The following is a 288,358-nucleotide window of genomic DNA, read 5'->3' as shown; positions in this document are numbered from 1 at the left end:
AAACACGTGGATCGCGCATTTTCTTGCATTTACTTTCTGCTAGATTACCTTGCATAATACATGTATATACATGGAATTGAAATGTCAGATAATGGAGTTTTAATAAAAGAATTATGTTCTTTTCATTAAAAATACCCACAGTGCTCACATGTAAAGGATAAAGGAGAAAGACATTGTTTTTTTCTTTTTAAAACGTACGTGTGTGCCTTTGTCATTTGCTGAAAAAAAAATCTACCGTGAAGTCAAATTTACTGATCAAAGTCATAGAAATTGTGTATTCACATTAGTACATGTGAGCCCCCCTTTTTTCTATTCTCTTGACGACATTCTCCATCAAAGTAAATTGACCAATGACAGGTAATTTTATTTAAAAGTGAGCGTCTTTCTATCACAGCCGCTCTGTAACTATATATACAGTTTACATCTGGATGCTTCAATAGTACAACCAAGCCGATTGGCTGATACTTATAATGTTAGTTCAATCCGTACTATAAAAGGAAAGTTTAGTCCCAATATTTGTTGTTATTTGTTTCAATCCGATTGTTAAAATCTGAATTTCAAGAATGAAACGCCAAATGTTTTCCTTATTACCTTATTAAATTCATTTAGTGGATTGAAATTTCATTTGTCTTTCCTTGTCGTATGAATAAGCATGACAGACGATGAGTCAAGGCGACTGGTATTATTCTGCTAAGTTTCAAGTTGGGCGAGAACCCATGGTAGCGGGAGCGGGGTCATACAGGAGAAATCACCCGGGGCTAAAGTCAAGCCTAACATACGATACCAGAGTGTTGCTGTCACAGTTCATCACGAAAGCAACTAATGTACCTTTGAGAGTCACCATCCCGGCTGTGACGCAGACTAGAATCCATGGACAGTGAACATGTACATATGCCTCAGATGTCAGTTTCCACATATTTAAACGGCCCTTTTGAGGGCCATCTAGATCTTTCAAAAAGATTCTTAGTTTGATATCTGAATTAAATTTTGATTAAAGAAATAAAAAAAAATATCCCTGCCTTCTATAGTACTACCCACCTATAATTGTACATGTAAATGAACATGTAGGTCAGAATAGCATATTACTATATTCTACAAAAAGAAGTTACTAAAGGCCTTTGAATACATACATGCATTGACAGTGACAGCTTTCGAAGTGTAACATTATGTGCTACATGTATTTTCGACGTGTGTAATAACTCAAATGAGCAATTCAAACGCCAGTTGATCTTTTCATTTTCTTTCATGGTCCCTGATTAATCCACAAAAGGCATAAGCATCTATAAACAATGAAAGAACGTGTCTGTGTATTATACATGTAGCCGTAAGGTGTTGTGAGCACTTCTCACCTCCTATTCCACTATAAGTATTTTAACTGAAAGACTTGTCCATTTGGTAAAATCTCTGTCAGTTACCCGGAACGTTAATATCTTCCTTAGCATCGCTTCATTTCTGCTCGGGCGTTAAACCACCAATAATCAATCAATCAATCAATCATTACTGTTATAATATGAAAAGTCGCAGACGGCAGTAAATTAAAAGACGGCACGTGCAATACTTAGTGATTTCATATGCACCATGCACAACTTGTAGGTCGAATAAATTCAAGCTTGACCGATCAAATCTTTCTTACATGTAATTCCAATATGATTAGAACTACATGTACATGTGTATCTGTTCGACTGTCCAACATTTTGGCCACTATTTTACCCGTAACGAAGGATAACCAAGAAAATTGCTATATGCTATTAAATAGAATAGATTAACGAATCGTATACAGCGGCGAAAGAGAACCGAAAACACGCGGATCGCGCATTTTCTTGCATTTACTTTCTGCTAGATTACCTTGCATAATACATGTATATACATGGAATTGAAATGTCAGATAATGGAGTTTTAATAAAAGAATTATGTTCTTTTCATTAAAAATACCCACAGTGCTCACATGTAAAGGAGAAAGGAGAAAGACATTGTTTTTTTCTTTTTAAAACGTACGTGTGTGCCTTTGTCATTTGCTGAAAAAAAAATCGACCGTGAAGTCAAATTTACTGATCAAAGTCATAGAAATCGTGTATTCACATTAGTACATGTGAGCCCCCCTTTTTCTATTCTCTTGACGACATTCTCCATCAAAGTAAATTGACCAATGACAGCTAATTTTATTTAAAAGTGAGCGTCTTTCTATCACAGCCGCTCTGTAACTATATATACAGTTTACATCTGGATGCTTCAATAGTACAACCAAGCCGATTGGCTGATACTTATAATGTTAGTTTAATCCGTACTATAAAAGGAAAGTTTGGTCCCAATATTTGTTGTTATTTGTTTGAATCCGATTGTTAAAATCTGAATTTCAAGAATGAAACGCCAAATGTTTTCCTTATTACCTTATTAAATTCATTTAGTGGATTGAAATTTCATTTGTCTTTCCTTGTCGTATGAATAAGCATGACAGACGACGAGTCAAGGCGACTGGTATTATTCTGCTAAGTTTCAAGTTGGGCGAGAACCCATGGTAGCGGGAGCGGGGTCATACAGGAGAAATCACCCGGGGCTAAAGTCAAGCCTAACATACGATACCAGAGTGTTGCTGTCACAGTTCATCATGAAAGCAACTAATGTACCTTTGAGAGTCACCATCCCGGCTGTGACGCAGACTAGAATCCATGGACAGTGAACATGTACATATGCCTCAGATGTCAGTTTCCACATATTTAAACGGCCCTTTTGAGGGCCATCTAGATCTTTCAAAAAGATTCTTAGTTTGATATCTGAATTAAATTTTAATAAAACAAATAAAAAAAAAATATCCCTGCCTTCTATAGTACTACCCACCTATAATTGTACATGTAAATAAACATGTAGGTCAGAATAGCATATTACTATATTCTACAAAAAGAAGTTACTAAAGGCCTTTGAATACATACATGCATTGACAGTGACAGCTTTCGAAGTGTAACATTATGTGCTACATGTATTTTCGACGTGTGTAATAACTCAAATGAGCAATTCAAACGCCAGTTGATCTTTTCATTTTCTTTCATGATCCCTCATTAATCCACAAAAGGCATAAGCATCTATAAACAATGAAAGAACGTGTCTGTGTATTATACATGTAGCCGTAAGGTGTTGTGAGCACTTCTCACCTCCTATTCCACTATAAGAATTTTAACTGAAAGACTTGTCCATTTGGTAAAATCTCTGTCAGTTATCCGGAACGTTAATATCTTCCTTAGCATCGCTTCATTTCTGCTCGGGGTTAAACCACCAATAATCAATCAATCAATCAATCATTACTGTTATAATATGAAAAGTCGCAGACGGCAGTAAATTAAAAGACGGCACGTGCAATACTTAGTGATTTCATATGCACCATGCACAACTTGTAGGTCGAATAAATTCAAGCTTGACCGATCAAATCTTTCTTACATGTAATTCCAATATGATTAGAACTACATGTACATGTGTATCTATTCGACTGTCCAACATTTTGGCCACTATTTTACCCGTAACGAAGGATAACCAAGAAAATTGCTATATGCTATTAAATAGAATAGATTAACGAATCGTATACAGCGGCGAAAGAGAACCGAAAACACGCGGATCGCGCATTTTCTTGCATTTACTTTCTGCTAGATTACCTTGCATAATACATGTATATACATGGAATTGAAATGTCAGATTATGGAGTTTTAATAAAAGAATTATGTTCTTTTCATTAAAAATACCCACAGTGCTCACATGTAAAGGAGAAAGGAGAAAGACATTGTTTTTTTCTTTTTAAAACGTACGTGTGTGCCTTTGTCATTTGCTGAAAAAAAATCTACCGTGAAGTCAAATTTACTGATCAAAGTCATAGAAATTGTGTATTCACATTAGTACATGTGAGCCCCCCTTTTTTCTATTCTCTTGACGACATTCTCCATCAAAGTAAATTGACCAATGACAGCTAATTTTATTTAAAAGTGAGCGTCTTTCTATCACAGCCGCTCTGTAACTATATATACAGTTTACATCTGGATGCTTCAATAGTACAACCAAGCCGATTGGCTGATACTTATAATGTTAGTTCAATCCGTACTATAAAAGGAAAGTTTAGTTCCAATATTTGTTGTTATTTGTTTGAATCCGATTGTTAAAATCTGAATTTCAAGAATGAAACGCCAAATGTTTTCCTTATTACCTTATTAAATTCATTTAGTGGATTGAAATTTCATTTGTCTTTCCTTGTCGTATGAATAAGCATGACAGACGATGAGTCAAGGCGACTGGTATTATTCTGCTAAGTTTCAAGTTGGGCGAGAACCCATGGTAGCGGGAGCGGGGTCATACAGGAGAAATCACCCGGGGCTAAAGTCAAGCCTAACATACGATACCAGAGTGTTGCTGTCACAGTTCATCATGAAAGCAACTAATGTACCTTTGAGAGTCACCATCCCGGCTGTGACGCAGACTAGAATCCATGGACAGTGAACATGTACATATGCCTCAGATGTCAGTTTCCACATATTTAAACGGCCCTTTTGAGGGCCATCTAGATCTTTCAAAAAGATTCTTAGTTTGATATCTGAATTAAATTTTGATTAAAGAAATAAAAATAAAATATCCCTGCCTTCTATAGTACTACCCACCTATAATTGTACATGTAAATAAACATGTAGGTCAGAATAGCATATTACTATATTCTACAAAAAGAAGTTACTAAAGGCCTTTGAATACATACATGCATTGACAGTGACAGCTTTCGAAGTGTAACATTATGTGCTACATGTATTTTCGACGTGTGTAATAACTCAAATGAGCAATTCAAACGCCAGTTGATCTTTTCATTTTCTTTCATGATCCCTGATTAATCCACAAAAGGCATAAGCATCTATAAACAATGAAAGAACGTGTCTGTGTATTATACATGTAGCCGTAAGGTGTTGTGAGCACTTCTCACCTCCTATTCCACTATAAGTATTTTAACTGAAAGACTTGTCCATTTGGTAAAATCTCTGTCAGTTACCCGGAACGTTGATATCTTCCTTAGCATCGCTTCATTTCTGCTCGGGCGTTAAACCACCAATAATCAATCAATCAATCAATCATTACTGTTATAATATGAAAAGTCGCAGACGGCAGTAAATTAAAAGACGGCACGTGCAATACTTAGTGATTTCATATGCACCATGCACAACTTGTAGGTCGAATAAATTCAAGCTTGACCGATCAAATCTTTCTTACATGTAATTCCAATATGATTAGAACTACATGTACATGTGTATCTGTTCGACTGTCCAACATTTTGGCCACTATTTTACCCGTAACGAAGGATAACCAAGAAAATTGCTATATGCTATTAAATAGAATAGATTAACGAATCGTATACAGCGGCGAAAGAGAACCGAAAACACGCGGATCGCGCATTTTCTTGCATTTACTTTCTGCTAGATTACCTTGCATAATACATGTATATACATGGAATTGAAATGTCAGATAATGGAGTTTTAATAAAAGAATTATGTTCTTTTCATTAAAAATACCCACAGTGCTCACATGTAAAGGAGAAAGGAGAAAGACATTGTTTTTTTCTTTTTAAAACGTACGTGTGTGCCTTTGTCATTTGCTGAAAAAAAATCTACCGTGAAGTCAAATTTACTGATCAAAGTCATAGAAATTGTGTATTCACATTAGTACATGTGAGCCCCCCTTTTTTCTATTCTCTTGACGACATTCTCCATCAAAGTAAATTGACCAATGACAGCTAATTTTATTGAAAAGTGAGCGTCTTTCTATCACAGCCGCTCTGTAACTATATATACAGTTTACATCTGGATGCTTCAATAGTACAACCAAGCCGATTGGCTGATACTTATAATGTTAGTTCAATCCGTACTATAAAAGGAAAGTTTGGTCCCAATATTTGTTGTTATTTGTTTGAATCCGATTGTTAAAATCTGAATTTCAAGAATGAAACGCCAAATGTTTTCCTTATTACCTTATTAAATTCATTTAGTGGATTGAAATTTCATTTGTCTTTCCTTGTCGTATGAATAAGCATGACAGACGACGAGTCAAGGCGACTGGTATTATTCTGCTAAGTTTCAAGTTGGGCGAGAAACCATGGTAGCGGGAGCGGGGTCATACAGGAGAAATCACCCGGGGCTAAAGTCAAGCCTAACATACGATACCAGAGTGTTGCTGTCACAGTTCATCATGAAAGCAACTAATGTACCTTTGAGAGTCATCATCCCACTGTGACGCAGACTAGAATCCATGGACAGTGAACATGTACATATGCCTCAGATGTCAGTTTCCACATATTTAAACGGCCCTTTTGAGGGCCATCTAGATCTTTCAAAAAGATTCTTAGTTTGATATCTGAATTAAATTTTAATAAAACAAATAAAAAAAAAATATCCCTGCCTTCTATAGTACTACCCACCTATAATTGTACATGTAAATGAACATGTAGGTCAGAATAGCATATTACTATATTCTACAAAAAGAAGTTACTAAAGGCCTTTGAATACATACATGTATTGACAGTGACAGCTTTCGAAGTGTAACATTATGTGCTACATGTATTTTCGACGTGTGTAATAATTCAAATGAGCAATTCAAACGCCAGTTGATCTTTTCATTTTCTTTCATGATCCCTTATTAATCCACAAAAGGCATAAGCATCTATAAACAATGAAAGAACGTGTCTGTGTATTATACATGTAGCCGTAAGGTGTTGTGAGCACTTCTCACCTCCTATTCCACTATAAGTATTTTAACTGAAAGACTTGTCCATTTGGTAAAATCTCTGTCAGTTACCCGGAACGTTGATATCTTCCTTAGCATCGCTTCATTTCTGCTCGGGCGTTAAACCACCAATAATCAATCAATCAATCAATCATTACTGTTATAATATGAAAAGTCGCAGACGGCAGTAAATTAAAAGACGGCACGTGCAATACTTAGTGATTTCATATGCACCATGCACAACTTGTAGGTCGAATAAATTCAAGCTTGACCGATCAAATCTTTCTTACATGTAATTCCAATATGATTAGAACTACATGTACATGTGTATCTGTTCGACTGTCCAACATTTTGGCCACTATTTTACCCGTAACGAAGGATAACCAAGAAAATTGCTATATGCTATTAAATAGAATAGATTAACGAATCGTATACAGCGGCGAAAGAGAACCGAAAACACGCGGATCGCGCATTTTCTTGCATTTACTTTCTGCTAGATTACCTTGCATAATACATGTATATACATGGAATTGAAATGTCAGATAATGGAGTTTTAATAAAAGAATTATGTTCTTTTCATTAAAAATACCCACAGTGCTCACATGTAAAGGAGAAAGGAGAAAGACATTGTTTTTTTCTTTTTAAAACGTACGTGTGTGCCTTTGTCATTTGCTGAAAAAAAATCTACCGTGAAGTCAAATTTACTGATCAAAGTCATAGAAATTGTGTATTCACATTAGTACATGTGAGCCCCCCTTTTTTCTATTCTCTTGACGACATTCTCCATCAAAGTAAATTGACCAATGACAGCTAATTTTATTGAAAAGTGAGCGTCTTTCTATCACAGCCGCTCTGTAACTATATATACAGTTTACATCTGGATGCTTCAATAGTACAACCAAGCCGATTGGCTGATACTTATAATGTTAGTTCAATCCGTACTATAAAAGGAAAGTTTGGTCCCAATATTTGTTGTTATTTGTTTGAATCCGATTGTTAAAATCTGAATTTCAAGAATGAAACGCCAAATGTTTTCCTTATTACCTTATTAAATTCATTTAGTGGATTGAAATTTCATTTGTCTTTCCTTGTCGTATGAATAAGCATGACAGACGACGAGTCAAGGCGACTGGTATTATTCTGCTAAGTTTCAAGTTGGGCGAGAACCCATGGTAGCGGGAGCGGGGTCATACAGGAGAAATCACCCGGGGCTAAAGTCAAGCCTAACATACGATACCAGAGTGTTGCTGTCACAGTTCATCATGAAAGCAACTAATGTACCTTTGAGAGTCACCATCCCACTGTGACGCAGACTAGAATCCATGGACAGTGAACATGTACATATGCCTCAGATGTCAGTTTCCACATATTTAAACGGCCCTTTTGAGGGCCATCTAGATCTTTCAAAAAGATTCTTAGTTTGATATCTGAATTAAATTTTAATAAAACAAATTAAAAAAAAATATCCCTGCCTTCTATAGTACTACCCACCTATAATTGTACATGTAAATGAACATGTAGGTCAGAATAGCATATTACTATTATTATATCATCAGCAGTAAAACAAAAACAAGAAAAGTGTGGAAATCTAACTTTATATCCGTCCCTGACCAGGTTTCGCTAACTTAATCTTCTTATATTTGCCTAACGAATTGCGTAAAGTATTATACTAAGGTGTAATTCTTTTTTTCAACATAAACAGATTGAATATGCATACAATTTTTTTTATATTTCTTCTACGAACGAAATTTATTTTATTTTTAGATTTTGTTAAAAACAAAGGTGAAAACATTTGTTTTAATATGAAAAATGGAAACATTTTAAGTTTACTGAAGTGAGATACTTTCTTTTCTTCTAATATGCACTACTGAGCCTTTTGTATCCTCATCCAAAATTCAGTAGAAAAACAAGAATAAGCATTAGACTTTCTAAAAAGATATCGGGTTGTTAGCCCAATATTTAACTGTAGACATTATTTGTTTTTAGGGTATATGTTACATTGATTGCAGAACTTATTTGTGGATGATGTTTTGTGTGCATGCAAGTACCGGTATTTATATATGATCCCGTAGTACATTGACAACTTGATCATCTTAGTATATTTTCGAACCCTTGTCTGTTAATGTTGGTTGCATTTGTTTAGTAAGTCAGGGACTTTTTTATTTGTTTATTTGTTTGTTTGTTTGTTTGTTTTTGCATGAATAAATCTGTTTTTGTTACAAAATTTTGTAGCGACACACTTTTTATTTTAGCTTCCATTTTTAACATTACCTTTATCAACAACGTGTATGAAGTCATTATCAATAAGACATGTTGATTTCCTATTTGATTAGTGCTTATGTTCTACTCAAACTCAATATGATTATGTTGTAGGATATCACATAAATCTGGCAAAGTCAATAAAAGGGTAGATCTAACTGCATTTTTTCAATCGATGAAGCACTGAAACATTCTTGAAAAGCCACTTCATCAGAACAGTCGTATTTTTTGTACAAACCAACATACATGTATTCACTAAGTACATTGTATTCATTGTACATATAAATCTCGATGTAAATTGGTTTAATCTTTTGAGTTATCTCTCTTACTTTGAAATTGCATAGTCTTTAAATTATATTAAAAAATTAATGCTAAAATATAACACTTTAACACCGATTCTCCCTAAGGACCAAACTCGATCGGACATGTGGATAGTTGAGGTTCATAGTTGTATTATTCTGAGGTAACAAAAATCTCAAGTATGCAAAAAAAAATATCATCCTTTCAGGTAGCACGAACATTTTTCGAAATATTTTATTTAGAGTGTATTGGTAGTTTGCTAAAACATTTTCAACACAACATTTTAAAATCGTTTTTAAAACATTTTGATTTTTTTTTTCAAAATGTTATGATAACGTTTTTGAAACATTTTACCATTTAAATTTGAAAAAAAGATTTTCTGAACTGTTTATTTAAATATTTTTGAAATGTTTAAATAACATGTCACTGTAATGTTTTTGGATCTATTTCTTAAAGATTATTTGGATATGTTATAAAAATGTTTCTTATATGTTACGAAAAAATATTTTCTGATAATGTTTTCATTACATTCCTTTGAAACAGGTTAAACACATTTCCAGATAAGGTTTTAATACGGTTTTCTGAAATGTTCAATAAATAGTTGTAGAAATGTAAGAAAAACGTTTTAATATATTATTTAAAAAAAAAAATTAAACGAATGTAGAAAATGTTTCTAAATTATTTATAAATATCAAATATAGAATAAAAAATAAATAGACCATGAAATCAAAATTCTGATAATCTAGCACTATAAGACAATCGAGGATATATATAATTACATCATTATTTAAAAATCTTTTTTAAAAATTACCGAACAAGGATACATGTATTATACACATGCATTATACACGTACATGTAATACTAGTCATCTTAATTTTCATGCATATTTGATTTACAATTAATTCACTCCAGTTTACTGTTCCTTGTCTTTTTATTAACCAACATCGATAATATACAGATGATGGCATCTCCTTAGAAATAGTAAGACAATAGTGTAAATGGTGTGTCACATGCTGCTATTGAAATAGGTTACACCAAATCTTTATCAGTGTGTGTATTATCCTACAAACGTGTGCCAGGAGCACACGGTATTTTAAAGACGATTTAAAGAACTAGATCTGTCCAACAAGATGTAGTTAAAAACTGTATGCCAAAGTACTTTGAATAAATACTAGTCTGTGTAACCTTGTTTTATAACCATAGCTGGTCAATTAGTCATTTTACAATTTCCCAGTCACTAGACACCACGCTGTGAAGACAAACACTCAAGTAATTTCTGATTTTGTTTTAATTTCGTTTTTGGAATTTCCCTGAAAATATGTACTGCCACGGAAAATTTACGTATTTCTCCGTTTCCGGTTTTGTATAATATTGATTCAATTGCATGTCCGGAATGACAAAACATTTTACTCCAGCAATGCTAGAGGTTGTCTGGCAAGCTATTTTCTGACTTGGTGCCATCTTAACCTCTAGCATCTGACATGTTGAAAGCCACCGCCAATGTGAATTAGCTAAATATGTGTTTTAAAATATTTTAAGTCTTTTATATACATTAAAGAAGTTTAACTTACCGGAAATCGAGCGATAAAAATCCTAAATATTTGTTAAATACCTAGAAAACATTAGTAATGAAGACAGTTTTCATTTATTTTACGGAATGCAATATGTTTTTGACAAAACGAACTTAAAGTTGGTAAAGGCAATTCTTTGGTTAATTTGATGTGTTCGTTTCGCAAATTTTAAAATCTGTAAATTTATCAACCGGAATTACCCACTCAAAAAGCTAACAACCCAATCAGAAGTTCATTTTAACTGCTCTTACAAAGGATTTCCAGGATTGCTGGATTTTTTCATCAAGTAGGTCATTTGTTTTTCTTCAGTTTAGCCACCTTCTGCCGTGTTATGGTAAAGAAACTATATAAAGCGTTTTAAATGGCAAATAGTTAACTATAATTCTGCCGATTTTAAAGAACGGCGGAACGAGCGTTATGCAATATGGCGTTCGGAAGTAAGAGGTTGGGGTATGGAGGAACGGAATTCAAACCTCTTACGTTGTAGGAGTAGTCAAAATTGATATCAAACTATTAGGTGTTGACCCCGCACGGAGTAAGTTTTTAACTTTTAATTATTTTCTTATGATAGATAAGTGTCTCAGTGAATTAACTGATATGTTTATATTGCCGAACGTTGTATAAATATATGTATTTTGAACGTCAAAAAGAACGTCCTATATCCTGGTGTCATCTGTTCTCAATTTTTTCCTTTAGTTTTAACTATAACTACTGTAGGTATGTATATAGTGACTTTACCATTAATCATGTACATCTTTTTTTTCTTCAGAAACCAAAGAACGGAAATGGACACTGTTTGAGACGCCGGAAGATGAATAAGTGAACTGACAAAACCTATCTTTGAAATTGCGTTTAGTTTGTTGCTACATCTACAAAATATAGAGAACTTTACAAATTTCCTATGTATGTGTATGCGATTTTTGCATTAAAATATTCATAATTTAGATTGTTTTGAAAAAAAATGTTATTGAAAAACATTATAACAACATTATAGTGAATGGTTGTTGAAAACGTTATCATGACATTTCTGCAACCATACATTTTTACATTTTAAAAATATTTCTAAAAAAGTTTTCACTCTTCTTAAGGAAACGTTATAATAACATTATAGTGCCTGGTTATTGAAAACATTATAATTTTTCTGCAACCATATATTTTTACGTTTTAAAAACATTCCTAAAAATGTTTTCAGTCTTTTTAAGGAAACGTTTCTACAACATTTTTTATTACGTGTTTGTGCTTGCTGGGCTATCAACCTAGACAAAAATCTAGTTGATTAACATGCAATTTACGTTAACAAAACCGAGTTCAACCATAAATCCCTATAATGTCCGATTTACTGTCCACCTCCATCAAATTTCTAAAACTGTGTTTTTGAACGAATGTTTGTATTTTCTGGAAATATGTAACACTATAATAATGTTAAATCCAGTACCACTAGAAAACAAATGCATCCATTGAATCTAATGGACTAACCCGATTTATAAGTGGTTTTATATACCAGCATGGACTTGCATTTGATGTTTTGACTACGAGAGATAACAGTTAAATCTTGCTTGGACAACATATTGTACATTTTACATTGTCCAAAAAAGCCGTAAGAATGTGGTCATATAACGTTTTTACTTCAGTTATGCATTTACCTTTCACAGTGTCAGTTGCTTCTAGTTAAGACAACTGAAGCATTGAAAAGTGTTTTCGTTGTTTTTAAATTCCAAACAATCTCACTAATGACCTGGCCTTTACAATATATATTTGACTGGGTCTCAACGAATCATACGATAGATTTTTAACCTTAACTTGCAATATCACGAAATTAAAAATGCCCTATAACACTGATGATTCACTCCTTGTATAACACATTGTATAACTGGATTCCCATTTCCATATCTGTTTGAATGCTTCTTGTATGCATTTTGTGAATATTATTTAACATAATTGGTATAATAGTTTTAATTGAACATCTAGAATATTAAATATCTAAAGTTTATCTGCAAAGTTCGTCCAAAAGTCACTTGCTCACTTTTTAAATGTTTCTAAGTTAATTTTGAGAAAGTTAGATAAACAAAATAATAAAACTGAACCATGTCTGAGGTATCTGTAAATAAGGACCACAGCATATGATGTTTAAATTTTACAAATGATTCGGTACGCATAAGTAAGTACCAACCCCTATGATTTCAATGAACGCCATAAATATCTGCCTTAAACTCCTAAATCAGGGGTACATTGTCAAGGAAATGCGTCTAGATTTAGCCCACCATTTCGTTTGAAATGCCTGTACCAAGCCGGGACTATTGCGGTACCTACGGCTCCAGTAGTGTAATATCTATTTTACCAGATTTGTTTTGGACTTGACTTGATTATGGATCGGATTAGTGTGCGGTAATTTGTTGTTACTCTTATTTTTTCACAAATCAAGTAGAAACGTACATTTCCAGTGGAATCATATATCCTCATACTTTACAAAACACCATTTATCATCTAAAGCCTTTCTAAGTTTTTGGATTTCATAGTATGGCTTTAATTAATAGCCTTAATCACACTTTCGGCGTCTTTTTGTCTTACTTCTTTTGAAGTAAAGTTTTTTTTATCCCGACTGCTCTTTTTCCACATTTGTTATACAATTGTTTTTACAAAAGTGGAGCTCTCTGGGCGATGAATTTGTGTATATCCATTCATTCCTCATAATCGTCTCGAATTTTGTTTTTTCTTACAAAGATTAATATAGAAAAGAAAAGGAAATGTTCATTGCCATAAAATTTCAAGTTCGTCTATTTTATTTTGTCCACGGTCAATCTTTTCCGTGAGTTACAACCGTTCGTCCTGGAGAAAGCTCGTTCAATGCTATTTCTTCTTCTTCTTTGACTTTCACAATTGTCCAATACACAGGGAGTATCAACTACTTTCAAAGTTCGATCAAAATTTCTACTCACTCATATTATAGAAGTTGATGTAACTGATTCTTCAGAAGTTTTAGAAATAAACTTCTTTCCAAGGAAGGTGTTCTCAACAGCACTTTTTCCAATGCCGGTCTTGCCAAATAATGCTATACGCCAACTATGGCTATGACAACGATTTTAAAGAGTTACCTCGCTTTTCAATGTATTCGATACTTTCTATGTAATTTATTTCTCTTTCTCGTAATATTTAATCAAAAATCAATATTTTATTTGAGAAAGGATGCATTTGTGACATAAAATAAATGAAAATATTTTAAAAACAATATTTGTCATGTGCCACACATTTTTGCAAGGACGCCCTCTTAATAGTATATTTCAACTAACATGACTAATGAACCATTAACCTCCCCTGTAACTAAGTTTTATACATGTTTTCATGTGGTTTCTTATTATTTAGGTCTGTCTTTACATTTGAAAATTGCTTTGTCCCCGCCGCATTTTTTACGCCTGTTCCGTCAGGTATTTCTGGTCTCTGTATGTCTTGTTTCGTTTTCACCTTTGGTATATTTTTTATGTTACCTGAGTATATAGAGGCAAAACTCTCGCTGTACCTGTGTATAATGATGTTTTGGAGCCAGCTGCAGCCTGTCCCGTGGTATGAGGTTTTACTCGTCGTGTCATTGAAGACAATGGGTGGCCTTGGGCCGATATTGTCCGATGGGTTTGTTGTCTCTTGGACATATACACCATACCTATCCTCGTTAAACTTTCAAAATAAAATTTAATCAGAGAAACCACAAAAAAAACCTGCAACCTGATGAATCTTTTTCTACTTAATTCACTGTTATGTCTAAAAATTGTTCTGATGATAAAAGCATTCTTCCTGTTAAGGGTAATAAAGGATAACCAAGATTCTAACGAAAATCAAAAGAATGCCATCCAGGGATAAAAATAGACAGGGAAAACAAACACACACAACAAAGAACATGAAATAACCAACATAATACGTACAAGGAATCAAAAGATACTCTAACTCTACTTAAAACTTGAAACATCGACAAGATACACCAGTAGGGTAAGCGTAATCTGTTTTTTTTCTAAAACCACCCGCCGAGCTGCTTATAAAAGGTCAATCTGGGTAGACGAAAGTAGAAAGGAAAACTAAGACACGGGGAACAATTCGGATCTCTTGGTGAAGATTGAAACAACCTAACGACCTACGTGTACATGATGACGACCATAAACCTTCTTAAGCGATGTTTTCAATCTTGTAGCTACAGCAACATAATCCTGTTCAAGAAGGCTAGCGTAGTACAAAAAGGCTGTGTAAGCTTGAAGAAAAAAAATTCTATTTGAAATTTTGAAATACAAAAAAGTATACATTCTGAGTCCTACAATCGTTAAATGTTTCATTCGATGTTCTAAAATGATTAAATATGCCATAGAAAGTATATTACCCACAATCAAACAATCACTTATTGAGAACTTTACTTATTGAGAACTTTATATATTAATAATACAAGTCTAAAGGAATCTGCCAACCAGATATAAGTATATATCTTTCATTAATTTAAAAGCGTGACAGTAAGATAGCTATCAATGAAAAAGATAGAAGGAAATGTAGCACTTTGATGTATCAGCTTACATAATAATTCCCATCACTTGATATTCAATGAAAAAATCTAAAACATCTAATCTATCAGTGGCCTATAATATAAGTTCCCTATAAGTTCTAGAAGTATGGACTTCTTTAAAAAAAAAAATAGCTTGCTATTTCTAACCATGTACATACAATTGTTTTGTTTAGTTGTCACACTACTCAACTTCTGATATTATGAGTTGACACTGTACTTGGTAATAGTAACTATGGTCTTCTCATAATTGTAGAGTCCCATTATCTTATTTAAGGCACATGATAGAACAATCTATTACTTCTCCCATCTGGACTTGTTCGTAGGAAGGGATACTTTGGATTAAAAACAAAACCACTCTTATGAAACTCAAGGTCGCTATGAACATTTTCTTAATATACTGCACTGCAGGGATCCAAACTTCAGAATACAGTTCTGTAAGTACTTTATTTGTACTTGCTGTCTAAAGCTTTGGGTCTGTATGATTTGCACTCTGGAACTAGTGAGAGTATAGCTGGTTCCAGTTGGACTTTTTATTTTTTTACTCTGTCAAGCCCTTGAGCTGTTGGTTTTTGAATTGATGAGAGTTTAAGCTGCTTTTGGCCTGCTTCTGGGATGGCTCATTAATTGCTTGAGTTTTTTTACATTGCAAAGCTAAAATCTATATCGGCAACATCCAGTAGGCATTCTCCTCAGTGACAGTGTAACTATTTTTTTATTTTCACTGAGGCTTTTATGGCAAACAGAATTCTCCCTACGTGAGAACAGACTTCTCCAACATCTGCCATGCAAGTGCAATGCGCTGAGGTCACAGAACCATCGCCTTTACTATGAACCATGGTCTCAAAAATAGGTCTGACTATCGCTGAGAGTGTTTGACTTTTCCAAGGAAAAATCTTTTACCGATGAACAAACAATGTTCTATACCCTGAACAAAACCACTTATAAAGTAATTATTATATAAGAATGACGTGTATGCTGCTTCAAGTTCAGTTAATTTATATGGACTTTGTTTGTACACCACATAGTTCACAATGTCAGGGTACGTCATCTCATGCCAGTCTGTCATGTCAGCACTCAAACCCATCTTTACACTCTCATATGGATCTTTGTCATCAATAACTTTCAACTTATCGAGATATTAGGCTTTAGTTATCGTATTTATGTCATACCTATAACTTAATTTGCCTTCAAAAGACAGTGATTTTCTTGGATATTGTTGTCATTTTCTCCCTCTGATAATGATGACCTACAAGATGGCGGTGCGCTCGTTCCAACTCGGGTCATTAACGGGTGGAAAACGACAGTAGGATTTATAGTTGAATATTTTGCTGACGAGCTGTTGAACAATTATTATCGACATCAAGAGAGGTGACTTATTCAAAATCGCTTTGAGATATCATAGGTTGACAAATTTAAATGTAAAATTTTCGAAACAATGTCTAAGTCTTCAAAACGGAGGCTTAAAATCAATTAATGAACTTTTTTTGGAGTAAACGTATTATGCATTCAGAATTTCACACATCAAATATAAGACATGCTATATACTTTGTAACTCATCAAAACCAAACTTTTGTTTTATTCACACGTTCTTGGATGTTGTTCAAATAGGGAAGATTGGCCTGGATGAAACAAAGAACCTTTCTGCAGACTGATTTTGACACAATGTCTAACAGGTTGTTAGTCTTAACGAATTCGGTGAAGTTTCATTCGACTGGCTTTTGTATTTGTATACACAAATTGTTTTTCCTCCGATTTCCTCATAGTTAACCGACTTTTTTTTAAATGTGTATCACAGCTGCACAACGTACGTGAAGTCACGTAGCATGCCGCTGAAAAATAGTCACGAAAGGAAATTTTGTAGCGCTTATAAAAATTACATATTTAGGCCAAGAAAACTGAAAATAATAAAAAAAAAAATAATAAAAAATTACAATTTAGCAAAACAGCAATAAACAGATTATTAAATATTTTTTCCACTCGCGGGAGTTTCTCATGCTCATCTCGTTTCGCGGAAAGCGACCGACGAGATAAGTATGAGAAACTTCCTCTCATGGAAAAAATATTAAATAATCTAATAATATTGTTTCATTTACTATCACAATATTTTTCTTACTCTTTGCGACGAAAAACAGGATACCAACTCTTAAATTTGTATATAATAAAAAAAAAGGTAAAAATTTTTATAAATATAATTTTTTTTAAAAAACTTTCCTTTCTACTTTCATCGCTAAAAGGATCCACTTAATATTCTAATAAAGGCATTATTCACTACCTGGGAAGCTGGACAATGGGCAATGGTTGTAGGATTCAAATGTATAGATTGGGGATCACAAGTAAGTTATTAAAATGTACAGACGAAAACACTTTTAATAGCATCCCGCTTTAAATCTATGATAATTGAAACAAACAAATACAGTTTGAAATTCTTCAATGATTTCTTGTTAATATTACGTGAATTTTGTTTTAATTTGTTGTATTTTCTTATTGTTTAAAATATTGATTACAGATTTTGGTTGTAGCGGTTGTGTTCAAAAGTTGAACAGTTTGGAGGAGTTTATTGCATATGATATTGTTAAAAATGGATTAAAGTTACATATTTAAGATAGAATTGGCGTTCTTCAAAATATTTCAAACATTATTTATTCTGTTTGGTTACAATTTCATGCATAAATAACTCGAATAGGATTTGACAGAGTAAAATTTAATACACGTGCCTGTTGAGGAAAATGATTTAATTGATGAAAACGTTGTTTGGATGTTGGATTGTCATTGTTTATTTTGTGTTCTTCGGTAAACATCACGATGCCTCCATCAGGCATCTGTAAATACTGTTCAGAAACATCCACCACCCTCAAAGAATTACATCTAATACAAATTCATCCTGATCTCGAGTTTTACTATAAAAAAAACTAATTATTAATTAGAAATGTGGAACAAGAGGATATAAATTAGAAGTCAGTGTAACCCCGTCAACAGTTATCTCAGAAAATATATCAATTGAACCATCAACAACAGAAGAAAACATTAAACGATCCTTTTATTGATCCAGTTATCAACAAAACCTAAATAGCAAGTCCTGAAATGTACTTACAACAAGAATGTTTGAGATCGATGGTAAAGGAAAACTATTGACCAAACTATACGACAAACGCGACGACTTTTCATTCCGTATTGTCATGGAATTTTCCTATCACAACTCGTTAGTTATGCCAGAGCATACTTTTTGTATCGCGCTAGACTTCTTACAATAAGGCTTTTGGACTAGGATTATGTTTTTACAAGACTGAAGTCATCACTACAGAAGTTTTATGGTCGCCATCATGAACTCGTGGATCGTTACGGCGTAACCACCTCTACCATGAAAACTGATTTGTTCAACGTGTCATAGTTTTCCTTTCCTTTCTCGTCTACCCTGGACATGACGTTTTATGAGCAACTCGGTGGATGTTTCTAGAAAAGCAGAGGGAGGACGCTTACCCTAACGGTACGCCTGGTTCATGCTCACAGTCTTTTTATAATATAACTAAATTTGCATGTTTGAAATTGTAAATATATTAGATTAATTATTTATTTGAAAAGAATTCAGCATTTTTTTCATGATCATCCGCACACATTATAATTTAGCTGTGTGCCCACAATCTGTACATTTGACTCCTACAACCATGCAGTGCCCATTGTCCAGCTTCACATGTAGTGTTATTTCTTCAATAGATTGCACCTGATAAAATTTTGTATTGGTTGTTTATTAAATGGAATGTTCTACGTAGCGGTGTTCAGCATTGCGTATCTTAAGATTTCGTTATAGAGAGATATATTTAGACTTATATCGAAAGGGTTTTATAGATAGTTATATTTAGAATAATTTCAAGGAACTTTTCATGTTTAAAAAGTTTGTCTTTCATGTGATTGTACATTTGAAATTTTTTTTAAGGTCACCCAGTTGTTGTAATACATTTTCTTTCATTAAATTCATGTTGATGAGAATTAAAACGATATTTTAGCTAGATATTTATATGCATTTATTTTCTGTTCTTTGGGTCATAAGATCTTTACTAGATATTGGATAAAGTTTTCGACTACAACTTTTTTCCGTAGTTTTCTTCTTCAATGAAAAATTGCATAAACATTAGGATATGATTTCAAAAAGTGACTGCGGGTTATAAGATGTCAAAATTGTGTGAGTATCAAATATTCATTCATTTCTTTTGTCATTATATTGTATAAGAATATTATACACGAATAAAACTGATTTTTTTTTCTTTATTTTCGAAACAACAAAGAGTGTTTTTCTTTTTGTTTTTTTCCTAGAGCCAACAAAACCTTAAAGAGTCTTTAGAAATCTTTTTGTCGTGTTTTATTTTATATTTTACTTTTTTATGCTTTCTCTAAGAGTCATTATATTGGTTTCATGATCAAAATAGATGCGAATTAAAACTATACAAAACAATATTAGATATAAAGCAACAATGTTTCATGGCTGGTTTAATCATAGTCGACTTTTTCTTTCTTTGAAAGACAAAAAAATGTGATTTCCTGAAATTCATAACTGCCCTTACAAAGAATGTTTCATTCATGTGTCTGTTAAGTGCACTTACTGTTGAACGCTTCTCTAGGTGACATTATTTGAATTGTTCAGCTTTAAAAATGGCCTCACAGTGTCTTTGATACTTGCTATGTTTGACTTGGCATTAATGGCATTCATAAGAATTAGACATGGGTTTACCCGTTTCAATAAGCATTTGGGACAAGATTACGATTGTTGTTTCGAACAATACATTTCTTATCTTTTTTACGAAGAGAGGAATTGCTTGTTACCAATTTCATCCTTTGTGGCTAAGTGTTTTAGGTTTTGTTATGACATCTTGACTCGATCAATTACTGCTTATTTTACTTATCAAGGAATGACATCTCATCAGCGACTTTAGATTAAAATGTATTTGACGATCGAAATCCCCAAAACAAAATATAAACAAGAAGTACTCAAAACCAACAATACTGAAATAAGAAGCCAATTCAACACCGAGGATTTTTTTATGGTAAATATTCATTCCAAGAAATCAAAACCTAAAAAATAAGGTTCTATAACGAAAAATAATACTTGTCAATAATACAATGTATTCAAATTAAAGATAAAATATATATAACATTACATATTTCATCAGTTTATTTTTAATTTCTGTCAATATAATCTGTTACCCCACACACCTTTTAATCTAACACATTTAACAAAGGTTTTCAGCACATTTATTTCTACGATCAACTTAAAACATAAAGTACTTGATATATTCCCTTTTTTTATTTAATTTCACTTCAAATGGAAAATTCCAGATTTTGATTAATTTTCAAAAATTATAATTTCTTCGTTGTTGTTATCTATTCGAAGCAAATGTTTGAGAAAAACACATGCTTGGCGATCACCTGTCTCCAGTCGAAAATTGATTCTGGGTACTTTGAAAAACCTTAAACATACATGTATGATATATTTAGTTGTACGTATTTTGTAGGCTATTTCATATTGATTCGGTTTCAACTGCGGTGAAAGTGTAATAATGGAGTGCAACTCGTTTAAGTGGATCTTTCTACAATTAAAGACTACTAGCATATCACACGAAATAGTAAAGGAAAATGTTTCACTTATCTTGTTTTCTTCTGTATTAATGATCAAAACATTTTATATGTCTAAATACAACCCAAACTTTGTTAATTTTAGGAGTAGAACTGTTATAACTGATATACTTTGTCTACAGAAACATCACTTTACTAAAAAAAAAATTTGAAAGTTGTCATTTTTTTTATTTTTAAGCTACAATTTCGAAAGAAATTCCAATTAATTGCTTTAGTTTACACTTGTATTCGGAGATTTATCCCTATTATAACATTTTGGGGTAATTTTTATATAGTTATGGAAATTTGTTAAGTTTCACGTACAAAAAAGAAAATCCAATAAGTTCCTATCATAGTTTTTTCTTTCCATTTGCATGTTTATTATTTATAAGTTTATCTTAAATGATTTTTATAGGCTTTTCATGATAAACATAAAAATAATGGTCAATTACTTACATAAATGCAATACTCTCATATTGCCTGAAAGAGTGGGTCTATAATACAATCTCTATCAGGATTTTTATTTATTGATGCCAGGCTTTAATACTACACCTGCCAGCAAACGTCCGTTACCGAAATTTATCGTTTGTCTGTCGTGGCCTTCACTATTTTATTTTGAAATAGTGAGCTAGCGCTGCACTGATTTTTAAGCTAAAGGCAGAAATATGTTTCAAAGATATCTGTAATATACTCTATATATGTCGACAAAAATCCCTCTTAGTGTCAAAATTGTCTAAATCAGAGAATTCGTTACCGTTTTTTAACAAATGTTATGTAAGTGTTCTAAAGGTGTTTACATTTATCGAGTTACTATATCATAAAACTGCGGATTTTTTTTTTTTTTGTTTGGGGGGGGGGGGGGGGTTGCAAAACTTTATGCAAAAATCGTACCATTTTAAAAATTTATTTTTATCAGGTTTTCGTAGAACTCATTTAAAGTTTACATAAACAACATTTTCAAAAAGCTTTCCATTTAAAAAAAATAAACCTATATATCTGCAACAAATATTTCTTCATAGCAAGTTTAATCGACTTGTATTTGGCTCTTTTTTTATTTTTTATATCAAATTCTTGAATGTTAAAACTTTTATCTATGAGTTTTACTTACCTCAAAATAGATTTCGAAAACAAAATCAGCAACAGACAACAGCCTAAAAATATATTTGATTACTAGAAACAGAAAAAGACGTTCTTTTATGTACTAAAACTACAAATACTTTTGCTTATTATTTCGATGTGTATATTTTCATTATTTATTAGTACTGTCCTCTAACCTGAATGTTAGTAACGCTAAAAACATGAAACGTGGACATACATTATCTGGTATTAAGGTAAAGTCTTGATTAGCTTTATCTATCATATCATGGAAGTCATTTACATACTTTACAAACACGGTTTTCAGAAAAAAAAACAGTAACTAGCTACACTGGAAACACAAATGCGACTCAATGAAAAAGATTTAATTTGTTAGCAGAACATTTGATCTACTGAAACGAAATACTGTTTCGAAATGATTTATTTTCTGATGCAAAAGATTAATGTAAAGGTAAGTTTTAATTTTCTTTAAAATTTTCTTACGTACTTCAGATAATTATCATTTTACTAAACCTATTAAGTCGAAATAAATCATGAAACGGCATGAAAACATTCCTTGTTAAGAGTTACGATTAAGTTTTCTCTTCATGGATTCAAGCAACCATCAAATGAAAAAAAAACAAAAGAAAATGAATTTGTTTTTTTTTAATTTAAGAAGTGTAGAAGTGTATAGATTGCATTTTGTATTTAAACACACAGAGTACCGTTTGTTTGATTGTCTGTTTGTTTGTTTGGTTTTTTTTTGTTTTTTGTTTTTGTTTTTTGTTTGTTTGTTTTTTTTTTGTGTTTTTTTTTTTTTCATTTATTTATTTTGCTTCATTTTAATCTCTTTTACTGTCTTCTTTGTTTTTGCTATTTTCTGTTGTTTTATTTTTTGGTTTCTTTCTTTTCTTTTGATTTTCCTTATTAATATTGATATTGATAATTGATGGAGTAGTATTTAAACAGTCAGTACCATCTTATGACTCGTCTGGAAATAGATTAAACTAAAATATATTTATTTCCCAAAAATTCGCTGGTTGTCATTTTGACCTGATTAAGCGATATTCAATGTCCCATTTGTATATAATCGCCGACCTCAACCTGTCATATATTTTTTTCTATAATATCATACCTGACATTAAACGAAAAGTCGGCGGGTGTTCTTAAATAAGCAGGATCGGATTATCCTTTCCGTGACACTTCAGTTCATACCTGTTTTTCGTTTTTGTTTGTTTATTTTTATTTTTGTTTGTTATTTTTATTTTATTTATTTTATTTATTTTTTTGTTTGTTTTGTTTTTATATTATTTTGTAGGGTTGTTTGGAGTATTCAGTGTTTTTTTTTCTGTATATACCATTTTTCTGATATGAAAGAAAAAAATTAAAGAACTTTTTCGAATGCGTTCAAATTATTTTTGTTCATTTTTATATTACAGCACCTTGGATGTTGCTGACGAAACACAAAATGCAGAATGTATCCATCAGAGAAAAAAGGGAATAGGTAAAAATACTGCACCACTTAGCCGTTCAAACTAAAATGTTGTTGTATTAAATACTCTTTTTATTAAATCAAACGTATGACTATCATTTCCCATTCACAATCAGCCGATTTACTATAAAATATTATTGAAATGGTGATTTTCAGACAAATAACAAATTATATATGTGTTAAAACGAGTCATCTTTAAAAAAGGGTACACAACACAATGCATTCTGTAATTTGAGCAATTCTTTTTGGGGAATGATAGAGGTTCTATTCAATTTAACAAAGCATTATTTGTAACCAAACAAAATACTATGAATCGATAAATTTAATTTTCAGGTTGCTTTAGAACAAAAACGAAACGGGGCAATGATCCGCATGGAATACGTTCCATGTTCAAAAGACTGACATAAGTAAAACAGAGTGACGCAAGTGCCCTTTTTATATGCATTATATCGGTATACGAAATAAACGAGAAACATTTATTTTCTGGATCGCATACTCATTCCATTACGTAAGTGGGTATTCCCTATTAAAATCTTTCCACTTGTTTGATATTTTTTTTATGTTTTAGTATTTGTCACAGAAAGACAACCAAACCAAACTGTCACCATGGATAATAACTGAATAAATTTCAGACAGTTTTAATGATCTGGTTACTCTATAGAAGTTGCTATATATTTCACCGCTTACATTCTATATAAATATTCTTATGGTTTTAACTGTTTAAATGTTATATTTAAAGTGTCTTAAATCATTTTCCGTAAAGGCGGCATTATTTCAACAAAGGTTGTTTTTGTATCTTTTAAAATTCAGTTCCAAATTTACTTGAAATCATATTTTCTCTGACAACTTATATTTTGGAATTTGTTTGCACTATATCTTTTTTTTAAATATGTGTTCGACTTGTAGCTATTTTAACTGCAATATAAGAAAATTCGGATTATTCACATGTTGTTATAATTGTAACTATAAAAACATTAATGACAAGCAAGGATAACCGACAGAGGAGCTATATCTACGTTTGAAATATACATATATATAAAAACGTCTCAGAATATGACGACTCTACTTGCTACACTGCTCAATCGGGTCAAATTGATACAGGGAAGATATATAAACGTATAGAAAGGTCTGAAAAATTCCCAACGATGTTAGAACTGTCAAATTTGCGATGCAAAGTTTAGTCGTTCCCTCCGCAGGACTCGAAATCGTACTGCTGTGACATCTATGGCAACACCGCCTGCACATAGTCCAGCGTCGGCCAGCTAGGCTATATAGCCATAGATGTCACAGCGGTACGAGTTCGAGTCCCGCGGAGGGAACGACCAAACATTTGCATGGCAAATTTGACAGTTCTAACATCGTTGGGAATTTTTCAGACCTTTCTATACGTGTACATACCTCCCCTGTATCAATTTGATAATTTGATCCGATGGAGCAGTGTAGCGAATAGAGTCGTCACATTCTGAGACGTATATATATATATATATATATATATATATTATTTCAAAATGATATAATTGTAAAACCATAAACAAACAAAAATGAACCAAAATCTTCTCGTGTAAATTGTGATCTCACTTCTGAGTTTTTGCTTACATTGTGTATTGCCAAAGCATTAAATCAAAGTACAGAATTTTCCCTTTTGTTCCTCTGCAACTTTTTCAATTTCTTTTCTTAGACGAGATATTTCCAGTTCTTGAATCTTCTTCTCCCTCATAAGCTTAAAATATGCATGCGAGTAGTATCCTCCCATTTTGTTAACTTCGTCTGCAACTTCTAATGCGTATCTAGCTTTTTCGTCCTTTGTAGACTTATTCTCAACACCGACAATTCTCTTTCCACAAGTCTCATACAGTGCTTTTACTCCTGGAGATGCTTGGTCTTTCATATACTTTTTTATCGTCATACAATCTCCGTCATCATCTTCTAAATCCCTTAGCCTTGTCATTACAATAATTGTGTGTTCAAGAAATTGCTCATCACCGAAAAGATTTCTCAACTCCTTAATAACTTGTTGTTCCTCTTCCGTAGCTCTATTTGGTTGAAGAACGATAAGGAAGGCGTGAGGCCCCGGAGAGAGAGCAGCTATTGCTTTAGTAATTTCATCACGCATGTCTCGACCCCGAGTATCTTTGATTCCAGGTGTATCAACAACTTTTATCTTCCTGCCATCAGAAAGTTCTCCTTCAGCCGTTTCACATACTGCTGTAACTGATTCAGAGTGAGCAGTGGATGTGAAAACTCGGCGTCCGACCAAAGTATTACCAAATGCACTTTTCCCGGAGCCTGTCTTGCCAATTAGAGCAACCCTTAACCTGAAAAGATACAATGGATCGAGTACTTATCATTACTGGAGGGACTTAAAAAAATGAATCAAAATATATTAATATAAATTATAGTTTACTGAAACAATCTATCTTGTTATTAGAAAGCGTACTATTTTCAATTTACTTACGTCTCCATGTTTCTAGCTCTACTCGATTATACTAGTGGTCTCAACGGTAACAACGTTTTATACACAGGCGTCATGAAACATTACCATATTTGGTAATAAACTTGGTCTGTATAACGTTCTGTCTGATCACATGATCAGAACTTTCATATTAAAGGGTAATTCTCGAATAAGCGCGCATAGGATTAGACAGAGGTGAAAGATATGGCGCAACTTCAGTAAGTCCTATTTTTACAAAATTGTATGTATAAACCTTTAATTATTGTCAGAATGGACAAATTGCATATATCTATTTTTTTTTATTTTACAAGCAGATTATGTTAAATAACTTTTTAAATATATCGGAGTTTTTCTTCAAAATCTGTACAATTTCAAGATATTTATGAATTCATCACTTTACATTTTGAATTTAAAAAAAAAACAATGTATCTTCAATATGGTAGTCAACGAGAGTGTCAAATGATTGACAAGATTATACGAAATAGCAAGAAATACTATTATAACGGATTACGAAAAGTGTAAGCGAGCCCAAACCCGGTTGTTTCATACAACCTGTTAAAAACATTTCTGAAAATGTTTAGCTTTTAATTAATTCTTAAATTCTTACCCTACCGGTGCACCTGGCCCATGCTCCCAGTTTTTAGTGGAGCCCGAGTTGCTCATTTGCTTTTATTACTTTGTATGTATGATTTTAGTTACTCTATGTTCTTTGTTGTGTATGTCTGTTTTCCATGTCTGGTCTTTGTCCCTGGATTACATTCTCTTGATTACCGCTATAACCTTGGTTCCCTTGATTACCCTTTAAGAAGTGATTGGAAATCGAACGATTATTTAATTTTTTAATTTTTAATTGCTGACTCTGGGCTAATCAATGTTTAACGACATCACAGTACCGATTTATATTACACAAAATAAAATTCAAAAAGAAACCAACTAACCAAAAATATTGTTACAAATCAAATTAAATTACTCTCGATTTTTTTTACATCATATCGTATTTTTAATATTTAGTTTCCTATCTAGTAAAAATTAAGCATATTTGATACCACTGTCTTTTTAACGAAAACGTTTTGTGAGATATTATTTGTGAAAAGTATCTTGTTACTAAACCTTTTAGTAAATAAACATTTGTTTATTGTATTCAAGGATAGAAAGAAAGGAAGTCACGATAGTTTTACTTGGATTTCTCGGTAGCGGTAAGAGTTCAACAGGAAATAGCATCCTGTCGGAGAAAAAATTTAAAGTAAAAGCCGGGACAGTGCTAACGACAAAAGATGTACAAAATGAAATCACATATGTGAATGATGATTATGTCCAAGTAATCGATACTCCCGGCCTTGAAAATGCATCACAATTTCCTGATCTTTATCAGAAACTAAAGCCAATGCTTCAAGAAATAAAGAATGGATTAGTTGTTACCGCTGTGGTTATCCGAGTAGGAAGGTACACTGGACAAGAGAGAATCCTCATCGAAGACTTATTCAAAAAGTATAAACAATATCTAAAAAATCCTATGATCATATTTACAAACAGGGAAGAACTTGACGACGAAGAAAATCCAAAGGACAGGTTTGTGGATGCTTGGGTGTCAAAGAATCCTTCCTTGCAGGCAATAATCGGCAACAACAGTCTGAAATTTATTTCTTTCAAAAACAAACACCAAACTGACGCGGAAAACTCAACACAAGTGAATGATCTTCTTGAGACTATTTTTGCCCGAAGCAAGGCAAAACCATATTGTCCAGTAAGTCCGAATCATAAAAACAGTGATCACGTGAAAGGGGTATACATCACTCGTGAACAACTAAAAGAAGCCTTTGGGAACTATGGGTTGATGTTCTATGATAAGATTGAAGGTGCAAACCTAATGAAATTCAACGATAACTTCTCTTGTAGGTGCAATACATATACTAACATATTTAAAAACAGTCAACTGATAAATTGCCAGTTCAGTTTCTGAAAATCGATTTTTTAAACATAATTATGACTTATTTCCAGTTATTTTAATCAAACATAAGTGTGACTTTTTTCAAATTGAAAAGTATTAACTATCGGATGGCCCAAATTAACGACATTTTTAGCAGATATGCAACATAATCAGAATACTTTGATACTATGCAGTTCAGCAATTGAATGATTCAAATGTATAAACATTTTTTAAAAATATTTTTCAATTTTTCAATTGTAGGAATGGTGCCGAATTTTATGAAGAAAGTCTTGTGATGAGCATGTGACATAAGAAAAATTACAGTATAAGTGACATAAAAAATACATTTCTTTTTTTATATTGAATATATAAACTGTATGTCAAGATAAGACTTAGTAGCATCGATCAGCAAAATAACACACTCAAATGTTGTTACATTGTAAAAAAAGATCCGATTTTTGTACCAGGATGTATTAAACACAATATACTTAAATACCAAGCTTTAATTGATAATATTGAAATTTTGAATAGGTTATTTATGGTGTATTGCCGTAGAAAGGATCAAAGCCTTTTTTATATAAAAAAAAAAAAGCAAATACGGCATACGTTATATTTATTGGGATACAAACATTTTTTAAACAAAAACAATCAAACAAATTAAAAATTCATAGGACATAACATTTACACCAGTAGTATTTGTATCTATGTACTCATTTACGTTTTGTTATTTTAATCTTTTTACATGTGCCTGTTATTTTGTTAGTTTCGTGTTCTGTGTTAGGTGTTTATTTCTAGTGTCTTGTCTTTATCCTTGGATTATGTTCTTTTCCGTTCTAATGCTTGTTTCTTAATTTACCCTTTTAAATTTACATTCTTTTTACAAGTTGGCATAATTCTACCAAAAATCATAGATAAAAATAAAGGAAACAGGGTAAGGAAAAATTTCGTTATAAATATGTTTTATGTATTTTTATATATAATTCTTAACTCTTTGAAAGACTAACTGACTAAAAACAAATGCAGATAAAGTTTGTTTGCCCACAAAAGCGTTTGTCTTTTAACATATAATATAAATTTAATGATTTGCATGGCGCAGCTTGATATGAGTGTTGGGGTCGAACCCAGGACAAGCAAGGCAAGTATAAACATAATATACATTATTGATACATCTCTGAATTTGTATTGTTTTAACATTGTAAACGGTTGACAATGCATACAATTCTGGCCATAATAAAAGTTGTTTAAAAAAGACTGCAATAAAAAAATAAGATATAGGCAAAACTGTTTATTCATGGCTCCTTTCAGTCGACCTATCCTTAAAGGTGTGGGTCCTAATCCCAAATCTCATCCCACCTTCCTTTTATTGGTGGAATATTGTGGTATAACTTCCAAGAGATCCAAACTTTAAGTATTTTTCAGAAAATCAAATAAATATTTTGCTTTTTGTATTGCCTTTCTAACCACATACATCCTGAAAGGTGAGCGCCATAACCTCCAAAATTAATAACAACCATTCATTTTAAAGTATAGAACCCGGTGGTTTGTTTTTTTTTAAAGATCCCTCTACTATCCCAATGCACTTTTACTCATGGGTAACAAGTTCGTGGTTTTCGGAAAGTGCGTTAGTTCGTGGTTTGTGAAAGATCGTGACAATTTTAATAAAAATTTGATCTTTTAGGGGGAATTATGTTGTGGTTTAATTGAACAACTAAAGACGAAAAAAAAAACAATTCTTTTTGATTTACTGGACTAAAGTAATTACACTAGAATTAAGTGTGTATGTATGAAGACAACAACACCGATGGCAACACCACAACAGTGCTACACCATTATACGACCATTTGTTTTGCAAATGTATACATTTTAAGTCATAAACATTGTTAAGCTCAAATGATTATGGGCGGATTATTTATATTTCAATCAGACAAAACTAGTATAATGATGGCATCACCAAAACACATACACATATCGATATGTTATATACCTACAAATCGTCATGAAATTTTGCTCAGTAGATTAATTTGAAAAAGTTCCGAATTTAAAGGGGCAGAAATTCCACAAAATTCATAGTTAATATGTTGCCTTCTAATTTGTATATGGTGTCCTTATTGCCTAAAACCTGGGTGAAAATTATTCTGTACATTAAGTTAAGGAAAGCTGCACTAACATTCTACTTTAGACAAAGTTCAAAAGGTGTTACAAAGTATCTAAAACGAAATTCAAGGGGCCTCGAAATGTGTACAAGTAATAAAAAAAGTTGTCTTTACTACGTGAAATTTGTTATTATATAGAGGAGTTACAATGCAAAGCTGCATCAGTAAGACAATAACGAAAACTCTACTACAATACCTACACAGTTTCACAAAATTCTGTTTTCTCGGTCTCAGAGGAGTTCTGAAAGTAAGTTTTCCTTTCTAAATGACGAAAAAATATTGCCTTATAAATCTAGAAAAAAACGGTGAGCAAAGAAATCCGTTCCTCCTCAAAAACCACATGGTCAAAATAAAAACTAAGTCGTCAAAAAGGAAGTTGACGAAGCTCTAGGCTGAAATCAATTCGATGATAAGAAGTCTTAGTTAAAATATCAAGCGGCTTTGATAAATAAACTAAGGCACAAAAAAAGCTGTCACATGAAAGGTGTGTACAGATTACCTAATGTACAATAAAAACACTATATAAATCAAAAATTTCCAAGCGTTTAGGCTGTCACTGTCTCGGATTAGAATGTCTTCTTGTGCAACTAGGGCTTCAATCAAAATATCTGTTTTTCCCATCACCCTGCAATGTCACAAAGCCAAAATAAAAATGTGCTTTCATCAAAGCTGTCAAAAATAGTGTGTATTTGTATACTAATGTTTGTGGTTTTCATGCTTCAGGCAAATCGTGAATTTAAATTCGCAACTAAATGCATTGAAAACTCAGATAGTGAGTCTAACGAAATCCACAGGTCTAATAATTGTAAACCCTTTTGAGTTTTTAGGAATGAAAACAAATGCTGTACAAATAAACACAGAAGGAAAAATTAGACGCCTACTACAATTAAAACATTCATTGTTTCATGAAGGTGAAATACCTTGTCCTGGGAGAATTTAAACTTACACGAAATGTTGCCGAGATAATCGAGACGTGACGACACTGGTTACACAGACTGAACAGGTCTTCCAGAATCTGTTATCTGTGTAATAATGAAACTGTCCAATCTGAAATTCAGTTTACGACACCAGTATGATGTATTTTAAATATCAAAATTTTAAAATCTGACCCTGTAAACATTGCATTTTTACATAAAAAGTATTTGATTTGTTATCTTGTGATTAGTTTTGAACTTACTGTCAATACTCACTATGTTGTGTACATGTTTTGTATTGCTCTGACATGACGTTATTATGATATCATTATTGTCACAAACTGGAGAAAATGTTAAACCATGAAATTTATACATCCAACATTAACAACCTCGGTATAAATGACTTTGACTAAATGACTTTGATTTGCTTGACATAAATATATCTTACAATGTAGACATTTGCTTTAAAAATTATTTTTAAATTACAGATGGTATAAGGCCCATAACTCAAAAAGGATTTTTTTTTAAACTAGACTTGTAGATTGTCACTGCTATTGCCCTTACATTACATAAGGTGTTTACCAATTAACAAGCTATATATTTGATTAATCAATACTTTAATGTCTTACAACATATCTGTCTGTAGATGAACGCTTTATGTAAATATGGTATATTCCTCTTCCTGTTTAAATATTACTTTTTGGTGGGAGCAGCATATGGTATAAGACTTCATATCACAGATAACCAAATAAACATTCTGGTTCACTTTACTATTAACAAAGATAAGTCAAATCTATAATTTCTAAGTACATTAGATCTTTCTTCAGAAGCTAGACTGACAACAACTTTGTTATTATTTTTTTTCAAACAATGACTTGTGAAATTTAAATATGGTAATTAAAATATTCAGATATGCCTTCACATATCCCAGAAAATATATATATATATTATAGAAGGGTCTGAAAAATTCCCAACGATGTTAGAACTGTCAAATTTGCGAAGCAAATTTTTGTCGTTCCCTCCGCGAGACTCGAACTCGTACCGCTGTGACAACACCGCCTGCACTAAGTCCAGCGCCCTAGACCACTCGGCCAGCTAGGCTATATAAAATATAGCTTTCGATGGCCGGGTGATTCCTCCTCGTAGGATTAATCTAGGGCTGTAACTTAGTACACGATGTATGGTAGTACGGGACAGTTCATCTAGTCATCGAGTTCGAGTCCCGCGGAGGGAACGACAAAAATTTGCTTCGCAAATTTGACAGTTCTAACATCGTTGGGAATTTTTCAGACCCTTCTATAAGTTTACGTTATCTTCCCTGTATTAATTTGATTCGATGGAGCAGTGTAGAGAATAGAGTCGTCACATTCTGAGACGTTGTATAATATTGATTTGTTGTGACATGCATCATTAATTTGATCCTCTATCCTATATAATAACACCTAGATGAACTGTCCCGTACTACCATACATCGTGTACTAAGTTACAGCTCTAGATTAATCCTACGAGGAGGAATCACCCGGCCATCGAAAGCTATATTTTATATAGCCTAGCTGGCCGAGTGGTCTAGGGCGCTGGACTTAGTGCAGGCGGTGTTGCCATAGATGTCACAGCGGTACGAGTTCGAGTCCCGCGGAGGGAACGACAAAAATTTGCTTCGCAACTTTGACAGTTCTAACATCGTTGGGAATTTTTCAGACCCTTCTATAAGTTTACGTTATCGTCCCTGTATCAATTTGATTCAATGGAGCAGTGTAGAGAATAGAGTCGTCACATTCTGAGACGTTGTATATATATATATATATACTTATGCTTTGGTCTTTTAATCATTTATGTATGTATTTTGAGTGTTTTAATATGTGAATTTTATGAATGTTGACCTGTTACCCGACATATCAATATCCAAATAAAAAAGAGGAGGGTTGAAAGGTCAGGGGAAATTCGTACTATATAAAAATGGAAAAGCTAAAAATATAATTCAGAGTGCTAGTTTGCCATATTAAAGTATACCATTTACTTATTTGTGGGTTTCACGAAAATGCAAATAATATCAGGCAGTTGTACTTGAATTTCAAATATTTTATTTATTACCATTCATGAACAGCAGATGTAATAATTTATCTGAAACCGCATCGGTGGCTTTTGTGTAACGTGCTCGCCTTGACTGCGGGTGGTCTTGGGTTAGATCCACAAAATACAAAAAAAAATCAATCAAAATACTTCAAAATCGGTAGTCGCTGCTTCTCTAACAATCAAATGGCATTTAGGGACTGGTTTGATCGGAGTCAGAATAAGTATCCGAGTGCGTTGACATGCTTATTTGCGGGCTGTTGCTTCTGTAAGCATCCGTCTCGGCGTGTCAAACGAGAACATTAGCAGGGTCTGTTCGATTGGTCAATTGCTCTCGTCCTGATATACATTAAATATCTGCCATAACCACAATTTATCAAATCAATCTTTAATCTGACGGATAAATATTTGTATTGTGATTTAAATTTATGTCATAATTTCATCTTATTTTAATCATTAACTTTTTAAAACTAAAAATGTAATTTATTTAACTTGTACATTTATAAAAGATTACAATGAATACATTATATACCGCTAAATAAACCCAAAACAAACGAACAAAACGGAAAATTCAGATTTGATCATCATTCTTGTTTTGTAGCCTCCGAAAAATGAAATTTTAATATTTGCTTGGCAAACATTTTTTTTTAACTGAGTGGTTTAAAATAAATAAAATGCAGGGATTCAAACATTGAAATGAAGGTTAAAAACAAAACTGTCGATTAAAAATCTAAGGAATAGTCAAATGGAATAATCAAAAGAAAAGTCCGTATAACAAATGGCAATATCAGGGTTAAAAAAACAGGAGGTCGGAAACTACTGCAATGGTCCTGACTATGCACAGATATGAACAACTTTTTTTTTTCAATTTCGGCTGCTCGAATTTTCTTATAAGTCAAAATCACAGTTAATTTCATATGAATACTTGTATCATTCTGTAGTGTGATGTTAAAAAGGTTTTAATGTAGCAACGAGTATATCATCCCAAATATGCATTATGAAGTTCTAGAGACTAAATCTTGACAATAAAAAGAGGAGGCATATTAAATGTTAAATGGTTGTTTGGTTATTAATGGGAGATATTACTAAGGACACAAAACAGCCATACAATGGAATGCCCCTATTAAGGATGAATTCAAGATCACAAAACTGTTCCCATTATAAAATGACGTGATTTCTTCTTGGTGAGATAGAATATCCTTAAAATGGTAAGTTTTCAAATTTTCTTTTTGTTCAAGAGATAATTTGGATATTTGTGGATATTTAGTTTATATGAGAAAACATTGTATAGGGCCATTAATTACTATTATCAGTCTTGTTCATATAAGTAGGTTTCAAAGTACCCTAGGGATATCGTATGGAATGATTTCTTTAGCTATAACTTCCTAAAACAATGAGGCAAAGATGCAAAATTTTGGAATATATCTAGAACATTTGTTTAAATGAATATTCTAATTTTTTTCAACTATTTTCTTTTCTTTAGTTATGTACATCCATGCGTGTTTTATTTTCCAGACAGTTTACGATTTCGGCATTAACCTCTCTTTCCTTGTTTTTTTTTTCAGTTTGGCCACTTGAATGTTTTCATTAAGAAGTTTGTGAATGAGAGACACGGACAACAAGCATGGAACACTATACTGTAAGTTCATTACCGGACTTCTGAGAAATATTGAACTTATATTTACAATACTCAGAATTTTAAAGGCCTGAACTGAAAAAGTAACTGATGTAAAGACACTTTATTTTTCACTGACATTAACTCAATGCTTGACGTGTCTCAACTGTAAGATTCAGATTGCTTTCGACAAGTGTTTCTGGACATCGTAGTCTTCTGTGTGCACGTCTCTAGGTAAATATGTTTAGTTGACCCCATTAATACCCAAACTTATTGATGTTCTCTGCTCAATTATAAAATTACAAGCTTTCTAAACTTATGGTGTAGATTTGTAAACAATTGTCTTGGGAACAAAAAAAAAACAAATAAAATTGTTAGGTCAATGATCTCGTTTTCGAGATATAAAGAGTTGAAAATTTGGACTCCTCTTGATTTCTCCGTGTATACATTAGCATTCAAATCTTCTTTAAACTATGAGAAAATAACAAGGATTTGAAAATAGTTTGTCACGTGGATCATTACGATGTATAAAATGATATGAGAAAAAGAAAACATAGGGTCAATGGCAAAAGAATTTAAGGCACTTGGTTGGCTAATACCCGACGATCCCGAAATTCTGACACAAATTCCAAAATGAGACCAGCGGACTTCCTTAAAAGCTTGAAGTTAAATTTCAATTCGTAGATTTCATTAAATCATTCTGCAATTCAAATTCTGACCAACCGGTTGTTTTGAAACTGAAATTTGAGGGAAAAGGGGTCTAATGAAAACCTCAGTTTGATATATATATATATATGAGACCGGGCTATGACTATCGTTCCGAGAATTTGTAATGAAACGGTTGAATCTGAAATTCATTTTACGACACCAGTATGATGTATTTTAAATATTGTGGTCTATAGGTTTTCTGTTTTTCACATTTATTTTAAGTTAATACCTGTGGAATTATTATACTTACAGGAAAGGTCTCAACCATTCTGGTAACTTCAGCGAGAAAGACCAACAGGATGACGACCTGACACAAAGGTTGATTAACTTGTCTGTACAGCAGCTTGGTAGGTATTTAAGTAATGCGCTCGTTATTTGATGGACTCATTATCTCTGTCCGTTCGTCTGCACACTTTGAAGGATAAGAAATTTCTGCGTTGTATGTTTTCCTGTATGCTTAATCATATATTTCATGTTTGCTAATACTTGTTTTCAATTTTTTAAATTTTTACACGAAAAATGCTTCGGCTGTTTTGTTTTTCAGCTTAGCTGGTTTTTTTTATATGATGTTGCTAATAAATATCGTCACCATACTTTTTACTCTTAACATTGTGGCTTGAGCAGTAAATGAAATAAAACTTTTTTTACGTTTTTTCTGATTTTTATTTTATATAACCACAGCGTGCTGTAAATAAACTTTATAGTGATGTCAGTTTCATAAATTGATTTATGTGCCATATTTGGAATTAAATTTGTTAACGATGATTAAAATTTAGAATCAATTGTTTTTTTCTTTCAAAACTGTTTTATTAAGTAGTAGTCTTCATAAAATTCAGACAAGAGGTGATTAATGCATGTCAAAAACCCACCAACTTTACTTTAATTTCCTATTCAGAATCAGTTACAGACCACATATTCAGTCTTGGGTTTTCATTTGGGTGTTGCGCTTTTGAGATAAAGATTGTATATGAAACTTGCTTTGATTTGGTTGATGTGATGAATGTATGATTTTCTCAAAAGTACAGGGGAGATCTGAATACAGAGAAGACAAATTTTACTTAAAGACATAGCATCTGAAGACCGAAAACAACATTGTTTGTTCGGTGGGTTTTTCTAGACCACGAATCACCTGTACCATAGGCAGTGTCTGAATTTGATATGGACTGGTACTTAAAACCTTTACCGTTTCAGGATTTAAAAGAGAAGCCTTTCTGGTGTTAATCGGAGAATACATCTACCATTATCTTACAAGATTCGGCTATGATGAGTTGGTGCGTCTATTGGGTTCAAATATCCTGGAATTTATCCAGAATTTGGATTCCATCCAAGGGTATCTCCGTGACGACTACCAGGACTCAGTCGCCCCATCCTTCCATTGTGACGAAGAGTCAGTGGCTGACAGAATGATACTTCACTTCTTTTCCATTAGACCTGGATATCATCCTATGGTCAGAGGTACGCATCATCACAACTTCGAGACGTAGTAGGTTTGTTAATGTATCGACATACACATGTAAATGTTATTACAAGATTCCATACAGGCGGAATTCGAGGGAATAGAACATTTTTTTTAGATTTACAGCATGTGCTACTAGTGGTACAATTTCATTGTTATATTTTTCTTTATCCTTGGAATAACTATGTGGCAATGCACTGACAGAAAAAAAGATATCCGTGGCCAGTAGATGTTAGTGTTTATTCAGGGATGGATTCGGAAATACAGAATTAAAGGTCGAGTAATCGAAGCAAGAAATGTTTTAGGTAGAATTTGTGAAAAATCAAGATTGTGTGCAAAAAAAGGGAGAAAATGTTTCAAATATTTTGGGGCATATGCCTGACCCTCCCTCTTTAATCTGTAGATGTTATTATTGTTATCATTATTTATTTTTTTTGCAGGATTCATCACAGAGACGGCCAAAGTACTATACAAGATGGAACTGGCAATTACAGTATCTTCAATATCAATGGAAAATGTATCCGACGAGTATGGCAAACGAGAACACGTCGTATTCAACATTGTGGCCAAGAAAATCCAAGAAACGAGAGATGATGCACCACCAACATTTGTTGCTCAGACAAAGAAACACGGAGAAAGACAAATTTTACAGGAGGTAACTAATATACACATGCATCAGATATACATGATTGTAGCTCGCTCACACGCACAAACCATGCGAATCAAATGGAAATAAAACTAAATTGCCTGGTGATGATATGTTTTTGATTATGTGCACTCGAATTCCCATTTTTTTCTCAATCGCACAAAAGCAGACAAGAAAGTTTGATAAACATTACAAGTTTTCAATTATAAGTTTTTGAAACTTAACCGTTGTAATACACGCTCTTGATTTTTATTTATTTTTTGTTTGTTTGTTTTTGTAGGATGTGGAGGCGGTTAAACAGAAACTAGACCAACTTAGGAAAGAATTTGGAGAAGAAGCTTTACCGCTGGCCAGGTTCAGAAGCGCTAAAGCGAAATGGCGCGCAGTCGCTCGTATCACTCTTCTCAGTCGAGGCTTTGTGCCAAATTACCCGGAGCAGAACTTTATCAACCCTAGAATGTTTATTGAGATTTTTCCATACCATCTTATTTTAAATGAAGAAATGAAGGTTATTCAGTCTGGAATCAGAATTCAGCAGATGATGCCTCTTATCCGAAGCGCGCGCACAGCAGACGTCAACTCGTTCTTCCAATTGATTTACCCAAGACACACTGATTTTACTTATGAAAACATTAAAAAGTTTATCATGAGTCCTTTTGCAGTGGAGTTTAAGAGAGAAAAACTTGCCAAAGAATGGAAGAAACGTCCACTTTTAATACTGAAAGGTACATTTGTGTAAGAAGTAATTAAGATTCATCATGTTTGTCCTTGAACAAAATTTATTGCTTACTACAGTAGTAAATGTGTAGTTTCTGAAACCATTGTAATAGGTTAGAAACACTTACATGAATATGTCGCATCAAGAGCCAACATTGGAACTAACCTTGTAAACGACCCACTTTATCATGTGCAAAGGATGATAAAGAAGCATGCAGTCTTTATAAATATCAAACAGATGCTGATTCGTGTCAAAAACTCATAAATTCACTAGAAAAAATATAGACCACATAACAAGGCTTAGTTTGGCATTCGGTTTTTTTCACTTTCGAGAGAGTACATAGACTGTACGTGATACTGGCACTTTGCAAGAGTTGTCGTTCTTGATTTAGTTGACTTAATTAAAAGTGAGGTGAATGTATTGTTTTCTCCAAAATACAAATCTGTATGCAGAAAGGTCTATAATTACAAACATATATGTAAATTTGCCGTATGCTGCTTGGTTGGTTTTTCTGTGCCATGCATTATCTCTGCAATTATCACTTTCTGAATTTTATATGGATTGGTAATTAAAGGTACGTCTTTTCAGGCCAGATGTATCTCCTTCGGGACAAAGGCTACTATTTCTACTTGTGTTCTCCTACGATTAGATGTTGGTATGACCTTGAAGAAAGAGACATGAGGCTTGCAGACATACCGATGTGGGACGCTACCAGAGACTTCTTGTTGACTGACTTAGCCTACAGGTAACAAACATTTGTCAAAATTAAAGAAGCTACCAAGTTTGAAGCAGATTTTGTCGCGGTCAATAAAAAGGGACTTCATCATTGTTTTTTGTATTTTTTCTTCTTTTTTTCTGATTTTTTTGGGGGGGAGGCTTTTTTTTCTCACACACCCTTAAACATTGGCGGATTCAGAGAGGGGGTTTCAAGAAGAAAGTTAGAGGGTTCAGGTCACTATTGGTCAACTAAAAAAATGCACGATATTAACAAAACTTTTTCCGACAAAAGAAGGGGCTACAAAACCCGGATCATGTGGATCCGCCACTGCTTAATATTATAGTAACTGTCCATACTAGATTACATGTACTTTATTATATATTGATAATAAAATGTAGAGTACTTTTCTTTGTAGGATTGGCACTGGTCAGACGTACACAAATGTCTTCACGACCACCTACTTAGAAGGAGGTTCTGACAATGCAAATGTCAGTGTGGATGGCAAGATGGATAACAGAGAAAAATGGAACACTCTTATGAGAGATCTGAACAATGAAAAACAGAGAAACAACGCTCTGTACAGTTCCTTTTTACCAAGACACTCTGCTGCCTTGCTGAACCAGGGACAAATGCCAAAAGGAGGTACTGGAATTTCGAATAAACAAAAACACAAGGAGTCCCATTTGTTTAAGTACCTTTAAAACTGCTGTGGTTTTACAACTTATGCTCTATGACAAAACTGCTTTCCTTGTAAGAATGTCTATTACAATTCATGGACTGTTCTGACAATTGTCGTAGTATATAGATTGTCTTCCGCGTATATTTTGCTAACCCTATACAATTGTGATCTAGCATGCATTCATTTTCGTTTCAGATTACTACCCAGATGTAACTGCGCTGTTTTGTGACATTGTACATTTTCTACAGGTCGTTAGCAACTCTAAACCTGGAGAGGTTGTCAACCTACTGAACTGTCTCTACTCTAGATTCGATCGTGTCACTAAAGTACATGACACTTATAGGGTAAGGAGGATAAGTGTGTGTGTGTGTGTGTGAATTTTAGGGTCGTGTTATGGTATACCACTCGTCTTCTGTCTGTACATTTATTTAGCTAAAATCAGCCGATACAACAAAGATATGGTCAAATCAATGCTAGTCTTGATTGGAATAAAGCTCCCTTTTATTAATATTTTTTTATTTTAATTTTTAATAGTTATTGCATATTTAACGCTAAAAATAATGGACGAACTTTTCATTTTTTTTTTTTTTTACGAAAAGCTAATTTTAGAATTAACGGCACCCTTTAAGAGTAATAAACTGGGAAAAAAATAAGAGTAATATACTTGAAAAATTTTTTTCTTTACTCATAAGTTTTTGGTTGATTACGACATTTACCAAAAATAAATCTACGGACAATTATGTTTTTCTGTATTCATAGTTGTTAGTTGAAAGCTTAGTATAGAATAATACTTCAACCAGGTATTTTTTTAGCCCATTTTTTTTTACCTCCAAGTACATTGTGTTTTTTCTTAAATCACACAGGTGGAGTCTATCGGCGACGCTTACTTCGTTGTCTCGGGTGTACCTGACAAAGTCCATAACCACGCGGAAAGAGTTGCCAACACTGCTCTGGGTATTATGTACGTTGCACAGGAAGTCAGCTCTCCGACTAACGGGGATAAACTTCAGGTATCTTCTTAACTGTATCTTTTTACCCGTCAATCACATTTTCGCTTGAGATTAATTTGGATTAACATCATACGTACATACTAACAAAAATAAACATTAATTTTGGTATCTAAATTTCAAATAGAACCTACGTACTTATATACTGCTTAATTACCATGTTGACTGAATATTCTAAATTGTAGATCAGAATAGGGATGCATACTGGTTCGATTGTTGGTGGGGTCTGTGGAACCAAGATACCAAGATTTGTTGTTCTTGGTGAAACTGCTGTCATTGCTTCAAAGATGGAAAGTCACGGAGAACCCGGAAAGATACATATCACTCCAAACACTTACCGGTTAGTACATGAATATGTACTTTAAAATATAACATTCACATATAACTTTTTTCGCGGATTAAAAATTTCTTCATTTTTTTCTTTTACAATGGAGGATTTAGTGTAGAGATAGAATTGATGATCAACTTTTGTCGATTGACATTATTTAAGTACGGAACAATATTCTAGACTATATGACAGGCAATGGCACAAATATGCAATTCATACATCTGCTTACACCACGTTTCACTTAGCACGAAGCTTAGACTTGGTAAAATTATAGTTTGAACAAGTGTAATTTTAGTGCATTTATAGTTCGAGTATGCCAAATACAAACAACCCAACGTTTAGACCTAATAGATCAGCAAAACTTTGTCAAACCTGTTCAACAGTAATCCTCTATTTCAGAGCACTGAAAGGAAAGGGTTTCATGATGGAAGAGAGGGGAAAGATCGAACTTCGAGGTTATGGAACTCTTGGAACTTTCTTCCTTACTGGAAATGAAAGCGCTTCAGTAGAAGAATTGACTGGTCGCTCCAAACAAGATGTCACTTATGTCAATGAAAACGAAAAGAAATCAGCTGGTATGAGTTGTTATCTTGTCAAAGAGATCCTTTGTGTACACACTGACACATTAATCGTTCCTTTTTACTTGTCTAAGAATTAGCTCAAAATACCATAGCACAGCGCATTGATAAGCATTCAAAATACTCTTCTTCCGTAAAGCCCAAGTTCTTTTAAATTCAGCTTTCTTTGTGTTACATTTGATAGTTTTCCAGTTGTATTAACATTTTTTTATTGGTCTCTTTACATTAATTTTCTTTTCTTACGTTCTAACCTTGTTTGCCTTGATTTACTGCTTTATTATGATGTTTTTTTTTTCTTACAGGTTTGAAGCCCATTTCAGATGAAGGTGAAATTGTTACCTTCAATTATTGAGCACATGTGACTTGGATTGTGTACATAGATAAAGGAACAGTGTGCGAAAACTTCAAAATGGACACTTTCTAGATTTGTGAAAACAACAACAGATCTGTGTTACTAATTGCATGAACCCAAAGGTTGTGCTTATTTGGGTTCATGTTTGGCATATTAGTGTAGATTGTTTCACTTTTTCAATTCGTTTTTAGATTCTGATTATTTATATTTATATTTTTAACATTTTACATTAAGGATCCGATATAAAATTGTGATAAAATGTTTACCAACCGCATGGTCTGTGATACTGCATTAATATATTGTACATTTTATGATGAAATTCAGAACCGTTTTCATACGCCCATTAATTTTGACGGGACGAATTATGGTATAGCGGTCCGTCATTCCATCTGTTGTCATCTGTTTCAATAGCTCAAAATCGCATTGAGTCATTTAAATGAAACTTTAGTCAATAGTTTACATTGATGGAAGAAAGCTCCCTTTAATTTTGCCACAAAACTTTAGGATATTTTTTGTATGTCTATGCTAATAGGCTCCCTTTCGTTTTCTGTAAAATTTCGATTTCAAGTTTTCGATTTTTGACACCTATTCATAAAAAAGCGGGGTGGTTTTTTTTTCGTTTTCTCGCTCTAACTGAAAAACGCTTTCAGCAAATTGTTGGCACTTTTTTCATAAACTAGAGGTTCTAAAGAGCCTGAATCGCTCACCTTGCTCGGTAAGCAACATTCTATTGTAATTTTTCTTTTATGTTTTTCTTGGTTAAAATTTCTAACACTCATAACTAAAGATCAATCATTTCAATTTCATTAATTTCTGAGAAGAAAATTCTTTATAAAGTCATAACATTAAAATTGCGAAAAAAGGTTGAATAAGGGCAACATAGCTTAGCAGATTAACACGAAAATCTGACCACAGATAGATCTCATCATGCTGAATATGGTCATTCATGTCAGAAGTTTGCCAAACCTAACGGTTTTTGAGATATATGCAAAAAAAATTTGTCTTACCCCAATGGTCTACTTTTATTACCGGTGGTCACGGATCAAAAATTCTATGCAAAACACACTAAAGAACATTCCTGCCAAGTTTTTTTTCTAATTGGTCTGGTATTGTCAGCGAAGAGTATTTTTGAAAGAAAAACATTAAAAATAGCAACCAAAAAAACTTTGAGATATTTTTTGTATCCATGGTCACATGCTCCCTTTCGTTTTCTGTCTGTCTGTCTGGTAGGTTGACTGGCTGGCAGGCTGTTTGGCCGGCTATTTGTATGAGCCTTTGTCATTTGTTGTAAGCGAAACTCCTCCCAAAGCGCGCGAGAAATTTTAATGAAATTTTATAGGCAGGTTTGGCATCAAATGTAAATTAGTAAGAAATGTAACTATATCCAGAAGACTCCAAAGTGAAATAGTTGATGTTATGTGTTTAAAATTTGACTCCATTAATTATACATTTTTAAAACACAGTACAAGCCAATAAACCCAAATATCACTGACGTCAATGTTCTCAGTGATTAAGAATATGCTATAAAAGTACATACAAGTAAAACCTATCCAAACCAAACCTCTTCCATTGTAAACAGTTAGTCGATTTACCAAGGTTCAAATTACATATGTATTGAGAAAGTTGAACTTGAAAAAATGTCTAGTTTAGACAGGTTTTCGGATTATTTAGGGTTCCGTTCAGACAGGTTCCACTGTAAACCAAATTATATATGTAAGACATCGTCACACTGTTTTACTATTGCCTTACATTTCAAAGATCAAATGGCACTTCTAGAACGGTTGTTATTTCCCTTCCTGACCTCAACGTCAGAGTAACGTTAACAAGATCGGGATTGTACACGCCAAAAGTAGGCCAAAGTGGACGGCTACAATCAACGTTCCTAAACCGGAAAATAAATTTTCTATTTTTTGCATCCAAAATAATCCATTGATTGTTTTGTGTGTCAAGCAGGAATCCGTAAGTGGTTTTGAGGGTTGTCCCTGGAGGCGAACCCTCGGTGGCTGGTGTGTGAAACAAACGTTGCCCGTTGTTCCAGCATTGTAGGCAGATTGTGCGGCAGATGTTGCATCTACGAGCACAGAAAGTCCAAGCGAGGGCATGGTTGTCTAGTGTGTAATTTACGTCGATTTCTGATTTCCTAGCAAGAGCAATTTCGAAAATAAGATCTTGCCGCAGTTGACGTTTAACGAAAATGTGAACAGCACATTCAAAGTAGTACTGGTTTGTTTTCCCAAGTGGCTTGGTAGCCATTGTACCTCGGTAATTCTGGAAGGATTGAGACATGTCACGTGACGGGGGTCTCCTGGACTTTTGATTATTGAGAGTCTTTCCATCTTCTGTCAATTCGTAAAGATTATATGTACTTTTCAGATCTAATGAAAATTCAGGACCTTAAAATACAGAAATGGTGAAATAATATATTACATTTACATTTAAAAACATTTGTCATTATATACATTCTACTGAACGTCAGTTTCATAACATCTAATTTTATATTTTTTGTAGCTATTTATAAAAACTTGAATTCTACATAGAGAGATAATAAGTCTATTAATGAAACAGGGGTCTCCCAGGAGCCCAAATCGCTCACCTGATTAAAATTTTGCCTTTCAAGGGCAATAACTCTAGCCAGGATTTGTCATACAATTTTGATTTAACAGAGTTTGATAGGACTTATCATAAGGATTATTTCAGCAATTGAAAGTTTCTTCCTATCATCATAGTTTTGAAAATAACATTAAAAGTCATTTTTCACCTTTCAAGGGCAATAATTCTAACAAGAAGTCGTCCGACAACTTTGATCCCTGCATTCTTTTATAGGCCTTATAATAAGAATTATTTCGGTAATTGAAAGAATTTGGCTAAACCTAACGGTTTTGGAAATATATGCGAAAACTTCTGTCTGACCCCTTTGTTCTATTTTTTGTAACGGCGGCCATGTTTTACGACGGGTCAAAAATCCCCACATCAGTTTTATGCACAATACACTGAGAAACCTTCTCCTCCAACATTACTTGTCCAATTGGAACCAAATTTGGTTCAAATTGGACAAGTAATGTTAGAGGAAAAGATTTTTGAAAGAAGAAAGTTTAACATTAAAAAGAGCAAAAAACATCGAAAAGGGCAATAACTCGGCGGTCCTGTTTTTCGATGGATAAAAAATCCCCACATCAGGTCTATGCAATACACTCCAGAGATATTTATACCTAGGTTTGGTTTTATTGGTCCAGTGGTTTCAGAGAAGAATTTTGAAAAATCGTTCACGACGACGGACAACAACAGTCGCCAAGTGATGGCAATAGCTCACATGGGTGCACAAGGTCTATGGCCAGGTGAGCTAAAAATGGAATAAATAATAAACTTAAGGCATAAATTGCACTAAATGCTTAGAGATCACCTTATAGAGTAAACGTAAAATACACAGTTTAAAATCACAAATTAGCGACTTCTGTATCTAGGGAGAACCAAGCATAAAACGACGAGAATACTTACAAATGACTTCTCCTGTTGCTCGATATGGTGGAAATTCGCTGTTACTGGAATTTTTATCCACTTGTGAATCGCCATCCCGATCTTAAAAAAAACAAATATTTTTTTTTTCAGAATCTTCTTAAACATGTTTGCGTTGTTGCATGATAAAGCATTCATCAATTTTACACTACATGTATATAGTTATAACTTATTAAAATCAGAATTTTAGCGACATCAATCCAGTTACACAAATTGTTCCTATATGAGTTTCTTGTCCCTACAGATTTCAAACATTTACCAGGGGTTAGCCTACTTACTCACAATTATTAGATGTTCAGGCTTACTACTTTTCTTGCACTTGCAAGCCTGAGTATAGGGCTTAAATAACAACCATTCCTCCTCTGAAAAAAATTACTTAGTAATACCACAAATTCTTCCACCGGAAATCCTGATTATGTATTTGTAGGACTTACGGCACCTTACAGCTAAATACCCTTAATCCGGATGCTCATCATTCCTCTCGGATTCCCGAATGCGGGACTTACACACTTACCGCTCATCATTCCTCTCGGATTCCCGAATGCGTGACTTACACACACTTACCGCTCATCATTCCTCCGGTCATCCTAATTTCAGGACTTCTAGAAGACACTTTTCCGATCATTGGATGTGATCGTTTTGATGATCTTGCTAAAATGACAAAAGACATTCGTTAGGTCAGTCTTTCACCTGCAAGTGGTCTGGTTTGATTACTCAGATAGGGAGAAATTCCATTGATCATTATTAGTCTCTATTTTTTTCCTTCAAAATGAGTCAGTTGCATCATTTTTAGAGAAAAGGAAACAGGAAAAATACTTATCTATTACTTCTTCTATTTAAACTACCAATCTCAAGTATAGTTATGAATATATGAGGATATATAGTCGATGGTGTATTTACTTCAATATAAAAGTGAGTATCGACGGAATTACCTACTTCATACCGCAAAGCTATTTCGTTGAGTAGAAAAAACAATCATGGTATTTCACAACTTACCAGTTGATTTCAAATTTAATCGAAGGTCATTCTTTTTCACAGCTGGGCTATCATCGACCATAAAACCATATCCATCCTTGGCAAGCGTCTGTCCATTCATAGTAATGTAAGCCCTGTGTTCCCCAGGTCTTGTTGGGTTGAAGTAGACTTTATAAGTCCCAGATTTCTTTCCGTGATCAACCACTATACCATGGAACCGTTTGCCTTTAGAATCTAAAAAGTCTACTCTGATATCAATACCACTTTCGTTAATTGGTCTGTTCTGAGAGTCATGTGGAGCTATGATGAGAGCGACTTGTTCTTTTCCCACAGAGATATCAAACGTCTGGACTCGAGTATTCGGAATAAACGCCGCTGTTGCCCAAATATCTCCCATAACCTTACCAAACTCTCGGAATTCATCTTCCATATTAACGGTTTCAAAGGCCATTTCAGCATTTGTATGGGGAGTTGTGTCTATTTTCTGGTCTCTTAAAGCACTAGTACGATTTATGATTTGGTCCTTCATGATGAGAAACTCTGCAGCATTGCTGTAAGACAAATGATCTTCGGAAAATTTTATTGCTTGGTCTAAAGCATCCTTTTTGGCTGACAACTCATCAAGTTGTGCATCTAGATCGTATTTTTTCTTACCGGATATATCTGAAAGCAACTGCCTCAAAATTTCTTTCCTATCATCTAAAACATCGTGACATCTGGTAAAAGCTTTCTCGATGTCTTGTTCAATAGAGCTCTCTTTTAGATACAGGTTTTGAACTTCGTCATTCAGGAGTTCAATTGCTTCATCAACTGCAGTTTTCTTGTGTTTTATGTCAAGCATATTATTTTCAACAATTCTTTTCTTTTCGATGTAAACATCGTTAAGGTATTTCACCTCGTGTCCTTCCTCACGCTGGTGTGATTGCACCAAACAAAGGCTGCATATTGGTTTGTTACATGATCTGCTATCACAAAAGTGCGAATATGGCTGGCCCTCGTGGCCCTCAACAGTACATGTTAGTTTGTTGTGGAAATCCTCCAGTGTCGACTCTTTCAACGTATCCAGAGACATAACAGCATGGCGTTTTGTTAGTTTTGTTCGGTTATGAGCATCGTTACAAGTTGCACAAAGAAATTCGTCACAGTCTTTACATCTGCTTATCGCTTTTACCTTATTTGGATGACACTGGTTGCAATAAAATTCGGCGGATTTTTTCTGCACACGATAGCAATCCACTAAGTGTCGTCTGCCACTGTCAATGGGGAAATTGTTAATATCATTTCCTCTGGCTTCAAACGTTTCTGAACATTCTGGACACCTGATGTTTTGGTTTTCAATCAATCGTTTCAGGCAGCTTGTACAAACTGAATGGAGACATGGTAGAACGTGTGGTGACTTCCCCTTTTCTCCAAAATATTGATGGCAGTCAGCACACTTTAAAAATGGCTCTATGTTTTGTTTGTTGTTTGCCATTTGTAATGTAAGGGTTTAACAACAAAGAACTGAAATCAATAACAAAACGATAAAAAGGGTGTTTGCAGAATTGTGTAAATATGTCTAAGATGTGCTAAAATAGTAAACGATCTGTCAATAACCTAATATTCTTTTAGGAGGTATGCATATACAGTAAACGATTTGTCAATAACCAAATATTCCTTCAGGAGGTATGCATATATATATATATATATATATATATATATATATATATATATTCTCTTGAATAAATATCGTTTAATGGTTATTATTTTTTAGAAAGATTTTCTTGAATATGACTTTTAAATTTAATTGATAATTTTGAGAGAATGAGTTTTCTCGATCGACTAGCTTTTGAAATATTCATAGTGCTTTGGAAATGAATTTTGTTTTCTCAAAAAAAAACTTCAATCGTGAATGTAAATCCACGGGTAACAAGAGAAATATAAACAAAGTTCCCTGGTTGATACCACCGTTCCTCTATCCAAGACCCATAACAGAAACCCCAAAATTCATTCAAATTACAAAACAAAATAAGAGAGTCACAATGACACATCATGAGATAAAGAATTGTGAACGTTTCATTGAATTCTATTCGGTGGCTTAAGAGAAATTTTTTATTCGAAGATGGTCCAACCTTAGCTAAAGAAAGACAAATTCCATTTTCTGCATCAAGAAACCCAAAATTCTTTCAGATGGAAAAACAAAATGGGAGCTAGGTGCTCAATGGCATCATGTGGATAAAAATTCGTGAATGTTTCCTTGAATTCCATTCTGCGCTTTTAGACAAGTTGAGAATGATAACTGGGGCGGACGAACGGACAGACGGGCAGCATGAATACTGTATATCTCTGGCAAAACGGTGGGTATAATAACCACGGCTATAAGTAGCAAATAAATCCAGAGTTAATAAACCTACCAAAAATGATCGACTAAGAAAAGGGAAACAGAAAAGAGTTTCAACAGACAGCTTAAATATACCCAAATTAAAACAGAAAAAAATGATGGTGTCTCGATTTCTTGTAATTCCATTTCTACCGAATGTTTTCAATTATTTTTTAAGCGATTCATTTTTTTCTTCAGTTTTTAGGGTTTTTTTTAATCGTAGATTTGCGATTGCTTTGTTATTTTCATTGTTCCATACGTTCGTTACAACAATATTTTTTGTCACAGCTACAAAAATATTATATCAAGTATCCTTACAAAAAAGTTCAAAAGAAGACTTACCAGCGATTATGATAAGTGCAAGACTTCTTCGTTTACGATATATACTATAGTGTTCGCATTCCTTGCAAATATGGCAAGTTAGATATACTTGTTACTAAAATACAAGTTCCTAACGACTTCTTTGTCATAGTTTTCCCGACGATTCGTCAAAAAGTTTTATCTTCGGATCAAATCTGTTCGGAAAAGTGATTCACAATGTGTCTAATGGTGCGCCTGAAAAGTACATTGATATTTAACGGTTTTAAGTTGTTTTAAATTGACGCGCGACGAAGTTGCCTCTATTATGAGACATTATTTTTAGATCTATTATGTCTGATCCGTGTATCTCATCCAAACTGCATATACTGCTTAGCTTGTGCTGGTATGAACACTTAATCGGTATGCACTACGGTGTGTTTTTCATTTTATCATTTCATCTCCCAATTATTTATCTTCGAGAAATTATTTTAGCCGCATGCAAATCTGTGAAAAGAACAGTAGCAATTTGCGTTTCACATTTTTTTTAAATTTATTTTTGCCGTTTCATTTAAAAAATGATTAAATGTACTTATTTGATATATGTTTGTGCAACTTTTAAAATTTTGAAATATAAAATTTGCGCAACTTTTGTATACATTTGCACTCCTCTAATATTTTTTTCTCCAAATTGCCTGAGTTGTCCCTCCAATTGCAGTAGGTAATGACTGGCTAATTCTGCTCTGGCTTAGTAAAAAGTAAAACTTTCAAATGTTCAACGTTCTTGGTAATAACTGTAAGTGTCTAATAAAAACGCGAATTTAGTTACCTTGAGGAACAGAAAGTCACACAAATTTATATATATGCATTTTTTTCCACAAAAAATATACAATGTTTAGGTCATGTAACACTTTTAAGTCATGATCTAAATTATAATTCTTAATTTTTCGATTTGCTTATTTATAATACAACCTGGAGCATAAATGGCATACGCCTAGCCGTACAAAAGAAAACTGTGAAAAAAGAAAGATAAATCAATTTGTTTGAATGCAATATACAAGTGTATGCTTTTGAAATTTTATTATTTCTCAAAATTAATTATAAATTGATGCAATAAGACTTATCTCCAAGATTGTTTCCCAGAAACGGTACCCGAGACATGTGTTATTGATTAAAACATACAGAATTATAGCTGAAAATTAGAATGTGTTATTATATGTATATACAGAATATGGAACTTTTTTTGGTCATGAATCTAAATGAATTAAAATTTAGACATAATCTACCACATTTAAATATCAGATCTTTAACTGCATTTTCAAACAACCATTCCAAAATGTGTTGAATTATCTATCATAAAACCCTGAAAATGAAATAAGATTTTGTTCTATGAATTTCACATTAATTTCACACCTGTGCCTGTGTACAAATCCATCTTTTGTTTGCACTCTTGCTTTCTAAGCGGAGTTTTCTATTTTAATATATTCAATAATATATGTACTGTTTTGAGTTGTTCTTTTTTTTGTTGGTTTATTTGTTTGTTTGTTTATGTTTGTTTTGTTGTTGTTTGTTTGTTTTTGTTTGTTTGTTTGTTTGTTTGTTTTGTTTGTTTGTTGTAGTTTTTTTTTTTTTTTTTTTTTGGTTTGTAAAATGATTAATTTATGTTTTTACCTGCAAGAACCTCTTACTATTACAAGATCAAGGGAGGTAATCCTAACTAATAATTATTCAATATGGTGGCCTTGTGAATGAAGCGTGAAAAATCGGGTAAATATGTGGTATATGAAGCTACCAAAAACTGACAGTTAGGTAGCTACCTCTTTAGCTTAGCAGGAAAACGAAATTTAGTTCTACCTAAACTTTATCACTTTTTTGGTGCTGTTTTAAAACGTTGTTTTTGTATAGAATTCGTAGGCATGGTTAAAATGATGTGATATGTAATGATTATTAAATTGATGATTTTCGGAAATTTTGTTGAACGATAAAATTTGTAAATTATTGTAAAATTGTGACAAAGTCAATAACGTCTACATAGATCTTTAGTTGAATTACTTCCTTATATGGACAGATAAATAAACAATTTTTACTGAAGAAACTTATTCTTACATGGCTCTATTTCATAAGGTAATGTATATCTGATAAGCCTCAATCTTCCAGTGAGGAGCCTTATATCAGAATATAGGACAATACACTACTGATACATGTAGCTTCTGAAGTAATAAATTTTCAGTATGTTTTCCATGGATAAATGTTTACCCAATCAAAACTTTATAGTGTTGTTGTGTTTAGAAAGTTGACTTACAAACCTATCAGAAATAGTAAGACGATACATGTAAAATCTCATCTTCATATATAGTATGTGAATGATGACCTTGCAAGTCTGTTTGGTGTATAGTCACTCTCATCATATTTATACATGTAGCATTTTCAGGCGCAGATCCAAGGACTGGCATACCGGGCATATCCCCCCCCCCCCCAAATCGGTAAGAAAAAAATTTTCACCACAATTTTCACCACAATTTTCACACTATAATACTTTTTGCCTTGCTTTGCACGGTATTTAATTCAATTAACCCCCACCCCCCCCAACTCAAATCCTGGATCTGTCCCAGATTTGGATAACATATACCCAGCAAATAACCAAACATCCCTCAAACTTTTGACATACTTAGAAAGAAGAAGGAAAAATTGAAAAATGAAGTTATCAGCACTAGATTTATTGCTGTTAAGAAATGTACTCCTTTTTACTTTAAGAGTGTTGTTTTGAAAGAATAATTCTTGCACATTTGTAAATACGTGTGTAACTTACTGTTTGTGTTACATAATAATTTTCAAAGATACATATAAGTAGATGCATCTACATGTATTTAGGAAATTTCCTCACATTGGCGATTTATACAATTTTGTTATGTAAAACTAAGGTAAATCTTCCTTTGAGTTATCTCCCCTTGATTGTGGAGTTATTTCTTCTGAAGGTCACTGAACTACATGATATTTTCTTTTGGCAATCATTGATGTACATTATGCAGATATATACATTAGTACAGTTGTGTAAAGTTATTTATATTTCTATAAATAACCAGTACTGTCTGACTTGCAATAAAAGTATTTGAGTATAGTTGATTTTTGTTTATTTATATGATCATATCCTTTTCATTAGACTTCAACAAAATTGCTGACTTGCAATTTTTTTTGTTTATTGATTTTTTTTAGAACAAGTGGTTAAACTTTAGGTACATGTACAGATCTAAATTATAATTAGATTGGTAACTTACCATCCTTATACATATTCTTTGTGTAATATTGTATTAAAACAGTTAAATTGATACCAATCTTGATATACATGTACCATGTAATGCCCTCTATATGTAACTTTTCATAAGAAAGGTGTGATTATATACTGTAACTCTACTTATTTTCGCAGTGATTTATTTTCACAAATTTCATGAGTTTGAGAACATTATTACATGTACTCTGGTGAATGTATATACATATTAAGCATTAGGCATGTGGTACATTTGTATTTTTAACATATTATCATTTTTTTTAATACTTAGCTACAAATGATTGAAAACTATTGACTGCAAAAATAGTATCTGCAGAAAGAATAACAATTATAGAACATAATTCTTTGTATTGAAATATCGTTAAAATAATATAGTATGGCAAACATTTTATCAGGCCCAGCTGCCTCTAAAGTTGGAATATTACTGAGAATATTCTTAACTGTCTGTGACCTCATAATAGCCCAGACCTTTGGTTGTTACCAAGGAAGTTAAGAATAGTCTCAGACTTGAAAGTATTTATCAAGTTTTGTGATGCCCTTGCCATATTTACATTGTATATAAAGGCAGGAAGCAATGAGTACTCACTATACATGCATACATTATGAATCCAATATACATGAACATTGTGAATCCAGTATATAATGTAAAGCAAGAATGGATGGATATGGTGAATATGTCAAAGAGACAACAACAACATCCCCACTGGGATGAAAAATGTTGGCTCAAGGACACAGAAGGGTCTTCAATGAATGACGAGGAAACCCTGACATTGCAGTGTAGGCTGTAGTTGTACATTATGGATTCAGTATACATGTACATGTGCATTGTAGTACAAGACAATCATACCTTATATTGCTTCAGAAAGTCATCATGGTCAAATCCCAGATTGTAACATGGAGTGAAAGCGTTTATAGTTGGAATTGAAATTTTTCAGGTTAAAACAAATTTAGTTAATTTTAAATTAAAATAAATAAAATTGATAAGGAGATAATACTATTTATAAAACTATAGATTTTTTATCTTTATGTTGATAACTTTGTAGTCAGGAATGACCTTATCCAATAGAAAAATGGGATTAATCTGAAATGTTTATTATATTCTAAAATGTGTATTGGCATTAACTGTTTGTCACATGGGTTATAGTGATAGGTCATTGTACTTCAAAGACTCTTAGTAAAGGTATGTGATATTATTGAAGAAAAGATGTTTACATGAATAAGAAGGTTGACAGATGTTCAAGTATAATGATATATGTTAGTCATTGGCTGCATGGTGATTACTGTATACATATAGGTGTGAAGTATATATATATAGAAACCAACATAAAAAATTGGCTTTTGCTTACTGACAGTTAGGTCAATTTGAAAAATAAATTCACAGACAATGGTTTTACACAATACACAACACACACAAATTGGTGGTTTATTGAAATTAAGGTTTTAATATTGTCAGTGTTTTTTTTTTTTTGTGCATTCATAGATACTTTAAGATTTCTGGTACAATGTGTTATTCCTTTTAACTTTGGATGGTACACATTGTAATGAGAAAATTAAGTGATATATATCTAATCATCTACATGTAGGTACTTGTAAGAAACGTGTTTATACATGTACCAGGAAAATTTGATGTTTTGGTGTCTACTTGTTTCCCAGCAGTAACTTCATACTTGTTGATTTGAAACCCTTGCCCTTCTGACCCTTCCATCTCAAAGTAGTGAAGCAAAGATTTAGGGGACAATATCCGACAAATATATATAAATATATACAATATATACATATTTTTTTTAAAATCCAGCAGCTGGCCTCTATAAAAGGTTTACCAAAACAACTAACACAAGTCACTTTGAAACTATAGAAATATAAGAAACAAAAAGGAGGGACTAGACAACCATGCAGCAAGTTCCTTCGCATCTTTCTATTTGGACTTTAACATACCATACAATGTGCCATATTTGTCCTAAGCTCTAACCAAGGTCTAAAATTCTAAATTATTTCGAGAAGCTGCAGACAGCCCTATCGGAAAATGCAAGAATCTTGCGGCCGTGTAGAAAATGATCTAAGTCTGTCTTATCATCCCATCTTTTTTTCTTTTTCTAAATAGGGACAATATCTTTACACAATGTAACTGGCTTTATGAACTTAAAATGTGCATATATTGTCTCGCTTAAAAATGTTATACCAGGAGGGTGCGCTTTAAAATCTTCAAGACAGGTTTCAAGTATTTTAAGTGAGGAATTGTATATTTTGGAACACTTTCAGGATCACCATTATAATGGTTCTCTCTTCATTAGCAAGATCAAAGGAACATGAATTACAAGAATATTTGAACTAATTCACAGCATCAGTTACAGATACTGATGATAGAACTCCTTGTGGAATCATCTATCATATTAATTGTATAAATTGATTTGCTGTAATATATTAGCACCTTCTAATTAATACATGTAATGGAGCATGTCATATGAGGGGTAACAGTTGGTTTCTCTAGGTTTAGTTTCCAATTTGATGAGGAAAAAACAAAAATATGTTGGTTTCCTGCTTCTCTACCTACCTTAGTTATTTTTGTGCCTACCCTAAACATTTTATGACCATTTTGGTACAAGGACATACAAAGTCTAGATTGTTTCCACATAAACTCGATGTAAAATGTATTTGTAAAATAAAATAATTTCCCTACCTAGTTACCCTATTTTTCTCTTGCTGGTAGCAAGAAACAAGACTTTTTTTTGGCTTGAAAAATGGCATTGATCAATTGATGTACATAACTGGCTAGTTTTTCATTTTTCTTTAATCCATCTTTGCTTTTTATACCCTGCAACAGTAAGTGATGATGTATTTTGCGATAACCTCTTACAAGTTACATATTCCTTCTTCCAAGCTGTCCCTTAACAGTTTCTAGATAATAACTTGAGAACAGATCAATGAATTTATTTTGTAACTTGCACAAATGTTAGAACCATAAAATACAGGTGAAGTTCAAATTTCAGCAAAATCCAAAATGTAGTTATCCATTTTGCCATCCACCTTTTTTACGACACAGTCAGTATAGTTTTGCTTTTTACCCCTTTGACCGCAAGGATGCTCTTCTATGGAAATGCAAGTCACCTGATCACAATTCTGTTTCTCAATGGGCTAAATACTGATAACTTAGTGGCATTCGAAAAAACTGTATAGAAAATTCAAATTACTTGTCGTGTTATTTTCTTTAAAGAAATGTAGGAACTTAGAAGTAAAATGAAAAAAATTTAACTGCGACGACTATCTTTTTTTTAAAGATAGTACTTCTTCACCATTATGTGGCGGGGTATCACTTAACGTTCCATTAATGTCCTATTTGTATTTTTGTTATTTGCTTAAAAGATAATGACCAGATTTTCAAAGGATAAAATGATTGATTAGTTTGTGGATGTTACTGCTGCGGATGAGCAGGTAGCAGATATTGTCTGTGCAAGACATGAAAAGTATTTGGTAAATTATTTTCAAATTTGGATATGTTATTTCATGTAACAAAATGAGGGTCATGATCAATTTTGACAAATACGCCTTTAGATGTTTCCAGTTGCAGCCATTTTAGTTGCGAAATGGGGACTAAGACTCTCATCAGTGCAATAACTTGAAAAATATATTTTTAAGTATGTTTTTAAGATTTATTTTAAATCCATTACTTATATAAAAAAAAGGGGGGGGAATTGGGAATTAGATGTGACAGTGCACCAGCATTGATGACAAAACATTCTTCTTTTGTTTGACTTAAGACTTCTTTTCTATGTATTTTGGAATGTAAGAACACCCAATTAAACTTCATTCACAGTTCTAATTTCTAACCAAGGAAAATCTGGTTTGCTGACAAGTTGACAGCAAATTTCTCTTTTATACTGGTGCTCCCATTTCAGAGCAAAATTTTTGCTGACTGACACCTGCAATCCTACTGATTCAAGAAATGGTTGGGATTTTGTTCCCCTATGCTTCAGTATTAGGGCATTACACCATGGTGGATCCAGGGAGAGGATTCTTGGGGGATGGAAACACCCCCCTCTTTTTGGAAAAATGTTGTAAATAAGTGTAAACTGAGCAAATTTCCCCTTTAAAAGTTTCTGGATTCACCACTGGCACCACTTCAGAAAATACCATTACTGGATCAGCTATAACTGATTGCATCGAAAACAAATAATTGATAAATGAACATTATATGTTTTAGTTGTAGTTTTAAGGATCTTTTTTGTAATTGATGGAATTCTCAGCAACCTCTTAATTTTGAAAAAGGTAATTTTGATTGTTTATTGATCTACACTGTCTGCACTTTAAAGAATTTGCTGAAACTTTCTTATTTTATTGACGGAAAGCCAGTTGGTACAGATGTACTTGGAAATTGCACCAAAAGTGAGATGATCAAAATTAACTTTCAAATCCTGGTTTAAGATTTTATGAGTTGGCCAAAAATAGGGATTTTGAACCTAGTCCTTAATACAGTAAAATCTAAAAGTGTTTATTTTATAAACAAAAGTTTAGCATGTCACTAGGTTTATAATGATAATGAGAAAAATCAAATATATTTACTGTGCTTTATTTTTAGATTATTGTTTACTCATTGTGAAAGTAAAGTTATGCTTAAAAACAAACTACAATTTCATTGCAAACAATATTAATTAAATCTCAAGTAAACGTATACATAAAGACTAACAAGTGATACTTCAAAAGGTCATATGTGGGATTTATTTAACCATCAAACAATGTTGTTTGCCATAAAGAGATTTAATTTTAACAATTTATTTCCTATGTAACTAAACTACACCCATCATTAGACAATAAAAACCCCAAATGGTACCCCTTTAAAGAAGATGGGGAAAGATACATTGATTAGAGGCACTGTAAAGGTAATTGTCAGTTGATTGTGAAGTAATTTTTAGTGGAGTGGGTTATGTCTGTTTCATTATAGACAGGTTGCAATACACAATTTGGCATTTAATCTGATAACCTTGTCAGGTGTTGTAACATATATACCTGGATGTACATTACATTTGTAACCCCATTTCAATTTTGCAACAAACAAACACAGCTAGGATAGGTTTATACTCTGCAGGTAGGAAACAGTTTACAATTTCTACTTTGCTTTTAATTCAAACAATAGTCAAAGCTGTTTTTTTATTTGCTATCAACATAGATTTTGATTTGTGAAGTTTTGTACAACTTTCTTTTCAGTTCTCGACATTCACATGTTGTATGGTGTATCATAAATGGCACTCGGGTGTTTCTAGAAAAAAGACAGGGACTACTTGCCCTATCAGTGCACCTGGTTAATCACTTAGTAGTTGCTGTCGGTGTCAAGTTTTTGATAAGTTTTACTTTTCTTTCTGTTATATTTAAATGTATATTTTTTTTGAATTTTTAATAGATTTCTTAAAAGATCTGTCAACAATGAAAAAAATTGTTTTACTTGGGGTTTCTTCTGAATGCACTTTCTTATACATGTATAGGCAGCTAAAGTTAATAATTTTGGAATTTAAGATGCCCCTGAATTCATTTTGATCGTTTAGATTCATTTAGATAATAGTTATAAATTTAGGATTTGTCTCTTGTCAAAATGTCCCTCTCAAAGACAGATCCAGGCCAGGTGTGCATCCTCCAATTTTTTTGAAAAATATTGGTTGAATTGAAAGAAATGGACCTCATCTTTTGTCAGCAGCGTGCCATCCTGTTATCTGCCACTTCATTATTTCCTAGAACAATGGTTTTTACTATTTAATAAAAATGTGTGTAACACTATTGGTGCAGATTTTCTGATTCAAAATGCTTTGAAATTATTTGTTAAAAAATGTTACTATAAAGATTATTGGAGTTCAAGATATTCATTTTGAAAACTGATTTAATAAAGTTATGAACAACTATTCCTTTTTAGCTCACCTGGCCAAAGGCCATGTGAGCTATTGCCATCACTTTGCATCCGTCGTCGTCCTTTGTCGGTAACAATTTTTCAAAACTCTTCTCCTCTGACACTACTTGACTAATTTGAACCAAACTTGGTATGAATGTTCCTTGGGGTATCATGCATAGAACTGATGTGGGGATTTTTGATCCGTCAAAAAAAACATGGCTGCTGTTACTAAAAATAGAACAAAGGGGTCAGACAGTAGTTTTTCACATATATCTCCAAAACTGTTAGGTTTAGCAAAATTATTTCTATAGCTGAAATGACTTTCAAAAGTCTTCAGGGATCAAAGTTGTCAGGTGACTACTTGTAAGAGCTATTGCCCTTGAAATGAATTTTCACAGTTTTATTACCAAATCAAAACAATTACTAGGAAGGGTTTTTAAAGAATGGGCAAATTCATTGAAGTCAACATTGTAAAGCCTTAGCATATACAAATATTTTAAAGTTTATTACATAATATATGCGTCAACCCTTAAAAAAATGTTAAAAAGCCATGGAACTACCATTGAACTCTTCATGTAAATTATGTAATAATGAAATTTATCATTTGTTGTGACTGGAAAATTATTTTACTTATAAATTTAGCAATTATATAATGGTATAATATTAGTTATTATGGTTTAACTGAGCCAAACAGGTGCAGCTGATAAAATGATCAATGCAAGCAATTATATATTAATTGAAACTAAACATGTTGATATGCTAATTATAAATGCTCTCTTGCAGTATATTGAACACCTTGTTCTAATCTGGTATTTGTTAACAGAGGTTATTGATTAGCAGGAAGGTGGACACATTTTAATGCTTTTGAATGTGTCTTGATTTATATGTAAATTTTGGGATTGGTAACAGATAGATCCCTAATTTTATGCAAGTAGGGATGTTCATGTAGCTTAGGTAGGACATGAAAAATTCATTTGTATCTTCTATGTCTAGTCCCATGAAATGTTTGTAAATTTGACATTTTTATTTTTCATGTTTCTCTCCATTTAGCTGCAGAAAATAAATACTGTTCTTACAGTGTGTATAATAGACTTGCTACAAAATGTAAAAAAATTATAATCTAAATATAGTACTACAGATTGATAGTTAATGTGTAAAGTTAAATATATATAAATACATATACAGTGAAACCTTCACTATCGTTACTGAACCACTTTTGTTCACTTTACATAGTATCAAACATGTTGAAACTGATATGAACTTTATAAGCTGCTAGGTTTGCACAGGTTTCCAGTTTATTCAGGGTTTGGTTAAGACAAGTTTCACTGTACCAGCTTATGTTTGCAATACAGTGAAGCCCATCTTAACTGACTGAACTGATTTTTAGGGACTACAGATTTTTTTTTATTTAAACAATTTTTCTTGTAATTCAGGGTTTGGTTTGGACTGTTCATGGCTTTACAGATAGCATGTGTATATATCTATATTATTCCACCATATATAAAGATGCTAGTAGCTAAAAGATAATTAAGGCTTTCATATGAAAAATGCATTTTTTTTCCAAATAAACTGACACTTTGGGTTTTTGATGGTCTTGAATACTCTTATGAGTCAATTGAAATAGCTTCAATTATCTTCCGAGTGAATCAAGTGTTATAAAAGTCTGAGATTAGTTCTGATCTTTTCAGGTTGACTAGTCTATGAGGTTGAAGATCTGTTCCATTCCACTTCTCTGGATGAACATCTTGCACCTGATCACAGCTGCCAAACAAGAGCCCTCCCCTGTTTTACAGAAGCTGCAGGAGTCATGTAAAACCTCAGGGACTTGTGCTGTCTCCTTCCCAAAGGAGGAGCTCAAAGATAGGTTAACTCCCTTGCAGTATCATGTGACCCAGGAGAAAGGCACTGAAGGGTATGGCTACAGTAATACATTTTACTGACATTAACTCCAAATACAAGTAAATAAGGGGGTGCTGAGGTCATGTTATTACCGTAGATCACTAGACTTTTAACCACAAGATGTGTCAACATTCTGTGTTTAGGCTAGGTTTGCTTTGACCTTCATGTATCAGTGCTAGCCTTTAGCCACTAGCCTAAAACCTTGGGCTAGTTAAAATTTATTTGGGCTAGTGAAATGTGTACTTTTCTGGTTTTGGGCTAGTTAAATCCTGCACAGTCCTTTAATGTTCAGGCTAGTAATTGAGAAATTTTAAGGAAAGGACTGATGTATAGTAGCTTTCAACACCTTTTCTCTCTATTGATAACCATAGTGAAGTTTCTAATCCCACTTTCATCACTTACTATACCCCACTCAACCAATGGAGGGTGTATTTGAATCACCTTGTCCATCAGTCATTCGGTTTGTCCGTCTGAATTGTGTTACAATTATCTCCAGTTTGAACGTAATGATTTTAAATTTGGTATGTAGATTCATATAGATAGGATATCCGTTGTAAGCAGTTTTGGGTGCTGTTCTGTATCAACTTCTTGTTTTTGATGATACTTTGCCATTTTTCACTATATGGAATGGTAGAGAAAAATTTAGTCACAAAAATCTTGGCTCCCAATTATTAGATTAGTTTCAAATTTGGTGTGTGGCTTCAAATAGAATAGACATATTTTGTCAGTGATTTTAGTTACTCACCAATATCAGCTTCCTGTACAAGTGTGGGGCATGCCTAGCATCACATTGCATGCAATTTCATGTTGCAAATGAAATATTTCATTATTCTCTTGTGAATGTATAAAAACATGTTCTATGTTGAAGACACTCATTAGTCTGATGTAAGGATCAGTAACTCTTAGATAAAAACAAAGTAACAGCAGAGAAACCATACCTGTTAGAGTACAATCCACACAACAACACACACTAATATCTTCATTTTCCATGAGTTAAGTTTAATTATTATTTATTTTACTCTTTCAAAAACAATTTCACCTAGAAAATAGCTTGATATCCACTTGCTTTAACAAGGATCATTATGAATTGATTAAATCAATATGCATTTATTGTGAAAAATAGAAAAGTGGCCCACTGAAATATAGTTATATTTGTAGGAAATATTCTGGACAGTATGTACGTCACAAGGCTGAGGGATTGTACACCTGTGTGGTTTGTGGGAACCAGCTATTTTCATCGGAAACAAAGTTTGATTCTGGTTCTGGGTGGCCTTCTTTCTATGATGCCATAGATAAAGACAGGATCAAACTTGTCAAAGACACATCTCATGGTAGGTATAATATACACAATCATAGCAAAATGAAAGAGTAGGGAAATTGTATTTATTCTCATTGGTTATTTCTTGAGTAACTTGCTGATACTTGCAGGTTATGGACAATAACACTGAAGTCTGAGAATAAATCCATGGTATTCAAACTGCAATGTAATATGATCATTAGAAGTTAGGGGGTATATACAATATACATGTAGGTTTCATCCTGTCTGTCTGTCCGTCTGTCTGAGCTTTTTTTCTAAGCAGCTTGGAACATTGTTATGACACTTTGTGTGATGTAATATAACCACATGGATATGTGTATACTGTTAGGAATTTATGTTTGGACAAAAATTGTAGAAATGATGGTAGTTAAACTTAGGCATTTTGCAGCAAAACATGGTCTCATGCTTTGTCTGCAACTCTTCCTCATCAACTTGCAGGATTGTTATGAGACTTAATGGGATATCAAATTACCATATGGGTATATACATATTGTCAGGGAATTGTGTTAGGGCAAAAGTTGTAAAAATGACAGCTGTTTGACTGAAGTGTTTTTCAGCAAAACTTAGTATGATGCATTGTCCACAACTCCTCCCCAACAACTTGCAGGATTGTTATGAAACTTATTGGGGTGTTAGATTACCATATTAGGATTTGCATATTGTCTGTAATTTATGTTTGAACAAAAATTGTAGATGAGATGACCATTTGAACTCACACATTTTTTAGCAAAACTTGGTCTGATGTGTTGTCCACACAGGATTTTTATGAATCTCAATGTTGTGATAGATTAGAATCATTACCATATGAAGATATGCATATTGTCAGGAATTAGTTGAATTTTTTTTTTGTGTTGTCAACAAAAATAGTACTGATTGTTATTTGGAGTTGGCTGTTTTAGGAATGGCAGTAAATTGCATATTAAAAAGTGTGTAGTCTATCCATCATAAAAATTGTATCCAATATGAATCATATGTCCAAATTGGTCCCCAAATAAACAGGGTTTAACAGACAGCGGGGGTATTAGTCCTGTTCGAGCAATGTCTAGTTTTCTTTATACTGCTTCAGTGGCCTCTTGAGTTATATTAATTATTCAGTCAACTTAATTCAACCAGCGATAATTATGTAATTTCCCATGAAGGAATATTCTGTCAATGTACAAAAACATTGTTTTAAGTGGTAATCTTTATAGGATACTTATGTTTATTCATACTTTTGTTTTCCACATTTTTGATTTCCTGGTGATACTTAAACAGGGACAGATCCAAAACTTTATATCCAGTTGTGCCTTCCAATCCAGAAAGTTATAAAAGAGGGAGGAGGCTCAAAGCTGTAATTTGTCTTTTATCTTAAATTTTGCACAAAATTCACAAAATTTTTCAACAAAGAAGGGGGTCCGACCCCTTGAATCCTCACCTGGACCAACCACTGTTCAAAAAGAACTTAATTTTTAAATATAAGTTGAATTAATGTGTTAATAGCATTTTGAAGTTACTGGTATTCTCCTTTCTCACTTAGAAAAGGGAGGTTCACATCTGTGATTTCCAGATCAATTCTTTCACTATTTATTATATCATTTTTAAATACATTTACTTCTCAAAATTATTATTTGATACTATGCTAGTACAACCTTTTCATCAAATTTTGCTATAAACACTACTTGCATGAGAAAAGGTATAAAGCATGCTGTATCCTACAAATACATACAACAAAGCATGCTGATGACACACATCTTTACAATACAATACAAATTAAGCATGTTGCACCACCCTTCCCATAATCCTTTGCTGCTGGTCTGTGTGTAAACATGTGTAATGTGTTTACAGGTATGTCCAGGGTGGAGGTAACATGTGCTAGGTGTGGTGCACATCTTGGTCATGTGTTCGAGGATGGTCCAGAACCTACTGGTCTTAGATACTGTATGAATTCAGCCTCCCTAGATTTCATGGACAAGGATGAAACTGTGTATGGAGATAAAGTTCAGTTAAAATCTGAACTCTAAACTTTGAACTGATTAATCTGTGAAAAAATCTTAATTTTGTTGGTCTTTAATTGCTATATTAACTGTGTTGTTAATTATAATTAGTACATTTATAATATTACTCTGATTTGTTCAATAAAATATCCTTACTGGAATTGATTTTATGAAGGCTTCATAGAGAAGAACCACTTGTAGTATCTGATGGAAATATCAATTACAGCGAGTGGAATAGTGAACTCTTAGAGATAGAGTTGATCTTCTCTGAATTGAATGATCATTATCTGATGAAATTGTCTGAACAATTGACAAAGAGATTTAAACATATATATGTATTTGAAGCTGTGTCTGATAAAAAATTGAAATCTCAACTGTTCAGTTAACTATCTAAAACATTCTGTCAGGGAATGGTTGTGCTATTCAGAGTAGATGAACTCTGACTCGTGAAGTTGACTATTTATCTTGCTCTAACAATACATTAAAAAATTACTGTTTAAAAAGTTGGAATGAACATTCTACAATTGAACTAGTTTGGGCAGTTATCTACAGGCTGAAAATGGAATAAAATATAAGAAAAAGAATTGCTTCCTACATTTTATTAAAAACCTAGAATTGCCAAATATTGCAAACCACAGGTTATTAAAAAACAAACTTCAACAAATATCATTTGGTTTTGGTCTGACACACACACAGCTTTTATATTGGTCTTTGAACAACTACAATACTCATGTTTGTCTGGCACTAAGGTTAAATTATAATATTTCTTTGAAATATCTTTAAATTTTCTCCAGTTTCTTATAATAAGTGCTTTTCTAAGACTGCTACTTATAGATAATTAGTTGGGTATTATATTTTAATGTTACTATGCAAAACGAGGGAAAGAAAGAAAAACACATTATGAGGTAATCTTTGGAGCCAGTTCTTTTTCAGTTAAATGAAACAGGTTGTGTGAACAGAATTTTAGAGTCTCTCAAAAAATAAGACTTAGCTTCAGTTGTTCTAAAAGGTTAAAACATACAATTCAGCTGATTCTAGTATGGTCGCAAGGCATTTTAAGGAAATCATAGCCAATGTTATAAAGTCATGTCAGAAAGTTCTGAAGGATTAAAAAGACACTGATGGAAAGGAGCCACTGACAGAAAAAAAAATTTGAGAAGTATAATAGGGAAGGAAATCACATATTTACTTCTATTTGTGTTCAACAAAGTAGCTGCTTAGTTATATTCCTAGTAAAAAATGATATAAATAATGCATCAGTTATGATTTGAACTGTAGTTATAATGAATTTAAGGGAAAAAAAACTAAAGTCTGAAGGAATTACAGTCTTCAAACTATTACATCAAAACTTGGGGAATCAAAGTAATATTAAAATGAGTTTAAGGTGAAGTTCAGAATTTATAAAAGAAAAATTGCCAAGTATTTAATTTGTGATCAAAGGAGAAAAAATACTATATGGCAACCATATTTCTTTTTTTAAGGAATGCAGCGGTTAGAAGCGAAGTGTGTAGATTGTGGTGCTCATCTAGGACATGTGTTTGACGATGGTCCGAAGCCTAATAAAGTCAGATATTGTGTCAACTCTGCCTCAATGTGCTTTAAGAAACACACAACAGTCTGACACGATAGATCTTTATAGCCTTACACAAACTAAATGGCAGTAGTATACATGGCAGTCTCTTATGGTGCCTGGGAGTTATAAGTATAGTTTTTTAAGTGATTATCTGCTGTTGAATGATACAAAAGTTTGCCATAGAATTGTCTCAGTACATGCGTTTCATATATTAATCACATTGATATTTCAATTTATACAATTTTACACCACTTTATGTACATATAGGGACTAATATTTCTTCAACTACAATGAATGTAAAGAAATCCTCAAATAGGACAAAGTTTATTATAGATATTCAAGAGGACTTATGGAAAGTGATGGGATATGAGATATTTTCTTGTAATTTCCATTACTCCCATATAACCTATTAAATTTTCTAAGGGAAAGTTGAAACAAATAGTATGTTTCCAAGATCACATAACTTTTTTGTTGTTGTTAATTTTTAATTACAGTATAAGTTTTTTTCTGGTTAAAAAATGACACATTTGGTAGTAAAACTGCATGAATTTAATTTCATGTAATGTAAATTTAGTGGTCCTGTAATCTACCAAATATACACATAAGAAGGAATAACTTTGAAGTTTGGTAGGAAAATTCACATGCTTTTATTTTCATTCTCAATGTCTATCATTAGTAGATATATTGAATGAAATTAATATCACAACAAAGAAAAAAAATACCATATATTATAGTACCTTATTTTTTTTCGCATTGATTGAGTACTAACATTTTTTTAAGGTGCTGATTTTTTTTTTTAATTGATGAAAATGATAAAGAAATTGCCACCATTATTGCAGCATGTTTTAGTGTCATCAGGTCTTGATTATTTAGGTAAAAGAAATAAAACTTAAGAAATTGGTAGATCATATTTTTGAATATTTTACTGAAGAAAACCATTAGAACAAGAAATGATCTTTGATTGACCATTTTCATACTGTTGTTTTCTGTCATTTTCTACAAAGATATTTTATATATTTAAATGTGTAAAGTACTTGTTTCTGAAAATAGATTCAGTAACTGAATGAAGATATTTATTTGGTGCTCTAATTATTTGCATAATTCTTTATTGGTAATGTACATTAGAAATGAAGAAGCTGGGTTTCTATACTAGTACATTGTTCTTAGGTCAAAATAAAAAATATTCTAGATTCTCATTCTCTCCTGACCCAATTTTTTCACCCTCCCTGAAAAAATTTATTTTGATTTTTCCCCAATTTAGGTCAATTTCTTTCAATTTAACAGCATTTTTCACTTAAATTGATAAAGAATAAACAATATGATTTGCCAGCCTGCCCCTAATTTTGAAAAATGTTGGATGAGAATTTAGAATTTTTTATGATGGCCTTATTATAACTCCACTCTTTTTCCTTATTTTACTTATGTCTTTCAATATAAATAATTATTATACACGTGACATAAGAAAAAAATGCTGTTGAAGAGATTTTATATTTGAATGCAAAGTGTTAGAAATATAAGTTTTACTTATTAGGGGTTTAATTGTCTGTCCCATAAGTTTTTATGGGCTAAAACTTGGAAAATTTTATTTGAATGATTTGATAAACAGCTTCAGCTGTATGTGCAACTTTCTTCTTTGCCACATCATCATCCTGTTCCTTGAAAAAGATGGGAGTGGGGGATATTTTCTTAGGAGACACTTTACATCTAGTTTTTGCAATATTGTTTTTAAAGAAATATTGAAAGTGAGGTTAACCCTCATGCCTTGTTTGCTTTCAATCAAGGATGTGTGAAATAATTTTTGTCTTCCAGTATATTATCAAAATGGTAAAATAAAATATGGTCTTGTGTTAAACAGTAAAGTAAGTAAAAAATTTTGGAATTGCTATGGCTAGTTTCATGTAAAATAAAGTAAGCACAATCTATCTCTGTGAAATAGTTCTTTTTCATTTATAAATGCAAGCCATTTCGACAAATTTTTAAAAGGGACATAACCCACCAACACACAATAACCTGGTTGGCTGTCACCTTGGGGAACGGAAGATCTGAACATTTTTCTTTGATATTTTAGATATTTTCACTTCCATATCTCCAATAAATCAAATATTGGAATTTGAAGTCTTCTGCTCCAAATGGACAATATAGCAGTCTGTTGGGTTGGAGGGCTACTTCCATTTGCTTTTAATTTTAAAAAAAAAGTCAAAGTCAGGAATATGAAAAATGTCTATTTGTAAACATGAATAGTCATCACTCAGACTTTTTAAATAAGTATCAAAATCACAAAAAAATGTTGAATTGGTAATAAGTGAATTGTTATGCAAGCTTTCTCTTTTCAAAATAATTGCAATTACAATATGTCAAATTCTGAATTGTATTAATGAAATTCAATTGTATATAAATGTGTCTCATTGAAACAAATACTTTGCAACACCTATGTAAATGTGAAATGTTATTTTTTAATGTTATATCTGTAGATAATTGATCTGTCACAAACTTTATGGAATATTATATCATTTTGTTTTTGTTTTTGTTATTTATTTTGAACAAGTTCTTTTAAATTTATATGAGAGATTTTTTTTTTTATATTTCATTGTTGAAAAATATTAGGTACAGTTATTATATTGATATTAGGGATATAAATGTGCTTGAAAATATTTTAACTGAGTAAATTTATGCATTACACACAAGGCTTATGTGTTTTTGAGTTTGTTTTTGATTTTAAATTTCACAAAAGCATGGATCTTGTGAATATTGGTCATTCTTTTTGGTATAACTATTAAAACAGCATGAAATGTTGAACATGTTTACTGATAACATGGAGGCCTTTTACAACTTTTCCATCATTGACAATAAAAGTAACTTGTATTCCACCAGAAGTGATACCTTTTATAACTTGTCTATATTTACCATTGACAATTTTAGGCCACTAAGATTCACCTGAATTTATTATTAGGTGCTCATGGTAATTTATATCATACACATTTGCCTTGTAGCTTTGTGAACAGGAAAATCTATACAGAACACAGGCACAGTTTTTTGTACCATATATATATACTACCCATAATGGATATTTAGTATATGACATTTTAAAAATCCTTAAGAAGTGTCTGCAAACATCTGTTTACAAAGACAATGTCATTTAGCTGGAAGGGAGATAACCCTGATATTTTTCTGAGATTCCTTGTTTTTTTAGCAATTCTAATTAATCAAACCTGCATGAAATATTCGACTCAAATGGTCTATCAACTTCTTTTAATGGTCCATAGTCATCTTCTTTAAATTGTCCTTTGTCAACTTCTTTAAAAGGTCCATTGTCAACTTCTATGCAATGGTCCATCATCAACTTCTTTAAATTGTCCTTTTTCAACTTCTTTAAATGGTCCATTGTCAACTTCTATGCAATGGTCCATCATCAACTTCTTTAAATTGTCCTTTTTCAACTTCTTTAAATGGTCCATTGTCAACTTCTATGCAATGGTCCATTGTCAACTTCTATGCAATGGTCCATCATCAACTTCTTTAAATGGTCCTTAGATAACTTCTTTTTTAAAAAGCTCTTATTTAATCCCTTCTTCCTTACTGAAAAATTTTTCTCCACAGTGATAGATCTTCAAAACTTTTTCCTATAATGTTATTTTATCAGAACTATTTATAGTATGCTCATACAGTTTTGATTCAAAAAGTTTATTTTTCTTTATTGACATATCTTCTCTGTTTTCAGTCAAGAAAAAATGGTTCAATTCAACATTGATTTCTCATGTTTTTTTGATAAATTCAATTGATATCAGTTCTGTAGGTTTTTTTTATCAAATTTTGTTGAAAGGGCGGTACCTTATATATCAATGGTTGTTGTTGGTGTCCTGATTTCAAATAAATATGATTTTTTTATACAATCTTGTGCCATGACATTACATATATTTATATATGTTGTGTATTATTTTGAGGCTTTTCTGATACTAAAGAAACATAAGTCCTTTTCTGTAAGGATTTGTTTCTAAAGTAGATTTGTAGTGCTTTAAATTTTACACAATTTTCGTGTTTATAAGGATTTAATTCATATAAATTTCATGACATTTTGTGATACAAAAAATTCTCTATGTGACATACCATATGACAGGTTATTTTGGCGAGTGTAAAATTTTGCAATTTTGAAGCAAAACGGTATTTGAAAAATTTGTGCATTTTTAATTTTGGCAGATAAGAGGTGCACTTAATGCTTAAGCCCAGAGAAAATATCTTGTAGAATTAATTTTGGCAGTATTAGACAGACGGCTAAAAAAAAACAGCAGAATTAGCACCCCACTAAATTACCTGCTCTAGGGTATATATTTAATTTTTTTTTCTCCTCTTCACTTCTACTCCAGTGAAGCCTACCCACAGGGATTTTCAACATAGACATCTCCTTTTTAACAGGTATAACATCATATAATTTTTGTGATGTTTTGTGATACATAAAAAATCTCCACAACGATATATTTTTAATTTATTGAAATATTTAAAACTCTTGTCTCCACTTTTTGTACAATGGAACCTGTCTTCAGTTTATTCAAATATGCTTTTACAGGATATATATTGACTGTTAACACCTGTGAAACTTTTAAAATGATATTTTGACTTGTTCCATAGAAACAGTTTATGTTTTGTTTAATGTATTTTTGTTACATATGTGGTTTTCTGTCTTACTATATTTAAATTTTCTTTTCCATATTGATTGTTATTGTATAGAGATATTAAACTTTGGCCTAGCTTGATTTAGTTTGTTATTGATTTGTCTCCCTTTGTATGTAAATCATATTTGATTTTAGCAAGTATCTCTTACATTACAATACTTTTCTGTCCAGGCAATTACTTGAGTATAAGTGCATGAAACCATAAGGTGCTATACACCTAAAGGAAGGCTGGGATCAATTTTGGAGGTAGTTACTTGAACTGTTGAGGAATTAGCTATGGTTCCTTAGAGGAACTAGTAACAAGGATTTACATGTTGTCTGGACAACACTGTGAATATAAGTGAATGAATCTCTTTGAAACTGAACCACAAGATGCAATGCCACAAAAGGACAGCTGGAATTAATTTTAAGGGATGTGACTAGTTGACCGTGTCGTTAAGTTGGTCTATTTAGTGCCAAACTTCAATAAAAAAAAATAAATTCTATGTATTCTTTGACAGTTTTTTTAAAGAATTTTCAACTGTACCTTAATATGGATGGGTATCCTGTTATGTTAGGAAAATGGTTTCCATTCAGGTGAGCAAGATGACCATTTTGTGGAATAATGGACTCTGATAAATCTTTTGTAAAAAAATGCTAAATGTAAGAATTTCAGGAAATATATGTACAAATTTCAAGTACAAGTATTTCAAATTATTAAGCTTCAAACTCAAAAGATGATTAACATTTTTTATAACCCTGATGAAGTGTACCAAATTACACCTTAAAGATCTGATTCAGTGAAAACAGCCGCTTAAACTGCACAGCACAAAAACTTGCAAGAAACATTCTGTTGAAGTAAGAAAAAAAGGACGAGGTAACTTAAAGCAAGTTTATTTTATATTATTTGGCTAAAAAGTGGACAAAAACTCAATTCGGATATTTCTTTTTAACATCGCACGAGAAGTAATTAAGCAACTAGAAAATTATGAATTGGTTTTGTTTGAGTCTAAGGCTTGTTGATGCAGGGGATGAATATTAAGATAATTTATGCATAAAGGAATTATTATTTAACTTTGATATGCTTTTGAAGAAAGGATTTTTTCATGATTAATCTTGAAGAAAATTTGCTCCGCTGTGGTAAAAAGTATATCATTACCTCACGTCAATATCTGAGAATATTTCTATTGATGTTGGAAAACTGAAGGAAACAAGAGAAAGTCTTGCCTTTTGATGTATTGTGCTTCAGACACAACATTTGAACAATAAAGATGCCCCGCGCAGGTCCGGGTGTCAAAAGAATAGGCTTGCAGCTAGCGCTAAGCTTGTCGTAAAAGGCAACTAAATAGTGCTCAGGAACCTAGCCGGGGGCTAGGCGCTCTGCCCACAGAGCAACTGGGATGTGTGCTCCAGGTGGTGGAATGGGGTGCCCCTGGCGTGTTACATGCTGGGGTTGTCAGGCTATAATACGGAAAACCTGACCACAAACCATAGTGGTGCACCGTGTTGGGAAAGATGCCACGTTCCTCGCACGTTAAAGAACCCTGCTGTGGTATTCGATAGGAGTAGGAACCTTTGCGCTCCGCCACAGGAGGCTAAATTGCCCGACCTTACCCATCCCTCCCTTTTTCTAATGGCAATCAAAATTTATCGACCCCATTATCCCTGTGTCCCATCCCTTTTTTCATTACATCATTTTTCATGTTCATTTTATCATCCATTTCATGTTCATCGCCTGAATATAGCTGAAATACTGCTGCTCGGGCGTTAAACCCCAACAATCAATCAATGAACAATAAATATTAACGCCCAATGATTGGAGGTCTCAACTACCTTCCCTTTATTCTAAAACGTCGAGTAAGCTTTTCTCTTATTTAATGGAAACCAAACATTTGTTCGATGCAGCATTCAATATATCACAAGATAGTACAACGTTTAGGACGGTTCTAAGACGTACGAATCTAGGTATTTATGATATCATAATGCACTTTCATTAACGGATATTTGATTATTACTGGATGCCTAAAACTTCTTTAAGAAAACTTGGCTTTACTTTTTTTCTTGAAATAAAAGAAAACAGCAGGCACAACTATTTATGTGTGGTATTTTACAAAAAGTTTTCTCTTTTAAAATAAAAAGGTGTAAATTACTAGTCGGTGTATTAGAGAAAACAACTGCTATCTCACATCCCAAGATTGACTGTGAAACTTAACAATCACGCCCGTTCCTTAAAATCGTTTTTATTTTACTGACGGTACCGCTTGGCTTTATACTTTCATTTATGGATGGACCTTTAAAAGCACATGTATCAGATCTGTTTGTATTTTCCGCTAAAAATGCACCCATTGTTAATTGCGGAAAAATTTCTGCGAAAACATCCAAACATGAAAGTAGGAAACAAAGATGATCTTCATGCACAGGGATGTTCCAAACTAAAATAAAATACATTACATATTAAAACTACGAAAGCAAGACAACACATAAAAGACTAAAGCGCTAGCAATATGAACTCTAACACAAACCGAAAGAGACATCAGGTGCTCTGGAAGGGTAAAATTGTTCTGCTCCGCTAGCGACATCGGTCATATTGCAAGTGAGTGTAAACCGGTAATAGTCTTGCAACTACAATGTACTCCTGATACGAGCAGCAACTGGGTTCCATCAAAAACAATTCATGCCTGGCTGATATCATTCACAATTCAACTAAGTACCATGATGTAAGAAAGTAAATAATGCGAAAGTGGTGGGAAATCATCCGAAATACGTTACCGTTTTGTCGCAATCGTAAATATTTTTTTTTATTTTTTGACAAAACACATGTAAAATATATCCAATATTGTAGTAAGAAATAAGTCTCTTGAGGTAAACAGTTCCTGTTTTCCTTGTAGTCAACTGTACCGTACATACGGTATTTGGAATGAAACACCTAAAGAAAATGTGTATTTGTAAGGAAGAAGAAAGGCCTTCTGAAGGTTGAGATGGCAACATCATAGTTGAGGACTTTCTATAAGGCATCGGTCATATTGTTAGCGAGGGTGGGATGGGAGTGGGGGCATGATCTCTTTTTTTTTTTTAAATAAAAATGAATGTTCCAAATTTTGATTTTTTTTTACTCATCCATTAAAAAAAATAAAATAGATTAATGATGCTGAAATATAAATAAATAAAAATTTTGCGCTTATGTGAAAAAAACAATTCTTATCCGACATCACTCAGGATAAAAATGGTCGATATCCAAGTTTATCTGTACTATTTTTAAATAATTATATAATGCAGAAGAAAAATTGACACAGCTTCGTATAAAGCAGGTACGAGAATTCCTTAAATAGTACAGTTCAAAAACGACAGAGCAGGATTCACACTAAATGAGCGACAAACAATTATCAACTTCTGACCAGATTGTGATTCTGATATTCTCAAAATTTTACAAGATAATTAATCAAGTATATTACTAAATACGCAAAAGATAAAGTGTGATAAGATACAATCACGGACCCGGTTTACAATGACGATGTAAACATTTTGTAAAAAGTTATGTAAAGTGTAAAAAAAAACAATGCTGTAATGCACTAAGCACAGTGACTATCAAGATTTTTTCGGTATGTCCATTTTATGACATTCTAACGATAACCTGAACCAGAAAATGTGTTTTATTACATCTTATTTGGTACAATTTACTTTTAATAAGCAAAATATATATGACAGTTAGACATTACACAGCGTAAGTTTTACGTATGTAGTGTCATCATTGTTTATAGAACCCTCCTCTACTTTCACTCTGAATAGTGATAAAATACCCTTGTGTATGATCCTTTTTAAATAAAATGATTTGTATAAAACACACACTGATGAAAAACAATATCAATTCTGTTAATCCAGACTGCAAGAGTACTCTCTGTCGTAAAATAGGCTAATCAATTCTCTTGATGACGTCATATCATATTAAAGGAGTTTCTCTGATGTCAGTCCGGCTAAATATGATATTCACTTTTTATGTCAGTAGTGCAGTGGTTTAAAGAACATTTCCCAAGCACCGAACAGCTGATATTTTGGCAGCTCGCGTCCTGTTAATTGGTTTACATCTGTAAGAGTTGTCTTATGACCATACTCTGGATAGTATCCAATTCACTTCAGATCGCTCTCCGATCTGATATCACATGCACACACTGAATTGCGCATTATTTCAATATTTATATTTTTGTTTTTATAGTACATAAAACAGATTCCTGTATTTTTTAGTTTCCACTGTAAGGTTAATGTTGAGTATAATACGGATTACACAGGCGGATCTAAGGACAGATGGCCCGGCTTCCTTTATGAAAGGGATACTTGCTAGAATGTTAATATATTTTTAATGTTAAAACACTGAAATATATTCAGAATGCAGTAGAGTTATTATTTAAAAAAAATCCGATATTTAGCATTGTATTATAAACACATTAAGTGAATATATATTACAGATTTGAGGAAAAATTTGAGGCCCAGCTGAAGCCACCTTATGTAAATCACTATAGATCCGTCGTTCGCACGTGCTCTTTTTGGAGTAATTACCACACTTGTTTGCGTCGAGTTTATGTCATAATAGTTTTAAGAGTACAATTGTGGAAATTCCTATTTTTATTTAAAGTACGTGTCAAGAAGATCCATAATCATATTACTTTGCAGGAAGTCATTTCCTCTTGTAAAAACGATAAATTACAATGAGATCGAGTGACTCCTCAAAAAGAATACAACATTTTTTTTTATAGAATGTTGGTCATTCAAGTGCTTTAGTTACTGTATGTTTGTTGTGTTGATGTGTTAAGTAAAAATTGTACGTTTAATATGTCAAATCGCAGACTCTGAAATCATTCAGACAACTATGGCCATCACTAACTGCAGTGGTTTTTTTATTTTATTTTTATACAATAATTTTTATCCTTGAAGTGGAAACATTGCTCGTATGTCTGTTTGTTCTGAGTGCTTTGTTGTTATTGCTTAATCTTTTATGTATCAACCTCTTAAAGAGATGTTATTGTATGTACATTTAACATAAATGTATGTATAAATAAATATCGGCAAAAATACCGAAGCTTTAACAATGGGACAATTCAAATATGTGAAAATCCAAGTATATGTCCAGAACTTGAAAACAGGAAAACAAGGATGATCTACACACAATGTACCGAACCAAATAAAATGAATTACATTTAAAAACTGAAGACAAGGAAAACAAGACGCAACATAAGAAACTAAAGCACTAGCAATACGAATTAAAAAATCGGAAGTGACATCAGGTGCTACGGAAGGGTATGTCCTTCTCCTCTCGCGCCACCTGTCATATTGCAAGTGAGTGTAATCCAGTAATAGTCTAGCAACAATAATGCAGCTGCCCGACACGAGTCACAAAGGAGTCTTATCAAAAACAATTCATACATAGGCGATTTCATTCAATTCAACAAAGTATCACAATGTTAATAAATTGATGAAATGGTTGAAAATCATAAGAAATAGCCTAACTTAATTTATACAATAAAATATCACCACAAAGCGAGACAACACCAACTATATAGTTTAAAAAAGAACGCCGGAATATTTTGTCTTGAACTTGATATTACATAGCAGTAAACCATAAAAAAAATTAACTTGAAGATTTCTAAGGTATCTAATTTCAGCGTCATCACATTGTAGTGTGATTAATGACTGTAATTGAGAAAATACCATAGTGAGTCATATCATCTAGTTTCTTTGACTTGTTCCGTTGTACTTGTATCAAAGAAGCTACACTAATGCAGCATGTAAGAGTCAAGTTCGGTAAGTTGTTAATCTGGGAAGACGTGGAATCGAATTGAAAATATATTTAAACTTCATATCAGTCAATCAAATTGTAATAACGACCGTTAAACTTCTGAACTGATGATATTAAAATAGAATGCACGTACTCCTGATTAAGAAGTTTATTTGACAATATCTGTGCTCTACAGAGAAAGTCCATGTACAGATCATTTACTCGACAGTAACGGGCCTACTGTGAAATGTATACTCCAAAGACTGGAGATGTTGGTGTATTGCCAATAAGAAAGGGAATTTCACAATAAAAAAGTCAAAATCATCACGTTTTATAATAAAGTTACATGTACAAATTGATGCCAAGGTATGAAGTAGAATAAGGTGTATCAGTTGTCCCTTTAATTTCATTTTCATTTGTAAGAGATAATTGATTTCGAACGAATGAAGCAACAGATCGGCCAAGAATTGCGCACAATTCGTTCGCTTAGGTATTTCGATGGTCTGTTGGGATGTTGTTGACCAGAAATACCATCATTTTAATAACGGCAGACTCAGACTACGTTTTGTTGGATTCAATGTGGTTTTTTTTCATAAAATAAGCATTTTCTCTACTTACTACCAGATAATCATGTTTTTTTCAGTTCCCTGCTTCGTATAAACATTGGTGAATAAGAATCACATGGAACTGACTTTAACATGTCATGTTGCTATGCGGTGTATAAGGTAGAAATATCAAAATTTTGTTTTACTGTTACAAAAGGGGAGGCTACAGGAAGATAGACACCCCTGTAGGACTTTTGAATCCTTGAGAAACCACATCTGACTCACAACACTTGTAGAGTAGGCTTTATCACAGCAAGTCATTCTTTGACCTCCGTAAGTAAAGTTGTAAGGAGTTGTTTTGGTTTAATCGTTCACTTGGCAAACGCCACATGCGGGTCGGGATGTAAAAAGAATAGGCCTAAAACAGCACTAAGCTTGTCGTAAAAGGCGAGTAATTATAAAGAGTGCTCAGAACCCTGGTCGGAGGCTAGGGCGCTCTGCCCACAGAGTAACTGGGTTGTGTGGGTAGGTTTTGGAACGGGGTACCCTTGACATGTTACATGCTGGGATCGTCAGGCTGTAATACAGAAAATCTTACCACAAACTATAGTGGTGCAACGTGTTTGGGAAGATGTCGCGTTCCTCGCACGTTTAAGAACCCTGTGGTATTTATTCGGAGTACGAATCTTTAGGCTCCGCCACAGGAGGCTAAATTTCCCGACTCTACCCACCTTTCCTTACGTCCGGTGGCAATCAAAATGTGTCGACCCTATTATTCTTGTGGCCCATCCCATTTTTCATTTCATTATCATTTCATGTTCATTTTATCACCCATTTCATGTTCATCGCTGGATATAGCTGAAATATTGCTGCTTGTGCGTAAAACACCACCAATCAATCAATCAATCAATCAACAATTTGTCAAACACAGCAGTATATCTCTAATTGTAAGGACATTTGTGGAGTTTCGGTATCCAATAGATACATTGTAGAAGGGAGAGCCATATTTTAAATTTATAGTTTGGACAGTATCTATTTTATTTGTCAATATCTCAATGGCATCAGAAACATTAACCAAATTTAGACCAAATAGGATTAGAGTAAGAGTTGTCAGTCTGACTCTACCCTTTAATATTTTAAATCTGAATAAGCCAGAAATATTAAGGTGTGTAATAGTTATCAGTTGACAGAAAGAACAATTGACTTTTCGGATCTATCATATTTTCAATAAAAAAAAACGTTTATTTAAGGGAAAAGAAAATATTTATTTTTTTAGAACTTACCTATATGAACACGTGGAACTCTTATAATAATATTTTACTTGGTGCTAAAAGTTTATCAACAATGAGAATATTGTATAATCAACATGAAAAAAACTGTTTGCACCTTAAAAGATCTCATCAAACAAAAATCAACAAATTATCAAAAAAATAATCTTTGTGTTAACCTTTACCCTATTCTGCATATGTTTATTCAAAACATGCAATCAGCTCATAAAGTAAATTTAGATGCTTACTTCACGTCATGATGTTTTCTCAACCTAGAATATAATGACCTATTTCCTAACCACAAATGTTCACACTTCGGTTGGTTATTGTTTAAAATTATTACCATTTGACATCGGTTACTGGGTTAGTAACATATGTTATATGTACTTATATTATTGGCGTTGTTAAGGACTTTTACTATTCCAACTTCCAATGAATTCGAACTGCTGTAGCTTACATCATGTTACATTGTCTATTATCTGTTACCAAAGAATAAGTTGCATTCAATACTAAGATAATTTCTGGGTTTTTTTTTTGTGGGTGCTTCATATCCAATACTCTGTAACTAGTAATTATGTTTCGCAAAGAGCAGTCCACCTACCTTTTTGTTGTGGGAGTTTATATTGCAAGTGCTTTAGTTTTTTGTGTGTCGACTAGTTTTTCCTGTCTTCAGTTTTATATGTAATTTTATTTTATTCTATTGTGCACATCGTGAATCGTCTCTGTTGACTGTTTTCACGTTTTGTCATGTCTTGGAATTCTAATGTCTCTGAATTGTCTTCCTGTTTTGATGCATTGGTATTTTTTTCCTGCTTTTATGCCAGCTAAATCATGTTTACCATCCATCAGAACCCATAAAATCTAAAATGTGATATTCAAAACTCGTAGGTTGTCGTTCCTGTAACATAAAAAGAGGGAAAAGTTTGCACAACAGACCTTCATAGGAACTATACCAGACAGATAGCATGAACATATACTCATTACGTTCAACATACTTGCAAGATACCGGTTAAATTTTTATCACAAAAAAAGACAAAGAACTTGTAATGATATTAAAGCATGCTTGCATTCCAAAGACTGCATGGCACGTGCTGATTTTGCACATGATAAGGAAATATACAGTTTTTATGCAGAATCTGCTATTCTTGCAATTTATTTCGATTTAATCCGAGAAACTTATCGACCTCCATCAAAGCAAGTGTTTTCGATACGGCAAAACAAAGGTCTTGTTTACGACGTGACTATAATAATTGGTTATCGATATGCTCGTAAATCTAAATGGAGATATTTTGCATTTTAATCGCCGTGGACACGCGACTGGGGTTAATCATTGATAAGTTATCTTTTTTTTCTGAATCATTTAATAATGTTTGGTTTACAGCGTTTGGTTTCACATATTTCTGTTTTGCGTTTTATCAGTTAATCCTTAAGGCTTAATCTGATAGTTTGGTTGTTTTAAGAAGAGATGCTAAACTGGGCTTTACCGTCTGCTTTATGTCTCATCCCATATCTAAATACACAGGTATATATTTCTATCATATCGTTTCAGAACAGTTTTGTCATTGTACCCGCTTGTTCATTTGTAATTATCCATTTTTCAAGCAAGAATTCCGACATCAACGTTATTATAATGCTATCAACAGACTTGTTTACATCCTTCATTTATTTTAAGGAATCATGTTTATTGCTATTTTTTTTTAGAGAAGGCTTCAACCACTTTCAAAGAACCATTTGATTGGTATGGCTTCAGCAGACAACCGGTATTCTGTGGGTACAAACAGAACCCCCACTGACCGAGCTGTCTTACACTTGTATGTTGCCAATTTTACAGACGTTATTCGATAAAAAGGCGGCATATCACTTATATGTCAACAAACATGATAAGCCTCTATCAAGTTTGTCAGATGTTTTGTCCTTTCCTCTGAATTCGACAAAAGGTAATACTAGTACAATAGAACTTGAAACCTTAGTAAATCATTTCGTACGGTCATGAATCTATTTATTTGTGGTAATACCAGCCCGCACTTTGGTATACATGTAGTTACATTAATCTCTATTCATATATGCAGGTATCCTTTTAAAATATCATACGAAAATTAAGTTCCAATGGACTTCGGTTCATAGCCGGGCTATGTTAAATTTTTTTTTATAATTTTTTTTTAAAATTCATTTCGCCAAGAAAATCAAGAATAGAGGACATTTTTTTCGTCATAGCTATATAGTTTTATCACTTTTTAAATCCTAGCTTCAAAGAAAATATCCAAATGAACTAGAAATTAAAGAAACAACTGATACATACACCTTTTTTTCTACTTTATACCTACATATTGATGATACACTACGTTTTGGCTGGAAATTCTTATTACAAATGTGTTTAGTTCCCTTTAATAGTGACAATATATCAGCATCTCTAGTCTACAAAGTATGTATTTCAGTTTGACCCGTTGCTGTCTCGTGCATATGATTCGTAAACAGACTTTCTATAATGTTGGCTAAATTATGTATGTAGATCGTCATTATTTCCTGTTATATCTAGTTTTGACCATGATATAAGATTGCGATATCTCTGAATACTCTTTTTTCCATTTTTGATTGTACGGAATTCTGTTTACCATAAACCAATAAATATAAAATGATCTCGGTTTTAATATGCATATGAGTTGAATACTGCTGCTCCTTACATACATCATACCGACATTTGTAGTATTTACATAAGTTGGTATTTTTGTATTTTGACTGGATTGGAACGGTGTCATAATCATTGATTTTTATTGATATTCGGAGTTCCCCAAATTCAAAATTCTAAACCACTGAGGCTTCATTCATTTTTATTTTTTTACTGTTTGCTGGATTCCCGTATTTACTTTTTGATCTCTTTTAGTTTTGTATAGCTATGTTGTGTGTCTGTGTCGCATTTTAGTTCGAGTAGAGAATATCGTTCTACCCGTGGTTTTAAGAACATATCTCCCCATTATGTGTTCATTGTTTTTTTGAAAATATGTTCAGCACTTGTTTAATTAACTGTCTTTGTAAGTACATGTAAGTACAACACTGCGTAACAAATCTAAAGTATGAACTCTTTCCTTGACACACTTATAATTACTATTAGGTCGAATTTATGAATTTGAGTCATGTTTCCCGAAATGACCTTAAATATTAAGTTCAAATGCCTATTACGTCGAATCTGACCAATTTTAATGCTCCTCCTCAATTTCCTGACCTCTTTTGACCATGTATACATTGTCTTTTGACTAGAATATTAGTCATGATATAGATAAAGGCTAAAATAAACGTCAAAAACCTGGGAAATGGACACCAGTCTTTTTAAGTGTAAATTTCTCTTTTATATTCAAAATATACATTTTACTTTTCTTGTTGAGTACTTCTCTAAGGATTAATACTGTATCATGTTGAATGATGTAAGTTTAAACTTCTCTATTGTTATATGAAAAGAAAATATTATTTTTAGGAAAATCTTAATAAAATGTATTTTAAAATGTGGTCAGCATTTGAAGAGTTTTGTGGTCAATGACCTTTTAGGTGTCGACATCTGCACTAAATACTTTGATTTTGGGTCACAAGTATATTTTTCTCAAGGTAGATATTTTATTTTATTTTATTTAATTGTATTTTATTTTTGGGGGGGTAATGATTAACATTATCAATATATAGCGCATGTTTGATAAGTAGGAATGACACGCGGAACTATATGTACAATATTTTAAAGTGACAATGTAAAACAATATCAAACGTATGGTTTGAAAAATATACTGGCAGAAACAAACAATTTCTGAAAAAAATCATCAAAGCTTTTCAAATAAATGAACAAACCGTGCTCTCAAAATCAAACGATAAACTAAATGACCGCGTAAGTTGATAAGACCTGTATTCATTTTCTTAAGCCATTAGCTTCATATATATTTTTTTAAAAAAATGTAATTTCGTGTCGGTCTCTAAGTTGTCAGGCAAAAGGTTGAAATTTGAAAATATTGAGTACCCAAGGCTAGTAACCTTGTGACATTTTACATAAGTTGTATTTTAAAAAAAAATGTCTTACTGTTACGACTTTCCCATTTATTCTTAGTTTTTCATTTGAAGTTATTACACGGAATAACAGGCTATTACTTTGATGGTTTTTATGTTTCATTGGTATAACTACCTGGTGGTCAAGTTATTACTGTATATTTTAACCTTTTATCTATTAAACTTATTTTGTAAAATAATTTCTTCTATGAAAAAATCCTTCTATCAGAAGTGCTAAATGTATGACATGTTTATGTGGTTCTATCTTAAAATTTTCAATTTATTATGAATTAAATATTATTTTTGTCATTAGATATCAGCTATGTTGACGTATACAATTATTAATTGATAGATAATACTTTTATGAAAAAGATGTTATCGGTAATAGAATGGAACTTTATACTGATAACATCATATATCTTTCGGAATTTTACAAAAATATTTAGGTGAAATTGTTTCTTACTCGGAAGGGCCGTATATCCATTGCTTGATTAATGTCATTCTAACGTTACTGTGTTTAATGAAAACGGGTTATAAAATCTGGTATGACCCACCATTTTCATCTGACATGTCTACCAATTCAGGACCATTACTGTTGCTTACCACTGTCCGTTTTTTGCCTTGGTGTTGTCATTTGTAATGTTGATTTTTTTTACTATTGCCACAAGTTTGCCTGTCAGTAATTTTGTTATTGCACTTGCTAATGTAAAGAATCGATATATTTCACAAGGACACATCGTTTTTTTTTTTTTATTCTTACTTTCTTTAACCGCTAGGCATATTATAGTAACTTAATGTGTGTTTTTTATATATTGTTAAGAATAGTCATGCACCTAAGTGTATTTCAAATTATTTTTCAGTTTCCAGTTATTTTTCCAAATGGAAATACCTCGAGATTGATTCATCAAGAGGGTATTTTGACTTCCTTTGTAATTTCCAAACCAAATAAATCTGATAGTGCCACGTGCATGTGTCGTGCCCACATTATTCGTGTTACTTTCTGTCTACATATTTAAACGTTGAACGCAGGTGTTAAAAAAGATACAATGATAAGTACGTCACAGCAACGTCATTTATATAAAACAAAATTCTATATCTTCATGAGTTTGCTTCTAATCTGAAAAGTATATTAATACCTCACACATAAAGCATAAAAATCAGTGACCTATTACAATAAGACCCTTTACAACTTTTCCCTAACTCTGGGGATTAACATTTTATCGCTGTAACTATTTCCGCTTAAGTCATGCTGGAACAAATTGCAAATATTTTAAGTTTTGCAAAGCTTTCGATTTCTTCTTGTGCATGTGTGAGAAATGTGGGAAAGCAGAAAGTTATTATCAAAACATGAAACCATGAGTTATGTTCCAGTAGTTCAGCTACATTTGTATCACACATTACACCATCTGAAGACTCCAAAAAGTTACAAAAAGCCTTTTTCGATTTTAATGTGAAATATATATATTTATTTGCAAAAAGGAGGCTTGTCACTAATAACTTTCCAAACCTTGACTGGTGCTTATATGAAAGAAAGAGTGACCCTACTTTAAGAACCAATACTCGCCATCCAGGTTAATTTAGAATATTTGTTACTTTGAATTGTTTACTTATTCTAAGATTTGAATGTCGATTTTCCGTATTTTTTCTGTTCCTTAATTTTACTTACAACGCATTGTTGACGAGTATAAGATGTCAACCGTATATATGATGTGAAATTAAAAAAAAGAACATAATACAAAAATGGCACTACAAAAGATTATACAAATTCAGAAAACTCTAAATTGATGGGGAACAGATTTAATAGATTAAACTATTCAGACCATTATAATTGTCATGACAATTTTCTGTGCGCTGTGCTTACTCGCTTTTTTACTGTTTTTCTTTTTGTTGTTTTTTATACAATGTACCATTCGTAAAAGACTTTGAATATGACATTTAAATTAAACCACAACGTTCATACTGAATAAAGTCTTTCAAAAAAAGCGTCATCGTTCTGTTGCCATGGATTTTTGTACTTTTCTTGTCGGGGGGCTTTTCAGAGCTTACTTAAAAGTGTGTTTACACTTGTTAAAGACTTTTTGATAATCTTTGAAAGTATTTACTATTTTGTATTTTTGTTGCGTTTCACCATATCCGTTCTTTTTTCTATTCAATGAATAATGTTGCATCGAATGACATTGTATTCAGTTTGGGAATAATTCATTTTGTGTAGGAGTAAAATAAGCACCAAAGCCTTGCCAATCTATTTGTAATGGTCTACATAAGTCAGCCTTATTTTACTATAGGGGCCTTGTACAAAGCAGATATATGCAGTGTCCTACGGAGTTTGGTGACTCAGAGGAAATTGTGGATAACTGACAAAATACATTTCTTATTTTTTTAAATTTGTCATAGCAGATAAATCCTGGTTTATAATAATTGTAATGATTCGGTGTTCACACAAGGAAGGTCCAGAATGGTGGTGCAAATACACCTTTTAAAAAAAATCTTTTCCTTCGAATGTTTTAAGCAATAACTCGTGATGATGGGCATTTGTGGTTAAAGCGTAGATATAATTACTTTTATATACAGTAAGCTACCACCACATGAATTCAGCAAAAAAAAATACAACTTTTGATTGATATAGCTCTATGTATTGAATTGTATGTATAATTAATCTGAGTATCAATACCACCTATTTTATGTGATCATGATCTTACAGTCCCTTGGAAGGTCACTTAGACATGTTTTGCTGTACTAATGGACCGAATGGAGTCACGTTTGCCATTGTACATACATTTTCATCTCAGAAGCTCTCATTAGTGGTATATGTTATAAAAACATTGTTTTACGATTGATACTTTTCTTGTTCAAATTGTTAATTCAAACAAAAACACGAAAAAAGCAAACAGTACATAATTACAAATGCATTTTTTTCTTATTTCTTATCATGGCCTGTTTAAAATGGCAATTTGATAAAATTGAGTCATTCAATCAAAATAACTACTCTTAAAACCACGGACGTTTCGATGTCAATGATACGGCGATGTTTACTTTTGTTTTAACATATTTTTTTAGCATCTTTAGTTAAGGATTCGCTTTACATATGGACTTTTAGCACTGAATTAAACTTTTCTCTCCGACGTTGGGTCGTGTAATAAGATTGTTTACTTCATGTCAAAACGTTGTTCGTTTCTATACCTGTTTATATTGTTGGCCAGGAGTCGTATGCAGGCTCCAAACTTCTTACATGCAAACATCTACCAACAATGAAAACGTTTTGACATGTGGAGCCTAAGAACTTGGAGGAACAATAGAAAAAAGGTGTTTTACAATTCAGTATTTTAAAGTATAGAACCTCTTGGAATTACAAAATATCTTGACGTAACGTAAAATATAGCAACGAACGTTTGTATTGAACAGAATAACCATATAATAAAAGTGGAATTTCAGGCATTTAACCTCGCAATTTAAAAACAAGGGCGTAAGATAGTCGGTCATGAAATCGGTCATAGTAAGTAATTATATCCATGATCAAATTTTGATTTTATCATAAAAAATTACCGTTATAAATACTTCTGTTGTAATTTAATTATCAAAATAAAATTATTGGGCGTAAAGAAAATACGTCTGGTGCCTAAACTGTGAGAATATGAATGACTTCCGTCCAATCGAAGGATGTCTTGATTGTTTTGTTGCTACTATTTACGTTATATTTAAGCGTATTAACAAACAAACATACTTATAGGATACCATTGCAATTCTCTCCTACAAATGTACTTTACAAGGTCAAATAAGAAGGGTTAGTTCATCTGTTTACTGTTTTAAATACTAATGCTGAAATTGCTTTACCAGACTTCATTATTAAACATTACGTCACATTAATATAAGAATTATGTCATTTCAATAACCAATTTCTCGTAAATCTTAACACTGATCCGTAACCGCCTACATCAAACCTCTTAGATTATCAGGATTGTGAAGGACAGATTTGGCACCGAAGTAAGCAATCCATTGTAGAGATTAAAAGCATTCTAATTCTGTTTATTTCAGTCACGTTCTGTTTTAAGTCAACAGTCTGCATTTGATTTCAAATAGCATTCTTTTGATAACGGACAGTAAGAAAATAACCGAACTGTTTTCAGGCAATAGGCAGAAAGGAGGAAAGCCCATACATCAAATAGAAGTGTCGATGCATGTATTATTGCAAATGACATGGGTTTTTTAGCGTTAGTAATATATTGTTATCTGTGATAAAATACTTACAAACTTTCATATTTATAACAACAGCGGATTTTATACAAAATATCCAATCTTAATGATTTGTATATTTTCCTAACTTAACTGTATCAAGCAACATTCATTTCTGTAAGAAAGATAATGTCTTAGCAATCAAAGATTCGCAACATACCACAAGACGAGAGATAAAAGACTCTACAGATAACGTGTATTGTCATTTTAACTGCGTTTAGAGATGATCATAAGAGGAAAAATAAATGACAAAATGAAATGACTTAAGGCTTCGTTTTATTCGTGTGCGTTAATATCACATACGTGTTTATTAGAACCTAACACCAATGCATACACTTTCAACTTGCTACAAAGCTTGGTTAAGTTTCTCAAATATTTTATATTTAATTGAGCTCTTAAATTGAGACCCTCATATTATCATGTTACCTCAACAATACCTTGAAAGCAAATCACGAACTTTTCGAATAATATTGTGTGTGTGTGACCATTATTAAGCTATGATTTCTTTTTAAAAAAACACAAACAACCTTCTTCCGTATAATGTCAGTCACGACGTGCGGTTCGGTGGTGGACCTTTCAAAACATACAGAACAGTTTCACAATTCGTAATTCGTAAATATACATTTTTTTTTGTCGTGATACGTTGTTATATGTTTCTGTCTGTTGTTTTAAACTTTTCCAAGTCCTTTTAATGTCGTTCGGAGTTTGGTTCGTATGATTTAACACTTTCACGTAACCATTACATAACGTGAATAGAATTCTAAAGGAATTGGTTTTTTTTTCTGATGACTACGAAATAGTTAGTGACATCAAGTCACTGGTGCTTATCATTCACTATGTTAGCACGACGAACATTAACATTAAATTAACATGCTAACAAGTTTCATATTTTTGTCTCAATCTGGTGACTAAAATATCATAAATCAATTATGAATTAAGCCTGAAATTATGTCCTTATCTATAACTGCATCATATCTTTAACTTTGTTATTTCGTGACATCTGACAGATTTTTTTTTATTTTGTTTTGTTTTTTGTTTGTTTGTTTTTTGTTTTGTTTTTGCGACCAGAAAAACAACTAAAAGGCACAATTAAAATGAAATCTACTTTACTTTAGTGTATACGCGATAGCATTGTGTTTCGAGGCATAATTTTCTTCTCATTTCGTGAAAATATTAGAAGACAAAGCGTTGCTATACTTCACAGTGACTTTTGTTTATTTAAGCTAAGATGATTACGACCAGAATAGTGTTCCTGGTAATTATTCTAGCAATGTCAGTTACACACCATCTGGTTGAAAGTTGTATCCACCACATAAGTTATAAAGTACCTTTAACACGTGAAGGATGTTTGATGGAAGTTACACATCCGATACACCATATAAATATGATGATGGACTTCTAAGAGCATGACACATCACGTCAATTTGGTTGCAATACATCTGACTTTGTTTTATTTATTCATATAAGAAAAGTCGAGTTTGTATATTATTACATATTTTGTAGCAGATCTGTCATAGTTTTTTTTTATAGCGATATATAGTACACTTGCCTAAACCGAAGATCCTTTGAACTTGGGTTCGATTTGGGTAAGTGTTCCATTTATCAATATTCAAAATACATTTTATTTTACATAAAGGGACCTTTAAACTGTCTGGTTTACACAGGTTTTCGGAATTATATCAGAGTTCGATTTATAGAGGTGTCACGGTATATTAAGTTTTATTTTACTTTTTAGTCTTCAGTTGATCTCTAGTTGATATATTCACATAAGTTAAAGGACAATGTTTAGTAGTAATGTCATGTTTTACTATTTTAGTGTTTAAATTTTATTTTTTTTACTTAATGACATTTTAAAAGTTTAAACATTGAATTCTTTTAGTCATCGTCTCCCTTGTCAATATCGATAGAAGGTGAAACTGAACCGCATCAGTCCCTCGATGTGTCAAACACATCATGTTTACATATCAATACTGCACTTGTATTGATCAATTTCAATGGAAGCATTAAGGCTGCTAATTGAATAAATGAAAGGAAGAGGTGTGTTATTATAATTGAATTGATCGTTTTCATATCATTTTGGGTTATTAGGTACATATTTTGTGATAGTTTGTATTTCTTTGGTGTTAGGGTAAATGTCTGTAAAATGAATTAAAATTATAATTTTTCAATTTGTTATGTGTGTGTAATTGACTCGCTGCTTGTACCAACAGTAGTTGACGAATGCTTTTGGTCAGAACAAACCAAATGTTTTTTTTTCTGGGATTGTTATCTTTGAAAGTTTCTATGACAAAGACAGCAATGGGTACATGTTGGTACATGTTATCGAGTGCATTTTCAAAAAACGTTTTGAAAGAATAAAATATATTCATGGAAGACATCACAGGCCCTCTTGTTTTGTTTTGGTTTATGTTAGCGGGATTTTATAAGGCTAGTAATATCTTACTGTTCTGTTCTAGTTATACTCAGTCTTGGGGGGACTCTTGTCTGTTTTATTTGTAGATTGCTGCTTCAGTTTTTGTCTCATTGACGTTTCCCTCACATCTTTACCCCACTGCGAAAAAAAAATAACCATTTGAAGTCTAACTTTTGAAACTTACGTTAGTAAAAGGAGCTCCACTGTCTTACAAAACAATCGTATACGTCGAAAATTGACGGGGATTACATGTATCTAATTAAGAAATACACGTCTAACAAAACATTAATATACGTTGAAATGTTAAATGTTTGTTTGTTTGTTGGGGTTTAACGTCCGAGCAGCAATATTTCAGCTATATTCAGAAGATCAACATGAAATTGATGATAAAAATGAACATGAAATGATGATGAAATGAAAAAGGGATGGGACACAAGGACAATGGGGTCGACAAATTTTGATTACCACTGGAAATAGGGAGAGGTGGGTAGGGTCGGGCAATTTAGTCTCCTGTGGCGGAGCCCTATGGTTCCTACTCCGGGAGAATACCACAGTAGGGTTCTTTAACGTGCGAGGAACGTGGCATCTTTCCCAACACGATGCACCACTATGGTTTGCGGTCAGGTTTTCCGTATTATAGCCTGACAACCCCAGCATGTAACACGCTAGGTAGCCCATTCCACCACCTGGGGCACACATCCCAGTTGCTCTGTGGGCAAAGCGCCCTAGCCCCCGGCTAGGGTTCCGAGCTCTAATTAGTCGCCTTTTACGACAAGCTTAGCGCTGCTGCAGGCTTATTCTATTAACACCCAGACCTGCACAGTTAAATGCATTTGTTTCACTGGTGTCGATTTTCAACTATTCAACATGAATTCCAACATTTTTTTTTCGTCACACGTGTAAAACAAAACAGGTTATAATCTAAATTCGGCTCCCGTTCAGTATAAAATGTTTACCTTGAAATTAATCTGAAAATGCAGATTATAATTTTGTTATAATGAATGATTCAGTCCCAGTGATGTGGAAGTATGTCAGTGAGTCATTTTTTTGCTTTAATTTCAAATTAAAATTGTTGCATGAGATGATTAGATTGTTAACAAAAATATAAAATAAGCAATGTAATGGAAGACTCAAAATTCCCAAGAAAATGCTGTTAAAATCGACATTATGTGCAGTTTTAAATACAATGTATGACTTGTAACGTTAGGTTATAACATTTGCTATAATTATAAGATAAATTGACCTTGAACTTTTAGGCTTACAAAAAGGTGGTACTTTTATTTTATATGAAATAATGGACTAAAACACTTAATGATTCACAACGTTGTGTATTTTCCCTTTTCAATTTCAAAGAAGATACTATATATACACATTATATGCCCTGGCTATTACAAAAGGCCGAACAATGACCTAATATGCAGATATACTACATTTTTAACCAAATTTCATTTTTAATTAAACCATTTTGACCTACTTCACCTTTTTCTTTACTGCGTTTTTAATGCTGAGTGCGAACAAAAGGTTGTGACTCAGTGCGTTCTCCTGGACGCAGTGCAACGATCAATGGTGCTTAATGCACTATGGTCAGTGTTTCTTAGGTCATTATTATTTATTTCATTGACCACAGGCAGCAATATGTAATAGATATCTAGCTTAATGCAAAGCACATAAAGTTTAAAACCCATCTAAACATCAGGCAAATATTATTGCACCAAACACATATTTTTATCGTTAATTTTGAATAAGAATTTCTGTTACCTTATCGAATTTAAGTTCATATTCAGACCTTTATGTATTATATAAAGGCACATAGACGTGGGTATGAATTTATATTGCCTGTTTTGGTATTAAATGCTACTTTCCATTTGAATCTATGTTCCGCTTTGTCGATCTACTTAAAACTTTGATAAACAGGTACCTGCTTTGACAATATTAACTACATGTCATAGGCGGGTCCATTATGATAAAAAATTGATTGATTATATAGTAAATCACTGGAAAACATAAAAGCGGACAGGGCCCTTTCTTAAGCCAGTCAGCGGGTCCTCCTTTTCAAAATTTCAGATCCGCCGCTGTATGTAATGTAAATTCTTAACACTTGTAAATAAATGACATTTATTTAATCACAAGAAAAAAATTACGCCCAAAGAAAACACGGTATATATAAATAAATGTTTTATTTTCAACAATTCTGCCTACTTCTTAAGCCAAGTAGCACTTAAGTATAATATTCAGTTCAACGTTTCACTCCCCAATACCGCATTGACCTTTCCGGTGGTTGCTCACCTGTGTGTTTAATTGATCTTCAGACCGCCTCTTGGCTTTACCTGAGCATGTCAAAAGCATATGACGTAATTCCACAGTATACAAATTCATTGATAACAGTGATGTAGCTTCATTTTAATAGCAACTCGAAAACTATAAAATGAAACTGGAACTGACAGCTTGTTGTGATTACTAAAGTTCTTCTCTGGTTAAACGTACCAAGCAAAGTGATATAAGATTATTCTACAATAACAGATATTACATAACTTCACGTTGGAATATTAATAAACACGGAACTAAGATTTTGTTATTACTAGTCAGGACTTCAATATGGATTTTTTATGCAAAAACTGTTTGATTCTAACTTTTGTGATAGATTTTCTATTACTATGTGATGCTTCAGGAGATTTAGTTATGAACGCTGACCAGACGGTAAGACGGGAATGATTTTGAGTCATAATTGCCCATTACGCAACTCTCTTAGATGCCCTTTACATAACAGGACTGCATTAATCATTTACTCCTGCCCTTAGTTAACGTTATAGGTCAATTTAGGTTTAATTATTTTTTTCAGGGTATCTTTTATACTTGTTTTGGTCGAGTACTTAACAAATTTGAAACGGTTAATTGCTCTGTTGGTCTAAGTAAATATATAGATATATACGCCTGCATTTTTAAGACCCGAGTTGGCGCCTGCCCAAATACGTCTTGACAGAAGACAAAATGATGTTCAGGTCTTTTGTGTTAATAAATATTCTTTGTTCTTGACGCTAGTGACAGCTTAAATATGAAGTTTTTAAATCGGATTGTATTTTTTTCCTTAACGATACAATTCATTTTTTTATAAAATACATTTGAAGGTATTAGGTCTCGTAAATATAAGCCCTAAAATGTACACTAAAGTTTTATAAGTTTTTCATTTGAAGCGTGAATGTTGGTAAGGCGAACCAGATTGCTATCTGGAAATTGAACCACTTTAAAGAGCACCTCAATGCGGTGCAGTATCATGTGTCTGTTTTTCAATTAATTCAGGTCGATGTAAATATTTGATAACTCAGCAAATCCATAAATGTCGCTGAGCAGTTTCTTTGACAGGAAAACTACAGTACAGTTCTCGGGTATTTTTGGCATATTATTGATTGCTTGAAAATTTATCTTTAATTCGATCTAGCCATTATTGAAAATATGCTAGATGTATAGGAGTAAAGAAATGTATGACAAATTTGTCACAAAACGTAAAAACATTTTCTCTACTCTTAAAGAAAGATTATACTACCAATATTTGAATTGACCACAGATATTGTATGGTTAAAAGAGTTCTAGTTTAAAAACTCAAAAAAAAAAAAGTTTTTTTTTCTAATAATCAATATAGTTAAAGTAGTCTTATTGTACAATGTTCGACAAGTTCTAAATCAGTGTATTTTGTAGTATGTATACACTTGCATATCCTCCCTTAGGTTTGGACAGAAAAAAAAAGAAAAGCAATGTACCATATAGCTTTAGAATAAAAGAACCAAGTCGGGGAATCGAATCAAAACACTCTACATTCCTCGATATGGATGGGTTAAGTTTCTACACAAATTACATAACTTTATGCATTTATGCATATAATTCTGACATTTCACTAGACAATGGGTAACCAATGCCAAACCCCAGAAACCTTAGTATCAACAGTCTAGTATCTTCACAAAATGCATGGAGTGATTTAAAAATTATACACATCTGCATCTGTTCAACTTAAACCCAATTTAAGTTGTTTTGCTCTAAATTGCATTGTGTATCTAATATACCACAAAAAAAATCTGGCATTCAAAGAAAGGAGGTACTCCAACAGATCTGCGGTGTGATGTATTTATTATTTGACCGTCGTTGTATATACCAGTTGGGATTTTAAGAAGGTATCGGTGAAAATTGTAATAATTGTCAGAAACTGTGCAGATTTATAGGTTGCGGACCGGCCAACCCGTAGTACCCCCTCCTTTCCCTCATAATTTTTGGGAAAATATTTTTTGCATATCTTTGATTTTTCAAAAAGCAACCAAAAACGGCTTTTGCTCGTCCTTTAATTGTATATTCACTCTTACCTGACATCCTAGAAACGTCCATGTGAAACTTCTTTTAAATTATTATACTGCATAAAAATTCAAATTCGCTCAAACGAGATTCATTGATAACCTTAATTGAATATTGCTTTTTTTATATAGAACTACCTCACTAAATATGGATATATACCGAAAGAGTCATCCGATAGTGCGGCATACAGAACCGAGGAATACTATAAAAACGCAATAAGAAACTTCCAAAGGATGGCAAATATACCAATAACAGGTAAATATGATATCCAAGAATTGGGATATGAAGTTTAACTGGGGTGCGGTAGTTTAGTTCAGAGTGAAAAAAAAACGTTTCCACTCTTATAATTTACATACATGAAAGGCGATCAAGTGGGGGAGTAGTATTCGAGAAGTTTTATATAATAAAAAATGGAAATGTGCTCCAGACGTTTGATACAAAAAATTATATAAAAAAAATATCGAAAAATATCGAAAAAGCTTTCGGTACAAACAGTTATATCAATTTTAGTAACAAAGCATCGGATATGCAGATGAGAGAATGCACCAAGGTCATTTCTCGTTTATGTAAGCTGTTGCTCGTTGAGAATGAGAGAGAAATGAGCACACTCAGATAACACAGCCGATTTACGACGAAGCTGGACATTAAATCAGCAATGAACTTCCGAATCCATATTTCATATGTCAAGGTTTATGCCCGGAAGTGCAGACATCCATTAATTTTCCATGGCGAGTACAAAGAGATTTGGTGGTCTTTATCCTTATGTTAATCACACAAGATAACGATCTGGTGAACTTGAATATCTTCTTCAGGTAATAAAATCACCTGTATCAGCTGATTGCATCAACATTTGTGGTTAAGCGTTAAGACATAGATTTATAATGTACTCGAGGTATATGTCTTCATTGGTATAAAATTAACCGCAAAAATATGAGATCATGTAGTAAAGTTATGGAAATTAGTAGGGATTTATCTCAGTTTCTTTTTTCTCGTGCATCTGAGTCATACATGTATAGACGTGTGGCATGTACTTGTAATATTGAAACACGTAGTACGTGTATGTCAGAATGTTGTGTGTTTTCCAAAAAAAACAAAAAACAAAACAAAACTACTGAAAATAAGTGTGTTGTTAAGCACATCTGTCGACATGACCTACTCATAAATAATCCATAAAATCACATTTCCTCGGAGCTGTAAGTGCATGTATAGAAATGTAGCATTTACGTGTAATATTGAAACACGTAGTACGTGTATGTCAGAGAATGTTGTGTTCTTTTAAATAACAAAAACAAAAACTGCTGCAAATATTTGTTTTTAGCACATTTGTCGACATGACCTACCTCATAAATAATCCATAATGCACATCCTGGAGTTGTAAGTGCTTTGCTGTATAATAATCTGTTCCTCGACCGAAATTGAATTTCTTAAAATTAAAACTAGTTGCATTTACATCCACCTATCATCCACTGAAAGGGGCAGGGGCCATTGAATAGGTGACCGGTAGATCTTGGTATAGAATTTATCTAAAATACCATTTTAACTATTTTTCTGATATCAAAGAGATTCTGTTCTAAATCAAAGCCACAATTTATACTCATTAACCATATAATTTTCTAGTATCCACACATGCGGATGAAAAAGTTTTTCATCTGATGCCAGAACAAATTAAGTTAAAAAGAACTAATTAACGTTGTCAGGTGGTACCGTGTTAAAGTTGTCTATTCTTGGTTGTTATTGTATACAAATGGAACACTTTTCTTGACACCTCATTATAATGGAGTTGTGTTAATAAATCGATCATGCTTGTGCCCCCAGGTTGGTGCAGTTGCTAATTATTCTAACGAAATTGTCTGCGAAGAATAGACGGTACGCTTCATATCGCTAATGTGGATTATTAGATCATCTCATGGCAAAAAAATGACCGCGACAATTAAATATTTGTATTGTTCATGCCAGTTCAAGGATTGGAATAGGATGGCAGAAAATAGTTCCTGTTTGTTGTTTTATATCTTCTCTTGATAAACAACAGAACAGATTGCTTAATGGATTTGGTTTCACAATGAAACCGACTAGGAAGTGAAGAATAATTGATATCTACGCCAAGAATCCCCTTTCTATTAGTTTAGGAACTCGAATTCTAACATACACTGGGTATCCAAAGACCATTTATAATTAAATTGAGAGTTTAAACTTAACTGAGATGATAGAATTTATTTGCCGAGACTTCTATGAATGACCATTGATAAACGTCATTGACTGAGGCTGGTGGGCAGGATAGTTTGTGTGTTTTTGTTTTGTTTGTTTTATTGATTAATTATTTTTTTATTGTGTTTAAACTGCAGCTGAGTGTGTGTGTTGAATCGTTTTTTTTTAATTCAATTTCATCACCTCTCCGAGTTACACTTTTTTTCACTATCATGAAATGAGCCATTGTGATAGATATCTGCCAAAATGTCAATGTTATCACACAGTGGTCGCTAAAGAGTATCTATCCTTTTTAATTAAACAAACCAAAATTGATTAGTATCAAATGCTAAAGGTAACAAGTCGTCAGATGATCTCCATTACTATCGCGGAGGTCCCGTGTGTTACTTTCTTGTTTTATTACTTAATTAAAAATGAACCATACTGATTTTCATACGACCGCAAAAAATAATGGCTTTATTAAACCCATTTATAATGTTCATTTTTCTTCCGATTTTAATAATCCTTTTATATCGTTGTCCTTATTTAATCTGGTAAACAAATGTATTAACACATTTGATGCGTTGAATACTGTTTAGAGTTATATGGGGTCAAAAGGGCCACAACCCTCAAAAATCGACTTATTTTATATTTTTGATCTGATTTAAAATAAATGTTTTATTGAATTCCTTATGATAATACCTCCCTCCATTTTCAATCAGACTTCAGATATCTCTTATTGTTCAATATAGTGTCCAAACCAGTTGTTGTGTCCGTAATGAATTGTAAGTCCCTATGCTTAAATGTGTCAAGAACTAAAATATTGCCCACACTTCCCCTAACTGTTCAGGGTTCGACCACAGCGGTCGTTTCATAACTTTTTTTTATTTTATTTGTGACCTCTCTTTCACGACAAGTAGATTAAGGCATTTGTGAAGCAAACGGATCGTTTTTTTAGTTTTGAATAAAAGTGAGTAACAATAGCATCTAGAAGACTGTTAGAACCAGGAGAGATTTTGGCGAGCGTATTAGGCCATCATCTACGAAGTCGAGATCATGATGTGCATATTTCTTTTAACTCTACGTAAAAGGTCTGCATATGACATGGTTTGATTTCAGAATTACCCTGTATTATTATTAATTGATTGAAGCCTGGTTGTCTTTGTGATGACGGATCCAGAAATTTATAAAAGAGGGGATCTTCTTATCCAGAAAAAATCTTGGGGTAATCACGATTATAAGTTGCTCATTCTTGCTCAAATTCTGCGCAAAACGAAAAATAGTTTCTACCCCTGGATCGCCCTTGACATACTGTTACTTCTCCGTGGTCTACACGGTTCTGGTGTTACCTTTTGATCTAGATTTTGGCCTTAGTCTATGTTTAATTATTATGTACAATGAACTTAATTTTACAACGATGTTGAACATTTATGCATTAACCCGTGTATAAAATAGTTTAACCTAATAACAAGATATTCAATTTCAAATTATGTAATTCACAACGATTTCCTATATTAATGAATCAAAAAGAGAAGCTGCTAAGTACAAGTAGGAAATATATTTCAAATCTGCGAAAGTCATTTGCTCGACCTTCCTGTGACTTTTGATTAAATTGTGTGATATACCTGTAATGTTAGCCCTCGAAACGCAAATAAAACTCCAGATTTTGCTGAGAAAATAGCATAATAATCTAAATAGCCTGTTATTTTTAACATTTTTTACGGTGTCGAGGTTAATACATACCTTAACCAAATTGATCAAATTGATCTTTGTGTGCATCATTTCTATTTCAAAAGCGATGACTGTACATATATACATTGAGAAAAGATATACGTCTGCAGATTCAATAGTAGTGTCTTAAACAATTTTTTATTTTTGCATTGGTGGTACCTACTTTTAACTTTACTTTTTCTAGATGTTATCTGCTGTTGTAGGTTTTAGTTAAGTCTGTTTTGTTTTTATTTTTGTTTGTTCGTATTGCTCACCTTGACCAAATTAAATTTAAACGAGACCATGTCTTACTCTAAAACATTCTGTTCAACAAATGATCAACTTCTTTATATCTTTTATTGCAAATGCACGACTTAAAAAAAGACAGACATTTTAATCTGCCACTGATTAATTAACAAACTGCGATTTCTGTTCTTTTCCAGGTGTTCTCGATACAGCAACCAAAGAAATGATGAACAAGCCTCGTTGTGGTGTCAAAGATGATGTTGGTACGTCTGATAACGCTCGGCGGAAGAAAAGATACGCTCTTCATGGTTAGTATTCTAGTCAATATTAAAACTCAGGGTACGCGGAAAAGATTCACAGTCCGTGTCACAATGCCGAATCAAAGCGTCAACTTTTTCTAGAATCTTACTTTGATTTAGAAAATTTCAAACAAGTTGTATACGCTTGTTTAGGTTCAAAGACGCTCAACAAAAACACCCTTTAACAACCACCTTTCTTCGAAAGATCTTCCTATCAGAAACAGGGAATATCTTAATGTCACATATTTAGGTGGTGTGATTTTGTGGCACTTGATTAATAAATTGAATTACTTAATTTTAGGAAGTAAATGGTCAAAAACTCAGCTGACATATAAAATATCTAAATATGGAAGAAAGTTAAAGAAAACTGATGTCGACAATGAAATCGCAAGAGCTTTCTCTGTAAGTATGGCATTCGTATCTGGCACGTTTAGTATAATTTATTTAAATATTTGAACTTTAAGATTTTTGAGAAGTGAAGGTTCTGCATTAGGTCTATATACCATGTCCGTAAATTTTTTCAAGTCTTATTGTTGTTGAAATTTTAGAAACCACTATTTATAGAGCAAGAATATAACCAAGGAACCTTTTCTGTTGTGTAACTGAAATTAAAATTAAACAATCTTATTTTATACTGTAAATGTATATTAATTTCGTCACTGTCTCAAATGTTTGGTCATTTTATTTAAACATTCAGATTTGGAGTGAAGCTTCACCATTAACTTTTACGAGGAAAGAAACAGGAACTGTCGACATTGACATACGATTTGAAAAATACTGGCATGGTGACAACAACCCGTTTGATGGCAAAGGTCAAACTTTGGCACATGCGTTCTTCCCCCAATTTGGTGGAGATGCTCATTTTGATGATGACGAACCTTGGACAGTTAATGTACCTGATGGTATGATTTTTTTTCGTTTTCAAGCAAATACAATTTTGCGCATACGTGTATTCATATGATTGAGTGTACATAAGTGGAATTTCAAATTTGCTTAAACAATTGCATAAGGACATATAAGACCATTATAATCAAGATAAGTGTCCAGAGTGGCAATTCTAAGCTTAATAGACTTGTAATATCTAAAACTGTTGTAAGCATGAACGATTAACCTAATGCACTGTTAAGTTTTCGATTATACTGCATATAATTTAAAATGCTGAGAGTCTACCACCACTCAATTTCAATTTTGTCAATGTGCCATAGGATACAAGGTACTGTCAGCTAGTTAATAAAATCTACTTGTAAATAAAGTGCGTAACATTTGGGATTGTACAGTTATTAATTTATCTATTATAGGTGTTGATTTTTTCCAAGTGGCTACTCATGAAATTGGCCATTCCCTTGGTCTTGCCCACTCCAACGTGTACAGTGCACTAATGGCACCGTTCTATAAAGGTTATACCAAAAGTTTTTCTCTTGGAAGAGATGACATTGCTGCGATTCAAGCACTTTATGGTATGTATATAAAAGAGACACTTAAGAGATCATAAATAATTTTCATATGCTGTTGAGTTCGAACGTAATGAAATAAATGGACATTATCCTTAAACAAATAAAAAAAAATAAAGCAACAGAAATTCCATAAACAACATTATCAAATGCAATTAAAACTTTTTTTGACAGAAGTTTATATGATTAGTAACATTGGTGGCAAAATTATTTAAATGCAGGTTCACCAAAGACCAGAGCTAGACTACCCCCTCCCACAACTACCACCGTGGCAACTACGCCACGAAGGCGATGGAGATGGCCTTACCGTACCCACACCCCACGTACAACAAGGCGCCCATGGGTACGCCCAACTACAACACCTGATAGATTAACCTCTTCAACAAGGAGCCCTGTTGTCAAAATACCATATATTTGTAGGCATGCTGATATTGACGCTATTACCAGACTGAAAAATGGACACACTTACATTTTCAAAGGTATACATTTTGTTTGAACTAGTTGTAGTATTTTGTACATATATGTAAGCATGTGATTTACTGTTTTTCAAAGTCGATACAGTTCATTTTATCTTTTGTGTAACCTTAGTGAGATTTAAAGTAGGTGACTAGCTTCCCCCTTCTTAACTAAGTGTCGTGAAATTGTCAAAAAACATGTGGATTCATCTTTTTAGTCTCAGTTTATTATTATTATTATTTGTTTAACTTTGACAAAACAATTAAACATTTTCGTTTCATATTTAGGAAAGCATCACTATCGTTTAACCAGGTACGGGATAGATAGAGGTTATCCTAGGAGGATTTCCTGGGATTTCAAAGGGGTCAAAGGTCCTATTGATGCTGCTATCACCTGGGATAACGGCTATACTTACATATTTAAGGTAACTGTAATTATGACTTTAAAATACAAATGATGATGTAAGGAAAATTCTTATTCAATAATTTTCAGTTCAAGAATGGTTGTTTTAATTTGTAAAAGATGCTAGTTTTCGTTATGATGCTCGTGTGAACTTAGAATGACTTGAAGCGCACTTTAACTGCTTCCGGTGATTTAATGCTACTGTTTAGCCATTACTTCTCATAATGATGTACGTCATTATATAAACATGTCAGTCATACAACAACACATTGCATTTTTCAGGGCGATGAATACTGGAAATTTGAAAACACCAAAAGAATATACGGTCCTCATAAGATTTCTGTTGGATTTAGGGGGGTTCCAGCAAACATTGACGCTGCTGTTGTATGGAGTGGCAATGGAAAAACGTATTTTTTCAAAGGTTTGTTTTGACATTAGGTTTTAGAATGAAGTCGAAGTAACTTGTTATTGAATTTTTTTCTTTACCTAGCCTAATGAAAACAGAAAAGATATGTTTAAACTTAGCTTATTGCATAATCATTTGAGTGTCACCTATCAAAAATTCATTCAAGACAAAATCAAAGTATTGATCCTATTAGTAATCTTTATTAAACTGTAGCTGACTTGTATAATCAAATCCATTCGAAATGGTTTGTGTAAATTATCATATGATACCCTGTTAATCTTACTTATCTTATATCCAAATTGTCTTTCCAGACGGGTACTATTGGAGATATTCAGGAAGACAAGTGGAGTACGGGTACCCACGTCCTGTCACCGTGTGGAGAGGTCTGCCTACTAAAATCACAGCAGCCTTCAAATGGGAAAATGGTCGCACATATTTCTTCAGTAAAGATAAATATTACAGATACAATGATCATCTATTTACAGTAAGTATTTTATTTTTTACGGTGTCTTATCTTTTCTTCGATATGGTGTATGAAGTACAAAAAAAACAATCATATAAATATTGCCAATTCCGATATGCACACATGTGTTGCAAGGAATAACCTCTCGTCAGCAGCATAATTATTGAATAGATAGGAAGATAAAAATTTAAAAAAAATAATTGTATATAAGAAGTACTGAAAACCAAAAGTATCCAGTACCGAGAGGTTCTACCATGTGCCATACATGGAATGGTTAAAGTATGCATATTGCCAATGAATACATGGACAAATATATTGTAAACTAAACATAAAGTCATTTGTAATTGAAAAAAATACTTCGCTATGGAACACTCTTCAAAAATATTTAATGTAAAATAGAAAATGAATTTAAAAAATACTACTCTGAACAATACCCTGATGTTTTAAATTTTAACACAATAAACTGAAAATTACATATTGTGTATAAACCATGCAGGTATTTAAAGGCAAATTCATTAATCATGGACATTAAACTGAAAAGCCTTCACTCTATCGTGTAAAGATTTATCTAAGGTTCAGGCAAAAGCAGAAAATAAGTGATTTATACTTGTTTTTACACACAAATATTTTGATTGAAAGCCTTCTAGAAGACCTAAAAATTCAACTTTTTCATACTGAGACTTCCAGTGAAAGTCATATTCAATGCTAAAATTTGGTTTACACGATCGAAATTGAAAACAAAAACCTTAAAATTTTACTCATTTATTCATAGTGTACATTTTTGATTGGAAAATGACAACTTCAGGGATTCACCCCTGTATGATTTTCAGACAGATGATGAACTAACAATGATAGTATTAAGATCAAAATACAAAAAAAATTGTCCGATATTTTATGAAATGTTAAAACTTGTTAGTTAAATTGCTGCATGATAAATGTTATCTACTGTAGATATGGATACTATAATACATCATTTAAATTGTTTAGATCATTTCCCAATAACTTTGTCAACTTAAATTGCCCGGAAAATCACATCAAATTTGAATTGAAATAGAAATTCTGACGGTAATGCCCATTGGCAGTTAATTTTGATAACCTATACTCTGTTGTTTCACAAATGATATATAAAAAGACCCTTAACAGGTGTGAAAATATATCACAAAAGATATTCAACTTTAGATAGGAGACATTCAACTTTATAGTTGATATTTAGTCAATTTAAATCACCGTAATTATAACAAAGCACTCCAATGGTTGGTAGTTGACACTTTAGGTTATTCTTAAGTTCAAGTCGTGTACATAAAGTTGTTTACTTTTGACAAAGACAGAAATTACACTTAAAAGAATAACTAGTACGTCTCAAAAGGTGTATTTCAATCTCTTAACTTTTTTGTAAACCACTCCCTAATTTTGTCATTTTAGGCGTAGACACTGAATGTCATGGATCGATTCAACTTACATATCTAAACTCTTTCATATATTTCACATATAGCATTAATATTTCTGGTCATAATTTGCGAGACGCATTGTGTTGCCCTTAAGTATTTATCTTCATCTCCTTTGAAATATATACTTAAAAAATAAGTCCTATTCAGTGGATATCACCGACTACAAACGGAAGAACGGACACCGATTTCACTATAAATCAATACCAAAACTTTTTAGTGTTATTCTTTGTAATGACAAAACCCACTATTTTGATAGTGTATTTTGACAACTCGCACCCTCAAAATCAAGGAAAAACACACGATTTTCCATATCTTATTGATGAATTTATTTATATCATTTGCAGTGAAAATGAACATTTCATGGGCAGATAACTCTGCCAAAAACTACTTTTCTAAAACTATCGAAAATTTTCAAAAAAATGCAGTGATGAAGCGATCAAATACTAGTATTGGTAATTTTAAATGAAAAAAAGTCATCTTTGAGTGAAATAATATTGTCAGATCGATGGGTTTTTGACATTCATGAATCTGATTTTCAATTTTGCCTGATTCTTACAGAGACTTACACTTAAATATTTTAAAATATTGTAAAGATTTATTTACATAGCTTGAAACATGTCAGGCTTAACCAACTACTTTTAGGAGCTTTTGTTTTTAAAGTTTTGGAACAAGGCAATGACCATTGATAATCATTTTCTGCAGGTTGATGCTACATATCCAAGGTCAGTAGCAACATGGTGGTTGGGATGTCCAAACCAGGGTGAAAATACTGAAGTTCAAAACCCGTATGCTGAGGTTCAAATAAGTCACTCCGAAATAGATACCAAAGATGAACAGTGGATTGTTGTAGAGGATGACGGCGTATATGACGCTGTCACAAGAACTAATTCCGTCCAATTAATGAGTCCGTCATTTTCAATATCATTGATAATTTGTATAGTATCAGTTTTGTATAATGTTGTGTTGAGATGATAGAGTATCATCATTGTAGGAAAACACGGGTAAAAGGGTACATTCCAGAGTGAACGAACCCTGTATAAAGGGAGATAATCCAAGGCAATTTATAGGCCAGGCCAGGTAGATATAGTCGGTGTCTACGTTCATCAACGATTGAAAGGACTTCGTGTACAAGATGTGAAGCGCATTTAAGAGAGGAGAGTGAAAAAAGTTAGTATGACAGTTTATGTGTGTATACTTCAGTAGTACGGAAGTAATACATTTTTAAACATTTCATTCATTGTTGCGGTTATATCTTAAAATCCTTAAGTTCTACATGTGCCATTATTGTTTACTAGATGTATCGTGGTTTTAAGGTACTCCGGTGAATCTATAAGAAATATCCTTTATTTCTGAAATGTTATGGAATTTCACCAATGTCATGTTACATACTTATAAGTTTTATTTTATATTTCGTTTTCGTTGATAAAAGTACCAAATTTACATCTGTCTCGAGTGATATTTGCCACGTATCATTGTGTTATAAGGCAGGTTGTGCAGCAATATACTTTGTGAATACTTAATACATATACACTGTTTTGAGTTAAGTGTTTTGTACATATGATACCAAATTTAGCCATTTTTTTATGTAAATATTACATAGATTTGTTTTGTATGACATCTTTCACCATTAAGCATTATGTTTTTGTACTTTCATTTTGTATATACTGCTATTTGATACCAATATTTGTATATAATCCTTATAATTTATTTTGATACCCTTTTATACATACCCTGTAAAGACAAGACAGGTTAAATCCGTTCATTCTCTGCTTTGTGATTTTATTTGTTTTGTGTCATATATTGTACTCAGACAAAAACTGTTCACGTGGGAAACCCTTTACATGTTTAAGCCTTTGAATTTGTACCCAGTCATTAACTGTTCGCGTGGTAAAGCCTTCAAGATCGTACTCCGGCAATAATTTTAAATGTGGTAAAGTCTTCAAGTTCGTACTCAGGCAATAACTGTTCACATGGTTATGCCTTCAATATTGTACTCAAACTATAACTATACACGTTTTATGCCTTCTGATAGTCAAAGTGATACGTGTATGATTTGTTAAATTTTTGAACATGGTAATAAATTTTCGATTAAGATCTGAAACCAAATATGTATCTTGGTTGAGTGTTATTTAATCTCGCACAACAATCTTTATTTTTGGCTTGCTCTCGTAGAAATCATAAATCAAATTAAGTACATAGGAAGTGATATTTGTGTGAAGTTTGTTATGTGAAAGTTATACATTGGACACAACACAATTCGGTGCAGTCACATGATACAGTAAGATTGACTGGGGGAATTTAAGTATAAATGATTGAGAGTTGCATGTCATCATTGTTACGTTTATGGTAGTACACTGTACTGATACTCATATTCAAATAAACATTGAGAAAACGTTTTGTTTTCCGGTACTTGTTTTAACATATTTTATTTGTAGAGAACAAAATGGATCAGACACAAGTAAAAAAAACATACTTATGAAGTCTTTTTTCCTGAAATAATAACTACAGTAAAGTACAGACATGAAAAAATCACTGTAATGGTGTTAATTTAAGTTTTACAAGTCGAGACAAGACAGAAAATATAACATTAGGTAGTGTGATGTAATGTGATGTGATATTGACCGAGCTATGAGGAATCTTTCAGTGCATTTAACAAAATGAATATACATGGTCCAACACAACCTGATGTTGTCTTTCAGAAAGATTTTATGCGAGACCGGAAAGTAAGTTTAGATTTATGTTACAAATGACGTCACTGTAACTGTAGGTCGCTCACTGTAACTGTAGGTCACTCACTGTAACTGTAGGTCGCTCATTGTAATTGTAGGTCGCTCACTGTAACTGTAGGTCGCTCATTGTAACTGTAGGTCGCTCATTGTTTTTCTTCTTGCAGTAGTACATGGAAACCTGACTTAATTGAACCTTGAGAAATCAGAAAACTTGTCTAAACTAGATAATGGTGTCCCTTAATATCGTTTCAAATGTAATATGAATCTTGGTATACCGAGCACCTGTCAAAATCGAACAATTTCTAACTCGCTGTATGAAGAGGGCATGCAAAAATAGTGGTGAGTTTTTAGTATATGTGTCCACATCAACACGATTGACTATAATATTAACTGTATACAAATTAAGTTTAAAACAGAAGGATTACGAAGATAAGTTAACAATTATTTTAATTGCTTGGCGAGTGAACTCGATATTTACAGGTTTATTGAAATGCGTTATTTATTGAATACATGTAACTGAAACATACTTCAACACCTTCAAGAAAAAAGCAAGGAAAGTTTTTCTGAAACCAGCGTATCTCAAATAAAAATATTTTATTTTTGGTTATTCAATGGACTTTTTGTTCTAAATAAGTTAAAAATTATATACAGATATTTGTTATCCCATATTAAGTTTTTTCTCAGTAGAATGTGTGTCAAAATATAAGCTTAGTTATTTCCTGATTTTCGATAAAGATTCAAAAAAAAGTTTATCTACCATTTTCTCAAATAAAATTATTTCTTTGAACTCATGAAAGAGGTCTCTAACATACAAAAAACCCAATAGTTTAACAAAATTTTTATCCTAACGCCTGTTGTTACATGTGAAGGCTTCATATACGACAACTCTAAATCAAACTCTGATTTTATTTCTTTCCAAGTCAAATGAGAAAAACCCGGAATACATTTTTTCATGTTGTTATAAGTTTTATCTGTCTGAATGGAAGCAATTTGTTATACTTCTCTTCCAAATAGTATTAATCATAATTCAATGCATCCGTGACAAAGTTGTAATGCGTGGTTTGTAGAATAATTACACAGATAAACGTCATCTTTTGAATGTCTTTACCCTAAATACGAGCTTGATTTCTCTTGAATAAACAATATGTTGAAAAAATCAAGCGCAGAATATTTCGTTTCCAACTTAAAGTCGGCTTTTATATTTTTTCCCTGCAAAAAAGACCATACGATTCATAATTGTTCTGTACAAGAAAAAAATATCACATTTTATCATACTACCATTGATTATTTGTCCAAGTGAACATAAAATGTTGCATTGTATTCAAAGATGAGATTCCATGATTAAAATATTATTACAGTTTCTCAGAAGTATGTCCATGTTACTATATGGTTCGTTGTTACTTGTAATCCTAGGTCGGAAAATGTAATAGCCTGAAACAAACAAGTTCAACTTCTTAATATTGAATGAAAATAGTTACATGTCACCTCATTTAACACCTACAGGTATTTAAACGTAAGACTCCTCAAATGATGCAGGTTCCAATTAGGTCATGGTTAGTAACAAGTACTACGACTTTTTGTTTATATGCAATGCAATTTACTCTTTTAATCATCAAACCTCAGGTCATTTATTTCTTATTTGTATAAAAAATCATATTCATTTTTGCATGCAACAGTTTATAACAGTTATAGTTGTTATAATATTGCTCACAATGATTGTACAAGCTACAAAATTAACTCGTCTGATTCTATAAAGTGAGATAACTCTAACTCAATACTGAACTAGTAGTACACTTAACCTCTTTGGCAATTTCAAAAATTATTTCGTGTTTTTTTCTCATTTTACTACACAATATGACATTAATACTTCATTTTTATTCGATATTCTTCTGTTATTTGATGTATCATCTTCTACTTTATATCTCTTTCCTTTATCAATGACAAAACTATCAGGATATCCATACAATCCATAGAAAGTAATATAGTTAATGTATAACTCCTCATTTGGTATACCATCTACCTCTGATATGTTTATTGTCAAGTATTCTCCCTGTATAAGAAATTTTAGGTATAGTAATAAAAAAAACCCACTGTACACCTTTTTATATTGTTTATGTTGTTTAATGCTATGATAACTATTATAGTAAGTATGTCTTTCTTAAATTTTAGATTAAAGAAAACACCATATTCCTAATATTTCTATAATCGTTGATGACACTTTTGCTTGCTATAACATTTTCCTTATATTCTTTAATTGATAAAGTTTCTAAGTTATATGTGATTAAATAAAACAGCTTACCTTTGTTACTTTTAAAGAGAGGCTAAATTCTGCTTTAAGAACACCTGAAAATAAAAAAAAAATGGTACAATAATTCAGTCCAAAAAATCAGTCGGTGTATACAAATGTAAGTCTCTTGGCTTTCGTGCTTTGCTTTGTTTCAATTTGCATGAGGATTGTTGTTTTATCATACCATTTCTTCAATTCGATATTAAGTGTTAATTCTCAAATTCCAAAAATTAAACAAGGAACATTGATTCTAGCGGAAATTAAAAAAATGATATTCATAAAAAAAAAAGACAAGCGCGGAAAACAGACAACGACAACAAAGAACATAGAATAACTAAAATAATATATGCAATAATAATATAAGCATGGCAAGTTCCATCGGTAGTGTAAACGTCCTCTGCTTTTCCTGCCGAGTTGCTCATAAAAAGAGGAAAGGAAAACTATGACATGTTGAATAAATCAGCTTTCAAGATGCATATGTGATTTAAACACCTCACCTCTACTAAAGTATTGCCCATTAAACACGTTGGATGCTTCACCATTCTCATCCAAGCTGATAAGTAGACCTAATGAATTTCTGTAATAATTTTCAAATACGAAAACGAGAAATTAATTCTAAAAAGATCACACTTTTATCTCTTTTTTTCAGAAGAAACGTGCAGGAATCTTGTGATTGGTTACTAGATTTAAAATATCGAGATGATCTAGTTAAAAAGAAATGACATAAAACTGTTGTTATCCGGTTTGACCTCACATTGTGTGCTTCCGTATGAATTAAAGCTATTTAATATAATTATTTAAAACAACTGTATCGAGGCAATGAATGTGAGAAAACATGGGATCCGGAAAGAACATATAGTGTGGGGAACTTTTTAAAGAAATTTTGTAAAAAAATCTTAATTTTGATATATATGCAATATCAAGTAGTGTTTTCTATTGATTTATTTATTTTCATTTAATTATTATTATTATTATTCTATTTTATTTATTTATTTATTTATTTATTTATTTCATTTATTTTTTTGGTTCAAAACAAAAATATTGCTCTTTTTTATATCAAAACGAATTAACAACAATATTTTGCCAGAACTTTTTTCCTACCTAGTTTTCAAAAATGCACATGTTCGTCCTGTTGGCATGATATCTCCCCTGCTTATGTATTCTGTACTGTTCAGCATCATGTTGTTGATTGTATGGCCCTGATGAAAAAATAACGAAAAATCGATAGGAGATGAAGATTAAACTTTTCAAGAATTGGAAAAAATGGATGTTGCACTCGATTGTGGATATCTAATGTAGCAAATTTTGATATGTTGTACCCGTGTTTTAAGGAGTAATCTACATCAGCAACATTATAAACAAATGTATATTACGAACCTAATTGTATACAAGAAGTACTCAAAACCAAAATATTGAAATAGGAAGCCAAATCCATCACCAAGAGGTTTTACTATGTGCAATACAAGGAATGAAGCCTTTTATTATTACTTTGAATTTTACTGAATCGCATTCAGGTTGTTTGAAAAGTCTATAGACGTTACGGATTGTATAAGAAATGCAATCGTCTACTCATAAATGATATTAATAATCGAATTTTCAAGAAATTGACGTTTACTTCAAAATCTGCAATGCTTTACTGTCAAAACCAAAAACCTGAGAAAAAAATTTGAACTTAAACTTCTTGAAGTAAATGATATTTTTATTGCATTCCGTCCTCGATATTCAAGAATTCATTCTATTTCAAAAGATGTTGATTCGGCCACACGCTTTAAATTAAAATCTTTTATCTTTTTTAGATGATTATCTAGGTATCAATTATTGGTGATTACTCTACGTCAGCAACGACTTTGGACAGGCTCGGTTGTAATTAATTAACAATTAAAAGAAACTTTCGTTATTTTGGTTTTCTATTACATTTCCGTCTTTTTAATAAGCATATAGATTTCAGTATATTGAATGTGCGAATCGAGGAGGAAAGTTTCCCTTAAAGCACAATATTCTGCTATATATCATGTGAATATTAATTTATATTTCAAATAGGACTCGCATCTTAATTTCAATTGTACTTAAGATTGCAATTTTTAAATGAAAATTGTTTTGATTTTTATCAGTAAAAACAAGGCTTTAAAGCTAATCTAAGATATAATTCAGATATTTTCCTCTGTGCTATGTTTCTTTTGCAATTTTGCAATCGTGCTGTCGCTGAAAGAAATTTAAGATGCATATTCTGATGATTGCACACACAATCATAAGAATATGCATCTTAAATTTCGTACCATCAATATTAGATTTTGCTATAACAGAAACGTCCAAAAAGAACGATGAATTGTGACACATTCGACCGATGAATTTTTTTTATATATTTCATTTTAGTGAAAAGGCAAATTCTGTTTTCAATATTACAGTTATTTATTTATGTAATAATTGATATCTATAGTAAACTTTCATTTTATCTTCTTTTTTCATCTTAAAATAGTAGCGTTCTGTGAACTTCAAAATGTGACATAATTTCAAAACAAAAATGAAGAACGATTTTTTTTTATTTGAGAAACGAATTCTATTCTGCTGGTTTTACAAGTCGTATGTAGAAAAATTATTTTAATAGAAATCATTTGAAGATATTGCTTCTGTGACTCTGATGCCATATCTGGGTTATTTTTTTATGTTCCTAGAACTTTCTGGACTCTCATATCGGAATATGAATAATGACTTCATTATGATAAATAACTTAAAACATGAAAATAACTTTCTTTCTTATTATAACAGTATAAATTAATTTTATATTTTCCTAAAGCCTAAACGATCACCTACTGTTACCCGTCTCGTGGACATTAGAGAGATACTGTGTACGGTGTTTTAAGGATCAGAAAAAATACCGGTTTTGGGTAATTTACTATAGTACTAAAAAGTATGCTTTTTCCATAATGGGCCAGTTATATGCCAGTGGTCTGTAATAATGGCCCAAAGAAGACTGCAGCGGTCCAATGCAACGCTAAGGACTATTATAGTATTTCCAAGGGCCATTATTACTAACGGAGGGCATGTCTATCATGAAGAAAAACACATTTCTAAATACTTTTATTAATCAGTTTTAAATAATGGTGCTTTGTTACATCCACCATATAATATACAGGAAATAATGAAACGTAATGGAAGCGGGAGGTTTAGCGCGCTATAAAATCTGGTTAAATCTACCTTTAGTTTTCAAATGCCTGCACTAAGTCAGGACCATTGTGGTGATGTTCTTTATGGTATTCCCTCTGATATTGTCATTTGTTTGTATTATTTTGATTATTTTATTATCTGTTTTGTGTGTGTCTGTTTTCCATGCCTGGTCTTTGTCCCTAGATTACTTCTTTTGACTTCCGCTATAATCTTGGTGGCCTTGATTACTCTTTCCCAATATTATGTGCAATATAAATTACCTCTTGGATATTTTCTGATGTCTTTATATGCCATTCCGAAAAATGTGTCGTTATGACGAAGTTTGAATACACACCATACCATGAAAATGCATTTGTCGGTATGACAATAGTTTTACTGTGAAAATGAAAAAGCAAGTAATTTAATATCCTCTATAGAGCTAATTTGTTTGTTTGTTTGTTTTGTTTGTTTGTTTGTTTGTTTGTTTGTTTGGTTATTCCTTTTCACATCTGTCATTTGGAGCACGAAAAGAGTTGTCTTTCAGTACAATATATTGAAGAAACGAAAAAAAATTGAAAATCGTGTATTCAACAAGCTAATTGCTCGAAATCATTAAGTCTCGTGAAAAAAACTTATGTATATTACTTACAAAATAAAGCTATTTGACGTATTTATAAGCTGTAACTCTAAGTAAGGTTGTGTTTTTAAAACAGCAGTATATCCAGCTGAGATAGAACCGTTGGTGATTGGTCTTGAAATATGTTTGTCAGGATGTAAAGGGTATATCTATAAAAGGCACATTTCAATGCAATCGTGTTAAGTTATTATCATTATTGAAAATGATATCTGTGAACAAATTACCATATTTGAAGAAAACATTACTAATACTATTAATCAGCGTATTATTTTTGTGTTCAAAATTCAATTTACAAGATTCGAGAAGAGATGTTTATAACTATTAGAAAGAGCAACATATGATAATTGAAAATCAAAAATACAAACAAAAATTTTAAACAAGGAGTTAAAAATGAATTTAGTAACTTCGACGCATCACATGAGATTCGACTTTTATTCAACTTATATTTAAGCTGTCACATGTTCACGATTTTTTACCAAAAAGGTAAAAAAAATATATAAAATTTAAATGATAATGTTTACAGCTTTTAAATAACAGGACAGTGATATTAAATTTGAAAACATTTTTTTATTTAAATGTAAGCTAATTTTTAACGTCATTTTTTCTTTTGTGATCTAATTGCTCTTATTTTGAAAACCTAATAAGAACGTTTTAGACAAAATTAAACATATAAATCTTAGATATCTGTCATTCTTTGTCAATTTCAATGACATGCCCTCGTCATACTTTTTTTTTTTTAAAATGGTGTAGAAATTTCAAGGGAAGATATTTAAAAACTGATTTGTGGCACAATGCTGTATGTATACATAAATTTTGATTCCTTTTTAATTCTAATCTTAAACTTTGTTCGTAAGTAAAACGCTAAACCTCCTATATCTTTTGTATCACTTTTTTTAATTACATCGGTAGATAATTCAAATGTAACATAAAATATACCTTCATTTTAGTTGTATTACACCACAGTTCTATATCCAACAAAAATGATTCAGTTTTTAGGGATTTTGTAACATTTCTTTGTAAAATCCAGCTCCATTTGCTCCCTTGATTTGAATACCTTTTCAAAATGCTAAAATTCCCTGATGTGAGACTATATCTTGAGATGAACTCCTGAAATGTGACATCAGACCTATAATAAAAACAACAACATTAAGAAATCACATCTAGATTACAGATTACAGATTTCAATTATGTGTCTATCTGTATTATCAATGTCAAAAGATCCCTTTTCCGATTTTTAATTTCGTATTTCTTGGTAGTGGTGTCTCTGAAGCTCTACCTGTAATATTGATTCCTGTTGTCTCGTATGATTATATATTATGATTGTACATGGATGGAATGATGGAAGAATAATCAAAGAAGTTAAGAGTTTTAATAATAAGATAAACTAGTAAGAAGATGATTAAGAATGAAAGCATTTTTAAAAACAGTATGTCAATATTGAAACCAATTCTTTGGTTTTTTTTTACCCTAAAACGTTTTTACATCAAAAGAATATGGGGACCAGTTGCAGCGTTTCATGTGCTATGAGGGTTTCTAGTCATTTATTGAAGACCAGTAGGTGACCTTGAAGTGACATTTGTCATCCCGGTGGGGTGTTAATAAGAATATCACTGGGAGACCAATAACTATATACAATCAAATCAAATCATCTTTATTGTCATATAAATCTCATGATTTGTGACAAACAAACATAAACAAACAATACAAAAAACGTAATTGCACATGGATATATGAAAATAAAACGCATCAAGTACCATATGCAATGTTAGTCTCCTGTCCGGACTTCTGATGACTGTTTAATTAAGGAAAGAGTAATCAAGGGATTCTAGCGGAAATCGAAAAAATGTGTTCCAGGGACGAATACAAGACATGGACAGTTTTTGTCCCTGGATTACATTCTATTAATTTCCGCTTTAATCTAGGTTCCCTTGATTACTCTTTCATATATTTATGTTACATAATGTATATTTGACGAGAAAAATCCAGGGAGCCAGGAATTGATGATATCAAGTGATGCAATGAAACTACTCACAAGTCAGATTTAGCGTTCCATACCTAACCCAGTGTATAAAAAATATATGCATATTACCTTATGTATGACTCTTTGTGTGTTTCCTCTTGATGAAACAAGACGTGTGTGTTCCTAAGTACAACTCGTCTTTGAAATATTTCCCAAACAAAAACACTACCAAATACCATGAAAACCATTAAAAGCAACGACAAATAATCCATTGGTATTAATGTGGAGCACAAATTTATCATTTTGTTTACACTTATTATCAGTTGCATTTTAACCATAATAATTATCAATGGATGATATATTATGACCCAAATTGATGAACTCAATTTTATCTTTATTTTTATTTTGTCCACATAATTCCAAATTAAAATAAAATTATAAACTTATGCTTGGAAATTCAACTAATTTAATGTGTTTGTAGTGGGGTACATAAATTATATAAATATGCAGATGATGCAGTCAATCGTAAACACAATAAAAGAGTGGAACTTATACGTAATCAAATCGTTGGATTTTTCAAAATATGTCGATTATCGTTGGAGTGAAGAAATTTCTACTAAATAGGGCATTTGTCAGTTTCATGAAATGATAAACTTGGTATATGAAAAACGTCAATAATAAAATATTTGTTTAATAGATCTCAAAGCAATTTGACATCACACACACACACCCATGTTTCCTTTAAAATAGCAACTCATACTATATGTGAGTATTAATATAATTCATTTATATACAATATAAAATGTAGTATATTTTTCATGGTTCTACTTAAATATTATGGATTTGAATGAATAGTTTGTTTATAAACACAACATAAGTTTTTCGAACAATTGAATATCACGATGCACAGTATGTGTCTCATTTCCGGATTCATGGTCGACGGGGGTTTTGTCCATAAATTACATTCTTCGTGGGAAAAGTCAAAAATTTTGATGACATTTGAAGAGACCATTTATTTTCCATGTATGTACTTCACATTGCAAATAAATATCCATTATCACAAGTATGATTGAACTATGTTAAGAAGTTTCTCGTGGTCCAAAATTCAGAATTCAAAGGGCCTCAATTGGAAACTTAATTTAACAAAAATAATGCATGCTGTTGAAGATTATGCCAAATCATAGATAAAGAGAGAAAAGGACCAAGAACCAGTGAGAAATCGAGTCCTTTTCAGATTGGATACGTACTATCCGATCGTTGGTACGGAATCGTATTGACAATCTCAGGAAATGTGTCAATAAAAGACCCAAGTCCGTATTCAACGATCGCGAGGCACGAGATAAAGGAGACTACAGAAACAGCTTGTTTAAATCTTTTGTTTCTACCTACATCTCAAATTTGACAGCAGTGGTCATCTCGGTACTAAGATTTATGGTAAAGAGACGAGTTTTGATTTATTACAATAAATTTTCTATACCTGTGCAGCAATGTACCTTCATCTCCTGAATATGTATGGTGTTTAATCACAATGCTAATATGACGTCTTCATATCATCAAACAGTATATGTCGGTACAACCCCACCTTTAGCACCTGCGCACGGTCTCTTTTCTTTCGCTGTCGCTTCGAGACAAAAAAAAATCATTTAAAAACGTTTTCGCGATGATTTATCGGCTGAGAGGTTATCTAATTGAAATCAATTTTATAAATACACACATTTAACACATACGATGATACAAATATGCTAATTTAATCCAAATACCATACGGGGGAGGTTAAACGGAACAGTCGTTATTTTCGCTACGCATAGGGAAAATTTTGTCACAAAAATTACCGTATTTGTCATATTAGAAAAGAAATAATTCGCTACGCTAGAGCAAGTACTAAGTACTCTCATTTCCATTAACGTCATAAATGTCTGCGTAACAAGCGCCTGAACCAGGGCTATGAAGAAATGAGTCTAAAATGTCTCTTAGCAAATTCTTTTTTAGATATCAGTCCTTGGATGAATATAATTCTCAATTTCTTCTGAAATAACAAGTAATGATTGTTCTGTGTAAATTGTTCTTTGTGATATGGATCGGATAATTGTTTGTTACTTTTGTTGTTGCCTTATTTATTATTTCGCTTTTACATCGAATCTTTACATCATATTAAAAAATGGGACATATATTTCAGATGGATCGCAAACTAAGAAGACGATCATTTGATTGGAGTAGGAGGACTTGGAAGATATTTTCGGACCAATGCAAAAAATCTATTCTAGATCTCGTTACGACCAAGATCAAAATACTTATTATTCACCAATGAGAAATCAAAATATCCATTTCCAAATTAGGTCTATTTCGAGGGGAGGTTCTATCTTGCATTCGGAGCAGAATATAATAATAATGGAATACTGTCAAAGAGACTACAAAAAAACCTAATATTTGTTTAATACAGTTAAATCAATTCAAAAATTTAAGATTCCAAACTCCCGAAAAGATTCAATTTTATGCCATTACATGAACAAAAAAGTTCGGCAGGGGGCTTTGCCCTCCCCCCATCCCCCCTTCTTGGTGGCCTCAAACGGTGGCCCCCAAACTCCTGCCTCCTCTACTTTTAGCCATTAGTTACGGGCATGAATATATTAGTATTCCCTGTACAATGTTCTGGTCTATTGCACCCAACCCATTTAATAACTGTTTTATTACCTAATTTGTCTATGAGATATAATAAAGAATGGAAATGGGGAATATGTCAAAGAGACAACCATTCGACCAGGAGTAGGAAAATGACCGCTCCATGTTAACGAATTGGAAGACGAGAGTCACATCTACGTTTTTACACACGAGTTTTTTGTGTGTAAATTCCAATTCAATGAAGCGCTTAAAAAAAGTTCAACCAATCAAAAAGCTTAGATAAAGGTCATTATGGGGTCAGTCCAATAGACTCCTCAAGGAGACTATTGCACCGTGCACTAGTACATCGACAGTGCAATAGATCGCCCTGTCCTGAATAAATTTTGAAAATAGAGAAAAATGTGTGTATATTTAATAAACAAGATAAAACCTTATAATTAGGGAATAATGATACATAAAAACATAGTTCGATGCAGAGTAGCATATTCTGTCTTTAAATCAATACATTCCAAAAAAAAAAATACAAATAATGCATAACATTCAAATTGTAACGAGTGACAATGAGTTCAACGCATTTTTATCAAGGATATTTAATATACTGAATAATTGGAAATAGCTTACTTGTTTAACCAATTAAATAATTGAATTACCAAACGTAGCACAGTGTTCATATAGTTCACAAAATAAATTTGGAATAAACAAAGCGAGATAATGCGCCGGCTTTTATCTGTTTAAAGATATTACTTGTTTAACTAAATGCCTAGATCTATCTTGTCCTATCTTATAGAACAAAAAATTAACAAGGATGATACTGGCATATTTAGAAGAAATGAACGAAATTATGATGTTCGGGCTTGGATATTGAAGCTTCTCTGTCAAATTAAATTTTACATTTATCATTTTATTTTGTACATATCTTAAATAAGATGTAAAATTAGCTACATAACACCTGTTATTATTTATTACAGGCATTGTCATTGAGGTGTGAATTCGAATGTTTGGCCTGTAAAAATAAATTCAAAATCCAATGACACCTCAATAGGTACAATCTTGTTCATAGTAAAGAACACACACACATATGTAGGATCTGTGGTATGGGGTCCAATTATCGGTGTAAATTCGAAAGACACGAGAATACACATAGGGGAGCTATGCAGCATGAGTGCAGTACTCGCAAGGATACCCCAAAGGTGCATGAAAAGACCCATGCAAATGTACAGGTCAACAAATTAGAGTTATGCCAGAAGGTGTTCAGCTTCAAACACGTGTTGCGGCAACACAAGTGTAAAAGAGATCAGACCGTACCAAAAATTTGTAACAAGAGACTCTCGAAGAGCCTGAATCGCTTACCTGGCAAACCATGCCATATTAACTAAGTTAAGGTATCATGCTTTGTTACCATGTTTGACAAGACATTGCTTAATAAGAGCAGTTATTGATGAATGCTATAAGTTCAACTAAGGCACTGTAGAAATGTTGGAAATACATTCAAAGTGCTTTTAGTGCCTCTGGAAAAAAATGGGCAGGGTCCATCTATGCCCTGCTATTCCACCAGCATTAGCCCAGTATACACATGCTGAAAAGAACATAAATTGAAGTTAAACCATGGCTATACAACATTTCATCATCACCATTCAACTCAGGAGACCACATTTACTACATAAACCAAATATCGTTGAAATCAAAGCAAGTGTAAAAATTAGCCGAAAAATGGCCGCTCAAAACAATCTGTCGTCATCATCATTCAACTTATAATCCAATGTTTCCTAAAGAAACCAAAAATAATTGGAACCCGAGCAACTGGTGAAAACGTTCTCAAAATGGTAGCCATTTTGAAAATGGCCGCCTAAAAAAATAATTTCAATTCTGCCAGTCAATTCATAATATCATGTTTATCTTAAGGGTAGCTTCATTATACTTCAATAGTTCTGGAAAAAATAGCAAAAACGCATTTTGTCACCCTATTTTCTATTTTAGTATTGACGGCCGTGTTGTTTGACCAATGAAAAAATTTAAATCATCAGTTTGTGCAGGATACCCAAAAACAATTACGCCAACTTTCATTGTTTTCACATGGTTTCAGAGGAGATTTTCAAAGTTGCATCCGTGAAAAACGACCCAAAAAATCTGTTTCAGGGGCATACATTGGGCGACGAATCATTTTGAAAATTTCAGCATAGATTCATCTTCAAATGTTGAACAATATAACCCACATCAGAATTTTGCTAAATTCAATTGTTCTTTAGTTTAGAACAATTTTATTTGTAAACTTTACAAAAGGGATAGGACAAAAGTTTTACCAACTTATGAAGTCTTCTTCCAACAATAATATATAATACATAAATTAGGACATACATTAAATCATTATGAATATTTAAAAAGACAATTTTGAATTAGATTTTACAGGTCAATGAAGAAAAAAAAAGAAAAACAACAGTACAGTGAGAGAAAAAAAAGAAAAATAACAGTACAATGAAAAATAAAAATAACTAGTATGTCAATGGTTTGTTAAACAATTGAAAGGTCTCTCCCTTGAAAACTTTCTCTTTGTAATATTCCCTACTTGCGGAGCTCGGAATGCAGCCATATTTTATCCTGTTTTTGCAGAGTTACCTCCCGTAAGAGCAGGTATAATTTCGAAGTCTCTCTAATCGATGTTCGGATTCGGGTGCAGAAAAAAGAGGTATCTCGAATGAAAATGGAATCCCCAGCAGACAAACTCAACGGTGTTTCTAAAATTTACAGGGTGTTTCATTTTGTTGGTGGGTTACATAAGGATATTTTCATTTGTATCCCGGGTAAAGAAAATGTATGGCAAGGTCAGTAGAACGAGAAATTCCCTTTTGACTTAGATACCTACTCCAAAGGGAGATAAATGTTGACAAAATGTTGGTCCGCAAGTCGGGAATACACATTAAAACATCTACAACAGTTTGACTTTTTGCACTTGATGACCTTGTCAAATGCAATTGTCGATGTTCCCATCGTGACTTTTGTAATGTCAACTCGACGACCTTTCTTGTTAGATATACAACAACCCTATTTTCGGTGGACTTTAAAATTTTGCACTTGTTAACCCCAACTGGGTTCTTTTTCTATATAAATAAATTAAAATTTGAGATGTACACATTATGACCTTTAATTTGATATGCGACAACCTAACTATATAAACAACTTAAATTTTGCACTCACTGACCTCACCCAATTCATTTATTTCGAGACAAAACATCGATATTTCGAATGTACGCTTTAAGACCTTTCATTTGATATGCAACAACCTCACCCTCTAAGAACGTTAAATTGTTGCACTTAATGACCCTACTATTTGAACATGTATTACTTATTGGGGTTGATATTCTGACTTTTGAAATGTGCTCATTTAGACCTTCAAATTGATATATCACATGACCCCCTTCGACAAAGTTGAAAAAAATGATGCAATATCAAATCTATAAATTGGTATTGATGAAATATAGCAAACCATTGGAAAATATGAAAATTTTAAGTTGTTGTAGTATCGTTGGTTTTTTATATTGGTTCATGGTATTTTGTGAAACAGTTGTATTTGTGCAGATCTTTCATTCTGTGGAATGATCATTTGTGTGTTTGCTGTGGATTTTAAAATATATACCCCCGCTCTCAAAATTTAAAATTTCAATAGATCCAAAATTAGACAAGATATATCAAATCTGAAAACTGTATGATAATTTGCAGAACATATACAACAAAATTACAAAATAATTTGGGCAATTTTGGACCTCATTTTGAGCCCAATGATTATTAAAGTATGATGCAATAACAAACTCCAGAATCGGAAGTCGTAGAGACATGAAACTACAACCATACATCATAGAATTACCTGACCTTGAAAAAAACTTACAAGGTCTAGGTCATAAGTTTATGTCAAAGTCACACACCGGATTCTGCAAAACATTTAAATTGTCATAACTTTTGAACAGACGGTCTGACAGTTGTAAATTTTGTCTCAAAATGTAGGGCTTATCGAGAGGGTCATTTCATACCTGTATGTATGCATTTATCTCTTATTGTTTTCTCATTATCAAGGCTTGTAGTTTACAGTGAGAAGGCTTTTTAGCACTCTATGAACTTTGACCTTGGATGCAAATGAAAGGTCACGTGGACCAAAGATCATTGATGAAGGTCCCATGTTTCTACAACTTCTGGTTCTCGAAATATAAATTTGAAAAACGTAAGTACGATATTTCAAGGGATATAACTCCTGTATGTTTTCATAACAAAATACATGTTTATGTTTATTCATTAGGTATTTATCTTGTGTACATGAAACAGTTTTTAGATTGATTCTATCTATTATGGTTTTCAAGATATGAGGGATTGAAATAAATTGTTTTAAGGGGACTTAACTCTTAAAGATGATAATGAAATCCTTAGCAGGGACATTTTCTAATAGAACATGATGATATCTACATGTTCACCTAATATGGCCATGATATTCTGAAAAATGAGTTCGGGGGACCATGTTGAAAAAAAAACGCCAGTAAAAGGGAGATAACGTCTACGATGGATAATGGAATTCTTCACAGGGTCATCTGGTAAAAGTTCTTAATGAACTTTATCGATGGTTTAAATTTGGTAATGATATCTTGAAAGATGAATAGGGAAGAACATGTCAAAGAAAATTTTGCAAATAACGGAAGAATAGAAAAAACATTTAGAAAAACAATAAGATCTTTCCCTGGTAGGGAAAGCCCTTAAAAATACCACCAGTACAATGGAAAAAAAACATCAAAATTTAAGATATATATGTACAAAACTGAAGGGAAACATAAAGTGGGGGATGGACGCGCTGTTCTTGTGTGACACTGATTTTACCTTCATAATATTAGGTCAGAAATCTTCGTACTTTAGATCAGTACTGCCCCTGGTAAGCAGTGGAACATCCATTCTTAAAGGAATTAAGCGCAAACTCGAATAGTGTAATACGGTTTTCTGTATATTTTTTGCATTGGAAAAAAAATGGTAGACACTTTACAATATGGACAATGTGTAAATCGTAGTTAAGGAAAGACGCAGAACATAATAGCTGGGCCAAACAAATATCTAATTTACGAGGGCCGTAATTAAAATATTGGGGAATGTCTAGTTTATGCAAGGTGTTTTCGCTTCGGATTGCACGTTTGAATCTTGATATTGAATTTACATTTCGTACGTCTCCAGTAATTAGCAAAAATCTGTATTTGACCCCTATAATCTATTTTTCGTAACAACAGCCATGTTTTTTCATAGATCAAAAATCCAAACAATCATTTAACTGTCACCCTAAGAAACAGTAATACCTACTTTCATTGAGTTCTGTACAGTAGTTTTTAGGAGAAGATTTTTGAAAGTAATAACATCAAAACAGCAAAAAAAACACGTCCAAAAAGGGCAATAACTCCAACATGGATCAACAGATTTTTCCAAAAATTTGGCCGCAGATAGATCTCATCATGTTAAACATTTACACTTCGTCAAAATTTGGTTAAATCTAACGACTTTGGAGATATATGCAAAACAAAAACAAACTATCTGAACCCTATGTTCTATTGTTAGTGACAGCGGCTATGTTTTCTTCACGGATCCAAACAGTCATTTTTGCAAGAAATTCTAAGAAACAAGGAGAAAATTTTTAAAGTAATAACATCAAAAACAGCACAAAACGTCAAAAATGGGCAATAACTCCAACATGGGTCAACAGATTTTCACCAAAATTAGACCACAGATATAGAGCTCATCATGCTGAACACTTTTATCCCATGACAGAATTTGGTCAAACCTAACGGTTTTGGAGATATATGCAAAAACCTGCTGTCTGACCCCGATGTTCAACTTTTAATAATTTCCCAGAAAATCTAAATCGGCTGTATTTGGAATGATTTTTTCCCGTCAAAGGTAAGTATTGTACTAAAATTGGCCTTTGATTTGGAATACATCTGTCGCATTTGTTTATATGACTGCAGCGGAAACTCTTGTTTTATAATCATCTAATATTTCTAATGATCATAATTTAGTTGTTATTTTGTCACAAGGTACAACATAGTTCTGTTGTGTCTTGTGGGTCGTAAAAGCTTTTTGTTTGTGTCGACTCAGAAGATGATCTTTTGTTTTCAGCACTGGAGACATTTTATGTTTTGACAACCACCGATGGTCAAAACATAAAATATTTCCAGGGCCGAATCCCAAAAGGGATGACTAAGATTGCCTCTATGTCATAGAATGAATTAAAGGATATACTATTAAATGGAAATGAGTCGGAGGCAAATAATAAGAAGAACTTCATCAAAAAATATCCCTGTACTTTTTTACTTTGTTTTCAGTATAAAAATAAATCAGTGATCTACTTAATGAATACATCACATCTCTTGGAGCTGTTGTCATGGTTATTCTCTGAACTGTTGTCATTGTTTTCTGAATTGTTGTCATTGTTGAAATCAGTTATAGCCGGCTCTGGAATCTCCAATTATTAACATCTACCTGCTCATCTGCTCTGCAATATTTCCTTTACGTCATGGTCCAAGTGAGCTTTTAGTGTTAATGTTCAGTGTTTTATTGCTTTTGACTTCTCTATAAGACAAAGTCTAGCTTTTGGTTTCAGTGGCATTTGGTCATACCTAAAACATAATAAGTAAGATTAAATTACATAATGTAGAGTTATTGTACAACTGAAACTATTGAAATTTTGGACTGTGTCTGTCATGTGTGAAATAATCAATCGCGACACTCAAAGTAAAGGTAGTCCAGTAAAGTTCAGAGGGTCAATGAACAAATTACTCCAACTTTTTACGCAGGTCCACATTTTTTGTTTGTCAATGTGTGTTGAGAAACTCAAATGATACAAAAACTTTAATTACTTTATAACGGAATTTAATTTTGGGGGTAATTACTGTTAATCGCATGTGGTTAGTCGGCGCCTAGTTATACGACACATATTTTATGAAGATTACTCATTGACCTTTATTGTAATTCCACAACTTCTGGCTGTAAAACGGAAGAAATACGTTCTTACACTCGTTATCTATTGAAGATCTGGGAGTTCTTAATTTCATTCGGGTGAGAAATTCTGTTCCGCTACGCTCCACTCGCCGAAAGACGGAATTTCTCATACCCATGGAAGAAATTCCAGATCTTCAATTGAGACTCGTGTAAGAACCTTTTAATCTCACATGGCTAAAATATGGAAATGCTTGTGTCTTTAGTGTAAAAAGTGTTATACACATTTATAAATATTGTGAAATAGTAAATTCTCAAATAAAATGAAGTCTTTAGTTTTTTAACTTCATAATTATCTTTTCGACATTATATTTCAACTAAATGTAACTTTTCAAGTATCATACTGGGTGAAAAGTCAACTGAATTGGTACATATTTTTGTCGTTAGGGTCACAAATATTTCTTAAAATTCAAAGTATATGATAGGCGATGTAATAGCAACGAGATTTATATAATGTGAAGTCGCAAAAGTTGGTATAAATAAAGTATTTTGGGAATTTATTTCTTTGTGCACTTCCTTCTGTGTTGATACAAAATTTGGGAGTGGAATAAAAACATTTGTACAAACACGACATTGCAAATACGTCCTTATTTTTGGAAATGTAAACAAAGTTATCATACTAGATTCAGTTGGACGTAACAAAAATGGCGGGTTATGAGTATGACATTAAACCGAAAAAATCAAATGGAAGTCGCTTCTACTGTCTTGGATGTTTGATGTTTTTGCTTATTATTGGCACTCTAGCAGTATCCATCGCAGCTTTAGTTAGACAAGTTAATTATGAAAATGACGATAAATCTCAAGGTGATTCAAATTCAGCTGCTGCTGACAAAGGAGTGCAACAAACGACAAAAAGTGGACAACAAAACCCGATACCGACGACAAGACATAGTCCGACGATACACGCCACTACTAAAGTACCAACCACAAAGATCGATACTAGAAGTGATAGCGTGGTGGAATGTTCTGTCAAAAATGCACACCAGAAATCAGTGTGTGAGAATTCAGAAGGGTAAGTCATTTGCCTTTATACGACAGTTATTTTTACTTTTAATAGTCATATCTGTATATTATCCATGGTCAAGAAAAAAGACATATGGATATACGTTGTTTTCCTAAACAGTTGCTGAACGAAAATAGTTTCATAAATGTCCTTTGGCATTAAAAATACACACGTGGCAGTACTAAAGAATAATTCGTTCTTTTCTGCACAACCTTTACAGTTCTCATTGAACTGTAAATGCGTTCTTCTTGAAATAGTTTTCATTGACAAATTGAAATTACACGAAAAATTATATCTCTTCAATATGTGTTTTGTGACTACAAACAGTAAAACTTGACCACATGTAGCACTTTAATAAAAAAGATTATGTCAAAATGTGGTTTAAAATGACATTATGTTAATTTACATTTTTAAATTTAACGAGCATAATTTACATCCGCATTGTCTTTTCAAGGACGTTCTATCATTAAATAAGGTGTCAACATCATGTATAATTGTTTATATAGATATAGGGATCCTTAATTTTGAGATACTGCTAGTAACACAAGAATTTCGCCTATAAAGCACAGCCAAGAATCGTCGTATATAAGATCGGGTAATCTTTGATTGTTGGTATTTCAAAGTGATATATTATGTATCGCATCCCATTATGTAATACAAATATTACTGAACCACTTTCTGCTAGGCGATATAGGTTACTTTCAAGCTATGTGTAATCCAGTTGAGTTTCTTCTAATAGTTAATGAAAAAAGTATAATTGAAAACCGGGTGAGTCTGCACGGTTCAGATTAGGGGACGACTATTTGATTCTGAGTGGGGGCTGACAGTTTTGTGTAAATAAATTTCTTGTTCGGGAAAATTTGGGCATGATATTTTGGCATCCACTAGCTAGAAAATAAAAAAAATGGACTCCATATTCTACTGTATAGTATAATGAAAAGAATTAATTTACGGTCTGTAAAGCATTTGGAACTAAATTTTCTGATTCAGTATAATACTAGTATAGGGGTTATCTGAGGATGATACATTTGTAGCTACATGTATCAGTACACAATATAAACTTACGTAAGAGGCAATGGGCAGAAATTAGGAATTATTGGTATATCCCGTTTGTTTCGAATCTTGGTTACCTTGATTACCCTTTCGACCCTAACACGAAGTCTAGTAACAATATTTCTTCGATAGAGAGCATATCATGACACTTAAGTTTATCCATGAACCTTGACCCAATAAATCCTTAAGCAAGTAGTTTCCTTACCTATCGTCTTACGTAATGGGAAGTTTTAAGGGAATATAAATTAAAGACAATTGCACTCTACCAAAAAGTCTCGTAAGCAGTACTTCACAATATTGCTTTTCAAGATCAGAACATCGTCAGTGATTTCCTAATGTCTGGCGAACCAGACCAGTAAAAATGAGACTGACTAGTGTTCAATTTTGGACTTTTTAACAAAACAATGGCGTTTATCTGCCAGATGTCCGGAAAAGCTGGAAGTCCTTCGGAATCATTGCCTCGGCAAATCAGTGAATGGGTTCAAAGAATCCTTTCGGCTAGGTGAGCTATTGCTATCACTTGGCGTCCGTCGTCATCGTCGTCGTCGTCCGTCATCGTTAACAATTATTCATAGCTCTTCTCCTCTGAAACAACTTGACCTATTAGAACCAAACTTGGTATGAATATCCCTTAGGGTATTCTGCATAGATCTGATGTGGGTTTTTTGATCCGCCGAAAAACATGGCCGCCGTTGCTGAAGATAGAACATAGGCGGTCAAAATACAGTTTTTTTGCAAATAACTTAACAACCGTTGAATTTAGCAAAATTCTGTTTGATGGTAATATTGTTCATCATCAGAAGACGGAATTATGCAAATGATTCGTCGCCTAATGCAGGAGTTATGGCCCCTGAAACAGATTTTTTGTAGTTTTTCAATTGTAAACTTTGAAAATCTTCTTCTCTGAAACCATGCGACAAAATTTAATGAAAGTTAGCATAATATTTTAGGGTATCCTGCACAACTGATCGTTTAAAACCTTTCGTCTGTCAAAAAACATGGCCGTCGTTACTAAAAATTGAATATAGGGGTCAAAATGCTTTTTTGCTATTTTTCCTCGATCGTAGAAGAAAAACGAAGATGAAAGCTACTCATAAGATAAACATAATATTCTGAGTTGACTGGTAGTATTTAAATTTTTTAGGCGGCCATTTGCGACTATATTCACCAGTTACTCTGATTCCAATAATTTTTCGGTTTTATTATTATTATTTTATTCTAGGTGGTCATTTTCAAAATGGCTTTGAATTCAATGATATTTGGTTTACAGCGTAAACGTGGTCTCCAGAGTTAAATGGTGATAGTGAAAATGCTGTATAGCCATGATTTAACTTCTTTTTATGTTCTTTTTTCAGCAAATGTTTACCGGGCTAATGTCCCCTCGGAATAGAGGGCATAGGGGAATCCTGCCCAATTTTTTTCCAGAGGTTCTAAAGACACTTTGAAGGAATTTCAAACATTTTACAGTGCTTTAGGTACTCAGTTTAACTTAAAATAGTCATCAATATTTGCTCTTTTTCAACATTTTTTTTTGTCAAACATGGTAAAAAAGCATGATACCTTTACTTACTTACATGTATTTGATAAGGCATGGCTGCCAGGTGAGCGATTTTGGGCTTTCCAAAAGCCTATTGTGAATTTTATTTATTTAATTTATTTATTTATTTATTTATTTGCATTGAGGGTTTTGCATTATGTGTGTGTTTCTGTTTTTCACGGCTCATAGAAGCAATACATCATAGTTATGGCTTATCAAGATCAGTACATCGAGAAAGCAGCGAATCGGTTCAGAGAATCTTTTTTTTTTTTGCATTATATGTTTGCTGTTCTTGTTGCTCTTCATTTTTAGTTCACCTGGCTTAAAGGGCCATGTGAGCTATTGTCATCACTTGGCGTCCGTCGTCGTCGTCGTCATTAACAACCTACACAATTCTGCGGGAGATCAAAGTCGTCGATTGACTCCTTTTTAGAGTAATTGCCCTTGAAGCGCAAAAAATTATATTTTTAGCAGTTATCAGCCAATATCTTAAAAACTTTCAATTGATGAAATGATCCTTACAAGTCCTACCAAGATCGTCTTGAGTCAAAATTGTCGGTCAATTCCTTGTCAGAGTTCTTTTGGAAGGCAAATATTTAACCGGCTGAGCGATTCAGGCTCCTGTGAGCCTTTTGTTTTGTTTGTTCTTTATCATGTTTCTTTTTTCATATTGCTTAAATGTTTACTTTTTTTTTCTTTCTTTTTTGCTTGTTTGTTTATATGGTTTCGATTTTTTTGTGAGTTATACATTTTTATACTTCTTGTTTTTCGCTTGTTAGATACATGTACTTATTACAATAAACCCGAAACCGTGGATAGTAGAACACAGCAACATAATTAGAAACTGGTTTGTTTGAAAACACGAATACAATTACCACAGACTATGATGAATATAATATTTAATCTCAAAGTCAATAATACAACACATCAAATAACAATAAACCATAACAGTAAAATAATAAAGATATGACACTAAATATAGAAACAAAATGTGTCACGGTTACATTTCAACAAAATGTACATCGTTTTCCCTTCTTTAACACTGTCAGAAGTGGTGATAGTTTTGGACTTGACAATTCATTAAAGTTCATTTTTGGAGTTGGACTAAAGACTGTAATACATTGTGTTATATCTGATGCTGACTTACTGTCTTTGAAGTTACCAAAGTTAAATGCTTTAACCTTCGATGCACTAATACTTTTCTTTAGAACTATCCTCGGGGTCGACGGTCTTTTCTTTCCTGACTTGAGTTTATTAAATTTCAGATCTTCGATTTCTAGCTGTTTTTTTGCAATGCATAAATCGGTCTTGATTTTCTTACTAGGCGTTGGGGCGAAGTTTTCATCACTATCTAAATCTGTTCTGTCAAAAATGCGTTTTGCCTTATTCCTTATGTCTTTGTATTTTTCTCGAATTTCGGCATCCCTCTGTCTCAGTGACTTGGTTTTCCTCTTTATTCTCTCTAACTGATTGCTCCACACAATCATCTGAACGGTGTGAATAGAGCTCCTTCTCACTGGAGTACTATTCAAGCTTCTCGTTACTGCGTTACCGGTCAGTTTATTCTCGCCTGAAAACCACCTAAACCGATCAGTAATGTCCAATAAGGTTTTCTTGCATGGCCGCCGACTTTCAGTGTTAACTGTCGTAGTGTCTTTTTGTTGCCTCAGTGGCGTAACATTTGCTTCTGATTTGGTCCGTTTTACATCTAACTTTTTTTGCGCCGGACTGAACATTTCACCAGGCAACGTTCTTCTCATGTAGCCCGGAGGAAGAGATTTTCTGGTAATGACAAATTTCATCATTTTGACGATTGATGATCTTACTTGCAGAAAACGGTCTGGAGCACTGAAATCAACACAAACTACTATTGTTTCCTGCGGCGAACGTAGTTTTATATGATTTCATCACATTTGCGGCAACCTTTTGATCGACCCTTAACAGCTTATCCTAGCCCAAGCTACGTTGATTGAACAACACTGAATTATCTCCTAGTCCAAGCTGGTAGTGTGTTCGGTCGAAAATGGGCTTGGGTTCCCATTGATTGATTAATTAAGATTAGGGCTTTGCTTGGTTGATTGAAAATGAGTGATTAATTTTGAAACTGCATGACTTATGTCCACCTAATTAATTAGCAACTGGATATGTTGGTTCATGTTTGTAATAGATTAAAACATGCTAATGAACTACATTAAATGTTAAATCAAGATACGGTCCGTGTATTTGATACTCTATATATAAGGGCTGACACTGTCAATTAATGTCCGCGAAAAATGATTATTTTAATTCTACATGGTTATATTTGTTTATTGATGTTGTTTTGTTTTGTTTGTTTTGAGAGTGTGTTTTTTTCATTGTTTTCAATTATTTTTCTAAGGCTTGACAACAAATTTTCATTCTTTTTTTCCTGTCATGAAATTCAAATTTTATATTCTAGTTTCATGTAATTTTAACTTCGGGAATTGAAGAGGTGGTTATTTCTATATATTTTTTTCAATTTTATTTTGTTAATATTTCAAGTAAAGATGCCTCATACACAATGTGATGTAATATGTTACAAGAAAAGAGACAATCAACATAAAGAATTTGGATTGCACTTTAAGTGAATCATGGTTAAAATGATTGTGACTTTGGTGATTAAATGAAGTGTATAATTCACATGTGATTTCGTGGCAATTGTAGCTTATAATAATAGAGAACAAAGCAACGTGGTCAGTGTTAAATCACTCACTCTTGGTTCGATGGAGATGGTATATAGCGTACATTCTTTCGAGAAAGTAAGATCTTTCGATAAACATATTATTCTGAAAGGGAAATCAGTTGAACCGGAATAAACCTGGTACATCAGTACAATTTTATAGAAACACCCGCCGAGTTGCTACTAAATGAAATATGTGCATTTATTTAGGTTATAATTCGAATATGAAGTCCCATCATTATATACTAAAGAAATGTCTCACTGAAATGTAACGTTCCTTTCGTATTTTTACTTGTCTAGTTCATATAATACCACTATAAATGTCACAATTCTTTAGCTGCGTTTGGCATGAACGAGACCAATCTGAGAAAACTCCAGCGTGTATTCATAGCAATGATGTTGGGTACCAGGTGGAGGGGAATATTAGCATCAACAACAACAAATGGTCTGCTCGACTGAAAAGACAGGGGATACAGAATGTGTATGGCATGGTTGTTTATGATTACATCAACATAGATGTAGAAATACTGAATGGAAACGCGTTGAGAATTTACGTAAGTTGGAAACAAAAGCAAAAAAAATACAATAAGATGTAATAAAGTAAAACCATTACCATTACAAACAAACACAAAGTAATATACAACCCGGTCTTGGTACAAACAAAAATGTCTCCATTCAAATCTGATTTGTGTACACAAACAAAACCAAACACTTTCAAGTGCTGAAAGCATGATGCCTTTCCAAAATAGTTTTAATGAGTCCCACTACTGTATGAACTTCATTTGATATGTCTCGCATAACCGTGTTTCTCTTTTTATGTACTATAGATGCATCCAGACCAAAATGCAAATGCATGGGAGATACCAGACGAAGCCTTGAAAATGGATATACCAGAAACACCACATGATAAGCTGTATAATGTCACTTTCGTCACTGATCGCTCTGCATTTGGTGTTGTAGTTGAAAGAGTCATTAACTCCACAACAAAAACAAAAATGTAAATGTATAACATCAACTGATTTGAAGCTAGCGAACAATTTATTAAAGGATGCGTTCGACAAATCCAACAAAACCGCCTTTTTGATTTTAGGAATTTCATTAAAGACTAAAAATTTCTGAAAAGTCAAAGTCGTTCCTCTTGCTAACATTTTAGTTGTACGTTCGTTCGTTTGTCCTTTTCTTTTTTTATTATTTCATTTGCATTTTTTTGTTTTTATTATTCTTTTGTGAGTCACAGAAAACGAAGGACCCGGAGACAACCAAATGTTAAAGAGATCCCTTTCAGTAACCAATTATGTGTATAGAATAGATACTCTAAAATAATTTTTTATATACTTAACAAATTTTCAACTATTGGCACCAGTACTGTAGTTTATTCTTCTAGTGTTAACTCTTTTGGATTGACTTTTCAGATATTCATTTGAATTGAAAAAATCAATCGGTGGATCAATCAATGAACAAAAGTAGCATATTCTTTTTCCTTCGTTGTAAATGCACATTTCTAACGCTTTATATACAAAGTGTGTTTTGTTTGTATTGTTTTGTTTTTAATTTTCCCATTTTTTCCACAACAGATTTGACACAACGCTGCCTGGGACTATATTTTCCAAGCAGTTCATGCAAGTGACCACGAGGCTACCATCAGAGCACGTTTATGGTTTCGGAGAACATAATCATAGGCGTTTCAAACATGACATGAATTGGAAAACATGGCCAATCTTTACTAGAGATGTTGCCCCTGTTGTGAGTTTCATTTTTTAAAATGTTGAAACAATATACATGTACCATATGCTTATTCAGCAAACTGAAAACTTGGTTCTACTACAAAACGAATGTTAATTATTTTTATTTCCAGATGCCAAGTGGACTGTTGCGCTTTCAATAACTACGGAATGGGAGAAAACCACTTTTTACTTGTATATTTAAGTGATCTACAAAATAACTCGACTTTCTACTAAGCTCAAACAGTACCATTTGTCTACGCAATAGAATACCACCTTTTTCTACTTTCCACAGGACGAATGGAATTTATATGGGGCCCACCCAGTGTATCTGAATCTAGAGGAGGATGGAAATGCAAACATGGTGTTCTTAAAGAACAGTCATGCGATGGGTGTGTAATTATTTTGCTGACACTTATTAGCTTTTCTTTTTCATATGGCTAACAGCAACAGTATTAGTCTTAACAAATAGTTAACGAGGAAATTCATTTAAGCTTCATATTTTAACAATTGAACGTAATAGGTTTACAATTATTTCAAGTTGAAGTAATCCCCATCAGGTATTTGTAGCCGCTGGAATAAAGAAGATTAAATATTGCGATGAAATATCCCGAAAAAAGTAATGTTTTTCAAAGAATTGTACAATCTTAAAAAATGTATTCTAATCAAAATCTGATATACTCGTGTTTTTATGGGAGATGTTCCTAATAATTTTTTTTTCGTTTTATAGATGTCATTCTACAGCCTGATCCTCACCCTGCTATAACTTACAAAGTTATAGGGGGTGTTCTGGATTTCTACGTATTTCTTGGACCATCTCCTAAGGAAGCTATTCAGCAGTACATTTCTGTAAGCAAATTTGGTCCGTTTTATTTAAAAAAAAAGATTAACTCAAGCTTAAATTTGGATTGTTTCCTGTTTTCACGTTATTGATTCTGATATCTGTGAATTGCCTTTTTGTTTTTGATACTACGGAATTTGCCAATACTATTTTAATTTATGATTCCATTTTTATCATTCAGTTGATTGGTTTAATAGAGTTTTCATAAATCATCATGTGTAATATTTTAATGTTATTTGCAATTCATTCATTTCATACAAATTTGCACATGCACACAAAGCAAGAAACCACGAAAAAACAACAACAAGTACTTCTTAAAATCGGTGTCTAATTTTTCAAGTTTATAGATGTTCCTAGTTTTTCTCAAAGATTACCTTAAATGAAGTTTCACACACTTTAGAATTACATTGTAAAAACCTTAGGTGACTAAACCTGATTTCGAAAAGGCCATTTTTACAACATTTTATACGGCTTTTTACTATTATGCAAACCATTATAAAAACTGGTATATAGAATGTATTATAAATTTATATAAAGAACTGACATTCTTTTATATTTCAAAAAGAAAATTGGGGTCATCGACCCCCCTTTTCTTGTAATATTAAAAACAATAAAACTCGCCAATTATCTCCTTTTGAAAAAGACTTTCAAAAATTAATATTTGTAATTTTACCATACAAATTATGATATAAAAAATTCTTTTAAAATAATTTAGATGTATTATTTTTACATCATTTTAAACACTGCTAGTTATTGAAAATTTGTATGTACGATTTTGAAAGATAACAAAAAGAAATATTCCGAGTAATAGGTATCATCTTCCTTAAGATTGTATTTTAAGTGTCAGTCCCTGTAAGAATCAGACAGTGAATGAAACATGGCATGAAAAATCTCACCATTTTGAAAGTTTAATTTGACTATTTTCACCATCAGAACCAAGGAAATAAGACAAAATTTTCCATATCATGCTGGACAATTGGGTTACAATTTCATTGAAATGCACTGAAAAAATGAACATTTTAAGGGCAGATAACTCTGTCAAAACCTCATTTTTCTAAGATTCTATTAAAAAATTTCTGAGCAAATCCAATTAAGCAGATATCAAATGATGGTCTTTTCAAATAGAGAAAGTATCCTTAGATGATATTACATTGTCAGATCAGTTAGGTTTTGACATGCATGTTTCTGATTTCCCCAATTTGCCTGATTCTTACAAATACACTGAAGTTAAAATTTGTTTTCCGAAACTCACTTGCACTGATTTTATTCAAACCTGAATTGCCTTGTCTGGTTTGGGGAATTTGGTGTGCGCTACGGTATATTTAGAACATTTTGTGTATCTATATTTCAGGCTGTGGGGAAACCACTGATGCCCCCTTACTGGTCCTTGGGTTTCCATTTATGTAAATGGGGCTATGAAAACCTTACAGTTGTCCAAGACGTCGTGGAACGGAACAAAAAGGCTGAGATTTTTCAGGTATTTTACAGGGCTTTATTACCTGTAATGCCGGGTCCAAGTTTCTAAAGAAATCCAAGTTTTATGCAGAGACAAAGATAGATGCTGGATTTCAACAGCTAAAAGAAAACTTGTCTCATATTGCCACATGAAAAATTCAGGTATTCTCAATGAAGTTGTTAAGTCGACTTTAAGGTCACTTCATGCAACTTGTGGTAGTGTAGTTAATAGTGGTCATCGGCTACACACAAAGTTCATTACTTTCATGTTATATATCAAACTGCTTTATTTTTAGGATGTCCAATGGGGTGATATTGACTACATGTTCAACAAATTCGATTTCACCTATGACAAGAAAACATTTAGAGGATTACCAGATTACGTTAATGAACTACACAAAAACGGACAGAAATACATAGTCATAGTCGTAAGTTATCTAATTAGTAAGGATGAACATTTAAAAATTCCGTCCATGGGACAATTACTTTTCGAACAGACATCTTATATTGCAAACCACAGTTTCTAAACTTGGGTTGATATATTTTTTTTCCCGTCTTGTTTCTTTCCAATCGTTTTGCAAAGCGGTAAACTTTCTAAAAAAAGCATGTTCTTAAATTATCCCAATTTATCTTTAGGACCCAGGTATCGGTGCCAACGAAACAATTGTAGCTGCAGCACGTAACAACAGTCCGGAATACGAGATGTACCACGATGGGTTAAACATGGATGTATTTGTTAAGAATTCTACTGGATCTGTACTCGTTGGAGAGGTTTGTGTCTGTGTCGAATAATTTGTTTAATTTCTAAATGAGATCTAAGAGAGCAAAATAGAACAGACGTCCTTCTGGCGTTAGTGCATGTAATCTTTCTCGGAAAAATCCCCTTTCATGTATTTATGAAACTTTCCTCCTGAAATCACATTTAACCCATAAACACTGAGTATTATCAATAATTTTGGATAGCGCTTACTTGCGGTTTCCAAATCCAGTTCATTTATTCTTGTTAATGGTTAATAGTGTAAACATATTTTATTGCAATATAATTAGGAAATAGGTCAGACAAAAGTTATACCAACTTACGTTGTATTCTCCATAATGAACATAACAAATATAACATACATACAATGAACATGCATCAACAAAAATATACATATAAATTTAAATATATACCCATCATTCAAAGAAGATCTAACATAACAGCATTTTATATAAAAAATCACTTGCAACCAAATGAAAAGGCACTGTGTTAATAAACTGTTAAATCTTAAAACATTTAGTTTCCTTGATAAAGCGTTGTTAGCAGTATTTCTATATGTCAGATGCTAGAGGTTAGGATGGCACCAAGTCGGAAAATAGCTTGCCAAACAACCTCTAGCACTGCAGGAGTATATCCAACACGAAAAAGTTCAGCATTCAAATTGCTCGATCGATATCCAAGTCTTGTATGTATATAACATTATATGATCGATCCTTGTTAATAATGAGGAAAATAGACTGAATTTCAAAGCGGAACAAAATTTTTAATAATATTGATAAAATGTAGTGATATTAAAAATGAAATGACTTCCAAGAGCTTTGAGAAAAACATCTTTGCAACAACAACGACCAAAAAATAAATACAAGACTTTAAATTACCCCTACAAAATTGCTCTCGCTACGTCAACCTTCATGGGAACGGAGTACTCCAGCAATGCTATAGGTTAGCAGGCAATGTGTATTCTGACTTGGTGCAATCCAATGTAGGAGTGAGGAACGGATTAGTTTCACTCGATGGGTGTTTCTAGAAAACAAAGGACGCTTACCCTACCGGTGCACCTGGTCCATGTTTCCAGTTTTTGGTGGAGTCCGAGTTGCTTATTTACTTTTGTTTATCTGAACGCTTTATTTTGGTTATTTTTGTTCTTTGTTTGTGTGACTGTTTTCCGTGTCTGGTCTTTGTACATGGACTGCGTTCTTTAGACTTCCACTAGAATATTGGTGCCTTTGATCACTCTTTCATGAATTTCTTTTCAAGTGAAATAGGCATTATGATGCTAATATTCTAACTTCCGGAATATATCTTTCATAGTGAATCCGGTTCATACTATTTTAGTGAAGTCAAAGTTCTAGCATTTTTATATTATTGTGATTAGCTTTCCTCGCTATGAATTTCCTTATTTTTGCTTTAAGGTATGGCCAGGTGTGACAGTTTTTCCAGACTTTACTAACATTAATGGATCATTGGAATACTGGATTAAGTACATCAAATATTTCTACGAAAATGAAGGTGTCGAGTTCGATGGTTTATGGATTGTGAGTAGTTTCCATCCGTAATTTCCACTAACCTTTACTCTTAATTGACTAAAACCGTAACTGTGACCTGTGACACAATCATTTCGCAGTAAAGTATAATTTTACGTACTCTCAACAATGATCGAGTGGCGGTTCCACGGAGGGAGTCCAGGTGTTGAACCCCCTTTCGGTTTAATAATTTTGTAAATTTCAAGCAGTGTGGAAGCCACATTTTTGCTGGAACCCCCTCTCTGGATCCGCCACTGATTTCGCCCGCGGAAAGCCGGACTGCTCTGTACTCTCTTGTTATAGTGTTATTCAATTATATAAAAAATTCCATAAGATCTAGAAAAATGTATGACCATTTGAATAAATTTGAAGAAGTCTAAAGGATATTTGCATTGAATTTGATTTTATACCGTAAAATATGATAAATTGAGATTTTCCATACATATTTTAGAAATGACAAATACCTCTTATCGACGTTGTTTGTTCTGATTAACGAAAGATTTAGTTGTCGCAAGTTTCACTAATTCCAGGATATGAACGAACCAGCAAGTTTTGTCCAAGGGTCTCAGAATGGATGCGAGAGAAATGATTTGAACTATCCTCCATACGTCCCACGTGAGTGTCCATTTATATGTTATGATTGATGGATTGTTGTTAAAATATACGGAAACAGGTGTATCGGAAAAATGAAAGATCATTTTTAAGTTATTTATCTAGCACTAGAAAAGGCAAAGCTTAGGGAATGATACTTCGCTCCCCACACGGTTGAAATTAAAACAGTCTTCAAAATGGGAAGTTGAGATTACTCGAGTCTGAAATAGAATCCCACGATTTTCAAAGTATCAAGTAGCTGTGATGAATAGTTACAGTGAAAACTGTAAAGAAAAAAGATCGGACCGACCGAAGGATTCCACAATCATAATATTCGGCCTGTTTTCAAAGTGGGAAGTGATATAAAAATACTAAGTTCTAGACCTACCAGGCAGCAGAACATATCTATTGTTACGCAATGTCCAGCGTGACTGCAGAAATAATGCTAAAAACTTTAAAACTGCAAAAGCATTGATTTACAACGCGAAGTAAATCGCTTAAACCTAAAACCACATTATATCCACGAAGCAGGACCTGGGCAAAACCTCAAATTGTCACAAGCCGAGAATTTCTTAGATGCAGCCGAATATCTCGGTGTACATGCACATATATCTTAATTATAAGCAGTGTTGTGTTTCAACCATAGTTATTAACAACGACATTATTAAGCAAGCTAAATCGCTTTATGGCTTTTTTTATATACATCACATGGCCTTTTGGATAACAAAAATACAATATTTCCTCCAATTTGAACCATAACGTATTCTAATATTTTTAATATTCAAACATATTATACCATACGTGAGAGAGCACTCCAGTCGTCGAAAGCTCAGCCAATCTGCGATAAACATTTCACCATCAATTTACAGATATACTGGATGCAGACAAGGAATGTTTATATTATAAGACGATATGTATGGACAGTAAACAGACTTGGGGTGATCACTATGCCGTTCATAGTCTGTATGGTCATGCTGAAAGTATAGTCACTTATAAGTAAGTCAAATAAATCAACTAGTTCTTCTCATGTTTGTCTTGTGTCTGTTTTGTTTCTGTTTTTGTTTCTGTTTCGTTACCTTTCATATTTAAGTATAGTAGAAAAAAGAACGAATATGCTGAAACGCATTAAATACACCAGCGTATAACCTAGATACAAAATGGTAAATTTTGTCAGAGATCACCAACAGACCTTCAATAAGTGTAAATATACCTTTAAGTAATCTCTGGAAGGTCCCGACAACAAAAGTAATACAATCCACGGAAACAGAACAATGACACTTCTTCAAAATGAAACCAAAAAGTAAAATAGATAACAATACAACACACCTTAATGAGAAAAGTTTCCTGACTGTGGATAGGCGATGTTTACGATGGGGTTAAACTAGTTTAGGCACTAAAAGCTAGCTTAGAACATATTGAAAAATGGCAAACCATCAAAACTACCAGTATTAAAAACAACCGGTCACTTCAATTCTAGTTGACTACAATTTGGAGTAGTAACGAAGCAAGATTTGGTGTTGTGCAATACTAAAAAATTACGTAGTTTTTACTTGGGGTGCAATTTGGGGGTCGAATATCTGTATTTGTTGAAACAAAATTCAAAGAATAGAATTCAACTATTTAACAATCGTATCCTTTACGAATAAATATATTGATGCAAGTTGATATATCCATCGGATTTGTTCGAAAGAATACGCTTTATAGACCTTTATAGTCTATATTTTCGCAAAAAAAGCTGGTTGAGCGACACCATTTTTAATTAAAACCTGCCAGCGTAAAAGCTATTCTGTGAACAATCCGTACTTTCAATGAAAAAAATCTGACACTAAAACGAGCAGAACAGATCGGTAAAATAGTGAGAAGGTTCAGATACTAGATTTAAATTAACTCGTTCTACCAGTGAATTATGTTTATATTGAAACGTTTTGTCGGGATTTAGTTTTCGCTTAATAAAAAACTGTTTTGCTTTGAGATTGCATACGGACAATATGGAACCCGAAAGTCTATCACTCTTTCGCAAATATTTCATTTTTCGTCAACTAAATTTATTATTTCTATAAAAAAACACCTTTCGTTTAGGAAATTAAATTCATAGTTCAATTGAACCACAAGAACTTCGGCAATTGGTAGCATATGAGTATTACTTTTTCTTAGTAATTCCATCATACTTTCAGAGCATTGACATCAGTTTGGAATAAAACACGTCCATTTATAATGACTCGATCGTCCTTCTCAGGGACGGGAAAATACTCGTTCAAATGGCTTGGAGACAACCAGAGTATTTGGAGTAATATGGCTTGGTCTATCATTGGTAAGATTTATTCTAATTGGAAGTGTTCGGAAGAGATAAATGGCCGATTTTGACCCCTGCTTTTTCGTAGCGAAACCTAACACTTATATGGGTATTTTGCTTTGAAATTTGAAATATTCTTTGTGCAGAAAAAATCAGTATATAATGTCTAAAAAAAGTTAACTTTTGTGGATAGAGAACACCAGTATTTATGTTTTACCCATCAATGTATTACAGATCTATTGCTGGTTGGTTTTACATCTTTATGAGACAGAGAACACCCCTGTACCGGTACCGAAAAATTGTCTCTCGGAAATGAGTTTTTCTCTGTCTTATCGTAATAACCAGTAGCTTGTTTGTCTTTTCCTCGATCTTCTGCGATTTTTTTTATTCTCATCCCCAAAATTGTAACAGGAAAGAGCAAGTTAGTCAATCTGAGATATTTACTGGGGCCATTTTACTGTGGACAAACATCGAATTCACGCCTTTTTTGACAAGTTTTGAAAGGACAACAAACAGTTTTGACCTAGACACAATAAAAGATCAAGGTATTCACTCTGATAGACATTTATTTCAGATATTGAGTCATTCGTTTCTTGTCTTAAATTAGACAAGGCACAAGATCAACTTTGATACGATAGAAATTTTGATGGAGACAAGAAGGTCTAAGAGCATCTCTGACTTGAGTGGGAAAGATTCCCAATTTACTCAGGTTCTATATAGGATGCTATTGTTTTCTTTCAGGTATGATGGAGTTTAGTATGTTTGGTTTTCCTTTGGTGAGTACATAAAATTCTAAAATGTATCCACATAATGACAGTCATGATATGAAAACATTAGAACAAACTAATTCATAATTAACTTGAGTGAGCATCATCTCAGTGAGTGTGTAAATTGTTCGTCTACAAATTAGAACATATTTAAATATCATTTGCTCTAATTACCACTTATTATTATAAATTTGAATTCTGGTATAAAAGCTTCTAACAAAATAGAGGATGATCCCATGGCAGATCCATAAATTCCGGGTGGGGGCTGACATGCCGCGCCAGTAATTTTGTACATACATGTAATCCAAACTTGATTTTTGGAGAAGTGCTCGCCTCGCCCACATTGGCCCAGACTATTAAATCGACATTAAATAGCGCAGACCTTTCTACTTAATGCAGAGTATTGTTTGAAGTAATCTCACTCAAACCAAGACTGAAAAGAACTTTTAATTACTTTATTTTGTTATAGATTGGCGCTGACATCTGCGGTTTTTGGTTTGCTGCTCAGTATGAGATGTGTCTCCGTTGGTCCCAACTTGGTGCATTTTATCCTTTCTCCAGAAATCACAACGCTAAAGGCTGGCCTGTAAGTGTAGTGATACGTAAATTAAGGGAAATAACAAAATTACTGAACTGATAAGGCACCGACCTTTTTTTTCCATTTAGACATTTTTCTAGTATTTAGATTATAACAATACCGTTACTTGAAAACATAAAATAGTGAGATTTAGGTATAAAAATGTACATGTATGTTATGGTGACAACATGAAAATCCCCGAGTCCATATAAAATAAATGACAGAGAGTATATACATGTGAATGCCAACGCAATTATCAAAGACGTTTCCAGAATAGTATCGAAAAATTCATTTGTCATTCTTCTTTAAGGTAATTTTTTTTCGGTTAAAATGTTTGAAAAAATTGTGTGAAAAATAACATAAGTAATTAAAACTAAAATAAGTAAAATGGTTACAGCATCAAGATCCCGGATCATGGGATAATGAGTTTATCAGCATCACCAGACGAGCTCTTCACATAAGATACAAGATACTACCATATTTGTATACTCAGTTCCACTATGCTCACACCACTGGATCTCTTGTACTCAGACCATTGGTATTTGAGTAAGTAAACTTTTATTCATATCGTTTTACATGGACCTACCATAAGTGATCATACAGAAGAATACTTAGTTGATTTATATATTCGAAGTTGTCCTTTCTAGCAGAGAAATTACCGGTTTCTTGTCTCGGTTTCTTCAAATCCTGCTTTTAGTAGTATAATTTTATTCTGTAAATTCGTGCCATAATAACCAATAAATGTAGGAGTAAATTGCAAACTTGACAAAACGACTAGACATAATTATCTCGGTTGTTGAACTCTCGAACTACTGATATGACACCACTTTTTGACAGATTCCCACAAGACAAGGAAACCAGGGATGTAGACCAACAGTTTCTCCTTGGTCCAGCTTTCCTCGTGTCACCTGTTCTGAATGAGGTACACTAATTGTAACTGTATAATAGATATCATCGGAATAATACTCGACTTTGGTACAAATACTTCAACATCCAGAAATACGATCAAATAAATGTTCAATACGTGAACAAAAGTAAATTAGATAAAAAGATTTCGTTTTAATTTGCATGCAAGGATCAGCATCACTTGCAGGAAGAGGCTTAAAAGTCTTGGGCAGTTTTTCTCAAGTTTTAAATAATGGATATTATGAAGAGCAATTTAGGTTACAGACCACCAATTCAACCAATGAGCATTTGGAACGTACGCAAAAATAGTCCTACGCAGAAATTACCCCTGTTCCTCATAGTGCTGTGAAAAAAGTTCTCATCTTATTTTAAAAATTTAAAGAGTTTCTGAAAGGAAAAACATTTCTGTACATTTTATAGGTGCATTTTGCTTCTTGTGATGTGAAGCCTAATCTCCATAATGATTTTTAAATATACCCCTATCTTGTGAAAACACAGGGATTTCCCATGCTATTTATAGACCCTTCACTTCCGGTGACCAGTACTGCACTGCAAGTCTGCTAACCCCACATGCCATTCTGAGGATTGTGAGCTGACATATGTAGAATCATGCTGATATATAGTCATCTGCAGGTTAAAGTTAAGGTAAAGTCCAGAGAAGCCATTGAATATTGTGAAATTAGCATAGAAGCCTATGGGAAGTGGAATTAGTGGTTTTTAGCCGCAATTGTAATGAGCATGCAAATAACCCTTTACGCTGTTTTCACAATGTATTGGACCTGTATCAAATCATTTTCAACTTACTTCACTGATTTTAGGGTCAATCTACAGTTTATGGATACTTTCCTAAACAGAGATGGTATAACTACTACGATGTAAGTCTTGTATATCTTCTTGTCTAGACTTTACTAATTAGTTAACTGATATTTTGCAACGCATAGACATATATTTAACCGCATGAGTCAAATGTATTTCGTGGAGGTTTAAAGCAAAAATAATTTTTTAACAAAATAAAAACAAAAAAAGTCGAATGTGAGAATAGTAACTTATTTATTATGATCTTTAACTTGCACGAAGCAACATTTTCCTTCTCATGTAAAAAAAATTGACGTCAGAAATACATATAGATCTCTTTCAATGAGCTTTGGATACCCTACATTTTACTTGTTTGAATAGAGTTTGAATTTTGTTTGACTATTTTGTCAGGGAAGCGAGTTTACGAAAACTGGTCAATATATTACCGTTGATGCCCCCTTATCCATAATACCGTTACACTTACGAGGAGGGTTCATCCTACCAACCCAACATCCTGCAAATACTACTGCATATAGGTATGTTTTGGGAAAGGTGTCTGTTTAATATGTCTGCTATCTTCAAGAGTTTTTTCCATACTTTGTTTTACAGTCCTCATAAATACCATCATTTCAAAAGTAGGTATTTTTAACTAATAAAAAGAAAATATCCATTTCTTATCGATTCAAAACGTACCAACCTTGGTTTTATTCCCGACATTTTTGAAATATTATGAAGTTCATGGGTATCTCAAAGAATTCTTACTGGCCGGTCTTTTCTCATCGAAACGTGAATGGAAATCCATCATTAATAAATTGATTAACAGTTATCAAGAAAATGAATGGAAAAGACGTACCAGCTCTAACAACGACTTCCCGAGATTTTAATTAATTCAATTGTTAATCAGATAGAAGTAGCACCGTTTTGGAAACCAGCGAAGACACACCATGACCATAAAAACTATTACTTTGTCACTAAATTCCTTACTAACTCCCCGAATGGCACACCTGGTTCGTGTAAAAACTGCAACCGATTTTTTTTTCCGACGTGTACGTTCACGCATGTTGTAACTATGAATCAACGTTAGTACTGTGTACTAAAAAAAACCTGTTTTGGGATTTAATGATCGAAAACTTTCCTGTTCTTCTCTTTGCCGAGCTTTACGAGCTCAACGGAGTCGAGCTATTTGAAGTACTTTTAGGAAAACCATTGACATCAATCGAAGTCGATTTCATGAAACTGTGTCACATAAATGTTATGCAATGCCACGGGCGTATGATTTACTCCTGAGTTCCGTGGCAAACGGTAATGCAGAAAACACCTAATTAAACTTACCTATAAGTATACATGTATGTAATTATGTATATATATGCATCACTTAACCTGAGTACCCTTAATGTTTTTTGTGTTGATTTTCTGATTACATTGCATCTTTATTTTGTATATTTAATTGTTTAAGGAATTGCCATTATATATCTTTAAAAGGAAATAAATACATGAATGAATGAATTTTTATGATTGAGTTAAAGATTTATGTTATAAATTGTTCAAGGTAATTGTGGTTCTAATATTCAGTAGTTTTGATTATGTTTACGTTCTTACACATACGTTTTGCCATCAAGTCGAAAAAGAGCAATGGGTCTTATAGTAGCATTTGATGAACAGACAGCAGCACATGGAGAGCTTTTCTGGGATGATGGAGAGTCTATAGGTATTAACATGTAACAGCTTTGTCTGCTTGTTTCTGAAAAATTACTCCAACTTTTAAAAAAGAAGCATTCATAGTGTATTTGCAAACAAAAGATGTATTACCATTTAAACAATTTAATTTGTAAGAAAGACTAGAGCATTTCTTTAATATGGCTTTTAATGAGACTTTTTTTATATAGTACATTCAAAATATTTCGCAATGACACCGCCCCTCCCCCCACAAAAAAAATTGTGTCTTATCCCTCTCAGTTATCAGGAATTATTAAAAACTAAGTGATTAATGCTGCTGTATTACCAGGAAAGGTTTTGTATATATTCATTATGCATATCTTATAGATTCTGTTGAAGGTGGTAAATACTTAAAGGCTGAAATCACAGCATCAAAGGTATGTATTGTGCATTAATCCACTGCATAATAATAAATCTTTCTCTGTATGCAAACAGAAACACACTGCATCATCAATCTGTAACAACAAAGGTAATGTGGAAAGGACGCCTAAACTTTCTCTCTCTAGATAAATACTACCTGGTACTTGCTATAGATTTATAGGTGTTGTTTTTAAAGTTTTTATTGTGTGTTTTTTATATCTGCTTTCTATTTCATTTTTCTTTGTTTTAACTTTGACTTCTAAGTTATGGTGATTGCTTTAAAAAGGTTTCTTGTCATTACTTTTCACTCTATGATGACATAATAAAAAAATTAATTCCAATAAAACATTAGCTCAAATTATCAGGGTGATCAGGAGAACACCCTGTCTCTTGTGAGCAGTATTAGTACACTAATATATATAAAACAGCATTGCCACTTTAAACTGCAATTCATTTTGGTACAGTTGATTTGCATTACTATCCATATATACTTAAAAGTAAAAACTTTTACTTACTATGTTACTCTAAACCTGTTTATTTTAGGGAAAACATTTAGAGTATAAAGTAAAAAATAATGGATATGCAGCAGCAAATTCATTATTGATAGATACCATAGAATTGTATGGTGTGTTTAGCTTTCCTGAACAAGTATTTGTTAGTGGCAAACAGATAGACAAATCACAAGTCCGGAGTAAAGAAAAGGTAAGATGTAATAGGTATGCAGTGTCAATAAAGTCCTATTTATGTAGGAGCTCTGGTCATGAATGGATCAAAATCACTGTCGAACATGACGCTTGTAGTTTGGAAATGTTTGAATTTGTAATACAAAAGTAGAGCAGGTATAGGACATCTTACATATCCTCATTGGTCAAGATTTCTGACGAAGCAATATAAAGTAAATCATTATACAAGTAAAACCAGCTCTGTCCCCCCCCCAATATATTTTTTTAACAAACCACCCTTGAAATGAAAATGAAATGCAAATGAAATGTTTTAAATCATCCACTTAAGACATAACCTCAGCTCAATCATCTGCAAATATTTCTTATCATTGAAAAAAAATGTGTTTTATGTAAGATCTGTTACTCTGTCATAGTGTTCCTCATGTTTTTAATGATTGTTCTTTTCTTTTTTCAGATTATAGAAATTGTAGGTTTAAAATTGAATATTACAATAGATTTTACTGTTAACTGGGAGTTTTTCTAAAAAAAATCCTGTAGTCTGAGTTTCATTACATACATCATTGCTTTGTTGGTTGACATTGTATGAAGTCATCTTTGTGTAAGTGTTAATTTGTAAAAACTGTATAAATTCCAAATAAAATTTATAAATAAATATGTAAAATGCAAGAAATAAAGAGTATGATGTGAGTGTAATAAGATTTCTCAGTACTGTCAAGTCTTATGTTGTCAATGTTATAAAATATGATACAATGTCATATTCATAAAATATTTCTGAACTGTAAAGTCTTATGTTGTCAATGTTCTAAAATATTCTACATTATCAGTATGATAAGATATCAAAATATACTGTAATGTCTTGATTTGGCAGTTTCATAAGATATCCTACTACTACAATGACTTATGTTGTCAGTATCATAAGATATCTGTTGTCAGCTTCATAAGATATCCTATTAACCCAATGCCTTATGTTATCAGTTTCATAAAATATCCTACTACTACAATGACTTATGTTGTCAATATCATAAGATATCTGTTGTCAGCTTCATAAGATATCCTATTAACCCAATGCCTTATGTTATCAGTTTCATAAAATATCCTACTACCACAATGTCATATGTCGTCAGTTTCATAAGATATCCTACTACCACAATGCCATATGTTGTTAGTTAAATAAGATTCATAAGATATCCTACTACTCCAATGTCTTATGTTGTCAGTTTCATAAGATGCCTGTTGTCAGTTTCATAAGATATCCTACTACCAAAATGCCTTATGTTGTCAGTTTCAGAATGTATCCTACTACCCAAATGACTTATGTTGTCAGCATCATAATATATATGTTGTCAGCTTCATAAGATATCCTATTAACCCAATGTCTTTTGCTGTCAGTTTCACAAGATATCCTACTACTGCAATATGTTGTCAGTTTCATAAGATATCCTAATATCACAATGCCATATGTTGTTAGTTTAATCAGATTCATAAGATACCCTACTACCCCCAATGTCTTATGTTGTCAGTTTCATAAGATATCCAACTACCACAATGACTTATGTTGTCAGTTTCATAAGATACCTGTTGTCAGTTTCATAAGACATCCAATTACCACAATGTCTTATGTTGTCAGTTTCAGAATGTATCCTACTGCCCAAATGACTTATGTTGTCAGCATCATAATATATATGTTGTTAGCTTCCAAAGATATCCTATTAACCCAGTGCCTTTTGTTGTCAGCTTCATAAGACATTCTATTCACCTAATGTCTTTTGTTGTCAGTTTCATAGTTTCATAAGATATCCTACTACCACAATGTCTTATGTTGTCTGTTATCCAATTTTCGTAAGATATGTGTTGTCAGTTTCATAAGATATATCCTACTACCACAATGTCTTATGTTGTCAGTTTCTAAAGATATCCGACTACATTTTTTGTGTACCCCAATTTGTTATGTTGTCAGTTTCATAAAATATTAAAGTACCATCATAAGTTATGTAGCAAGTTATATACACTGATGAGTATATAATGCTTTCTTGGACCGAATGAAAGACTTTGGCAATTGAGTAAGCATATATAAAAATAAAATGCATTATATTATCATAATTTATTATTTTCAAACTTGAAAATCTCCAACAATAAATAAATAACAAAAATCTGAACATCTCTGTTCTAATATAGTGAATAATTGGAATGTCTTTATTTAATTTCACAGTAAATCGGAAAACTTCAAAATATTTTCAAAATTATACTTATAGATAACACTTATATAGAGATCAATATGAATTTCTTGTTAGACAATAAGGATGGAATGTAGAATATCAAAAAATTAGGTTGTAGTAAATATATATTTTTGCATGTTAACTCCATTACATGGAATAACTGTCAACTCAAAAAATTGTTCATCAAAGCAACAAAAGCTTAGAAGACATAAATAAATAAACAAATATCTGACAATTAACTTTGTACAAACTGGACGGATATGTCATAAATAAATTAATCATTAAGTTCACAAACAAATAAATGCACATAAATATTCAGCAGTTTAAGAAATAAAACAAACTGATTTATCAACGACATTGTTAAAGTTCTGTCACTTCTGTTTTTTTTGTTGTTTTTTTTATAACTTAAACAAATAAGCTCCCAATCAAACAGAATACTAGTAACTGAAAAAAAATACACTTCAGAAATTTGTTTTGTTAATTAGTAGTCCATCATGCCCTATACCATTTCATTATCATCATACTGTTCTTATGGTAATACATGTTGAAAGTTTTACATTGTTACTGGGATATCATATCCAGTGGATGTCACTATGTTAATAATCCAAGCTCATCAGAAGAGCAGTTCCTCTCTTGGTCCAGTGATCAGCAACTTTCTCGCCACTCTTAAGCTCAACTGTTACTACGTACGATGCCCTACCAGCACCTCCTGCTCTGTTAGGGTAGTAGTAACATGGAGAATTGTACATTCCTGGAAATATAGATGAATGAAATCACTATTTTTGGAGAAATGGAACATATTAAATTAATTTAAAATGCTGTACATTTATACATTTACTGTTATACCCAAAGGGAGCTTGTTTGCTGAAGTGCCAATTTTGAATTGATGTGAAAATGAAAAATGTTTATTGTTAAGTAAAATCAACCATTAATGAATTATGAATGTCTTCTCAGGGGCAGTCAATTTATCAATAACCTCCCTCTACATAAGCAATTTTTGTGTTTATACCAATGAAAAATCTGAATTGGGAATTACAGTGATTACCATGTGGTAATGCCCTCTTGACAATTATTATACCACATGGCCATATTTTAACCAATGGATTATCTCACTCTTTTCTGATATGAAATAATTGAATACAATCAACATTATAACTAAGGGGACAGCAGTAATTATCCCATCAATGACAATATCAGGCCTTCTAACTGCCAATTAATAAATTACTGTAAACATATAAAATTTCCCAGTGTACTAATTTTCGCTATTTTGGTGGTGAATTGAAAAGAGCAGAAAATAATACCCGCAAAATGAAATTTTCACACTATTTAATTCTAGTCATTTATTGAAACAGTGAAAATTGATGCCCACGAATATGTGCACATAACATAATCAATGAAAAATTAGCAACAGCGAAAATTAATAAGTTTACAGTATATTACACTACAATGTAACATAAGAGGAAATCATATTTTCTTTTAATAAATAGTAATTTTAAAACATAAAAAACTGATGAACTGTCAAGAACAAACAACTATACATACCCTTCCCTAAAGAAAGTAAGTACAAACATTAACATAGAATTAGAAATTTCAAATCCAATGAATTATCACAGAAAAAAAATATTTCATTTCACTCAAGATTACCAGGACATACATGTAATGGTGTTTGAACCCTAAGTCCCAATGCTTCCCTTATTTTAAAATGTAATCTAAAGAAATACATAGCAGCCATTTACTTTTGAATTAAGAGCATTAGGTTTGTATTGATCTAGGGGTTAACCTTGGCTAACAATAGGAATTTACTGGTCTCCCCATACTTTATATAGAACATATATAAAAGCCAATCAGCAATACTGACCTTTAGCTGCCTTCTTTTTGTTCTCCACAGGTTTAAAGTGAATAGTTGGCATCTGACAAACCAGCTCCATAGGCTTGGCTTCAACTAAACATGAATTCTTTATGTCCCATCCAGCTCCTTGTAAGAATAGCCCCTTGATGTAGACGCCATCCTACAAAGTATGACATACAGTATTATATGGACTGGGGTTGTACAGAATTTTCAGGCATTAAGTTTATAGCTCAATTTTTTCTGTTTTTATTTCCTTGCTCACTTTTCATTTTCATTGAATTTAAAATTCTGCATTAACAACTTAATTTCTTTTAAATTATATTTCTTAGTGTGATGTAAACTTTCAAACTGAATAAAGCACATGAATACCGGCAAAGTGCAATAAGTGAATGACAATTTCTCCAGCAAAGTTCCACAGATGAAAAGTTTTCCAAAGTTTTACCAATAAAATCACCAAAACAAAAAATTCCAGATTATGGAACACACAGCCAACAAGACCATTTCTAAAGTGAAAACTTGCAGTGTGATGATACAACATACCTTTGGTGGACCAACGATGTTCTCATCTCCAACTGTCATCACACTGAATTCCCAGGACAGGGTATCAATGGAAACCTGAAACATAAATCAGAAAATGTCACTGATATTCTATACTGTGAAGGAACCTTAAAATAATGATTTTTTAAGATAGATTTCACTTGTAAAAATATTGAATACTGTGCTGAAAATTCAAATTTTCACCCTCTTGCCTTTAAATCTAAAGACAGTTTTCTACACATTTTCTTTTTGTCTCCATAAAGAAGAAGGCATTCCAGAACAAAGTACTTACATTATTTTGTCTGGCAGATGTCTGTAACACAGCTGTTAAGAAGCCTGTAGGGAAAGTAAATCCTGACATCCAGAAGATATTGGGTGGATGAGCAGTTACTGCCCACTTAGCTAACTGTTCCACCCTGGCTACCAAATCTCTGGTCCATGAAGCAAGGGGTTTCATTGATGGGTAGGCCTGGAACAATGTCATCAACATATTACTTAAATTACAACTACTCATTTGTTCAGATGTTCATGTTTGCTCCAGGAGTATAATCTGTCAAAATCTCTTGAATAGTAAGTTCTTGATGGTATCTATAGTAATTAGTGGGATAAAGTGATATTGTTGATCACCAGATAATGACAGCTAAATAAATAATGTCAACAAAAAACAAAACAAAAAAAAACAAATACAGAAAATAGACGCAAAAAAAACCTTCTGAACTCATTTTAACAAAAAGGCTTTTATGGTTATTTTAGAATGTATTAAGTCTTTTATTACTTCATCTTTACCTTCAGCCAAGTAGGTGGAACTCTACCATCAAATATACATTGGAAGATATTCTCTAGTTCCATTGTCATGACAACCAAACCTTGGATTCCCTTCTCAAGGTCTACAAGTCTGTCTCTAATCTCATTCATCAAATTATTGTATCTCTCAATCTGAAATAAAATGATTGTTTAATTGAAATTCAGAGTGTTACTTTTCTAGGCTGAATCTAGATCTTCATTTCTCCACTTAGATACAAGAATCTATTTCTCTTTTCAGCCTTAAAAAAGAATCTTGTAAATATAAGGCAATAGTGGTGTGAAATACATTTCAATTTATCTGAAAATTCAAAATTAAGAAAAAAGATCAAATACTGCCAGAACGCAAGACTAGAAAATCTTAAGACACTCTTATGAACAAAATCTCAATGTTTTTTCTTAAACTCAGCAGAGCCTGCTCATTTAGATAATGGGATATTAGGGTCTTAAGCAACTAAGATTAATTTTTATGTCTTGCAAGCTTAGTGGTGAATATTATTTTATATCAAATATGGAACAGTGACAATAGTTTCTGTCTTCACAAGTTTTACTTGTAAATAGAACTTTAAGAAAAATTCACTCACTTTCCCAAGCTTAACTTCCAAGACCAAAAAATATGTCACTTGATTTTAATTGGACCAAAAACCATGTAAAGGGTTTATAACTCCATTGTTCATCATATCTTCAAACATTACCTCTTGAAGTAGCACAACATTGAGTGGGCAGGGGTCCAAAGCAAGGATTTTGGCTGTGCCATCATAATCAATGTTTTCTGGGATTTGTTTATAGATGTTAGCAGCCAAATCAAGCACCTGAAAACACAACATAATAATCAGAAACTTCTAGGATATGTGTTACATAATTAAAACCAACAGCAGGAGTATGTAATAACATTTTTGGGTTTATGCAACAGGTAAATATATTACATAAGGCAATTCTAAAACTTTTAACACAATGGGTACCCTAAAAGTTACAATCAATAGCCAGTTACAGTGATTATGCATACTGTTAACCCTCCCACAATAGGGAGATGCTCCCAAAATCAAGAAAAATTTAGAATCTCCAACATAAAAACTTATGCGAGGTTTTTGGTTAAAATTACTATTTTTTCTGTGAAAAATATCAAATAATTGAATTTTTACATAAAACATTTTGCTTTTTTCATAAAATCTCCCACATTAGACAGTGTCAATGGGGAGAATCTCCCACATGAAATGTTCCAAAGGTTAACAAGAGTGTTATTAAAGCATGTATCTTTCTCAGAATAATACAGACAGCCTCAACATTGTGATATTCTCCCTGTAACAAAAGCAATAAATAAACAGTATAGTTACTTTAAAAAAATATACTGGTACACACTACTGACCTACTAAGTAACAGGATTATATTAATCACACTGGGTATTTTTGTTCTACATTAGTAAGAGATATCTTAATTTAATGTTATTGTTCAAACAAATTGAGTTCAATGAAAACATGAAGTTGCACGTGTTGTCATGCTATTTATACCCTCAAAGATGAAAAATAGAGCAACCAAAAAGTGCTTACAACATATGCGCCATCTATATGAAGCCACACACCAAATTTGAAATCAGCAATTCATTGGAAGTGGAGATAATTGTGACGAAAATTTGGTCAGACGAACGGAATGATGGACAGACAAGGTGATTCCTATATACCAACCACATGTTGAATGGTGTATAACAATACAGGATAATAAGATATCTAAAGACCACAGTTAATCATCTTTACAGTATTTATTTTCTTATTTGTGCTAGCAGAGTTAAAGCAAGTCTTTTAGAATGGAGCTAATGATAATCAGTTCATCTCTTTTTTTTGTCTACTACACAGTAAATACAGACAATGTCACATGTGTCCATTTTTAACTGAACTAAAATGATGTAGGTTTTTATAGTGGAATAAAAGTTTGTGTCTCTGATACCAACTGAATTTAAATGATGTAGGTTTTATAGGGTAATGCAAAAATTAATAGTTTGTGGTAACAACTTAAATGAATTATTCAAACAGAAGAAAACCTAACCTAAAATGTACATATATTTGTAAAGACAGATACACATGTATATATTCACACAATTTGGATTCTAACTATGGGTTTATATATATGATTGTTTGTCTACAACACTGATTTACTTACTGATGGATGGCCCTTTATAATGGACATAAAATTAACAACTTACAAACATCTATATAAAGAGTGAAATAACTCCATAAAAAAACAACAGATTATGAAATATATTAAAAATATCTTACAGTCCCAGATCCAGATTTAGATAGCAGGTTCAAAGTTCAATTTGCCCATTTAAAGCACAAATTTTCCACAAATATGGGGGGGGGCAAACCACCAAAATCTGCCACTTGTTCCACCCTTGACTTATCCTGATGTATAGTTTTTGATCAATTATTCTTTAACAGCTTTGGGAAGAAATAACAAAGACAAAGTAAGTTTTCTATGACTTGAAATCCCTGACAAAAAAATTACATGTACTCAAATAAAATCTATGTCTGGAAAAATAACATAAATGTTAATGAAGCCAAACCATCAATAAACTGAACTGAACAAATTTTTGCAGTAAAAAGAAAATCTGACAAATCACCTAGAGTCAAAATTTGATGATTACTAATTATTGAACATATAACCATGCAATATATTCTGTTTTTAAGTTGTAAATATTTCACTGTATTATCTAATTACAGCATGCTTATTGGATAATAATATAACTGCTGTATTAAACATAATACATTATTCATACAATAGCCATACAGTGGACACGAAGTGTAACTTACTTGTGCTAAATCCTTTAGGTATATTGAGTAATTGAAATGGCATATTTCTATCATATTCGTATCTCCAATGCCAAAGAAAGAAAGACCATGGTGTCTTTGTTCACATGCACTACTAATGATGTTCTTACTCTTTTAACTTTATCATCAAGAATTTATTAATTCAAAAGGTTGAATGCTTGTTTTTGTTGTTTTTTTTACTTAAAAAAACAAGACTCTACAGTGAATTTAGAAAAAATATGTTAATTTCAGTAAATTTAAAAATAATTGTGAAAAAAACAAGCTAATAGCAACAGTATGACCCTGTTATAGCAATAATCAGTTTGAAGCAAACAAAGCACATTCTCCATTTTTACACCTTATCATACCTTATCCTCCCGACTTTCTCCACCAGATGCTGCTGACACTTGGGGCTGGAGACTGAGTAATGTATCAAACATCATTCTGGTTTCCTGAATCTGGGATGCTATATCAGCATTTGGATGTTGGCCAAATGCTTCAGGATGGTCAATGTTTGGCAACATACTGACATACTCTTTGTATGATGAGAGTGGCCCATCCTTTGGAACGTAGTATGTAGGCAAGCTGGAAAGTCTGCAATGTACAAATTATTTTGTTAAACATTCAATAAACAGTAGACAGGATTCTTCTTGTGATGAATTTGACTCCTTTACAACACAAACTCAAGTTTGGACATTTATAGAAAAGAGCAGACGCACCAGAAAAAAAACGAAATTCCATTTGAAAGATCAACAAGCCAGAAGTATGTAAACCAGAAAAGTGAGAAAAATATAATACATTTATGAGAAGTCTGAAATACTATCAAATGAATATTACTATTTATACATGAAAGAAGACTACCACAATAAAAGGCCTCTTTTGATAAAGGTCTCTATTTTACTTATTAGGAAAAAGAAAAAAAGTTTGAAAATACATAATGCATTCTAAAGACACAGCTAATTGTGTGCATCTTTTTAGAGTGAAATTTAAAGGGAACAAAAAAACACAACAATTATAAAAGTGTAAAAAACAGAAAAAATCTGTCATAAACAACAAACAAAACACAAAATTGTGACAGTGAAAAATGTCTGTTCTCTGTAAATCAAATTCTGAAAAATCTTGATGTTTGACAATGTGTAAGAAGCATCAACAAAATTTGGAAACAAAGTCCAAAGAACTTGCCTGTAGTTTTGTACCATGACGCCATCTCTGTAAGATATCAAAAACAAAGGTTGCCAACAAAGAGATTTTCCCTCCAGTTAAAAAAGAATTAATTTTTTTGTGAACATTAGACGAAGCAGTTATTCTTAGTAACAAATTGTAAGTAGCAAAAGCAAATGATTTATACAATATATTATCAACCAGCAATAATTAGTGAATTTAAAGATCTTAGTCTCCAAAAGCATAGAAATACAGTTATTTTAAGTTAGCACACCTTTACACAATTCTACAACAAAACTCACTTATAGAAAGCACTGGCAAGGACTCCATCATGGAAGTATTCATTGATATATGTCATGAGTAATCGTCGATCAAAATCATCTGTAACATGACCACCATAGTTGATACCAGCGATCAGGTATTTCAGAGCATCCCATGGGGTTTCATCGTATCCATCCAAATAAATACTGAGAAGATTTTCAGACACCTGAAAAAGATCAAAAGAAATCCTTGTATGAATGATGCAAAACTAATGTAAACAATGACTGATTCTGAATGGCATAATATCAATGTTTAGACTATCTAAGGCCTCACCAAGTTGATTACTTGGTTCTTCCTTATCTTTTGAGAAGTACCTCATCGCAAATTTTTATCACCATATCAATAAAGAAAAAAATACACCTCCCTCATATTTTTTTCTATCTATGAATAATATTAAAAAAAATATCTTCATCACTTGTTTGGGAGGGGAAGGCATTAGAAAGGTGAAAAAGGCTTCCCTCCCTCATTAGTTTTCATGAAAAATAGCACAAGAAAGTGTCTTACCACTCGCAATTTAAAAACAATTTAATGCTAAGATCTCTCCAGCAATGAAAATTAACAGAATCAATCTATATGTTTACCTCAAAGTCAGAGTCATTGAATTCATAGGCAATATTCCATCCTAACATTAAGAACTTCTTTCTCTCCAGTAGTACAGAATGGAAGAAACAAAGAGTAAACAGTAATTTCTTGTATTTATCTTGTTTTGGACATCTGACAAACTGTTGCTCTGTCACCAGGTTGTAGAGGCGCTTCATGTTGGCTTTTAATCCCTGGAAAGTAAAGGTGAATTGAATGTAAAGTTAAAACATCATTTTAATCATTGCATTTTCTTTAATCGAACAATTATAAATTACCTGTACTTCAAGGCATATGTTACCTGTACTTCAAGGCATATGTTCTTTGTGTAAATAGGCTTGGATTTCTTCTTCGATTTAAGTACATAATAGAAGTGTAAAAATTATAATACTGATCTCAAGCATGCCTACATATTCTTCTTGAAAATGCATCTTATCCTGTGACATTGCATATAACCAAATGGTTTGTAAATACAGATGTGCATCACAATAAATATCACCAATGAAAAGGGTTAATGAACAGTAATAAGGTGTTAATATGTCTTCCTGCTGAACAAAATAACACAAGATAATCCCATACTATAGAAAGATGTCTTACCTTAGGAGGTTCTGTAGTCATTTTTACTCCTGTCTGTAAGATGGCAATAGGGAAGTCAGGATGTGGACTACTACTGAGCCACAATCTAAACTCTGGATGGGGTTCTGGTTTCTGTATCTGTAACTGTTCTACTAACTTATCTAACTGTGGCATCCAACTCAGGGAAAGATGGCAATTGGCAAGGAACACCCAGTTACCCTGAAAAAAAAAAAACCCAAATCTCAGTATTTGAATTTTCTTTCGAAAGTTATGTTCCGCATAAATTTTTTTATACTAAATTGATTTTTTTTTAATTACACCTGGTCCATACTCCCAGTTTCTAGTGGAGCCCGAGTTGCTCATTTACTTTTGTTACTTTGTATGTATTATTTTAGTTACTTTATGTTCTTTCTTGAATTTGTCTGTTTTCCATGTCTGGTCTTTGTCCCTGGATTACATTCTCTTGATTTCCGCTAAAATCTTGGTTCCCTTGATTACTCTTTATGTCACTTTGCTCAATTCAAATAAACCATTTAAAAGCTGATCAAAACTGAACATCAAATTCATTCAATTTTATCATGAAAGAACGATTTTGTTTCTGTGGTTGTAATAAATTCCATAAATAATATTACTCTTGCAGGTACCTACCTCTCGGATTCCTTCCTTGATCATTCTGGTAGCTATTGGAGCCTGACCTTGACCCAAAGATAATGCATGGAATTTTTGGGCCAAACCCTTTGCTTCAGCTAACTGTAGAAGTTGACTTGTTGGATCCTGAACAGTGAAAAATATACAACATTGAATTATTATTTTTTTGTCAAATTGATTTGACCATTAATGTAAATGAAAGGAAACTAAAACCTTTTTTTTTTTTTAAATATAATCTTTAAAGCTGCATTAGCTGCCAAATTTGTTCAGTTTTGATTCTACTGAATTTTGCTGATTCAATGAAATAAGTTAGTAGTAATGCAATTGAAGCAATCAGTGTTGATAATACCTACAAAATATTGTGAAAACAACGCTTTTTAAATCAGAGAAGATCGATAGCTCTGATCTAATTATTTTTCGCCATTACTTCCAAAGATGGCCGACAGGACATTCACCTGGGTTAAGAATACTTTAACTTTTGTAAAAAAAATAACAATAAGGGATACACAGGAAAGCACATGTCTTGTTTCCATTTCATTTCATCAACTTCTTGATTAGTTTTTCAATAAATAATGACCATATTTGAGCCACATTTTGTCACAATAGGTAAATTTCAAAAGGATCCTTGCGTTATATTTTAACTTTTTTCTTTTACTGCTTGAGTCTGTCAGTCTTCCTTAACATTGAAAAACCACTTTTGCTTTGCAATCAGATCTGTTATTAAAGAGGCAACCCTTACAGCACATGCACGGATTAAGGTCACAAGAAGTCACATGAATATGGATTTATCTAGGTCGATTTTTTGTCTTGCCAAACAATAAATATATAGACACCTATTTCATGTATTCAATGCATTTTATATGTGGATATCAAATGAAGTTATACAGGAAAAGTACAATTTAGTAGAAATAATTCAAAGTTAAGGTATATTTCAACAGAAACAAAAATTTACGAAAATGACAGCTAATACAGCTTTAACATAGTTCATTTTTTCCATTTTATTTCAGTAAAAACATCGTTAGAATGTATGAGACAATTCTTACACAAGATACAAAACAGGAAAACAATAAATTTACACTCTTGCTGTAAAACGAAGTGCTTAGATATTTTTTTTAGACTTCATATCATGTTGTCACAAAAAGTCCATCACAGAATAAGTGTACAAAACAAAACTTACCACACCAGGAGACAATACAAAGATAAGTGGTGTCTTTGTGGTGGAATCTTCCACAACTTGGGCCATATCTAGGACAGGTGGTTCAGTGAACTTTGACCCTAGGTTGTTGATGATGAACGAAGTGGCACAGAATGAGACACGATCTGGACGGAGTGATCGAACAATTAACATTCTCTGTAACTCATTACAGGCATTGTCCCATTCACCTGTAATAAAGAGGTTTATTAATTTCAATCAATTAGCAGTTCTTTAATCAAAGGATATTTTCAAATTTATATACCAGGAAGAAGGCATAAGCTTTCAGTGTTCTGTCAATCACTAAAGCATGGGCTGTATAATCCTTTTCACCAGTAAATTATCAGAATAAACTGACATAGAGTATGGTACTTTATCCAAATTAAATAGTGAAAAATGTCAAATATGCAACTAAAAAGAGCTAATGGAGAAAAATAAAATGAATTGCAAATGTGCTAGCAAAAGATGTTTATTTCCCTTCCATAATTCGTAAAGAAAATTAAGTTATTAAAAATATGCAGTAATGCCATTTCATCTTGTTGGACTTGGTCTGCACTAAACAGTATTTCTGTAAATCATTCAAGTAAGTGTTCATTCAACACATGAAACTTACTAGGTAGTGGTGAAGTCTCAGGTTCTGCTGATGTATACCAGATATTCCAGTCTCTAGGATACTGTTCAAATGATGTGATGATTCCATGGAAATTGGTCAGTTTGTCTAGTTCTGTGATGTTATCCCAGGCAGTATCTGACAACCAGTTCTGACATGGATTGTCCATCTGATTCTCTCTATCCATCACCTAAAATAGAGCAATTCCCAAGTTTTATTCACACAATAGATTCATAAATAAAATAGTAAATTTAAACAATGTTTCAAAAAGAATATAATTATCAAATTGAAATAACAAAATAAGTATATACAATTTTTAAAAAATTCTGAAAACAACAAGTAAATCTACTACTACTCTAAATGTATTAATTTTCACTATTTTTGGGTAGACAGAAAGCCGCAAAAAAGTAGTATCTCATGTAGTAGTAATGGATTTTTTTATACTATATAACGTTTACCATTTTTTTGAAGCCACAAATATGTTCATTTGACAGAATCCTTGAAAATTAATAGCCATGAAAATTAATAGCCGCAAAAATTAATACATTTACAGTATTTTTAAAGAATGATGTGATACATACCATAAGTTTTAAATAATGAGAAATCACATATAAAACATGAAGAAAATCCAATGCTTTCTATGAACAATTTATATAATGAAGTTCTTATAAAGTCAACAACTTACCACACCACCTCTTAGGAAGAAACTGTATTCATCGACATTAATTTTATTGGCATTCTCCAAGATCTTTACACACATTTGGAAAGAAAACAGCAACTTGTGTCTCTCAAACAGACCCCTACAGGCATACCTATTAAGAAAATATTGATTTGTATATTATTCTACTAATTTTTCTCTTTTTCAGATAAAACTACGCTCAACTGAAAAGTAATCATTTTTTTCTAACATTGCATAATCTGTGATTTTGTGGAGACTAATCATATAGTTTATTTAATACCTTATTTAACTCTTTTTAAAGAACTTTTTTTCTTTAATGACAGTTCAATTGGCAGGGTATTTACTTTATGCAATGTTTCTGTTTAAGAAAAAAGGATAAAAAACAGAAGTAGCATTATTGACTTACTTGTACACAGCATAAGTATGGTATTCATTGAGGTTGTTGATTCTTTCCTCCAGTTTAGAGCTTTTCTGACTCTTATCAATAGACAACAAGAACAGTTCAATATAAGCATCCAATGAAAATTGGTACATAGGATCAATACGACCCATATCATTCAACACAAAGAACAAAATGGAAGCCCTCTCAGCTGATGGTCTGTAGCCCTCTCTGGCGGCATCAATCTTCACCTCGTTCTGTTCTGAGATCTGTAATTTCTCTGAAACCTCCTGTGATGTCAGTTTAGACAATTGTAAGGTATTGACAAGCTGTTCATCATCCAACAAAGAACCTTTGGTCTCATTAAGAAGTCTAAAATGAAACACACAATACTTTAATCAAAGTACGTATTTGACTAAGGCAGACTCCCAACATCAAACAGCACATTTGCTGTTTTTAAACTTTATTTTTCAGTGGAAAATATTGTAAAATTGAAAACTTATAAAAATTGTATGAATTTGAAGCGTTATGTTTGTTTTTATTTTTTTTTACGATACAACAACAGTGTGACATCATAATATTATATTTGTACACTGAATTAATTGTGAATGTTATTGCTTAAAGGCTACAAATAAAAATAGATATTTTTAAACATTGAAATGGATAATCAAATTTCTCCGATCAAGATACTTAAATGATAAGTTGTTTTTTTTTCTGTCAGCATAACAGTTCAATTCAGATACTTAAATAATGGCATTCAAGCACAAGCTTTAGTGAGTGCTTGAAAACCTTCACTTAATTATCAGGATTGAATTGGAGTATATAATCAACGAGTTATAATGTAAGGTACCCTTTCTCTAATCTCTTAAATCAACAAAACTTACAATGGAAGTTCAAATTCTCCCAACCTTCATGTGAAAGTCAAAAAGTATAACAACTTGTTTGGGTCAAGAGATGGTTAAATTTTTTATTATTTTTCTTTACCTGAGAATCTCATCTTCACATTCTTCTAACTTCTTCTTTCCACTAGCAATACTCTTCACTAATTGATCTTTTTGTTCCTCTAACTCGGCTCTTTCTTTCTTTACAACAATACCCAACATCTGAGCTTCCAGACCTTTAAAGATATAAATAAGAGTACTATGGTTTCAAAATTGGTCTAGTTTGTGTAGTCTGCTTAACTCAAAATATAATACCCTAGAAATGTAAAGTTGTTGACATTTTGTGTAGACACTTGACAACAATGGAATATCAAAAAGTCAACTTCAGAACACTTAAGTTCTTTTCCAAAAATGAAAAGATAGTCAATATACAATTATAATACTTCAGAAAGCAAATATGAGCCATCATCATGCCACAATAGTTGTTATACACAATGTCAGGGTTAGATTTAAGAAAAATTACTTTAGCAATCCCCTACCTTGTTCCTTGACAGCAAAGTTGACAATGGTAGTCTTTGTGGAGATTTCTGGTGTGTAGTGTGGGTTACTCAGTTTAGTTGTGATGTAGAACTTAAATTCAGGATTATATTCAATTTCTTTGTCTCCCAGTCTGATCATGTAGGCACCACCTAAAATTAGGGTATTATTACTAAAACTTGTGAGGTCAAAGATACATATATAGGTAATTTCATAACTTTTTTAATAAGATTTCTAAAAAGATTTGATTTGAAAGCCTTTGTAAGAAAGTGTCTATTTGTTCACATAATTGTCATTTTATCACCTTGAATATGTACTGCCTTTGAGATGTATAAAAAAACTACATTTTTATTTTAGTAGTCTTTAAATAAATCAGTCAGGCTATCTTTTCAGTATGTAGGTAAATTTTGTAGCCAGTATTGAAAAAAATAGTGGTTGTCTTTGCTTAAGGATTTCAGCATGATAGGTTATAATTTGAATGCTATTTTTAGCCATAACCTTATAACATACCAATTTTCATAAGAGATTTGTTGAGGATAGGATCAAGTGAAGGATCTAATTTCTCCTGTACATTCTGTAATAGGACAGGTAGACCAAACTGTATAGCTGATTCCATGGTCCTCATGTAGTCTGTCTGCTGTAAATCTACTACCTTCAAGCCCTAAAAGACAGACAATCGATTCATGTTGATATCTTTTCTTAAATATTTTAAGAAAATTAATAACACTATATTTTAAGGCAAAAGATATATTCTTTGGTTGGATGAGAAACCAGAGTAACTTAAATATTTTATGTAATTAAAGTTGATTTTGTCCAAAAATAAACTTACCCTAGAAGATTCCATGCTCTTAATCCACTTGATAGCTTGTCCCTGGGGATCAACCATGAGGGGCCATCTACTGGCTGAGGTGACAATAACACCATTCTCTGTGGAAAAGCTGTCATTGGGCAAACCCTGGATATTCCATTCCCGGACAGCTGTAGGTTTTGCCATAAACACACAGAAGTCAAATTCTGGATCTGATGGTATGTTCAATTTGCGGATCTGCAAAGGATATATCAATGCAGTTCAATACTATAACTAAAGTTTACTGTATGCAACTAATTTTACTTATACATGGTATAAAAGTTATAGTTCAACTCTATGAATATAAACTGTTTGTTTTTGATGAAGTAACCAAGTACTACACTTGTACTTTAAGTTGACTGATATCAATTGATTTATGAAAACAAAATTCTACAATTTCAGTGAATATTAACAAAACAGTCTACTTGTACAAGGAAAGTAGGAGAAAAGATAACATTTCTGAAATCCTAATATTATTTTCCTAATTGATCTAATAACATAAGACATTGTCAAAAAGGGATTAACAAGGTTGTATCTCAAAGACAATTTCATGCTTTTATATTTCAATACCAATTTGGTAAAACTATTGAAGTATTTTAATCAGCTATAAATAGATAACATAGTACTGAAACTGATTCTAAATCACTGTAACATGCAACTACAGTTGCTTGCCATGAATGAGTTTGCAAAATGGAGATGTCATGGTACTCCACAATAAATGCCTCATGTAAAATATATCCAATTGAAGAAGGAAAACAACTATTTTGGTCCCAATTTGTTTTTTTATTACAACTGCCTTACAGGTGCATGAATCTGAATTATTTCCCTTTGGTAAACAAAAATATTGTCTGCTTAGCAACATAGCATCTCATGGAAAAGAGTTGAATTCAGAGTAAAAATAAACATTGTTACCATGTCAAATGTTGAATTTTCAATTTATAAACTTGCCAAAGCGACAGGAATTTAAAATGCTCAAACTGTTCAGAAATATCTCAAGCTATAACAAAAAAGTGGAAACACAGAAGGGGAGGGCCTAGATAAACAACAGGGAGAGATGACAAGAAACACAGGAGGGGAGGGCCTAGATAAACAACAGAGAGAGATGACAAGATACACGGGACGGAAGGGCCTAGAAAAACAACAGAGAGAGATGATAACATACACAGAAGGGGAGGGCCTAGATAAACAACAGAGAGAGATGACTTTCTCCTTCAATAAAATCCATTTGCCTTAAATATCGAACTGTGTGACATTCTTAAGGGCACATTAGAAAACATTAAGAGTTAAATTAAACCAGACTGTTATTCAACATCAGCCATTTTGCGAACTCATTAATGGCAATACTGTATATTTGAACTTGTGAATTTTTTTCAAGCAGCATAACACAAATCCTTGTGAATTTAACTTTTTTCAGCATGCACTGCTACATGTAATAGATCATGACAATACAATTTCTGGTTTTACAATACTAAAGCATGTATAGTATACAAGACAGTCAACATCCTCCCCATTGGGAGAAGCATAATTTTACATTGGTTGTATATACATGAATATATGGTATCTACATATAATACAGAAAGTTTCTTACCTCCTAAAACACAATCAAAAGAAAACATAAAATTAGTCCATTCATTTACAACTTTAAAAATAACAGAATTCGACCAACAGAAGTATTGAGATTGAATAAATTTCTTTTTTATTTGCTGAAACAAAAGTCACAATAATGCTAATTTACTGAGCAGGCTCAGTTGGTACTTCTGAGGTGACACACTTTCCCGTAGAAATTAAGTTGAAATCTAATAGAGTTTTTATGGGAAAGTGTCACATTTACCTCATGATAAAACCAACTGAGCCTTCTCAGAAAAATAGCACAAAAGGGTCTAATAACTACTTGGTAAAAAATCAAATTATAGAAGTTAAATAAAATCTTTACCCAAATGCATTTAAGAAATTGATGTTCTTATAAGAAAGACATTGGCCCTAATGGGACTAATAACCCCTGCAGCATGCTGAACCTTGTACATTTGGGGACCAATGTGGACACACTATTCATATTTGATATAATTTTTATGGTGTATAGACTACTAGCACTTTTGACACACAATTTTGCAGCCATTCTAAAACACCCAACTCCAAAAAGAAATCAGTAATATTTTTTTGTTGACAACACAATAATAGAATATGACTGCAAATTTACTTTATACATAAATTCCTGACAATATGCACACATCTCTATGGTAATCTAACACATAACTCAATTGAGTTTCATTACAATCCTGCATGTTGTTAAAGAGGAGTTGTGAACAACGCATCAGACCCAAGATTTGCTGAGAAACATTGAAGTCCAACAACTATCATTTCTACAATTTTTGCCAAAAACATACATTCCTGACGATATGCACATCCCAATACAGTAATTTAACATGCCACCAAGTTTCCTAACAATCCTGCAAGACTTTGAGGAGGAAATGTGGAAGAAGCATCAGACCAAATATTGCTGAAAAAAAATCCCATCATTTCTTTAATATTTACCAAAACTTAAATTCCTGACAATACACAAATCTCCATGTGATTATATTACAACCAAAAAGTTTCGTAATAATGCTGCAAACTGCTTATAAAATAGATGAGGGACAGATGGACGGACAGACAGGCAGGGTGAAACCTATATACCCCCAAACTTCTTTTGCAGGGGGTATAATTACACCATCAAATGAAAGTTTTCATAATTTCTAACATACAAAGATAAGAGAAAAGTATAGTTGAAATTGAAAGTAAAATTAAGAGTTGAATATGAGTCCAACTATTGTGTCTACAACAATGTCAATGTTCAACATGGGATATTACTTACCTCTCCAAGCCATATTTTCTGTACCATTTGTTCTCTATACTCAGATAAAAATGGTCCCATGTAGGACATAAAAGCTGCAGCAATCAGACAGTCACCAGGCAGGTAACCCATTCTCTCTTCAAGATGCTAGATACAATAAAAATAGACATATCTTTGAAACTATATTTTCTACATTAATATACTAAGTAGAGTCTTTCATTAGGCCAATCCTATAATAACAAAATTTATCAACTTAACAAAATGTCCAATAAGAATTCAGTGTAAAACAATGAGATTATCTGTTTAAAGACAGACAAATAGTGTTGATTTTTTAAATACAGAGGCATTGGATAAGAGAGGTTCCCTTGTAAAATACAACATAGAATACCTTGACAGTTTCCTCCCATCTGATCCTCTCACCAGCCAAACCTTCTACAAGTTTACCAGCTCTGTCCAACATCATTTCAGTATAATCAGCTTTACGTTTCAACTCCTCTTTCTGAGCTAACTTCTCATCGTACTCCTTCTTCAGCTGAGCCATTTTAGCTTCAACTTCTGCTAACTTAGCTTTAGCATCACTCAAAGCATCTTGTTTCTCCTTCAACTGATGCTGAGCAGCATAAAGTCTTTGTTTCTTAGGCTCGACAACTCTGTAGATACGACCATAGACCTCCATAGCTCTGACCCACATACACAATGATTTGGCTGCAGTAGACACACGACCTACTACCTCTGGTTGAAAGTCTGATTGAGATACATAAGTACCAATCTTCTTCAGGACACGGTCTGAAATGTTGTCTTTGTCAAAGTTCATCAACTGTTTGATAAAGTTCTGTTCACCTGAAAGTTGAAAAAGTAAAGGTACATAAAATAAAAACTTTCATCAATAAAAACAAATTACAACTTCAGTGTCCCATGGTTTCCTCAATAGTCCATTATATACAGGACTCAATATATACTAAAAGAAAAAGGCAAAATTCTTTAAGGAAAAGGATGGGGGTCATGATCCAGCATTTTTTAAGAGTACATGTATTTTATATGATGTAGGTGATTTTCTGATTTTTTTCTTTCAGAAATGTCCTTGATTCCTTGTATGATTATTTTTTTTTTATCATATAAATTAAATGTACAATGAAGAAATGTTAAAGATATTGTAAAGCAGAAAATTTTTGTGTCATGCATTTTCCACAGTTTTGTTGATCAATCTACTTTTGCAGTATCAAACCTATTGTAATACTCTTCTCAGAAACAAATCAAGACTGTTTAAACAGTTGGGTGACAATATTTACAGTGAAAATAGCAAATAAATTTCAGCAGTTTACACCAGTACATACCAAGTTGTTTCTTGGCCTCTAACCATGTAGGTTCATTGCCTCTGAGGATCATTACAGCTTCCATGACCTTCTCTACCAGACCAGGAGGTTTGGCATAGGATTTAATCTCAGTCATGTCCTTTTTGTTCAAGGATTCCAATGCCTAAATAAACAAAGTTTATAATCATTTAATTTACAGAAACAGCAAAAGTTAATACACACTTTATAAATCATTGTTCAAATATGAATGGTTGGATAATAATATTCACTTGGATTTACTTCACTGATGCTATAAATAGACTTAACTACAAATACTTTGAGCAAGCTCACAAAAAATGATAGCATAGTTTCACTTGAACTTTAAACTGGGAAAACTTTTTAGTTGGACTGTCATCAGGTACACAATCAATATTATTATCTTTCTTACAGGTACCGCATTTGATCTTCCTTTAAAAATTAATCAAAACACTTAAGTTGTATAATAGGAGTTGGACTCAATAGATTATCTCCCCTTTCTGTCTAATCTTTCCATGAAGTTTGTCAAAATCCATTGATCAGTTAATGAGTAGTTGCACTTACAAAAAAATGTGGATAGATGGATGGAAAGATAGGGTGATAACTCTCTCCAAAAACTATGTTTGCAGGGGTATAAAAAGGGAAGAATTAATGTAAAGTAAACAAAATGTCTATCCTCTCAAATATAAAGGTTAATCATTACCAACCAGAATAGCTTCCTCCAGAGCAGGCAAAGCTTCATTGAGATCAGCTTGTGCCAAGTCTGCCATGTGTTGACACTTGGTTTCCTCCTCTGCAATCCTCTCACTCTTCTGGGCTACAGACTATAAAACAATGTTTAAAAAGTTAATATGATAAAGAGGGCAATGTTCTGTTTCTGTCAAAATTTCTGCATCTATAATGACCATTCTAACATGACAGATATTTTCATTATCAACTCAAGATCTACTTTTGTGGAAATATCATCGATTTGCAATGACAATAATACTCAACATGGAAAATGACAACATAGTATATTTTGCCAGAAGTATATCTATCATGACATTTTTTTTAGTAAAATAATAGCACAACACACAGATAATGACACCTCAAACTAAGATAAAAACTTCAAGTGAAATACTGTTCCTTGAGTACCAATTTTATGGTTACACCAAACTACAAATTAAAATACCCAACCAAATGTAAAATTTCTCTTGAAAACTTTCAGGCTGTACTGAGATAAAAAAATAAAAAAACTCAGACTTTGGACTAGAATAACTTATACCCATAAGTTCCTTCACAGTGTTGAGTATTAAACTCATGTTACCTTCTGTTGTTCATCAGCATCTCTCTTCTGTTGTACAATGACAACTAGATATTCATCACACTGTTTCTGAAACTGAACAACTTTGACTTTAGCCTCCTCCAGTTCAATGGTCATGTTTTTGACTTTCTCTCGGGTTTCATCAATCTTACTTAGACCATTCCTTAGTTTATCAGCCTGGTCTCCAAGTTCTTTCTTCTTATCAAACAGCAGTCTAAAAAGATAATTACATCATTAGCAATAAAAAGGGCATTATGGGTAACAACCCTAATAAATTTTAAAAACATACATTGGCATCTGTTGTATAAAAGGAGTTGATGTTGGAAAATTGGCCTATATCAAAGCTTACATAGCTTTTCTCAAAATGTGTTTTATAAAAAAAAAACAACAAGAAAAACAACAGAAACAAAAACCAGATTTTTCATGAAGGCTTTTCCATATATAATTCCCCCTTAGTTTAGTTAAAATCAATCATGGGGTAGTTCAGTTAAATTTGAAAATCTTACAGACAACTGATGGCAGACAATGGAAAATTAACAACAGACAACAGCTATAAAGTGATGGCATGGGATTACTTGGACCTTTGGTCAAGGTGAGCAATAAAGGGAACAACAGGGAAGTGGAAATCAGAAGTATCAACAGTCACTACACAGTAAATGAAGATTTGTAAAATCAAGATTAAAAACAAGAGGCTCCCAGGAGCCTGATTCGCTCACCTAGTTAAATTTTGCCTTTCAAGGGCAATTATTTAACAAGTTGTCCAACAATTTTGACTCAAGAAGACTTTGGTAGGACTTATAAGGATCTTTTCAGCAATTTAAAGTTTCTTTCTAGCTATATAGTTATATAAGCTGATATTGGCTGAAAACTGAAAAAACCTGTCATTTTTCCCCTTTCAGGGGCAATAACTCTTACAAGGAGTCGTCTGACAACTTTTATCCCTGAAGACTTTTGTAAGACTAATAAAAAGGATCATATTAGCTGTTGAAAGAATTTGGCTAAACCTAACGGTTTTGGAGATAAATGCGAAAAACTACTGTCTGACCCCTATGTTATATTTTTAGTAACGATGGCCATGTTTTTTCACGGATCAAAAATCCCCACAACAGTTCTATGCAGAATACTCCTAGGAACATTCATACCAAGTTTCTTTTCAATTGTTCAAGTAGTGTCAGAGGAGAAGATTTTTGAAAAAATTATCATTAAAATCAGCAAAATACGTTGAAAAAGGACAATAACTTCAACATGGCTTATCGGATTAAAATGAAAATTAGACCACTTATAATTCTCGCTATGCAGAACGCTTTTGCCCCTGTCCAAATTTAACTACAGTAAACCTAATGGTTTTTGAGATATATGTGAAAAACTACTGTCTGACCCCTATGTTCTATTTTTAGTAATGGATGCCATGTTTTTTGACAGATCAAAAATCCCCACAACAGTTCTATGAAGGACACCCCAAGGAACATTCAAACCAAGTTTAATTCCAATTAGTCAAGTAGTGTCAGAGGAGAAGAGTTTTGAAAAACTGTCAACAACGACAGATGCCAAGTGATGGCAATAGGTCACATGGCCTTCGGCAAGGTGAGCTAAAAATGAAGTTCTACCTTGAAGCAGAACAAAATCAAGTTGGCAATAATGATCTAAGATGATACCTACAAAGGAAACATAAAAAAAACATTAACCCCAGGTAAGTCAGCTCTGGCACCCATTTATTCAACCAAACCAACAATAAGGTGGGTATACTTACTTTTTATAACCACTGACAAGCTCCAGATAGTTTGTTGGTGTGACATAGTTATGTCTCTTCATCTCCAGTAACATCTTTTTAGAGAACTCAGACACAGACTTGTGCATAATAGAAAACATCTTGGCTAGGTTTGGTTTTAACTTATCCTGAAAGCATACACACACAGGGTAGGTCAGCAAAATATCAATATCATGAAAACTTAAAAAAACATAGAAAGATGGTGAAGAATTATCCTTCATAATTTGAGAAACTTTATTCTCAGTAGATGTATCTGTCAATTGGAAATCCAACATACAACATTTGTTAATTTTGATAGAAATAAACGTAGTATGTTCTATATAACTCCCTTCTGGTCTAACTTTTAAGTTTGGGGATAAAAAAACATTAGACATTATGTTCTAGTCAATATCACACTACTGTGTAAAATCTGTTTATGTTAAAAACACAAGATTGGAGTTGAAATTTAAATGCTGTACATTGTACAATGAATATTTAATATGATTTTATTCTTTAATTTGAAATTGGACAGTATGTAGTGATTATTTGTATTGCTTTTTCAGTGTACAGTCTAAATATATACCTTTTAAAAAAAATGAATGAGAGACAATTTCATGTCACATCAAAAATAATTATTGGTCATGCAGTGCAGTGAAAGCATGTTATCTAATCAGTTTTAGTTCAGAAATTTGAGATACTAATTGACAAATTCAATAAGAATATTCATGCTTGTTAAGATAGGCTAGATTAGTTTTGAAGTTTTAAACAAGATTATATCATGCACTTTGAAATAGAAATTTCATCATTTTTTAACTTAAATATTGTAAAATAAAGTTATTACTGAAATATAGCTAATACAACACATCATCAGTTCACATTTCCAGATTATCTCCCATTTGCTTGTTTAGTCATAACAAGATTGCTACATGTAATCAAATGTACCCCCCCCCTTCCCCGGCAGCAAATGAAGACAAAGAAAAAAAATTTGTTGAATCTAAATGGTGGCACAATATGATCAACTACATTATTGTGACTAACATTCCAACAAAATTTTAACAAAATCCATGGAGTGATTTCTGATGAGTTGCATCCACAAAGTCAAGTGTGGACAGACACACTGAAGCATGGAAGGACACATGAACACCAGTATTTCTATGTCCCCTTCCACACAGCAGCAGGGGACAAAAAGGGAATTATAACTGAACTGAAAGAAGCTTACAAAGGACATAATAAAAAATCTACTTAAATTTCCTTCAGTCATTTCTTATCTTTAAGACAAGCAAGTACAGGGAAAGTTACAATAGTCATACAAATCCACTATACAGATTGTACACAATCAGTACCCAGTCTCATAAAAAATCTCAAACAGATTTTTCTAAAATCCTTCCTCAATTCAAATCTCAACCAATCAAATTACTTAAAATTGAAGATTTGAGGAGAATTTCAATTTGAAATTTCTTATGAAACCCGGGCCAGGACTGTCTATTATTAGCTTTTAATTTGATTATACATGTATGCAATGGGAAATGATACAACAGACTAAATACAGAGATAAAACATCAAGGGTTGGCTGAAATTCAAAATTAATGTTAACATCAGATGAGAATTTATACAGTGATGAAGTTAATGAGAGGAAGTATCTGTCAATCTGGAATAGAAATATTACATTTTATATTTAAGGTGCATGGAGTGGAGAGTGTTATTTATACACTACAGTACAAGTGGGTTTTTCTTCATTTCGACTTGTCACATAAACTGGCAAAGGTTTTCAAACATCTAGTTTACAGACCTTATTTCATGGATAAATGGATATATTTGACCATGTAGATGACCAGTAAAGCTTAATAAAAGGATTAAGAATGTAAAGAGATAAATATTCCTGTAATATACTTTTTCCACTGTGGACTGGTGGAAATGACTAAAATAACTTGGAATGTAGTGTAGATAGCACCAAGCCATAACAGTGGTGATTGCTGTATTTTCAGAACTAATCTTTTATAGAGGAGGTAAGATATTGAACAGAAATGTTCACTTCCAAAGTTTCTATTGAATTATTTTTATTATCACTTATTTCAGAACAAAAAGCATTGAACTACCAGTTCAAACTAATGAATTAAATAAACATAAAATTTATTGATATTTCTGTGGTGAAGAAGCAAAACATATATGAAACTTTACTAAAATATTTGTATATCAGGAACACCCCAAAAAATAATATTGTCTTGAAATACTTATTCTTTTATAATGCTAGATGTGTTGCATTAACTTGTGTTATTTTTAAAGTTTTACCATCTCCCCTATAAACAAGATACAGTTCTACACAGCTATATGGTAACATAATAACAGATGCAGGAGATATAGACAGAAGCTGTTTTAAACATGTGGACAGACCCGGACAGCCATTTTGATTTTTTGTTTGTTCACTAATGCTATGTGCATCTCACCTTCTTTTTCTGAAATTTCAAAAATATATCCATCAAATTAAAAACATTGCTTACTTCCCTTTAAAAATTACAAAATTGTAATGTAAAATTATTTTTCATGCTTTTCTTTTTGTTGATTGGTTAACTGCACACATTTTAGAATTTTATTCTTACCTTATCATGCTAATTTTAGTGAAACAAACAAGAATATTACGGAGGAAAGAGAAAAATCTCTAAAATTACCCACCATTATCTTCAGAAATACAATTTAGTTTAACAAAAATTATAACAACACCACTCCTGCTCATAATGCCAATATAAATTCCACTAATAATCCCAAGTAAAACTCCTGACATTCTAAACTATTTATTCAATATAAACACCAAATACGAAAAGTTACGTATTACTTAAGATTACTGCTAAGAAAGAATAATTTCTAAAATCCCATCTTTAGACCAAATCTTACCCACTGTTGTTTCTTTTCATAAGATAATTTTTTTCTCTGCTTCTGATATTTCTGACAATTGATATGGTATTTTTACATAATGTGCTAACTGGATGTAGATCACATAAGGTTGTGAAGGTATCGGGGTATTTTTGTGAAATTATTTGTTCTGGTTGGATACATGGTGATTCATGGTATACACAAAAGTATCCATATTTTTTTTTACAATATATCAAATAATGCATGATCTTTGTGGTAATAGTTTGATTTTTTTTTTATCTGTATATTCATAAAAAATATTATATTGCAGAAAAAAAAAATGATTTTATTTATAATCAACTAAAAACAATAGGAAATTTTCTTTCCAAGACAAAGTACAACAAAAGCAACAAGAAAACTGTGCTCCCTCTGACACTCTGCAATGTTGTAAATAATAAAAATATTGCAATGCAACTATAGTTTAGAAGTCTTGCATTGAAGTTAAAGAAAATGAAACTGGAAAAGCAGGGTTTCTGAATGTGCAACATGTTGTCAAAGGTATACTAAAAGGTAATGAATAATTTGTAGACATTTTAATTTCATTGAAAAAAGTTTAATCTGAACTTTTTTAATTTCCACAATATTTTTCTCATGAACTTAGCAAGAAGACAAAGCAACCTTCTTGGTACATATCTCACACACACACAAACACATACATACACTTGATGATTACTATCCATGTTATTAAATTCAGATATTTGGTCAAATGTCCCCTAATGTGGAAATTTTGCAAAGCATAAGTTCTGTAGTGCCTATTAAATTAAGATTTTTTGTCAAATGTCCCCTAATGTGGAAATTTGGCAAAAAATAAGTTCTATAGTGCCTATTAAATTAAGATTTTTGGTCAAATGTCCCCAAATGTGGAAATCTGGCAAAGCATAAGTTCTATAGTGCCTATTAACTTTATCATGACCAAATGATTCCTAATCATAAAAAAAACAAAATTTTATCAGAGTCTTGGAAAAGTTAAATTCACAAATAAATGAATGAATGGACAGAAACATGTGTTTAATATTTCATTTAGACTGAAGTTAAAGTGACATGGCTAGTTAAATCATCAGTGTAAACCTAGCTAATACCAATACTGTGATGTTAACCTACCTCATCTTCTCCTCCAATCTGTACCTCCATCAGGTATTTATCTGCTACCTCCAGTAAGGCATCAGCGGGCCATTCACTGAACCAGTCTATTGTAGTACAGTTTACAAATGCAGGGTACATACGAATACGGTTTCTATAATAGTCAGATCAGCATTGATATAAAACATTGTGAAATTTGTTTAAAATAAGTACTAAGCATTTTTACTAATAACACATTGTTTCCCAACTTCAGTAAAAACTGAATAGTCAACTACACCATTTTCTGAATTGATGAATAAAACACAGATGTTCTACAAGATGCAATATGTTTAAAATCTTCACTGACCAAAAATTGAAAATAGTGAAAGTATAAAGTATAAGAAAACACAAAATTAGCAGAGTAGGGACTAAAGAATGATGGTAATAATGCCTTACCATAATGTGTACTTCCTGCCTTCCCTAGCTTAATATCATAAAACAATACATACCTAAATGGTTCTCCAACAGGACTCATACACAAGACAACATGAAGATTGGCTCGAACTCGGTCAATAAGATATGCAAATATGCTCTGCGGGCTTTCATCCACGCCTTCTTTCTTGGCCGTGTCGACCAGAGCATTTCGCACCTATTATCAAAATCAAGGTGTACAAAATTTAATCAATATAGCATACATGTGGTTACCATGACAGCTATCCTCTGTACAACTTGAGTCTGATTCTAAAACATGCTTGCATTGTCCTTGCTTGGAAAGTTATTGGTTAAAGCATAAAGGTGAGTTAGTATTGAAGAAGTTAGTAGTAAGGCAATATGGAAAAAAACAAATGGAAATTCAACATGCAATGATTAGAAAATGTAGAAATGACCTTGATTCCATGCAAGTATAGAAGTTTAATTACAAGCTGACATTTATTTATCTATGTAATAAAAGAAGCAAGAAAACAAGGGAGTCTATCATCAAAACTATGGTTAAATAAATCATCTATTTATCCTATAGAATATGTTTAAAACTCTGATTAACTAAACCATCTACTAGTATCATGTGCATGCAAAAAATAAAAGGTGTCAATAGAAATTCATAGATCAAACACTAAAGAAAGATAACAAATTTTACTAGATAAAGAATCTTAATGAAGACAGCAAGAGGAGATTGCCTCTAATGCAACTACTGAATTAAAAATAAATTAGTATTGTGAAATATTAAAACACTCTCTTTTCCAAGCAAGGACTGCATTCTCCAATAATCCAAAGGATTTGTATGGTCTGGAAGTCTGTCCATAATTCACACTGTGCATTAGAACATGAAAAGCAGTGTACAACAGAAGTTTTGCAATTAACCTCAAAGTTCATCACATAATATTTGTGAAAAATAAAACAGTTTGCAAAATTTAATTTCTATATATTAGTGCATGTGCAAAAAACCCAAACCATCAAATGGACAAACTTCCAGGTAAAATCTGTTTACAATCACTCAAGCCATGTGCTAATTCCATGTAAATAAGACAGTGCACATCAAAAGAACGTTTTCCTGTATTTGTCTTTAATTCTATTATTTGAAAAATTCTTGTGAAAAATATTAAAATGGCATTTTCATACTCCAAATGTGCAATCAGTTTTGATTTCCAGGCTAACAATATGCAGGAAAACCTTCCACTTATTCAATATTATAGCAAGTAAAAGAGTTAACTTTGAGAGACAGAGTTTGTGTTTCTTTGACTGAACGATAATCATCTCATGAACTGGTAGTTAACTCAACAATACTTTGTGAACCACTTTGACAAGTGACAAGATTTAAATTATCTATCAGATCTTGGCACTTTTAAAGCAGTTTATCAAGTAATGGTCGTTTAATCAAGAGAGGACTAACTCTTTCCCCTGAAGGTAACTAATTAACTTGCTATAAAACTGTTCCACTTAAAAGATAATATTTAACTCCAAAGATCTATTTATCAATATGTTAAAATGTTTCATTTAGAAATTAAATGGAACAGTTTAATACAGACACAAAATGTAAGCACTTAAGACCGAGAAACAAGTATGCTATTTGTACACAAAAACAAAATAATCATTTCCAAATTAAATATAATTGTTAATGTTCCTACTAAATAACTTAGTTTCACTATAACTGAAGAAAAGCAAAATAAAGCTACTAGTTTTTAAAATCTCACAACTGAATTGAATGCAAATACTTGTTCTATTTCCTTATTGGAATCTGTATGCACTCATAATTAATAAGCTGACATTTCAAACCAAACAGAGCAACAGAAAATTTGGTGGATATCTTAATCCCATTACCTGAAACCTCTTATGTAAGACGATGGAAATGACCTCACAAACATACCTCCTCAAATTCATCAGCTTTGTAGAGGTTGGGAACCTCACCACTACTGAGGATGTTGTTGATATCCTCAAGGAAGCCCTCTTCTACTACCTGGGTGTCATTGAAGATGAAAACAGTTGGTTTGTTATCAACTCCTGCTTGCCAGTACAGCCTCTTCAAATCTGGGGGAGAAAAAAAATTAAAGTTAAAAAAATTTCACAGGAATTGTTTTTTTCATAGCTGTGTTTTTAACCATAGGTCTTTAATAGCAAATTGAGATATTGCTGAATTCCTCTCAAGTGAATACGACTGTGATGTATTTACATAACCTTTAAACCTCAGAGGTAAGCAGAAATAATGCTCCAGTCAGTAACCTAACAGATGATAGAAATAATCTTGCATTTTTATATTGCCTGCAAAATAAAATACATCATCATATGTCATGAACTCGGGATATATATAAATGTTCCATTTAAATTAGGAGAAAAATATGCTTTAAAAATTGTGTTAACTGAAATCATACCATCTCTAAACTCTGCTTTGCGATAATGTTTGGTGACTTCAATCTGGAAAGCTGACATTTCACAGATATATGATGAGAGCCTGGTCAAACTCTGTCGTCCACTTCCACCAATACCAATCAATAGCATGTTACCACGAGGTTGGCGAATTACACGTACAATCTTGGAAACTTAAGAAAAAAAATAATAGTTTTAGATATTCTTAGATTGTTGATTATATATCATATTAATGCTTAATGACTTAAAAGCATTCAACTCTTTCAAACACCTGGAATCAATATTATTTTTCAATGGCATTGTCATCTCTTACAAAACAGGAAGTTGATATTTTGGTCAGCACCCAAAAATCACATATAATGTACGCCCTATCTACATGATATCTATATGATTCTAAAACACCACCCTTTAGTGGGGCTAAAGTTATTTGACATCTTCAAATGAGTATCCCTGGTACTTACTGTGTTCAATAGCATCTTTGAAGAGTACCAGATCCATATGTACTACACCAGGGGAGCCATTGTACTCCTCTAGTACATCAACCATGTGTTTCTTCAGTTTGTTTATATCTGTGATGTCCTCATAAACCAAATCCAAGCTCATATAGTCACCTACAAAAATATTGCTCCTTATTATGCACTCACTATAGTGTGATAGACCTTAAAATATTCCGGACATTTTTTTTTTAATTCTAAGAAGTTAAAAGATATCTTACAAAGCTTAGTTAGTAAATATCAGTTGCTAAACAAACTGTCTTCTACATACTTACCAAAAATTGGTGGAACTTTGTTTGGACATATATTATGATAAGTCTGGTCAAATAAACTTCCTAACTTATCAGTAAGAAGGCCAACAAAATTTTCTCTGTCCTTGTCATCAACTAGACGATCAGAAAATACTCTGGAAAATATAATAAAATATTTACCGTTGGTTATAGAACAACTCTCAATATAAATCAACAAAAATGTTGTTTTTTATATGTATAAACAAATGCTTGGATTACATGTACATTGTCAATATTAATAATATGGTTAACCGAAATCATCCTTTAAGCTGAAGAAACTCAGGAATACATGTTAAGCAGAAATAATCATTTCAGGTAAAGAAACTCGCAAAAAAAGAAAATTAAGTCCACAGGACTTTTTTTGGAAATAATATATGCACAACAGTGATTTCTAGCATCATTTAGCAAACTAACCTGAAACATTCATGAATCCATAACCTAGTAATGGCTTGTTTTGTATCATGGAAATCTTTGTGTGCTCTCAACATGCCTTGGAAGATCTGAAATCATTTCAAATTATTGACTTTCATTATCTAGGTAAAAATCTTCAAAAAAAGAGTTTTAACTGCAAGAGCATAAACTAACACATACTAAGCAAGCTTTTCATTTTCCCTATTAAACACTAACAAATATGTTATGTAATGAAACAAAGAATCAATGATCTATTGAGGGTTTATGACATGAAAAATTGAGAGCTTCCTTATTCTTAAGATTACTTTAAAGATTAAACTAATAACTAATAATATCTTTAATGCTGAAAATTGGTTTGTCTTCAAGATTGAAGAAGCTGTTTTTTTTTCTCTGGTATTTACTGTAGATTGTGTAAAAATTTACCTTGGAGATATCTCTCAGATTAAAGAGATAATGGATCTTGGTAGGAGTGGGTAGGAACTTGCCAACAACAGCATAGTACATCTCTATGGTGGCAGCAGTGACAATATCTCCTATGGGTTTCACCTCTTCCTCAAAGTCCTGCAGCTTCTGATTTATCATACTGCCAAAGATTCTCTTGATTTGTGACTCCTAGAAACAGGAAATGTCAGCAGTTGTTTAATAACTTATCAAAAGAAGGTGTTGCATAAGATAAAATTTACTAATCATTTGGTAATTGGTAAAGGCAAAATGCCAAAAATCAGAAATTTAACATGTCACAATTATGATAAGAACAACATGATGTTGCATTCTACATTGTGCTAGGTATACCTCTCCACTGTACAGTGTTAGGCATTCATATTCAATTTTAAAATTTACCATACTAACAAAAAAAATACATGTAGATCATACATACATGTGGGAAAGTCATGTTGATGAGGTTAAACCTGCTCTGTATACGTGGGGATATAACCATACGACCACCACCAGGTGGACCCATGGCAGCTATTAAGAACATATCCTGTAATAAAAAATAGAAAAGAAAGGAGAAAGGCTATCATCTTTAAAGGAAACTAAACATGCACATATACACACAATCAAATTTATAAGCCGATCAAAACTAGGTAAACATTTTTATTTACCTTTTTATCCCTTGATCACTAGTAAAAAATGCCTTTGTGGGGGCAGGTATTAAAATATCTATAAATTTAAATTGTCATAATAATAATATGTAATCCTTCAATGCAGGAAAACTATTTAAAATAAATCCCAACACCCTACAATCACAACTAACCCTGATTTCTTTCTGTGTCTGTTTCTCTCTGTCATACCAGAATCCATAGTCCAGCCACAGTCTAATCAATTCTAGTGGTGGCTGTGAACCAAAGGTATCCTTGGCTGGCATGTTAAAGTCATCCATGAAGGTCAGTAGTTTCTTACCGCCAATAGGTACATATACACCTTTTGTTCTTTTCTCCACTCTACTCTCTATGATTTCCTGTACTTGATTGGATGTGGTCTGTAAAATATAAAGGAATTAATATACATGTAAATGACCCACTAAATTAAAATGGTGGTTACTGGGAAACTATAATATTAGACTATTGACCATAATAGCGTAATTTTGACCCCCCAAAAAAAAATCTGAAAATTTGTAATGGTTGGCATGTATGTACTTGATGAAATAACTATAGAACTTCTAAATACCAATATTTAATATAAAAAATCTAAAAAAAAAAAAGAAGCGTTTCGCATTGCCTGTTTCTTAACAAAATTAAATTGTTACAAAAATGCTACCTAATAATAACTTGTTGAATCAGACCATATATTTACCTGAGCAGACATGTTGACAGATAGTACTCCATATGATTTACTGTCCACCTTAGACAGGGTACTGTTAGCCACAGATGTTTTCCCTGTACCCACTGGGCCTACCAACAATACTGGGTTGAAGGATTTGATCAAAGTAGAAACCAGATACTGATAACGAACAGTATCTACTGTTGGTACCATCAACTTAAAGAAGGGAGTTCTGAAATGACAAAGATATTAATTCATACCTTATACAATTGTTCACTTAAAATGGAAGAATATTTTACAAGATGTACAAAAGTCAATGGAAAGCAAAATAGTAAAAATACTTGAAATTTGAAACTCCAAACAAGAAACCTAAAATTACTCTTTTTTAAACAATCATAAGACAAAATTACCACAATAATGTTGTTTAATCCTGAAACCTTGTGCAATGCCATTGAAAGCTACATGTTCCATCTGAATAAAACAAGCAACAGTCAAAGTATTTCTTACCCATGTACATATTTCCATCCAGTTTTCAGTTTCTCCTCCCAATGCACCCAAGTTTTGTTCTTAGGATCAACAAAGTATTCGTAGATAGTGTCTTTGTTAGGGAAAGTTCCTTCAGTTTCACGAATGTAATTATCAATTCTCTTACGTCCCTCTTCATCAACAGAGCAACAGATAGACCAGATCATACAGAATTGGAACCAATATTCAATCATTCTGGCGTAATTTTCTTGATCAACTGGATCAACACCGTTTTCTGGTGTTGCTAAGGCGTCAAACAAATTACACAGAGATTTGACTCCATTTAACTGAGCAATCGGTACAAGTTCTGTACAGTGCAGTCTTTTGAACTCTAGAATCTTCACTAAGAATTTCTCAAACAGCCTCTTTAGTTCTTCAACCAAGACCTAAAATGTTTATGTAAAAGAACTATCTGTTTTGAAGCATAAAATGAAATACAAATACATGTAGTAAGAGTTCAATTTTCTCTTAAAAATAAGAACTTCCATCTATCAGATAAATAGTATTTCTTTGAGTACTTAATATTCCAAGGGTCGAGCTGGGCTTCGCCAATGTCGCAATTTGCGATTTTTTATTTGATCTGGCGACAAAAAAATAACCAGTTGGCAATTTTCTTGGCGCCTAAGTTTTGTATATTAAAATTGACAGGAAGTTTATCAGCAAGGGATATTTTCTCTAATTATCAAATTATGTTGGCACCTTGTCAGAGTTAACTGACCATGACCAATTTACGACTGAAGGCAATTAACGGTAATTAGACCAGAGGACCGTGACTGACAATATCCTTAAGGGAGGTGTCAATCAAATTTAAATATATTATTGAGCCAATCAAAACTCATCATCATCTGGTCAAAGGTAAACACAATTATGGCCATGTGCGTGTGGCTACATACAAGCTTCACAGCCCTGTTTAACAATGTAATACTTTCAGAAACAGACTTACCTAATAACAGAATAAATTAAATCCAATTAACAATGATTATCCCATCAGGAAGTGTCTAAACACTTAGAAATTAAAGAATTGATGAAAGAAAAAGGATGACATTTGTTTACTTTTGTCATGTGACTTTTTGGCAGGAAAATCGGAAAAAACAAATAGAATGGTGATTCCCAAAATCTAATTAAGGAAATACTATTGAGATACCAAGATAATTAAACAGGGACACAATTAATGGTCCATGGTACAAAATTTAGTTTGTTAGAAATTTTATCACTTGAAAAAAAAAAGAATCAAGTTTGTTAAATTAAAAAAAAAAATCAAATTATATTGTAAGATAAATTAGACCATAAAGGACAAAGGTGAAAATGCTTTAAAATCAGGGACTATATGAGAATAGTAACAAAGTCCTTGATAGAAATAAAATACCTGTTTCTGGAGTAGTACTTTATTATTTTAGGCACATGAAAGTGACAGACTAGAGCTAAAAACCTGCTTCATTCATGCCACAAAAGTGAATCTTGTGTACTTGTGTCTTGCATGTCATGAATGGAGAGGTTATTTTGATGAATTGAAAAAGATAATTCATCAGTTTACTTAACACTGTCATCATTTTTAAAAAAGTATAATTTTATTTTTGGCACCCCCCCCACTCTAATTTCTGAAAATTGGCGACATAAAATGGCAGCTGCCGATTTTTCTGGCGACAGAATTTTAGAAGCCAGAGTAGCCCCTGTATTCAAAGGTAAAAAAAAAGCAACCACTTAAGAAAGAAAGAAAAACAGACAAAAATACAAAATATTGTAAAGTATACAAAATTCTCTTCACATGCAATCTTATCAGATAAAAATAATAAATGGGTATCATTATAAATATTTAAGGACATCATTATTACCGTATTCTACGATGTTTTAAAGCAGGAAATGTAAAAACCTACCTTATCTTTCTTCTTAGCCAGCCAACAATCAACAAATGGCTGCCATTTGAGATCAGCATAATCTGCATACACCATACCACATCTTGATACAGTAGCAGGGGAGGCAACTGACAAATCTCCTACTTCAAACAACAAGGACACAGGATCAGGAAGTGATATCCTCTCTCCGTTGATCAGAGTTAGAATTTTGTTGTCGTCCATGACAGAGTTCATACTCTCAATCCACAGGGTGTCCACAGGGCCATCAAATAGGATCCATCTTTCATCAGGTTTGTCATCTGAAATTGTTTCATATGAAAATTTAAAGACTGTATTCAGTCTAAAATGCTATGTCTAAAAAAATTCTAAAAAAAAAACAATTCATTGTTTTGAATGGTGTAATTTACAGTTAGAATGGCGTTGAGTGTACATATATTTTTTCTTAATTTCAATCTATATTTTCTGCGCATAAATTTCAGAATTCTTCAAAACTGAATTAATAAAAGCCAGGCAATTGTTATTGTTGTTTAACTACTTAAATTAAGAAACCTTATTTCATCAGAGCCAAATAAATTGTTTCGGTTCCTATAATTGATCAAAACTTCTAATACATACCATTACAAGCATTTCTGACAACACTAGACAGTACACCATCAGTCCATTCATTGGTGTTCAGATCAAATTCACCATACAATTCTCCCAGGGAAAGGGCTTTAGGATTCAGTGGAAAAACCTACAGAAATACAAAAAACTACCATATAATTCTCCTAGGGAAAGAGCTTTAGGATTCAATGGGAATACCTACAGAAAATAATCAATTGTTAATTTATAACAAAGAACATGATGGCAATGCTTAAGAAAGAATAAAACACAATCATTAAGAATTTAAAAAATCTGTATTAGTTGAAAAAAAGCAATTATTTTGCAAAAATGTCATAAAAATATAAAACATATACATATATGTTTAGTTTTATAAGCACCAAGTAGATAACTTTAATGGAATAAAAGCATATAAGTCATTTGGATAAGCACACAATTTTTTTTATAAAGTTAATAATGATAGGTGATTAATGAGAGGATATACCTTTACAAGTTGGTAGTTAGGATCTCCTTCCTTGTTAAGTCTAGTCATGGCTGCCTGAAGTGTTTGCCAAGCAACAGATTTACCAGCTTGTGTACCTCCTACTATCATGACAGAGTGACGAGACGTCTTAGTCTCATACAGCTGGATAGTCTTCGTAAATGTTTGTTGGTTGGCCTGTAATCCCTTGGATTCTAACTCTTTGGTGATAGCTACCTTCATCTGAAGTTGAATGGGTAAACCACTTTATAGGATATTGCATAGAATAAAAATGATATATAGATACAAGAAAATACAAGAATGTCACCAGTCTAGAAGTTATTTATTCTACAGTGAAAGTAAATTTTTTTTATTCGTGGTGATCAATTTTCTTGGTTTGTCAAAATTTCATTGGTTCATGGTTTTTTTTATTTGTGGATTTCAAAGAGCATCAAAGTTTTCATTTCTTTGGTAAATAAAAATTGAAGGTTCGTTGGAACCATAAAAACCACAAAAATTGATACCCCATTAACAAAAGTTTTTTTTACAGTACTTATTCAATGCCGGTTTAGAACATCTACATGATTTAGAAGAAAATTAGACGTTTCTCTGTTTTTGTCCATGTGATAACTTAAAACTCTTTTTCTCTAATCTCAGGTAAGTTTTCTCTGTCTCTACCTTTGAATAATCAGCCACAGGAGTTTCTATTCCTGGGAACAGATCAGACATAATACCATTGATGAGTGGAAGATCTACTGATGTCATTTTAGCGATGTTCATGTCTTTCATTGAAGCTAGCAGTACCTACAAATACACAAAATATACATAAAACAGACATAATCAAGGAATGAATTAAAGTTGCAGATTGTAGAAAAAAAATAGACAAAAAAATAGTAAGAACATAAAGATAACTATATATATATATAACTTTTATCAACTATCAATTATCTATTGCCAACAGAACATGATTTTAAGAACACCTGGATATTGAAATTATATACTTGAATAAATCACCTAATTCAACCAAGTTAGTTAAACAAACCTCTTCATCAGACAAGTTTGGATTGTTTCTCTTCTTTCTACCAGCATATCTAAGTACAGATACCAGCGCTCTCAAACCAAAGTCATAATGGTCCTGTTTGGACAGCTGCTGTTCAGCCAGTGAGTACAATGTGTAGGTCTTCTTCGCTAAAGCCTTACAGTTACCAAAACCTTCACCAAACAGTGTGATTTCAGCAATCAACATAGAGTCTGGGGTAACCATAGCAATGGGACGGAACATAGACTTCAAGTTGTCTGGCAGCTCAGTTCTTCCAGCATAACCTAGAAACAAGTGTACATATATCATACATGGTGCCATTGATATAATTTAGCTTTGTGATTCTGAAAACATTAAATAACTTTTTATTATTGAAATGTAAGTTGGCATTTAATACTATACTTAAAATACAGTTTCAGCATAATAAAAGTTGACAGGTCGAGAGAATATCAGACTTATCATTACTTTGAAAATAGAGTCCAAAATAAAACCAATTTATCAAAGCAGTGTATTGATTGATTGATCATGGTTAAATGTCTAATGAAAGGTATATCATGCATTTCAGAGCAGGAACGATTAACCACTCAAACAGACCCAACATTGTACTTCTCCAACATGCTTTGCAGGATCTTTAATGTGTAAGCTCACAGAAGCAACAGCCAACAGATAAGCATGACAACCCACTCGGACATACTACTATGACTCTGAACCAACAAGTCGTCACTCTATATCTTCAAATACACTGTGCTTGGTAGAGAAGCAATTACTACCAATTTTTAAAGTCTTTGGTATGACTCCACTGGGAATCAAAACCACAACCTACCGCACTCAAGACAGGCACACACTACCCTCGGACCACCAAGGCCGTCCAATACAGTTTAAGTAAACCGTTTATGCTTAAAGATATTCAGACTCATACGTTGAAACTATGTTTTTACCTGGATTCATGGTAATGAAGATACCACAAGTATGTGTCAAATCAATTTCTCTTCCTTCAAAGGCAAATCTATCTGTACCAGCAGCTAAAGCACTGAGAATGGACAAAATCTGCTGAGCAACTACAGACAACACTTCAATGTTGATACGGTTGAACTCATCAAAGCAGCCCCAGGCTCCAGTCTATAAATTTAACATAATATTTTATAAATCTGTATGGGATGGTGGGATACATTATATAAAGTATTTAGATAGTGTAAGTTTTAATTTAACTCTATTTAACTAAAGGATTGACATATTTTAAAGTTGGTCATTTAAATAAGTTCTATCAATCACTAAAAATAAACTTGGCTCATTCACAATTAAGCAGCAAAATCAAAGCAACAAAAAGAAATAAGTACTTAAGGCCTCACAAAGTTGATTACTCTTACTCTTATGGGAACGTCTCTGTACCCATTTTAAATGCCATATCAATAAAATAAAAACAACACCTTCCTCAAACTTTTTCCTATCTATGAACAATGTGAAAATCTAAACACTTTAAGGGGACAATAAAAGGTAAAAAGAAATGCCCCCCTCACTCATTGGTATCATGAAAAATGGCCTGATAACCAAGAAATTAACCTTGAAGGGCCTAAATGTTTTCAAACACCACTAAGCCTATCAATGAATCAATTAAACAAAATGGGACAGAAAGTGAATCCACAAAGTTTATAATACATTACCTGAGCTAGACCAGAGAACATTCTTCCCATGGATCTGAAATCTAGACCTTCTGAGCAGTTGACGACGATCACATACATTCCCAATCCTTTACCCAAATCCTTGACAGTCTCAGTCTTCCCTGTACCAGCTGGACCTTTTGGACTACCTCCTCTGTGAAGATGTAGGGCTGTTGTCAGAGTAATATAACATCTGTCAGTAAGTGGTGTAATAACAAGACGTCCAGAGTTTCCTAGATATTCATAGCCATATCTGAACTCTGTGTTGGTCTGTCTGATCATACAAATGTCTTTCTGATGGTCCTATGGTGAACATAAAAGAAAAATTGTTACATTAAAACATACCAAATAAAACTATAAAATTCTTTTTAAACATTAAATGATGATCAAAATCTTTAACTGTGCTTGTAACAATTCTGTTATGTTATATTCATTGAGTCATATGGTGAAAATATGAAAATTCTTTTAAAACCTACTGGAAGTACAATAATATCCTTCTCAGAATGATTCTGTTGTCTTATAATCGGGGAATCATATCATGACATGAAATTTTTAACATAAAAAATGTAATGCATTTGAAAACAAACTGAGGCTTCAATCCCAGCACTGTAAATGATAGAACTTCTTGATGCTGGAGTTGGATTCCTGTTTTGACATTATGTGTTTGAAGTAATTCTTGTATAAATGTTCATATCTCCAACTCCCTATGTATTTGGTTCTAATGCTGCTAAGAGGTTATTCCTTTAAACATGTGTACAGTAAAATGAGATTTGTGAAGGGTAATAACAAAATTACTGAACTGATATAATCTAAGCAATATTCTAAGGAAAGGCTATAATACAAATGGCAAAATGGCAAAACCCACAAAGTTGGAAACCACTGCAATGTTTCTGACTTGGTACAGACATTTTGGATAAGAATGGTGGGAGGATATGAATTCTATTTTTATCTATACAAAATATTGTGCTCTTACCCTTTCCATGTAGAATCTCAGCTGACTGAGCCATTCAAAGGCATTCTCATCACTACATCCTTGTTTAATGAGTTTCTCTGTGATATCTCTCTGGTGAACCTCTATCGTAACGATGGCTGTTACCTTTAGACGCTGCATCTTATTCAGGTTTGATCTAATTATCTCAGAATACTTGTTCAACATACCAATCTGTTTTAAAATATTAAGAATATTAGAAGTAGTTTTTATAGTACTGAAAAGGACCTTCTCATTTGAGAAATGCATGAAGCATGAGGAAATATTCTTTTCATACTGAACAGCATTTAAGACAATATTCTCACCAATAAAATGAAAATGAACTTTCATGTCCATTTCTAGCAGAATCAACATCAAATTTACTGAAGAAAGTTACTAAATATATTATTTCCTGGTCTTTCTAAAGATATAGTCTGTGATGGGGACTTTGACATGCAGTTTCAGAGACACTGGGGACAGATGAATTGACAGCATGATCACTCCTGCTTTTAAAGCATGGAGTAAAACAAACACCTTCAAAATCAGAACCGATATAGGTCTAGACCATTAGAGATCTAATTTTACCTGTTTCTTCTTCATTGATTTCAGGGCCTTCTTATCTCCCCTGTCTCTGGTTTGTTTCAGGGCTTTGATAGTATCAGCAGTCCACTGAATCTGACTGGATGTGATACAGGTCTGTCCTGGGTGGTCCTTCAACCACTTATCTCTCTTGGATTTCTTTAGAGCAGATTTTGTTACAGAGAGTTTGTCAATCAGAGTATTTACCATAGCTCTTTCTACATCACCAAGCCAGTTCTAAAAGAAAAAATATTTTATAGCTTAAGAAATAATACAGATTTAGACATATTTGTGATTTATCCAATTTCAGGCTTTTCAGAATTAAATATTTTCATTTTGATCGTTCAAGCACACAGAAGTAGTAAATAATTGGTCTTCATTGGTACATTTTTCAATATACTTTCTGTCTTCTTTCCTTATCTTTTCACTCTTTCGTTGTGCAAAATGCTGTCAAAATGATAGATGAGCAGAAATACCAACCATGTTTCCTTGTTGCTATGCACTCACCTCAACCTGACCTTCTAAAGGTACTGGGGTTAGGAACTCTATCCTTTCATCATCAGCTGACTTCATGGCTGCAGCTTGCCATTGCATACCATGCTGTAAACAAACAAATTTTGTTGAAATTAAAACAATGTAATGCATACAAATCATGTATTTTTGTGTAGGTATAACTACATGTGTGTGTATAACCTCAAGACAGTTGTGTACATTTGTATCAAGAGACCAAAAATTTCAAGTAGTGACACCATTCCATACAACTATTAAGACACAATACATATAGTTCTTCTTACATTGAAATGTATTTAACAAGTTCATGTGAAAATCACATAAATTTCTAATGATTTATCAAAGCAAGAATTTTCAATGTGAAATAATTCTTAATGTGATATTTACATGATGTAATATTTCATTCATTTCCTAAAATATCCAAATAAATTTCCTATATTTGATTCATCCTAACTTAAGTAAATCTTGCACCATAGAGATAATACAACACTTTGAATCACCAATGAAACAGCAAAAAAATGACATATAATATTTTCACAACATTACCAGACATTACATGATCTAGGGATTTAAAAATAAGTAAAAGTATGTGTAAAATCAGGTATTTTCGGTAAAATATAGATGAAGTAATATTATTTCTTCATCAAAAGATCATTCTTTTTTGTTTGGTATATATTGATTTGAATTGTATTATTTTTTCCTCCCAATAAATGAACAGACCAACCTTTATTTAATGAATTAACAGTGGGTGTCTCATTCATACCATAAAGTTCAATAAATATTCATTTTATTTCAGCTTAGTTCTTTTAAAAAGTAGTTAAATAAGTAGAATAAGAGAGATTTGTGGATCTGTATTAATAAAATATCATTATATCAAAAATGATTTCTGTGTAGTCTGTTAATCTGAAGGAAAACATGTTAAGAACTTGTTAAATCTAGATAAAATATTACAATGAACATTCAGTGGGAAAATGTTATTAAAGTCTGATGAAATCATGCTGAAGAACTTTTTCTGAGGCAGTGGAAAACTCTGATATGAAGATTTAGGCCTTTAAATCATTTTTTTTTCAGTTACTGTAAGTAGGATGTAATGATATTTAATTCTACTTTCTGTTTAATTATCCTTTTCAGAATCCTTAATTTCATCCCTTTAAATAAAGCTTTCAAAATCATGACTGCTAAAATCTGATTGGCTGTTCAGAAGGGTCATTAGAACAAAGAGGAATGGGGTGTTGCAGAGCATACATGTGGTGACTGAATGGAACAATTAAAGGTCTAATTTTAATTGAAATGAGCCATACGTTTTTAAAGTGAATTATCTCCCTTACAAGTCCAAAAATAAGACCTGAAAAAGCTCTTCTAGTAAAGTTTATAGGAAGTAACAGATTCAACATGTGGTGTTAATGTAAAAGATTTAATTTAATGGTGAATACAATGGTAAAATATATAACATAGTAAAGAGCAACAACCATATAACAATATCTCATGTTAAAATATTTGGGGAACAAAATCTCACAGAATTCAAAACATGAACATAAAAAGTAAATACGAATTATGTGAAATTATCTTAGAGGCCATTTCTGTTATTGACTTGGTTCTCAAGCCATTTTTCATAAAAAGAAAGCAGGGACAAATGCATTTTGTTTACTTTTTCTTTGCCGAAATAAATGATTAGGGAGCATTTTGCATTGTTCAATGTCAGAAGAAATAGGAGAAAAGGAGAATTGAGGAATCATTTTCAGTACAGATCCTCCAAAAATTTGATGCTTTAATTCGTACATAGTTCATCATTTGAATTCTGTGACTTTTCAGTGTTTTAATCATAATATGCAAAACTGTAATGAAGAGTAACTTAACAAGAATCACTGGATCTATCAATTTACATTTGAATACAACTTTTCCACAAGAATGTATCACTCTTTATTTTTTTTCATTTTTTCACAGTTTTGCCAATATTCACAACAAAATTTTCGGTTAATATTAAAGGGTTAAAGTTCAACAACACTAAACCAGTGCAAATGTACTTATCACCAATATTCTACTACTCTGTAAATGAAAATTAAAAAACAAGCTTTGTAAGCAAGACAATAATTTTTCAATACGACATAAATTCAAACCACCAGCTATAATGCTAAATATCCTCTTGACAATGAATAGCAGAGCAGAAATTTACTACAAAAATTACCTTGAAATGCAATTTAAAGCAACTACTTCTATAACCAAAATATACATTCCTTCCAAAGCAGAAATTGACCAGTTGTCTGGACAACGCTCAATTCTTTTTTTTTTAAATTTGATTTTATTAATATCTAGAGCAATACTATTGTACTTGAAACAAGTGAACATGACCCTTACCACTTTGGCCATATCCAGAGATTTGATGTTGTCGAAACATTTCTTCAGATGTGGCTGTACCAACATTGGTTGTTTAGAGTTACCCAAAATCTCCAGTAAGTCATCATTAGACAAGAAGTAAAATCTTGGGAAGATTCCTCTCTTTGTTTCCAGGTATGTGTCCAGAGATTTCTGAATGTCCTCAAGTTTCAGGTTCATTTCATTCAAAGCCTCCAATACACCTAAAAATAAATTGACATACAAGTTTCAATAACATGCATTTTTTCCATTGTGTGCTAGTGATGAGAACTGCTACTGACTGTAATAGAACAGTAACAGAACAGTAAAAACAAACATACTCTTTCAAAAAAGTGTTCATTTATTTCAAAATTACTCTGCAGATCATTTACTAATATGCCAGTCCAATAATAGTCAAATGCAGTTGAAAGTTTTTTGCTTAAAAGTTTCTGTAATCATTTATCATTCCCCCATAATTTCTTTTGTTAACATGTTGTTTGTATTACATTACCTTCATGATGAGTACAACGAAGTGCATTCTTCTCTTTGTGCATCCTGGTCATGATAACTTTCCATTTAGCATTAACATCATCAAAGTCAGCTGATTCTCTTGGCAGCTGTTTACGGATATCTTCTCCAAGGAAAATATTCTGTTAAATATATAAGAAAACACATGATCTATGAATGTAATTTTCTAAAATCTTAATGATGAATAATTAAGTTTTGATAATAAAACTTAAGGTACGGCTTCAGTTATTTCAGAAGTATTCATTGAAAGAACTGAAGTTTTAAATGTATATGATTTTTAGATTTAAATAAAGAAATGAAAACATTACTTTGGACTTTATCGAAGATTCCTGTTTTTTTTTCAAATAATCTATTGAGATAAACAATGAAAAGAACTTAACAGTGCACACTCAAATAACCTCATATACTCAGAAAGCAGTCTCCACAAAGGAATTTCTGTAAAAATCAATCACTTCTTAGCTATTATCATTACCAACAATTCATCTAGGTGAATAGAAAATATAAGTACATCAAAAATTGTAGACAGAATCCTAGCAACAACATTGTGATAAAGGATGGACAGGCATACAAGCAAACAGACATACCAGCAGACCCCAGTCGAAAACATTATACCCTCCAAAATTTCGTTGTGTAGGGTGTACTTAGCAGTAATTTTACCAACCTCTAAATACATCCACTGTTTCTGTACTTGAAGCAATGTCTCCACAACTTCTAAAATCTGTGAAAGAGTTTTCTCCCATTTGTCTACTTCCTGTTCAAAAGCCTTGACAAATCTAGAGGCTTTCATTGTTGATAGTTGCACTTGATTGTCATCCAAAGCAGTGAAGATGTTGTCTATGCTCCTATTGGAAAGAAATAAAAGATTGTTGTATTTTACTTCCTATCTCAAGATACTTTACAATTTCTCAGAAATGTTTTATATTAAAAAGATCATTCATTCATGCTACAAAACGAAAGACAATTTTATATGAGCAAGAATTATAGCTTGTAATAGTTTGAAGTGTTAAATTTTTCATTAGGACTTAGTTTAGCAATTACTTATCTAGTCAAGGTTTCTTCTAATAGGTGTTTCACTAAAACAGACATGTAGGAAGTAACCACACAAATTAGTGTTTATGTTCCATATATTCCAAAGTTAAAAAGGGTATAACTCCTACAAAATTCATAATGAATTCCTTGTAATAGTAATATTCACAACAACATATCATGTTCCTACAAAGTTTCATAAAATGTGACAAACAAACAAATAGGCAGGACAAAAACAATTTGTCTCCATACCTAAGTGGGGTTGGGGGGGGGGCATAATTCATGATTTTTTCTTACCAGTATATAAACCATGATCACCCCAATTCAGTATTTTTCAGTCTTTAGTCACATGAACTCTGTATTAACACTTCTTTTTCTAGTTTTACTTACACAAGTTTGTAATGACCCTTGTCTTTGTAGGGTACAATTTCCAAATCTGTGATGTTCCAGGCTTCTTCAATAGCTTTCAATCCCTAGTAGAAAAAAATGTGTTCACTAAAAAAATACCTCTGTCATTTTTACAATTAATCTACTAATCTAAACTGGTAATGACAATGAAAATTTAGTCCAAAAAAATTTACAGAGTATTAAACAGCAGTGCAAAAGCACATGTGTGTCCACCCTCTTTTTCTTTGTATAGTCCCATAAATGGGAAAATAATGAAAAAGTGAAAAAAAAGCTTTCATCCATGAAGACAAACAAAATACCCATGTTAATTACTAATATCCATCAAAGCATTTTTTAAGTTACTTGTGGATGAATAAGTACCATATATGGTACGTATATAATAATAATACATAGGTCAAAATAAAGGCATTTAAAATATGCAAACTGGCTACTGATGACTGGAAACACTAATGTTAAACCAAAGCAATAAATATAAACCAACCTTGTCATAATGCAATAGTTTATACATATTTTATTATATCTCTAATAAACTAACCAACTCAATAGCCAATTCCTTAGTAGCAGCCCCTGACACATCATTGATTGTGTCGGCATACTGATCAAAGCCATAGTCTATAATCTTCTCCAAAGTAAAGTCATCCTCTTTGTGGTTAAATTCTTTCTGCATCTCAGTCTATAAATATAGCGCATTCAAAAAAGTAAAATTATGTCTTCACAAGGGAAATAAGCTTGTTTTTTATACAATAATGAACAATTTTTACTGTTGAAATGCACTTATGAAGTGAGGAAAAGAAACGAATATCATAGTTCTCAAAAAAGACAAACTGGTGTTTATGGAAAATATAATTAAATCATATTACAATAATCCAAGTGTTTAACAAAAATCAGGCCATTATTATCCAAGAAAGAGAAAGCCAATAACAGTGTAGTAAAGAATCTATAATTCAGCTAAATACCTGAATTTTCTCCCAATGTCTGGGTCTCATTGCTGGGTTCTTCAGATCTACAACTAATGGCATGGTACGTTTGAACTGATCCACACGGTTCTTACTTGACTCAACAACCTCCCAGTTCTTGTCCTAAACACAAAAGATAACATTATCTACTATTTTAATCTTACCAAATCAGTTTTTCACTCATGCATTGAAAAGATGTTCAACATTTAGTAAATCTATCTGAAATACAATTTAAATTCATCAATGTACTCTTCTTATTTTATTATATTACATCAGTCCTAGCCATATGTTCATGAGACAAACAGTTGCAGGTAAAAGATAAACTCAATGTTTTCTCCTGTTAACTAAATGCAATTCAATAAAGATATGTAAATAAGAATTTTTAAGCTTATTTTTCACAAGACAGGAAAATATATTAAGATCAAGTTTAAAAAACCCATTTTTCAGATTTTTTTTTCTGTTTCATGACACCATGCACAATAAAGAAATTTACCTTTTCAGATGTTTATAATACAAGAATGATTAATGTAGTGTGTCAAAAAGTAAACAATAGAAATAAATACATTTATAATGATCAGTTAAAATACTAAATTATAAAAAAAATATCATCAATATATCAGAATAAAACACAAAGTTAAAAAAAGGAACAAGTGATGCTTTTTGACAGTACTCACATCTTTTCCATCAGGACTCTACACATTATATGCAAGGATAAAAATCATATTTCTGCATGTTTCTAATTCTTTCATTTTTTTCAGTTGTAATGCCAGTTTATATAATAATAATGCAACCATCTACCTGATATCAACTTATGAAGCTGATCTTTATGTTAATTCACTTTAGATTTATAATACACCATGTTAGCAAAAATATTTATTTTTTCTTATACAAAGTGGAAAGAAGTAGGGCATGCCAATGTCAGAAAAGACAGAACTGTAAATTCAATCTAAGTTGGCTTAAACACACAAGATAATTTGTTTTCTAAATGTCAGATGTTAAAAAGTATGGGAACAGAGTACTTTTCTACACTTGATTTTCTTTGTAAAGTTTTTCAAATGAACCACATATTGGCTGAAACCAACCTTAAGTTCCTTGCTGTATCTGTTGAGCTTCTTGTAAATTGACTGAGCAGTCTGTTCCATGGTCTCTGTCTTGATTTCCTCAAACTTGCTGACCTTCCAATCTCCCCAGAGTCCTTCCCATTCTTTGTTGAGGGTCCAGATCTGTTCAATGTGTTCCAAGTCCTGGAATGGATAGGTCAAGAAACATTTAAGCAAATATATATAGTAAAAAACATACTATGGAATTAAACTACTGTAAACCAATTTATTTCCAAATTAGCAGATGAAAATTCAACTTCACACTATTCAATTTTTTAACTACTGTAAACATTAATATTCACGGTGTACTAATATTCACTATTTTCCCAGTGGACAGAAAAGCATGAAAAATAGTAACCCTGAAACTATTCTTTAATACTATATCACGCTTATATAATTTTTAAAACTGCCAAAATTGATACCTACAAAGATGTTTACTTGACAAAATCTACAAAATTTGGCAACTGCAAAAATTAAGGCATTAACTCGCTCTCTCTTTTCCACAAACTCCAAAATAAAAAGACTTAATCACAAAATATTCATTTCTGTGATTTCTCTTTGCTTACAAAATTAGCAAAAAACTAGTTGGTTTAAAGTATTAAAGAGACTTTTTTTCTAACCATAACACTTTATCATATCTGAAGCAATCAAATAGGTCTTAATCAGCAAATGAAAGATATACAGATAAAGTAAAACATCCCTTTTTTTCATAACAGTTATGTTCAGGTCATTCATAAAAACAAAGAACTTTTTTTGTAATTCATTGTAAACAGCAAACTTTCATTATAGAATTAAGGCAATTTAAGAGAAATGAAAATAAAAATAAAAATAAAAATTTAAATAAACAAGAACAAATGATTCAAATAAACTATACCTTCTCTAGATTAGCAATTTCTTTAGATGGTGGTTGGTCAATCTTAAAGATGTTAAGACCCTTTCTAATATCTTGCTCCTGTTTCTTAAGAGCATTGAGTTGATCTCTAATGGCCTGGACACTAGCCATAGCATCCTCTGTGCTGATGTTGCTGGAGAATGGACCTTTAGTAGTGAACTCATCCAATAAGTTGTGAACCTGCTTCTTAAACTCCTCTGACTGAGCCAGTAAACCACTCTTGAACTTTTCCTAATATAGAAAACAAAGAATATGCCAAAGAGTATGATTGATTGATTGTTATATTTTAAAGCTGATTAAGGGATTAAGGCCATATCATGGCAAATCCATTTCATAACCATGGAACATTTAAAAAAAAAAAGGAATGAAACTTTATCATAAATCGGTTCATGCAAAAAATGTAAGACATCCTTATATATGTAGAATCAACAGCGACTTTTCAAATTAAAAATATAGACTTATCTTGTATGGCTCCATCACAAACATGTGCACATATAAAAATAAAACTAGACATTGAAACTCTAAACATTAAAAAGACACACATACTTTGTGTTTCTTCAGCATAGTCTCAGCATCAATGAGTTTCTGTTGGAAGACATGCCATTCATTGCTCAGCTCATTCAACATAGCCAACACCTACAAAATATGAAATATTGAGAGAAATATTAGAAAATGTACTTCAATTTTTAATATCATATCAAACAAGTAGAACTATTTAATTGCCTTATAATTTATAAATAATGACTGATGGCTCAAACTGTTATATTATACAATTATACATTTGGAAAAAAACATTGTACCAAACTAATAAAACTGAGAAAAATAGACAATTAATTCACCATTAGTATTCTTATTTACTAATTAATGAGTCATTCATCATACCTCTTCTTCAACAGGAACTTCATATTTCTCTAATATGTTGAACTGATCCTGCAGTGGTGGGAACTTAGCTTCTGTTTCACTCAGACCAGAATTCAGCTTCTCCCACAGGTTCAAACTTTCTCCAAGTTCATCCAAAGTCTGGGGTGGCTTGCTCACACTATAAAAAATAAGACATAATTATTATTTAAAAACATTTACTAGTATTTTTTTTTTGTCCCAGTTCATGTCACATCACTAGTGTACTAATGCTCTGAAATTAACATCATTTTAAACAGAGCCAGATCCAGACACTTAGAAAAGGAGGGGTGCCAGCCGAAGTTCTTAAGGAAAGGGGGGGTGCTAGGATATTATTTGCCATTTCATTGTAAATTTTACACATGAAATTGACATATTTTCCAATAAAAAAGGTGGGTGTCAGCCCCCTGCATCCCACCTTGGGAACTGCCATGGTAAAAGAATGGACAGCAAGATGATGGTTTACAATAGAACTGCAAGGTATGTGGAAAACAGTTTGACATTGTATAGAGAAAGAAGTGCTATTCTTTGTAAGAATCAAGCAGTGGATGAACAACGAGGAGGAAAAAACATTCAAGTCCTTCCATGAAATATTATTTAAAATGCTATCTTAAATGCAGAAATGGCATTCATTCCTTTTTTAAGTGTCAGTAACTCCAGGTATAAATTATATGAAATGCACTGAAATTTCATCATCAAAAGAAGAAAATTCACTTTTCCCTTATCAATATGTTGTAGCTTTGCAATCACTTTTCTGCATCTGCTGACACTTCCATGATAAATCAATTGTCAATTCATCTCCATTACTATGTGCCCACATAATTAATATTTTTTCAGTTTTTACTGATTGTTACAGATTCCAGCACTAAAACACAAATAAAAGGTGAGGTAGTCAATGGAATAGTAACAAGACATCATGTAAGGTCAGAAAACAAACCTTTTGTTGACAGGTCTGGTATCCTAGACCTGTACTAATGAACTCATTACTTACTTTTCTCCATTCTCCTTCAGGAATGTACTAAGTTCCTTAAGACCATCAGTAGCAATCTGTTTGAGGAGAGTGGTAAACTTATTCTGCCATTCCTGACAGTGACTTAGGATGGAGTATTTCAGTGGAGAACAGTCCAGTAATACAAACTGAATGTTCAGTATAGTCTCCTGGGTCTGAACATTGTTGGCAACTTCATCATATCTGTAATGGAATCATGATTATGTTTAATTATCATTTCAGTAGTGAGTAACTGTACACAACATATTAAAATTTTACAACAGCTAAATTTGCCTTTTCATCAGTTTACCTCCTTTAACACATTACAGTAATGTACTGATAACATTATTTTTTCTCCTTTCCTACCAATTGATTAGAAATTTACATTGTTGTTGCCTCAACATAAGATAACAAGAGACCTTTAATCTATCAGCCTAAGTGACATAACAATATTTTCAAGATTTTTTTTACCCAAAACTGAATGTAAATTGTGACTCTTGAAGTACTATATACATACATATTTTCATGGTTGCTAATTTTCACGAACTCTGTCAAATGAGCATATTTGAGGGTTTCAATGAACAGGGTTTCAAAAACTGATCAGCATCACTGAAACTATTTTGGCACTTTTGATATCCATCACGAAAATATATAAAACTAGTACACTCCCAAAACTAATAGGTTTTGCAGTATTTAAGATTTTTGGTACACACTTTATTCACTCTGAAAGAAGTTTCAAATAGATTACATGTATATGTAATTTCAAACATTTATACCTGGCAATATCAGCATCAAAGGATGAAACTTGAGGGTTGAGTTTCTGGTAACGTTTGATGAACATGTCTTTATTGATTTCCCAGATTTCTCTGTAATTATCCCAGGTAGCCAGGTAATTCTTCAGGTTAGTACCATTGGCAGTCATGCCTGCATTGATTACACCATGGATCTTCTTTGTCTCCTCATCTCTGGCAATCATCTCATGAATTGGCTGAGAATTTGAAAATATAAGTCCTTGAAATTTCAATAATGTATTCTAAACATTAGTTCTCATTTTACTGGAAACCAAGTTGTCTATCAGATGTTGATTTTGACTTATTTTTTTCCTTTTTAACTCATTTAGCCATTTAGGGTATTTTACACTAAATTTTGACAAAAGTCATTTTAAGGAATATAGAATAAGATGCAGAGTGAGAGTGTATTGTCATAAAAATCATCATATATAATAACTCTCAGCTCTAAACAGATTCAAACTTTAATAAAGTTAAAATTGCTTCAGTTATAGAAAGCTATATTTGCAGTTTGAACATTAAAATTAACACAGAAATATACAGCGAACTGTCACTAAATTGATATCAAATTTATCAGTACATCTGTACTTACATCTTTCATGGACTTCTTCTTTGTGAGCAGGTTTGGTAATCTGTTGATGTTGGAGATAGATTTAGTCAGATGTCCATAGATGCTACTGACTATGTTTGCAAGCTGTTTCAGTGTGGGCTGGAACTCAACCTAGATCAAATTAAAAATTAATGATTAAAATTGAAACTTCAAATTTTTGTAGAATTGATAACTTTCTACCTACCTATAGTTTTAACCCTTTTCTTGGTAAAATGCCATAGAAGTTTAATTGTTTGTCGCTTGGTATTTGGTGGATGACTGTCTCATTGGCAATCCTACTATATCTAATTTTATGTTATTACACCAAAGTTTTACTCACCTGATCACCCTGTAGAATCACTTTGACTCTAAACAGAGGATTAGGAGCAGATTTACCATCACCATTGATGGCCTTAGATAGTTCCTGTAGAGACCACTTGACATTCAGTCTGAATGCTTCCTCAACCATCTTATCCATCCTTTCTGTGTAACGATGCCAATGTTGTTGTACCTGTGAAAATAGATGGCGGGGGATTTCTTCATTAGATAAAGTGTACATGATAGAAAATATAGTACCTACAGTAACATACTTTTGCACAAGTAAATATTGCAGACAAAAAATAAAGTTGTTCACAAGTTGGGAGACTTAATTTCAGTTCTTCTCACAGAAGTGAAATTTTTTTATATCTTACCAACAGTATTTTATTCTCAATATTTTTAAATGCTGTAATAACCTGACCAAAATTACTCTTCTTCAGAATTTGATACATCTGGTAGTATTTTGAAAATAAGATGAAGGGTAAATTTGCATAAGAAATCACCTCCTTACATACCTCATTTCCATCAGTTCTGAAAATTTCATAAGTTTTCTTCATAGTCCTAACAATCTCCTCATGGAACTTGGCCAGATTTTTAGCAGTGATCTCTCTGTGTTTTGCCTAAATACAATACAAAAATGTGTATAAGATTATATCACATTTATGCTCACATGAAAACGAAAATTATCTTTAAAAAACAGTAATCAAGGGAACCAAGGTTATAGCGGTAATCAAAAGAATTTAATCCAGGGACAAAGACCAGACATGGAAAACAGACATACACAACAAAGAACATAAAGTAACTAAAATCATACATACAAAGTAACAAAAGTAAATGAGCAACTCGGACTCCACTAAAAACTGGGAGCATGGACCAGATGCACTGGTAGGGTAAGCATCCTCTGCTTTTCTAGAAACACCCGCCGAGTTGTTCATAAAAAGTCAAGTCCAGGGTAGACAAATGAGGAAAGGAAAACTATGACCCATTGAATAAATCAGTTTTCATGGTGCTGATGGATACACCATAATGATCCACGAGTTCATGATGACGACCATAAAACTTCTGTAGTGATGACTTCAATCTTGTAGCAACATAACCCTGTTCTAGAAGCCTATTTGTTAGTTATAGCGCGATACAAAAAGTCTGTGTAGTTTCTGCAAGCTCTGGCATAACGTATGAGTTGTGATATGAACACTCCATACACAGGAGCCAAAGGGATGTTGCCACAGATGAAAGGAAAGTTGACAATTCTGAATGAAAAGTCATCACGTTCGTCGTAAAGTTTGGTCAATAGTTTTCCTTTACCATCGATTTCTAAGTGTAGGTCAAGATATGAGGCTGACTTCACAGTGTCTGTAGTATCCTTTATCTCAAGTTCTTTAGGGTAGATGCGATGTATCAAATCCCAAAAATTAGGATTGTTTAAAGATAATACGTCATCTATATAACTGAAACTGAGATTGAAGGATCTAGCCAATTGATATTCTTTCTTTCTGATCAGATCAGCTATAAAGTCAGCCTCATAAGAGTAAAGAAATAGGTCAGCCAGTAAAGGAGCACAATTTGTTCCCATTGGAATGCTGACCGTTTGTTGAAAAACATGTCCACCACACTGGACAAATATGTTGTCGATTAAAATTTCCAGCATTTTGTAAACATCTTCCTCTGTATATTTGGAAGATGATTTGGAATTATTTTTTACAAAGTATGAGGAATCTCTACCAAGAACTATATATTTGTATCTAGGTTTACCATCTTTTTTGGAAAAACAACGATGTATAATGTTTTTAAGTCAGGATTTTAACTGAGTATGGGGAATAGAAGTATACAGTGTTGAAAAATCATAGGTTTTAATGCTATTATATTCAGATAATAGTCTTGAACTGATTGTCTCCAAAAGATCATTCAAATTTTTCAGGATGCACATTGAATTAATACCACTATGGGAGTAACAAGTGTTGTGGCAGGACTGCAGACCCTCTTTGACAGTTGTGAGTATAGAAGTTAAAAGTTTTGAAAGAGGTTTGATGGTACAGTTTGCAGATCCAGCTATGAAACGTTGTTTGTATGGATTCTTGTGAAGTTTAGGAATCCAGTACATAGACGGTAAATCACTATCATCGTCCTTGGTAGAGAGACCAAAAGAGGACAGTACTCTAAGTAACACTACAAAATAACAAGCTACTATTTGACCCATGTTCATGTTCATGTTCAGTTTACTTTGACTTTCTATATACCTTATAGCTTAAGCACACACAATAACAGGAAAATGTTAGCCAGTAGCCAAATTTACAAAAAGTTACAAATGTAAAAAATAGAGGCTTAAGTTAATGATGTCACAATAGAAAATAATATTGTGATGTCACAACTTACGATCAATCATAGACATGACTTTTTGAGAAATTAACTGCTGATCTTTGTAAACTGACCTGTTCATCATCAAACTCAAGATTTTCATAAACTTTTCTATTATCAATACTGATTAGCAACTGTTCACTGATTTTGACACAATATCCAGACACATCCATGTTAGCTCCCTTGTAATCGTCCACCATAACCTGGATTTTACTGGCATTAATACGACAGTCTGTTATAAAGTAATCACTTATCCCCTTAGAGGCCCATGTTAGCTTGGTAAGACCTGGATGAATTTTTTTGTCTAAGAAACGGATTCTTTCTCTGAACATTCCTCTTTCTTCTGTGGACAGAGCAGCAATAATTCTACAAACAAATAGGATATCATTATATCACAACACAAGAAATTGAAAAATTAAATACCCAAACATGTCATTATTCCAATTTCAACAATCAATTTCCTTATAAATAATTATTTAATTACGTAATATGAAATCATGATTTATACCATACTTTTTCTAGCTATTTTAGCATCAAATACAAGTCAAATATTGGACCACTGCATGACATTCCAAATGTAGTGAAATAATTAAATTTCATATATTTTCATAGTTTTTATTGTGTTTTGTATCAATTGTATGAGTCCTGACCTTGTGTACTGGTCTTAAGACTCAGTCATTTTACCAGCTTCAGTCACATAAAATACAAGTACAAATATCTCACCTGTTGTAATCCCTGACAACCAGGAGAACATGTTCTCTTAATCCTCTGAGATCCTCTCTCTTATTGTAAACATCGACAGCGTAGTGAGGTATCTCAAACATTAATCTCTCCCAATAATGTATTTCCTGGAACATCTTCAGTAGATTCCTGGTAAAGATGTAGAAGTTAATTTACTGATGACAAGAAGTTAGTGCAAACACTGTATAATAATTGTACAATCGCAATACAAATAAGAAGAAAACAAGGTTGTAATCTATATGAAGTGTTTGGAGTATTCTTCTGTCTTATCCCAGGAGGAAAACTCAATGACAAATTAGATAACAAATAACAATACATAACCAAAATTTTAAAATACAAACATGTGTTAAGTAAAAGAAACACTCCACTCAAGAAATTGTCCTGGCATATATTTCATCTTTTTTTTAAGCCAAATTTTTTAAAATGTTGTTAAATAAAAGATTTTTCAACAGTCTGTTGAGCTATTTGTAGATAAAATCAAACTCTAGTGATATTTATACTGTTAAAACAGTTCATCAACAGAATTTCCCAAGGAAAACATTTTCTTTTAAACAGAATTAAAGCATTTTTTCTCATGTAATTTAATCATATTTCTTATACTTCAATTTAATATGGATTTTTTTTTGTGTTCAATACAAAGTAATTTGTTTTAGTCATACAACATTACATCTGAGAGGGAATGGGATTGAGGAAGGTGGGAGTGATGTTGATTTTCTGGGTTCCTTTGTGTTCAGTGCAAACTTTCACCATATATCTGTTGCATTTATGAAATTAGCAAAAATATTAATATTGATTGGAATCTTTCAAAAGAAATAATGTGTTTGACAAGAACATCTCCAATGTATATCACAATGTTAATGGAATAACATCTATAAATTGAAGTATTAAAAATCATTTGGTTTGCATTTTTAGCTTAACTGTGAATAAACTAAACAATAAAATTGTTACTGAAGTGATATTTGCATATAAAATAAAAATTCCAGTATCAGTTACCTGTTAAAGTTAATATCCAACATAGGAGGTCTTTCATGACTTCTACACATTAATGGAACTTCTAGCTGCTTCATTGGTTCCTAATATTAGAAAAAATGATAAACAAAGCAAATATTGCACGATCATATCATTTACTTGAAACGCAATCAGTATTACACAACAGGATTGTTTTAGGTACTTTCAAAGGCTTATTAAGGGTAATATTTTTGCTATTTTTTCACCAATTTCTTTTTCTTTATCTTAAGTCTAAACCACAAGTATGGGCACATTCTAAACTTGATACACATAAAACCATTTTAATGTTGAACAAGGGATCTGTGAGCTACTACTCAATAAGTGTACCCCTGCTTTCCCCTGAAACATATTCTTCATCATCAGTAAGTGCCGCATAGGACCACTTGCTGTGGCTGCATACCAAATATTAAGTGGCTGTGATCAGTAGTTATTTAGGAAAATATTACAAAAAGTTTTACATTTGATCAAATATGTTCAAAAATAAACTTGGTCGGTAAACAGAAATTAGTTGTCTGACACAACCGAAATCAGTGTGTGTGGTATAGGACCACTAGCTGAATTTGCATACCAAATATCAAGTGACTTTGATCACTCATTCACAAGAAAATGTTACAAAAGTTTTGGTTATGGATGGAATGACGGACAGAGCTAAAACAGTATACCCCTATTCTTTGAAGCGGGGGTATTATTGAATAAGTGTATGAAGATGCTAAAGCTAATTATTAAGGCTTATGAACTTAAACAAATCATGTTATACAAACCTTATCAACAGTGAGAGTCCATTCATGAAAAGTTTTTCTGATGTATTCATCCAGAGCTTGACAGAGCTGTTGGTACTGGTTCCTGACTTCTTGACCAATGCCAATTGATGGTAAGAAATGGGCTCTGTCAAGTGCCTATAGTAAAACAACTTATTAAAATACCTAGTCAGAATAACACTACCAAAGATATTAAGAATGCTGAAACCTCCCTGGAACTTGAATGAAGAAAGAAAATTTAAGCAAAACAGAAAAGTTACCAAAAATTAATCAAAATAATGGGTCATTCTGATTTCCATACTGAGCTCCACAATCAAACTTAATAATCTGATATTAACTACCAATTATTCTATGTACCCTAGTGATATAGAATAATTTGGAAATGATTTCATTCATGCTTATTTGTTACAGTACAAGAATTCTCCAGTTGTCCACCAATGGCTTACCATCATTCCTCTCTCTATTCTCCTCTTAAGCTGCCTGGCCCACAAACCCTGTCCTGAATATTTAGGATGAATTGGTGATAGGGGTTGGGTTTTCTGGGTCAACTCTTTCTTAACAGCATTCAGTTCTTCATTAAACATAGTAAACACATCCACTGTTTTCTTATCAATAGTCCTCCTTATTGCCTGTAAAAATATAAATACTATCAATACAAACAATACAAATGAAATTATGTTGATTGTAATCTTTAAAGTAAAAGGTAGGAGAAAATCTTAAAATATAGTATGATAAAAATCCAACTAAATAATCAAAACCACTATAAATGTAATAATATCATAGACTTGTCACAATTTGGGAGTTTTTAATGAGTATACTAAACACCCACCTCCCTAGAAGCAAGATGCATGAAGATATCCAACAATTCTACACCTCCATCTACAGTAGTAACAGTGTCAAATGCAGATGTTATCACATTCTGCATCATAACTTCTAAATCCTTCACACCTCCTCTAAATCTAAAATAAATATCAAATCATAGAAAAAAATATGTCAGAAAGAATACAAAATAGATTGTTACTGTAGTTATATGTCCCAATATCTGAACCATCTTTCAATCATTAATTCAAAATGAGAAAAACTGAAGGAAAAGGATGCAATAGATAAGGGCAAACACTACTACCCTCCCCCACGAGGAGTCTTTATTTACCTATTGTAGTCATCATGCCAAGATGTGGCCTTTACATCAAGAATAGTCTTTTTGACTGCTCTAAGCTGAGAAAGATTCTTCTCAAATGTTGCTTCTATCTCCAACAAACTTCTGGCAATTTCTGGTCCTTTCTGTCCAGCAAAGTGTGGCATTTCTGTCTTGGACCCATCTTGTCTTCTGGCAAAGTGGATCTGTGCATCACATATCTACAAAGAGGGTATAAAGTATATGATTTTATTTAGAACTTATTGCAAAGATAATTGAAGAAGTAAGACTTCTGATTTGAGAAATTTCAATTATAAGCACAAAGAATACACTGAATATCGTCAAATCAAAAACCTATGGGTATACTTTCAATTAACGTTTGAGTTATAGCTATCATTATAACCTTGCATTCAAATTGGGCCATATTTGTGGTAAAGATAAGATAAATCATTGACTTGAACTACTTTTTGAAACCTCATACCTCAATGAGATCTTTGCATCTTTGTACAAAAGCATCAATCTGAGCAAAAATGCTGCTCTTGTCCAGGACCCATCCTTCAGGTGAGAACTTATGATGAAGTTTGGCAGTCTGTAAACAATCAAAGGTAAAAGATATATAAACACTTCAAATACTGAATGTTGGTGAACAGAATACTTTGTAACTTTTACTACTTTTCACCTAGAATTTATCTAAAGAAGCTAAGAAAATATAAACCAGACTTACTTAAATGCATATATTTCCATTTACTAAATATTTTATTATTTTATTCTAAAAAAGCTCAAAATTATACTGATACAATATATGGGTGATCCCAGCTCCAGCATCACACACATTTGTTATTCATAACCTAAATAACCCTTAAAATACATGCAACCTTACCCATGGTGATTTACAATATTTTCGAACAGTTATAAACTCAATTCTTATATATTTTAAATTCATTTGCATACTTAGGATAAAAAAAAAACAGAAACAAAAAAAACAAATGTATTCTCTATGATGTCTATAAAAACTCTAAATAACTGAGAAAAAAATGACCTCATTGATACTGTTTATAGTATAATTATTTAAAAAATTGGTATTGGTATTCTGTCTTGTTTTTTTATAAGGTGTTCACCCAATAAATTATTGCCATCTGTTAATACAATGATTAAATAAATGTTCAATTTCAAAACATTTTAAAAATCTAGTAAAAAACTTAGAAACAACATCAAATTTACAAAATAATGACACTGAAAAGGGGGAAAATTCATGTTATCAGGAACAAACAGTGCATTCTTACTTTATACCAATAACTTCTCCTTCCCAGAAAATTATACTTACTGCATGATTATGCATAGCAGAGATCTAATATACATAACACAGAGAAAATTGATACAACAAGACATGAAATCTATCTTAGAAAGCAGACAAATGATATTTAGCAAAGACCTATGGTTTAAGAAAATGTTCCATTAGGCTTCATGGCAAAGTGAAAGCTCTCAAAGTAAACAAAATTATAAGATCAAGAGTTGATATACACAAAAAACTGTCAAAAACTGTTTTGACAAATTTCAAAGAAGAATGTACATATATAAAGCCTTTAGATTTGTAATAGTGCAGCTATTTTCTAAAGAGAAAACAATGTTGAAAATATTGAAAACATTTAATAAAAACTTGACAGGTAACCATGCAGAGTTGTTACAAGTTAAAGATAACTAACTTCATTAAAACTTCAAGCACAGAACAAAACTATAATTATAAATTTATTGGTAATACTGATGTTTAGAAATAGTAATCATATAAATTATTAATCAATTCTCTAAAGATATACAACTCTCTAAAGTTAATATAAGCAAGTTACATTTAAAACTATATCCTACTTTATCATAAATATCTTTCCAGCTTTCACAACATTCAATACAGTCATTGAGAGATTGAAGTCCAGTTTGAACGTAACCATCAAAAATCTTTTCCAGGTTGATCTCACGACAACATCTTCTAATAATCTCGTTACTCATCTGTAAGTGAAACCAAACATTTGAATAATCTTAATACTGTTATTGTACATATTTACATGGGAAATTATTTTCAAATTGGTTGTTCTGACTAACAGTCAAGTATTAAAGCTGAAAGTACCCATATGCTAAATAATTTATATTATCATAAAGCTGTACTTGATTTCACAAATAATTATTTACCATGAAATTTATTAAAATGAATATAAAGTTAAACTTGTAATCTTATTTTGGAAATCTAAATTTTGGAATTAAGTGTTACTTACATAATGAAATTGATTCTAAACAGTAATGTCTGATATGTATTGACAAGTTGATAAAAATAATAGAAAAAAAAACATTCAAAAGCACAGTCAAACCTATCTGATCAACTACTAATATCAATCAATAACCTGTTCAAAAACTATTTTTCAATAAACTGGTGCAGTGCAGTAACATTAACCTACATTCCAAAACATACTGTATATCTCACCCTTAAAGTGTAACTTTCTTGAAAAGAATTTCATGAGAATAAGTGAATTTTTTACCTTTTTCAGGATACCAGTCAGCCTCTCTCTAGTTTTGTAAAACTCAGAATTGACCCAGATCATTCTGATCATGTTGAGAATTTTAGGTAACATGCCAGGAATATCCTTTGGTTTGGCTTCAGACAATTCATAACATGGATCTTTCAGTACCATTAGAAATTTCAAATTACTTTCAGCTTGTCTAGATCCCTCCTAAAATAACATGTTCAAGGAGTTACAGTTTAAAGTCTATCTCAAACAATACATATTTTATTTTACTTTTTAAAATTAAAAAAATATTAAAAAAGACAGGGTATATTTCTCAGGAAAAATATGCTGTTCATTTTCATGTATCCATATTTTAACTAAAACCATGAAGCATTAGAATATGTATTTTTGTCTAAGATATGATTTTTTTGTTTTATATTGTGAATTGAAGTCTGAGCAATAATTTGGTGTCCTGAAATATCACTCTGTGAGATTTAGTGCATACGGTAAAATAATTGCTCCCTAAAACTGTGGATCCCTGTGTGTACCCAACACCTTTTCACATAATTTTACCTACTAATAAGTCTGAAAATTGAAAACAAAGTTACTAAAAGTAGCTAGAGTATAGAAAGTCATTTATAATCATTCTTCCACAAAATATCACTAGCACAGACTTGAAACTTCTACTCCAAAAAGTTTAACATTAAATAAGCTGTAGAATTTTCATGTATATTTTCACATTTCTCCCCTTTAATTTTAAACAAAATCGCTATAAAGAATAAAGATCTTGTACATAATTTTAAAAAGTTAAGCGTTTACTACCTTTATTTCTCCAGAAAGTTTTAAGAATGGTGCAACATATGATGACTTGGCACATGTCAAAATTTCTGTAATTTTCTTGACTCCAGGTTTATCAAGTTGTGTACTGATACCAGTCAGGTCTGAGCATCTGTTCTTCCAGAATTGTATCTCATCGAGGGGACCAGAATTCTCTGCCATTTCAAATGCATCCTGTGTAGTCAATACCTCCTTGATCTGTCTAGCCCAGTGAATCATGGCAGCTGTAAAAAAAAAAATCAAGAATTTGCTATTGACTAATACTGTGGCTAACATTCCAAGACTGAAACATTGAAAAAAATGTCAATAAGCATCTTTCATTTAGCTTCATGAAAGCATGAATATGATTATTTATCAAGTTTCAAGTTAGTCAATGATTTAAAGTTATTTTTATAATTGTTGTCTGCTTTCTATTGATCAGGTACTATTAAGCTAAAATTTATCAGATTCATAGCCTTTGCCATACAAATTTCTAACAAGAAGCCTCAACTCAAAAATTTTAACAAACTTATATAGCAATCACTGGCATGTTAGCCAAATTCTGAATGCCCACCAGTATTTTTACCAGCCATGGCTCACAGGCTGGAGTCGATTTTAAGATTGGATTCATCATTAACAAGTTTAATTTACTGTAATTTCATTATCATTGCTTTCCAATGTTCATTGTTTCAGTGGATACCCTGAAAACCACAAAATGAAGAATCCATGGAACAATAATCATGGTTGATGAACGTCATATTATGAAACTGAATATGGAAAACTTGTTTTCATCTTCAAAATCTTACTTTCAAGTCTTTGCACTAATTCCTTGTTCTTAGCAGCATCTTCTGACTTCAATCTCAGACCTTCAGTGGGAATATACAGCACTGTTTTTCCTTCCAACTTCCACCTAGTATCTGTCAAGTTAGCCAAAAATTTGTGTAGCTGTGCTGAAAAGTCATTTTTGATACTGTCAGGCCAAGTTGTATTTTCAAAAAAAGCTGGAGCATAAATGCCCATCATGAGTCTGAGCAAACTTTCAATGTGTTGTCCCTTGACAGTGCCATATTGTGTAACTTCTTGGAAGTTATCTGCAGTGACTTCTTTGGCATTAGAAGCTTTGATAAAATAAGTCATCTGGTCAACATAGTAAGCTGGTAGGGCATACTCTATAATATAACCCTTGTATTGGTCAATGAACGCAACCATGAATCTTAGACTAGGGTCATCAATAAATTTCTGAATGGCTTCTTCGTGGATCTCCTTCCACATTTCTTCCTTCAAACCAGATACATTGATTCTGGCTTTAATCAGGGAAAGCTGAAAAGATAAAGATGGTGAAAATGAAAAAAAAAGTCAACACATAAAAATAGTTAAGTGAAAGCAAAATGAAAAATTATCTAAAAAATATATCGTACTAATTAAGTCACACCAAAATGGAAAAAAAACTCCCTAAAATAAGTACATAGTAAAACTTCTATGCATGTTATGTACTCTTTAATTTCTTTGGACTAGAAGATTTGTATAGTTTGCATACATATATACAGGTACAATACAGATATACAAAAACTTCTAATAAAAATTTCTTTGAAATTGTAAAGAGATACTCTAGTCTCATGGGTACACAGAGGGAAGAGAGGGTTGTGGGACTCAAAGGACAGGGTTGGATGCCACTCTAATTCTATCTTCCAAAAATTTAAGAAGAAACATAACTGGTAATAAAAAAAATGAAACATAAAAAGGTTCAGAAGTTATTTTAGAAGAACATACAACAGATGGTCCAGTATCTTTAGGTGGTTCGGGTTCTGTGGGTTCTTGATCTCCATCTCCATTAGCAGCTAGTGCTAAATCATCTACTGGCTGTAGTGCCCCATTGGCTGAAAGAAATCAAAATAGATCTTTAAAGTTTACTGTGAATAACCCTACAAAGTTGTAAAATATTTGATACATAAAGGAAATTTACAAGCATATATTGATAAATGTACATGTTACATGTATACATCAAACCCCCATAACCTAAAATAATTATTTTATCTTTATAAGTATCTTCTTGAAAGAGAGAAATATTGAAAACATTACAAACAAAATAATTTTATCATTTATTTTCATTTTCCTATCCAATAAAGTTAATACCAAGAATTACATATAAGTCATTCAAAAGAATTACTTAGCTACAAAAAACGTATTTAAAAGTACAGACGTTAAAACTTGGAACTGAATCAAATATTTATTTTGAAATGGTTTACTAATCAATACAAAACAAAACACACATAATACATGTACAATCTGGTCATTATTAAATATTACTTGCATAATTACTCATCTAAACAGTCAGTTAAAATTGTACATTTAACATGAATTGAAGGAAAAGACTTTTAAATCAAATATTCTCAAAACTTCAAGAATGACTTCGTTAAATTGACAGAGTATGACAGTGCATAATTTCTAACCCATACTTACAGGCACCTCCAAGCTCATCAACATTTTCTGCCAATCCATTGGCTGCTGATATTGCTGAATCTAATTGTGGCAAAGGTGTGTTACTTTTAGATCCTTTGGGGGTACCAGCTTTTGACCCTTTGGGTGTATTTGCCTTTGAACTTCGCTTTGTATTTGGGGTTCCTGTTCTGGAACCCTTTTCTGACATATCGATGTTTTTGTTTTACCTAATTACTGAAATTCATTTGTGATTTGTTCCTACAAAAAGCAATAGTTTAATCAATAATAACAACATAGTATGTGAGCAAATCTCACTCTTAAATTTGTAGAAATTTGTCTAAAAATTCATCATACTGACACTTGAGAAACTTTAGTCCAAGCAAAACACTACATTGGGATACATTGAAGCTTCAGAAATAGTACAAATGCAGGCTAGACAAAATGTTCAAAAAAAATCAATGTTATTTTTTCAAAAAAAAAAAATACTACAGTTGGAAGGATCTTGATAAAACCCTGCAATCAATGCTGAACAGTTCCTCTGATAATTTCACAAATGTTTGGAATGCCCTTTGCCATCTCCCACTTTTCATTGATGAAAAATTCCTAAACAAACTTGGTAAAATGATACATGGCATGAAGTCTAATTTGTTGAAAAGGAAACCAGATACTTTTGCTTTGGATTTTGCTTGCATTTAAGGGCCATTGCCCTCCTCATATTATAACCACATAAATATAGTTTATTAAATATATAGGTAAAAGTAAGTCCTGCTAATATTCATAACCCATGTACACTTATGGTAATTCAATTCTAATTAATAAGAATCCAGATCCATAGCTTAATATGCTTGTAGTGTGGGACAAATATATGAAAAGCCTAAAAAAAACAAGAAATGTGGAAAGGTAAATGCACAGACAGACAAGGTGATTCTTATATTTATCTCCCAAACTTTGCTTGGAGAATACAAAAAATAGCAGCTGTACATGAAAGGCTGCATACTTTGTCAACAACTTTTATGACGAAGAACAAAGAAAGATCAGAGTTATAATGTTCTATGAACTGTACAGTTACCCCCACAACACAATATGTATTGTTTTACCTTCAAACGTGAGGACTACTCTGCAACTAATACACCTGAACTTTTGTTAAAAGAAAAATGAACCTGACTGGTGACAATATCTGTACAGTTAACAGTGGAGATTCAAAGCCTTTGAGTTTGATAAAACAAACAATATAGAAAATTCATAAACTATGAATGCCATGGTTGTTCAAGCAATCCACTATCCAGGGACTGAAAATTCAGAGGACTGATCAACTCTCCAGAGCTCCTTCGATCATCTAACATGAAACACTTACGCTATATTTATTGTCACATTTCAACAAGAAATAGCTATATCCAAAAAACTTAAATACAAAAATTAACATTAAGTATCAAAAAGGTTTAAAAACAGTGTTCTAAGACATGTCTGCAAGTTGGGTTCCCATGGCAGAACTTCATTGAATGGTGCACCGTTATGCCTATGGCACAATTGTATCAAAAGCCTTATTGTTGGCAACAAATATTTCGAAAACGGTTCTTGGATCTTTCCATGATTGCTGGGCATATGACATGAGCTACAGAGCTTATGTTTCCTGTTTGATATATCGACTTAAAATAAAGTTTACTTGACTTGACATGAGTGCAGACTGTGGCCATTTTTTGGAAACACGACAATAATTTGTTGCAAATTAATAGGCTTTATCGCGGATATGTGCAATAGTGTAAATTTTTACCTCTGCTTCTACCGATTTCGTTCAAATAGAGCAATAAATAGGCATACTGCACAGAACTGAATAAATACAGAATAAATGCGTTCACAGTTTACCTTAACAACGACTTGATACATAAGTCAGTCTGTCTCGTAACGTAACGTTCTTTCCGAGAAGAGATTTGATTGGTTCATTAAAAGGGGCACCTAATGGGATTTCACAAAAAAAAAATATTTTTCAATGAATTCATTAGGGGACGACCATCAGATTCTTAGGGGCTGGCAATTTTTTTCAGGCCAGAAATTTTTTTCCCAGCCTGGTGCAAGTCATATTATTTATGTTCCTCATAACCTCGGATAGATAATTTAATTTTCCAGATCATAAAAGTCTATTTTTTTTTCTATGAATCCGGGTCACCAAAATATGCGGTTTGGGTTCTATATCAAAGCATGTGTTACTTTTTTTAGTTTTATTATTTAAAAAGTATTAAATGGGGTTCATTCTATGTAATACAAGGTACAGTCTCTACTAAATCCGACAGATGGCATTCCTGGACCTGAAATATGTCCAAAATTTCGAGGGACTTTTCAGGGGACAGATTCGCATATCTATGTATATGAATGAAATCTACAATTACAATATTCTTAGCACATTACCCCAGTAAAGTCATTTACGTACAGAGGATTCCACTCAAATGTATAACTGATTATTGCATATTTCTGTTAATTATAAATATCATTTTCAAGAACCAAATCACAACCAACAAGGTTGAAATAATGCCTCCCACTGGGAATGCAGACCACGACATTGTCTATATACTGAATGTAACATAACACTGAAAAAAAAAACAAACAAACAAAAAACATCCAGAAATGTATATCAGTACAAAAAGCAAAATGATCAAAAATAAAAGAGGACATGAAAGCAATCACAACTGACATAAAAGATCAATACCATAACCAAATGTCCAATGATATCTGGAAGATGTTTAGAGACACTTTGCTTAAATATATTGATGAAAACATCCTACAAAAAAGGTTAACAAGTAGAAAGAAACTACCATGGATAGACAACAAACTCACACTAAAATTAACAAATCAAAACGTCTATATAGAAAAAAGAAACAAGAGTGCAGAATATACAAAGAAGTATAAAAAATTATGATAACAAGATATGAGAAAAACCTACTGGTGCAATGTGCAAAACCTTATATTTGACTTACCAGCAGCGAGTCGGATGAAAACGGGGAAAAACATCCCAAAATTTCTTCACTTACATCAAAGGTATGAAAAATGACAACAATGGCATATAGCAGCACTACGAGATAATGGCACACTTATTGAAAATCTATCTGAAAAACAAACATCCTCAACCGTCAATTCGAAAAAGCATTCTCCGCTGAAACTACTAATAAACCAATACCAGATGACGGCAAATCCACATCATCCATTAATGAAAAAAATCAACATCACAGAACAAAGTGTACTTAAATAGTTAAAATATGTATATCCACACAAAGCCACTGGACCTGACCTGATGTGTGGACAGGTACTAAAAGAACTAAGTACAGATGTGGTAACCGACAGGCATTTTCCAAAAAAAACACATCGACACCGGTAGAATACCAATAGATTGGAAACATGCAAATGTTTACCCGGTCTCAAAAAAAAAAGGAGACAAACACACAATGCAATAAACTAAAGACCAATATCACCCACGTGCATTCTCTGGAAAATCATGGAGCATATCATTGCAAGTAGCATAATGAAACACCTGGAGGATAACAACATCTCATACGACCTTCAGAATGGATTTCGCTATTCAAGACCCTAAGAAACCCAGTTAGTTTCATTTATTCAGGAACTTGCTCAAAATAACAACAGCAAAATTCATACGGATGTAATTGTGATGAACTTTCCCACAAGCCTTTGACGAGGTCCCTCACAAAAGACTCCTATGTAAACTCAGTCACTATGGCAAAGATTATCATACGTCAAAGTGGATTGAAGACTTCCTTACACTCAGAACACAGTCTTTGTTGGTGGTGAGAGTTCAGAAAAAAAATCATGCTCCATCCTGACAAGTGCGTAGTTCTTCATGTTGCGACCAAGAAAAACTCCATACAACATAACTACACTCCAACATGTGCTACAAAAAGAAGCAGCTACAAAATATCTTGGAGTAACCTTTCAAAATGACATCAAATGGAACAAACACATAGATAACATACGTCAGCAGCCTCAAAACAACTAAACTTTATCAAACGTAACCTAAAAATTAACTCACACGCTGTCAAAGAGAGAGCATACACATCAATGGTTCGTCCAAAACTAGAATACAGCAGCTGCGTATGGAACCCTAAAAACAAATCACAAATACAACAGATTGAAATTGTACAACGGAGAGCAGCACGCTATACCTGCAAAAAAATACCACAACATTAGCTCCGTAACTGACATGCTGAACCAACTAAAAGACTACAAATACGACGAACAAGAACACGTCTCATCTTCTTTTTCAAACTAGTTCATCACTTAGCAGCTATTTACCTTACAAACCTGCTAATTCCAAAAGACTGTACCAGACAACACACACACAATTTCTCCCTCAGACACATCCAAATACAGAAAGACACGTACAAATACTCCTTTTATCCAACAAGAATGACGCAGTGGAACATCTTACCGGCAACTATTGTACACTGCACAAACCTAGAGAGCTTCATACAGCAGACAACAACATCTGCTCTTTTAAGCCTCTTCAAACAGTAAAATTAAACATTGTACATAGTTTTAACCCTAATTGTATTTTACAAAATAATAAAACAAAAAAAATGTGTATTGATCTTGTAAATACTTTGTCAAATTATGTTTTGTAGATTGAAATTTACGCATGCACGGCACGTAATCAAGATTGATGGTGTGCGGAAAATCAAAGATGATATCCCATGTTAAAAATTCCTCTTGATTGCATAGGTCTAAACAGACATTCCTCTTTATTGCATATTTTTCCCAAATGTTGTGAAAATCGACACTTTTCAGGTCTTAACGATGTAAATTGGCCAACTTAAGGTAAAGGAGTAAAGCGAATAAATCATGCACAATTTTCATAATTGTGCATAACTTCTTAATTTAACACAGTAAAGTCTAAATGTAATGTAATATTGATTAAAAATTAAAGAATGGCACGAACTAAAGAATTCGTAGAACGCAAACAATATTTCAACCCGGTGTATGACGCTGTAACTGTTTTCTGTGGTGACATTGGTCACTGGCTCTGTTAAATAACAAACAGGTGTAATTCAAGTCGAATTCAAGTATAGAGGCAAGCCTCTGTGACTCGAGCTTTCTTTCCGGGTTCAAGGATTTCCCCTCCACTATATACAGTCCATTGTTTTTCCCGCCTTTAATGGCGATTTAGAAATAATTACGGTTAGAAAGAAAACCGCCTAATCCAACGTCCGTTTCTCATTTGCGTCTTTCTTCTTTTTTTTTTTTAATATCAAAACGATATTGAAGCCTTGACTTCTGAGATACATGCCTCTATGTCAGGAGTTGTGTGGTATTTTTGTTTTGATTTTTTGTTTGTTTGGTATCGAAAGTAATTTTATTGACAGAAATTTTTTTGGTAACGATAATGAAACACCAGTATATTAGAGTCAAATGGCAAATCCTCTTAATTTATCTGCAATCTCGTCAATCATGTTGTCCTATTTATCCTTGTGAGTTGGTGTTTATCATAAAATTTTCTTTTTCAAACGACAGCTTATATGTTTCTAACTAACCGAGTTTTTTTTTTTCAGACAGTTTCTTCTTTTTTTTCTTCAGAAATCCGATATCACATATTCCGAGCAATTTTCCACCGTTATTTTTTTCGAGGAAATTTGTTTTAGTTTCGACTTATTTAAAATGTCTCTTGTGGCTTGAAACAATATTTTCGAATCGATTGAAATTCATCATTCTTCTTTGTCATTTTTTGTTAAACGTGATGGCCTTTTTATAACGGATATCTGGTCCCGAAATTGACTGCCGAATGGGAGTAGGTCTTGGGCTAATATTGGTTGAATTTTGTGTGATGAACACATGCAGGATTTATAGCATTTTGCAATCCTCCTTCCCTCCCATATACTAGTTCACTCCGCTCCCCATTTTGGAAAAGCAACAAACAAGAGGCTCCCAGGAGCATGAATCGCTCACCTGGTTGAATTTTGCCTTTCAAAGTCAATAAATTTAACATGAAGTTGTCCAACAATTTTGACTCAAGAAGTCTTTGGTAGGACTTATCATAAGGACCATTTCTACAATTGAAAGTTTCTTCTTTTTTTCCTCTTCCAAGGGCAATAACTCTTACAAGGAGTCGTCTGGCAACTTTGATCCCTGAAGACTTTTGTAGTCCTAATAATAAGGATCATTCCATCTATTGAAAGAATTTGACTAAACTAACGCTTTCGGAGATGTATGCCTAAGACTACTGTCTGACCTCTATGTTCTATTTTTAGTAACAGTGGTCAAGTTTTTCGGCGGATCAAAAATCCACTGATAGATTTCATCATGCTGAACACTTTTACCCATGTCAGAATTTATCTAAACCTAACGGTTTTTGGAGATATATGCGAAAAACCAGTCTGACCCCTATGCTCTATTTTTAGTAATAGCGGCCATGTTTTTCGACGAACCAAAAATCCCCACATCAATTCTATGCAGGATACCCCTAACAACATTGTGCCATGTTTGGTTTCAATTGGTCAAGTAGTGTCAGAGGAGAAGATTTTTGAAAGAAGTAACATGAAAATAACAAAAATCGTTGAAAAAAGGCAATAACTCCAACAAGGCTTAACGGATTAAAACCAAAATTTGGCCACAAACAAAAGCAAACAACAAACATAACAAAACCTGGTCACTTTACTCCTTGGCTCTGTGTCCTTAATTTACGCTTCCTAAACCCCGCACACTTCACTCTTATTTCTCGTCCATTTCTCCAGGACCCCATAGGTCCACTTTGACATCGCAACTCTGGATAACATGCACCATACAAAGAACGATTCAACAAATATGAAAAATTTGATCTATGGTAAAGGCATAAAGACCACGACAGAGGAAGAAATACACCTACAAACTGACAGCATGGGGATGTTTGAAGAACATGTAGTGCTCGTAAATCATGTTAAAAGTTCTAATAGGGAAACATATTTTTCATTAAGACAGATATGTATACTACAGATAGCAGAGTTTGATAGAACGAGTGAAAATGATGGCTATAGTTTTAAGACTAAATGTGCATGGTTTTAACCATTTAAAGCAATAAGACAAAAATAACATGTCTACTTATCAAGACGTACCATTCACAATACAATTCTTTTAATTTTGTCGTTGAAAGACAAATAAATGACAAAAATGGACCCTGTTTGATTTAAAAGCTGTTTTGTCAATTACCTACTGACATTTTGTTTCCAGGAAATACTATTAAAAGTCGTTTGAACAGGGAATTGGAAACTCAGCAGGGAGTTTAAAACTGTCCTTCCATCTGATTTTTCAACTGATGTTTACATTGTGGTAGATTTCAAATTGGAACATCTATATTTTGACAAATAGTAGTGTTGTCAATGTTAATCTATACAAACATTTACATGTACTTTGATAACAGGTGATACACAATCACACTTATCTGATCTAAATGCTTGGAGCCGGATCTATCTAGAATTTAGTAAACGAAAAGGTGAGTATTTTTTTTTTTTTTACAGAAAACGTAGTTTTGACTAAAATTAATATCTATACTTAAAATTGTTTAATAATAGTACCGATTTATTTACTTTGAGCCTAAGTTTAAAACGGTTTAAAGACGTAGCGAAAATAACAAGTTCGATGAATTTACGTAAGTTTCAGAATCTCACGTTATACAATGTAATTTCTGACACTTGTCGAGGTTCATCTGCTAGCTAGTGTTTGAATTGGTGGAACAGTTTTGTGTTTGATTGCATTTAACATATCAATTGTTGTTCACACATTGGAAATACATAGTTTTGCTTCGTTTTAGGGCTTTTTAATAATTCATATTACGTAATTATAATCCACTTAAAGGGGCAGGATAATAGCTCTTGTTTCAATTTAATCGATTTACTTAATTGCACGTATTTACTACATGTATTAGATTTGGAAGGTAAGAACATCGAATAGTCAAATGTCATTTACTACTTCATAAACATAACATTGATGCACTTTATTTTCATACCTTACTTTCTCTAAAAGAGTTAATTGCAAATGAAATATTCTCCAACTTTATGTTTATTTTCTTTTCTATTCATCTGAAAAGTTTGTAAATTGACTTAAGTTTGCCTATCAGATTAGTAACTTTGTTATGCCATGAGTTTACATTCAATGGAGTTTAAACCCGTGGTCTTGCATTTTTATTTGACAAATTTGCATGTACGTCTTCTTCCCAAAATCTTACATCATTGTTCTTGTTATGCTTTACAGAACTTAACCTTTATATTTCATGTTTACTTTCACAGAGAGCAAGCCCTTGTGGTTTATTGAAGCAAATAAAAACAAGATTCCGTCAAAAGTTGTTTAAGTTACAGCACGAGCAATTTTGGCAGTCGCCGAATGTTTTCCTCTGGAAAATCCGGTGAAAAAATGTCCTATTTTGTGTCTTACATTGGCATACTATAAAATCGACGCTGGCTTTTGCTAAAACAAGATGAACATATGTTCTATATCAATTGAAAATATGTTAGCAGCACAACTTGAAAAATAGTGCAAAAATCGACAAGTTGTCCTTGTAATGCTATTTACGGCCATATTTGTATAACAGGCCATTTGGTGCTAGACACATTTGTCACTCTCTCAAAGTTAAATCCTATGCGTTATAGGTATTTAGGTGGTTTTAATTGTCAGGCTCTCATCCGTTCAGTGATATGCGATATTTATTTAAATGGCAGTTGACATTCTGGTCTTATACACGGTCTACGTGAAAATTTTGTACACTTTATCTTAACAACATAATTTGATTGTATTAATGTTTCTAGAGATCCTGCTTGAATTTTAAGAGTTTTTATGGTATACATGTATCACTTATTTTCTTTCATATGGTACTTTACAGGATATGAAGTTGTATAGTTACAGATACAATCCGTGTGCAATATAATATTCGTACTTATTTTTTTAATTGTCAGTCTGAATTGTCCAGAAAAGGGTACAATTACACCGAACAGTCCGGCGATCAAGTTTCTAAAAAAATAGTGAGGTTTTTTTTTTGTTTATTTGTTAAGAAATGGATCTACAGGACCGGATCCAGACACTTCAGAAAAGGGGGTGCTATGACATTATTTTTTGTTAATTACACGTAAAAATGACAAATTTTTCCATAAAAAGGGGATGCCAACCACTCTCTGGCTCCGCAACTGATCTTCATCATGTTCTACAATATTACTTCTCTTCCTAGGCCAATAACCATGGCAACACCTGCTCTCTGTTCATGTGGTCGAGTGGCGGGAAACAAGTGGTGTATCCGATGCAATGAAGGAATCTGCAGGGATTGTGAAAAACTGCACTGCATTATTAATATGGCACGTGACCACAAAATTGTCGACCTTGAAGAGTTTAAAAGAATGCAAACTTTTTTTGTAAGCAAAACATGTGAAGTTCACAAAGAGGAACTAACAATGTTTTGTAAAACACACTACAAACCCCTCTGTGAATCATGCGTCGAATTTGTTCATGACCGATGTTCATCCGACATCATCCCGCTTACGGAGGTTGCTCGGAAAGCCAAAGACTTAACGGCTTTCGATGGTCTCGAGGAATGTATTACAAAACCTTTGAGCGATGTAGAATTTTTGTTAAATGGCCACAAAGAAGCATCAAAAGAAGTTGATAAACAAGTCAAAAACATTAGGGAATCTATCAGTAACATTCGATCTATGATAAACAAACATTTGGATCGGTTAGAGGAAAATTTGATTCAAGAACTAGAAACGAAATTCGAAGAATGCACATCGAAAAACGGCCAAGTTCTTGAAGATTTGAAAAACGCCGAGCGAGATCTATGTAACCTTAAACAGCAACTTCATCAAATGAAAAACTTCGGGTCGGATGTCCAAATATTTCTTGGAAGGCATAAAGTTAAGGATATAGTGCTAGAGAAAATTGCCGCTGTGGAACCAGTGTTGAGTTCAGCAGCTAACAATTATATGGTTGGATTAAAGCTCCATCCTCTGACGACGTCATTGCTGAAAGATTGGTTATATTTCGGGTCTATCACTATCAGTGAAATACCAATTACTTTACCGCAAACACAGATTGGAGACGACGAGGAAATGTTCGATGACTTTGATGACCGAACAGAACTGCACGTGCAGCTATTAAGATCGAAAAAGAAAGACAAAACCAGGGGACGGAAAAAACTGAAATCAATTTTAAAGAAATCGAGGTGATATTTCAAACAATAAACATACACGATGATGTGCATTAGTATATCAGTATATAACCACAAGTTCATTAGCGGATTTCTCGTTACCATAAGGCAGAAACTGAGGCTTTTTGTACGTTTTAATGAATTGGAGCTTGTTACTAACTTATGCAATGCGGGGTGCTACTTTATTTTATGTGCAATAAGCTTTATAGTGAGCGTTATGATTTCATCAGAATACTTTACATCGTATATTTTTATAGAAATATATATATCTCAGTGAAATGAAAGTGGATACAGTATTGTTATAATTTACAAGCACAAACAAATTAACTGCAAAGCTTTCTTCCATAGTTAGCTCTTTTTCTCAGTGTTACATGTTTACTGATTTAAAACCGGGGTGTAAAGTAGTATTATTTTTTTCTTATTTTAATGGTAAATTTAGAGAAATAATCATTTTCATGCTATACTCGTGTTTATAGTATTATAATCAATATCCGTCCTTCATTTGAATAAATGCGACAAAGCAGATTTAACCGTTTTAGCATTTTTTGTATCATTTACTTGTCTTTGTGTTTTTTTTTATTGGGACAGGGAACCCTCTGTTGTTTGTGATCGTTTAGAGAAGTTATGTCGCAATGAAGTTTTGTAAGTTTGAATAATCTAAAATGTATCAGTTTTCAATCGATCCATAGGCCTTTGGTTGTTTTTTTTTTTAGGTTCGTGTGATCGATTGATCCATTAGTATTTGGTAACCCAAGAAATTGTATATAGTAAGACCAAAAGAACCTTTAGTTAGACAGTCTAATAAATCATGCCAATCATTAAAATTTCGGGCATGTTGGTAACTACAGTTTGGTAATAGGGTGTATCAGTGTATTTGTAACAACAACAAAACACAAAAACAAGAACAAAAAAACAAAATAAAAGTCAAGAAATGTTCTGTTTTAGTGTTTCTACTTTAATCAATCTTCCATACCCAATGGTCGTTTGATGTATAGTTCACACGAAGACAATGCACATCAAAACAATGAGACCATGTAAATAGAAAACGTCACTGGCTTCATGAGGGAACAAACTTCAACAAGACCGCTGTGAATCTGGATATTTTGTCTTTAGCTCCATTTTAAACTGCCTATAGAGATCTCGATTTCTGTTGTTTTCCATTTCTTTGGTTTTATGGAAGCCGTTGCGGTATTTGTAACCTTTGTGGACTATAAAAGCATTGTTTAAAACACCGAAGTAGTATCCAGCAATGTTCGTCTCGCACACCTACAATTCAACAAACGAAAAAGTTGAACTTATTAGTTAAAAAGGAGCTTTATAACAAGCGGATCTATGACAGCGAAAATCGTCTTACCCTATTGATCATACAACTTACGACGGAATCAGTCTTTTTTCAACAGTCCGTATGCAGTAGGACCTTTCTCTCTACTGTCAATCTCATTTTAACCTTTAGAATATTTTTCTTTTTTATATTTTGATATTTATTCAAGTAGTAGTCTTTGTAAGAATCATGCAAATTCTGTAATACGCAATACACCCCAAAAGGACTACATATTTTTGCAATTAAGTTGCTTTATAAAAGAAAAGTATAATTATTCATTCTAATCTGTCTTTCTCCAATATAAAAAAATAATCACATTGAAAATCCAATAGTGTATATTTTATTTTGGTGCCGTTTACACAGTTATTTCCCTTAATTTTGAATTCTACAACACATTTTATATATTTTTGTTATTTCCTAAGAACAAGGATTATATGAAAAGTCACGTGTAAATTTCTGTTTACTATAACATTTTAAACAAAATATCAAGAATAAAAATATGTAGGCTTTCCAACCATGAATCACATTTTGCATGTTTCTCATCCGGTGTGCTCCTTAAAAATACGTACAAACAAAGAAAATTTAAGCCGATATAAATTTAGAAAAAAATTCACAATAATGTAAGATAGAATCTTCATTTTGTCAACCCTCTTTCTAATTTATACAAGTGATTCTTCAAAGTAAACAGGAAAATTTGTGCAATGGCAAAAAAAATACGGAAAAAATGTACATATTGTAGATATTGTGTGTGTGTGTGTGTGTGTGTGTGTGTGTGTATATATATATATATATATATATATAATGTCTAAAATTTATTTTGCCCCACTCGGCACCGATGCTAGAGTTGCTGCAATGGAATTGACTTATAGACTTAGTTTAGGCATTTTATTATCAAGGGAGGCCTGGGATCTTTTTTTTAAAATAAATGTTCAAATCTGGGGGAAATTTTTTTAACTGGTTCATTGAAAAAATTTTTTTTTAAATATGATTCTATACTTACCCCATTTTTTTGACAAGGCAGATTTTCAAATAAATATTGCGATTTTGTAATTTCGGTTGCTATAAAAACTTTAAACAAAAATACGGTGCCTTACAGGTAAGTGGTCTGCAAAAAATCATGCTCATGTAAATCCTTGCAACGCTTATGTAGCTTAGAGTAAACAAAGCTTAACTCAGAGGAAGTGTAAGGCTTGAGCGATCAAAGTGAAAACCGTGCAGTCGTGAAGATTTTTGTACCTATATAATTTCTGACCTGACTAATTCTGTTAAATCCATACTGCTTGAATCGTTCGTCATACATTGGCATGTTTCGTGGTGCAATATAAAAGGGTTCCCAAGGATCTTGCCAATCAACCAAATACGCTATTTCCAAGTTCTCTGGCTTTGGTAAGAATTTCCATTTATCGTACTGTAAAGGTCTTTGGCATTTCCAACAAACATCAAAATAGAAAGGACGTAGTTTTTCCAGGCGCCACAATCTAAGCAAGTGTTCTCTGTCTGTTGGAATGCCACTTTCAACTTTAGATTCAAATGAAGGCACTACAAAAACGATTGATTCGTTCGTGTTATGTTTTCGGTCAAACACATATTTATTAAAATCTTCTCTCAGGTTCATATTCGGCACCATGTCAATATCTATTAAGAATACATATTTTGTCTTGCTAAACTTGATTGCAGTGTTTCTCAATAAATTGTGAGGATATTCTATGCCATCAATGTCGTAGTTTATTACATCAGAAGTACGGTTAATTTTTTTGCAGTCTATATTATAAATGAAACTAGAAACTGTTTCTTTGTGACTGATAGGGAAAATTAGGTGAAAACTAACATGTTCCTTGATTTTAGGATAACATAAATATAGTTGTATTAAAGATCTTAGAGCGTATTCAAAATCAACAGAATATGTGAACAAAGAAATAGAAACAGGACCACTCCAATGTTCACAGAGATCAACAACGTCATTCAAGTGGTAGCTTGACGTTTGCGAAACAAGCGTAACGTCATTCAACTTACTGTCACGGGCTCCAAAAACATCTAAAACTACGTGATATGATCCACTACTATCTAAAATGTGTGCACTTTCAACTTTTTCCAGTAACATGCGTTTCAATTTTACTTCGGGCTTCACGTGCATTTTCTTGCTTGTCCTTGGCTCCATTGTTCGCTCCTCTTGCTTACTTAACATATTGATATGCCATATTTGAATACAAACAATTACTAAAACTAAAAATACAATGATTTTGCCCGTACTTATGCTTCCAAACCGGAAACGCATTGTTCGTCATTTCATCTATAATATTTCACAAGTTACCAAGTCGATAAAGCTTCACAACTGAAAAGTTTCCTTGTTTCTTTCTGGAAATAGAATTAAACAATATTCATCTAATATTCGGTTTAACTAGGATTCAAAATTTAGAGCTAGGGGGCGAGGATTTTTTTTTTGAAACATAACATGTATATTTCGTTGGCAGTCTTCCAAAGGGTAACGGCAGTTGGAAACCCCTTTTGATTGAGAATTTTATTTATATCGTGAATTTTGAGAGGGGACGCTGGAAGAAATAGTCTGGACCCCTTTTTCAAATATCTGATCCTGTGGCTTTTTTGCATGAAATCTTGATTTGAAGTCAGTTATTTTTAATAAATTTACGTTAACGCCCTTGACCTTAAATCCTGGACCCGGTATCGAAAACCAATTAAGATTACAGTGGAAATTAAATGAATGTAATCAAGGGACAAAGACCAGATATGGAAAACAGACACATACAACATTAATGAACAAGAAATAACCAAAATAATACGTACACAGTAACAAAGTAAATGAGCAACTAGCTATAGGACCACGATAAACTGGGACCAGGTACAGCGGAAGGATTAAGGTCCTCAACACTCGCCGAGTGGCTCATAAAAGGTCAAGCCCAGGTAAGACGAAAGAGGAAAGGAAAACTATGACACTTTGAAAAGGAGGGGTGCCAGTCGGGGTTCCTCGTAAAAAGGGGGTGCTATGAAAATGAAAAGGGTTGCCAACCCCCTGCACCCCACGTCTGGATCCGCAACTGAAGACCATTAAACTTCTGTTGTGATGACTTCAATACTATAGCAAGATAACCCTATTCCAGGAGCCTAATTGTAAGAAATCTAGCGCGGTACAAAAAGTCTGAAAAGTTACGGCAACCTCTGGCATAACGTATGAGTTGTGGTGTGAAAACTCCATACGAGGCACTGAAGGGATGTTGCCACAGATGAAAGGAAAGTTAGCAATACGGAGTGAAAAGTCATCCCGTTTGTCGTAGATCACTAGACTTGTATTTCGAGTAAACATTGTCGTTAAACTGCTATAACTGACTTGTGTTATTTCGATCAGGGAGTGTGATATACATCTACTTCGCAAAAACGTGAAGTCGAGATATAAGGTACGAAATTATTCTGAACCGAAACAGTAAAATGGCAATCATCAACGTTAATAGGTCCGATGATTTATGGGTCGACTTGTCTTTCTGGTTATAAACATGAATATTCTTCATGTATGTTTTATTGAGTACATGTCCAGGTATGCTTAGTGTGAATGAATTTAGTTGACTGTACGTGAACACGTTAAGTATAAAAATAACCCACTTACCATTGTTACAAGAAGGTACTCGTTCGTACCACTAATGATAACTTCCTGATACTATTGAGCTTGCGCATTATACACCTTTGTAGGCTGTCAACAAATAGAGGAGTTTGTCAAAACTTATTTTGCTTATCGATTACTTCTGTCTTTTCAAAATAGTCTTTTAATTAACTCGTTATTCTCTCTATTTGTTCTCGTTACAACAAACAATTTTTCTGTCTCAGTTACCTGCCCTGATGATTATCCAGGAACAATATTTGATCAGGTGATTCTCATCTGTTTACATCGAATCTGCCAGTCTAATAGGTATTAAACCTAAAAGGTAATCAGTAGTGCAAAAATATAGATTAATAGCTTTTCAAAATAATCAACAATTGTCACCAGTTTATTTTTTTTTATTAGAAGATGATTTTAATCACAAGCTACACATCACATGCCTGTTTCATACAGTACACATCTACACTACAGTATATACTCTATTCCCACTATGAAGCAGATCCCACTGTTTCGGGGTATGGCTAGATCAAGAACATGGAATGATACACATTTTCAGTATTTGTTGTGCTTGACCTAGGGACTAAGTCTAAACTAAGCAACCACATATTTGTCAAGTTTTCTCTATGACAGGAAAGTTAGAGACCAACTTGAAATTTTTATATGGTTTTCGGCAGTACCAAGTAGATTTGCCTATATTCCTGTTCACCTCGGGTTGTTCACCTGCTAAAGTGAATTGTGTCACCGTGTTATTAAATAGACAATAGACAATTTATTTTCACAAACACATTTACAGTAAATGGTTATGGCATGAACAAAAACAGAACTACATATAAACTAAATTTATGACATGGTGACAGTGATGTAAATCTGATAAAAACAGATTAATCTATAGTTTTAACGTTACATATTAATATAATTTCTGTTAAATTAAATTGACCTTCGATTCCAACATTCATTCATGAATTTGAGAGGAAATGATATTCATCTTCTATGTTCCCACTATCACATGATTTACAAATACATTTTTTTCTCTCTGTTTTTGTACCGACCCCTTTCTATTTCTAGTGCATGTGCACTCAAATGAAATTTACTGATGATAGATCTTTCTGTTTTAGATTTACATAAATCAAAATATGGGGGTCTTTTAGACAGAATAAAACTTTTTACGGAAAAATGACAGTTTTTCACTCATAGCTAGTGAACCTACTAAATTTTGCTTAAACTGATAGTGTGGTCTTTGTTCAATTCTTTTGATATAAAATTGAAGGTTATTAAATTGCAAGTTAGGATGATGGAACCCAATTTATTTAGTATATTTTTTACATGGGACATCCACAAGTTGTTGTTTTTAACTTCTCTGAACATTTCGTAGACTAGTGTATCAGGGGAGTTAAGGATATGGTTTAAAAGTTTAATCGTATTCAATTGAACTTTTAGATATAAAGATGTTCTGTTCAGTTCTGCTAAGCATGCACTGTTTGTAGTTTTACTATTTACTCCAAGGATTTCTTTTATGAATTTCAAATGTAAGTGTTCATATGGGTCAGAGTCACTTAAAGTTTTTCCAGCTCCCCAGACCTCACTTCCATAAAGAAAAACGGGTATTACCAAAGTGTCAAATAACTTTTCAAGTAAATTACAAGGAACATCTGTAGCTATGACTTTTTTATTTTAAACCAGGCTTTTCTTCCGTTCTCCATTAGGTTAGTTTTTGATAGATTCAAATTACCATTGTAGTTAAATGTAATGCCCAGGTAGCAGTAAGATTTTACTGTTTCTAGCATATTTTTATCAAAAAAGTGGTTGAGAAAACTTTTACCATTTGAATTGAATAATTTTTTTTTATTTTTTTGTGTTTACTTCAAGTTTCCATGAAATGCAAAAATCATTAAGAATGTTAAGTACATTTTGCAGGTCTTTTTCTGTTTCTGACAGCAGAATAATATCATCTGCATACATTAGTGATGTAATTTTTAAATTATTGATTAATATTGAATCAGTGTTCCCATTTTTAAGCTGATCAAAAATACCATTTATAAACAGATTAAATATATGTTTCTGTATATGGGGGTAACAATCATTATTATAAAATATATAATAAAGGAAAAAAAACAGCTGGGTTGATTAAGGTTTGACTGACAGTATTTAAATTAAAATATATAAATTTCAATATTGATGCAGATGCATGAAGGAAATGATTATTTAACAAGAATTAGAAATAAGAAAAAGAAAGGATTTCTGAAAATAGAAATGTCAAATAACCAAGTTCCTGCAAGCAATTAATCAGTTTCGCAATTAATTAAATAAACAAGCATGGTTTTATTGTTGGGTTAATATAAATGATGTTTTTATAAGATCAAGAAAGTTATTCAAGATTTGTAAGGATAGACTATTAGTCAAACTTAGTGACTGAAGTATATTTAGTGTAATTTGTAGGTAATTTTTAAATTCACTTGCTGTATTCTAATTATTCACTTATTTTTTTTTCTGTATTGAATATATCTGTTAACTAAAACATCATTCCAATTGAAAATGATGATGCAATTGACAACAGAAATGTAGACGAAACAACCCAAGGTGATGTAGAATATAGACGAAATGACCCATGGCATACAGGAAAGTAGGGGAAATTTCTTGTCATGTTCGATGGTCGTGTTCGGAAAATTGCTGTCAGACTGAATGAAGATGAAATAAGGATTTAAAAGTTATCATGATCCATTAAATAGTTGTTGAAGTACATCACTACAAATTACCATTGCAAGGTTTTTGATAAAAATTATTTTAGAGGATTTTCTTTTCAATACAGTGATACAATTGGAACATGCAGCATAGAGAATCGCAGTATATCTTAAGTCATACAATAAGGACACAACCCATGTCATGTCATAAAATGATTTTAAATATAGTGTTTTAATTTCTATGTAAAGTCCTTATGAGTGAATCAATGTTAAGACCAAAAAATTCTATCCTTAACAATTTGCCAACAACATCATAAATATATCCCTTACAAATGAGCCTATTCATTGGTTTAGTTATCCTATTGGGTGCATATCAAGCTTTTGGTTCTTTGTGTAGAATATTACTGTAAAACAAAGGCTGAGAGTAATCACACATGTTAATCCTGTAGAAGTACATCTGTATTCGAGAGGAATTCCTTATATCGATCGAAAATTTTGTGAATGTTTTTACGAGCTAGTGATATCGAAAACCTTGTAGTAATTTCTAAGTTATATAAAGATTCCTTTCATTAAAATCCAAAATATTGTTACAAATACGAGCAAATAAAAAAAAATGTGATATGTAAACACCGTATGATGGTGACAAGGGGACATTACCATCTTAAAATTGATAGTTGACAATAGGGAGTGAAAAATCATCCCTTTTATCGTAAATTTTTGTATAAGTTTACCATTATTGACATTAATACTAAGAACAAGAAACAGACATTCTTTATTATATATATATATGGATATATATATTTGTTTTATTAAAAGGCTTTTCTACAGGATATATATCTTAAGTATAAATTTTGAAGTAATTGTTGTTTAGAGCCAAAATATTGTCCAGTTATCTACACGTTATTAAATTTTTCTATGAAATGTTGTTTGGAAGGGTCTTCATTTATTCTAGCCATAAATTGTGATTCTTAATAGTACAGTAAGAAGTCCCTAATAGGTAGTGCACAATTGGTCCACATGGGAATAAAGGTTTTTTTCAAAGATCTTGAAAGCTTTAGTCACTTTTGCATGAGAAAATGAGGACTATTTTCATCTGTTATTCACAGCACTGTGTAAAGACATGAAATTAGACTTAAATGTACATTGCCTATGAATAGACATTATTTTTTTCCACTATTATGCATGTTTTCCAGACAATCCAAATAGCATGCATTTGTACCTGATATTTGATTACAAAGGGAACTCCCCAGCCTTTAAGAATCATCAAAAATAGAAATCTCTTTACACTCTCAGACTAAGACTAAGAAACTTTATTTAAAGTCGGTATATGTAAACATACAAAACATAAGCTCTGTAGAACTTTTATCCGATGTTACAACAGTAAAATCAACGACATACATGTAACAGCACATACATACACATACACAAATATTAAATACATAAATATGGCAAAGCAAAGACAAAGCAGAACTAGCACGCTGCATTAAAAGCACTAGCAACCAATTATAATTCATGTGCTATTAAAACAAACTAAAATGAAGCACTATAAAAGCACTAGTAACTAATTATAATTCATGCACTATCAAAGCAAACTAAAATAAAACACTATGAAAAGGAATTCGCAAGACATACATACATGTATATGATATAGCATATTGCACTCATTGAGACCTGCAAAAGCCACATCTGCAAGAACAGCCATTCCAGTTGTTAATCAGGCTTTAAAACTGATTAAGGTTGGACTGTTGTCTTATATTATCAGGCAGCTCATTCCAAAGTGCGCTCCAGCATACCTCAGTGAATGCAATCCAAAACAGGTAGTTCTTACCTGTGGAATTTCTACAGTATGTTGTTTTCTAAAAGAATAAGATATATTTTTAAAATTCACAATATTATAAAGATATACAGGAGATTTATTATGAAGAATTTTGAAGGTTTCCATTGCCATAGTTCTTCTAATTTTAAGTGATGGTAAACCAGATTTCAATAGTAGATCATTATAATTACTGTTCATAAATGAACCTCAAGGCATGTTCTTGAATTTTTTTATCGTTTTTTTAGTATTACCCTCTCCACAAAAGTGCCAAACTACCGGACAATAATTAAAATTAGACATAATATATGAATGTTAAATAATTAACCTTCCCAGTTTAGGTAGATGTTTGCCAATTCTTTTAAACACATTTAACTGCCTTGAAGCTTTTTACATATTTCAGATATATGTGTATTGTATTTAATAATAATATAAAATAATATTTGATAATCAATTCTCACACCATGAGTTTTACTTCATGTTCACAAGAAATTGAGTTACCATCCATATTAAATTTAATTTTTTATTTGCTCCCAATGGCAATCGCCTGAAATTTATTTGGATTAGCTTTCATTTTATTATTATTAAACCAATTGATTAAAATTTCACTTTCATTTTCTAAAGATTTCACTAATCCATTGAAGTCTGGTCCTGAGTGTGACAATTTATTATCATCTGCATAGTTATATAAAATATTTTCTTTCACAAAGTTAAAAATATCATTATCAAGAAAAATATTAAAAAGTACAGGACCCAGAATGGAACCCTGTGGAACACCTTTATAAATGTTTTGCCATTTACTGAAATAAATGCCCACTTTCACACATTGCTTTCTATTTGACAAATAGACTTTTTTTTAGATTTAAAGCATTACTGGATAAACCATAAGCTTTCAATTTTAACAGAAGGAGGTCATGCGGCAGACAGTCGAAGGCCTTCGACAGGTCCATAAGAACAGCAGCTACATACATATCTTCATCAACCGCTTTTGTCCAGTCCTCAATGATTTTTAGGAGGGCTGTATTACAACCATAGCCAGGCCTAAATGCTGACAGACAAGGATTGAAAATATTTTCAAAATAATCACTGAGCTGCTGGTATATGGCCCTCTCGAAAAACTTCGACACAACCGGCAGGATACTAACAGGTCTATAGTTTCCAGCTTCTAACTGACTATTCTTTTTATGAAGTGGAATGACCTGGGCTTCCTTTAAGTTGTCTGGAAATTTTGCATTACAAATAGATTTATTTATTAATTTTGTAATAGGTTTAACAATTTCAGATTTAGCTACTTTAATTACTTTGACTGACACACCATCAAATCCAGTGGCCTTACTATTATCAGTGACATACATTCCATAAATATCTATGATATAACAAAAATGCTGTTTTCTGTTTTCTCTGTAGAAACACAAAAATTCATCTAGTGCAGTGTTGATATACACATGTAGATATGAACTGCCTTAACATTCACCAGTACTGCATGCATTGGACATACAAACATTTCCCCCAGTGATGCCTCATGAGGTTCTATTTTTAGCACAATTTCAACTGTGCTTCAGGGATCTAGACCAAGTTAATGACAAACTTATGTAATTATTTAGCAGTTATATTTAGTATTGGTCCCTGAAGAGTTCATTTATAGCATAAATGTATTTTCAAATATTGCCCACATGCAACTACAAAATGTGACACGCGGGTAGTGATCAAATGACCCATGTTTAGTATACACTCAAATTTGATGTACAAAAATAAATGATAAATAACTTTTTATGTCATTTTGATACATTTTGATAAAATGTTAAAGAGAAGTATAGTAATTTTCCAGCAGAAAATTTTACTAGCATTTGAACTTAAAGTCAAGCTTTAGTGGTCAAGAGATGACATTTACTCCTGTAATTGATGAATAAGGTGATTAACATTGTATTCACAAAATTTTGACACCTGTTGATAATTGTAATAAGCTTGGGGTAATGAAATTGTCAATTTCACCACTTGAACCAATGTTGGGCTTAGAGTTCTAAATGTTTTTTGTACTTTCAAAGATTTCAGGTGACAAAATTAGATTAGAATGTTTTGGTCATTCTGAAAGGTCTTCCGTAAATTATGAAATTGCAGAGTGCTAGAAAAATCACTGGAATTCCAATAACTTGATGATAAATGGTTTTGTCAAAAATGTTGTCTTACTGGAATTTATGTACTGTTAGCATATCAAGAGCAGTCCAACAAAGGTAAATGTATATATTTACATGTATATTTACTATAAATCTGAGCTTTTAGTTAAAATTACTGTTTTCAAATGTTGTTTTTCTTTCAGTTAAAGATGGTGAAGAACTGAAACAAATATCCACGCAATGAAAAGTACAATTCAGTCTGTTGTTGTTGGTTTTGCTGCCCTGATATGCTTGTGTTGTGCAAATTACATCAAATATGGTAATTGTACATGATACTTTAAATTGAGTTTTTGTTTTGGCATCTTTTATTAATTGAATGTAGACAAATGTTTTTTGTTCAACTTTGCACTAAGAATGTAGGAAGATTAATGAAAATGGAAACTGAATTTATATTATGTTCCTCTGTAGCTGACTACACAACCTGCAATAATCAAACACCCACTTACATGCTGGACGGTATTTGGTGATCAGATTGGTTGATTGATTATTGGGGTTTAACACCTGAGCAGCAATATTTCAGCTATATTCAGGTGATGAACATGAAATAGATAATAAAATGAACATGCAATGATAATGATGAAATGAAAAATGGGATGGGACACAAGGATAAAAGGGTTGACAAATTTTGATTGCCACTAGAAAAAAAAAGGATGGGTAGGGTCGGGCAATTTAGCCTCCTGTGGCGGAGCGCAAAGGTTCCTGCTCCTATCGAATACCACAGCAGGGTTCTTTAACGTGCATGGAACGTGGCATCTTTCCCAACATGGTGCACCACTATGGTTTGCAGTTAGGTTTTCGGTATTACAGCCTGACATCCCCATCATGTAACACACCAGGGGTACCCCATTCCACCACCTGGGGCACACAACCCAGTTGCTCTGTGTGCCCTGGCTATGGTTCTGATCACTAGTCATTTATTCGCCAAGGTTAGCCCAATGCAGGCCTATTCATTTGACACCCGGATCTGCACTGGCATTTGGTGATTAGAATGTCCTTACACCCATATCCAGTTCTTATTGTGTACCTGTTATTTCTCCTATATCAATTTTTAGCTCACCTGGCCATAGGCAATGTGAGCTATTGCCATCACTTGATATCTGTCATCATTAACATTTTTTCAGAACTCTTGTCCTCTGAAACTACAATACCAAACCGAACTAAATTTGGTATGCATGTTCCTTAGGGTATTCTGCCTAGAACTGATTTGGGGATTTTTTATTCGTCAAATAACATGGCTGCTGTTACTAAGAATAGAATGTAGGGGTCAGACAGAAGTTTTTCGCATATATCTCCAAAACTGTTTGGTTAAGTCAAATTCTGACAGGGTAAGTGTTCAGCATGAGGAGATTTATCTCTGGTCAAATTTTCGTTTTGATCTGTTTAGCCATGTTGAAGTAATTGTTGTTTTTTTACGTTGTTTCCTTATTTTTAATGGTATTTCTTTAAAAAGTTTCTTACTCTGAAACTACATGACCAATCAGAACCAAACTTGGTATGAATGTTCCTTAGGGTGTTCTGCACAGAACTGATGTGGGTATTTCTGATCCATCATAAAACATGGTCGCCTTTACTAAAAATAGAACATAGGGGTCAGACAGTAGTTTTTCACATATATCTAAAAAAAACATTGGGTTTAGCCAAATTCTGACATGGCGAAAAGTGTTCATCACAATGAGATCTATCTGTGGTCAAATTTTCATTTTAATATAAGCCATAATGGGAGTATTGCACTTTTTCGACGTTTTTTTGCTATTTTTGATGTTATTTCTTTCAAAAATCTTTTTCTCGTATATCTCCAAAACCGTTTGGTTTAGCCAAATTCTTTCAATTGCTGAAATGATCCTTATTATAAGGCATATATGTACAACAGTCTCCAGGGTTCAAAGTTATCAGACGTTTCATTATAAGAGTTATTGCCCTCGAAAGATGAAAAATGATGTTTTTTTCACAGTTTACCACCAATATCTTGAAAACTATGATAGATAGAATGAAACTTTCAATTGCTGAAATGATCTTTATGATAAGGCCTACAAATGTTTATGGGGATCAATTTTGTCGGACGACTCGTTGTTAAAAAGGCAAAAAAAGTTTGGTTTTTTTTTAATTTTAGCAGTTTTCAGCCAATATCTTGAAAACTTTAATAGATAGAGTGAAACATTCATGGATTAAATGGTCCTTATGATAAGTCCTACCAAAGTCTTATTGAGTCAAAATTGTCAGACAGCTCTTTGTTAGAGTTAAAGCCCTTGAAAGACAAACATTTAACCAGGTGAGCGATTCAGGATCATGGAAGCCTCTTGTTATTAAAATGTTTACACTGAATGTGATCATGGTGTATTTTCATTGTGCATTTTCTCTTTTACATTTTATTTTTGATCTGAATTCACATGGCATTTTTTTAATTATTTTACTCAACTTTGCCATTGACTCCAATAAGGTTCTCATTATATGTATGGTAAACATTTTTATGATGCTTTTTTTCATCTCATTTGAATGAAATTTCTGATTTGGATAAGCTGTGTGTTTTTGTGAAAACTTTTGGATTAAATTGAAATTAAGTTTAATAGACATGTATATCTACAAACTGTACATATATGTCATAGGGGTGCAGGGTATATCCTTTCAAGCTTTGCTTACAATCATTCTAGTTTTTGTAAGTTTGTTCGATATATTTTACAGATGATATACAAGAGTCCTTGAAAGAATGGTGTCCTATGGTGCCAGATGTACGTAATGCTAATGTTCAGAGATTTGAAATTAAACCCTATGTTGCAAGGGTGGTCTGCAAACAGGGATATAAATTAGTTGGAGATGAGAAACTAGTCTGCAAAAATGCTTCTTGGATACCTGTTAAACTTCCTCATTGTGAAGGTAATGGTACGAAATTGTCACTTTTTTCAAACTTAAAAGATCATAATATTTTACATTTTTTCGCAAATATAATAATTATTAATACTGTTGCAATGCTGAATAATTTGAGCAAGTCTACAGTTTATAAAAGGTACCTTGTTTCTTGAAATACTTATTTTGAACAAACTTTCTTATTTCAAATCTCTTAAAGTGACATTTTGAGATATGCTCCTTTTAAGTAAGTTACATTATATGCTTTCAGATAAAATTCTATTATACCTGTGTACATGTGAATGTAAATAGAAATTATCAATTTCTTACAGAGAAAGATAAACCACCAGTAGCAAATGCTGGTGGAAATGTGAGTTTAGTTCTGCCACATAATTCTATTACTTTAAATGGAAATGGTAGTTATGATGATCGTGGTATAATAAGTTATCATTGGTGGTTTGATGACCCTAGTTTCACAATAGACATGAAGGTTTGTTTTAGAAATAACACACTGAGACTTGTTATCGCATGTTTTACCAAGAATTGGCTATTTATGTTAACTGTTTTACCCTCAGATAGTCTGCAATTTATTTATATTTAGTGAGAATTTATTGGGGTTATTTGGGGTAAAATAATGTAGAGAACAAGCGTTAATTACTTTGATTCTGATATGACAGTTTCTGAGGTACCTTATTTTTTAAGAGCAAAAGTGGTAAACTAAGGGATATATGGTACCTGGGTAGGAAGCAGGAGGTATCCTTCAGTGAAATCAATGTTTTTTTTGGCAATGTGTCGATTCAGCTGCTGTGCAAAGATAGCAATAATTTTCACAATATTATCTGAGAAAATTTTAATTTTTCCTTATGATATATCTTTACAGGGCACCGATACACCATTCTTGAAGTTATACAATCTACAAAGTGGAACATATAGATTTAAGCTTAAAGTAATAGATGCCTCAGGTCAGCAGTCTGTCGATACTGCAGTTGTCACTGTTTCTAAAGGTAATGAAAATAAAAATATGGTACACTATGACCAAATGGTTGAAATTTGGAAATCTGACTACTTTTGTGGTTGATACTGAGTAAATATGTGTTCAGGGACCTAATCATTCCCCTCTGCATACTCATAACCACTTCATAGTTAATTATGCATCATTCCCATAGTTTATAGTGCCCTGCTATACAGCCAGGATGTGGAAAAATTCACAGGGCATGAGCACTTTGCATTACAAACCTGTGAAGCTGTTTACAATGTACTGTACTAATTTGCCAAAAGGGGTAGGATTTAGTACTGACTGTGGCAGAGGTGTTAAATCTTTGAAATTCCTCAGAATAGTACTTTTATTGCCATTTCATATGTGTTAACATGTAGCATGGAAAAGAATGTAGATTCTACAAAGATTGATAATTTAACATTTTACTGAAAGTTTTTACTGCGACATTAATTTACTTAATATACCATAACCTTGTATTTTTCATATTGTGAAGTCTGTGGATCAGTACCTAATATAAGATATGGAAGATTTAGCTGGATAACAGCTGGTCAGTCTGGATTAATAAGCTGTGACAGTCAAAGGTTCATCTTTCTAAATACAAGAGCTTACCATAGACTTGGAATTTATTGTTCTGATGGGAAATGGCTTACTACACATGATCACATGGTGAAAGATGTCTTAGAGTGTAAAATTGGTTTAAGTATGTATTATTTCATAAATCATGTATGTGAACAAAAGATTAGTGGGTTTTGAAAACATCTATTTCTGTACAATAGCAGCAAAAATTATTTTGTGCCAGAATTTTTTTTTTAAATGGATGGGAAATTAATTTTTCATTGCATGTAAAAAAAAACATTTCTCTGTTATTGTACATTTCTGACATTTCTATTGTTTCAGAGAATCCTTTAAATTATTGAAATTGCAAAGCAAAGGATCCTGTGGAAAAAAAACAAGAAATAGAAATGTATAAGTGTATTTAGCAATGTTTAGAGAAATGTGATATTTCTTTGCCATTATTTTATAGCATGATGTATTTTTACAATCTCAAGAGTTTAAACTGAACTTCTCATCAATATTTTTATTCTAACTGACAAGGCTATTTTTTAAATCCCATTTTTAACCGGGTTTAATTTTGAAGTAAAAATTTTTCAAATGGGTACTTCTTCTGGGATATTGAAATAAATAATGTGAGTAATAATCCATGTTATTGATATACAGGTATTACAAAACAATACAATCACATGCAGTCATACTTGTACAATTTTCATCTTTTTGATCTTTTGGTCTTGTGGAGTTCTGTTGAAATGTGAGTTTTACACAATTCTTTTCTTTTCATTGATGGTTTGTCAATCCAAATTTCTGACCTGTTATCACTTCTGTGCTGTACTTTTGACAAATGGAACAGAAGTACCCCTACTCAGTGACAATCAGCCATTTAAAGTCTTTATTGTACTTTTCCCACTTGTGTGTGTTTTACATTGCTGGTGTCTCTGCACTCACTGTTTTCTTTCTTTTCTCATCATGATCATCTTCAGCCTTTCTTTTCCCTCTGTTTATGAATGAAAAGATTTATGATTGCAAATCTGCCATGTTTAATAATTAAAACAATTCAGTGAGACATGATTAAAAACTGGAAATGTGATGGTGCAGAAGTGAAAAAAATCTAGTTTTTATGAAGAAATGCTGACCAGCTTGCCAGAAGGAAAGGTGGTCAGCTGGAAATTAAAGATGGTCAGCAAACCCAGCTTAAATGCTGAATTGAAAATACAGTTGTCTTTCCTGCAACAATTGTCAAAAGTTTTAAGATTACTTTTCTGGCATTTGAATCCACATTAAGTTTTTTGTGTTAAGTTTTCTGATAAGGTCAGTTTAATATTAATCACTTATTTTAGGTCAATCATATTTTGTATGCAGTTGCATTAACTTGACTATACCACAATTCTGTTTCATTTCATGCATATGTCCCTGCAATCATAGTCCATTGACTTTAAAATTTCAAATTTCTTGTTAAAAATTTTCATGTTGAGTTTTCTGATTACCGGTAGGTCAGTTTAATATGAACCATTTCTGCTAGGTAAATTATATTCAGTATGCAGTCGCATTAGCATCACTTTATCACAATTTTTTATCTGTTTCAGTCTATTGACTGAAATTTTTTGCTATGAATCTAACACCACTGAGATTGCAAACAGTAAAATCTCTGACAACAAAGAGTAAGATTTCAAGTTCTCTTACGATGCTCTGCTGAGTCAAAGAACACTGAAATCTTACTTGAGGATGTCTTGATATTTTCTTGTCTTGCAATTTCTAGCAGTGTTTGTTCTTTTTCTCACTTTTTTGTGATCAGAATACCAATTCAAAATATCCCGCTTTTAGAAATTTCGTTAAAATTTTTTTAGATAATAATATACTTACTCCCATGCAACAAATACTGTATTGTTCTTGTAGATCCTGATTCAGATTGTGGTGATCCACCTCAGATCCCTCATGGACAAGCTGTACGTACAGAATATAATAAAGTGACTTACAAATGTGATGATGGATACTACAACCTGTTAGGCAGTGTTGTCTTGACTTGTCAAGGTTCTAAATGGATTGGAAATAAACCTATTGCTCAAGACATCTGTGGTAAGCTGTTGGAATTTGTATACAGTGAAACATGTCTTATGACCTTCCAAGCAAGATTAAAAAACGTGGTCACATAAGACAGGTGGTCTTAATATGCAGTTCAATTTGACTTGAAAGTCACTACATAAGAATATTTTAGTTATAGTCTTTTTAAGACAGGTTATTGCTTAATACAGGTGGTCAGTAAGACAAGTTATTGCTGAATACAGGTGGTCACTAAGACAAGTCTGACTGTATACACATGTAGGAATCACCTTGTTTGTCTGTCTATCTTTCCACAAATCCTATAAGCACAACTTCTCATTAACTATTCGATGGATTTTGATGAAGTTTGATAGGTTTGATATTATGTATAAATTGGCATAAATGAAAATGATAAACATTCAGTCACTACAAGATGTGATTATCCAAATTTAACATGATTTTTGTTCACTTGAAACAGGCATTCTCTTTTTCAACTTGCTATGAGTATTTCTAGTTTCTTTTAGATTTTATGTTCCTGATGACGTAAGTCTGGTTATTAATGGAATCTTCTTTAAAGTACTTCATTTAAATGCCTTTAGTTATGTACTAGGTAGTTAGTTTAAGAGAATTATTTTTTGAATTAAAATAAGAAGTAAATTAAATCATGAACACCTATAAAAGGAGAATACTTAAAAAAGTTTTTAACTGTAAACCAAACATTTTTTATGTATGGTATGCTGTATAAGTATTAATTTTCAAAGATTTGTTAAATGCACATATTTGCAGGTATTAATTTTTGCAGTATCAAAAAATAATTAGGGTTAAAAACAGTCACCTATATTTTTTTTGTGACTATTACTCTGTTTAAATGTATTCTATATTGAATGGACTTAATTTCAAAAATTTAATTTCACAATCTTTTCATGCTCTCAATATTAACCAAAATAAATTGCTCGTGAAAACATGTTGGTTTACAGTATTTCAAAGCTGTTTATTGTCTCAATTTCGAATCTCAAGGGGTTTTTTTTCTTGTAGATCCACTGTAACATTTTGCCTCCATTAACACTGTTGATGATTATTATATTGATAGGTAATAGCTTTTCAGGACCTTCAGACCCATTTGTTATAAAGACGTGTTCTAGGCCTCCGAAGATAGTAAATGGTCAGTTTCACACCAATATACCAGGTGGAGATTTCTTTACCAGTTACATGAATGTTATTGGGACTAAAGTTACATACCAATGCATTTCTGATGATTACGAATTGCTAGGCAACCCAGTAATTGAGTGTCAACAAGACATGACATGGTCACGTCAGCACCCAATATGTTTGAAAAAGACTGAATTGAGTGGTAAGTAGTACATGTAGTTTTAAAGATATGTTAAAAGAAATGCATTTCAGCAGATTACTTAGTATTAATGAATTAAAGAGCACAGAAAAGTAAAATATAAGTTTAATTCTTATTCAACTGGAACCGTGATTCTGGTGCAGTCATTTGTAGATGTTTGGGTTTTTTTTATATTACTTCAAAAAATTGCATTTGAAGTCATGTAGTTGTATGGCAATGTCGATTTCTTTGTTGTTGTCCATAGACACTTGGTTTTTGTGCAATAAATTAAATATTGGTTGATCATTAGGTTGGTATTTACTTTGTGGGTTAAATTTTATTTCAAGGGGGCCATACCACCAAAAGAAGACTGGGATTGACTTGAGCCAAGTAGAAATAAGGGGCCACAAAGAGGCCAGAAACAAGTTTTTTATATCTGGACAATTGCGCAAAAGCATGAAAAGGGAATGAAACACTTTGAAATTGTACCATAAGTGTTATATCCCCCAAAGGAATGTTAGAACTTGGAGGTTTGGAATTCAACCAGGTAAAAAAGTGACTGCTTCAATTGTGGTCAAATTCTTATCCTGTGTCAAATATCTAATCATCAAAATTCATAGCTGTATCAAGTTTTAATGGTTTGTCCATACTTGCCCGCAACTGTCCAGGGTTCAACCTCCATGGTCGTATTAAGCCACGCCATTCAAAGCATTTTTTATTTTAAAATGACATGGTAATATTTTAAAGTGAAGTAACTATTAGTTATACTCACAGATGGACATTGAATCATTAAACTGATTCCTCATTGTTATCAAATGTCTTTTCTTAAATGTTTTAGACACTTTAGATTACAGGTAATCTTGTTACTAAGCAACTATCTAAACATTGCAGGTAAAGATATCTATTGTCCTTCTATACCTCCCATACCCAATGGCCAGTGTCAGTGTAATCCTCAGAAGAATACAAGTTTCTGTGAACCCTTCTACTTAACTATGGAAGTACAATGTACCTGTAACAATGGTTACAGACTAGCAGGGAACCAGATTCTGACATGCTCTGGTAAAGGGTCATGGGATTACTACCAACCTACTTGTATTAAAGGTAAAAGTCTAACTTGAAAGACTACATAACATGATATGTCTAGTTAAATAAGATTTATTTGTGTGGAAGAGGGAAAATTAAGGAAGATTTTTCATCAGTTAAAGTCTTCATTTGTTAACACAGAGAAGGTTATAATCAAACAATAAGTCACCTGTAAAAAAAAAAGCATGAAAAGTAAGATTGATAAAGAAGTTGATTTCTGTAGATTCTGCTTAAGTCAATATCTAGGACATTCAATAATGAAATGTTTTCATTCATAGTTTTAATAATACATTAAATTAAGCACTGAAACATTGCTGAAACATCTTCATATGTATATAACACACAAGTCAAACTGAGTGACACATGTTTTATAATTTCTATACAACATTAACAACAAAAATGTAAACAACATACTTAAGAATAAATCAGCTGTCAAAAACAAGATTTGAAGTCCGAAATTCATATAGTTCTGTTCCTAAATGTATAATGCAGTGCAAGCTAGCAATAATTTTCTTGAAAAAAATGTCATTTCTCTAAATTTAGATGAATTGATATATTTTATACCATGATCCAGCTAAATACCAACACCCAATAAACATAAAATATTAAAGTTTTCATTCAGATCTAGCAATTTGTCACAAATTATTGCTAGCTTGCTAAATTTAATGTATTATTAAAACTATGAATGAAAACATTTCATTAAGGAATGTCCTAGATGTTGACTTTACATTCAAATTGAGTTAAAGTGCCCCAATAGGGATAGAGAAAACGGCCAGACATTTTGAACACTGAAAACAATTCAGATGATTTAATTTAAAAAAAAAACAAACAAGATTTGAATTGCAAGAAAACGCATTAGATAGCTCTTGATAAGTTGATTTATGTCCTGTACGAAATTTTGAACATGCCCAGTGTATTTTGGTAGTGAATTACGTTACTTCTGGACACCTATGTTCAATAAAAATAGTTTCATCATACAATTATTCAAATGATATCATTCGATAGATAAATAATATATTCACAACACAAAGCAAATATTTTGTTCAGAAATTGTTATCGTTTTTAAGATACTCTATATTTTATAACATCTAGTCAAAATAATAATAAAACAAAATGAAATTGAAAACAAGTTTCCTTTATTATTCTTTGGAAACATAATTAGCAAATGATGAAGGCCAATTAAGCAACCTATTTCCATTCATACAACTTTTAGGTGATACATAGAAAACAATTGTGCATGTTTATAATTAGCTTAATGGGACTGACCGTCTTAGTAACGTAATTCACTTATAGCATTGTAATATATAATACATGGCTTTCTCATGCTTTAATTGGAACACATAACAGAATTGGAAGGTTAAACATGAAAAACAACTAGTTGCAATATTTTGGCAAGTAATATTAAAAAAAATATCGTATCTTTCAGGTTTGTCATTTTTATATACGCCACATGAAGAAATATAGAAGTCTTTTGTGGCATGTAAGGAAATGATAATGGTACAATTGGTTCGATCAATTGTTTAAAATATTATAATAAATATTTCTGGTATATTTTCAAAATCAACGAGTAACCTTCTAGCAGAAATAATTATAATGTCAGAATTAAAATGTAATGTAATTCACAGAAATAACTTTTTGCTGATATTGTGACGTCACTTATAAGTGTAATCAAGGTAGGGAACCAAGATTCTAGCAGAAATCAAAAGAATGTAATCCAGAGACAAAGACCAAACGCGGAAAACAGACAAACACAACAAAGAACATAAAGTAACTAAGATAATACATACAAAGTAACAAAAGTAAATGAGCAACTCTGACTCCATTAAAAACTGGGAGCATGGACCAGGTGTACTGTTAGGTAAGCATTCTCTGCTGTTCTAGAAACATCTGCCGAGCTGATCATAAAATGTCAATTCCAGGGTAGACGAAAGAGGAAGGGAAAACTATGATACGTTGAACAAATCAGAATTTTTTTATAGTGCAGATGGATACACCGTAACGATTCATGAGTGCATGATGACGGCCATAAAACTTCTGTAGTGATGACATCAATTTTGTAGCAACATAACCCTGTTGCAGAAGCCTAACTGTAAGAAGTCTGGTGTGATACAAAGTCACGGCAAGCTCTGGCATAACGTATGAGTTGTGATATGAAAACTCCATATAAAGAGATTTTGCCAAAGATGAATGGAAAGTTGACAATTCTGAATGAAAAGTCATCATGTTTGTCGTAAAGTTTGGTCAATAGTTTTCATTTACCATTGATCTCTATGTGTAGGTCAAGGTATGGGGCTGTCTTTACAGTATCTTTGGTATCCTTTATCTCAAGTTCTTTGGGGTAGGTGCAATGTATCAAAATCCCAAAAGTAGTATTGTTTAAAGATAATATGTCATCTATATAGCTGAGATATTGAAATTGATTGTTGGTATATGCTTAAAGGTGCATTATCAAATATTTTATTGTAGTGATGCTTGATTTCAATATATATTCCTTGTTTTCAAGTGATCTGAATAAACAAAACCAAAAAAATAATTTATCTATATCAGCTCATGAAGAAGCTTACATATCGTTTTTGTGTTTTCTTAAATTCTTGCAATGATTAAATCGTTTTTGAATGGTTTTTGCTTTTTGAAAGGTATTTCTATCTTTGTTTAGCATTAATTTAATGTTTCTCACAACAAGTTGTCATGTAAAACCATTTTCTGTAATCAAAATACAGTGCAACCTCTGTAAACCGGCCATCACTGGGACTGACGAAAACCAGAAATTGACGTTGTTGCCCCGGAAACTGGTTCCAGAAGTATACAACTATCTTTTCAAATGTTTTTTTTGTAATACATGTATGTTTCATTGAATAAGTATTTATATCCATGTTGTTGTTATTTTACAAGTTTATTTGTTAATGCTTTCTCTTGAATAATAGGCCCTGAGATCGGTATGGCCTTGTCACGAGCTTGACGGAACCAATCCCACATAAGATCATTCAAATTGTCATGCTTACTTTTATTTGCAAATCTGAACTTCTGAAGATTGTCATTATTTTCAAAATTGCCAAGATACTCGGACTTGCGTTTCATAATATCGGAAACTGTTGTTTTGCCTATGCGGAATTTCTCGCTTAAAGATTTCTGAGATGGTTTAGGATACTTTTCAGACTCTTTTATCAAATTAATTTTGTCTTCAAGAGTAAGTTCAATGCGGCGACGTTTAGCGGCGGTTTAGACATTTTAACATGAAATGAATAATTTTAGCAGTAACTGAACTAGCAAGTAAAACGAAATATTTAGTTATGATTTTAATTTATTAATGCTCAAAATTTATAGCCAAATGAAATGAAACCATAAATTTAATTTAATTTACTCATAAGACAAAAGAATGCACCGCGGTCGGAAAAATTGTTTAAATCAAATGAAGTTTGCTTTTACAAAACCATTTGATATTCATGGGTTTAAAAACAAATTAAAAATATACATGTGGTAAACCACGCGGATCATTGTGTGTGCAAGCTAAATTGCCTTTTAATCATTATCTTTACAAGCCGATTTGTTTTAATTATTATGTTTTGATGTTTGATAATTACATTTAATTACGATTTGCACCTGTATGACATGTTTACGTAACAAGGTAAATAGTCCGGCGACAATGGTTTACATGTAAAATATGTCAATCAATAATCAATACACAGAGTGACAGGTAACACGGTTCACCAATTTCTCAGGTAAACAGATTTTGTCGGCCGGTTTTAAGAGGTCAATATTGTATGAAAACATATGTTTCGTACCAGAATGTACAGCCGGAATTCGGAATTTAGAGGGGCCGGTATTCAGAGGACTTTTTTACTTGAATATATAGGCATTAATTCCGGACCAAAAATAAATGTACGGTTTTCACAGGAATCCGGTTTATGGGGGTTCACTGTACACAGTTTATGAACAGATGAATTAAGTTACAATGTTGTGAATTACGTTACACCGTAATATATACCAATGCTTGATTTATATATCATACATAGCAATATGCTATTGTCATAACATCTTACCAATACATCTATTCTCCGTTTCTAAGTTAAATTAAACTAATAATTAATAATACCTAAATAACTGCACTTAACAGAAATTAAGGACACCTACAACTAGAGGGTATGTTTACATCAGGAACGCCTTTACAATTGTTCCTGTGTCACAACTTCCTTTTCTGAAGATGCCGTATGGTAGTCGATGTCACTGATAATGATTTATAGTTTATTTGTTCAGAGAACAGTTTTTTTTTTTATCCGTTTAAAAGAAATTACTGTAACGTAATTCACTGTAATGTAATTCATGGACTTGTACTTTACCAAGGATGTGAAAAAATATGTAGCACCTGAAAAATCTGTTTAAGAGTCATTTATGACTAACATTGGTGTGTGTATAAGTAAGAATATTGAAATTTTGCTACTACCATTAACAGATGCAAGAGACACTCTAATGTAATTCACAATTAAATGTACATTTGGAAAAAAGATAAAAATTATGTATTTTTTCAATAAAAACATTATCCTTTACGTGTGAATCATTCATTTTCTTATTGTTTATTATTTTGTGGTAATTTTTTTTCACACAGACTTTTGTGTCAGTTACATTTTCATTACAGCTTCAGGAAATTTGTAATGTAATTCACTATGTTTCATGGAACATCCGTATTTTGTGAAAAAAAAATTAAATTGTTTTCGATGTAAAAATAAATGTTAAAATTGAATTTTTAGCCATTTTTTCCCCTAGAAAATTTATTGGATGTTCTTCATTTGGAGTATTTTATATTTTTCTATGTATTTTTTTGGGGGAACTCTAATTTGTAACATAGGGTTTTTGTCAATTGAGTCTTAGATATTTATCGTTTTTGTTCAGTGAACCCGATCAGTGCCCCGTAAACTATTTTTTTCACAATCTGGCATAACCCTGATAGTAAATTGAACCCAAAGCTAAATCGGGAAATAGCTTTGTGTCTTGGAAAATAGTTTGTGACTATGAAATTGGCATTGACGCACTTTAACTGAATTTGAGTGTTAGCAGAACCTTAAAGGACAAAAATTGTTTTCAGTGGATTAATTTATTTCATGGTTTTAATTTTATTATTATTGGTGACTTTAACATAATTTTATTGTTCTAATTGCCTGAAATTTTTTATCTCAGGCTACTCTCATTAAAAAAATATCGGCAGTTTACAATGACAAATTAACTGTGACATTGCCAATCAACTGAATAACATCAGTTTTGAATGTCTCAACAGAACATCATGTCTAATCCTATTGGGCTAAATGTGATATTTTCTGTCTTGACTTCAAAACTGCTGTTATTTTGTATAAATTTAATCGAATAATTTGTTACCTTTCAGCTGATACTGGTATTGTTGATACAGAGGACCATTCAGCCTCCTCACCATCAGCAGCCAATAGAATGAATACATTAGCTGTTGTCATAGCAACAGCATGTAGTGTTCTGGGTATTCTTTTACTTATTATGGTTGTGATGATAGTCAGGCGTAGGAAGCCTAGACCACGTCACTACCACCAAATGGGAATACCTCCACCATACCAAAGAGTTCATAGCAGTTCATTTGACGATTTAGATCGAGTGGCACTAATTGGTTATGATGCAGCTAGGTTGCCAACTTATGAGGAGGCAGTACACAGTAACAATACATCTACTGCTACTCAACAAGCATTATCTGAAGTTCAGGTTTCTAGCGATTATAGGCCATTACCTAGCATTCCAAGTGCTGTCCGAAATACAAACGCTCAAAACCAAGACATTCAGTCCATAAACTCTAACAGACATTCCATCACTACAATGAGTACAGTAAATCGTGATGGTGTATCTGAAGTTTTTGGATCTATAGACACTGTGAATTTTAGTATGAGTGATGCTTCCACATCCGTTACTGTGGATACATTTGATAGCTCCATGTCACGGCCTTCTCATGGGTCTGGTACAGCTACTGCAGGCAGTGTTAATTCATCAAATGAAAATATCACAGAAGGTAAAAATCTGGGTTTTTTTTTTAGAGTTATGCATTCTTTTAGTTTAGATATGATTATGTTATTGAAAGTTTGAATATAAATATTTAACAAATTTAGATGCAAACAATTATCTAATTTTTAACATGATTTCTAACAATGCAAAGGTTGTAAAACAAAAAAACAAAACAAAAAAAAAACAGTTTTCTCATTTTACACTTTCTAATACATGATGTAATAAGTGGTCTTATGCTAATACTTGAAATCTAAAAGTACAAATAATGACTTTTGTTAATATTTATGATGCAGTACTTATTTGAAGATAGCAGTTTGTTAAACGTTTTATATGGGACTAACCATCGTGGTTGATTAAACTGTGAAGTTAACAATGGCAAAGAGTTTACAATTGTATTTTTGAAATTAATAATTGCCAATCAAAAACACATCACAATCGATCCTCTAGCGTTATCATTTGTATTACAACTTGTACATGTACAATTATCACTACATTCATGGGTGGATTAAAGAAGAAATCATTTACAATATGTAATTATGTATTTGGGAAAATGTAGAATAATCATAGGGGTTAAAATTATGACATACAAGCCGGTAGCCCTGGCTTTAGCTGAGTTTTCCACACTTTTTTCTGAACACTTACATATATTGAGCTGATTTTTGGTATGCGAGTCAACCTTTATGAGTTACAGATCTAGTTTACATTTTGTTCCACTTTGCTGATTTTCTTATGAGTTATGGCCCTTGAACTTTGATAAATATACTTAAATTTTAGTTTGCTACACTTTTTTCTAAAGCTGGCATATATTTAGCAGGTTTTTTGGTATGTGAGTCTATCCTGATGAGTTACAGATCAAGATAAGGTTTTGTTTAGCTTTGCTGGTTTTTTCCAAAGTTTCAAAATCAAGGTTATTTCTTCAGATTGTCATTTATACTTGATGATCTGAGGTAGTATTTGGGTCAGTGATATAAACAGTCGGTAGGGGACTATATATTGTTTTGCAATACTCACAGAATGCTTGTTTTAAATATTTTCTAAATGTACAACTAAATTTTACCCAAGTTTGGTAGTCCAGCTCAAAATCTAGTAGCCATGGGTCACTGCTAATTTTTGTCCCAGGTATCACAACAAGCCCATTTATATGATGTATTACGCTGATTATTGTTTCAGTTGAGGCCTTTATTAACAACTTTGTCATACCCTGCTCGTACAGTGTAAGAATTCCGCTCCTCCGTAACCAAACCTCTTACTTCAAAATGCCATATTGCAAACTGCTCATTCTGATGTTCATTAAACGTCAGCAAAGCTTTAGCAAAAAATTTACCATATACAAGCTTTTTATACAGTTTCTTTACCCACACATGAGAGATGATGACAAAACTGAAGAAAATCGAATGACCTACCTGATGAGATAATTCAGCCATCCTAGAAATCTTTTACAAAAGGAGTTAAAATTAACTTTACATTCAGATTTTCAGCATTTTGAATCGGTACATCCATTTAATGAAATTGCATATTTTGATTTGCAAAACAATTTTTTTTTTAATTAACCAATGAATTGACCAACTTAAAGTTTGTTTTATCAAAAATATATTGTATGCAGTAAAATTAGTGACCAAATTTAAAACTGGCTGGACACTTTGATAACTGTATTTATTTAAAGTGTTATTGGTATTTAACAAAAATTTAGGATTTGTATTGCTTGATTTCAGGCATGTCAAACTTCCTTTACAAAAATAAAAGATTTAAAACATTTTAAAACACATGTTTAGTTTATTCACATTTACGGTGGATTTCAACATGTCAGATGCTAGCGGTTAGGGATGGCACTAAGTTAGAAAATACTGTAAACATATTAATTTTCATGGTTGCTAATTTTTGCGGATTCTCTCAAGTGAACATGTTTGCGGACTAAGTAAGGTCTATGAAAAAAATGTTGACATAAAAAAATAATTCCTAAAAGGTTGTGTGATTTTGTTCTCTTGTATTACAGATGTACCTCTATTAGAGTCTAACAGAGAAGATACTGTAAACCAGGGTGAAACAATGGAAATCAAAGATGAAGAAAAAGACTAAGAATTAAAGGCCACTTTGTCATCACAATATAACCATATTGTTAATCCATACAATTTCATACTGAAAATTCATCAATAGTTGCTACTTTTGTTCTTTACATGCGGTTTGGTAAACTCATGCTGATATTTTGTAATAACTTCACCATCTGTAGGAGATTCAAATAACAGATATGAAATAAGATCTCAAGTTTAAGAAAAGTCTTCATAAGAATGATACTTGTTAACCTTTGGAACAGTTCACGTGGAAGATTTTTTGATGAAAAGACAATTTTGTATGTATAATTTTAGTATTTTATGTGGGAGATTCTAAATACATGTATTTCAATGATTTTGTGGGAGTCTCCCCACAATGTGAGAGGATGGGAAGAATCCTTTTGAATGTTTTTTTACAGTGACAAATTATGTTAGTAATGATCCACTAGTACACCTATTTTAGAATTTACAGTGTTTTAATTGTCCAATTGTTTCATTATCCATTTGATTCAGTCTTCCCTTGATTTGAAGTGTTGAAGTGTTAAGAACATTAGGTTTGAATAATCAGAAGAAATTGCTTTTTGGCATAAATGCACAATGTACAATACAAGGCATTTACAAGATAGTATGTTTTTTTTTAGTTCAGGGCCCAGTTTCATAAAAATATCTGAAATTCCTCAGATCCTTGAGTTTTCAAAATGTTCAATTTTGGGTGACTTTTGTCAAGAAAGGATTCAAGGAAAATCTGAATTTGATTTTTTTTCCAGAGTCCTATTATTATTGATTATTAACTGATTTATTGACCAGGTTTTGATTTAGATGTATTTTTTCTTATTGATGCACTTAGATCAGTAGTACATTTACTGTTTATCTTGTATATTTCTTCTCAATGCTAGGTATAGAATTGATTTCTTAGGTCACATAAAATTATAAATTTTCAGATATGTTCAAAAAAATTTGGTGCATGCAGACAATAATTTTAAATTTTGATTATTTTGCTTCGAAGTGCAAAACTTGGTACTTAACAAAATGTATATTTCAACAGGGGCAATATTAAATTTATATCTCTTCTTATTATATTTCTTTCAAATTTTTAAAGTAGGGTCTCATTTTGAATTTGAATATATAGGATTACACAAAATGATTTGTTTAAGACCAACTATGCATGGTTCATTGATATTTATTTTAAATCATTCATCAGTTAATTGCCACATCTGTGGCATGGGCATTTCCAAAACAAGAGTCATTTAGTAAAAAAGAAATATCCTGCAGTTTAATTCAATTAAGATTCCTTTTTAAATACTAAGTTTATTTTATTTAGCTTTTATGTATATTGTGTACTATTGGAAAAAACAGGCAGTGGGTGGCACATGACAAATTTTGTTTTCAAAAATTTTTCACCCATTTCATATCACAACTTTATCCTTTCTCAAAGTTGAATAATGGTTTTGGATTAACTGCAACAATAAAAGAGAAATAAAATTACATAGAAAGCATTGAAATTCTTGAAAAAAAAGATAACTCTTTAATATTAGCAAAATTTGGTTGCTTTGTTGGTGAACTTTAAAATCATTTCTTGAGCCATCCATTGTCGATTCTTTATTCTCTTTGACATACATATGGTATATACATTACATTGGAACAAAAAATTCAGTGGGATAAAATTTAACCTGTGCCACTCATATCATAGGATCTGCCTGATTTTTACATGGACAACCTCATAAAGCAGATAGCATTTTATGTGCATTAGTTTTGAATGTGACTTGAGAAAGAAAATATTAAAATAAGGGTTTTTGGAGATGTTTAAACACTCTTCAGCGATTGCTTTTTTTCAAATAGGAGTATCAGTAGAAACACATAAATGCACCATCATAAAACTTGTCAGTCATTTTATTCTTTAAGAGAGTACTTCATCTAAGATTGAGTGATGTTCGATTTTATATTTCACCTTCACACAATGTTACCATCATGATTATCTTATATATATATTCCAACTAAGTATATGTACATTCCTACCAAGAAATAGCCTATTGTTCCATACTTTACACAGTATAAGAATGTGTTAAGTACATGTATTAGCACAAAAAAATGAATCAGTTGATTATTATTTATAGTAATGATTCTCTTAAATATCAATATAAGGTGTTTTAATCATTAATGGGCTTCACACATTTTTGTATATGTTTATTTTCTGGTGTATTATTTTAAAAGAGCTCAATATCATTTTTTCTTTCCATTGGAAGAAAAAGTTACTATTGTGGAGTTGAATTTTGCTTTTATGGGAAAAGGAAAAACTTGAGACTTCTACTTTGATAACTTTGAGAACTGTCTGTATGATGATCAGGAGGATAGAACCATACCTTTCTGAAAAGCTGTTTATTTTCGTTACTTGTCAGTTAAAAAATTTGTGTTGTTTCACAGTTCAACCCAGGATTTTTGAATAGGGCTATATTCAGTGTGAATGACACAACATTAATGGGTTCTGTGTCGAAACACGCCACTTCTTCTTAATGAATTTTTAAAAATTGATCTGTGTATTCAAAATGTACATTGCTGTTTATGTTTATATGAATTATTCATAGGTCAATATTTTACCATTGCTGTAATTATAACTTTAATACTGTTTTTTTTTCCTTTTTATATTTAGCACAAAAATTAAAAAGATATTCTATCAAATTATGATAAGTAATTCTTCAACAGACCATAGGGTGTTTACTGCTATCGGTTTCAAGAGCTAATTATCTTGTAGAATGCTGTAATTGACCTTTGGGCACACACGTTCTCTCATTAATTGATTTTTAATCCTCATATTAAGCTTTATAGCACAGTACTGAGGTCAATAGCATACACTTGAAGGGGAGAACACTGGTTGTTTGGCTGATGAATTACTAACATTTTATCAGTGATATGATCAGCTGGGTCATCATGTGATTTGTGATTTGGTATCTTAGTGTTAGGTTGTATTAAATATGAAATGAATTTATCTAAGGTTGTTTTTAACCAAAAAATAACCTTTTTAAGGAATCTCAGCAATTAGCAATGTTATTACTTAAATGCTTCATATCATGTGATGTTTATATTAAGACAGGTTTTAGTGTAATTTTTGTTGCCAAATATTTGCAATTAATGTTTTTTATTATATCTTACAGATCTGAATCAGTTTTTGAAATACTTTAAATAGTTTTCGTATTTTACTGAACAAAGTAGAATATCTTTTCATTTAAAAAGGAAACTTTACTGGCACAAGAATAGTCAAATTTCATCAAAATTTTTTTTAAAATGATTAAAATCATATTTTGCTGAAAGTATTATTCATGGTATAAATTTTGTAATTTTATTCATTGCACAGAGTGAAAAAAACTCGTACAACATGAAACTTCCATGTAAATTATAATGATTATAATATTTTTATAATCGTCCAAAAAAATGTAACTGACTTTAATTCTTGATAATGAAAACTTAAATTGTTGAATTTTTAACATAACTTGTGTGTGATTTTTTTTTCTCCAAAATCACTAAAATTAAAACCACATTCTTCACAATTTTAAAAATGACAGTGCAATAATAAATGCATTCAATGATTTTTTAATTTATTATATGTAATGCAATTTTTAAGTACCAGTCTTGATAAAAGTTAGACAGGAGATGATTCATACATGTTAAAAACCCATCAAATTCACTTTTATTTCTAATTTTCAATCGGTTACAGACGACATAACCAGTTTTAGTTTGCAGGAGTTATCCTTCTCAAGTTGGTTTAATTTGGTTGGTTTTATTTGGAGATGAATGTTTGGTTTTGTCAAAAATACAGATCTGAATACAGAAATGACTATCCAAACATAAAAATATATCAAATTTAGACCTGAAAAGCATTATTTCTTGGTTGGATTTTTTTCCACAGCATAAATCACCTCTCAGTGTCTGAATTTTAAATGGACTGGTACATGATCAGTTAGATTTTAAGTTTCCCATTATTCGTTGTAATAAATCAGTTATCACTGACTTCACTTTAATAAAAATATAATTGTTATAGTTTTACTAGATAGAAATTCTACCAAATGTTATTTCTTTGTTAAAATGTTGTTTTTTTTTTTATTGTTCATGTAAAAGTACTAACATTTTAAGATATTTAGCATCATGTATACATGTGTATCTCCTTTTTCTGAGTATCTTAGTTACTGGTTTTATGAGACTTGTTCTCCTTTATGTTGCAGATTCTTATACAATATTTGTAAACAGGGCAGTTAGGTGAAAAAGAATTGATTGTTGGTGATTTTTTTTATATTCACTGGATATATTCAAACTTAAAGAATTTCTGAAATGTGTGCCGTTGGATCCATTTGCCTTTCTTGTTTCACTATTGAAACACTTTGTATACACTTGATGGAAGAAAAAATATATAATTTTCCATTTGATTCACAATTTATAATCTTTTTTACTATGTACCTGTTGTTTCACTAAATTTTTTTGGCTGATAAACTGTTCTTGTCTTGAAGTGATCTTTTTTTCAGTGCTATACATTGAAAACAACAGCTATTGTAAGCACAACTCCTAAATTGCTCAAAGGATTTTGATGCAATTTTAAGGGAGAATGGGTATAATATGTAGATGTGCATGAAGAAATATGATTACTGCTGGAGGACTCCCTAGGGAGATAATCCTAATTCAGGGTTTTACATGTTAAAACCTTGTAAGCACAACTCCTCCTTAACAGCTCAAGGGTTTTTGATGTAATTTTATAGGAAGTTTTGGTTTTATATCTAGATATGCATGAAGGAATATAATTACTGTAGGAGGACTCCAGAGGAAGATATTCCAAATTAAGAGTTTACATGTTAAAATCTTTGTGAGTTCAACTCCTAAACAGCTCAAGGGATTTTTATGTAATTTTATAGGAAGGTTGGTTATCATGAAGGAATATAATAACTCCCAGAGGACTCCAAAGAGAGATAATCGAAAGTAAGGGTTTTTTCTTGGTAAAACCTTTTAAGTGCAACTCCTCCTATACCACTCAAGGAGTTTTGAAGAAATTTTATAGGATAGTTTGGTATTATATTTAAATATGCATGAAGGAAGATGACTCCACAAGGGAGATAATCCAACAAGCTTTTTACATTCAAGTCAATTTGAAGTGGATGTATTCTCTTAGTGAACTTGCTCACAGTACTTCTAGTTTTATCTTTTCCTTAACAACCAAAAGTGAACTGAATGTTTAAAAGAAATAGGTAAAGTATATAACTGGTATGAACATGATTAATTTTGATAAACATGTCTATGTATTGAAGTTGTATCTGAATAGATTCGACATCCAGATGAAATCACTGCAGTATAGTTTATTGCAATAAAAAATTACATATTTTACACCTCAGCATTGTTATTTCTCAATCTAAGACCTCCATAAGTTCTAAAGTGTATGAATATAAGTACAGGTATACCGAACAATCGTGCAGAGTGTGCATTACAGGTTTCACAAGAATCATGTAGAGTGTCCTAAGTACAGGTTTATCTAAAAATCAGACAGATTGTGTTATGTACAGGTATACCTAAGAATCAGACGAGTATGCTAAGAACAGGTTTACCTTAGAATTAGGCAGAGTGTGATAAGTCAATATATTTTGTCAACTTCCTTAATTATGTAAAAGCATTCAGTATGAACCTTTAGTAATTAGACAGCTAATAAAAGTAATGAAGGGGGTTTGGAAAGTGATCTGTGGTGAAAATGAAAAAAAAAAGCTCAACAGATTTCAAGTTAACTTTCTTAAATACTTTTCCAACCTTAAATACAACTCTTATTGGTATATTTCACCAACATTTTTCAGAAAGATGCAAGTTTTTTTAACTACTGTGAATTTATTACTGTTTGTGGGGTACCAATCTTTGTGCTTTTCGTGGATGTGTTAAATCACAAAATTTGGTTTCCAACGAAAATGAAATTTCCCATTCATTTGTTATGGTAGAATTGTCAAATTCATACATTCAAGAATCTGCGAAGTGACATTTTTCCTTATAAACCACGAAAATTTGTAACCACGAATAAAAGTACTTTCACATTATCACATTTTTTCTTCAGTTGAACCTTTACTTAGTAAACCAGGTGAACTAATTACAGTTGCAGGACCAAATAAATTGACATTATGGCGTACACGAAAAATTAACGAAATGTAAGGTGAGAGTTAGATACGGAAAGTATTACAGAAACTTAATTACATCTAAGTCACCAATCATGTTATTAGCTAGGAGGAATAGGCTTGGATTCTTACGGAAAGAAAAAAAACTACTCCAAATATTTGCACCGAAGATATTTTACTCAGCCATGGACAGAAACAAATACTATATGATCCAATTACTTAACAATGTGGGTTTTTAACTCGGGCTCCTGCTGAAAAAAAAAAAAATTAAAAAAATCAAAGCCCCCCCCCCCCACTCTCAAGAAGAAAATGGTCTGTGCCCAACTCCTTCGAGCTAGATTTGTTCCATAAATCTGGAATTCACCCATGATGAAAAAGGCAAAATAAAATCAACCAGATAAAGTGCTCGATAAATCTTATGATATTTGGATACAGGAAATAGGCCTTCTATTTCATGTTTGCGTATATTTCAAAACAATGAAAAATGAGATAGTTTTGTTTTTTTCGGCTTATATCAACTTATAAACTTATGATATTTCGTACATCATTCGGAATGTGTACCCTGCTTTCTGGTCGGAATATTAGGCATTTGTAGATGGACTTCTTTCTGGAAAAGATTTCGGATAAAGTACATTGTATTCGTTTAATAATAAATTTCAAGGGATCATAGCAGAATTCTAAAGTTCGGAAACAATAAGATGAAACAATTTAACCAGAATACCACCAAATTTCACGTGATAAACATGTTAATGCTGAGCTTATTTAGGCTTTAATAGAGCGTTTTTTTTTAATTTCGAATATATAGAGTTAGTGTACGTGTACTAACTCTTCAGTTATTTAACCACATACTAAAGACGAAGTGTAAGGCACATCTTCATAAAATGGGGAGCGAAAATATCATTTCCCTGATTGTTCTGATTGTGTCATTTTTATTTTCATTAACATTTGGTGACTTTCTTGGTGGTACTATCAACTGGCGATTTCTTCCTGACAGAAACGTAAGTCTTTAAAATGTGTAAAAGTAAGTTCTCCTTATTTTAGTCGTCTGAATGGGTATTTTTATACTTTCTAAATTGATATTTGAAGTATCTGAATGTCGGTTCGAAAAGGCATTGTCAAAATTTGCATGATAAACGAGGAGCATTGAAAGTACTCTTCTATTAATGTTATACCAAATATATTTTAATTCACTGGTAACTCTTACCTACTGTTTTAACGACAAGGCGAACAATGTAGGTAAAACATTACAAAATATCAAAATATAGGTACAATTCAGAGACATCAATACCAAAACGTGAAAACAGTTAACAGAGACGATTTACATACACAATGTAAACAACATAGTCAAATACAGCTATACATTTATAACAGAAGAAAAGGTAACTGAGCACACAAAAACTTTTTAAACACATGCAATATGAACTGTTGTACAATGTAAATACATGTTAGTCGTTTCCGTGATTCCATTACTAGTATAGCAAACATTAACATATGTAGCTTATTTCAGATTGCCTCATGTGAGGTGGACTCATGTCTTCGAGGAAATTGACAGGAAAAATGTAATATTGTGGACAGAAGTAAACACAGAGCTGCGTGAAGACATGGGATTACCAAACTCTAGCCCTATTGCAGCTTTACCACCATACATTGGGTACACAATTTATGAAATTTGTTGAATCGAGTCTCGCGTGCAATTGGTATGCGTTTAAATAGATGTCCATATAAACATCGCCTTATTCGAACTGATGGTGTACACATATTATTGCGGAAATATGCATTCAGCGCTCCTGAACAATGTTGGTACAAATGACAGTACAAAATATCGGGAAGATTTTGCATGGCATTACAACGAATATTAAAATGATTAACCAACCTGGAGCAGCTGCATGATAAAGTGTATAGGTATTGTTTGTAAAGTACATTGAATGCACATAAAACAATCCTAAATTGTTCATGTATCATTGTAACCATGTATATGACCTGTGATTATTGATTACCTTAGTATTGTCGGGGGTAGCATGCTGGCCTTGAGCGCGGATTGTCGTGGGTTCGATCTCCAAAGATTGATTGATTGTTAGGGTTTAACGCCCGAGCAGCAATATTTCAGCTATATTCAGGCGATGAACACGAAATGGACGATAAAATAAACATGACATGATGATAAAATGAAAAATGTAATGGGACACATGGACAACAGGGCCGACAAATTTTGATTTCAACTAGAAATAGGGAGGGATAGGTAGGGTCGGCCAATTTAGCCTCCTGTGCGCAGCACCAACGTTCCTACTCCTGTCGAATACCACAGGTTTGCGGTCAGGTTTTCCGTATGATATCCTGATGACCTCAGCATGTAACACGCCAGGGGTACCCCATTCCACCACCTATGGCACACAACCCAGTTGCTCTGTGGGCAGAGCGCCCTAGCCCCCGTCCAGGGTTCTGAGCACTATTTAGTCGCCTTTTAAGACAAGCTTAGCGCTGCTGCGGGCCTATTCTTTTGACGCCCGGGCCCGCACAGTGCTCGATCTCCAAAGACTTTAAAATTGTAATCACTTCATCTCTACGCGATGTTTTAATAGTGACGACCGCAGTGTTAACAATGCTCAGAGTGTCAGAAGTACAAATTTTAGCAAGGTGTGCATGTTGCCCGTTTGCGTCCAGAAATGCAATTATTAAAGGTTTGCCATATAACATTAAACATCAATATATAAACCAATCGGACCGATTCTTAAATGGTTCTGAATGTAACAACGTGCCTTAAAGTTTACATTTTTGGCCATATGCGTCATTTACAGTATTAGTTTATACATAATACACGAAACTTTGCATTGATAACAAGAAATAAGTTTGAACCAGAAAGTCACAATTCTTTGTTTCATCTCTTTTTCATGCATCTTGCAAAAATTTATAGGACGAGCAAATAGTGTGTATAAATATTTTCTCAAAGCAAAATTCACCATATTGAACATCTTTGAGAAAAAAGTAATTATTGATTCCACAGCTAGGGTTTATACACCGCCAATTTTGGTTGTAGTTTGGACCATATCGGACAATCGTGACATCATGAGAGAACACTAAATCGACCGGAATACACAAGGGATTCTTCACTCTTCACTTGAAATATCGAGGGGGTGCGTTCGTTTTCCGCTGATTTACAAATACCGAGTTGTTGCCCAAATGATTTTTTCATTTATTCGGAAATATTTCTATATGAACTTTTAATGTTCCATCGTTGTTCAGGTTTACATCCCGTGAGACGGCCCTGGTTGCGTTGCCAATTCTGTTTGAAATAACAATTGTGAATGATGAAGAGGGGAAAAGTGAATTTAATAACTGAAATTACTTTATCAAAATTACAGAATTCAATATGGCTGCCAGACGGCGATATCGATTCCTGTCATAGATCCCGACTTTGATGCCGTTTCCTGTGCATGGGCGGAGAGGTCAGAGTGTGCAGAAGCATGTTCAAACTTTCTATATGGTACAAGTCATCTGGATCAGGTACGTATCATGAGCAGAACCTGGGAATTTGAATGGGATTCAGATTATTATTCGCTCAATTTTGGCTCAAATTTTACACGATATTAACAAAATTATTCGACGAGTTCAAACCATGGACGAAAGGATCCGCCACTACGTAAAATACACAGTAAACTTGCATACACTGAATTTATCATGATATAAAATGTAAGCTATGAAGTGCATAAATATCATCCTTCTTTTTTCTGTTTTGGTGTTTGTGTTTTTAAATACCCGAATACTCAGACACTATGGCAATATATACTGTATTTACCAGCATTCTATGCAAAATTTGTTTTAAAGTTATTACCATTCTGGTTGTTAACAGAATGATGTCCAATCATAGCTCAATTTGGATTGGTGACAATTTGTCCGACAAAAAACCCGAATTAATGAAACTATACAAATATCACTTTATTTAGGATATAAGTTCGTGTATACTAAGGTTTCTCTTTATACTATTTTTTCTTTCCAGGCGTCTTGTAAGATCACACTAAACACGACTGCAGAAAACGGGTATGAACCCGGACAACGGTATCGTGTGGCAGTTACAGTGCAAGATTCCCCAAGAATTGATATAAAAATTGGGAATACCGTTATATCCACTGGGCAAAAAATCAGTAAAATATCTGTCCAGGTAAGTCTTTATTCCGAAGGCATCCACTGGACAAACAATCAGTAAATAAACGGCCAAGGTAAGTCTTTATTCCAAAGGCATCCACTGGAAACACACTCAGTACAATACCAGTTTAAGTAAGTCTTAAATAATGAATTACATATCTGTCAAGATACGCTTTTATATCAAATGTAACCACTGGACAGACGCTCAGTAAAATATCTGTCTAGGTAAGTCTTTATACTCAATATCCACAGTACAGACACTAATTAGTAAAACAGATGTCAATTTAAGTCATTATTCTACAGGTATCCACTGGACAGAGGCTGAGTAAAATATCTGTCTAGGTAAGTCTCTATGCCAAATATCCACAGTACAGGCACTAATTCGTAAAACAGATATCAAATTAAGTCATTATAAAACAGTATCCACTGGACAGACGCCGAGTAAAATATCTGTCTAGGTAAGTCTTTGTACCAAATATCCACATTACAGGCACTAATTCCTAAAACAGATGTCAAGTTAAGTCATTATAATACAGGTATCCACTGGACAGACGCTCAGTAAAATACCAGTACAGGTGAGCCTTTATTCCAAAGGCATCCACTGAAAAGACACTCAAAACAATACTTGTCCAGGTAAGTTTTTATTCCAAAGACATCCACTGGACAGACACTCAGTAAAATATCTGTCCAGGTAAGTTTTTATTCCAAAGGCATCCAGTGGACAGACACTCAGTAAAATATCTGTCCGTGTAAGTTTTTAATCTAAATACTTCCACTGGACTGGATGGTAGTCAAACCTCTACTCCCATATACTGACTGAGTTCCTGAACCTGTCCATGAAAGTCATTACTTCAAAGGTATCCACTGGAAAGACACTTAATACAGCAAAATTCCTATACAGTTAAATGTTGCCCAATAACACACCAACTCAGTTAATGCCCATCCAAACACCAAGGTATTCATTAAATACACGCCCAATATAAAACTTGTCCAAGTACATGTAAGCCATTATAGCCATGATCTCCACTAGATATACACTAAGTAAATACCTGTCCAGGTAAGTCATATCCTCTTAAGTATCCACTGGACACACACTCAGTAAATATCTATCCAGGTAAGTTCTAAACACCAAGGTATCTACTTCACTCACACCTAATAAAATACCTATCCAATTAAGTCAAAATAAGTGTCTTCCTTTAAGGTATTATTATACACACACTCAGTGAATACTTATCCAGGTAAGTTCTAAACACCAAAGTATCTACTGTACTCACACCTTATAAAATACCTACCCAATTAATTCAAAATAAGTGTCTTCCTTAAAGGTATTACGATACACACATCCAGGTATGTTCTAAACATCAAGGTATCCACTTGACACACACCCAATAAAATACTTATGCAATTAAGTCAAAATAAGTGTCTTCCTTTAAGGTATTTTTATACACACACCCAATAAATACTTATCCAGGAAAGTTCTAAACGCCAAGGTATCCACTGGACACACACCCAATGAATTACCTATCCAATTAAGTCAAAATAAGTGTCTTCCTTTAAGGTATTTTTATACACACACTCAATAAATACTTATCCAGGAAAGTTCTAAACGCCAAAGTATCCACTGGACACACACCCAATGAATTACCTATCCAATTAAGTCAAAATAAGTGTCTTCCTTTAAGGTATTACTATACATAAATTCAGTAAATACCTAACAAGGTAAATCCCAACCACCAAGGTATCCACTGGACACAAACTCCGTTAAATCAAACCAAGATCCTATATTCCGATTAATAATTTGAAACGTTGTTACTTCATGTATTTACCTTACACAAGTACTGCACATTCAATATTCGTTTTAATTTAATGTTATTTTAATCAATTTATTTACCAATTCTGTTGTTCAGTTCATCGTACATATTGTCAACTCTTCCTCTGGATGCGACAGTGACATGGTATGTGTACACACAACAGCTCCAGACAAGTATCGTGCAGTCTCATCATTCCCACGAAAACAGATGACACGTGTGCCTTTTTACGTGGAAACGAAGAATATCACATATGAAATTTTTATCTTGAAAAAATAATTTCGAGAAAATGTCTCTCTTCAATCATAATCATCACCGTCGTGATGTCAAGTGAGAGCGAAATGTTAGTACTTGCATTTTCTGAAGAAAAAAAATAGCTTATAAAAATAAAAGAGGTATAGGGTTGGTAAGTCTCGTTCTAGTTTCAGTTTTCCTTCCGAAATTTTAGATGTAGAACTATTGAAATCCGAAGACCGGTCTTCATTTTATTGTTCACTTCCGGGAAATTAAAACGCTGTATCGCTATGCAAAATCTTCTATTATATGCTTTTCTTAACATTTTTATCCAGTAGAACTAGATATTTGTCATTTTTATCAGTATTTTTTCCTTTCATAAAAAGATATTTTGCTTTTAACATTGAACTCAATGCTGTGTCAATGACGAATCTCAATGCATTTGAATGGGAGATGAGGACCCATTCTCATGAAATCACGGAGTCACGTGACGAGACCTACATACTATATATCATGTTCATACTGAGATCGTTTTGTAATTTTGACAGACATCTTTGATTTGTTTGCTACTAATATTGCCTAAAAAGTTACGGAAGTTGTGCTCACGACACTTAACTTGCTCTGCTTACGACAAAGCTACAATACTTGACATGTTTACGATACTATATCTTTCTTGACAAATAACGGGGTGATTGTGAAAATATAAAATATTTGTAGTTTACACATCGACCGTAGGTCGTCTGTATGGTCAGTTTAAGACATCTTCTGGACAACACACAGGAAGTACCTGTCCATGTAAGGGACAAACACACAGTAAGTACCTGTCCATGTAAGGGAAAGAATACTCAGTAAAATACCTATCCGGGTACGTAGGTCACCACCAACGAGTTACCCTAATACATATCGACTTAACTTCAAGTAATTTCAAGTATATGTAATTGGTTATAACTTCAGGTAATTTCAAGTATATGTAATTGGTTATTCGAAGGTCAATAACAACAACCTTCCATGCCATGCGACGCATACTATACTCCTACAACGTGGAAGGTTGGAATTCCGTTCTTCCATACCTCAACCAAGTCAGAAAATCGCTTGCCAGACAACCTCTAGCATTGCTGGAGTACGCATACTATTACTTATTTCATTTCGTTCTTAGGTTGACGAGTTTTATTGTCAGTGCATCAGCATTTTTCACCTATACTGCTGAAAATGACGATTGTGGCGGAAGGGTGAATGTTACAACATTACATGTGATAAACCCAGCTCCTAAGGGCACCGGAGATTCTTTCATCTGTGTCTGGGGTGTTAACGGATTCGGGTAAAATATGACGAATTCACTTTTATTCATCACTTAAATGTAGTTAACAATTTAAATATTAACCAAATAGTGTTCGGGAAAAGAATTCAATTACTTTTGAAACTTTATCCGTGTAAAGACATTACGAGTCAGGCTGTTGAGTTATTGAATAACTTACTTTACAGCTGTTTAATTGCAAATGATAACTATTACGTTACACTTTCAGAATCACAAGTAAAGGTCGGTGTGTTGATGTCTTCTATAAAAGTAAGTAAAAACACAACACAAAACTTAAATACACGAATGACTACTAAAGCATTTTATTATTATTTTAATGATTTATCGCAGGTTTCTATCATTCACTAAGCAACTGTCGTAAAACAAGCATGTTAACTGTTTTCAGTACTTTCCGGTTTCTGCTGTGGTTGATCCAGAGCGGGGTGGATATAATTGGTCAATTCTTCAACAAATTGCACGTAGTTAAAATCTGCTGTTGGATCCGCCACTGCTCAGTACAATATTTGAAATACATGTACATGTACTATTGTTTGTTTCAAACGCTAGACTGAAGTTTCAAACAGTGCTACAACGCTCGCTTCCTCGCTCCCTCAAACCCATGACATCACTCATTCATATTTAGCGGGTATCGTTCAGCGCCATCTAGTGAGTTACTTAAATTTAACCCGGATCCAAAATCCAATCAAATCACTCGTAGTAGAAACTCTTCGATATAACTTACAAAATGGCTTCACATAACGTCATTTTTTCACTAAAGACTCAAAACACAATCTACAGTTATCATTTTTGCTCATATTGCATCATTTGTGACATCATACAACTTTCAGTTACTATATCCATTACCTCGCATTATTGTTTACCTTTCCACAGACATTTTATGTCAAATCGATTTTCATTGGTGCTTCGGCCATGGAGAAGCAGTCAATCGGAATTGGCTGGACGACACCCGCTAAATATGAATGAGTGATGTCAGGAGTTGTAGAGAGCGAGGGTGGACTTAAAACCCTGACTTGGGGGGATGCGCCATTGTAGGCCTTGATTGGATATGCAGTTAGTTCTTTGTTTGTACAGCAATAACATAGTGTAAGCAAAACAGAATTCTATTTTTGTTTTACTTGTTAGACAATGCGTACGTTGTTTGTGTTACATTCGATTGAACCGGAGCAGGTTAGGAAAACTGAAATATGGCTATTAGAATGTGGAGTTATCAAAGGCAATATAGATATTAAAATGTTCGAAAATGGTTGCTGTTTTAGGATTACAGTCATAAATCTTTGAAAGATGCCGTTGATTGTAGAGGGAAAGCATTATTCGATCACCAGAACGTCCATTTTCATATGTGGACGGGTAACATTAAGAAATGCTTGCTTCCCATTTCACCAATATATCTAAGTTGTTTCTTGGCGTATTTTGATAAAACTTTTTTGGAAAGAGCAGTTTCTTCTGCAGACGATGTCATATTTTTTCACGATGTAATGATAAGATTAGAGCGTATTACAATATCACAAATGTCTCCCCTTTGATGTGGACATTGTAAAAATGGAAAGAAACCAATTTGAATACAAAATGGTTGCCATTTTGTTTTTGAAGTTATGCGGACAGCTTTTTTTAATCGGGGCTTTTATTAACTATATTGACAATTTATTACATAACCCCAATGAAAATATATATAAAATGTTCAATCAGTCTTTTTGTTAAAACCCTTTTTGTCCGTATTTCAATTATGTCACAAATCTTTTTTTTTTTCGACGTTGGCCATTGGCTATTTTCTTGCTTACGGTTGTAAAATATAGCAACGAATAGTATTTTTACCAAAGTATATTCACGCTTAAAGGACTGTATAAATATTCAGAGTATCATGTTTATTCTAAAAAATATTGAGTTTTATTGTCTATCACGCACGTATGTTGTGATGTCACGTTGTCTCTTTTCCGACGTTTTCTACACGTTGCGTGAGTAAACTAATAACTATGAAATTTTGAATTTTACATGTATATATGCTGCAGATAGTATATTCGAAAAATAATGTAACTTGGTTGAACATGTATCTAAGCGCAGCATTTTGTCGGTGTCTAACCAAAATGTCAAAACATCTAAAAATTATATATTTTAATTATTCACGCGTACACCATGCGAAGTTCGAACGAATTGTTCAAAAAGGCAAATGGTGTTGAGTCGATTTCTTCATATACTTAAAATGTATTCATCCTCCTCTATGGTTTTATCACTTCATTTTTTCTTTGGCTTAACAAATGGGTTATATATTAACGTTCTATTTTGCGACGTAAAAAATCTTTTAACGTCAATTTTTAAAACAATAAAACGTATTGAAAAGTTACAATAATAGACGACTGTGGACGTAATGAATAAAAAAAAGTATGATTTTAGAAAATCTGATAAAATGTGAAAGAAATGTTGAAAAGAATACCCCCCTTGCGCGCACCCCTGTCTGTTCATATGCAATGATGTTCAGGTGAAATCGGTATCAGCGCGCCTGCATCAAAGTATTTTGAAATGTGTAGACACGCGCTTGCACATTTGCTAGTAAAATATTGTAAAATCAATGTATTTCATGATCGTCTAATTACCTCTTGACAATTAATTTAGCTATAGGATATAATAAGCAGTACAAATATTGCAAAAATTTTTTTTTTTTCAAATCGGACGAAAACAAAAACAAAACAAAAAAAAAGATTTATTCTGGTGTGGCCTTTTTGACCCCTTATAACTCGAAAACCGTAAGAGATATCCGAAATCTGATTGAAAAATGCAAGCAAGATTATAAATGAGGAATCCAATGAAATAAAAAATTTCGAAACCGGACAAAAAAAAGTTATGAAAATGTTTCTAGGCGTTGCCCAACTTTTATCCCCTATAACTTGAAAACAGTCCAAAACACATAAAAACTGCTGTACATTTGTTAAGCCGAATTAAATAAAGAACACAATAACAGAATATTTAAAATCCAAAAAAAAAATATACATCGGTTTTAATAAAATACGTATTTTTACCCTTTTTGGCCCCTTCTCTAAAGCGGCAGGGGCAACCAGTCCAAATTAAATAGGAATCTTCATAGTTGTTGGTAAAATCATATCAACATTTCAGAACAATTCGTCAACCACAACGACGACGCGGACGACGACGGCGCCATAACATTATACGACCGCAAGTTTTTTCGTCGTATAATAAAAACGGGAGATTTTGCTCACAAATTTTCTCAAAGAGGGAGATTTGCCAAGGTTTTGTTTTCTCGAAATGTTTAGCAATGTTTCATATTTAGCAACAGACCTTATAAAATTCCGAAACGAGTACATGTATTCAACATACATCTAAATTAGAGATATAAAACCAAATAGGAAAGATTCACTTTATACGCTTTCACAATATGATTTCCGGGTTCCGGGGGGAGGGAGTGCTACTGATTTTTCTGCTTGTAGGTTTGTTGGCTTTCTGTTTTAGTGAGGTTGTTTTACTTTTTTTTTAGCTCATTACGAAATTTGTTTTCATAATTCCTAACATTTTTCTCATAGGATAAAATTTCCTTTGAATCATTTTTAAATGGTTGATGCCAAACTGTTTACCATATCAGGATGTAATCTGTTCATTTCAATTGACCAAAACGTACGAAAAATAAATATCGAATCGGATAATTAAATAATAAAACATGTTGTGTGTGTTATTTTATGTAAAAAATTAAATAAGCACACTTCTTTTTACATGTAACAATTATAGAACGATGTATGTCGCAATACAAAAAAGACGTCAAATTTTGCCGATTTCAACGTTACCAAAAATGACACCAACACCGTACGCTACGTCTTAAGGATTTTTTATGCCCCGCGACAAACTGTCGGGGGCATATTAATTTACCCCTGTCCGTCCGTCCGTCGGACTGTCTAGCCGCCCGTCCGTCTGTCCGTCCGTCCGTCCGGATTACACATGATCAGGGCTTGTCCGGCTATTTCCTCGTACAGTTTTTTACTACATCTAAAATATTTTACAGGATATTTCTACACATGATGAAGGTGTGCAATTTAAGGCCAAAGGAGTTTGATTTTCGTGAGATATTACGGACACTGATGATAGTTACACTTAATCATTTTACTAAGAAATAGGGCTATATGGCTTGTACGGCTATCTCCTCGTACAGTTTTTTGACTACATCTAAAATATGTTAAAGGATATTTCTACACATGATGAAGGTGTGCAGGGCCAAAGGATTTTGATTTTCGTGAAATATTACTGAAATTGGTGATAGTCACACTTAGTCATTTTACTCGGAAATTAATAGATCATGGCTTGTCCGGCTATCTCCTCGTACAGTTTTTGAACTATATCTAAAATATTTTTGCAGGATGTTTCTACACATAACGATGGTGTGCAATGTCAAAGGATGTTGATTTTCATGAAATATTACGGAACTGGGTGATAGTTGGACTTTGGAATGATACGGAACTGGGTGATAGTTAGACTTCGTAATATTTGTCAAAAAATATATCCCTAGCAACAAAGTTAGGGATTTGTTATTGGGAGGTATTAACATTTTCTATGTGTCCGTCAGTTCGTCCATCGGTCCTCTTTTTCTCATCGCAACCAGTCTGATACTACCAAACAGAATTTCACGACACAATGTGGCCAGGATACAATATGTAGATATGCACATATTTAGGAATCTCTGATCCCCAAATTGATCCCCAGACCATGAGTAACACAAGTCTTGGAAGGATTTCTGAATCTGCATATCATGTCTTCATATAAAAATAAATTGTTCCTAATTTGGAAAATCTAGCAAGCGGGGGCATCATAAGTGTCTTACAGACACATTAGATTTACTAAAAAAATCATTACTAACAAATGACGCGGGGGTTCCTGTGATTAACAGGGCTTCTATTTTTTTTTGTTATCACAATTTGTTATTCAATATCCCCACAAAAAATAACTGTATGTAACGTATAGCATCGCTCTACAGGTTATGATGACTGTAAAAGTTCGCCCTGCAAGCAACTTTAACGCCATCTGTATAAGTCAAATTGGTCATACGTCTACTTGTGTAGCCGATTCACACTCCTTAGAAGATAAGTGGGAGTGTGACTGATTTTACTTTTACTTTTCTGTCGCAATAAACGGATCCAAAGTGGGCCCAGATGGGCTGTTTCTTTTTTGAAATTGTGTTGTTCTTTTTTTTTTTTTTGCTAAATGCTGCATTTGTAAAACACACACACAAAAGCTCAGAAACCAATAGTCAGATATCAACAAATAATCGTGCAAAAAGGCATTCATTTAACATTGTAATATTACCAAAAGTAAACATTTTATTCGCATTTTCTGGAAGAAATATTTTGGACCCCGGATGTAAATCTTTGGATCCACTCTTGGATGATATTTATGTCATTTAAACACTACAATGACCTTTTGTAAAAGTGACATAGAGGTATACGTAACAGAATTTGTTTAAATCTTAGTGTTAAAGTCAAACAGAAAAAAAACAAAGCGAGAGTTGGAGACATAACAACAAACAACACAAGGAAAAAGAACAGATCTCTCACAGAAGACAGAGCACGCCGACCGCCAACAAAAAAATTCATGGACTATACACCCCGTACAAGGGCCGATCAAGAGATTTATAACCGTATCAGACCGTATTTGCTCATTTTTGCCAACTAAGTATCCAGTGGTACGGAAAATATTAAAGCATTTTGTTTTGTATCAACAACTGTAGACCATATCTGACAAGCTTTCTCTGCATAAGTCGTCTATACTTTAATTCGTTTGTTTGCGTGTCTGAAAAATGCCTAATATCGTCGTAGTATGATAGTTTATACGTTTATATTTTAGTAACATACAAAGGTATCGGACCTGTTGCAGCTGAGTGTTCACTGAAAAGATTGACTCGAATGATTACATCGGAACAACTGCCTTCAATGAGTTCCTCGGAAAAAAACTTACTTTAATGATTTCATCGGAAAAATCGACTCCAAAGAGTTCATCGGTAAACCAGACTTCAATGAGTTCATCCACGCAAGCAATAACGACTGATTATACACACACTTCACAAATTCTTTCATCAAGAGGTGAGGATAATTGAAGTGGGTGATATCTTCATTTCAAGTTGTCAATTGTTGAAAATAACACATGACAGGCGTAAACTAGGGAAATAACTGTAAGAAAAACTTTGGTGCCTCCCTCACCTCCCTCACCAGAAATCATATAGGAAACCCCCCAAAAAGCAATGCATTCAGTTGATGAAACAAAATAGGAGGTGCACAATGGCATCATGCGTTCATGGTCATGTGGTTTCCATTAATGTGAGTTAAAATGCCAGGACAATGTCCGGGTAATTATCACACGGTGATAACCTTTTCAGATACAAAGATTTACACCACCCCTCTTCGAAGTTAATACGTGTACTTTAAGTGATTTTCTATTCAGTCGAACTTTACTCGCTCGTAACTCGAACACTCAAACATATTGTGAAATCCCTAAACTTTCTCTTATATTATCAATATTATCTATATTAACTATGGATTTCTCGAACATTCGGACTAAATGGTCGTATATATATTCTACGGTTATTTACAGCTGAAGTATTTTGCTTGTACAAGGGGCAATGTGGTCTGATGGCTGTGAATACACCTGCACGTGTGCTGATGCCGGAAATGGGTTGTACAATTGCATGGAAAGGTGCATCTAATATTAATATTATATATAAAAAAAAAAGAACAAGTACATTTTTTTTTCACAAGAGCAGTCACTGTTCCATGTACCGGTATATATAACTAAGGAATATGGAATTCTACTTTTCACTTTTAAGCGTCCTGACACACCATATGCTAGAACAATCGTCATAAAGTTTGAAGGGGAATACAATGTTTCGGAGTTATTACCGTTGCTCTTCCATTAAACGAAAAATAAACAACTACTTTTTCAAATTAACGAAATAGAAAACGGAATTAAAACAATGTAGCACTAAGAAATGTTATTAAATGACCGATGGAATGCTATATATAATATATGCTAGTCAACACCTCCTAACCCAAATTCCTGGATCTGCAACTGTAAATATTTACCAGAAACACGTGTCGATTTTTTCTTTGCTGGAAATCCCATGATCCAAAGATTCACTGATTGTCCATTTAACATCCATTTTGGAGGTTCTAGCTAAGAGATAGGTACCCGGGATCGTACCCAGATTTTCCATCAATATGTAATCGAGGGAATTCTTGGACATACAATTACTATACAAGTACGAATTATAACCCCAACTTCTCTTTAGCAACGTCCGGAAACTCCGCAAACTAGACCAAAAAACTACTAAATTGCAGAAAAATCATGCATGACCTAACATTGTCAAAAAGTTTTAAAGATATTATTTAAACTGTCATTTTCGTAAATTTTTGTTTTTGTTGAAATATACATTAACTTTGAATTATTTCTACTAAATTGTACTTTTCCTTTATAGTCTCATTTGATATCCACAAATAAAATGCGTTAAATACATGAAATAGGTGTCTATGCAAGACAAAAAATCGACCTAGAGTGACTTCTGTTGACCTGAATCCATGCATGTGCTGTAAGGGTGGCTTTAGTAACAAATCTGATTGCAAAGCGAAAGTGGTTATTCAACGGCAAGGAAGACCGACGGACTCAAGCCGTAAAAGAAAAAAGTTCGAATATAACGCAAGGATCCTTTTGAAATTTACGTATTGTGATATAAAGTGGCTCAAATATGGTCATTATTTATTCGAAAACGATTCAAGAAATAGATGCAATGAAATGAAAACAAGACACGTGCTCACCTGTGTGTCCGTTATTGTTATTTGCCAAGGTTAAAGTATTTTTAACCCAGGTATATGTCCTGTCGGCAATCTTCGGAAGTCAGGACGAAAAATAATTAGACCAGAGCTATCGGATCTTCTTTTATTAAAAAACACAGGCACTTGGGAGCAGGGTTTTTATTTTTTTTAAATTTTCCTCAAAAATATCATTAAATCATTTTCTTTCCAAATTTGAGTTATTATGCGTGTTCCCTGACATGTCAGCTCGCTATTTATTGCTGATTATACCAAGCCTCGTTTTCATCTATATACTTCGACATGTCCGTTTGCTATTTATTACTGCTTATATTATGTCTAGTTTTCATCTATATACTTCTCTAAGTATATAGACGAAAACGAGGCATAGTATAATCAGCAATAAATAGCAAGCGGACATGTCAGAGAACACGCATACATGTAATAACTCAAATATGGAAACAAAATGATTTAATGGTATTTTTTTAGGAAAATTAAAAAAAAAATCCTGGTCCTAAGTGCCTGCGATTAAAAAACGTTGTTTTCAGAATATTCTGTGGATATTATTGACATTTATTGCTTCAATTGCATTACTACAAACTTATTTCATTGAATCAGCAAAATTCTGTAGGATCATAACTGAACAAATTTGGCAGCTAATGCAGCTTTAAGTTGAGGCATTTTTATGTTATGGTCATGTACATTTTTATATGCTATATATGCATGATAGAATAATCACTGCCCTGGTCACATTTATCGTTGTACAGACTGCAGTGCTTTATATAAACAATGACACATCAGGGCAAAACTGGACTATTGATATATATCTTCTGCTAGCTCTTAAATCGCGTAAATCGATGATCTTCGAAGCCACGTATCACTGTTCATATTTTGCGTTATCTTATTTTCGTTGGCGTAGTTATTATATTAAAAGTGGTACTTTCGGAAATATTCTTACATATGATAAAACTGATGATTTAAAATCACCTATTTGTAACTGTATGTTTTATAGTTCCTGTAGAATAAAGAAACCACAATCGTCAGTGAAAAACTTCTCAATGACAACTATGCAAACTGCGATATGTAATTATTTAGTTTAAAACTTATTATTTCGATTGTTTAAATTAATTATTGAATATTCGTTTTAGTTTTTGAAATGTCCGGTTTATAAAAAAAACTCCCATTGTAGTTATGTCAGAAATATATTACAATTTCAATTTTTCGGGAAAAACATACTGATTCTAACTTTTTTATGTCATTCCAGATGTCCAAAATACAATAATCTACCCACTGAGTGCAAATTAATCACTAATTAATCCCGCAGACCTATCATGTTGCTTTATACCATACTGTGAATTAGCTCCATGGACTTAATATCCATATACTCTGCCAGCCCCATTCGTTACACCAGGACCAGGATGTAAATATTCGCCTTATCCACCTGCCATACCAGGACTGGAATATTAATATCCGCCAAATCCACCTGCCACAACAGGACCAGGATATAAATATCCGCAAAATCCACCCTCTACTTCGAGATCAGGATATAAGTATCCGTCAATCAGTATACAATATTTGCTACAGAAATGCCAAGTAATATGTTACTCCATTGTCCAAATAATCTGTTCCTTCATTGTACTACCATGTTAACAATCTGTACTTACTATAACTATACCAGCTATACCATATTAATCAAAGACTGAAGTCCTTATCGTCAAATATTCACTGTAACTGATTTTGGCTTACGTTCAATAACCGAAATGGTACAAATGCGATATGCTCTAAAATCGGATGACTTCCGCTAAAATCTTGGTTAACTTGATATTATTGCGTACCCTTTTGCAACCGTTATGACCCGAGTGTTTTCAGTCATCTGAAACAAGATTACACAACTAGCAATTGCTATAATTAGATAGGTGTCCTGGTGATATGACCTTTATATATTGCCCTTATCAAAACATCTGGAGGAGTGTCTTGTCAGTCATAGCTTAAAGAAATGTGAACTAATCTCCTGGAACTTAGTACAGTATAAAAATAAACTTGTGCCTAGATACATTTCAAGTCGATTCCCTTCTTCACGTTTAGCTTATGCGTATTTTGCAATTTGACGATTATTTGAGGGGTAAATTCAAACGATCGCTATAAATTGATTCAGTACATGGGTACCTTACTTTTTTTTTGGTCACTTGATAAAATTTTGCTCACCTCTGACTGTACACAGCTTAAGATCATGTAATTCCAAATATTTTTCTATCTTCTACTGTTTAGGAACCAATACAGGTGTATTTTGTAATGTTTAATGTAATTTAACAAAAGACAGGGAGTATTGTGAAGAATCTATGCAATATAGTAAATTGTATCTTTTCAGGCCAAGACACACATGTAAGTAACTATAGACATACATTTTATATCGTTGCAATAATTCTCAGAACGTCTACTTTACTGTGTCGACGAGACTTCTGTCAAAAAATCAGTTTGAAAATAACCGTTTTCATTGGATACGCGCTGTCTGTGTTACACTTCTAATGAAAAGTTCTCTTTCTTTTTATTATCATGTCAAGGTGCAAACAGGCATGATTAGTAACTGTAAGTAAACGAAACTTCAAGGTTTGAATTCGACAGTACAAATTTGATAACAGACAAGAAATAGTCACCGTGTCAAAATAAAGATTACTTTTGTCGTTTTAGTTGCCATGGTGAAAAAAGAAATAATGAATATGACTAATCCCTTCAATTTGATCATTTTTGTCGGTACCAATTTTTTACAGTTTTTACTAGAAAGATATGAGCACATTAAAAACCAACTGAATACTTTACTCATAGATGATTGAACCATACATGGATTATACATCAATGTTTTACTTCGATAACTACAGATCCAAGGAATCTACTCTGATAATGTGCTGTTGTTACTTGGATGCGTATGATTTTTCATATAAATGTGCACAAGGAACCTCGGAAAATTGCACGTTTTTTTCTTTTAGTAAACATTCTTCTTCATGCAATTTTGGACAGCCTTCATAATTATGTTTAGGGTAGATGTATTGTGATAGATCACGACTGAAGTGTGGTTTTTAATTCATCATTCTTATGCGAAGACAAACTTAAATGTTACCTTAAATAACTTACGCGCAATAATACCTCATTTCAGGATGACACTGTAAATTCCAAACTACTGAAATCACCTTTTTTTCCGGTGGCAGTTGGAGAAGGAGGCGTCATACTACTTGAGGGAATATTGCTTTGCTATTACTGTCGTCGGCCACAGAAACATGACTTGAAAGTTAACCATAATATTAGGGATATACGTCAAGTAAAACCAGTTGAGAAAGAAGTGAATGATGCTTGGAAATAAATAAAAACATACACTTATTGACGTTGCAAGTTTCAAATGTTTTCTATTTTATTTGTTGCCAGAGATAAAAAATATGTTTTCTACTTATTGCTATTTCTATGCTTTGAGATTTGTATTTCTATAAGATTTATAGATTAAAATTTAGGATTTTCATGTTAGTTCATGTTAGTCTTTGTAAAACAATAGACTATCTCTTGTAAACTGCAGGGTAGTCGATATTTGTACCTAGGATGATGGTGTTAAGAGAATAAAAGATGATAGAATGCATTCATTTACAGACAATAAACTTTTTGGCATAAAATTAACAAATATATATGCATATATACTAATGTATATAGGGGGATAAAAATAACAATGCACGGATTTCATCGTTATGTATATACTTATGTTTTTTTTTATTTCAAACATCTTTCATTCTTGGAATATCTGTGGAAAGGGTCGTGTTATAAGTGAAAATTGACATCTAAGTCATCTTGTCCAGGGATTTTATTCTACGTTCATATGACACGATGGAGATTTCTACTACCCCTTTACACTGTCAATTGAGAGAAATGAGGTAAATAGATAACATACATGTCAGTCAAGTAATGCAAGTTTGATCGTGGATGGAGGTGATCAAGGATCGTGAACCACTAGTTAGGACCCTTTCAGTTCATTTTTGCTACTTTTGTAACTGTTACTACAAACAAAACATGGGATCACCACTTACAAAAGATATGAAGTTATGTTTCATTAATTTTGACGGGTCCAGTGTAATGGTTTAATGTAAAATTACATATTTGCATGAAGCAACGTAATTTTTCGAGAATATTTGTCTAGGTCGAACTGACTTTCATTACCTCTAATTCTTGGGAATTTGGTATTCTAGAGATACATATTGATATGATGCGTTGTCTGTCTTATTGCTGTTGCGTATTGTCGTGTGCTTTTAGTATTGATGTGATGCGATGTAATATCAGGTTGTCTGTGGTATTGCCGTGATGTGTTGCCGTGTTGCATGTTGTATTGAATACCGACTATCTTGTGATGTGGTGTGTTGTGTTGCCTGACGTATTGGTGTGTTGGGTTGTCGTGTTGCCTGTTGTATTGATGTGTTGGGTTGTCGTGTTGCCTGTTGTATTGATGTGTTGGGTTGTCGTGTTGCCTGTTGTATTGATGTGTTGGGTTGTCGTGTTTCCTGTTGTATTGATGACTGACTATCTTGTGATGTATTGCCTGACGTATTGATGTGATGTGTTGTATTGCCTGTTGTGTTGATGTGATGAATTGTCGTGTTGCATGTTGTATTAATGACTGCCTATCTTGTGATGTGATGTGTTGTGTTGCTTGACATATTGCTGTGGTTGTCGTGTTGCTTATCGTATTGATGTGTTGAATTGCCGTGTTGCCTGTTTTATTGATGACTGACTATCTTGTGATGTGTTGCCTGTAGTATTGTGATGTGTTGCCTGAAGTATTGTGATGTGTTGTCGTGTTGCATGTTGTATTGATGTGGTTGTCGTGTTGCCTATCGTATTGATGTGTTGGGTTGTCGTGATCGCCTGTTGTACTAATGACTGACTCTTTTGTGATGTGATGTGTTGCCCGTGGTATTGATGTGGTGTGTTGTGTTGCCTGACGTATTGATGTGGTTGTCGTGTTGCCTGTCGTATTGATATGTTGGGTTGTGATCGCCTGTTGTATTGATGACTGATTATCTTATGATGTGATGTGATGTGCTGCCTGTGGTATTGATGTGGTGTGTTGTGTTGCCTAACGTACTGATATGATTGTCGTGTTGATATGTTGGGTTGTTGTGTTGCCTGTTGTATTGATGACTGACTATCTTGTGATGTGTCGCCTGACGTATTGTTTTGATGTGTTGTCGTGTTGCATGTTGTATTGATGACTGACTATCTTGTGATGTGATGTGTTGTGTTGCCTGACGTATTGCTATGGTTGTCGTGTTGCCTATCGTATTGATGAGTTGAATTGCCGTGTCGCCTGTTGTATTGATGACTGATTATCTTGTGATGTGATGTGTTGTCTGTGGTATTGATGTGGTGTGTTGTCGTGTTGTCTGTTGTATTGAAGTGTTGGGTTGTCGTGTTGTCTGTTGTATTGATAACTTGTGATGTGTTGCCTGGTGTATTGATGTGATGTGTTGTTGTATTGCCTTTTGTATTGGTGTGATGAGTTGTTCTGTTTCTTGTTGCATTGATGATTTAATATCTTGTGATGTGTTGCCAGTCGTATTGATGTGATCGACTGAACGACTGTCGTCGTATGGATGTGATATGTTATTAAATAGAACTTTCAATACCTGGCTTTAGTACAATTGTTTATCTGTAATGATTTTGGCCAAATGACCACACTTATTAAAGTCCGATATCATTCTAAACAACTATTAGTATATGCGACAAAGCAATGAAAAAGCCCTAATTGTATGGTATTGCAAACCAGTTAAAAATGGTTTTAATATGTATATTTATGTATTCATGTTTTGCTGGAGTTACAGGACAATTTCTTGGTGGAACAATAAGCTTCAGATCAATTCCAATACGAAAAGTAAGTTCATATTTGAGCTAACAAAATCAATGGTGGATATATTCACAACTGTATTCAGCCTAAAAAACTGTTTTACACTTTTTGTTTTAAGCAGATGATAGCAGAGTTCATTGTCTTCCATATTTCGCGTTCTTCTAAAAAGCAGTTTTGATAATAAATTCGATAAATAAAATATGTACAATATTTTCAGATAACTAACAATAAAGGAAAAAAGTTTTTTTCCAACATCAAAATAATCTAAAATGACAATTCAACAATAATAATAATAATAAAATATTTTAAATTTCGGTTACATGTACAATTTTGCCAAGATCATTTTAGCGTACAAAGTCTGACTACATTTTTATAAAAATCCACTTTACTAACTATATTTTATGACACGTTACCCATATACTTTGTTATAAGGCATTATTGTCCTCTTTTTTTTTTTTTTTATTTTTTTTTTCATTTTCTTACTGGTTCACATTATTTGACACTGTATAATGAAAAAAAATTCTGTCATTATTTTTGCGCATTTTTTTCTGCTATTAACTTTTGCGCATTTTCTGCTATTACTTTTGACCATTTCAGTCCCATTTTGTCGTTAAAATGATACTGTTGATTGTATGCCCGTTCAAACGAAATTTTCATCAGATATTAATTTTTGAACCCCAGGAAGGGAATTCACATTCTTTTACAAATGTTAGGTCACGATATATGTGCCACGGAAACGTACAAAGGACACATGCGAAGACTATTTCAAAGTATTAACTTCGACTTTAAAACAAATCTAAATTTTGAGTTTAACTCACAATTTTGAGATTTTTAAAGTGCAGATATTTTTTGTTGTTGTTGTAACTTTGAACTTTTTACTGTTTTAAACTCGATATTTGTATGTAATAAACACGTTTCCTTATTTGGCTGAGTTGTATCAGAATTCTTCAGTTGGATAAGCGATTTGCACCCAAATGATAACCCTAACATGTTAGGCTCCTTATTAGCCAAATTGAAGATTTATTATGTCAGATCTATGAACGGCTTATCAATATGAAGAGGAGCATTTAGATTACAACGATTTAACAAGTGATAGAAACCATTTTAGTTTAAAAATTATCAATTATCTAATATGATCTTAAGCAAAAAGTGGTGGATCCAGAAATCCCGAAAAGGATGGGTGCAGCTGCCAACTGACCTGAAGTGGGAAGTTCTAGTTACTTACAGCTTATATCTACATGTAATCGTCAACCTCCCTCCCCCGACCCCCATAGATCTGTCTGTGGTGAAGGTGAACAAATTACTTTGTTTGTATCTGCCTTATCATCCACATGATAACTATAGTAAAACATGAACTCCGAAATGTGTTCGATACTCTCCTGAAATATAACAACACATTTATCAAAGTGTTTATGACAAACATATCCTCTACATAAATTAATATCATGCACGAACCTTTATATGAAATGAATAAGAATCATTTATCAGAACAAATTCAGACTATGTGTCATAACTATTATGGTCACTTTATTTCTACCTAAGACAAATATCATTTATTATCTTTAAAAGTCGTTCTTTTTGTTGCTGTTAAGCATGTTTTATAAATCTTATGATGGTGTTTACACATTACTATTGCTAATGTAACGTTCATTTAACATTTTGCAACATTAAATTGGACAGCTAGAAAGAGAACCATACACTATATATATATAATTGATTGACTGATTGTTGGGGTTTAACGTCCGAGCAGCAATATTTCAGCTATATTTAGACAATCCATACACTATATATATATATATATATATATATATATATATATATATATATATATGCATATCGCATTTTTTTAAACAAATGGTTGTACAGAGCCGTCAGTGGTGAATAAGTGTTCAAACTTAGTGCTGAGAGAGAGAGAGAGAGAGAATAATCAATGATTGCGTAAAGTTCGTACTTAGTGTTGAGAGCGAGAAATACTGACAGAGAGACAGAATGGTTAATAACTGAAATGGCAATATCACAAAATGCGGAGTGTACAAGGGTAGTGATATGGACCAAGATAACTGATATTGCCTGAGCAGTAGGGGAGGCGCAATATCAGTTTTCTGGTCCATATCGCAACCCACGGGCAATCCACATGTTGGGATATTGTCCTCACCATCATTCACTATTCTGTTTATTGCCTTGAAGGACCATACTTTTGTTTCTGTTCAGTTTAATTATGATCTGAGACTTTAACTTGTTTAGTTGTCACGATTGTAGCATTTGTTGTATAATTTATCGTATTAATATTGTTAAAAAACATGCACGTATGCATTTTAGGAACAAACAAAGTGAAAACAAAAGAACTAACTTGATTGCAGGCTCTTAGCACAATCATGGTTCCCTTGATTTCAATTTTGTAAATACTATTTTTAAAAAAAAATTTTTTTTGTCTTTTATTTTTAGCGTATTTCGTAGTAGTTTTCTGACATATTTATGTCGTCTGCTAATGATGTGACGTCACTGGGGCATTTGCATAAGGGGAATGACTCACCAATAAGTAGCGGTCCGAACTTTGGTATTGACCGTCAATACCAGATAATTTTCTATAACATCAGCTGATCAATGTTTAACGAATGTTAGAATTTATTACTGACATGCAATAAATAAACATATTGCACCTTGTCTTGGTTTTTTAAACATTACAGCAAATACAACTAACCATTAAAACAACATGGGAGAATGGTAAGGGGCCTTGTGGAAACCCCTGTCGAACACCTAATGTGGGGAGCATGAACCCATCTAGTCAGTTCAAAAATCAATTTTTGAAATTCGGAAACGGATCTAACAGTAACTTTGATATGAACTACGTGTTGACAACATTAAGCCTCAATCCATCTTTTGAACAAGGAGAAAGGAGATTCACTATTGGTATACCAAACACACCTAGCTTAGAACTTAGGTAAGACCTTGTTGTGTCCAACTTGTTCTACTAAATGTAAAATAAACAAATTAATTTCAAGTAAAGTAATACTTTTTTTTAGAACTTATCAACTCACAGTTAATACATACAAGTACAATCACACAAACAATATTCATTAGATACAACAAAGCGGAAGCACATTCGTAGTCACTCAGTCAAATATTTATATTACTGTTGTAATCTTGCACCTATTTTATCCCCTCTGCTTTGAAAACAGGTGTATCTTGAGATCATACGTCCGTCCTTGCCTTTTTTAACAGTTTTCCATACAAATACTTATCGTACCTCTTGATATTATGATAGAAGCTTTTGTTAATACATTGACTATATAGTGTATGTGTTTGTTAGCGGGGTAACCTTTAGTGAGCTCTGGCAACATCCCTTCAGCACCGGCGTATGGAGTGTTCATATCACAACTCATACGTTATGACTACGCAGACTTTTTGTATCGCGCTAGAATTCTAACAAATAGGCTTCTGGAACAGGGTTATGTTGCTACACTATTGAAGTCATCCCAACAGAAATTTTGTGGTCGTCATCAAGAACTCGTGGATCGTTACGGTGTATCCATCTGTTCAACGTGTTATAGCTTCGTCTACCCCGGACTTGACTTTTTATGAGCAACTCGGTGAGTGTTTCTAGAAAAGCAAAGGACGCTTACCCCACCAGTGCACCTGGTCCATGCTCCCAGTTTTTAGTGGAGTCCGAGTTGCTCATTTGCTTTTGTTACTTTGTGTGTGTTGTTTTAGTTACTTTATGTTCATTGTTGTGTATGTCTGTTTTCCATGTCTGGTCCTTATCCCTGGATTACATTTTTTTGATTACCGCTAGAACCTTGGTTCCCTTGATTACCCTTCGCTCACAGTTTTTCTAGTTGTTTTAGTTTTTATACGTTCATCTATTAGTTTGGCAATTTACTATGATAAGACTTTTGCATTATCCATTGAATTCAGATTTGGTATTCAACTTTTGCAGTTTTAATTCGGTGCTATGGTCTACCACGGCAAATGAGTCATTAGGAAACAACGTTCATCTAATAACAACGATTTTCTCTCACACCAGAAACGACACGGCCTTACCGAATTCAAGTCCTGTAGTGCCACTTCCTCCATATGTTGGGTGAGGGTATTCTTTTCAAATATGTAGATTTATTTAATCGAATGTGCTAAAAACCTTTTTAAAAATCTGTTAGACAAATTATGTCAACCCAAACTATGGTTTTATCTGTAATTTACATGCGAACCAGATGATGAAAGTCTGAAGAAGAAACGAGAAACTTAAGATTGTACCTCTTCATTTATTTGAGTTTTTTTATGATTTAGGAGATTGCATGCACTAGTTAGAAATTTCCAACTCCACTTTAAAATTTTTATTTTGTATCATTATTTTTTTATATAGTTTTTTTTTCCATTCGACCCAATTTACTGATATTTTTTTAATACAAAGAATGAAGTATTGTAACATTTATTTTACAGAGCCAAGTTTGTAATTTATATCGCCATGGCTGCATTACATAAATAAAGAAGTATCCTAGATATTTGGGTACGTTAATAAAAGTATTGTTGCTTAATTAAACATAGAAAAATACCTTTGATGTATATATATAACTAGTGAAATAAAAGAATATTCTTTGAAGGGTTCTTTTTGGTTGCAAGGCAGAAATAAAAATACCTATCATAGATCCTGAGGACGATGAAGTTACCTGTCGGTGGGCTGAACCACATGAATGTGGACAGGCATGCTCTAATATACCCCGTTCCACTCTTGATCAGGTATAGTTTTATGACACAAGTTCTTTTCACAAAATGTTAAGTAGCACTCCAGCTAAGAATCATGAAAAATGTGATTCATGGGTAAAAATCTACATATTTTTATTTTTGATATTTTGTCTGAATTGGCATAGTAAACAGAAATTAACATTCAGTTTTTCATATAATCCGTGTTCTTAGGATATAAAAATTGTATAGTATGCACTGTAGATTTCAAAATTAAGGGAGATACTCTGTAAATGACACTCAAATACAAATCTCCTAAGAGCAGGCAGATTGGAATGAATAATTACTTAGTTCATAGTATTGACTCATAAAACAACTTAATTACAAAAATAAAAAATGTGTTGCCTTTTTTTGGGTGTATCATATTTATCAGATTTTGCACGATTCTTGCAAAGACAGCTACTTATGATTTAAGTTATCACTTAGCTTTTGAAGAACCAATATGTCCATCTCATTCTTTTGAAATATAAAACAGATCATGACATAAACATCTTAGGGAAATCAAGGAAACAAGTATTCGAACGGTAATTCAAAAAGAACATTATCCAGGGGTAACGACTAGACAACAAATATAGACACACACACCAAAAACAAAAACAAACACATGGAATGGCCAAAATACCATGCATCTAGATTCAAAAGTAAATGAGTAACGTCCTTCGTTTTTCTAGAAACACCCGCCGAGTTGTTTATATTTTAAAGTTTTGTTCTAAATGACAACAACTTAAACGTTAATGTCAGTATGTTTGGTATTTATATCTCGTTTTCTATGCCTGGTTTTTCCTCCTCGACTGATTTTCGAATTTTGATGTAGCTTTGTCTGTATATCGTAGACATGAATGAAACCCTTTTCTGTTTCACAAAATACACTTTTTAAAAACATTGCAATTACAATTTAAAAAAATATGAAAAAAGACGTATATTAACCATAAAATGCGAATGAGTCAGTGCCATGACCGTTGGCAATCTAATGTACATACAAGTAATAATTATTTAACTTATGCGTCATCAAATGGGGATAGTGTTAATTAAAAAAATATGTTAATTTTGCAGACAAAAGCATTATCAATGTCGCCTTCTTCCCATTTCAATTTATTAAATATACTATCATGTGTTAAGAAATTCAGCATCTTCGTGTCAATTGTGAATTTTGGTCGTAAATTTTGATGTAAGACGTGTTAACTAATGATATACCCGGTAAGAACAGGGTCAAAATTATTTAGATATAGAAGGGCTATTTGCGTATTTGAACTAACACTGAATTTAAAGATTTATCAGATAAATAAGTTGGTTGATTGTATACAATCATAATACGCCTTTGATATAGTTCTAACAACACTTTAGATAAATGCTTTTGACTACAGGAATCGTGCACCATTGAAGTGGATGTCACTTCCGCTAACGGATATCACCCAGGTCAGAAGTACCGAGTTACCCTCGTAACTGAGGACTCTCCACGACATGATGTGTTCATCAATGGTAACAAATTATCACCTGGGGCAAAATTAAGTGCCATACCACTACAGGTATACATGAACAAGTTTCTTCGAAACTATGGTAGGGGAATACCTTTTTAATTTGAAGGGGCTAGGATGAAATTTGAAATAAAAATGCAGGCTAGTAATACGCAAGAATAATAAAAAAGATGGACAGACCATAAGAATTAAAATGCAGAACCTATTTTTTTGCATTTAAAAAGGCAGGATAGACAAGTGTATAGCTGACCAAATGTAATCATTTGCGCGTTCTAGACCAGCAGATAATAATATTAAGACTAGAAACACAACCAGCATTCACAGTGATAAGGCTTTGACCTCAGCTGACATTCTTGACGGTAGGACTATCCTTATACAATCTCATGAATCTTAAAATCTTAAAATTCAACACTTTTTAGTTAAAACACGTTTCACACTAACTTGCGATTAAATGTGTACTCTAGTTTTTTTTGTTCTAACTTCGAATTATTGACAAAAAATATTGAGCATAAAAAAAAAAACAAAAAAAGACAGAAACACAATTCAGAGACACATGGCCAAAACATGAAAACTAAAGACCACAACACAGCTCTAGCACACCAAAAAAAAAAAAAAAAAACTAAAGCACTTGCAGTGTGAACTCGCACAACAAACCGAGAGCGACATTAGGTGATCCAGATAAGCATATCTTGCTCCAAAAGCGGCATCCGTCACACTGGAAGTGAGTAAAATCAAGCAAGTGTCTACTATGGTGGATTGTCAACTCGGTAAGACGTGAAATCTAACTGAATATATGAAATTTAATAAATGTGACTGTCAAATATTTTTTGATATATTGCATGTAAATGAGATTTATAAGGTGTGAAAGATATAAACAAGGCGATAAGGGTAATATTGGGACAGCTATATGTCAAGTATGACGCAAGATTCATCCTGGTCATGTACCTGGAGAAATTTTAAAGGATTTTCGTTCATGAAACCATTGACTTTGTCCTTAGCCGGCAGAGACTATTTTATACGTCCTCTGTAAAGTGACGTTTGCAATTTACCTACTTATCTTTTACGTAATAAAGCACATTATTACAAAATATCTTACGCCAAGAAATGTTGTACGAAACAATCAAAGAAAAATATGTTGTAGGAATTTCAATCAGTATATGGAAGTATCCCAGCAAAGTTATTGGGTATATAGAAATTAATATGTCCAATTTGTCTTACAATCAGTGTGATCATATGTCTTGTAAGCGTAACTCCTCCTAAACCAATAGGAAGTTTCATGTAGCTGTACATAAAGCAAAACAGCTGTTCTGTTCTTTCAGTCCTTAGCGCCTTCAAGTTGAGGTAATTCAACCCAAAATATTCACAGCCTCCAGTAGATCAACCACCAATTTCGAGATCTCTATGACTTCAATGGAAGAATTTGGAACATTTAAAAAAAGTTTTTTTTTAAGTGATATCAAATTCAAAACTATATATAACTTTTTGGTAAAATCATTTTGACAAACTTTTTCGTAAGAACAAAAATCCGAAGATCTCATTAGTCAATGAATAAACAATGTTCTAATAAAACTTTTACAGTTTATAATACATGTTGTTAGTGGTACGGGAACTTGCACCAATGAAATGGATTTTGTTCCATTAACACTTCCTAAGAATCAACGGGTACCGTATCCTTTTAATCTTCCAAAATTAGAGAATGTTGTTTATATAGAATCAGCCAATGTCAGGTAAGCATTTAAAACATAAACTTAACCGTGAAATTAAGGGATGTAAAGTGAAACCTGTTTAAACCGAACCCTTTTAAATTGATTCCGTAAAGACACGTGTTCGTTTTTTAAGGGTCCATATACATAAAATCTATATTAACGAACTTTTAAAAGTGTCTGATTTAGGCGAGTTTTCAGGGTTTGGTTTAGACAGGTTTTGCTGTAGCTGTAGTAATAAGTAACCAGATAAAAACAACAGTGAAACGTAGAGAACAGAACATTAAAAGCAAAAAACTAGAGAAAAAAAAATGGAAGAATGTAAACATAAGTTGCATGCATTGTCGTAAGGGTATACCCCCACTTGTACAGGAAGTTGATATTGGCCCGCAACTGAAATGGCTTACAGTGTATGCCTCATCCAGATCAACCATCCATGAAGAGCAGAGATAATTGTAACGAAAAAAATGATACGGACTAGGTGGTTACAATATATTACCCTCAAATATCCCCAACTCGTTGAGTGGGGTTAATGAAAATATCCAGACAGCAGCAGTCTCGAAAATAGTTAATTAATATGCAGATTTTTGTATTATTTCGGCAAAAGATGATTTACTTTAATTTTTGTCAGCTTAATAAAAAAATCTTTTTTTTTCACAGAAACACGACATTTCTCGTCAGTGGGCCAAATGGGTGTACTTACCATCAACTATCAGACGACAGAGGACGCCATAACGTCACACGTTTGTATGAGCAGTGTCATTTTACACCAAGAGATCAAATTCTAGGAGATACTCTCATATGTGTATGGGGAGTAGATCCATTGGGGTATGTTTTGTAGTGAAAGTACTCTTATAAATATGAAACAAACTAAAATTGTGTGGAAAATGCATATAATCTTGAAATATGACATCTGAAGTGACCGTCATTAAATGGTATTGAGGATTGTAAAAGTTCAGAACAACTTGAAAACTACGAATGAAATTGAGCCTAAAATTGATACTACCTTATAGCAAGTGTGCGAAGCTTTAACAAACTTAAATCTGTTGGCAAATTATCATTGGATTGGCACAGAGGGTATCACGTGACATTACCCCATAATAAAGTGATATATTATACTCGGTATACCTATGCATTCAAGAACTTTTTTCAATTGATTTGAAAAATGAAATTCAAGTATTTACATGCTGTCTGTAAGTGGTTCTATATGTATATTGTTCTCGTTGGTCACAAAACAATCTGTTCCTGTAAATAATCCCATGGCTCTCTCTCTCTAGAGAGAGAGAGAGAGAGAGAGAGAGAGAGAGAGGAATTACAGGTGTACTTACTGAGTAATTAATTTTGTGAGGGTTTCACAAGAATTATATACAATAGTATCTTACTTTTGCAGAGTAACTAGTCAAGGACGTTGTGTGAATATCATAGTTGCAGGTAAGAGTTAAACTCTTGGAGGTGTCTCGGGGTAGGACCCCGTATCTTTGATAACTTAAATTTGTGAAACAATTTTTGTGAAAATGCCCCCCCCCCCAAAAAAAAGGCAACTGATTGTCTGATCCCCCCTTTTTGTTAATTTCTTAATTTTTTTCGGGATCAGCCCATCACGCATACTTGTGATTGTTATTCTAATTTCCATCAGTTATATTGTATTGCTAATTCGTGTTTACAAATAAGGGACTGTAAACCAGTCTTATTCCTTGTAGTACTAGTATGTGTTGAAAACCTTAAGTTTATATTTGTTCTGAATAATAAATGTAAAGTTAATTATAAAAAAGGAATATCAGTTACATATTTAACTAAACAACCTTGATTAATTTTAGGACGAAATGAATGTGCATCATCCCCTTGTCATGGAAATGAAACCTGTTATAACCTGTTTATGCAGCATTCCTGTCGCTGCTCTAATGGAAACAAAGGTCCATCCTGTCTACCAGGTAAATAAGAATGGTAAAAATATGTCTATCATATTATGCAGGTAATTATTTACAATAACAAGGGTCCATCATATAACAACGGTAAAATATGTATACCATGTTATGCAGGTAATTATTCACGGTAATAAGGGTCTATCTTGTCTATCAGGTACGGTAATAAGGGTCCGTCTTGTCTATCAGGTATATAAAAACGGTAAAATCTGTCTATCATGTTATACGGGTAAATATTTTGTCTATTGGCCCTACCCAATACATAACAATGGTAAAAGTTATATGGGTCAATATTTTGTCTATATGGTTTACCAAGTAGATAATAATGATAAAACCTGACTCTTGTTATACAGATAAATATTTAAAGAAATACTGTCCGCCCAAACTGTCAAACAGATAAATACCAGCCCGTGCAGGTCCTGGTATCAAAAGAATAGACCCACAGCAACGCTAAGCTTGTCGTAAAAACGACTAAATAGTGCTCAGAATCCTGGTCGGGAGCTAGGGCGCTCTGCCCACAAACTAACTGGTTTGTTTGCCCCAGGTGGTGGAATGGGGTACCCTTTGGCATGCTGTATGCTGGGGTCGTCAGGCCATAACACGGAACACTTGACGGCAAACCATAGTGATGCTCCGTGTTGGGAAAGTTGCCATGTTCCTCGCACGTTAAAGAATCCTGATGTGGCATTCGATAGGAGTAGAAAACTGCGCGCTCCGCCGCAGGATGCTAAATTGGCCGACCCTGTCCACTCTCCATATTTTAAGTGGCAATCAAAATTCGTCGACCTTATAATCCTTGTGTCCCATCCCATCTTTCATTTCACCATCATTTCTTGTTCATTTTATCATCCATTTCATGTACATCGCCCGGATATAGCTGAAACATTGCTGCTCTGGCGTTAAACACCAACAATCAATCAGAAAAGTACCATTTGTCGAGGACCATTTGGTCTTGCAGGTATTTTGGCAACTAGAGACAACCTTGTGAATTTTAAATGGTCTCAAGAGTCAATCCCATCTCATATGGTGACGAATATCCTTCTAAAATAATTGAAAACAACCTGTAACAAAAGTCAGTCTTATCTTTTAGACATATACCATAATAGAGGGGTGCAGACGTCTTAGTAATAATAAAAAAATTCTCATTTTTTTCAGATCCAGAAATCCTGCAGGTAAGCGTTTTAATTTTAACCCTTAAAGACAGTTGGTCGCTAAATATGAAAAGTTTTCATTTCATTACAATATTCATCAAGAAACAGAAGTCGTCTAACCGTCATACGTAGCAAGTTTCCATACTATTACAATATTCATCAAGAAACAGAAATCGTCTAACCGTCGTACGTAGCAAGTTTTCATTCTATTACAATATTCATTAATGAAACGAAGCTCTAGTAACTGTACAAGGATTCCACACTCAAAGGATTAGACTTTTGACAAACAGGACATGTTCTTATTGTTACCACTCGTTACATGTTTGTCTTGGTAAGGAATCCATTAACAGGGAAGACTAATACCACTTGTTACATGTTTGTCTTGGTATGGAATCCATTAACAGGGAAGATTAATACCACTTGTTACACGTTTGTCTTGGTAAGGAATCCATTAACAGGGAAGATTAATACCACTTGTTACACGTTTGTCTTGGTATGGAATCCATTAACAGGGAAGATTAATACCACTTGTTACACGTTTGTCTTGGTATGGAATCCATTAACAAGGGAGACATTATTAGAATATCAATGTATCAAGACATTGAAAGAATTGAGACGACGTTGTGATATATTAGATATAAGCATAAAAAAAACAACTTCACTTAAGCACATAACATGTCCCGGACTCCGTCCAATTTATCCAAGTTCTAATTACTCTGAAACTATATATAAAAATGGAAAATGGGGAAAAAGAAAGAACACTCTCGTTCGTGATGAAAAACATTTACCGTGAAATTATTAACTTTATTAAAAGGTTGTTGAAGAGTGTAAACAAATGGACGGACGATGGTAGAAAATACTACACAATGAAACCGAAAGATCAACTAATGTTTAAAATGTTGCTGTATAGTTTTCAATTAGATCAAAGTCCATCAATTCTAACAGAATTCTGCTCAATTTTGAGTACTTCATGTATATAACATTGAAAAATATATTAAAGCAAGATCTCCATAACATTTTTGCACTTGACACGAACAATTTCTAGTCCTGTCATATTAAAATACAATGTAGTTCTTTTTTCTTCAGAAGTCCGCTTTCCCGTTGGATTTTATCATAGGCGGTGCAGGAGGTGGTCTACTCTTTCTGTTATTGATATGTTTAGTTGTATTGTGTCTATATAAAGCTCACAAAAAATCTTCAAGAACAAATATTGCGAAACAAGAGAAAGGGATCACTGCTGTCAGAAGCTAGTTTATTTACCAGTAAAATCAACTTACCACAGTTAACTTGATGATTGGGACATTTAACAATCAACTACCAGTACTGAAGTTGATATATAATCTACATGGGTATGTGAATTGTTACAATACTATGTAGCTGGGGCAGATAGAAAATTTTATTTAGCAAGTGTTTTGATCCAGAAGAACGGTTCCAACCTCCTGTGTAAATGTATATTATGCATGATAAGTTTCTTATTCGTCTGTACTGCATTGTTTTATTGTCATCATCACTATCAATGAATTGTAATTTTATTTGATGTGGCAAAATCAAGATCATTACGGGCAAGTCATCGTGTTGATATTTTTACAAATGAATATACAGTGAAACCGGTCTTTTTTTACTGTAAAATTTGTATGGTTTAGACAAGTGTTCGGTTTACCCAGGTTTCAAATACATTTAAGACTTAAAAGTATAACCTACTCAGGTTTGTAGCTCACCTGGCTGATCTATTGAAATCACTTGGCGTCCGTCGCCGTTAACAATTTTTTTTCAAAACTCTCCTCCTCTGACACTACTCATCCGATTGGAACCAAATAAGGCATGAATTTAAAGGTATTTTTCTTGGCACTGTTCTAGAGATTTTTGATTTGTGAAAAAACATGACTGCCGACACTAAAAATAGAACAAAAGAGTCAGGCAGAAGTTTTTCTCATATATCTTCAAACCCGTTCGGTTTAGCCAAATTCTTTCATCTGTTAAAATGATCCTTATAAGGCCTACAAAAGTTTGTGGGATCAAAGTTGTCTGATGACTCCATGTAAGAGTTATTGCCCTTGAAAGGTGAAAAATGATGCTTCATTATAGTTTTAGCCAATATCTTAAAAACTATATTAGATAGAATGAAACTTTCAGTTGCTGAAATGATCCTTATGATAAGGGCTACAAAAATTTGTGGGAATCAAAGTTTTTGGATGACTTCTACTTAAGAGTTATTGCCCTTGAAAGGCAATAAATTATACATTTTTAGCAGTTTTAAGACAAAATCTTGAAACTTTGATAGCATGAAACTTTCAATTGATGAAAGGATACTTATTAGTCCTACAAAAGAGTTCATAGAGTCAAAATTGTCAGACAACTCCTTGTTAGTTATTGCCCTTAAAAGGCAAAAATTTAACCAGGTGAGCGATTCAGGCTCCAAGGAGCCACTAGCTAGTTTAATTCAGGGATTGGTTTCGGCAAGTTTTACTGTAGCAAGATATATGAAGAAATGAATTTTACCAAATGTCTATTTTTATTGAGTAAACTCTTTAATTTAATGGTTGATGTAAGCATTTCATACATGTAACTAAGTGCTATTCTCTGTAAGAATAAGGCAGTGGGTGAATCATCGTGGGAAAAACACTCGGGTCTTTCCATGAAATCTGAATCAAAATGTTTTATTCGAAATGCAGAAATGGCTTTCATTTCTTTTTTTAAGTGTCAGTAACTCAAGATATAAATTGTATGAAATGCATTGCAATATCATTCTCAAAGGGAGATAACTCACTTTCCCCCATTATTCTACTGTAACTTTGAACTTGCTTTTCTGCATCCTCTGACACTTCCCTATACTTGTTAAAATTTGCCAAATTCTATTTTTGTTCCTGCTAAGCTGATATAAAAGAAAACCTACAACTCATTGTCAATAATACATATTTAATATTATGATTCAAAATAAAATTTGTGAAAAATCAAACTAGAAGATACCAATAATATACTTGATTGACATTCATATTCGATATAAACCAGACCCAATAATGAAGCCAACAAAATGCAGAAATAGGCAAATCTAAATGAGAATTTGGATTTGAAAAAGAAGAATTCAGATCTGCTAAACATACAAAAAATAAATAAATAAAATATTAAATGTCAGTATGCCTTATGAAAAGTTCGTAATAGTCAGTCACAGTATAACATATTGATATACAAAAGCCTTAGCTACTTTGTGAAAGGGGTATAACGCCAAGAAAATGCAGAAAAAAGAAAGATAACTATGACAATGTAATATTGAGCACCATTTTAAAACATTTTTTTATTTACACTACCATTAAATGTGTGTGTGTCATTTATTTGTATGGCTGTAGTGTTATATTTAATGATACACTAAGTATATGTATACCAAATGTACTTCACGAAGTAGCTATGGCCAATACCTGTCCTTAAGGATGCTTGCTGCTCATGTAAAATCAATTTTGTCAGATTTTTAGACTCCTCTGGTTTTATCCATCTAATAGAGTCAATATTTTTTTGCCCAGTGACTTCCACTTTACTTTTCATAATTTCATTAAACACACCTTAAAATGTTATTTGAGAAGTTTCTTTGAAATTCTTCTTATTTCTTCAGGGTTTTTGAAATTTCATATGCTTATATCTGAAAAATAAGCATACTGACCCATCATTTTGTTCTATTCATATTGTTCCAGTGCGAAAGATCTTAAAATATTTCACAACCCTTCAAAATCCTTGTCATTTTTAGACGGAGCAGTAAATATTCTTAAGTCATTCTGTGACTGACTATTCTGAACTTAAAAAAAAAAAAAAAAGTAAAAAAAAATACATTTTTCTGCCCCTTTGAGCCCCCCCTGCAGTCTCCATGGTAACCATGAAACAGTCTCTGCGACCTGTTTTCTTAAATCATTTCACCAGTTAATACTTCTACCAAGTTTGAGATTTTATGGACTAAATTTGAAAAATCAGTCCAATTAAATTGGTATTTTGGTATGTTTAACAGACCTGAATTCTGATGAATTTCCAAATCCATATTTATCCCATCTAACCCTAACCCTAACTCTGTTTTTAACATGTAAATGTTATTTGGATAAAACAAAATAGAAATAATGTAATGGTTTAATCGTCAATTCACGAATGTTGGTA

At 32.7% G+C, this 288,358-nt stretch overlaps 13 protein-coding genes and 1 long non-coding RNA gene across 37 annotated transcripts; 8 read left to right on the top strand and 6 right to left on the bottom strand.

Annotated features, from left to right (window-relative positions):
- Positions 1 to 19,412: 19,412 nt before the first annotated feature.
- LOC148626361 (uncharacterized) lies at positions 19,413 to 29,223 on the top strand. 6 transcript variants are annotated; one of them, XR_015920048.1, is made up of 6 exons: positions 19,413 to 19,577; positions 22,407 to 22,550; positions 23,518 to 23,582; positions 23,904 to 24,078; positions 27,169 to 27,914; positions 28,211 to 29,223. XR_015920048.1 is itself a non-coding variant. In XM_088570280.1 (4 exons), the coding sequence occupies exons 2-4, from the start codon at positions 23,554 to 23,556 to the stop codon at positions 28,229 to 28,231; spliced, it is 648 nt and encodes a 215-aa protein (XP_088426406.1). In that variant the 5' UTR covers positions 19,427 to 19,577; positions 23,518 to 23,553; the 3' UTR covers positions 28,232 to 28,442. The 6 variants fall into 6 exon arrangements, 4 of the variants coding, with proteins under 4 accessions (XP_088426406.1, XP_088426403.1, XP_088426404.1 ...); XR_015920047.1 differs by lacking the exon at positions 22,407 to 22,550 and having other exon boundaries at positions 19,422 to 19,577; XM_088570280.1 differs by lacking the exons at positions 22,407 to 22,550; positions 23,904 to 24,078 and having other exon boundaries at positions 19,427 to 19,577; positions 27,169 to 27,766; positions 28,211 to 28,442.
- On the bottom strand, positions 24,508 to 26,083 carry LOC148626362 (GTPase IMAP family member 9-like). The gene is made up of 2 exons (XM_088570282.1): positions 26,026 to 26,083; positions 24,508 to 25,885 (listed from the first exon to the last, which is right to left on the bottom strand). The coding sequence occupies exons 1-2, from the start codon at positions 26,031 to 26,033 to the stop codon at positions 25,186 to 25,188; spliced, it is 708 nt and encodes a 235-aa protein (XP_088426408.1). The 5' UTR covers positions 26,034 to 26,083; the 3' UTR covers positions 24,508 to 25,185.
- A 1,274-nt stretch (positions 29,224 to 30,497) lies between the features above and the next one.
- On the bottom strand, positions 30,498 to 31,840 carry LOC148626360 (uncharacterized). The gene is made up of 3 exons (XR_015920049.1): positions 31,646 to 31,840; positions 31,049 to 31,149; positions 30,498 to 30,727 (listed from the first exon to the last, which is right to left on the bottom strand). It is a non-coding gene; the product is annotated as an uncharacterized LOC148626360 (long non-coding RNA).
- Positions 31,841 to 34,201: 2,361 nt separating this feature from the next.
- On the top strand, positions 34,202 to 42,185 carry LOC148626359 (putative guanylate cyclase soluble subunit beta-2). The gene is made up of 13 exons (XM_088570276.1): positions 34,202 to 34,294; positions 34,652 to 34,725; positions 35,662 to 35,756; positions 36,601 to 36,864; positions 37,306 to 37,520; positions 37,792 to 38,236; positions 38,818 to 38,974; positions 39,363 to 39,589; positions 39,822 to 39,970; positions 40,490 to 40,636; positions 40,819 to 40,973; positions 41,361 to 41,536; positions 41,842 to 42,185. The coding sequence occupies exons 1-13, from the start codon at positions 34,292 to 34,294 to the stop codon at positions 41,889 to 41,891; spliced, it is 2,157 nt and encodes a 718-aa protein (XP_088426402.1). The 5' UTR covers positions 34,202 to 34,291; the 3' UTR covers positions 41,892 to 42,185.
- Positions 42,186 to 42,493: 308 nt separating this feature from the next.
- Positions 42,494 to 49,233, bottom strand: LOC148626358 (E3 ubiquitin-protein ligase TRIM45-like). Its single transcript, XM_088570275.1, has 5 exons — positions 49,081 to 49,233; positions 46,401 to 47,882; positions 45,969 to 46,055; positions 45,387 to 45,467; positions 42,494 to 44,284 (listed from the first exon to the last, which is right to left on the bottom strand). The coding sequence occupies exons 2-5, from the start codon at positions 47,851 to 47,853 to the stop codon at positions 43,644 to 43,646; spliced, it is 2,262 nt and encodes a 753-aa protein (XP_088426401.1). The 5' UTR covers positions 47,854 to 47,882; positions 49,081 to 49,233; the 3' UTR covers positions 42,494 to 43,643.
- A 1,502-nt stretch (positions 49,234 to 50,735) lies between these two features.
- LOC148626357 (uncharacterized) lies at positions 50,736 to 69,704 on the top strand. 5 transcript variants are annotated; one of them, XM_088570274.1, is made up of 4 exons: positions 50,736 to 50,802; positions 59,882 to 60,105; positions 61,251 to 61,423; positions 64,865 to 69,704. In XM_088570274.1, the coding sequence occupies exons 2-4, from the start codon at positions 59,894 to 59,896 to the stop codon at positions 65,002 to 65,004; spliced, it is 525 nt and encodes a 174-aa protein (XP_088426400.1). In that variant the 5' UTR covers positions 50,736 to 50,802; positions 59,882 to 59,893; the 3' UTR covers positions 65,005 to 69,704. The 5 variants fall into 5 exon arrangements, with proteins under 5 accessions (XP_088426400.1, XP_088426396.1, XP_088426397.1 ...); XM_088570270.1 differs by lacking the exon at positions 64,865 to 69,704 and adding an exon at positions 63,235 to 63,544; XM_088570271.1 differs by lacking the exon at positions 64,865 to 69,704 and adding an exon at positions 63,235 to 63,544 and having other exon boundaries at positions 50,755 to 50,844.
- Positions 69,705 to 90,143: 20,439 nt separating this feature from the next.
- On the top strand, positions 90,144 to 103,646 carry LOC148626356 (matrix metalloproteinase-15-like). Its single transcript, XM_088570267.1, has 11 exons — positions 90,144 to 90,545; positions 92,318 to 92,441; positions 96,524 to 96,634; positions 96,927 to 97,027; positions 97,323 to 97,527; positions 97,924 to 98,082; positions 98,298 to 98,555; positions 98,820 to 98,956; positions 99,217 to 99,355; positions 99,652 to 99,824; positions 101,954 to 103,646. The coding sequence occupies exons 1-11, from the start codon at positions 90,444 to 90,446 to the stop codon at positions 102,221 to 102,223; spliced, it is 1,779 nt and encodes a 592-aa protein (XP_088426393.1). The 5' UTR covers positions 90,144 to 90,443; the 3' UTR covers positions 102,224 to 103,646.
- Positions 103,647 to 104,872: 1,226 nt separating this feature from the next.
- Positions 104,873 to 112,334, bottom strand: LOC148626355 (uncharacterized). Its single transcript, XM_088570269.1, has 9 exons — positions 112,138 to 112,334; positions 110,985 to 111,174; positions 110,061 to 110,197; positions 109,693 to 109,807; positions 107,369 to 107,466; positions 106,765 to 106,844; positions 106,280 to 106,323; positions 105,848 to 106,030; positions 104,873 to 105,411 (listed from the first exon to the last, which is right to left on the bottom strand). Exons 1-9 carry the CDS (start codon positions 112,308 to 112,310, stop codon positions 105,343 to 105,345), a joined length of 1,089 nt encoding a protein of 362 aa, XP_088426395.1. The 5' UTR covers positions 112,311 to 112,334; the 3' UTR covers positions 104,873 to 105,342.
- A 9,819-nt stretch (positions 112,335 to 122,153) lies between these two features.
- LOC148626354 (sucrase-isomaltase, intestinal-like) lies at positions 122,154 to 143,697 on the top strand. The gene is made up of 23 exons (XM_088570266.1): positions 122,154 to 122,650; positions 128,267 to 128,483; positions 128,757 to 128,926; positions 129,504 to 129,672; positions 129,946 to 130,042; positions 130,381 to 130,499; positions 131,843 to 131,968; positions 132,243 to 132,374; positions 132,583 to 132,717; positions 134,116 to 134,238; positions 134,757 to 134,841; positions 135,687 to 135,813; positions 136,992 to 137,128; positions 137,852 to 137,886; positions 138,347 to 138,463; positions 138,852 to 139,000; positions 139,292 to 139,376; positions 140,179 to 140,235; positions 140,567 to 140,691; positions 141,775 to 141,863; positions 142,199 to 142,248; positions 142,775 to 142,933; positions 143,369 to 143,697. The coding sequence occupies exons 1-23, from the start codon at positions 122,283 to 122,285 to the stop codon at positions 143,435 to 143,437; spliced, it is 2,940 nt and encodes a 979-aa protein (XP_088426392.1). The 5' UTR covers positions 122,154 to 122,282; the 3' UTR covers positions 143,438 to 143,697.
- Positions 143,698 to 145,000: 1,303 nt separating this feature from the next.
- LOC148626353 (dynein axonemal heavy chain 2-like) lies at positions 145,001 to 209,207 on the bottom strand. Of its 8 annotated transcripts, XM_088570257.1 has the most exons (80): positions 209,158 to 209,207; positions 207,316 to 207,552; positions 206,626 to 206,732; positions 205,662 to 206,175; positions 204,862 to 205,100; positions 204,073 to 204,264; positions 203,411 to 203,548; positions 202,872 to 202,895; positions 202,029 to 202,136; positions 201,563 to 201,768; positions 201,242 to 201,371; positions 200,859 to 201,041; positions 200,416 to 200,550; positions 199,640 to 199,719; positions 198,629 to 198,775; positions 197,980 to 198,271; positions 196,066 to 196,170; positions 195,573 to 195,743; positions 195,236 to 195,364; positions 194,632 to 194,843; positions 193,859 to 194,059; positions 192,853 to 193,009; positions 192,517 to 192,606; positions 191,953 to 192,201; positions 191,061 to 191,222; positions 190,653 to 190,670; positions 189,979 to 190,101; positions 189,558 to 189,695; positions 189,005 to 189,087; positions 188,250 to 188,430; positions 187,572 to 187,710; positions 187,064 to 187,284; positions 184,706 to 184,798; positions 184,205 to 184,435; positions 183,626 to 183,814; positions 182,656 to 182,955; positions 181,933 to 182,113; positions 180,998 to 181,278; positions 180,634 to 180,759; positions 179,980 to 180,198; positions 179,511 to 179,628; positions 178,917 to 179,194; positions 177,025 to 177,428; positions 176,551 to 176,749; positions 176,012 to 176,236; positions 175,634 to 175,738; positions 175,180 to 175,368; positions 174,760 to 174,845; positions 174,331 to 174,461; positions 174,023 to 174,172; positions 173,567 to 173,734; positions 173,065 to 173,225; positions 171,212 to 171,351; positions 170,745 to 170,877; positions 166,740 to 166,885; positions 164,993 to 165,203; positions 164,394 to 164,510; positions 163,693 to 163,834; positions 162,747 to 163,198; positions 162,380 to 162,505; positions 159,511 to 159,726; positions 159,192 to 159,342; positions 158,684 to 158,833; positions 158,248 to 158,380; positions 157,291 to 157,635; positions 156,891 to 157,017; positions 156,209 to 156,395; positions 155,581 to 155,786; positions 154,404 to 154,529; positions 153,777 to 153,974; positions 153,182 to 153,373; positions 152,582 to 152,766; positions 152,301 to 152,327; positions 151,487 to 151,712; positions 149,013 to 149,129; positions 148,303 to 148,452; positions 147,809 to 147,985; positions 147,520 to 147,594; positions 146,989 to 147,139; positions 145,001 to 145,881 (listed from the first exon to the last, which is right to left on the bottom strand). In XM_088570257.1, the coding sequence occupies exons 2-80, from the start codon at positions 207,500 to 207,502 to the stop codon at positions 145,727 to 145,729; spliced, it is 13,656 nt and encodes a 4,551-aa protein (XP_088426383.1). In that variant the 5' UTR covers positions 207,503 to 207,552; positions 209,158 to 209,207; the 3' UTR covers positions 145,001 to 145,726. The 8 variants fall into 8 exon arrangements, with proteins under 8 accessions (XP_088426383.1, XP_088426386.1, XP_088426391.1 ...); XM_088570260.1 differs by lacking the exon at positions 152,301 to 152,327; XM_088570265.1 differs by lacking the exon at positions 190,653 to 190,670.
- Positions 209,208 to 214,600: 5,393 nt separating this feature from the next.
- LOC148626352 (uncharacterized) lies at positions 214,601 to 217,978 on the top strand. The gene is made up of 2 exons (XM_088570256.1): positions 214,601 to 214,756; positions 216,482 to 217,978. The coding sequence occupies exon 2, from the start codon at positions 216,492 to 216,494 to the stop codon at positions 217,470 to 217,472; it is 981 nt and encodes a 326-aa protein (XP_088426382.1). The 5' UTR covers positions 214,601 to 214,756; positions 216,482 to 216,491; the 3' UTR covers positions 217,473 to 217,978.
- A 331-nt stretch (positions 217,979 to 218,309) lies between these two features.
- Positions 218,310 to 222,526, bottom strand: LOC148626351 (beta-1,4-glucuronyltransferase 1-like). 2 transcript variants are annotated; one of them, XM_088570255.1, is made up of 4 exons: positions 222,391 to 222,526; positions 220,788 to 221,129; positions 220,027 to 220,313; positions 218,310 to 218,719 (listed from the first exon to the last, which is right to left on the bottom strand). In XM_088570255.1, the coding sequence occupies exons 2-4, from the start codon at positions 221,047 to 221,049 to the stop codon at positions 218,528 to 218,530; spliced, it is 741 nt and encodes a 246-aa protein (XP_088426381.1). In that variant the 5' UTR covers positions 221,050 to 221,129; positions 222,391 to 222,526; the 3' UTR covers positions 218,310 to 218,527. The 2 variants fall into 2 exon arrangements, with proteins under 2 accessions (XP_088426381.1, XP_088426380.1); XM_088570254.1 differs by having other exon boundaries at positions 220,027 to 221,129.
- LOC148626350 (sushi, von Willebrand factor type A, EGF and pentraxin domain-containing protein 1-like) lies at positions 222,302 to 251,307 on the top strand. 7 transcript variants are annotated; one of them, XM_088570250.1, is made up of 13 exons: positions 222,569 to 222,706; positions 227,778 to 228,019; positions 228,280 to 228,464; positions 229,190 to 229,305; positions 231,726 to 231,917; positions 232,220 to 232,377; positions 232,768 to 232,891; positions 233,378 to 233,584; positions 235,333 to 235,512; positions 236,567 to 236,827; positions 237,695 to 237,904; positions 243,261 to 243,905; positions 245,892 to 251,307. In XM_088570250.1, exons 4-13 carry the CDS (start codon positions 229,227 to 229,229, stop codon positions 245,972 to 245,974), a joined length of 2,139 nt encoding a protein of 712 aa, XP_088426376.1. In that variant the 5' UTR covers positions 222,569 to 222,706; positions 227,778 to 228,019; positions 228,280 to 228,464; positions 229,190 to 229,226; the 3' UTR covers positions 245,975 to 251,307. The 7 variants fall into 7 exon arrangements, with proteins under 7 accessions (XP_088426378.1, XP_088426373.1, XP_088426379.1 ...); XM_088570251.1 differs by lacking the exon at positions 228,280 to 228,464; XM_088570248.1 differs by lacking the exon at positions 227,778 to 228,019 and having other exon boundaries at positions 222,581 to 222,706.
- A 24,700-nt stretch (positions 251,308 to 276,007) lies between these two features.
- On the top strand, positions 276,008 to 285,515 carry LOC148626349 (uncharacterized). The gene is made up of 10 exons (XM_088571103.1): positions 276,008 to 276,177; positions 277,174 to 277,317; positions 277,835 to 277,970; positions 279,338 to 279,499; positions 281,027 to 281,175; positions 281,812 to 281,979; positions 282,542 to 282,582; positions 282,969 to 283,082; positions 284,229 to 284,245; positions 285,408 to 285,515. Exons 1-10 carry the CDS (start codon positions 276,008 to 276,010, stop codon positions 285,513 to 285,515), a joined length of 1,209 nt encoding a protein of 402 aa, XP_088427229.1.
- The last annotated feature ends 2,843 nt before the right edge of the window (positions 285,516 to 288,358 follow it).

The sequence above is a fragment of the Perna viridis genome, chromosome 2 (assembly GCF_037379345.1).
Source record: "Perna viridis isolate PV_CMFRI_1.1 ecotype Kerala chromosome 2, ASM3737934v1, whole genome shotgun sequence".
Lineage (NCBI taxonomy): Eukaryota > Metazoa > Mollusca > Bivalvia > Mytilida > Mytilidae > Perna > Perna viridis.
Note: the sequence above shows the minus strand (reverse complement) of the source record. Positions and strands in the feature narration are given on the sequence as shown.

Excerpts from the sequence above, each read along its gene's own strand:
- LOC148626361 (XM_088570277.1), top strand. The coding sequence starts at position 23,554 with ATGTATCCATCAGAGAAAAAAGGGAATAG. Across the intron at positions 23,583-27,168 it reads TCAGAGAAAAAAGGGAATAG|GATAGAAAGAAAGGAAGTCA; the intron begins GTAAAAATACTG and ends ATTGTATTCAAG.
- LOC148626359 (XM_088570276.1), top strand. Across the intron at positions 34,726-35,661 it reads CAAGCATGGAACACTATACT|GAAAGGTCTCAACCATTCTG; the intron begins GTAAGTTCATTA and ends TTATACTTACAG. Across the intron at positions 40,974-41,360 it reads ATCACTCCAAACACTTACCG|AGCACTGAAAGGAAAGGGTT; the intron begins GTTAGTACATGA and ends CCTCTATTTCAG.
- LOC148626358 (XM_088570275.1), bottom strand. The coding sequence starts at position 47,853 with ATGGCAAACAACAAACAAAACATAGAGCCATTTTTAAAGTGTGCTGAC. Across the intron at positions 46,056-46,400 it reads ATTAAATTTGAAATCAACTG|CAAGATCATCAAAACGATCA; the intron begins GTAAGTTGTGAA and ends TTGTCATTTTAG. Across the intron at positions 45,468-45,968 it reads GACCGGAGGAATGATGAGCG|ATCGGGATGGCGATTCACAA; the intron begins GTAAGTGTGTGT and ends GTTTTTTTTAAG.
- LOC148626357 (XM_088570270.1), top strand. The coding sequence starts at position 59,894 with ATGAGGTTGAAGATCTGTTCCATTCCACTTCTCTGGATGAACATCTTG. Across the intron at positions 60,106-61,250 it reads CAGGAGAAAGGCACTGAAGG|GAAATATTCTGGACAGTATG; the intron begins GTATGGCTACAG and ends TTATATTTGTAG. Across the intron at positions 61,424-63,234 it reads TGTCAAAGACACATCTCATG|GTATGTCCAGGGTGGAGGTA; the intron begins GTAGGTATAATA and ends ATGTGTTTACAG.
- LOC148626356 (XM_088570267.1), top strand. The coding sequence starts at position 90,444 with ATGGATTTTTTATGCAAAAACTGTTTGATTCTAACTTTTGTGATAGAT. Across the intron at positions 90,546-92,317 it reads TTATGAACGCTGACCAGACG|AACTACCTCACTAAATATGG; the intron begins GTAAGACGGGAA and ends TTTTTTATATAG. Across the intron at positions 97,528-97,923 it reads GACAGTTAATGTACCTGATG|GTGTTGATTTTTTCCAAGTG; the intron begins GTATGATTTTTT and ends TATCTATTATAG.
- LOC148626355 (XM_088570269.1), bottom strand. The coding sequence starts at position 112,310 with ATGATAAATTTGTGCTCCACATTAATACCAATGGATTATTTGTCGTTG. Across the intron at positions 107,467-109,692 it reads CATCAGAAAATATCCAAGAG|GGCCATACAATCAACAACAT; the intron begins GTAATTTATATT and ends TTTTTTCATCAG. Across the intron at positions 106,845-107,368 it reads TGTGCATTTTTGAAAACTAG|AAATTCATTAGGTCTACTTA; the intron begins GTAGGAAAAAAG and ends AAATTATTACAG.
- LOC148626354 (XM_088570266.1), top strand. The coding sequence starts at position 122,283 with ATGGCGGGTTATGAGTATGACATTAAACCGAAAAAATCAAATGGAAGT. Across the intron at positions 134,239-134,756 it reads AGTTCGATGGTTTATGGATT|GATATGAACGAACCAGCAAG; the intron begins GTGAGTAGTTTC and ends CACTAATTCCAG. Across the intron at positions 137,129-137,851 it reads TATGGCTTGGTCTATCATTG|GTATGATGGAGTTTAGTATG; the intron begins GTAAGATTTATT and ends GTTTTCTTTCAG.
- LOC148626353 (XM_088570257.1), bottom strand. The coding sequence starts at position 207,502 with ATGTCAGAAAAGGGTTCCAGAACAGGAACCCCAAATACAAAGCGAAGT. Across the intron at positions 199,720-200,415 it reads GGACTCTCACTGTTGATAAG|GAACCAATGAAGCAGCTAGA; the intron begins GTTTGTATAACA and ends TTCTAATATTAG. Across the intron at positions 158,381-158,683 it reads CTTTGCTGTCAAGGAACAAG|GTCTGGAAGCTCAGATGTTG; the intron begins GTAGGGGATTGC and ends ATATCTTTAAAG.
- LOC148626352 (XM_088570256.1), top strand. The coding sequence starts at position 216,492 with ATGGCAACACCTGCTCTCTGTTCATGTGGTCGAGTGGCGGGAAACAAG.
- LOC148626351 (XM_088570254.1), bottom strand. The coding sequence starts at position 221,049 with ATGCGTTTCCGGTTTGGAAGCATAAGTACGGGCAAAATCATTGTATTT. Across the intron at positions 218,720-220,026 it reads GATTTAACAGAATTAGTCAG|GTGTGCGAGACGAACATTGC; the intron begins GTCAGAAATTAT and ends GTTGAATTGTAG.
- LOC148626350 (XM_088570252.1), top strand. The coding sequence starts at position 229,227 with ATGAAAAGTACAATTCAGTCTGTTGTTGTTGGTTTTGCTGCCCTGATA. Across the intron at positions 232,892-233,377 it reads AGTTGTCACTGTTTCTAAAG|TCTGTGGATCAGTACCTAAT; the intron begins GTAATGAAAATA and ends CATATTGTGAAG. Across the intron at positions 236,828-237,694 it reads GAAAAAGACTGAATTGAGTG|GTAAAGATATCTATTGTCCT; the intron begins GTAAGTAGTACA and ends TAAACATTGCAG.
- LOC148626349 (XM_088571103.1), top strand. The coding sequence starts at position 276,008 with ATGAACCCATCTAGTCAGTTCAAAAATCAATTTTTGAAATTCGGAAAC. Across the intron at positions 277,318-277,834 it reads CCACTTCCTCCATATGTTGG|GGTTCTTTTTGGTTGCAAGG; the intron begins GTGAGGGTATTC and ends TATTCTTTGAAG. Across the intron at positions 279,500-281,026 it reads TAAGTGCCATACCACTACAG|TTTATAATACATGTTGTTAG; the intron begins GTATACATGAAC and ends AAACTTTTACAG.